A 288,358-nucleotide genomic window follows, 5' to 3' on the forward strand; every position below is an offset into this window, starting at 1 on the left:
CGTTCTGCATTGAAGTGCTTTAAGCCACAGGGACGTACCGGTGCGTCCTGGCTAAAAACTGTCACCCTGTCAAAGGACAAGGTGACAGAACTGTGCCGTCAACTGTTTATGACAGTTGATCGGCACAGTAAGACGGCAGGGGACCATTCACAGCGGTCTCCTGCCGGCGATCGCTGTGATTGTTCAGTCAAAGCAGACCGACCAATCACAGCTCTATGACGTGGGTATGTGATGACGCTGGCTCAGAAGCTGAGCCAGCGCTATCACCGCCGGGAATCAGAAGTCCGGCACCCCTCTGCAACGGCCAGGACCGGAGCTAGGCTCCGATCCGGCCGATTAACCCCTTTGATGCATCGATCAACGTGATCGATGCATCGAAGTGGCTTGTAGCCTGTCGGCAACCACGATGGTTGCCGCGGGTGTCAGCTGTTTGTCACAGCTGACATCGTGCCCTAACGGCCAGGACCGGAGCAAGGCTCCGATCCGGCCGATTAACCCCTTAGGGCATGGCCACACGTGGCGGATTTCCTCTTGAATTCCGCAGCGGACACTCCGCAGCGTTAATCCGCAGCGGAGCCGTTTCTAATTGACTTCCACTTTTATTTAGCAGTGTTCGTTTAGACGATGCGTACAATTCCGCTGCGGAGCATAGGCTGCGGTGCGGAATTTGGTGTCCGCAGCATGCTCGGGCTGTTGCGGAGTTGTGGCGGACTGGTTGCGGACTCATGGCGGAATTTCTTCATTGACTTCAATGGAGATTCGAATTTCCGCAATGAAGTCCGCAGCTGTCATGCACATGTTATGTGTGCTGCGGATGCGTCTTGCTTTTTTAACTTGACATTTCTTCATTCTGGCTGGACCTATGTATTTCTAGGTCTACAGCCAGACTGAGGAAGTCAATGGGGCTCCCGTAATGACGGGAGCGTTGCTAGGAGACGTCAGTAAATAGTCACTGTCCAGGGTGCTGAAAGAGTTAAGCGATCGGCAGTAACTGTTTCTGCACCCGGGACAGTGACTACCGATCACAATATACAGCAACCTGTAAAAAAGATAGAAGTTCATACTTACCGAGAACTCCCTGCTTCTGTCTCCAGTCCGGCCTCCCAGGATGACGTTTCAGTCTAAGTGACGGCTGCAGCCAATCACAGGCTGCAGCGGTCACATGGACTGCCGCGTCATCCAGGGAGGTCGGGCTGGATGCAGAAAGAGGGACGCGTCACCAAGACAACGGCCGGTAAGTATGAAATTCGTTTACTTTCACTAGGGAAAGTGCTGTCCCTTCTCTCTATCCTGCACTGATAGAGAGAAGGGAAGCACTTTTCCCACAGTCCGCAGCAGCTAGTCCGCATCAATTTACTGCACATTTTGGGCAGATCCGCCGCAGAATCAGCAACGCAGATTCTTTGCGGCATTGATGCGGACAGTTGCGGAGGAAATCCGCCACGTGTGGGCATGCCCTTATGATCCCTCCAGGGCTTTGCAAACACGACATGGCACTGAAAACCATTCCAGCAAAATCTGCGCTTCAAAATCCAAATAGCCCTCGTTCCCTTCTGAGCCCTGCCGTGGGTCCAAACAGCAGTTTATTACCACATATGGGGTATTGCCGTAATCGGGAGACATTGCTTTACAAATGTTGGGGTGCTTTTTCTCCTTTATTCCTTGTAAAATCTAAAACATTGTATGTTTTTCCAGAAAAAAAGTAGATTTTCATTTTCACAGACCAGTTCCAATAAATTTAGCAATAAACCTGTGGGCTAAAAATGCTAACTATACCTCTTGAAAAATTCCTTGAGGGGTGTAGTTTCCAAAATGGGGTCACTTTTGGGGAGATTCCACTGTTATGGTCCCTCCAGGGCTTTGCAAACACGACATGGCACCGAAAACCATTCCAGCAAAATCTGCGCTCCAAAATCCAAATGGCCCTCGCTCCCTTCTGAGCCCTGCCGTGGGTCCAAACAGCAGTTTATTACCACATATGGGGTATTGCCGTAATCGGGAGACATTGCTTTACAAATGTTGGGGTGCTTTTTCTCCTTTATTCCTTGTATAAATGAAAACATCGTATGTTTTTTCAGATAAAAAGTAGATTTTCATTTTCACAGACAAGTTCCAATAAATTTAGCAAAAAACCTGTGGGCTAAAAATGCTAACTATACCCCTAGAAAAATTCCTTGAGGGGTGTAGTTTCCAAGATGGGGTCACTTTTGGGGGGTTTCCACTGTTTTGGCACCACAAGACCTCTTCAAACCTGACATGGTGCCTAAAATATATTCTAATAAAATAGAGGCCCCAAAATCCACTAGGTGCTCCTTTGCTTCTGAGGCCGGTGTTTCAGACCTTTACCACACTAGGACCACATGTGGGATATTTCTAAAAATTGAAGAATCTGGGCAATAAATATTGAGTTGCATTTCTCTGGTAAAACCTTCTGTGTTACAGAAAAAACTGTATTACAAATGAATTTCGTTAAAAAAAAATGACATTTGTAAATTTCACCTCTACTTTTCTTTATTTCTTGTGAAATGCCTAAAGGGTTCAAATAATTTCTGAATGCTGTTTTGAATACTTTGAGGGGTGCAGTTTTTAAAATGGGGTGTTTTATAGGGGGTTTCTAATATATAAGGCCCTCAAAGCCACTTCAGAACTGAACTGGTCCCTGAAAAAATTGCCTTTTGAAATTTTCTTGAAAATATGAGAAATTGCTGCTAAAGTTCTAAGCCTTGTAACGTCCTAGAAAAATAAAATAATGTTCAAAAAACGATGCAAACATAAAGTAGACATATAGGAAATGTTAACTAGTAACTATTTTGTGTGGTATTACTATCTGTTTTACAAGCAGATACATTACAATTTAGAAAAATGCAGATTTTTGCAAATTTTCTCTAAATTTTGGTGTTTTTTACAAATAAATATTAAATTTAACGACAAAATTTTTTCAGTATCATAAAGTACAACATGTTACGAGAAAACAATCTCAGAATCGCTTGGATAGGCAAAAGCATTCTGGAGTTATTACCACATAAAGTAACACATATCAGATGTGCAAAAATCGGCGGTGTCCACAAGGCCAAAATAGGCTTAGACCTTAAGGGGTTAAAGCTCTTTTTATTGAAAATTCAGTAGACAATAAGGGCGGGTTCACACATGGCGGAATTTCACTTAAATTCCGCTGCGGACACTCCGCAGCGTTATTCCGCAGCGGAGCCGTTTCTCCATTGACTTTCACTTTAATTTAGCAGTGTTCGTTTACACGATGCGTACAATTCCGCTGCGGAGCAGAGGCTGCGGAGCGGAATTTGGTGTCCGCAGCATGCTCTGTCTGTTGCGGAGCAGTGGCGGACTCATGGCGGAATTTCTCCATTGACTTCAATGGAGATTCAAAGTTCCGCAATGAAGTCCGCAGCTGTCATGCACATGTCATGTGTGCTGCGGATGCGTCTTGCTTTTTTAACTTGACATTTCTTCATTCTGGCTGGACCTATGTATTTCTAGGTCTACAGCCAGACTGAGGAAGTCAATGGGGCTCCCGTAATGACGGGAGCGTTGCTAGGAGACGTCAGTAAATAGTCACTGTCCAGGGTGCTGAAAGAGTTAAGCGATCGGCAGTAACTGTTTCTGCACCCGGGACAGTGACTACCGATCCCAATATACATGTATCTGTAAAAAAAAATGAAATTCGTACTTACCGAGAACTCCCTGTTTCTGTCTCCAGTCCGGCCTCCCAGAATGACGTTTCAGTGTAAGTGACGGCTGCAGCCAATCACAGGCCAAGCACAGGCTGCAGCGGTCACATGGACTGGCGCGTCATCCAGGGAGGTCGGGCTGGATGCCGAAGGAGGGACGCGTCATAAAGACAACGGGCGGTAAGTATGAATTTCTTTTACTATCACTAGGGAAAGTGCTGTCCCTTCTCTCTATCCTGCACTGATAGGGAGAAGGGAAGCACTTTTCCCGCAGTCCGCAGCAGCTAGTCCGCATCAATTTTCTGCACATTTTGTGCAGATCCGCAGCCGTAATCCGCAACCCGGATTAGGTGCGGCATTGATGCGGACAGTTGCGGAGGAATTCCGCCATGTGTGGTCATGCCCTAAGAAAGATACATTACAGCAGAAATGTCACAACAGATTGTATGAATTACTTTTTACGTATGTACTACAATAAATTGTGTACATTAAACATTTTCTCTCCCTGTTTTTGGTACAGAAAAATGTTTCCTACAATAGTAAGACATCATGGGGGTCATAATATCAATATACAGTATATGCACATGGTACAGATTAAGGAAAAAGAAACCAAGGGAATCCGATTTCCTCATCACATTTCAGAGTTACATCGGATGGGCAGACATTGAAGCCCTAAGTCAGTTCTGAGAGTAAAGTGTGAGTGTGGATGAATAGCTTGTATCCCAAAGTATGGTAAATTTTTGGGGACACCACCTATTCTTGTATACCAAGCACTCATATGGGATTATTGTTTGAATCATATTTTTCCATTGCCTAACAGAGAGTGATCGCCTTGCCATCCACCACATAGCAATGGTTTTCCAGGCCAAGAGGAGGGCCTCCTGTGAAAGTGATTATTTGTAGTAGGACCAGGTATCAAGAAGACAAACATCTAGAGTCATAGGAACTGGCTTCTGGGAAATATCAGTCAGTAAGGATACAATTACCTAAAAGTGTGAAATATTGGGGTGTTGCCATATAAGGTGCCAAAAGTCGGCGTTGACTGCCATACATCTATGACAATTGGTAGATGGACTACAACCCCTTCTAAGCAGTGGCATTGGTGTGAGGTAGCAATAATTTCTTATTGTGAACAGCAGGAGATACTAGAAAGGGATACTCCAGTGCATCCAACCAATCCGCATCTTTTAAAGTGGTATTCTCATCTAATAAAAACTAGATGAAAAGCTTTGATATTAACCTTAAAGAGGCTCTGTCACCAGATTATAAATGCTCTATCTCCTACATAATCTGATCGGCGCTGGAATGTAGATAACAGCAGTGGTTTTTATTTTGAAAAACGATCATTTTTTAGCAAGTTATGAGCAATTTTAGATTTAGTTTCTTAATGGCCAACTGGGCGTGTTTTTACTTTTGACCAAGTGGGTGTTGTAAAGAAGTGTATGAGGCTGACCAATCAGTGACCAATCAGTGACATACACTTCTCATTGTTCCAGCCCAGCATGATCCACAGCACAGTGAGATTGTGCAGTGAAAGCAGCTGGGCTGGAACAATGAGAAGTGTATGTCACTGATTGGTCACTGATTGGTCAGCCTCATACACTTCTTTACAACACCCACTTGGTCAAAAGTAAAAACACGCCCAGTTGGCCATTAAGAAACTAAATCTAAAATTGCTCATTACTTGCTAAAAAATGATCGTTTTTCGAAATAAAAACCACTGCTGTTATCTACATTCCAGCGCCGATCAGATTATGTAGGAGATAGAGCATTTATAATCTGGAGTCGCTGAGATCCCGCTGTGCTGTCACTTACTCCCACATTAACTTTACCGGACCTACGGGACAATGACCAGACATCGCCTCCAGCCAGGAGGAGATATCTTTTCATTCTCCCGACAATCCGGTAAAGTTAATGTGGGAGTGACAGCACAGACTCGCGAGATCACGCTGTGCTGTGAGTACAGCTGAACATGAATGAAGAGAAGTGTATGACTCTTTTAAAAAAAACAAAAAACTGATGTTATCTACATTACAGCAACTATCAGATTAGATAGGAGATAGGGCACATATAAACTGGTGACAGAGTCTCTTTAAGGTTAATATCAAAGCTTTTCACCTAATTTTTTTGGAAGTGTGACCTGGGATATTTTCTTGTCAATAAGATGAGTATTTGGTGTAAAAATAAAACCAGATGATCCCTGCCTATAGAGTCAAACTACCATCACTATAGATATAAGGATTATTGTTAATACTTGGATGTAAGTCACTGGCTGTCGGAAGCCTAAACACATGGACATCACTAAATGATGAGTTTCCTTCCTTGTGATGCTTTGCCGGGCCTTTACTGCAGCTGCCCTCAGTTTGGTTTTCAAAATTGGGACAATGTGTCTATCACTGTATCGGGGGAAACTGTGCCTGACAATATATTTGGGGGACACAGTGATTAACACAATATCTGGGGGCGCTTTGACTGTTAGCATATTTTGAACACTGTGGCTGTCACTATATCTGTGGACACTGTGGCTGTCGTATTTCAAGACACTGTGCCTGTCACTGCATTTGATGACACAGTGGCTGTCATTAGATTTAGGCACACTGTGGCTGTCACTGTATTTGGGTATCTAATATAGTTTATAACCCCCGCCCCTCCCTGTTGGTATTTCTAAGAGTATATTCACACGGCCTATTTTCAGACGTAATTTGGGCATTTTACGCCTCGAATTAGGCATGAAAAGACGGCTCCAATACGTCTGCAAACATCTGCCCATTGCTTGCAATGGGTCTTACGATGTTCTGTTCAGACGAGGTGTAATTTTACGCGTCGCTGTCAAAAGACGGCACGTAAAATTACGCCCGCATCAAAGAAGTGCAGGACACTTCTTGGGACGCTTTTGGAGCCGCTTTTCATTGACTCCATGAAGAACAGCTCCAATTACGTCTGTAGAAGACGCTGCGAAAAACGCGAGTACATGCAAAAGCGTCTGAAATTCAGGAGCTGTTTTCGCCTGAAAACAGCTCCATAATTTCAGACGTATTTTACGTTTTCGTGTAAACATACCCTAACACTGAAAGAAAGGAGGGGAGTGCAGATAATGTCAGTCCCGAGGGAGCAGTGAGCTGTCAGATCTATGACAAAAGCAGCAGCACAGCCAGCTATGTATAAGAATTGCACAGACTCTAGAGCAGGGGTCAGGAACCTTTTTGGCTAAGAGAGCCGTAAACGCCACATATTTTGAAATATAATTCCGCGAGAGCCGTACAATATGTTTAAAGGGCCATTGACAGATCAATCGCTCCAATGTTCACTTAGTACAGCAAGGAATGCTCCTCCCTGCTGTATAAAGCCACAACTGGACTGAAACAATGGTAATTAGCAGTAAAAAATTAAATAAATAACTTACATTGTGAGCTTGCGATGCATGACATCAGTCCAGCAGTCTGGCTTCTTCTTTTTCCTGCGCATGACTGGAAGCTGGCATTCTTCCCACCTGATGTTGAGAGAATACCAGCTTTGAGGCATTCGCAGAAGAAAGAAGCTGGAATGTTGGACATGTCACACAACGCATTGTCAGTTATGTCAATTATCTATTTTATTATTTTACAGCGAATTATTGTTTAGTTCCAGCGGTGGCTTAGTGCAGCAGAGAGGAACACTCCTTTGTGTACTAAGTGACCGCTGGAGCAATTGTATCTGTCAGTGGCCCTTTTAAAAGTGTTGGTCTTACAGAAAATGAACAAAAAAGAGAGGCTCAGACCCATAGGGAACTAAAGCATTTACTACTTAAAGTGGTACATACAAGCAGGCACACCCAGCGTAATAAATAATTGAACTTTATTAAATAGTCTCACTGTACATAAAGTGCACACATTGACTTGTATTTAATTTTAAAGAACAACAAATCTCACACAGCAGTAAGCGCACCTATAACATGGCGGCGGCGGCAGGATGCACTGGCACAGAGCTGGTTGTGTTGGTACTTTACCGCCCTCACGGAGCAGCGGGCTCCCCCTCCACCACTGTAGCTGAAGACACAGTCAGTCCGGACACTTCCTGGATCCGTGTTACACAGAGGCTGATGGGAGGAGCTTAGTGTCAGCGCTGTGTGTAATGGCTGAGGGAGCTCTGGTCCGTCCCTCATAGAAGACATAGACTAGCGGCAGTCCTGACTGTACTGTCCTCCGCCCGAAGTCTCGCGTCGTTCGTTCCCTTTAGCTCCGCCCCCTGTCCTCTCCCCTGCCTGAGCACTCCTCCTACCACCTATCGCCGTCCTATTCAACTGCACAGTGTGCAGTGCAGCGGCTATCACCGGGCCCCCGGCCCGCCCCCCCCCCCGGATGCCTAGTGTCACGTTAGTGATGCTGCTACTAGGCATGAAGGGGCCCGTGCCTCCAGGCCTGGCACATAATGTAATGTGCCTGTCAGGGCGACACGGGCCCCCCCATGCCGCGGGCCCCGTAGCAGCTGCTACGGCTGCTACTGTGGTAGTTACGCCACTGCATCCTTCCCATAGACAGGTAGGAGCCCTGTCTGCGAGCCAGATACAGCCATCAAAAGAGCCATATCTGGCTCGTGAGCCATAGGTTCCCGACCCCTGCTCTAGAGCAACAAAATGGTAGAACATTTTTAAGAAAGACTATTTAGAAAATTGTTTAATTTTACAATTTAACTAACGCCCACCCATGAACCTTACATCCAATAAATGCATTTCTTTATTGATTAGTAAATGTCTTCTTTCCTCTAGACTTCTGCTGATGCCTCTCCTGAATGTCGATGATGAGCGGACGTCCTTCACATAGTGTCAGTAAATTCTCCAGTGCGATCAGAAGGGAGGACATTATCACAAACCCATCACACAGACCACCATATGTCGCTTTCATACAAGAAATGACTCAGACAACGTAAGGAGTGTTAAACTATGTGAATTTTATTGTTGTGTGTATGTGTGTGTGTTGTGATTGTGTGTTACCTCCCATCACTCACAAAGAGCGTAGAGCGACACTCAGGACAGGCAAAACCCCCAGTGGAGGAAACCTGCAGGGAAACCATGGCCGCTGTACTGTCCTTCCTCTGGCATACTAAGAGAGGTTAACGCTATATAATGTATGTGCGCGTGTACAGTATACATGTGTATATGTGGATTCCCCCATACAAGGAATAGAGCCAGAAAATGTAAAAAGTGACTGTGTTACTATGTGCAGTGTGTCAGTGAGTATGATTGTGTATAGTTATGTATGTGTGTGTGTGTAAGTATTAGTGTGTATGTATTTATTATGTGTTTTTGTGTGCGTGCATGCATGTGTTATACATTACCTGCTCCTCATGTTTGGTCATCCATCATGGTCTTCATCTCTCTTGTGGATCAGGCAGCAGAACCTCCTGGGTGGGAATAGAGGTACAAGAGAAAACGTTCAGCAACATGTGGATTAGAAGATCCATTACTGCATTTTACTTCGCACTTTTGTGATCATTTTTTCCTACCTACTTCTTTATAACACCAACATTTTACTTACCAGCGTTATTATTAGTCAGGGACCTCAATCGGTGTCTCCGGGTCCACAGCTGTGTCTATCCGGCTAATGATGTTTCCTTCCACTTTCCACATGCACGGATGCAAAATGATGTTTCTACAACGGGCACAGGACAGCGCGCTCTTCCATGGGCCTCGGGTGTAAAACTCCTCTTTATTTCTCCTTGATGCACGTATGGCCCAGCTGTGATGGATTTGCCTGTTTCTCATCCATGCCCAGTGGAAAGGGTCTTGTGCCATGATCTAAAATGGAATAGTAAATGAGGTAAAATTGGCTTCTCATCACAGACTCTTAATCAAAGACGGCACTTGTTCTGTTTTTTATTACTGACCAGATCACATGTGGTCCGGGCCACCCACGCTCTAAAGTCCATCCGGCGGAGCAACTGGTCGCGTTGGTGATGCAGCTCTTCTGTCTTCATTTCCCAGTCACTTCCTAAGGCCCACGCGTAGATCTCGTCTCTGAAGTCCTCGTCCTCCTCAAACTGGTTCGCTAGAAATCTTAAAAAAAGTAATAATTTATTAATGACACATGGAAGAGCAGTGCACTGTATACACCTATATCTCAATGTAAAGGAAACTTGTGTTACTATAAATGATAGCGATGGTGTCCAAGGATGTTAGAATGACCCCCAAGGTCAGAAGGCTACATAGTGTAATCTATAGGTTTGATATTTTGTCTTTTGGATATTAAAATGTTAAAATATTTTTATTTTACTGCTAAAACATGACCATAATTGTTTTGTAACCTATAAGGGATAAAGCTAATGTAAAGCACACAGGGCCGCAATCAGGAATTTCTGGGCCCCATACAGCCAAAGATATTGGGTCCCCCCTTCATTACCGTGGGTGGGCAACGGAAAGTGGGGCGCTCACGTTTGTACGTTATATGCAGTAACTGATTTTGTTCAAGTTATAGAGAACGAAACCATGAAGCAGTCAGTGACCAGTTGATACCCTGGATTTTATTGAATTCAGCCAAAACATATGGCACACAATGGGATACGTCGCCTGGGGAACGGCCCTGGGGAAACTCCTCAAGTCACTGTCCATAAATGAACAGAGACGTCAGGGTCTTTATCTGGGCCAAAGTCCACGGGCAGACTGCTTGTGATGCTCTGCCTGGGGACTCCGGCATTGGGAAGCCCCTGACATTGCAGCTTTTTCACCACAAAAATTGCAACATCTGCTATTTGTTGCGGGTTTTACCTCCCCATTAAATCCAATTGGGAAAACTCGCAACAGAAAAGCAGCGATTCCAAAGCATAAATTGACATGCTGCGGATTAAAAAAACGCACCGCAGGTCAATTTATGAACTGTTTTTCTGTATATTTTTAGTCAGCGTATGGATGAGATTTGTTCAAATCTCATCCACTCTGCTGCTGCTACTGTATTACGCTATGGATTTTCCAAAATGAAATCCATTGTGGAAAATCCGTAGTGTTTATGCTACGTGTGAATTTACCTTTACAGATTTTGCTAAAGATTCGCAGCAAATTAACCCTTTGCATTGTAAAGGGTGACATGCGTGCCAATTTTGCAACATAATAGGCATGCTCCTGATTTAACAATCAGCAGAATACCCTAAAGCCCATGCAGATTTTTTTCTGCTGCATGTGAATGCGGATTTGAAAACCCCATTCACATAAATTGTATTGTAGTTTGTAGTGGATTTTCAGTGTGCAACAGCACCAAAAATAGGAGACATAGGCATTCATATAACGCTTGTTGCCGATAATTGCCCCGTGTAAACAGGGCAGCGAACACAAGATGAACGATCATCTGCTGGTCGTATCCTTTTAAAAAAGTGAAATATTATCGTTGTCGGCAGCACATCTCCCTGTGTAAATGATAATAACGTATGGGGACGAGGGATCCAAGTAACGACCACTCGTCTCCATTCATAGCTCCGTGTGACAGGAGCAAACGGGCCTTAATTAACGATGTCTCGTTGAACAGCGCTGGCTGCACCTTCCGATTATCTGCCGGTAAAACGGCCTTTAGGGTCTATTCACACAGTGCAGTCAAATGCAATTTTTTGCAAAATCTCAGCAAAAACTTGATTTAACTGCTCTGTGAAAATATAGCCTAAAAGCACAGTTTTTTTCATGTTTTGTTCCATTATTATTTTAATGTAATTTTTGTAATTGCGGCACAAATAAGGCAGTTTTGCCGCAATTTTTAAATGTCTGGTGGGCGGCTCTCTCCACACAGAGCTGCTTTCATGCTTCTCATGCAGTAGCTTCCCCTACTGTCCTCTCGGAGTCCCAGCGTTACAGTTACTTCCAAGGAAGGAACTGAAAGGTCCGTTCCTTTCTCCAAGTAACTAACGCTGAGGCCCTGATAGAAATGTTTACAGTTACTAAGACGCGGGAAGACCCCTTTTTTTCAGCATTGTGGCCGGGCCCCTGACTGCCGTACCAGCTGTACTGCCCTGATGGTGACCCTGAAAACACATGATCCACAACTACTTGAGAGTATTCCTTCAAACATGTGATACGTGAATATACTCACAGGGATGCAAAGAAATTCTCTCTATATTCCTCGGTACGCAGTCCGGCTCTCTTGAAATACACGAGGACCATGGCCAGCAGATACTAGTGGAAGAAGACAAGAAGTTAGAATTTGGAGATAGAGAAATGGTCTCTTCTTATGTCTTATCTTTATGTGGTGATTCTATTTATATGTTTATTAATGTCAGTCCATAATCCTAACACATAAATCACAGGATTATCCTCCTTGTTCTGACTATAATATTATTATCTTACCAAGGATGTAGATGTAAAGTAGAATATCCCGTAATGCCACATAAACCCTTTTATTCAAATCTGATCTTTCTTGTCAGTCATGTCTATATCTGGCTGATTGTCTATTTGTTTTGTCATTATAAAATTACCTTGTCCGAAATCCTCAAACAGATGTCCTTGGCCAAAAACAGCTGGATGTGCTCATCATCTACCAAAAAAGTTTATTTCAAATTCTTTAAATCCAAAATAGTTTATATACAAAGAATTAAAGGTTAAGTAAATGCTTAACCCCTTAATGACCGCCGATTAGCCTTTTCACGGCGGTCATTAGTGGGCTTTATTCTGATGCAATAGCCGTTTCACGGCGCTGCATTAGGATAAATAAACAGAGCAGGGAGCCGTTAAATCTCCCTGCTCTCAGCTGCCAGATGTAGCTGAGAGCTGGGGCAACCCTGCTCGAATGTGTGAGATCAATATTAGTATCGCTCTCACCCGTTTAACCCCTCAGATGCGGCACTAAATAGCGTGCACCGCATTCGAGTGGTTTTGGTCTGAGTGGTTTTGGAGAGAGGGAGGGAGCTCCCTCTCATCCCACCGGCACCCGGCGATAAGATCGCCGAGTGTCTGTGTCTCCGATGGCAGCCGGGGGCCTAATAAAGGCCCCCAGGTCTGCCTGTAGTGAATACCTTTTAGGTCATGCCAGAGGCATGTCCTAGCAGATGCCTGTCCGTTTTAAACAGACAGGCAGTAATACACTGCAATACAAAAGTATTGCAGTGTATTATAAAAGCGATCGGATGATCGCATAGTAAAGTCCCCTAGTGGGACAAGTGAAAAACAAAAGTTGAATAAAGTTAATTAAAAAAAAATGTGAAAAAAAATAAATTAAAAACACACTTTTTCCCCTTACAAAATGCTTTACTATTAAAAAATACAAAAGGAAGCAAAAAAGTTACACATATTTAGTATCGCCACATCCGTAACGACCCCGACTATAAAGCTATTACATTGTTTAACCCGCACGGTGAACGCCGTAAAAAATAAAATCAAAAACAATGGACAAATTGCTGTTTTCTGTGAATCCTGACTTAAAAACATGATAAAAAGTGATCAAAAAGTCGCATCTACTCCAACATGGTACCACTAAAAACTACAAGTCGTCCCGCAAAAAACAAGCCCTCATACAACTGCATCGGCGGAACAATAAAAAAGTTATGGCTCTTCAAATATGGAGACACAAAAACAAATAATTTTGAAAAAAAAGCGTTTTTACTGTGTAAGTAGTAAAACATACAAAATCTATACAAATTTGGTATCGTTGCAATCGTAACAACCCGCTGAATAAAGTTATTGTGTTATTTATACCACACGGTAAACGGCGTAGATTTAGGACGCAAAAAAGATGGGCAAAATTTTAGGTTTTCTTCTACCCCCCCCCCAAAAAAAAGTTAATAAAAGTTAATCAATAAATTATATGTACCCCAAATGGTGCTATTAAAAAATACAACTTGTCCCGTAAAAAACAAGACCTTATACAGCTATGTCGACGCAAAAATAAAAAGTTTATAGTTCTTCGAATGTGACGATGGAAAAACGTAAAATATTGCTTGGTCATTAGGGCCCAAAATGCAAGCAGGGAGAAGGGATAAACAACGGCCCCTTTGTTGTTTACCCACGCATAGCACCATATATATGGTTGTGGCTATGTCTGATACTGCAGATCAGTCCCATTCACTTTATTGGGACTGAGCAGCAGTGAAATGCAGTACCAGGCACAGCCACAACTATATGTATGGCGCTGTGCTTGAGTAAACAGTAAAGGATTCATTAGGGTATGTTCACACGCTTAACAAAAAACGTATCAAAATACTGAGCTGTTTTGAAGCGAAAACAGCCCCTGATTTTCAGATGTTTTTTGAGCAACTCGCGTTTTTAGCAGCGTTTTTCGCAGCTTTTTCGCATCATTTTTTACGGCCGTCTTTGGAGCTGTTTTCATTGGAGTCTATGAGAAAACGGCTCCAATAACGTCCCAAGAAGTGTCCTGCACTTCTTTTGACGAGGCTGTGATTTTATGAGCCGTCTTTTGACAGTGACGCGTAAAATGACAGGTCGTCGGCACAGTACATCGCAAAGCCCATTGAAAATAATGGGCAGATGTTTGCCGACGTATTGGAGGCGTTTTTTCAGACATAATTCGAGGCATAAAACACCTCCATTACATCTGAAAATAGGTCGTGTGAACCCAGCCTAACACTCGCTGGAACACTGCAGCTCCTTTACTTTGCTTTGGATTTCCTCCATTACAAATTTATGCTCAAAACTTACAACTCTGCCCTTCACCGCGCCAAACAAGTCTACTTCACTTCTCTCATCTTCACACTATCTAATAATCCAAAACGCCTCTTTGATACTTTTCACTCCCTCCTTAGTCCTAAAGTGCAGACACCAATCACAGATCTCAGTGCTGAAGACCTGGCCAATTATTTTAAAGTTAAAATTGACAACATCCGGCATGATATTATCTCCCAGTCCCCTAGTAACATCGATCCCCTTCCCCCCCGCACTCCCTCTTCTTCACTCTCAGCATTTGACCCAATAACTGAAGAAGAAGTCTCGAGGCTCCTCTCTTCTCCTCGTCCTACTACCTGCCCTAGTGATCCTGTCCCCTCACACCTCCTCCAGTCCCTCTCCCCAGCTGTCACTAGTCACCTCACTAAAATATTTAACCTCTCTCTTTCCTCTGGTATCTTTCCCTCCGCTTTTAAACATGCCATTATAAACCCATTATTGAAAAAACCAACACTTGACCCATCCAGCGCTGCCAACTACCGACCAGTCTCTAATCTGCCCTTCATCTCCAAACTCCTGGAACGCTTGGTCTACTCTCGCCTTATCCGCTATCTCTCTGCTAACTCCATTCTTGACCCCTTACAATCTGGTTTCCGCACTCTACACTCCACAGAAACTGCCCTTACTAAAGTCTCAAATGATCTCTTGGCGGCTAAATCGGACGGTAAATCCTCTCTCCTGATTCTTTTGGATCTCTCTGCAGCCTTTGACACTGTAGACCACAAACTCCTACTTAACATGCTCCACTCTATTGGCCTCAAGGACGCGGCTCTCTCTTGGTTTTCCTCCTATCTCTCTGACCGCTCATTCAGTGTGTCATTTGCTGGTTCCACTTCTTCTCCTCTTCCCCTTGATATCGGGGTTCCTCAGGGATCAGTCCTAGGTCCACTCCTCTTTTCTCTCTACACAGCTCCTATTGGACAAACCATCAGCAGATTTGACTTCCAGTACCATCTCTACGCTGATGACACCCAATTATATACCTCTTCCCGTGACATCACCCCTGCTCTAATACAGAACACCAGTGATTGTCTGTCCGCTGTCTCTAACATCATGTCCTCTCTCTATCTGAAACTGAATCTTTCTAAAACTGAGCTCCTTGTGTTCCAACCATCTACTAACCTCCCTAAACCTGATGTCTCCATCTCTGTGTGTGGCACTATCATAACTCCTAAGCAGCACGCCCGCTGTCTCGGGGTTATTTTTGACTCAGATCTTTCCTTTACTCCTCACATACAATCACTTTCACGCTCCTGTCATTTTCACCTAAAAAACATCTCCAGAATCCGCTCTTTTCTTACGGAGGAAACTGCCAAAACTCTCATTGTTGCTCTGATTCACTCTCGTCTTGACTACTGTAACTCATTACTAGTCGGTCTTCCCCTCACTAAACTCTCCCCTCTCCAATCTATCCTCAATGCAGCAGCCAGGCTCATCTTTATGACCAACCGCTACACCAACACCTCTAATCTGTGCCAGTCACTGCACTGGTTGCCCATCCACTTCCGAATAAAATTCAAACTTATTACTCTCACCCACAAAGCTCTCCACAGTGCTGCACCTCCTTACATCTCCTCCCCCATCTCTGTCTACCACCCTACTCGGGCTCTACGTTCTGCCAACGACCTTAAATTAAAATCCTCCATAATCCGAACCTCCCACTACCGTCTCCAGGATTTCTCTCGTGCTGCACCCGTCCTCTGGAATGTGCTACCCCAGACAATCAGATTAATTCCCAATATCCACAGTTTTAAACGTGCCCTGAAAACACATCTATTTAGACAGGCCTATAACATTCCCTAATCTGACTCCTTTTCATGGCCCTCCATTTAGATTAGTCATCAGAATAAGATTCCCTCACACTCCTTCTCTTCATGTCCGTCATACACGGATACTGGCTGGTGACCGGCTCATGCAGCTTTATGTTACCACCGCATGTGTATAAAAATGGCCGGACCATTGTACAGAACAAACACTATTACACTTTGTGTCTCCCTTATGTCCTCATAGATTGTAAGCTCTTGTGAGCAGGGTCCTCACTCCCCAGGTTTGAATTGTAAATGAACTTTGTCACTATGTAATGTCTGATATTGTTTTCATGTTCCCTCTAAATTGTAAAGTGCTGCGTAATATGTTGGCGCTATATAAATAAAGATTATTATTATTATTATTGCTTACTATAGTGGTGCCAGGAGCCAGACCCTCACTGATAAAATATTGATGGCTTATGTTTAGAATAAGTTGTCATATGTTTGTACATGAGAATAAATGTAAATCACACTTTGTGTGATCAAATTCCCCCTCCCCTCCTATCGGACAATACATCAAAATAATAAAATAAAAATGTACTCACCTCAACGCTCCACTTCGCTTCTCCCCACTTAGGCTCTCCCTGCGGACCACAGCTCGTACAAGGCACTGGCGTAGAGCGTTGTATGTGATGCAGCACTGAGGTAGTTGAGTGCTGCATCACATATATGGCCCTGTATGTTGTATGAGCCGCAGCATGCTGAGAGGGCATAGGGAGAAGATGAGCGGTGAGCATATATATATTTATCTTATGTCCGATCCTGGGAGAAAAGGGATAGGGCTGCGGTCACGTTCGCACACCCTGTGAGTGCAATTGTTACGCCACGATTGTGGTGAATGGCCAGCTGAAAGATGCGGCAAGATTATTATGAGAAATTAGCTTCTTATTAAATGTGTGGCATCCTACTCCAGCAAACTGTTTACTAAGACCGGGGTATGAAACGTCAGTCCTAATAAATCCCCCTCTTTGTGTCTGGTCAGAATCATTGGAAGGTGCAGTGAATCTTACCGAGGAGATTGTAGAAAGCAGTCCGTTCTTCTGGCTGCAGGGTATGCTCCTTCCTCCTCTTCCGGCACTCGTCTATCATGTAGGTCAGCGAACTGTCATAGAAGAAATAGTTATTACAGTCAGCAGTCCAATGTAAAAATATAAAATCTTTATTTTCATGATCGAAAAGGTCCATTTTGTAAAACATTTGGGGTACAGAATTACATAAGAGTACAGAAAGTATAAATGCAGCGTACATATAAAGAACTGCTGTGAAAGCCAATATTCCCACGCAGGAGAGTAGTCTACATGACTCCAGGCCCCCTACGAAGAGGACGGATTCAACAGCCGCATAAGAGTACAGAGAACGAAGAGAAAGTTACAAAAAAAAAAAGAAATAGAGGAGGGTGAGGAGCAGATTAAAGTGAGTGGGGTGTCCCACCATGACATCCCGCAAAGTAAAGAACGCTACTCAGGCTGCCGCACAGTACTCAGCTCTCGTATAATGTCTTTATAGGAGTCAGAACCCTGAAAAGCAATCCAAGGAGTCCATGTTTGGCGAAGAAATAGATATTACAGTCAGCAGTCCAATGTAAAAGTATAAAATACAGACAATTATGTGTTAATAAGTTTACAATGAAATGAATAAATGACAGGGAAATCTTAGTAAAATCCATGTTTAAGAACATTTCCTCGTGGTATGTCTCTGGGGTTAGTACCTCTCAGAGCATTAGTTAAAGGGAAGGTGTCACGAAAAAATTTTTTTTATATGTTATTGCTTTTAGTATGTCATTAAAATACATTTTATTTATTTGTGTGTTTGTGTTTCTTTTTTCTTTCTTTTACTTCTCTATGGGGGCTGCCATTTTTTTTTTCATCTCTGTATGTGTCGATTAACGACACATACAGAGATGGAATACGGTACATACATCCCCATAGAGAAGGCGAACGGGAGCCGTTCCATTCACTATAGTGTACGCCGTCTGTGTGGGAACGGCGGAAGCGCCGCTCCCACACAGACCAAAAGGTAGGTCTTCGGCAGAGCGACATCCGGCGCCATTTTCATGTGGACCGGAAGCCGCGGCCGGACAGTAAGACGACTACTTCCGGTCACGGCTTCCGTTCATATGTTAAGAAGCAAGGGCAAGGGGCGGAGGCAGTGGCGGCGACAGCGACGGCGGCGTCAGGAGCAGGTAAGTTATGTTTGTGTATGTTCGTTTTATATTGTGTGATTACCACGGTATCTAATCCTCCTACATTGTGCATTCGCTCAAAAAATGGCGGCACACAGTGTAGGAGATTTGAACATTCAACCCCCTCCTTTCTCCTGGCACTAGCCAGGATAAAGAAGGGGGATTGTTTGGGGACACTAGAAAGAGTGTGTCTTCTCCAATTTTGCAGCATAAGGCAATGAGGTTGCTTTACCACATGCCAATGCTGCAATTTTGGGAATTGCTCCCTCTAGTTACCAGCACATGGAAATGTTATAAATTAGAATCTAATTTATAATATTTCCAGACTTGTGAAAAAATGAAAAAAATTAGAACAATGTGTAATCATTTATATACTAATTGTTTAACTAGAAAAAAAATAAAATTCTAGCGACACATTCCCTTTAAGCTTTGTATGACCTTGGTAGAAGGACGCGTCACCCTTATAGGGTGTTTATTCCCATGGGTGAAGAGGTTAATAAGAAGCTGATACATTAGATTTGTAATGGTTTGTAACACTAAGTATGGATTTGGTATGTAGTGACTGCAGTGATATAAAATCTTGTACTGACGTCTCCTCCACATGTAGAGTGACCATCTCTCTCTTCCTCTTCCTCGCCATCTCTTCTCCTCTTCCTGGGAAACTTAAATAGAAGAGAAAATTACCATGAATATTTGGGAATGTGACTGACTGTGCGCATACCTGTACCATGTACAGGCTAGGGTGGATTATACATAAACCATACAAGTAATTTGAACGACACACAACTAAACTTTTAAACGTGGGTTGACACGAGGGTCGGCCTCAGCTTTATTTATTTAAGTATTTTCAAAATAAACAGTTTTCTTATTATACCCGTATGCCAGCCCGATATCTACAAAGGGGGCTGTATGGCATTATCTACAGGGGGGACTCTGTATGGCGTTATCTACAGTGGGGGCTGTATGGCGTTATCTACAGGGGGATGTATGGCGTTCTCTACAGGGGGGCTGTATGGCGTTCTCTACAGGGGGCTGTATGGCGCTATCTACAGAGGGGGCTGTATGGCGCTATCTACAGAGGGGGCTGTATGGAGTTATCTACAGAGGGGGCTGTATGGCGCTATCTACAGAGGGGGCTGTATGGAGTTATATACAGAGGGGGCTGTATGGCGCTATCTACAGAGGGGGCTGTATGGTGTTATCTAAAGGGGGGCTGTAAAAAAGGCACTATCTACAAGGGGGGGGGGGGGTTGTGTGACACCCAGGGGAGGCGGATCTACAAGGGGGGGGGGGGTTGTGTGACACCCAGGGGAGGCGGGGGCCCCAGTCAAAAGTTTGCTATGGGGCCCAGTTTTTCCTAGTTACGCCCCTGGGCGGGTGCCCTCTATCCCTATAGGACCTGTGGCCCACCTAAATTGATCTTGGACAGACCCACCGCTAGCAGGATATACCCCTCCTTTAACCCCTTCCGTGCCACACAGCCATGGGCCCAATGGCTAATAAGCCTGATGGCCTCAAGTTTCCTGAAGAAGATGTTACAAAAACTTAATTAATATAAACATGTAGTGGGTGCGCTGGACTGACGTTATATAGAGGGTGCAGAGGTAGCAGTCACACCCAGGATCTACAGCCATAGGGGGCCCAAAATCCACTCTTCCATAAGAAGACACCAGTATTATAAATGACACATGGTATAGAAAGGGCCCTGTTACAGATTTTACATTAGAGACCAGGAATATATTTATATATTATAGTAAAAACACAATAAGCACCCCTCTAACATTATCCACATCCCCGGACCCAATTTACACACATTATAGATTAAAGAAAATTTTAAAACTTGGTTGAAAATAAAAAAAGAAGAATCACAGGACAGCTGCACTGCGGTATAAAATGTATATACTATGAATATTAAGGGGGTTTACTCATAATTGAGTGTTATGGCATATTGCTAGGATACGACATAACATTCTGATTAGTGGGGTCTGATCTCCGGGACCCCTGCCGATCCTGAGAATGAAGAGACAGCATTGTGTAATCAATTAAATCAGACTATGTTGTAGTTCCCTGGAAACCGGGGTGGGGGGGGGGATGCCACTGTGAAGGGCAAAACTGAAGAAATGGGGTGATGGTGCTTGCAGACTGATCAGAATATGGTGGAAAATCCTATTGATATCATTTTCTAGAATGGAAACCTCTCTAAATACAGAATAATAATAAGCATACGGTCCTACAGCTTGGGATCCATCAGCAAGATCTGAGGTAGAAGATGATACGTCGGGTTATTTTACTCTTGTCTCCTTAGTTTATCCAGATTTTGGGTATTTAGGTGAAAACCTTTGAGTTTATTAATAAAATACAATCAATTTCAGTAGTGGAAGAAGCATCTGTGTCTGTGTCTGGGATGACGTGGTCATTATGGTTAGTAAATGGCGGCACTTTACCTGTGAAGTCTTGAAGACAGTTGGTGTTGTCTCTCAGAAGACGCAGATACGCAGTAGTGTCTTCTCCTCCGATAAAACTAAACGTTTGTCAAGTCGCTTTGAAGAACAAAATGGAGCCTGTCTTATCTCTGAAAAGAGCAATCGCAGACTGGCACCAACTGATGATTTTTCTCTATCTTTAAATTCAAATCCTGCGATTCTATTGGTTGTTGTTGTTTGCGGCACTTGCCATGATGATTCATGCCTCAGCAAGTTTAAAGGGAAAGTCCACTGAAATAATGTCATGGTGCGTTTTAATATAAAATTGATATATAATGTATGTAACTTTGGTGCAGGTGCTGGAGTTAGAAGCATGTTGACTGATGTCTGACCTGGCGGAGGATGTCATCTTTACCATTTAACATCTTGCAGGCCTCTCATAAATTTGACGCATCCACAAATCCAAAAATCTGTTGGACGTGGGTAAAATGTGCAAAAACTGAGGACCAGAAGCTTTATAATGTGATCTTATCATTTCTATTCAGATTTACAAGAAATTGACTGGCATTGTTGTCATACATGTGCCCCATATGTCATACATTCATAGCCATATATATTTCTATTATATAAATTCTCTATATACTGTGTATTGTCCTGATCTCTATGTACAGTGACATAACTATTAGTATACTGGTTGCATAGGTAGAGAAATGTAGTGTTACATTGTTACATGGTGTCCATTCAGATGAAAGTCATGCATAAGATATATTGAATTTATTCACAGCCCGCCACACAGGGTCTTGATGTTAGTCACCGCCAGGATGTTGTGTGTTGCGGTACATACAAGGTCTTTGTGCTGGCTGGCATCAGGACCATGTGTGCAGCGGCGCCCAAAAAGAAGAGAAGCCAGCGAGGAACAGTAAGTAAATAGAGCGGTCTGAGTTAATTTCCTTTAGTCTAATCTGGGGTTTTATTAATTTTGGGGTCTGATTTAGGCGTCTTGTCTGGGGTCTGGAATAATTTAAGGAACTGGTCAGGGGTTTGGACTAACTTAGGGGTCTAGTTAGTGTGCCCCTGTGATGCCGATTCTTGCGAGACTCATCATTGGTTTTAATGATTGTTTTGACTGCAGCATAAAAGATGATATATTGTTTTTTAGATATAATTGTGGCTGTTTGGCACTTATTTTATGTACAGTGTAGGTCACTTTCCCTTTTTCTTTTCTTCACATAGCCAAGACCGCCAAGACGACTTCTCATAGCCATGACTTGTCTGCATTTCGACACACTGACATCTTTAGTTTTTTTCCAGAAGAACACTACAAAGTGGAAAAATTATCAACTTCGGCACAAAATGTTGGAGTATAAAAATATATAAATTTTATTACAAATAGACATGACAGAATAAAAAGATGAGTCACACAATGAGAAGGCGTCAGCCTATGCTAGACCAAAAAGTAAATGTAATGGGCATGTTTATGCATATTTGTAGCAGGATGCAGACACAAATGTATATCAAAGTCCAAGGAGGACAGCCAAGCCGCATGGGAAATGCATCAGATAGTTGATAGATGTGAGATAGTAGTCAAAATTTGCAGTGATAGACAGTACAGATATATAGCTTATAGCCACATGCTAATATTCCCTATACACATCAATAATGGGGCTAATGGTTATATGCTGCAAAATCCAAAGGACTGAATGACATCAAACTGCCAACATGAGATAACAGACGAGTGTAAGGAATGAGTACATACCAAAAGTCATGGTCTCACATAGGAAGGACGCCAACACCCAATGTGCGTTTCGGTGAATGCCTTCGTCTGGGGTTGGCATCATCCTAGCGGGATCCCCTCCTACCTGGCCCATGTGTTACAGATCAAAAATCACCGGTCACAAGCGGAAAGAGGACACCGGCGTCAGATAGGGGGTACAAAGATGGCCGCCGCCCCACTTCCGGAAGCCGCGTCATCAGGGAGGATGTGGGACAGCGATGTCTGAGTTGGATTCATTCATGACTAATTTGAATGCGAATACATTAAACCTGAAATTTACCTATAAATTCCACTGCAAACAAATAGAATTTCTAGATATTAAACTTGTCAAGGATATACATGGCTTTCTGCAAAGCGATGTGTATCGTAAGGAGACCTCTGTCAGATTATTGTTACACTCTTCTTCTTCCCATCCCCCACAGACTATTCAGGCAGTCCCCATTGGACAATTTCTGCAGATTAGGAAAATCTGTTCATCAGACAATTGTAAAATCGTTTCCTTAACCGCAGATATAGTATGAGGTCCATTAAAAAGGCATATCACAGGGCGAAACACACTACTAGAGATGACCTTCTCTTTCCAAAGAAAAAGACAGACACACAAACACAGGTAAGGTTTATAACCAGCTACCACTCAAGGTGGTTACAAATGAGGGACATTTTTAAACGATATTGGCCCATTTTATTGACAGACCCTACACTGGAGAGATTCATCACCAGATACCCAAGCATTACAGCAAGACGCTCTAAAAACCTGAGGCACCACCTGGTGAGGAGCCACTACAATCCAATCAAAAGCAAGTATCCTTTTGGGACTAGGGGCCCGAAATGGGTCTGTAATCCTTGTGGACACTGCATTGCATGTCCAAATATAGAGAAGGCATCAACATTCACGAATGCCTCAGGTACAAAAATATACTACATGACCTATTCAATAACCTGCACCACAAAAGCTGTAGTGTATTATGCGGTATGTCCCTGTCCCAAAATCTATGTTGGCCTTACATCCAGAGAATTGAAGGTCCGAGTAAGGGAACATATGTCCGACATCAAGCGAGCGACAGAAGTGGACAATTTGGAAGGTCTCAAACCAGTAGCCCGACATTTCAGGTTACATCATTCCTGTGATCCATCTCAATTAAAGGTGAGAGGGATTGACCACATCATATCGGGTATGAGGGGAGGTGCTGTTAAACAAAAGCTGGCACAATGTGAGACTCGTTGGATATGGACCCTTGGGACAATGTATCCACATGGCTTGAATGAATCTCTGAGCTTCGCTCCGTTTCTATAACCATTGACTCCTAGCTGGTCCGGGTATCACCATGTCAGGTTTGAAGGGCTCTTGCGGTGCCAAAACAGTGAAAATCCCCCAAAAGTGACCCCATTTGGGAAACTACACACCTTAAGGAAATTATCTAGGGGTATAGTGAGCATTTTGACCGCACAGGCTTTTTACAGAAATTATTAGAAGTAGGCCTGAAAATGACAATCTAAATTTTTTCAGAGAAAATGTAGGTTTAGCAAATTTTTTCTCATTTCCACAAGGACTGAAGAAGAAAAAACAATGCAAAATTTGTAAAGCAATTTCTCCCGAGTAAAACAATACCCCACATGTGGTAATAACCGGCTGTTTGGACACACGGCAGGGCTTAGAAGGGAAATAGCGCTATTTGGCTTTTGGAGGAGGCCAGGTCGCATTTGCAGAGCCCCTGAGGGGACAAAACAATGAAAACACCCACAAAGTGACTCCATTTAGGAAACTATACCTCTTGAGGAATTCATCTAGGGGTGTAGTAAGCATTTTCACACCACAGATGTTTCTTAGAATTTATTAGAATTGGGCAGTGAAAAAAACAACAATCCTTTTTCTTCAATAAGACGTGGCTTTAGCAAAATTTTTTTCATTTTCTCAAAAAATAAAGGAAAAAAAGAACCCAACATTTGTAAAGCAATTTCTCCCAAGTACGGCAATACCCCATATGTGGTCATAAACTTCTGTTTGGGCACACGGCAGGGCTCAGAAGGGAAGGAGGGCCATTTAGAGTGCAGATGTTGCTGGATTGGTCTCTGGGTGCCTGTGGGCCAAAAACAGTAGAAACCCCCCAGAAGTGACCCAATTTTGGAAACTACACCCCTCAAGGAATTTATTAAGGGGTGTAGTGAGCATTTTCACCCCACAGGTCTTTTCCATAAATGATTGCACTGCGGATGGTGCATATTAAAAATTTATATTTTTCCCTAGATATGCCATTTCAGTGGCAAATATGTCATACTCAGATTATGCCACTGGAGACACACACGCCAAAAATTGTTAAAAGGGTTCTCCCGGGTATGACGATGCCATATATGTGGAAGGAAACTGCTGTTTGGGCACACTGTAGGGTTCGGAGCGGAGGGAGCGTCATTTGCCTTTTGGAGAGCGGATTTTGCTTGGTACTATAGTTGTTTGAGTATTGCTGGTGTTTCCATTTATAATGTGGGGGTACATGTAAGCGGGTCAGAGTATATAAGGGGCATAGTCAGGTGGTATAATAATGGGGTAAAAAAAAAAAAATCAATAGATGTGTGTTACGCTGTAAAGCAATCCTTTCTGCACAGGCCAGTGTCGCACTGATAAATGGTGTCATTTCTTATCCCCCTTTTGGTCCGCACTCCGCACCTTTGTAGTTTGGGGAATTTTGCTGGGAAAGTGTTGTCCTGGTATAATACGGGCGCCCTCGATTCCAGCAGATATGTTTGGGCCCTCCCCTTCCTGGTTCCCTAATTTTAGGTCCTTGATAAATCGCCTCTTGAAACAGAAGAAATGTTCCCCTCGGGCCGGCACAACTGCATATTTTTTATTTCCTGACTTATTGGAGCCTTAATTAATTTTATTTTTTCAAAGACATAGTGGTATGAGGGCTTTTATATGCGGGACGAGCTGTAGCGATTATTGGTACCATTTTGGGGTACATGCGACTTTTTGATCACCTTTTATCCTATTTTTTGGGAAGCCAGGTAAACAAAAAATTCTGCCATAGTATTTCTTAGTTTTTTTTTATACACCATGTGTTATAAACTAGATGTTCACGTTATTCTGCGGATCAGTACGATTCCGGCGATACCTAATTTATAGAACTTTTTTATATTTTACAACTTTTTGCACAATAAAATTACTTTTGTAAAAAGAATGTATTTTTTCTGTCGCCAAGTTGTGAGAACCATAACTTTTTAATTTGTTTGTCGATGGAGCTGTATGAGGGCTTGTTTTTTGCAAGACAAGCGATAGTTTTTATAGGTACCATTTTTGGATAGGTGCGACTTTTTGATCACTTTTTATTCCAATATTTGTAGGGCAAAGTAACCAAAAAACAGAAACTCTGATATAGTTTTTTACGGGTTTTTTTTACGCTGTTCACCGCGTGAAATAAATAATATAATATTTTAAAACCTCAGGTCGTTACGGTCGCGGTGATACCAAATACGTATGGCTTATTCTTATTTTTCAATAATAAAGGACTTGATAAGTGAAAAAGGGCGATTGTGTTTTATTTTATTACTTGAAACTTTTATTGTTCTCAAACTTTTATTTTTTTCACTTTTTTTGACACTTTTTTAATACTTTTTTTTACACTTTTTTTCAAGTCCCACTAGGGGACTTGAAGTTCCAACTGTCTGATGTTTTTTTTCTAATACATTGCATTACCTACGTAGTGCAATGTATTAGATCTGTCAGTTATTCACTGACAGAAAGCCGATTAGGCTTCGCCTCCCGGTGGGGCCTAATCGGCTTTCGTAATGGTAGAGCAGGAGGCCATTGTGTCTCCTATTGCCATAGCAGCAGTCGCCAGTCCCGATTGCCTGTCAGGGCTGGCGATCTGCTAGAAACCGCTACGATGCCGCAATCGCTTTCGATTGCTGCATCGAAGGGGTTAATGTCAGGGATCGGAGCTAGCTCCGGTTCCTGCCGTTACAGGTGGATGTCAGCTGTAACATACAGCTGACTTTCACTGCTGATGATGCTGGATCAGCTCCTGAGTCGGCGCCATCTTGCCGGCGGCTACGGAAGCCGATCAGGCTCCGCCGCCGGGCAGATCTTGACGGACTTCCATGCTAGGCAGATCGGGAGGCCAGTATTAGCCCTCCGGTTGCCATTGCAGCCACCGGAACCCCGACAATTTCATTGCTGGGGTTCTGATGAGCTACATACAGCTTAAATGTAGCGATCACGTTTGAACACTGCATTGAAGGGGTTAATGGCAGGGATTGAAGCTAATTTCGGTCCCCGCAATTACAGCCGGATGTCAGTTGTCAGATACAGCTAAGATCCGGCGATGATCCGGTGCCAAACATTTGTCGTAAGTATAGAACATTTTGCGGGAAGCACTGGCTTTCCATGACGTAAACTTACGACAAATGTCGGGAAGGGGTTAAAGTCAAGTTAAAGATCACTATATCTGTACATAGAAGCTGACATATTGCAGAACAATTATATCAATAGTGTCACTTATATAAATTAATTGTGTAAAACTGTCACTTATGTATTTAAAGGGGTCGTCTCATCATAACAACTTTACCTTGAAACAACGTATTCTTTTTATTCCGGACACTACAGACACTGACCAATAGGCGACTATTTTTCTAGACTGTGCTCCATTTATAATTCAAGTGTCTTATTTTGGGGCCACTCAGGTAGCAAGGCACCAGTGAGGCTTTTACCCCTGCAACTCCTATTATTAAGCCCTTGATGATTATACAAAGTTCAGCCATAAAATTAACCCCTTAAGCCTCCATAAAATAAATGTACGTCATGGATTGCTTTACATAGGGCCAGCGTGACGTACTATTCCATCATGGTGATTGTGTGGGCACAGGAGGAGCCCGGCTGTGATTGAAACCTCTGATCTTGACCATTTAACCTCTTAGATGGTGTAGTCATTGGCCACCGCAGCATTTAAGTGGGTAGACAGTGGGAGGCGGCTCCCTCTATCACTCCATAAGCGCCCTGTGATTTGATCATGGGGCTGTCAGTACGCTGACTACAGAACACAGTGGAAGGTAAAAACAGCAAAAAAATAATCACAGAGAGGACCACCACTGAAAACTCCTGAGGGTGCCTAGAGTTAATACATTTGTGGTCAGGTCTCTACAGATACAATACACAGCTACCGATGATGTGGTATCCGGCATCTGACACACTTATTGGTTCCCTATCTGTTGACACACGTTGGCAGCTCATGTCATAAGAAGCCTCATGGACTACACTCTGGGCGTTCGATCATGGGAGACACGTGATACTCCCACCAGTGACACATGCTTGATAGACTTCTGCACCGTGCAATGGTACCGCTCATCATCACATCCGGGGCAGTACTTTATGACATCAGATGCTATTTATATTATGTGCAGGGAATACTCCTCTATCCCCTGCACCATTATGGACTGACATCGGGTGGCCAGCTAAACTATGCGGCTGACTTCTTTCTACACTGGGGACATACAAGTACTATTGCTGTGATCAGTGCAACTTTAATTTGTACTGGTCCCTCATTTTGGAATATATAACTATATAATTATTGTCATGATCAATACAACCTTCTGTACTGTGTCTTATATTTACCCAAACAACAATTATCTCACACATCTATTACTGTATACTCAGGATCTGATTGATATGGCCAATAACTATATTTGTTTCCCTTATGAACTATAACCTTCAGACATAGGGAATGGCATTGGAATTGGATGTTTTTGGTCACCATTTCTTTGGTCCCACTAATAATTATGCAGGTGGATCTAGCGTATAATAGGTACTGTAGGCTCGAGTGTTGGATTGCTTTTATCAGAGCGGCTATCCTGCAGTGGTGGGAAGGGTTTAAGTAGAGTATAACAGATTGAGTTCCCAGCATTATCATTCCCTTACCCCCCCCCCCCCCCTACAACATTACGAATTATATTCACTTGAGACTGGTGTTGTTTTGTTAAATTTCTTTTGCTTCTCTTGATTTTTCTTGCTGTTTTTGACATTCCACTATGTTCTGCATAAAGCTTAGTGTCAGCTGCGTTGTCTGTATTCTGACTTCTTTATCATAACGGAGCCATACCAGGCCCTCATACACCCTATGTGCTTCCGCAATAGAATCTATAAAACATAAAAGGGCCGAGCAGTGCTCCGGCGTCTTTTCGCAAATCACACTAGCTGGAATCGCAAATGCAAACGTTTACCATATTAACCAATTGGTAAACATTTGCGGAATCAGGAGATAACGCCTTTTCTCCTCGTCCTTCTTTTTTGCTTTAGTCCCTCTTCCCCTGATCCAGATAGAACATCTCCAAGGGGAGGAGGGAGAACCTCTCCACATACCTATCCTTCCCTATACGTTTCCTGACCTCCTGCTTAAGATGGGCCCCGATCCCTCGAAGCAGACATACACAGCCAACTGATCCCCGTTTACCTAATTAGGTGCCTCAGTCTGGACTGAGACCGCAACCGCCTCATGACTCACCAGAAGAGGGTTAACAAGGGAAAATGTGGAAAAACCGCCCTCCTACCCAGACTTTACAGGACCGCCCACGCAAAAACCTGGGATGGACCCGCACCCTTCACCAGGGAACCGCCCCACAATGTTCAGCAGGCACCCCACTGAGTCCCTCAGGCATCTACATACGACTCCGCCTGTGTTACCCCACAGCCCCTAGCGGCAGGGGGCGAACCTGACCTAAACAGTGATGGCACAAAGCACCAATAGTGATGCTTTTGAAAAGTATCAAAAAACTTTATTAAATATAGAGGACAAATGAATAAAAAGAGTCACACAATAGATATAGCAACATCTCCGGAGTGAAATACACAGGGTGAACACATGCCCATAACAATACGGATACATCTTATTTATAAAGTGCAAAGTGCTAAGCAATATATGAAATAAAGATATATACCATATATAATATAAATTGTCTTTGCAATACTGCAGGATGGATAAGGACATGGACAAGAAGCTAAATACAAGTAGTGATGGTCCTAGGATAGTTGCAACACATGTTCAAAAGAGTACAGCATATGAAATAACATGCCGCAATATATAACCATCTATATGACACAACCGGGATGGCGCCAACCACGACGCACGTTTCGGCACAGCCTTCGTCTGGGGGTGACATAATCTCCTAACAGGTATAATATAATAATATATATATTATATTATATATTATTATATTATATAATATAAATTTCGGTGTAATAATAAAAATGATACTACAGTAAACTGGAGATGATCGCCCAACACTGCGAATATAACCCCTTAATGACAATACGCCTTTTTACGGCGGTCCTTAACCCCTTAATGACCGCCGATAAGCCTTTTCACTGCGGTCATTAGTTGGCTTTATTCTACAGCACCGCCATTCCACGGCGCTGCATCAGAATAATGTAAACAGAGCAGGGAACTGTCAAATCTCTCTGCTCTCAGCTGCCAGAGGTAGCTGAGGGCTGGGGGCATCCCTGCTCGACCGGGTGAGATCGATATTAGTATCGATCTCACCCGTTTAACCCTTCAGATGCGGTGCTCAATAGCGTGGACCGCATCTGAGTGGTTTTGGAAAGAGGGAGGGAGCTCCCTCTCATCCCACCGACACCCGGCGATGGGATCGCCGAGTGTCTGTGTCTCAGATGGCAGCCGGGGTTCTAATAAAGGCCCCCAGGTCTGCCTATAGTGAATGCCTGCTAGCCTATGCCAGAGGCATGTCCTAGCAGGAGCCTGTCCATTTTAATCGGACAGACAGTAATACACTGCAATACAAAAGTATTACAAAAGTATTGCAGTGTATTATAATAGCGATTGGATGATCGCATATTAAAGTCCCCTAGTGTGGAAAAAAAAAATGAAAAACCATCTTTTTCTCCTTACAAAATGCTTTACTATTAAGAAAACACAATAAAGCAAAAAAGTTACACATATTTGGTATCGCCGCGTCCGTAAAGAACCTGACTATAAAGTTGTTAAGTTATTTAACCCGAACGGTGAACGCCGTAAAAAATAAAATAAAAAACAATGGAAAAATTGCTGTTTTCTGTTAATCATGAGTTAAAAAAATTTGATAAAAAGTGATCAAAAACTCGCATCTACTCCTAAATGGTACCAACAAAAACTACAAGTCGTCCCGCAAAAACAAGCTCTCATACAACTGCATCTGTGGAACAATAAAATAGTTATGGCTCTCCAAATATGGAGACGCAAGAACAAATAATGTTGAAAAAAAAGTGTTTTTACTGTGTAAGTAGTAAAACATACCAAATCTATACAAGTTTGGTATCTTTGCAATCTTAACAACGTGCTGAATAAAGTTATTGTGTTATTTATACCACACGGTAAACTACGTAGATTTAGGGTCCCGCAAAAAAAAGTTAATAAAAGTTAATGAATAAATTATATGTACCCCAAAATGGTGCTATTAAAAAGTACAACTTGTCCCGCAAAAAACAAGACCTTATACAGCTATGTCGACACACAAATAAAACAGTTATAGCTCTTCGAATTTGACAATGGAAAAACGTAAAAAATGGCTTGGTCATTAGGGCCCAGAATGCAAGCAGGGGGAAGGGGTTAAAGGTTATGGTCTCATGTTTACTTGATAAAGGGGTTCTGTTTCCCCTAAACCCGTTGTACCTCAAGAGACCCTCTATCTCTCTTTTATATGTGTGTTTTATTATGATCTATTGTTTTAGACAATGAATTATATATACACCACCGTTCAAAAGTTTAGGATCACTTAGAAATTTCCTTATTTTTGAAAGAAAAGCACAGTTTTTTTTCAATGAAGATAACATTAAATTAATCAGAAATACACTCTATACATTGTTAATGCGGTAAATGACTATTCTAGCTGCAAACATCTGTTTTTTAATGCAATATCTACATAGGTGTATAGAGGCCCATTTCCAGCAACCATCACTCCAGTGTTCTAATGGTACATTGTGTTTGCTAACTGTGTTAGAAGGCTAATGGATCATTAGAAAATACTTGAAAACCCTTGTGCAATTATGTTAGCACCGCTGTAAACAGTTTTGCTGTTTAGACGAGCTATAAAACTGACCTTCCTTTGAGCTAGTTGAGAATCTGGAGCATTACATTTGTGGGTTCGATTAAACTCTCAAAATGACTAGAAAAAGAGAGCTTTCATGTGAAACTCGACAGTCTATTCTTGTTCTTAGAAATGAAGGCTACTCCATGCGAGAAATTGCCAAGAAACTGAAGATTTCCTACAACAGCGTGTACTATTTCCTTCAGAGGACAGCACAAACAGGCTCTAACCAGAGTAGAAAGAGAAGTGGGAGGCCCCGCTGCACAACTGAGCAATAAGACAAGTACATTAGAGTCTCTAGTTTGAGAAATAGATGCCTCACAGGTCCTCAACTGGCAGCTTCATTAAATAGTACCCGCAAAACGCCAGTGTCAACGTCTACAGTGAAGAGGCGACTCCGGGATGCTGGCCTTCAGGGCAGAGTGGCAAAGAAAAAGCCTTATCTGAGACTGGCTAATAAAAGGAAAAGATTAATATGGGCAAAAGCACACAGACATTGGACAGAGGAAGATTGGAAAAAAGTGTTATGGACAGACGAATCGAAGTTTGAGGTGTTTGGATCACACAGAAGAACATTTGTGAGACGCAGAACAACTGAAAAGATGCTGGAAGAGTGCCTGACGCCATCTGCCAAGCATGGTGGAGGTAATGTGATGGTCTGGGGTTGCTTTGGTGCTGGTACAGTGTGAGATTTGTACAAGGTAAAGGGGATTTTGAATAAGGAAGGCTATCACTCCATTTTGCAACGCCATGCCATACCCTGTGGACAGCGCTTGATTGGAGCCAATTTCATCCTACAACAGGACAATGACCCAAAGCACACCTCCAAATTATGCAAGAACTATTTAGGGAAGAAGCAGGCAGCAGTCACCAGATTTCAAACCCATAGAGCTGTTGTGGGAGCAGCTTGACCGTATGGTACGCAAGAAGTGCCCATCAAGCCAATCCAACTTGTGGGAGGGGCTTCTGGAAGCATGGGGTGAAATTTCTCCCGATTACCTCAGCAAATTAACAGCTAGAATGCCAAAGGTCTGCAATGCTGTAATTGATGCAAATGGAGCACTCTTTGATGAAAGCAAAGTTTGAAGGAGAAAATTATTATTTGAAATAAAAATCATTATTTCTAACCTTGTCAATGTCTTGACTATATTGTCTAGTCATTTTGCAACTCATTTGATAAATATAAGTGTGAGTTTTCATGGAAAACACAAAATTGTCTGGGTGACTCCAAACTTTTGAACGGTAGTGTATATGGCATGTCAGTGTCCGATATAGTGTGCTCAGCATGTGCCACAGGAAATATACACCCCATAAGCTGTAATGTGGGTTCTCCCGGGTACGGCAATACCCAACATGTAGCTGTTATTAGCTACCTGGGCACACGACAGGGCTCAGAAGGAAAGGACAACCATTTGGCCTACTGGAGCTTTTCTGGTGCTAAGTCATGTATGCAGAAGCCCCTGAGGTACCAGTACAGTTGAAACCCCCGAGAAGTGACCCCATTTTAAAAACTACACCCCTTAAGACATTCATCTAGAGGTGTAGTGAGCATTTTGACCCCACAGGTACTGTGTAAAAGATAATGCGCAGCAGATGGTGCAGAGTGAGATTTGCAATTTTATATATATATATGGCATGTCAGTGTCCGATATGGTGTCCAGCATGTGCCACCGGAGATATACACCCCATAAGCTGTAATGTGGGTTCTCCCGGGTACGGCAATACCCTACGTGTGGCTGTTATTAGCTGCCTGGACACACGGCAGGGCTCAGAAGGGAAAGATGAGGGGGATAAGCTGTGCGGAGTGTATCCACAGGGTAAATTAAAAATTAACAGGTTCCCGACCGCTGGCCGTAAATATACGGCCAGCGGTCAGGGTCTCTAAAGTCCGGCGTATAGTATATATACGGCCGCACTTCAGAGACTGTGCACGCGCGATCGCGTGCACACAGCTCTATGCCCTGGCTGTTGCTAACAGCCATGGGCACTGGGCAGAATGTCAGGGGTCAATCTTTTGGCCCCTGAACATGTGATCGCTGTGACAACCAATCACAGCGATCACATGCATTTCTGCATAGAAAACAGTGTGCACGCGATCGCGTGCACACAGCCCTGTGCCCTCGCTGTTACCAACAGCTCTGGGCACTGGGCAGAGTATCAGGGACCAATCTGATGGTCCCTGAACATGTGGTCGCTGTGACAACCAATCACAGCGATCACATGCATTCCTGCTTATAAAACAGTGTGCACGCGATCGCGTGCACACAGCCCTGTGCCCACGCTGTTACCAACAGCTCTGGGCACTGGGCAGAGTATCAGGGACCAATCTGATGGTCCCTGATCATGTGGTCGCTGTGAAAACCTATCACAGCGACCACATTTGTTTTATTTTGACTTTTCTGGCAGTAAATCTCCTGCCTCTTTTCTTTTTCTCAAACATTGTTTCAGTTTGAGGAGAAGAAGAGACTCGGGAGAATTGCTGCCAGAAGATTACAGTGAAAAAAAATACAGTTACACTATAAAACATTCTCTGTATAGATAGATTTCTATCTATCTATACAATCTATCTATCTATCTATCTATCTATCTATCTATCTATCTATCTATCTATCTATCTATCTATCTATCTATCTATCTATCTATCTATCTATCTATCTATCTATCTATCTATCTATCTATCTATCTATCTATCCATCTATCTTTTATTCTATCTATCTATACAATCTATCTATCCATCTATCTTTTTTTCTATCTATCTAGCTTTCTTTCTTTTATTCTATTAGAATAGGCAGGTAGGGAGTATATAATTATATATATCCACATATATATAATATATATAGCAATAGCGGTTTATTTTTTTGTTAGCGGTAGTGTAGATATATATAGCAGTTAGTTTGTGTGTTTTATAAAAAAAAAAAAAAAAAAATTTGTTTAGTTAGTGTTAGTGTTAGTTACGTTATGGCGAGGAAGTTGTTTAGCGCCGAGGAGGCATACGCCATGCTGTGTTCTGAGTCGGAGACCGCATCAGAGATGGCGTCCGAGATGGAACCTGTTTTAGGTAGTGACGATGACAGCGTCACTTCAGGTTCATCTTCAGGGGACGTTGTCCCTGATGCAGTCGAAACTGCAGAACATGAAAGCGCAGGGCCAAGTAGCGCTGTAGCACGGGACAGCCTGGTCCCTCCAGTCCAGGCTCTTGTATGGGCACCTGCCCCATCTTTTGGGCCTAGAATCCACGGATTTACGGCCACTCCTGGCATAACCGTGGACAATACAAATTTTGTCCAAATGGATTACTTCCATTTATTTATAACGGACGACATCCTAAATCAGATTGTCCACGAAACAAATTTATATGCCACGCAATATATAAGGCAGAAACCTTCATCCACCCATGCCAGAGATTGGACGCCCACCAATTTGCAGGAATTAAAAATTTTTTTGGGCTCACCCTAAATATGGGTATTGTCAAAAAGCCCTCCATTAGGTCTTACTGGTCAACAAGACCCGCCCAAGCCACCCCAGTATATTCTGCAGTAATGCCCAGGTCTCGTTATGAGACAATAATGAGGTTCCTCCACTTCAATGACAACGCACAGGCCCCCCCAAGTACCGATGCAAACCGGGATCGGTTGTTCAAAATAAGACCGCTAATAAATTCCCTGAATAATTTATTTCTGCAACTCTACACCCCTGAGCAGAATGTAAGTGTGGACGAATCCCTCCTCAACTTTCATGGCAGACTTAGCTTTCGCCAATATCCACCTTCCAAAAAGGCAAGATATGGCGTTAAGCTCTACAAATTGTGTGAAAGCGGGTCAGGATATACCACCGCCTTCAGGATTTATGAAGGGCGGGACCGCACAATAAATGTTCCTGGATGCCCCCCTGATCTTTCCACCAGCAGTAAGATTGTGTGGGAGATAATGCAGCCTCTGCTTCACAAGGGGTACCACCTGTACTGTGATAATTTTTATTCGAGTGTGCCCCTGTTTAGGCATTTGCATGCTGCAAGGACTGGGGCATGTGGTACCATGCGCAAAAACCGAATTGGTTTTCCACAGCAATTAGTGGGGAAGCGCATGGTAAAGGGGGACTCCTGTGCTTATGCATCTGAAGAATTGCTGGCGGTCAAGTTCAGGGATCGCAAAGATGTGTATGTGCTAAGCACGATTCATACCGCAGGAACAGTGGCAGTGAGGGAAAGAGGGGCAACATCGGACAAGCACAAACCAGTGAGCGTGTCCGAATATAACAAGTACATGGGGGGGGTGGATTTAAGCGACCAGGTTTTACAGCCCTATTTAGTAAAACGCAAAACTAAAACCTGGTACAAAAAGGTGGCCATTTATTTGTTACAGGTGGCAATCCACAACTCATTTGTGCTCTATAAAAAAAACAGAGGCAGAGACACATACCTGGATTTCCAGGAAAAAATTATTGAAGGCCTCATTTTTGATGTTCAGGACACCCGAGAATGCCCCCAGTCTGAGGATGTCACGCGACTGACTGAAAGACACTTCATCAGTCGGATTCCCCCAACAGCAACCAGAAGCAACCCCCAGAAAAAGTGCCGCGTCTGCAGAAAAGACGGGCACCGCAAAGATTCCCGATATTTCTGTCCCTCATGTCCCTCGCAACCAGGCCTGTGCATTGAGCCATGTTTTAAAAAACACCACACTGTTCTGAATTATTAGATTTTAGTTAATTTGTTGAAAATATATTTGCCCTACATTACGTTTTTATTTTTCCCCTGATTTTACTCCAAGGGTGAGGGAGGGAATGGGTGGGGGGTGGATGTCATGTTTGATGTTTTCTAAAGTTCATCTGCTGGAGAGCTCCATTTGCATTAACCTGAAATTTCTTATTTTAGAAAACCCCAAAAAATAAATTCCCATTATACCCCTAGATGAATATTTTGGGATTTCTGCTTCAAGAGCAGATATTTTGGAAGTGTTATAGAAACTCTGTTGAGTTTTGTAAAACCAGCTTTGAAAAAAAGCGATTTGTGAAATAATCTTCTTCTATCGTCCGCCCTCCTACATCTCTATGTGATAAATAAGGCCACATATTTGGTATCCCCGTGCACGGGAGAAGTGGCAGAATGTGAACGGAGATTAATTTTGACCGTGGTCTATGCTGTGTGCGAAAAATGCTGGTATAAACTGACGCATTTGCTAAAAAATTGCTAATTTTATTTTGATCCATCTTATTCAAGAAACTTTCAGAAGAAAACTGGACTGTCTAAAAATATGATAAACCCCTTGAAGGAAACCTTGTGGGGTCTACTTGTGTGAATGAAGTCATTTATGGGGTGTTTCCAATGTTTCAGCAGCATTAGGCCCCCCAGAAAACAGTATGCGGCTCTAAAATCAATTGCAGAATTCCTGGACCGAAAAGGCCAAAAAGCCTCCTTTTATGCCAAGCCCTGGCACATGCCCGTGAATAAAGCACACATATTTGGTATCCCCATGCACGGGAGAAGTGGAAGAATGTGAAATGCGATGAATTTTGTCCGTGGTCCATTTTGTGTGTGAAAAAGCTAGCATAAACTGACGCATTTGTTAAAAAAAAAAGGTAATTTTATTTTGTTCCATCTTATTCAAGAAACTTTCAGAAGAAAACTGGACTGTCTAAAAATATGATAAACCCCTTGAAGGAAACCTTGTGGGGTCTACTTGTGTGAATGAAGTCATTTATGGGGTGATTCTAATCTTTCAGCAGCATTAGGCCCCCCAGAAAACAGTATGCGGCTCTAAAATCAAATGCAAAATTCCTGGACCGAAAAGGCCAAAAAGCCTCCTTTTATGCCAAGCCCTGGCACATGCCCGCACAGCGAATAAGGCACACATATTTGGTATCCCCATACACGGGAGAAGTGGAAGAACGTGAAAGGAGATGAATTTTGGCCGTGGTCTATACCGTGTGTGAAAAATACTAGCCTAAACTGACGAATTTGCTAAAAAAGTGCTGATTTTATTTTGTTCCATCTTATTCAAGAAACTTTCAGAAGAAAACTGGACTTGCTAAAAATATGATAAACCCCTTGAAGGAAACCTTGTGGGGTCTACTTGTGTGAATGAAGTCATTTATGGGGTGTTTCTAATGTTTCAGCAGCATTAGGCCCCACAGAAAACAGTATACGGCTATAAAATCAAATGCAAAATTCCTGGACCGAAAAGGCCAAAAAGCCTCCTTTTATGCCAAGCCCTGGCACATGCCCGCACAGTGAATAAGGCACACATATTTGGTATCCCCATGCACGGGAGAAGTGGAAGAACGTGAAAGGAGATTAATTTTGGCCGTGGTTCATACCGTGTGTGAAAAATGCTAGCATAAACCAACGCAATTGTTAAATTCTTGCATTTTTTTCCAATTTTGCCCACTTTAGAGAAAAAAAAAAAAATGATATATACTGACAAATGCCACTAAAACAAAGCCCTATCTGTCCTTTAAAAAGAGTGTAAAATTCAAAGATGAACTTTATTCACCTGCTGAGTTATAGTCATCTAAAGAAGCGCATAGCAAAATTGTGAAATTTGCTCTGGTCATTTAGCTGTAAAACAGCCTAGTCCTTAACCGGTTAAGGGATGTATGATAAATTTAAAAACAATCTTTCATACAGAGCCCTGGTTTTTCGGGACACGTGTCGCATTGGTATATTGTTTGCCTCCTTATCCCCCTCTTTAAGCAGACTCTGCACCTCTTTTGACTTTTTCCCTTCTTGCCAGTTTGGGGAACTTCTCCTGGAAAATGTTGCCCTGGTATGATGCATGTGGCCTCGCTTCCAGAAGTACTGGGTGCTCCCTCGTCTTGGTCCCTAAAGATTAGATTCTTGATAACCACCTCATGAAATTCCAGGAAAGTTCCCCTCTGGCCTGCACATCGACGTAGCACGTACGCATTGTACAATGCCATCTGTATGATGTGCACGGCCAGCTTCTTATAACACACCCTCGATTTCCGCATGGCGCTGTAGGGCTTCAGGACTTGATCTGATAAGTCAACCCCTCCCATGTACCTATTATAGTCCAGGATGCAGTCTGGTTTGGGGATCTCTGTACTGGTACCTCGTACAGGTACATGGGTACTGGTGTGGCCATGTATTGTTGTCAATACAACGACATCTCTCTTGTCCTCTCGGGGTGGGCACTGCTCATTATCCGTATAATGTAAGAAGCGAAGTATTGCCTCATAGCGCATCCTGTACATGGCGGTACGGTACATCTGGGTGTGGTATAAGATGTCCGTGCTCCAGTAGGTCCTAATGGACGGCTTTTTCAGAAGCCCCATGTTCAAGTGAAGTCTCCAGAACTTACCCAACTCTGCTGCATCTACAGGGGTCCACCTGTGGGATTGGGCATAAAATGATGTGGGGTTCTTAGTAATATACTGTTGGGCATATTAATCAGTCTGGGAGACCATAAGATCTATAAAGTCATCAGTGAAGAAGAACTTGAAAAAGTCCATTTCACTGAGCCCTGCCGTATTAAATTTTATCCCTGAGCTGCCCGTGTACTCTGGGATTTGCGGCTCATAAATGTCTGGTGTGGCGGTCCAAATGGGGTCACTTCGCTCGGGGGCTTGAACTGCAGTGGTGGTCCTGGGGCGTCTCCTAGGGGGTTACTCTTCTTCATCACTGGATGAGGAGGTGGATAAATAAAACAGAGTCTCACCATCCGACGACTCAGTGTCGGAGGCAAGAAATGAATATGCCTCTTCGGCACTAAATGTCCGTTGGAACATGTTTGATTGCTTCCCTAACTAGGAGCCATATGCTGCTACCTAAACCAGCCCAAAAAATTGGTGTTTTTAAAAAACTAATGGGCTTCCCTGAGATTAAATCTAACTAGGGCGAGGGTTCCTAACACTAAACCTAACTAGATTATATTTGAACTTCTCTGAGACTAAATCTAACTACGGCGACTATTCCCTGACACTAAACCTAACTAGATTATTCTGAGCTTCCCTAACACTAAACCTAACTACGGTGACGGGTGCCTGACACTAAAACTATCTAGATTATTCCGAGCTTCCCTGACGCTAAACCTAACTATTGTGAAGGGCCCCTAACACTAGATCTAACTACGGTGACGGATTCCTGACACTAAATTCCTTGACGCCATACCGAACTACGCTTTTTGACGGTTCCCTGACACTAACTAACCCTAATACTAAACTAACCAGTTAAATTGTCTAAATTAACAGGTTGTTTTTTTTAAAAAAAATTATATATTTTTTTATTTTATATGTTTAGAAAAAAAAGAAAAAAAGAATCCCCAGGGACCAAGAAATTGGTCCTAAAGACTAAAAAGTGGTCAGTGATAGGAAATAACTGACCAAAAACGTGGGGGGAACACAAGGAGGAAGGGTACAGGACTGGGTAGTGGATTGGGGAGGTTGGAAGCAGAAAAAAGTAGTTTTTTAACTTTTTTTTAACTTTTTTCACTCTTTTTCTTCTCTCCCTCTTCTCACAACCACTCTGAACGCCTCGCTATCTCCAACAGAGGCGTTCAGGGCAGGTGCCGCAGGATGTGATGTCAGGGAGAGGAAGTGAAGAGGCCGATCGCCACTATTGGACAGTTACTCACTGACTGACCAATAGTGGCGATCATGGAGGCGGGACCATCGCGACAGGTCCCGACGTATTGAGCTGTGATAGCCTGCTGTCTGAAACAGCAGCTGTCACAACTTGTGCACGCGTCATTGGAATATGGCGATGCATTTTCCCTGCGACGTAATATTCCGTCACTGAGCGCGAACGGGGCGGTCAGCGCGACGGAATATTACGTCGCTGAGCGCGAAGGGGTTAAATACATTGAATACACAGTGTCAAGAAACTTTAATTTAACTTTTTCAATGGTTTTCAATGACTTAAGTGATAAGCAGTGGCGGATTATCATATGGGCGGTTCGGGCGGCCGCCCGGGGCCCGAGGCTCCCAGGGGGCCCATGGCAGCCCGAACCGCACATCATCTTATAAATCTATTCAGCGCTATTTTTGAACGCTGTGTATGGGAATAGAGACAGCAGCAGCGCTGTCTCTATTCCTCCCGGTGATCATGTGACTGGTCACATGATCGCCGGGTGCCGTTAGTGGCAGACTGTTGCTGGGTCTAACTAGACCCAGCAGAGCCCTATTAGTGACAATCGTCACTATAAGGGTATGTGCACACACACTAATTACGTCCGTAATTGACGGACGTATTTCGGCCGCAAGTACCGGACCGAACACAGTGCAGGGAGCCGGGCTCCTAGCATCATACTTATGTACGATGCTAGGAGTCCCTGCCTTGCTGCAGGACAACTGTCCCGTACTGAAAACATGATTACAGTACGGGACAGTTGTCCTGCAGCGAGGCAGGGACTCCTAGCATCGTACATAAGTATGATGCTAGGAGCCCGGCTCCCTGCACTGTGTTCGGTCCACTACTTGCGGCCGAAATACGTCCGTCAATTACGGACGTAATTAGTGTGTGTGCACATACCCTGAGAGGGCTGATTTCCCCTGTAACTGGGGCTGCTGTGCAGCTCCAGTTACAGTGGAAAAACATGGTGTAAAAGAAAGAAAAAATATATATAAAGTTCCCCAAAGGTCTTTTTTGACCTTTGAGGATCAGACCATAGTAATAAAAAAATTGTAAAGTAAAGTGCAAAAAAAAATTAAATAATAAATACACATAAAATACCCACCCCAAAAAAAACGTTCCTCCCGCCAATCATTGTTGTAACGCTAGCGCTGACCCAATTACCCTAATATAGACATGTAATATATAAAAATTTACGGTAAACAATGACGATTACAAATAAAAGGTCTATTTTAGGGTAAAACTATATTACCAAAAAAAAATTGCTGAAACGTAAAAAAGCTTATTTTTTTAGTATTATTTTCAAACTTTATCAATAAAAATTCTAAAATAGCAAAAAAGGTGTGTATAAAAACAATAAAAAACGAAACCTGCCTTGTCTACGGAAAAAACATCGAAAAAATCACGTCGGTTTTATTTTTTTTTAATAAAAATGTGTGTTTGGTGCAACTTTGTAATTACGTTTTATGAAAAAATATTTTCACTTTTTGAGATACAGCTGCTTTGTATCCGGTTTCCGTCAGGTCAGCAGGACTGACGGGATCAGTGAAACGGGCCCTGCGCTAAATTATAATCTTAGATGTGATAGATTTGAGGTGGATCCTGCGTGTCACTGATCCTGTCAGATACAAAGCAGCTGTATCTCAAAAAGTAAAAATATTTTTTAATAAAATCAATCAATCACACTGATAAACACACATACTAATATATATATATATATATATATATATATATATAGTGGTTTAGGTGGCATTAGTGTCGCAGTGTGCTGTCGCCATTCTATGTCTGCTGTATATCTGCAGTCACAGGTGTTCTTGCACCTGCATACATTTTGTATCATTTAGTTGGAATGTGCTGTTCAAATTTTTGTTGTGTTTATGGGATCCATATATGTGGGGTTAGTGACTGCCTCCACTTGTTGTTCTTGCACTCCTCCCATTCTGCCCTGGGTGATTTTAATCAATTCAATGCTGGATCCTACCATCCCCAGGTATATATGTAGGCTTAGTCCCAGTTCTGGGTGTATGTGCAGCGTAGGTTCCCACCTTACAGAGGTCGCCTTGTCGTGGCAGGTGGGCTAACACTTTTTGATCAAAATGTGCACTAAGAACCTCCCTATTTGTAAGTAGATTTAGCTTTAGTGCATATTTATTTATATTTAGTGGTTTAGGTGGCATTAGTGTCGCAGTGTGCTGTCGCCATTCTATGTCTGCTATATATATATATATATATATATATATATATATAATATAAAGATTTTAAATGTGTACGTAACCTTGTGGCACTATATACAAGGGGGAGCGCTGTGTGGCACTATATACAAAGGGGGAGCGCTGTGCGGCACTATATACAATGAGGGGCTGTGTAGTGCTATCCACAGTGGTATGTGTGTGGCGCTCTTTATAGGGGGGGCTTTTTGGTGCTATTTACAAGAGGGGGAGGGCTGTGTGGCGCTCTCTACAGGGGATCTGTATGGCACTATCTATAGGGGGCTGTGTGTAACGCTCTCTACGGGGGGGTGTGTGATATATAGAGGGGGCTGTGTATGGCGATATCTATGGGGGTGTGTAATATCTACAGGGGCTATATGTGGCACTATGTACAGGGGGCTGTGTGTATGTGGTGTTTTACAGTGTGTGGTATTATTATATTCAGGCGCGCAGTGTTTGGTGCTATTATATTTAGGGGTACAGTGTGTGGCACCATGATAGCTTTATTTTCGTTTATAGGTGTGGAAATGTTGGAAAAGTGAGGAGACGTCTGAGTGGCAAATTCTGCAAAAATTAGTCATGGCCGGGAGAAGTCGTCATGAGCGCTGGACCGGATGGAGAAGAAAAGAGGAAAAAAACTACTAGAATCTGAGACGTCGTCACCTGTGAGTCACTAGATTTATAGAGAATCTGTCACCTCTCCTGACATGTTTATTATAGGAATCCTTGTATTTCACAAAAAGTCTTTCTGCAGTCCAGGACTGATAGACAATTCCCCTTGTCAGGAGGTTGTGTCCCTGCACAGTGTGATACTGTCAGTATGTAGGGACACCGCACTGCGACAAAGGAAATCGTAACACTGTTAATGCTTGCCCAAAAAGGTAGTGTTAAAAATAGTTACGGCGCGGCAGGGCGGCGGTGGTGAGGAAGGGGGGCCCAAGTTTGGGTAACAGCCCAGGGCCCATGGTCTACTTAATCCGCCACTGGTGATAAGTTATCACGCTACAGCAAGTTATCAGAGTCAGGATAAGGATTCCTACATCCAAACAAAGAAACAAGAAGTTCATCTGCTCACCAGGCCGTCCATGTGTCCAATAAACTCTCGGTGCGCGGATAATAGTCTGGTAACTTTATGGAGCATTAAAATGGAGGCGATCCAGAGCTTAGGCTACATTCACATGACAGTGAAAAAAAAATGGCCATTAAAAACTGATCACACAGCCTCCCTGTAGATGATGGCACACAGCCTCCCTGTAGATGATGGCACACAGCCCCCTGTAGATGATGGCACACAGCCCCCTGTAGATGATGGCACACAGCATCCCTGTAGATGAAGGCACACAGCCCCCTGTAGATGATGGCACACCGCCCCCTGTAGATGGCACACAGCCCCCTTGAAGATGATGGCACACAGCCCCCCTGTAGACGATGGCACACAGACCCCCTGTAGATGATGACACAGACACCTCTCCGGAGAAAGCACCACACCCCTTCCCGCCCTCCCTGTAGTAATCTTCCAGGACTCTTTCTGTAAATTCAGGACAGTCCCGAAAAATTTTCTACAGTTGACAACATTGTCCCCTGTACTAGCGCCATGATACCCTTGTAGTGGGCGCAACAATATCCAACATTTTTGGTCTGCCTGAATGCCTCACATACTCACCGATGCATGACCCATGAGACTAGAGACCACACCTGTAGAGGACGGCGCTGCATCGGTGAGTATGTGTCATTGCGCCGCCGACAGCCAGCAAGGGAGCCAATAGTTCCCTTGCCTCTAGAATCCCCATATCACAGAACCGTTTTTAACGGCTATTACATGTATTGACAGCCGTTAAAAATTGATTCATTGACTCCTATGGGGGCCGTCTGGCCGTGAAAGCGGCCAAAAATAGGACATGTCCTATTTTTTGAAGGCCAATATTCACGGGTGGTTAAAAAAAGGCTGTGTGAATACACCCATAGAACATCATTGATTTTTACTGTCGTGTGAATGTAGCCTAAAACGAAATTCAATAAAATGTATCCTTTATTAGTTCAAATGTTGCCATCTTTACCTTGACTTTTAACGCATTAAATAAACAATCCCTTACCTTGACTTTTTCAATGGCTTTTGTTGTGTGATATAACGCTGCAACAAATGATATTTTATTTCACATCTAGCGAAAAGTAGTAATCAGAAAATAGGTTTTTAATGTTTCGGTCTAAACTGCTAAGAGATCGAGCAGATTACACACTCAATCCCTCAGGTGATTGGAGACCTAGTTCCCTACCCATCTCTCACAAAAACCTCAACATGCCCGAATTTAATATTGCCCCTAAAGGGAACAATTTTATTCAGGCAGACCCCACCACTCCACGCGAGTTAACCACTACCTATGGTCGATCCTTCAGGAACAGTTCAAAAATTAGACCTACCAATCGAACCAATGGGTCAATCTCCCTAACAAAACTCTATGACATTGTGGTGAACAAAAACCACCTTCCGAATAGTATCCCTAACAAACCAGTCGATGATACCACTCCTATTCTCGCAATAAACCAACCTTGCTCTCGAGGACACTTAATTCACCAAGTACCTATCAATACTTTCAAATCCTCAGATTTGGAACTCCATCTTTCCAGACTACTCTCTACAACTGAACCAATGGAAATACCCGCCATTAACAATTCTTCCATTTTTTCCTTCAACGACTCTATAGAGCAGGGGTCAGGAACCTTTTTGGCTAAGAGAGCCGTAAACGCCACATATTTTGAAATATAATTCCGCGAGAGCCGTACAATATGTTTAAAGGGCCATTGACAGATCAATCGCTCCAATGTTCACTTAGTACAGCAAGGAATGCTCCTCCCTGCTGTATAAAGCCACAACTGGACTGAAACAATGGTAATTAGCAGTAAAAAAATTAAATAAATAACTTACATTGTGAGCTTGCGATGCATGACATCAGTCCAGCAGTCTGGCTTCTTCTTTTTCCTGCGCATGACTGGAAGCTGGCATTCTTCCCACCTGATGTTGAGAGAATGCCAGCTTTGAGGCATTCGCAGAAGAAAGAAGCTGGAATGTTGGACATGTCACACAACGCATTGTCAGTTATGTCAATTATCTATTTTATTATTTTACAGCGAATTATTGTTTAGGTCCAGCGGTGGCTTAGTGCAGCAGAGAGGAACACTCCTTTGTGTACTAAGTGACCGCTGGAGCAATTGTATCTGTCAGTGGCCCTTTTAAAAGTGTTGGTCTTACAGAAAATGAACAAAAAAGAGAGGCTCAGACCCATCTGGGAGACCTCCAGAGCTGTAATAAAGCGCTCAGAACAGATTTTTGCCCTGATAGTGGTCCTTTAAATCAGTTTCTTATGCCCACAAGAGATTAATTTAAAGCCCCCAAGAGTGTAATATGGGTGGCAGATGTTTTTTAAGGCCATATTTTTATTTTTTTTGGGGGGGGGGGCTATATTATGGATTATGTGGGATTATTTTCAGGGGTGAAGTGGGAAGGGGGGGTTGGTGGGACACACTGTATTACACAGCCCCTTTATTGATGCAGCTCACTGCTGCTGACCATGAGGCTGTGTAACAATTTCCATGTTATAATGTTCACCTTCAAAGCAGCAGCACAGCCAGGGGTTTCTGGAACGTCCAAGGGAGACACAAGGGAGGAGGCAGATGCCGCTTCACTAGGGGACGCAGGTGCGTGCTTGCAGACGGCGCGGCTATGCAGGGAGTTATGGGAAATGTAGTCCATGCTCCCTGCCGCTCACCACTGCCGCCAATGCTTATCAGGCCATCAAAGAACTACCGTATATGTCGGCGTATAAGACGACTGGGCGTATAAGACGACCCCCAACTTTTACCCTTAAAATATAGAATTTAAGATATACTCACCATTTCGTGCAGGAGCGCTTCACTATGGCCATCGGCGGCAGGACCCAGGACTCTCTGTCTCTTTGAACTCGCGCATGCGCAGATAGGCGAGGTACATGATGGGGTTAATTACTATTAATGTGAGGAACATGGAGGGTAAATTCATCGCACCTCGCGCCTCACATTAATAAGTGAATGAAAGCCGTGTTTATTTCATTTTTTTACAGCGTACACATCATAAATGATGCAAAAACATTGTTGTCCGCGCCATTACTGAATGTGTGTATTTTATGTATTGAGACTTATTTTAATGTTTATTGTAAAAAAGGTGAAGGTGTATATTTTTTTAAAAATGTAACCATACTTTGTTTTTACTTTATTTTTAAACTTTAATGTACTGACATATATCAGATATGTGCCAGTACATTAGCCTGTGGACAGATAGCACACAGGCAGTTGTTAGGACATACTTGGGTATATCCTAACAACAAGAGATATGGTCAGACAGCCCTGGGGTCCGTCAATAGACCCTGGGCTGTCTGCCCATATATGGTATGGCCCTCGATCGCGTCACAGGAATTCCCTGTGATGCGATCCAGGGGCATCCCCCCTTCTCACTTTCCCCTGAATGCTGCAGTCAGCTGTGATCGCAGCATTCACGGGAATAACGGCGGAGATGAGAGGTTCTCTGATCTCCGGCGTTATAGAGCGGGGCTGCGGCTGTGTAATACAGCCATTGCCCCGCTCCTGACAGGAAGTGCGCGCGCGGTCAGCATGAGGAGATGCGGCCGGCGCTGCACTAATGAGCGGCAGTTCAGGCACTGAAGACAACATGGGGGTGCTTTGTAGCGCGCCCGCCATGTTCTGTCTTCAATGCCGCAGATCATTAGTGCAGCGCCGGCCGCATCACATGATGCTGACCCCGCGCGCATATGTCAGGACTCAGGAGCGGGGCTGTGGCTGAATTACACAGCCGCAGCCCCGCTCTCATAGTCATGTGTACTATACTGAGCTGTGCGGCTGCAACGTGCATCCCTCCCATAGACAGGTAGGAGCCCTGTCTGCGAGCCAGATACGGCCATCAAAAGAGCCATATCTGGCTCGCGAGCCATAGGTTCCCGACCCCTGCTATAGAGGATGGTATCTCGTCCCTACTACAATTATCAATTCACAACTCTCCCCAGTCCCCCATCTCAACGTCACCCAATATTTTATTTCATGAACCACTAGAGGCTTCCAGTCTACCCCAAAAGTACACTACCATCAACTCCGACACGAACTTAGCCCTATCTGCCCTAGACTTCACTTATGCGGCAGCATCTTTTTTAGGTCTCCCCTCACAGTTAGTCAGGCCACCCTTAACCCCTACGATCATGAGTCAAGACATTTTGATTCCCTTCATTATGAGCCCCAAAGCCCAATCAATCACCAACTTTTTCCCAAAGTTACAAAAAATCTCTACGAAAAGAAAACTGGCTATAGACCTAGAGGACGGAGAGGGGGAAAAAAATGAAACAAACCAACACCCATCCCTCAGCAAAAAGAGGAACTTTGTCCCACAATAAAATTATTTAATCTATCATCTTATACATTAAACACCCACGAATGTAGTCTATTGAACAGAGGCCTTTTCTTCTGCCCAACAGCAGCAATCGACACCTTTGAACTGTTTATGGACCTGAATAGGTTTATACAAAAACTTACCCTGACAAGACATTTTGCTATTGCTAAGCACACCACCTCTCCAGTTTATAATACCGAAGAACCCCCAAATAGCGCCTCCCCACGCGCCATTCCAGTAGAGGTTCACCCCAAATCAACTTTCTACCCAACCTACCACCAGGGGACCTATGCTAGAAACCTTTTCTACCTTGGTGACCAACGAATTTAGGTCAATTGAAGCACCATCACACTACCCAGACAACCTGACCTCATATGAAAGAAGGGCTTTAAAAACCCTTCAGAACAATGCAGACATAGTTATCCGCCCGGCAGATAAGGGAGGGGGCATAGTCATCCAGGATAGAACCGAATACCTAGGCGAAACTATGAGGGTTTTGAGTGACACCTCATTCTACCATAGACTCACCACCAACCCACTTTCCTCCTATATATCTGAATACCAAAATCTCATTGAATCCGCTGCCGTTGAACGTTTAATTACTAAAAAAGAAAAACAGTTTCTGTCTGTCCCATTCCCAAATATGCCCTTCATATACCACCTACCAAAAATACACAAGTCACTCACAGACCCCCCAGGACGTCCAATTATCTCTGGGATAGGTTCACTTACCAGTAACCTGTCCCATTTTGTTGACCTTCACCTCCAACCCCTTGTATTGACCCTACCATCATATCTAAAAGATTCCACACAATTAATTAGAGACCTGAACAATCTGAATATTGACCCCTCTACACCCCAAATTTGTTTCCTTACAGCAGATGTAACCGCGCTGTACAGCAATATCCCCCATAACAAAGGCATAGAAACAGCCCAGTCTTATCTTTCATCCAATACCTTAATTCCTGAGTCACAAGTCCACTTTCTAATCAATTGCATCAAATTCATCCTTCACCATAATACATTCAGCTTTAACAACAATTTTTACAACCAGGTCAAAGGATGCGCCATGGGCACCCGGTTTGCACCATCATACGCAAACCTTTACATGGGAGCATTTGAAAACACATACATTCATGGCACACACCCATTCAAAAACAATATACTACTATACAGACGCTATATCGACGACCTATTTCTAGTTTGGAGAGGAAATATTGATGAAGCTTCCCTTTTTATTGAGACCCTAAATAATAACAATTATGGATTAACATTTACGCATACCTTCTCTCCCGTTTCCATTGAGTTCCTAGACCTCACAATTAGCCACAATAGCAATTGCAATAAATTTATCACCCAAACACATTTCAAACTGGTAGATGTTAACAGTTACATCGATTTTAAAAGCGCTCACTACCGCCCTTGGCTGAAAAATATACCATTCGGACAATTTAGGAGGATCAGAAAGAACTGCAGCACAGACATCCACTATCATAAAGAGTGCAATGTCCTTGAAAAACGTTTTAAAGACAAACACTTTCCTCTAAAACTAATAAAAGGTGCAAGACATAAGGCCACTGAACTAACGCAAAACTCCTGCCTTAACCCGCCTCCTAGAAATCCTGGACCCAGCAAGAACTTCAATACCAACTTTATCACTACTTACAATAAAGGTAGCAAGATAATCAGAGCTATCTTAGGGAAACATTGGCACATCATTAAAAACGACCCATACCTGAAAGACCTGGTCCCAATGAAACCCAGTATTACCTTCAGGCGGTCTTCAACTCTTAAAAACCTCCTAGCTCCTAGCAGAATTAAGAAGTGCCTAACACCCAGCACTAACTTCCTCTCAGATCTAAAAGGATCATACAAATGTGGTCGCCCACGTTGCCTATGCTGTAACATTATCAACCATAACAAACACACATACACATCCTCCGTTACCGATGAAACCTTCCCAATCAGAACGTTTCTCAATTGCGGCAGCTCGTATGTCGTTTACCTTATCGAATGCCCCTGTCAACTACAGTATATAGGCAGGACCACCCAATGCCTACGAACCCGGGTCAACAACCACCGCTTCAATGTTACACTGTGTTTTAAAAAACCAGTGTTATCTCGCCACTTTGCTCAAATACACAAATGTCAGTTTAATGAAATCCGAATTACTCCTATTGAACATATTCACCCAGATGTCCCAAATAGGTTTAACAAGTTGAAACAAAGGGAAAATTATTGGATATTCAAAATGAATACACTACATCCCAGAGGCCTGAACGACATCTCAGAGTCGTCTTTAGATTAGCCATATCAACATCGATTAATCCTCTTAATTAGGAGATATCATGACCCTTCTAGCCTACACACTAAGACGCACATACACACATCTACATGATTTTCCTATTAAAACCTACCAATTAAATACACAATAAACTATTGTCCTCCTTAGACATTGATACCCGGAGACTTTCTAATCAACATTCATATACAAAAATCCCCCAGTGTAAAACCATCCGAATTGCTTCAACCCAAAATTTCGTATTTATGTCCTTACACACACCAACACGTACCGTTAATTTTTTAAAACCCACAAAAAATATTTTTCTTTACATAAAAGATCTTTTTATGAGACCATAAAGAGTTCACCATATTCTCTTTAAACTAACCATTTTCCTAGCCGCTAATAAACCTTTTGAATACATACTGTTTGAATTAAATTATTTTCATACACACATTCGAATATTTCTACTTACCTCCTCAGCAGCTGTCCTTGCCCATCCCTCTCCTCAATGACGTCTCACGCGAACCCCCGGAGTTTGCGTGCCAATATGCGTGCCACCATGCGTTCCACCGCATGCTGCTCTGGCCCGCCTCGGCTTCCGTAGTCAAAACGATCACCTTGACTACAGCCCGGTTTTACCCAAACAAATCCACATTCACTGTACTAACCAATACACTGAATAAAAGAAACACAACAACGCTACATTACTACCTTTTGCCGCCCGCACTATGAGATGAACTTTCTATACTGTAAATGTTTAGTCTCTCGGATCCGCTACAACCTTTGACATGTAACATCTCGCAAACATCCCCTGTTCTGTATTTTAATATTCTAATGTTTTACCTAACTACATGTTCTTTGTCCAATCGTACAATAATCTGATTATTTCTGTTATTGTACCTGGTAATTTTGTGAACTTTGACCCGCCATGTTTTGGGGGTTTGCTTTCCACTTTTGCTCCATCTGAACTGGGCCAATCATCAGCCAGTGTTGTGTATATATATACCAGCCTGTTTTAAACAAAATTTTATGCCTGATGAAGACGCCAGTTCGGCGTCGAAACGCGTTGCAATAAAGCACCCTTTTAAATTAGAAGAGACTACTCGTTTCTCCAGAGACTACTATTTCTCCATTTGACTTGGTCCACGCAGCAGCGCCGTTATAGATCCCCTTTTTTCTACAATTATCTACTATACACCAGCGGTTACCTTTGGAAACCGGTCCGGATCTGGCAGCAGCACCCGTGGATTTATTTCGCGCATTACCTATGGCTTTCTGGTGAGCATGGTATCTTCATTCTTCCATTAGCCTACCCTACTGAACTGCACTATGTGGCGCCGTGGTCTTTTCTCTCTCTCTCGGTCTATACATTCGACCTTCTTGAGACACGGATTACGACCGTGGATACAGATATGCGGCGCTTGTGACCTCGGTCGCTATTGGGTAATGGCGCCATTATTTTTGGATTACTACTTTTCGCTATATGTGAAATAAAATATCACTTATTGCATAATACCTTGGAGTGCTGAGTTCCCATTTTTTATACATTAGCGTGGAAGCCTACTCACGCACCCTTGAAAAACGGAGTGCTGTGGGATCAAGAAAGTATCACGCTGCAACAAGATATCAGAGTCAAGTTAAAGATGGCTACATCTGTATAACAGTATAAAATCCATCTAGTAACAGATTACATGTTTCATACATTACATGTTCTTAGTCGTAGCCCCTATAATCACACATGTATCTTTCTTCCATGTTTATAAAACAGCAGCCCCATGTAACGCCTATATCCAGTGTATACACAGACAGTCTATCCAGGCAGTAGGAGATAATCGATGATGTAACTGATACTGCAGCCATTTATGATGTCACTGATGATGTCATAGACAGTACTAGTCGTTAGGTTCTATGTGCAGCTGGATTACATATTTTCTACAATTTCTGCCAATGATATCTGGACCAGGACTGTGATTGACTGTGTGATTGACAGGTAAGATGCAGCATTTTATCATTAATTCTACATGTTACTGGATACATGAAATATATACGCTCTAGAAATCTCATATAAGGCCAGATTCACACTGGACATTACTGCAGCAATTTCTAACCACACGAACACCTCATCACAACTATATGATTTTAGAAGGATTTTTTTCTGGTGATTGTCGGGAGTTGGGGTTGCTTAATGCAACTAACAACTGAACATGTGGATTTTACATTCAGATTTCAATGTTTCATATTTTCTCATTAAAGTTACAACTTAGTACAACACAGTATGTTCACACAGCCTATTTTCAGACGTTTCTCGGGCCGTAAACACCCCGAAAAATAGCTGAAAATACAGAGGCTGAACGCCTCCAAACATCTGCCCATTGATTTCAATGGAAAAAGCGGGCGGTTTGTTCCGATGGTGCATTTTACGTGGGCGTTTGATAAAGTCAATAGAAAAAAGCTGTCTGTAATGTGGAATGTGACTTCTCAAGTATTTTCTAGAACAGACATGTCCAGAGAGATGTCAGATCCTCTATAATTTTATAGTTTTTCAGTTTTCAATATGACGTCTAATTTTTCTGCTAAGTCTTTGTTTACATCTGTGTTGCAGGCTCTGTTAGTGGTTCTGCTCCTATGATAAAGGAGTACAGCGAAAATAGCAAGCACATGTGAACAGAGCCTTAGTTGGTAGAGGGAACTCATTTATATTATCTTCACTGTTTACATATTTTATTATATTGTAATTAAAATGAGATATTATTTGTATTTTCTCAGTTACAATGGAGAATTTGGGGAGAGGTGATTCTTCTGACTGTCTTCCATCTAGATAATTGTAGCTTATTAAACAAGTTTACATGTGTGTACAAAAAGCTCATCTCTAATATATAAAACTATTATTAGACTAATATATCACCTATAAAGAATATCATTTTTCCAAATAAAAAAACATATCTTTGTTAAAAGTATACAAATATAAAAGAATAATCGATGGAACAAACCGGATTCAAGTTGGCATCAGCTGATCACATAAATACACACTCATAGATGTGACTCATACAAAATCCTCTATAATAGCTACGGGAGAAAAATAGGAATATTTACCAGATGGCTGTGAATAGTCTTAAAAAGCTACCGTATATTATCCTAATAAGGCTCAGCAGTAGCCAGGGCCGGCCTTAGGGGTGTGAGATCTGTGCCATTACATAGGGCGCATCCCTCCAGCAGGTGGAATCTGGTGCTGCGCTGGCTCCCTTCCACTGCTTGTGTTTTAGAAGCGGCCAGGCAACTCAGCAGCTGCCTTTCCGCCTGGGCGCTTCTCTCACTGGCGTGGCGTCTCTAGCAGCGACAGCGGACATGAGGGTGCCCATCATGGCCGGTGTCACCGCTAGCAGCCGCTGTGGCTGCTACAGTGGTAGTGATGCCACATTTAATAGTATCTGCATCTTTAAGACGCAGATACTATTGAATACTATAGCAGAGCGGAGAGTATCTGTCACAAAGTATTGCAGTTTTTTATGCATTTTTTTAATGCATTTTTACCATACAACAATTATAGGCCATGTCCCTAACCATTCTGAAACTATCAGCACTGATTGTATAGTATCAGACCATGGCCATGGACAAAAGGAAATAGCAGCACCCGGTTGTCAATTTCTGCTTACATTTCCAGGAGTAATAAAAGAGGAACGGCACAATGAAGCGCTCTATCATGGCCTCAGGTCCAGGTGTAGGAGGGCTGCTCAAAGAATAAGGAGAGCGCCCAATTAATGCCCAGCATAGAAAGTAGGAGAGTCCAAGGTAAGTGCCGAATATTTATTGTATCTCTACACAAGTTATATCACATATTTACTGGCTGGATGCTTTTTAGTAATCATGGATATTTTCTCTGGTACCGAAATCCAAGAAGCCAATTTCAGTTTTTTCAAATTGTCCCTCAGAAAATAAGGTTGTACTTCCTAATATTCCTCACTTCAATGCTAAGGGTGGAAGAATAGAAAAAATGCCCCTTGCAAAATGTACTGAGCGCTTATTACTGACAAGCTACATACCTGTACTATATTAGGAAAAGAGACCAAGAGCCTGGAAACCCGATGTGGTCAACTATGGATCCAGACTAAGCTGCCACCTAAACTTATTTGTTGTCAGCAAACTTGGTGCATGCCCAGTATATTCATTACATGTATCCAAATTATATGTGTCCAGAGACGCCACAAAACAAAAAGAGAATCAGAAACTCCACATTTCTCCATGATTTTCCTTTAAGGTTTGGTTTATATAGAGACATAACGTTTAGCTCCTTGGCCTTGATGTCAAATCTATACCAGGTCCCGCCAATCACCATATACCATATATAATCTGGACACCACAGACACAATAGGCTGGTTTTATGGAAAATGTGGTCCTAGGCAACAAGCAAATTAGACTCGCACCCACCCCCATCCCACCACAAAATCTTTTTATACAGTTTTTTTTATTTATCTGGTGGTCTAGGGCAGTGAAAGGGTTCAGTGTAAATTCACTGGTGGTTTAAGGATGTTACGGGATTATTTTTAAATTATCTGGTCGTCTAGGGCAGTTAAGGGGGTGAAAAGTAAAATCAGGATTCCTCTAGGAGATGGGGCATTTGGGATTGGCATTTGTAAATTGCCCAGATTGTGTGTGACCCCCCTAATACCAGTCATGGACACCAGGGCCTGGGTGTGACTGCAACCTCTTCACCCCTATAGTTGTGTTCTCTGGGTTTACACTAATATTACAAAATGTGTTCAATGTCTGACTCGTCCTGTGATAGAAAATGAAAGGTGTGAAAGTAAATATATTATTATTCATTCTAGATATGGGGTTATTTTATGTTTATTCCATTATGTATTTTACAGACATTTATAACATCTGATTATGTGGCACCAGTGACAGCCGACATGCTAGGACATACACTGTATATATGTAAGTATTATAGCAAATAACAACCTATATAAATTCTATAACCTGATGTCATCCAGAATGTTCCTATAGAGATACATGACAAGACTGTGGGGACTAATTCCCCAATGTTGTTAAACCAGGGCCGGTCTTAGGGGTGTGCGACCTGTGCGGTTACACTGGGTGCATCACCTGTCTCTACTGAATGGGGGCGCCACTGGTCTTGATGTCTGGGGCACCCATTGCTTGAACTCTCAATCCCACTCTTCATGTAAAAAAAATAAAGGGCACTGCTCAGGGTGCAGATACATTCCCTTAACCCCTTAACGACCAAGGACGAAAATGAACGTCATGGTCGGCTGCTAGTTCCCGCACCATGACGTTCATTTTCGTCCGCATTTCAAACTGTCACTCTGTGTAAACACAGAGTGACAGACCTGCGCTGACAGTTGTCCCCGACAGCTGAGACATCAGTCTCGCCGGACAGCGGACCATCGCCGCTGATTTCGGCAGTTAACCCCTTAAGTGCGGCGACGGATTGCCGTCGCCGCATTTAAGTGGTTTGAAGCACATCAGCAGCCCCCACGAAGTGATCGTGGGGGCTACCGATGCTTGTCACGGCAATCGGAGGTCAGATAATGACCTCCGGGTTGCCATGCACGGAAGCCTCGGAGGAACAGCCTCCGGCCGTTCCTCCTCTGCTTCCTGTCAGTGTGACAGTCACGTCACAATGACAGTTAGAGTACATTACACTACTTGTGTAGTGTAATGTACTCTAGCAGCGATCAAAGCTGCAAGACTAAGTGTCCCCTAGTGGGACAAGTTAAAAAAGTAAAAAAAAGTAATAAAAATGTTTTCAAAAAAGTGTAAAAATAAAAGTTAGAAGTTCTATAAACACTAAATGCTTTTTTTCCTATAAGACTTTTATTATAGAAAAAAAATGAACACGTTAAAAAAGTACACATATTTGGTATCACCGCGTTCGTAACGAACCCAACTATAAAACTATAATGTTATTTTTCCCGCACGATGAACACCCCAAAAAAAATCAATAAAAAACTACGACAGAATCGCAATTTTTTGGGTCACCACCGCTCCCTAAATAAAGAATAAAAAGTGATCAAAAAGTCGCATGTACCCGAAAATAGTACCAATAAAAACTTCTATCCGTCCCGCAAAAAACAAGCCCTTACACAGCTTTTTTTACTAAAAAATTAAAAAATTATGGCTCTCAGAATATGGTGACACAGAATTTTTTTTTTTTATAAATAAGTCATTTTATTGCACAAACGCTAAAAAAAGGGACCAAACCTATATACATATGGTATCGCCGTAATCGTACCAACCCGCAGAATAAAGTAAAAATGTCATTTATAGCGTACGGTGAGCGCCGCAAAAAGAAAACCTAAAAAACGGTGTCAGAATTCCTGTTTTTTGCTCAGGATTGCAAAAAAATGGAATAAAAAGTGATCAAAAAAAATCGCATGTACCCCAAAATGGTACCAATGAAAACTACAGATTGTCCCGCAACAAATAAGCCTTCACACCACTCTATTGATGGAAAAATAAAAAAGTTATGGCTCTTGGAAAGCGGGGAGTGAAAATCTAAAATATGAAAGCAAAAAATGGATCAGTCCTGAAAGGGTTAATTCATTTCTAATGAAAAAACGTATGACAACATGTGGGGTATTTCCGTACTCGGGAGAAATTGCTTTATAAAAAAATGGTTGTTTTTTTCCTCCTTTATCCCTTGTGAAAATGAGAAAATGCAACATTTTAGTGGAAAAAATGTTGATATTAATTTTCGCGCCCTAATTCTAATAAACTCTGCAAAAGACCCGTGGGGTCTAAATGCTCACTATACCCCTAGAAAAATTCCTTGAAGGTTTTTCCAAAATGGGGTCACTTTTGGGGGGTTTCCACTGTTTTGGTCCCTCCAGTGCATTGCAAATGCGACATGGCACCGAAAACCATTCCAGCAAAATCATAAATCCAAATGGTGCTCCTTCCCTTCTGAGCCCTGCTGTGGGTCCAAACAGCAGTTTATTACCACATATGGGGTATTGTCGTAATCGGGAGACATTGCTTTACAAATGTTGGGGTGCATTTTCTTCGTTATTCCTTGTAAATAATAAAAATTTCTATGTTTCAGAAAAAAAGTACATTTTAATTCTTACAGACTAATTTCAATATATTTAGCAAAAAACCTGTGTGGTCAAAATGCTAACTATACCCCTAGATAAATACCTTAAGGGGTCTAGTTTTCGAAATGGGGTCGTTTATGGGGAGTTTCTATCATTCTGGCAGCTCAAAGCTTCTCCAAATGTACAGTGGGGCCTAAAACATTTTCAAGCAAAATATGAGTCCTGAAAGCCTCCGGGTGTTCCCTTCCTTTGGGGCCCTGCCGTGTGTCCAAACAACGCATTAGGGCCACAATGTGGGTATTTTTGAAAACAGGAGAAAGAGAGTGATAGATTTTGGGGTGTGTTTCTTCATTTTCATGGTCGCTTTACAAAGAAATCGGTCTTCAAACAAATACTTTTATGAAAAAAGTGAAATTATTATTTTTTTCACCTGATATGCATTAAATTTAGCAAAGAACTGTGGGGTCAAAATAATTACTATACCCCTAAATAAATACCGTATGGGGTCTAGTTTTCTAAATGGGGTCGTTTATGGGGAGTTTCTATCGTTCTGGCAGCTCAAAGCCTCTCCAAATGTACAGTGGGGCCTAAAACATTTTCAAGCAAAATATGAGTCCTGAAAGCCTCCGGGTGTTCCCTTCCTTTTGGGTCCTGCCGTGTGTCCAGGCAGCGCATTAGGGCCACAATGTTGGTATTTTTGAAAACAGGAGAAACAGGGTGATAGATTTTGTGGTGTGTTTCTTCATTCTCATGGTCGCTTTACAAAGAAATTGGTCTTCAAACTGATACTTTTATGAAAAAAAGTGAAATGTTTTTTTTTTTCACCTGCTATGTATTAAATTTAGCAAAAAACTGTGGGGTCAAAATACTTACTATACCCTTAGGTAAATACCTTAAGGGGTCTAGTTTTCTAAATGGGGTCATTTGTGGGGGTTTCCACCATTCTGACACCTATGAGCCTCTGAAAACCTGGCTTGGTGCAGGAAAACAAAATGTACTTCAAAATTTATAAAATTATTATTCAATTTGTAAGTCCTCTAAATTGCTGAAAATTTATTTTATTTTTTCAAAAGTGCTGCCAAAATGGAGTAAAGAGATAGAAATATATATTTAATTAAAAAAATTGTACAGTATGTGTGTACATATGTGACATATTGCAGTTAAAAATAGGGGAAAATGGTAATTTTTACAAAATTTCTTCCATTTTTCTATTTTTTAATTAATTTCCGTAAATCGTATCAGTCTACTTTTACCACTAAAATAAAGTACAACATGTGACGAAAAAACAATGTCAGAATTACTTGGATATTCAAAACTTTCACAGAGTTATTCTCTGATAAAGTCAGACATACCAGATTTGACAAATCTGGCTTGGTCATTAAGGTCCAAACATGCCCGGTCATTAAGGGGTTAATAATGGATTACATTACAGTGTGGCAGACAATATCTGTCTGGCGGTGTTATTTGGGCACTGTATGATTGCATTATTTGAGTACTATATTCTACGGCATAAAGCTGAATTCACACGCTGCAGAATTGCTGAGCGGCAAAATTCACAAGTGTTACAGGTGAATAGTTACAGTTTCAAAACCTTATCCACATGTAGCAAAAGTAAACGCTGGGAATTTTGCTGCAGCTCTATATTATTATTATTATTATAGACATGCTACATAAAGAGGATATTATGGTATTAGTAATATAAAGGGGTCTTGTTATTTATGTAATTTCCTAATACATTGTTGGAATATGGAGGCAGTACACAGCGCACACAGTGTCTACATTACCGGTACTGCAGTCTGTGCTCCACATACAGGTCCGTCCACATGAAATTGCTGTGTACATGAGCCCCAATGTATATTTCCTTCATTGTTGGGTGATCGATACTGAGCATATGTCTGTCTGGAGAAATAAAACTACACAATTATTGTTTTTTCCAGAACACCTTAATATCGGCTGCCTGCTGCCAGGGGACTCTCTGAAGCAATATTTCATCTATGCAAGGTGCGTCTATTATTAGTTACTATATGCAGTATACACCAATACCCTCCACAGTTAGAAAGACACTTTTTGTATGTGCTGGGTCAGAATGCCCCTTTTGTATGGCCCCACAGTAATGAAGCCCCCTTTTGTAAGCCCCGACTCAGTCCTTTTATTCCTCATATTAATAGTGCCCCCTTTGCGCCTATAAAATAAAAAATGCTACTCACCTAATAGACAACCAACCGGGTTAGACATTCTGCTTCCTACAAAATCAAAGGCCTGGCGCAGACGGAGTGATTCAGTGACATCATCATGCTGGGCCGCTGACATCATTAGTATACTCCGGGTGCCTAGTTGGCTATAGGTCTGAATTAGGCCATGGCCTACGAAATCATACGGCAGGGCAGGAACCCAATGGCTCCCTGCGCCGTTATTGTTTGTCCAATTTCAGGGGCGTATGGAGCCCCAGAGCTGTGGGCCACCCCAAATCCCTGGACCCCTATATACCCCTTTGGTAATCTTACACTGGTTGGGGACTGGACTCTGTTCTAGATGAAAATGTTTCCATTGATTGAGATTTGTCCTAATACATTGACTTTCTTTCTCCTAGAATTAATTCCTCATAAGAGTTAATGATAACCACACGTCCCAGGAGGCCAGATCAAAGATTAAGCAAAGCCCTCCACCTCACCTCACATAATGTTCTACATTCAGCCGGACAAATTCAGTAGGAGAGTCCGAGGTCAGTGTATTTTATTAACTGTATCTCTAAATGATCGCATAGGGCGTATTACTGGTCAATACTGAAGAGAGCACTACCACCATTGATGGCCTGGTCACCCTCAACTTACACTCCCGATCCGGCATTTAGGGCCCAAACCTATAATATAAAAAAACAGAAAGATTCAATCCCTAGTTTATTGACTGGGTGATGTTATTTGAGCACTGTATGATTAAATTATTTGGACACTACGTGGTGCATCATAAGGGGGAGGACGTCACAGATACTGCACATGTCACCAATAAACCTAAGGCCGGCCCTGGATGTGACACAATAGCTGCCACGTGACATGCCATCCACACAGACATGACCGCTGTGGCCTAGTAACTAAAGACAACAGAACCACCAGCGCAGGAGCAACAGGGAATTAAAAAAATTAGTAGGGGCTATTTGTTATTTTTAGACATATGTGGCTCATACTAAGGTTTTTGAAACTGTCAGAAAATCAATTTAATAATTATTTTGTCTGTTGAATCCAGAAACACAATTTACCATTTTCTACTCTCTCTACTCCAGTCCAAAAGACTCCACAAAAGACAAATTAGAAGTTTTCCACTAAGAATAAGATTATATAGGAGAATAACGATAAGCTCCTGGTCCCTGATACAAAATCTATACCAGGGTCCTCCAACTATCATGTGCCATTATACTGCTGGTGTTATTTGTGTGGCAGAGGGGCATTGGACTCGCCTCGCCCTGTGATAGAAAATGAAATATGTGAAAGTAAATATATTATTATTCATTACAGATATGGGGCTATTTTATGTATGTGCATTAAACCCATTATGTATTTTACAGACATTTATAACATCTGAATATGTGGCACCAGTGACAGCCGACATGCTAGAAGATCCACTGTATATATGTAAGTACTATAGCAAATAACAACCTATAGAAATTCTATAATCTGATGTCATCCAGAATGTTCCTATAGAGACACATGACAAGAATGTGGGAACAAATTCTCCAAGGTTGTCAATAGGCAGATCATATATTTGTTGATATGATGAACCATACTAAGCGCACGTCATAATATCTTTACAGTTTATACTTTTTGTTCCAGAAATACTTAAGATCGGCTGCCTGCTGCCAGGGGGACTCTCTGAAGTAATATTTCATCTATATGCGGTATGTACATCATAAGTTACTATATACAGTACCCACCAGTAGCTCTGTACATTGAAAAAGTGATGAGCGGGCAAAATGCCAAGAAAGGCATAGCAGTGGGGAACTTTGGATAGTTGGTAGGAATAGGCATAATGTAAGTTAGGGGTATCTTTGTCCAAAATGCTGGCCACATTGGGACTGAACGTAGGTGTAAGGTAATTGGATGAGGGGACTTAGGGTAGTGTAGTGGAATTTTAGACAGCTTTGGTCTGCCAAGAACATTTGCGATGTGTAAAGGCCTGGTTAAAGTATCTACAATGGCTTCAGGAAGGGAGAGTAGTAACTAGGGGGCCCATCAATGACCTCGATTTCACGGCGCCACAGGCTGGAAGTTCAGTAGGCCTAAATTAGGCCTAATATTTTGGTGTGAAACTGGAGGCGGCCGTACCACTATGATGCAATAGAAAAGGACTTAAGTGAGTTGCATTACACAGTCATGATCTGCAGGCATAGGTGATAATGGACACTGGCAGAATGTTTTTATATTTACAGCTCTCAAGCGGAAAGCAATGGAAGGTGCTGGGATATTGCCACGTATAGAGCCCCCACAAGTCATGTAGCACAAGAACCTGGACTTGGGGTATACTGGATTGTTTGGAGCCGATGGCTGGAAGTAAGAAGTATCCTGGCATCAAGGAAGCAAGGCAGGTATCCTCAATGGTATCATTGTAGCAAAAATTTGAGGGAACATGGCACAATGATGGGCCAAGTGCCAGGGTCCTTGCGCAGCGTTCCTGGGTCGGTGAGGGCAACATTATCCCAGGAGGGCCTCATAATCTCAACATGGGAGAGGGACATCTTGGGGGTTGCCAAAATGTTTATAACAGTACTGGCACAATGTTTGGAATTACAGGAGCAGCGCATCTGGATGTAAAGAGAAGCAGAAGAAGGCAACAGTAGCTGGTTGAGTCTGATTCTGATCTGTCAGATGATTATGAGTGGTCTGATGTTGGGGATAGAAGGGCTAATGGGCAAGACAAGTAAGGTGCTGAAAAAAATGTTTAAGCAGGATAAAGCAAAAAGGCAAAAGCGAGGAGGCGTGATACCGAAAGCCAATCCTTTACTGGAAAGAGGGGGTAAAATTTGGGGCCAGGAAACATGTTTGTTGATTTCTACCTAAACACACTTGTCCCAGGAAATGTTGGGAACGATAAGTGGGGAAAGGCTTGTCTAGTTTTTGAGATGTCTATGGAAGCCGTTGCAGCTTGAGTGGTTGGGTAGCTGTCAGAGGGAAAAGAGGCAGAGGAGGTTATTAGTGATTGAGTGAAGAGATTTTGTATAGTATTGCAGTGTTATGGTGGTGGACCAGGACCCCCTTATTGATCAGGTGCCAATAAAAAGGGATGGTGCCTGTAAAGAAGGCTGGTAAGTATAAAAAAAAATACATCTGTCGCATCTAAAAGAGGCATCCGTAAACGATGCAATAGACAAGGATTTGAGTGGGTTGCATCATTAAAGCAGAATCTGCAGGTACGGGTGACAATGAATACTTGCAGAATGTTTTTGTGCCTACAGGACTGAAGCGAGAAGCAGTGGAAGGGACCCGGATATCGCCACGGATAGGGCGTCCATGAGTCACGCAGCACAAGGAACTGGACTTGGGATGTAATTGACTGTTTGGAGGAGATGGCGTACATTTGCAAAGAACGTAGTTGGCTTTCGAAGCGCATAAGCGGTCTTGTATCATCAAGTCAACATGCCGTGTGGTTTATAAAATGTTTTTCTAATAAAGTCATCACATTGTCATGAGGATTGCTGGCCCGTATTTTCTTCTGTTTGCTGTAAATTTGTTGGACAGTGTGGTCACTGGGTCATGAAGATTGGTCAGGGTGATCATTGGCTACCTGGGTAGGGGGACAGTTGGGTGCAGGTGGCCACGGCTGGCCCTAGAAGCGGAATTGGATGCCTGATGGTGCAGAACAAGGATGGGTGTGAGAAGGGTGGAGAGCAGTGCGACTTGCATAGCACGCCATGGCAAATTATCCGGCTATTGATGACAAATCCTAAATACAATAGTTTAGTGTACAAATACAATATCAGATTCAAGCATAGATACGTATAGCATAGAGACAGGGCTAGAAATAAGCTCAGTTTATATATAAAGCACCAAAAAAAAGCTCAGTGTTATGGCTACGTACCGCTGCCGCTCACCCTCTGCAAATGGCCGCGACCGCCACTACCTGGCCACCTGCCGAAATTCTCCTCCCCAGAGACCACGGCTGGTGCGACCTTCCCTTCCTGGAGTGTGCGAGGAGTGCCTTAAAGTGGCAGCGCACGCACTTCCTAAAAGTTTCCTATCCTACCCCAGTGCACCCTGGATTATAAAAAGGGCTCTGCCCTCCCACTCCTTGCTTGAACGTTGTTTGTACTTTTCCCATGTTTGTATTGCAAGTGGTCCCTTAGGGTTTTCCTGCTTGCTCCCAGTGTTCCCGTTCCCTGCATCCTATCTCTTGTATCTCGTGCTGTCTCCTAACTGTGCCTGCCTTGTATCTGAGTCGTGTGGTACAGCCTGCTGTATCACCACAACTGTGTGTCATCTGCCATCCCTGGTGCCATCCGCCTCGACTGGCGCAACCTGCCACACCTAGCCCTATCTGCGCCGGAGCCTGCTATGGCAGAGCGGCCTAGTGGGTCCACATAAGGATGTAGCCATCTTTAACTTGACTCTGATAACTTGCTGCAAAATAAGGGATCTTTCCACTGTGTATTTAATGCGTTAAAAGTCAAGCTAAAGACGGCTAGATCTGTACCCTAGATCGTGACAGTACGCTCAGGCCATGGAACCCGCTGGCCAGCCTAAGACCACAGTTCAGGTCATACGGACGGATATGTGTGACCTACATGCACGCCAGGATCAACTCCTCGTGGCTGTAAATTCCATCATCACCCGACTGGATCAACTCCCTGTTCCTTCCCGAGAGACTGCTGCCGTTCCACTGCCCGTTACTCCTCATGTCTGTTCCATATCCACAGTTGCACTGTCTCTTCCTCCTTGCTATGACAGTGATCCTAGAGCCTGAGAGGGTTCATCAATCAATGTACCATGCATTTTAGACTGTGTGCTCTCCTCTTCTCCTCTGATGAGGCCAAGATAGCGTTCATTATTTCCCTCCTCGCTGGCAAGTCCCTCGCAAGGGCGATGCCCATCTTGGAACGTCAGGGGCCAGAAATTTCGGACTTATCCCTGTTCTTACAGACTTTTCGTGCGGTGTTCATGGAGCCGGGTCTAACATCCTCAGCAGCAGCCACTCTGCTAACCCTGAAGCAAGGGGCGTCCACAGTAGGAGAACATGCCATCTCCTTCCGTACCCTGGCAACAGAGTTGGCATGGAACAATGAAGCATTGGTAGTGACCTTTTTGCAGGGACTGTCCTCACACATCAAGGACGAGCTGGCAGCCCGCGACCTCCCACCTACCCTGGATGCCCTTATCCTGTTGGCTACCTGGGTCAACATGAGGATCCAGGAACGCGATCAGGAGGTTCGGGGGAGAGACATTTTCACAGATTGGCACCCTCGTTCAGGTCTGTGTTTGTATTGCGGACTTAAAGGCCGTTTCGTGCACCAATGTCCACAAAAGCTGGGAAACTCCAGCACCTAGAGAGGCAACTCTAGGTGGGATGATGCCAAACGTCAAAACCTCTTCCAAATTATCTATTCCTGTGACCATCATCTCGGGAGAGACATCATACTTCTCCTCTGCCTATCTTGACTCCAGGGCAGCTGGAAATTTCATCCAGCAGGATTTAGTGGACCGACTACATCTACCCACAGATCTTCTAGAGAGACCCCTTGCTGTTGCTTCTGTAAATGGACTACCATTGCCCGATCCTATTGTGGCTATCATAAAACCACTGACGTCACAAATTGGAGTCCTTCACTCTGAACAGATCACCTTCCTATTCCTGCCTAAAGCCATCAACCCGGTTCTACTGGGTCTGCCTTGGCTTCATCTACACGCCCAGGTCCTTGACTGGAGTCCGCCCTGTTTTGCCTCCACTGCCTCAGTCACTCTCCGATCTACCATCTCATTATGCTAGTTTTGCGGACATCTTCAGTAAGAGCAGGTAGATAAAACAGTGGGAACCATGTGGGATCCATTGTAAAAAAGAGGCAACATCCAGGCGCAATACTTCAGGGAGTCCAACACATTTTTGAGAAAAATATATATATATAATTAATTGTCTAAAACAATAGATCATAATAAAACATACATAAAAAAGAGAGATAGAGGTTCTCTTGAGGCACAATGCGTTTAGGGGAAACAGAACCCCTTTATCAAGTAAACATGAGACCAAAAAGTTTTTCCAGAGAACCCCTTTAATGACCGCCGTGAAAAGGCGTAATGTTATTAAGGGGTTATATTCGCATTGTTGGGCGGTCATCTCCAGTTTACTGTAGTATCATTATTATTATTACACCAAAATTTATATGATATTATATAATAATAAATTATATAATATATATATTATTATATTATACCTGTTAGGAGATGTTGTCACCCCCAGACGAGGGCTGTGCCGAAACGTACTTCGTAATTGGCGCCATCCCGGTTGTGTCATACAGATGGGTATATATTGCGGCATGTTATTTCATATGCTGTACTCTTTTGAACATGTGTTGCAACTATCCTAGGACCATCAATACTTGTATTTAGCTTCTTGTCCATGTCCTTATCCATCCTGCAGTATTGCAAAGACAATTTATATTATATATGGTATATATCTTTATTTCATATATTGCTTAGCACTTTGTACTTTATAAATAAAATGTATCCGTATTGCTATGGGCATGTGTTCACCCTGTGTATTTCACTTCCGGAGATGTTGCTATATCTATTGTGTGACTCTTTTTGTCATTTGTCCTCTATATTTAATAAAGCTTTTTGATACTTTTCAAAAGCATCACTATTGGTGCTCTGTGCCATTATTGTTTAGGTCAGGTTCGCCCTCTGCCGCTAGGTGCTGTGGGGTAACACAGGAGGAGGCATGTGTAGATGCCTGGGGGACTCAGTGGGGTGCCTGCTGTACATGGGGGGGCGGTTCCCTGGTGATGGGTGCGGGTCCATCCCAGGTTTTCGCGTGGGCGGTCCTGTAAAGTCTGGGTAGGAGGGAGGTTTTCCACATTTTCCCTTGTTAAGCCTCTTCTGGTGAGTCATGAGGCGGTTGCGGTCTCAGTCCAGACTGAGACACCTAATGAGGTAAACGGGGATCAGTTGGCTGTGTATGTCTGCTTCGAGGGATCCCTGGGTGCCCATCTTTAGCAGGAGGTCAGGAAACATATAGGGAAGGATGAGTATGTGGAGATCTTCCCCCTCCTCCCCTTGAAGAAGTTCTATCTGGACCAGGAGAAGAAGGACTAGAGCAAAAAAGAAGAGTAGGAGAAAAGGTGTTATCTCCTGATTCCGCAAACGTTTACCAATTGGTTGCATGCATTTGCGATTCCAGCTAGTGTGATTTGTAAAAAATGCTGGAGCACTGATCGGCCCTTTTATGTTTTATGGATTCTGTTGGGGAATCACATAGGGTGTATGAGGGCCTGGTATAGCTCCGTTATGATAAAGAAGTCAGAATACAGACAACGCAGTTAAATCTAAGCTTTATACAGAACATAGTGGAACGACAAAAACAGCAAAAAAAACGCAAAGACAACCACCACTTAAAACCTTAATTTAAAGAATCAAAAGAAATTTTATAAAACAACACCAGCCCCAAGTGAATATAATTCGTAATGTTACATAGTTACATAGTTAGTACGGTTGAAAAAAGACACATGTCCATCATGATCAACCAAGGGACGGGAAAAGGGAAGGGAACAATTTCTATACATAGGAGCTAATACTTTTTTGTTCTAGGAAATTATCTAACCCTTTTTTAAAGCCATCTACTGTCCCTGCTGTGACCAGCTCCTGCGGTAGGCTATTCCATAGATTCACAGTTCTCACAGTAAAGAAGGCCTGTCGCCTCTGCAGGTTGAACCTTTTTTTCTCCAGACGGAGGGAGTGCCCCCTTGTTTTTTGAGGGGGTTTTACATGGAACAGGATTTCACCATATTTTTTGTATGTGCCATTAATATATTTATGTAAATTAATCATGTCCCCCCTTAGTCGTCTTTTTTCAAAGCTAAATAGGTTTAATTATTTTAATCTTTCCTCATAACTTAGATTCTCCATGCCCCTTATTAGCTTCGTTGATCTTCTTTGTATTTTTTTCCAACTCCAGGGCATCCTTTCTATGAACTGGAGCTCAGAACTGAACTGCATATTCTAGATGAGGCCTCACTAATGTTGTAGGGGGTAAGGGAATGATAATGCTGGGAACTCTCTCTATTACACACCCTACTTAAACCCTGCCCACCACTGCGGGATAGCCGCTCTGATGACAGCAATACAACACTCGAGCCTACTGTACCTATTATACGCTAGATCCACCCGGATAATTATTAGTGAGACCGAAGAAATGACCAAAAAACTTCCACTTCCAGTGCCATTCCCTTTGTCCGAAGGTTGTAGTTCATAAGGGAAGCAAATATAGTTACTGGCCATACCAATCAGATCCTGAGTATACAGTAATAGACGTGTGAGATAATTGTTGTTTGGATAAATATACATTTCAAAGATAAGGAACAGCACAGAAGGTTGTATTGATCATGACAATAATTATATATTTAGATATTCCAAAAAGAAGGACCAGTACAAAATAAAGTTGCACTGATCACAGCATTAGTACTTGTATGTCCCCGCATAGTTTAGCTGGCCACCCGATGTCAGTCCATAATGGTGCAGGGGATAGAGGAGTACTCCCTGCACATAATCCAAATAGCATCTGATGTCATAAAGTACTGCCCCGGATGTGATGATGAGCGGTACCATTGCACGGTGCAGAAGTCTATCAAGCATGTGTCACTGGTGGGAGTATCACGTGTCTCCCATGACACGAATGCCCAGAGTGTAGTCCATGATGCTTCTCATGACATGAGCTGCCAACGTGTGTCAACAGATAGGCATTTTTTTTTTTTCTTATTTTTTTTCCCTTGCAGATTCGTTCCAGCTGAGCAGCTGACGAGGGGGAAGGGGTTAACTGGACACAGGTGGTATAAATTAGTCAGCAGACCTCATTTTGAGCTTGCTCTTTCTGAGCTTGGTGGTTTAAGTGGCTTGTGAACTAAGTGGAGTTCTAAAACCGGAGTTGAAAAGAGGAGTTGAAGCCCCAGTAAGTACTCTTCTTTTCTTTTTCTTTGACAATTGTTCGCTGCTTTGGTGTAACTTGGATAATGGATAGCAAGATTGGAGGTTTTCTTCAGTGCACAGTTTGTCATATGTATACACGACTGGAGCCGGAGTTCCAGGGTGAATATCTCTGTGGCAGATGTGAGCATGTTGTTCACCTTGAAGCTCGCATTAGAGATCTGGAGGAGCAAAATGCAACACTGAGGAAGATAGACAATTTTGAGCGGAGCTTGCTGCTCACAGAGCATGCAGTTAGTGGGTTAGAACTGGAGGGTGAAGACATGGGTGAGCAGGATCAGGTAAGTAGCTGGGTTAATGTAGTTAGGGGCAGTAGAAAGGGGTCAAAGACAAGGAAGGCCGATCCGGTTTCTGGCATTCCAAGCAAAATTGCCAGGTTGGGTGATGATGCGAGGGTGTCAGTCTCAGAAAAGGCAGCCCTAGTGGATACTGATCTCCCTAACAGCCGGGAGAACAGCCCAGCTAGTAGTCGGCGGGATGGTAATGCAGGTAAGCCAAGACAATTGATAGTTGTAGGGGATTCTATAATCAGGAAGACGGATAGAATAATTTGTCGCCAAGACCGCCTCAACCGAATGGTTTGCTGTCTCCCTGGTGCCAGGGTTCGGCATGTGGTGGAACGCGTGGACAAATTGCTGGGAGGGGCTGGTGATGATCCAGCTGTTGTTGTCCATGTCGGTACCAATGACAGAATAAATGGTAGGTCGAGGAGCCTTAAGAATAATTTTAAAGAACTAGGCTACAAGCTGAAGGGAAGGACCTCCAAAGTAGTATTCTCAGGAATACTGCCTGTGCCATGCGCATCACAGGAAAGACAGCGGGAGCTCAGGGAGTTAAATGCATGGCTGAAGTCTTGGTGTAGAGGAGAAGGATAGAAGGTCAAATATATAAACAGATGGAGCGGGCTGCACAGGCGGGTACTGTAGTGATAATGGGAGATTTTAATTTCCGGGATATTAATTGGTGTCATGGTTCGGCTTCAACTGCAAAGGGGAGACATTTCCTCAACCTGTTGCAGGAAAATTTTATGGGCCAGTTTGTGGAAGACCCGACTAGAGGTGAAGCTCTGTTGGATCTGGTCATTTCTAATAATGCAGAGCTTGTTGGGAATGTCAATGTTCGTGAAAACCTCGGTAGCAGTGATCATAATATAGTTATATTTTACCTATACTGTAAAAAACAAACGCAGGCTGGGAGGGCAAAAACATTTAATTTTAAGAAAGCCAATTTCCCCAGGATGAGGGCGGCAATTCAGGATATAGACTGGGAAGAACTAATGTCAAATAATGGGACAAATGATAAATGGGAGATTTTCAAATCTACCTTGGGTAATTATAGTGCAAAATGTATTCCTACAGGTAACAAGTATAAACGACTAAAATTAAACCCCACATGGCTTACACCTTCTGTGAAAGGGGCAATACATGACAAAAAAAGGGCATTTAAAAAATACAAATCTGAGGGTACATCTGCAGCCTTTGTAAAATATAAAGAGCTTAATAAAATCTGTAAAAATGTAATAAAATCAGCAAAAATACAAAATGAAAGGCAGGTGGCCAAGGATAGTAAAACAAATCCTAAAAAATTCTTCAAGCATATAAATGCAAAAAAGCCAAGGTCTGAACATGTAGGACCCCTAGATAATGGTAATGGAGAGTTGGTCACAGGGGATCAAGAGAAGGCAGAGTTACTAAATGGGTTCTTCCGCTCTGTATATACAACAGAAGAAGGAGCAGCTGATGTAGCCGGTGCCAGTGCTGTTAATATATCAGTTGATATACTGAATTGGATGAATGTAGATATGGTCCAAGCTAAATTAAATAAAATAAATGTACACAAGGCCCCGGGACCAGATGGGTTACACCCTAGAGTTCTTAAAGAGCTTAGTTCAGTTATTTCTGTCCCCCTCTTCATAATATTTAGAGAGTCTCTCATGAGTGGTATAGTGCCAAGGGACTGGCGCAGGGCAAATGTGGTGCCTATTTTCAAAAAGGGCACTAGGTCTTCGCCGGGTAATTATAGACCAGTAAGCTTAACATCAATTGTGGGGAAAATGTTTGAGGGGCTATTGAGGGACTATATACAGAATTATGTGACAATAAATAGTATTATAAGTGACAGCCAGCATGGTTTTACAAAGGACTGAAGCTGTCAAACCAACCTGATTTGTTTTTATGAAGAGGTAAGCAGAAGCCTAGACAGAGGTGCCGCTGTGGATATAGTGTTTTTGGACTTTGCAAAGGCATTTGACACTGTCCCTCATAGACATCTAATGGGTAAATTAAGGACTATAGGTTTAGAAAGTATAGTTTGTAATTGGATTGAGAATTGGCTCAAGGACCGTATCCAGAGAGTTGTGGTCAATGATTCCTTCTCTGAATGGTCACCGGTAATAAGTGGTGTACCCCAGGGTTCAGTGCTGGGACCACTATTATTCAACTTATTTATTAATGATATAGAGGATGGGATTAATAGCACTATTTCTATTTTTGCAGATGACACCAAGCTATGCAATATAGTTCAGACTATGGAAGATGTTTGTGAATTGCAGGCAGATTTAAACAAACTAAGTGTTTGGGCGTCCACTTGGCAAATGAAGTTTAATGTAGATAAATGTAAAGTTATGCATCTGGGTACGAAAAACCTGCAAGCATCATATGTCCTAGGGGGAGCTACACTGGGGGAGTCAATTGTTGAGAAGGATCTGGGTGTACTTGTAAATCATAAACTAATTTTCAGCATGCAGTGTCAATCAGCTGCTTCAAAGGCCAGCAAAATATTGTCGTGTATCAAAAGAGGCATGGACTCGCGGGACAGGGAGGTAATATTACCACTTTACAAAGCATTAGTGAGGCCTCATCTAGAATATGCAGTCCAGTTCTGGGCTCCAGTTCATAGAAAGGATGCCCTGGAGTTGGAAAAAATACAAAGAAGAGCAACGAAGCTAATAAGGGGCATGGAGAATCTAAGTTATGAGGAAAGATTAAAAGAACTAAACCTATTTAGCCTTGAGAAAAGACGACTAAGGGGGGACATGATTAACTTATATAAATATATGAATGGCGCATACAAAAAATAAGGTGAAATCCTGTTCCATGTAAAACCCCCTCAAAAACAAGGGGGCACTCCCTCCGTCTGGAGAAAAAAAGGTTCAACCTGCAGAGGCGACAAGCCTTCTTTACTGTGAGAACTGTGAATCTATGGAATAGCCTACCGCAGGAGCTGGTCGCAGCAGGGACAGTAGATGGCTTTAAAAAAGGCTTCGATAATTTCCTAGAACAAAAAAATATTAACTGCTATGTGTAGAGATTTTTTACTTCCCCTTTCCTATCCCACTTCCCCTTTCCCATCCCTTGGTTGAACTTGATGGACATGTGTCTTTTTTCAACCGTACAAACTATGTAACTATGTAACTATGTAACTATGTAACTATGTAACCAATAAGTGTGTCAGATGCCGGATACCACATCATCGGTAGCTGTGTATTATATCTGTAGAGACCTGACCACAAATGTATTAATTCTAGGCACTCTCAGGAGTTTTTAGTGGTGGTCCTCTCTGTGATTTTCTTTTGCTGTTTTTACCTTCCACTTTGTTCTGTAGTCAGCGTACTGACAGCCCCATGATAAAATCACAGCGTACTTATGGAGTGACAGAGAAAGCCGCCTCCCGCTATCTACCCACCTAAATGCTGCGGTTGCCATTGACTACACCATCTAAGAGGTTAAATTATCAAGATCAGAGGTTTCAATCACAGCCGGGCTCCTCCTGTGCCCACACAATCACCATGATGGAATAGTACGTTTCGGTGGCCCTATGTAAGGCAATCCATGACGTACATTTATTTTATGGAGGCTTAAGGGGTTAATTTTATGGCTGAACTGTGTATAATCATCAAGGGCATAATAACAGGGGTTGCAGAGGTAAAAGCCTCACAGGTGCCTTGCTACCTGAGGGGCCCCAAAAGCAGACACTTGAATTATAAATGGAGCACAGTCTAGAAAAATAGTTGCCTATTGGTCAGTGTCTGTAGTGTCCGGAATAAAAAGAATACGTTGTTTGAAGGTAAAGTTGTTATGATGAGACGACCCCTTTAACCCGTTAGTGACCGGCCCATCGTGTTTCTACGTCGGTCACTAACGGGCCTTATTCCGATGCCATAGACTTTTTACGTCGCGGCATCGGAATAAGTTTACAGAGCAGGGAGCTGTCAGATCTCCCTGCTCTCAGCTGCTAGAAGCAGCTGAGGGCTGGGAGCGTCCCTGCTCTGCCGTGTGAGATCGATATAAGTATCGATCTCACATGTTTAACCCCTCAGATGCGGTGCGCAATAGCGAGCACCGCATCTGAGTGGTTTTGGAGAGAGGGAGGGAGCTCCCTCTCTCTCCCACCGACACCCGGCGATATGATCGCCGAGTGTCAGTGTCTCCCATGGCAGCCGGGGGCCTAACAAAGGCCCCCAGGTCTGCCTGTAATGAATGCCTGCTATGGCATGCCTCTGGCATGACCTAGCAGATGCCTGTCCGTTTTAAACGGACAGGCATAATACACTGCAATACAAAAGTATTGCAGTGTATTATAATAGCGATCGCAGAATCGCATATTATAGTCCCCTAGTGGGACTAGTAAAAAAGTTAAAAAAAAAGTTTGATAAAGTTAATTAAAAAAAAATGTGAAAAAAAAATGAAAAACCCAGCTTTTCCCCTTACAAACTGCTTTACTATTAAAAAAACAAAATACAGTAAAAAAGTTACCTATATTTGGTATCGCCGCGTCCGTAACGACCCCGACTATAAATCTATAATGTTATTTAACCCGCACGGTGAACGCCGTAAAAAATTAAATAAAAAAAGATGGAAAAATTGCTGTTTTCTGTGAATCCTGACTTTAAAAAAATGTGACTAAAAAGTGATCAAAAAGTCGCATCTACTCCAAAATGGTACCGATAAAAACTACAAGTTGTCCCGCAAAAAAAAGCCCTCATACAACTGCATCGGCGAAAAAATTAAAACGTTACGGCTCTTCAAATACGGAGAAACAAAAACAAATACTTTTTAAAAAAAAGCGTTTTTACTGTGTAAAAGTAGTAAAACATACGAAAACTATACAAATTTGGTATCGTTGCAATCGTAACAACCCGCTGAATAAAGTTATTGTGTTATTTATACCACACGGTTAACTGCGTAGATTTAGGACGCAAAAAAGAGTGGCGAAATTTCAGATTTTTTTCTATTTCCCCCCCAAAAAAAGTTAATAAAAGTTAATCAATAAATAATATGTACCTCAAAATGCTGCTATTATAAAATACAACTTGTCCCGCAAAAAACAAGACCTTCTACAGCGATGTCGACGCAAAAATAAAAGAGTTATAGCTCTTGGAATGCGACGATTGAAAAACTTAAAAAATAGCTTGGTCATTAAAGAGGCTCTGTCACCAGATTTTGCAGCCCCTATCTGCTATTGCAGCAGATAGGCGCTGCAATGTAGATTACAGTAACGTTTTTATTTTTAAAAAACGAGCATTTTTGGCCAAGTTATGACCATTTTCGTATTTATGCAAATGAGGCTTGCAAAAGTACAACTGGGCGTGTTGAAAAGTAAAAGTACAAGTGGGCGTGTATTATGTGCGTACATCGGGGCGTGTTTACTACTTTTACTAGCTGGGCGCTCTGATGAGAAGTATCATCCACTTCTCTTCACAACGCCCAGCTTCTGGCAGTGCAGACACAGCCGTGTTCTCCAGAGATCACGCTGTGACGTCACTCACAGGTCCTGCATCGTGTCGGCACCAGAGGCTACAGATGATTCTGCAGCAGCATCGGCGTTTGCAGGTAAGTCGATGTAGCTACTTACCTGCAAATGCTGATGCTGCTGCAGAATCAACTGTAGCCTCTGGTGCCGACACGATGCAGGACCTGTGAGTGACGTCACAGATCTGCACTGCCAGAAGCTGGGCGTTCTGAAGAGAAGTGGATGATACTTCTCATCAGAGCGCCCAGCTAGTAAAAGTAGTAAACACGCCCCGATGTACACACATAATACACGCCCAGTTGTACTTTTACTTTTCAACACGCCCAGTTGTACTTTTGCAAGCCTCATTTGCATAAATACGAAAATGGTCATAACTTGGCCAAAAATGCTCGTTTTTTTAAAAATAAAAACGTTACTGTAATCTACATTGCAGCGCCTATCTGCTGCAATAGCAGATAGGGGTTGCAAAATCTGGTGACAGAGCCTCTTTAAGGTCCAAAATAGGCTGGTCATTAAGGGGTTAAATACAGAAGTGACAGTTTTACACATTGATTCAATTTATATAAGTGACACTATTGATATATTTGTTCCGCAATATGTCAGCTTCTATGTACAGATGTAGTGATCTTTAACTTGAATTTAACCCCTTAACCCCTTAAGGACGCAGCCTAGTTTGGGCCTTAAAGGAACAGTGTCATGGCAAATAATTTTTTTATATGTTAAAGATGTTAGTGCTGTAATAAAAACGTTTATATTCATTTGTGTGTTTGTGTTTTACTGTTTCTTATTTTTACACTTTTTCTTCCCTATGGGGGCTGCCATTTTTTGTTCCATTTCTGTGTGTGTCGATTAACGACACACACAGACATGGAGTACGGCAGCCACAGTCCCATAGGGACTGTGAACGGCTCCCGTCCCATTCACGTCCGTGTACGGCGTCTGTGTGGGAACTGCGCATGCGCCGCTCCCACACAGTCCTATTCGAAATTGGCGCCGTCCGGCGCCATTTTCCTGTGGACCGGAAGTCGCGGCCGGACTGTAATATTACTACTTCCGGTCGCGGCTTCCGGACTTGTGCACATGGAACAGCGGCAGCAAAGGGAGCGGACGGGCCGGAGGGAGCCGCGGCGGCAGGAGCAGGTAAGAGATTTCAATGTATGTTAGTGTTTGTGTGTGTTTACTACTGTATGTAAACCTACTACACTGTGGGTTACCTCAAAAAATGGCGACACACAGTGTAGGAGGTTAAACCTTTCAAACCCCTCGTTTATCCCGGCACTAGCCAGGATAAAGGAGGGGGGGATGCTGAGAGCTCACTAGAGTGAGGGCTTTTAACCCAATGTTGCAATGCTGCAATTTTGGGAACTAGCTCCATCTAGTGACCAAAAATGGGTAGTATTATAAATTAGAAAAAATTTATAATATTTCCTGACTCGCGAAAAAAATAAAAAAAATTTGTACAATGTTTAATCACCTACACACTAAATGTTTAATTTTTAAAAAAAAAACATGTTTTTAGGGCAACACCATGCCTTTAAGGCTCAGAGCCCATTTTTGAAATCTGACATATTTCACTTTATGTGGTAATAACGTCGGAATTCTTAAACCTATCTAAGCAATTCTGAGATTGTTTTCTCGTGACACATTGGGCTTCATGTGCATGGTAAAATTTGGTTGATATATTCAGTGTTTATTGGTGAAAAATTGCAAAATTTAGAGAACATTTTGAAAAAATAGCATGTTTCAGAATTTCAATGTATCTGTTTTTAAAACAGACGGTTATACCACCCAAAATAGTTACTAGTTCACAATTCCCATATGTCTACTTTAGAATTGCATTGTTTTTCGAACATTCTTTTATTTTTCTTGGACGTTACAAGGCTTAGAACATAAACAGCAATTTCTCATATTTTTAAGAAAATGTCAAAAGCCTTTTTTTAAAGGTACCTGTTCAGTTCTGAAGTGGCTTTGAGCGGCCTATGTATTAGAAACCCCCATAAAACACCCCATCTTAAAACCTAGACCCCTCAAGGTATTCAAAACAGCATTTAGAAAGTTTTTTAACACTTCAGGCATTTCACAGGAATTAAAGCAAAGTGGAGGTGAAATTTGCAAATTTCATTTTTCTTGCTGAATTTTAATTTGATGACATTTTTTTCTGTAATACAGAAAGTTTTACCAGAGAAATACTACTAAATATGTATTTTCCAGATTCTGCCGTTTTTAGAAATGTCTCACATGTGGCTCTAGTGTGCTCGTGGACTAAAACACAAGCCTCAGAAGCAAAGAAGCACCTTGTGCATTTTGAGGCCTCTTTTTTATTAGAATATATTTTAGGCAGCATGCCAGGTTTGAAGAGGTGTTGAGGTGCCAAAACAGTAGGAATCCCCCAATAGTGACCCCATTTTGGAAACTACACCCCTCAAGGAATTCATTTATGGTTCTTGTTATCATTTTGACTGCACAGTTTTTTCACAGTACCTATTTGAATTGGGCTGTGAAATTAAAAAGATGACATTTTTTCCAATAAGATATTATTTTTGATCTAAATTTCTTATTTTCACAGGGAATAAAATACCCCATTATGTTGTCCAATTTGTCCTTAGTGCGGCAGTACCCCATTTGTGGTGATAAACTGCCGTTTGGGCTATTGGGAGGGCTCAGAAGGAAAGGAGCGCTATGTGTTTGCTGGAGTCCAGATTTTGCTGGATTGGTTTTCGGGTGCCATGTCACATTTGCAGAGCCCCAGAGGTATCAAAGCAATCGAAACCCACCAGAAGTGACCCCATTTTGGAAACTACACCCCTCAAGGAATTCATTTATGGTTGTTATTATCATTTTGACCGCACAGTTTTTTCACAGTACCTATTTGAATTGGTCTGTGAATTTTAAAAAAATGTAATTTTTTCCAATAAGATGTAATTTTTGATCAAAATTTCTTATTTTCACAAGAAATAAAATACCCCATTTTGTTGCCCAATTTGTCCTTAGTGTGGCAATACCCCATTTGTGGTGATAAACTGCCATTTGGGCCCATGGCAGGGCTCAGAACGAAAGGACCACCATTTGGCCTACTGGAGCTTTTCTGGAGCTTTTCTGGTGCTAAGTCATGTATGCAGAAGCCCCTGAGGTACTAGTACAGTTGAAACCCCCGAGAAGTGACCCCATTTTAAAAACTACACTTCTTAAGACATTCATCTAGAGGTGTAGTGAGCATTTTGACCCCACAGGTAAGCAGATGGTGCAGAGTGAGATTTGCAATTTTTATATATATATATATATATATATATATATATATATATATATATATATATATATATATATATATATATATATATATGCCATGTCAGTGTCTGATATAGTGTGCCCAGCATGTGCCACCGTAGATATACACCCCATAAGCTGTAATGTGGGTTTTCCCTGGTACGGAAATACCCTGCATGTGGCTGTTATTAGCTGCCTGGGCACACGACAGGGCCCAGAAGGAAAGGACCACCATTTGACCCACTGGAGCTTTTCTGGTGCTAAGTCATGTATGCCGAAGCCCCTGAGGTACTAGTACAATTGAAACCCCCGAGAAGTGACCATAATTTAAAAACTACACCCCTTAAGACATTCATCTAAAGGTGTAGTGAGCATATTTGACCCCACAGGTACTGTGTAAAAGATAATGCGCAGCAGATGGTGCAGAGTGAGATTTGCAATTTTCTATATATATATGCCAGGTCAATGTCCGATATAGTGTGCCCAGCATGTGCCACCGGAGATATACACCCCATAAGCTGTAATGTGGGTTCTCCCGGGTACGGCAATACCCTACATGTGGCTGTTAGTAGCTGCCTGGGCACACGGCAGGGCTCAGAAGGAAAGGACCACCATTTGACCTACTGGAGCTTTTCTGGTGCTAAGTCATGTATGCAGAAGCCCCTGAGGTACCAGTACAATTGAAACCCCCGAGAAGTGACCATATTTTAAAAACTACACCCCTTAAGACATTCATCTAAAGGTGTAGTGAGCATTTTGACCCCACAGGTACTGTGTAAAAGATAATGCGCAGCAGATGGTGCAGAGTTAGATTTGCAATTTTCTATATATATATATGCCAGGTCAATGTCTGATATAGTGTGCCCAGCATGTGCCACCGGAGATATACACCCCATAAGCTGGAATGTGGGTTCTCCCGGGTACGGCAATACCCTACATTTGGTTGTTATCAGCTGCCTGGGCACACGGCAAGGCTCAGAAGGGAAAGATGAGGGGAATAAGCTGTGTGTGGAGTGCATCAGGGTAAATTAAAAATTAAGGGATGTATGATAAATTCGAAAACAATCTTTCATACTGAGCCCTGGATTTTCGGGACACGTGTCGCATTGGTATGTTGTGTCCTTCCTTATCACCCTCTTTGAGCAGACTCTGCACCTCTTTTGACTTTTTCCCTTCTTGCCAGTTTGGGGAACTTCTCCTGGAAAGTGTTGCCCTGGTACGATGCGTGTGGCCTCGCTTCCAGAAGTGCTGGGTGCCACCCCTTCTTGGTCCCTAAAGATTAGGTTCTTGATAACCACCTCTTGAAATTCCAGGAAAGTTCCCCTCTGGCCTGCACATCGACGTAGCACATACGCATTGAACGCATTGTACAATGCCATCTGTATGATGTGCACGGCCAGATTCTTAAACCACACCCTCATTTTCCGCATGGCGCTGTAGGGTTTTTAGGACTTGATCTGACAAGTCCACCCCTCCCATGTACCTATTGTAGTCCAGGATGCAGTCTGGTTTGGGGGTCTCTGTACTGGTACCTCATACAGGTACATGGGTACTGGTGTGGCCATGTACTGTTGTCAATACAAAGACATCTCTCTTGTCCTTGTACTTGACACACAATATGTTGCTGCTAGAATGTGCCCTGCTCTCACCCGTTCTGAGTGTTTGCCCAAGCAGAGTCATAGGGAGACCTCTCAGATTTTTTCTAGCAGTGCCGCATGCCACAGTACTTATGGAAGCGAGGCATTTGAAGAGCGGGACGCTGGTATAAAAATTATCCAGGTAGAGGTGGTAACCCTGATCCAGCAGTGGGTGCACCAAATCCCACACAATTTTTGCATCAATTCCCAAGTAGGGGGAGCATTATGGCGGCTGAATACTGCTGTCCTTCACTTCATATATTCTAAATTTGTAGGTATACCCTGATGCACTCTCGCACAGCTTATACATCATCACGCCATACCTTGAACTCTTACTCGGCAGGTACTGGCAGAATTGAAGCCTCCCTTTAAAATGTACCAGGGACTCATCAATAGAAATACACTTCTCGGGGGATTTGGGGCTCATAAATGTCTGGTGTGGGGGTCCAAATGGGGTCACTTCGCTCGGGGGCTTGAACTACGGAGGGGTCATCTCGCTCTGGGGCTTCAACTGAGGTGGTGGTCCTGGGGCGTCTCCTAGGGGGTTCCTCTTCTTCATCACTGGATGAGGAGGTGGATAAATAAAACAGAGTCTCACCATCCGACGACTCTTTGTCGGAGTCAAGAAATGAATATGCCTCTTCGGCACTAAATATCCGTTGGGACATTTATTACTTCCCTAACTAGGAACAATAGGCTGCTACCTAAACCAGCCAAAAAAATTGGAGTTTTTATAGAACGAGTGGGCTTCCCTGAGACTAAACCTAACTAGATTTTATTTGAACTTCCCTGAGACTAAATCTAACTACGGCGACTATTCCCTGACACTAAACCTAACTAGATTATTCCGAGCTTCCCTAACACTAAACTTAACTACGGTGACGGGTGCCTGACACTAAACCTATCTAGATTATTCAAAGCTTCCCTGACGCTAAATCTAACTACGGTGATGGACCCCTAACGCTAGATCTAACTACGGTGACGGATTCCTGACGCTAAATTCCCTGACGCTATACCTAACTACGCTTTTTGACGGTTCCCTGACACTAACTAACCCTAATACTAAACTAACCAGTTAAATTGTCTAAATTAACTTTTTTTTTTTTTAATTTTTATATATTTTTTGGTTTTATATGTTTTTTATAAAGAAAAAAAAAGAAAAAAATAATCCCCAGGGACCAAGAAATTGGTCCTGAAGACTAAGAAGTGGTCAGTGATAGGTGATCACTGACCAAAAACGTGGGGGGAACACAAGGAGGAAGGGTACAGGAATGGGTAGTGGATGGGAGAGGTGGGATGCCGAAAAAAGTTTTTTTTTAGACTTTTTTTTTAACTTTCTCTTCTCTCTCTCTTTCTCACAACCGCTCTGAACGCCTCGCTATCTCCAACAGAGGCGTTCAGGGCGGGAGCGGCAGGATGTGATGTCAGGGAGAGGAAGTGAAGAGACCGATTGCCACTATTGGACAGTTACTCACTAACTGACCAATAGTGGCGATCGTGGAAGCGGGACCATCGCGACAGGTCCCGGCGTATTGAGCTGTGATAGCTTGCTGTCGGAAACAGCAGCTGTCAGAGCTCGTGCACGCGCTGGTGAAAAATGGCGATGCATTTTCCTTGCAACGTACTATTTCGTCGCTGAGCGCGAACGTGTCGGTCAGCGCGACATAATAGTACGTCGCTGAGCGCGAAGGGGTTAAGATCAATATAGGCCTCATAAGGCAGGATATGCAGGCCATGAGGGAACGTATGTCCCATGCTGAGGAACGCATTTCGGCCTGGAAGATGGGATTTATCCTGTACCCAGGGCCTTAACAGCCTTGGAAGAAGCTGCAGAAGCGATTGGAAAATCGTCTGCGCCTAAATAACATCAGAGTTTTGGGATTGCCTGAAAAAGCGTAAGGTCAAGATTCTATTGCCTTTATGGTTGCATGGCTGCATGAGCTGTTTCCTGATGCAGTGTTCTCTACTGCTTTCGAGGTGGAGAGAGCTCATAGAGTACCGGCACGACCCTTACCACCGGGATCACCCCTAGATCTATGCTGGCACGCTTATTGAATAGCAACGACCGGGACTTGATCCTTCGTCTGGCTCGCAAAAAGCAAGATATTAGATACAATGGAGCTGCAGTGTCTATATTCCCTGACTTCAACGCGGAGTTACAGAAAAGTCGCGCTACTTTCATGTCGGTGAAAAGGAGGCTTAGGGATCTACAAATCCCATACTCCATGGCGTATCCTGCAAGGCTACGTATTGTGGATGGAGATTGGTCACTGTTCTTTGCGACCTCAAAAGATGCCGATGACTGGGTGAGTCACCCTGGACCTTTGCCGCGGAACTGAGACTCTCTGCCGCATCCTGCGTTGATGCTATGCTGACCACTTTAAAGATGGCTGCGTGATTCCATGCGTCCTGCTGTTTTTTTTCCCCCCCTACATGTATCCTTGAACTTGCAATAAGTATATATATCAGATGGACGCTACGCTGTATCTTTGACATATTGCTTCTTTCTGGCATACTCTGGATAATGAACACGGTTTTCCGTGGTTTAGATAACTGTCATACATGCCTTTTTCTTATGTCTTAATTAGATACTAGGTATTAACTCATATACTAACACATGGGTTCTTCCGTCGTATATATGAAAAGCCACTATGGCGAAGGCAATGTGTCGTCACTGTTGATGCTTAATGGCTTTACTGAATGCTATATTAATATGTTACATGGTACATATGTTCCCCTTTTGTACCAAAGACCTGAAAGGTTTCATGTTTTAAGTCTTACATACCTACAATGGATCAGTTCGCAGTATAGCTATATGTATATCAGGGACTACTTTCTTTGTATAACATGTGGAATATGTTAAATGGCTAAGATAACCGTTATGCCTTGGAATGTGAGGGGTTTGGGTACGGCTAGGAAAAGAGCAATGGTTTTTGCACAGGTCAGAAAGTATTCGCTGCATATTTTGTGCATACAAGAAACCCATTTGATCACAGATAAACTGCGTGTGTTGAAGAGACCGTGGGTTCAGTGGTCCTGCCACTCCTGTTACTCGTCCTACTCCTGTGGTGTATCCATACGTGCATAAGTCCCTTAGGTGGGAGGTGGATGCCGTACGGATTGATGATAATGGGCGTTTTGTGTTTGTGCATGCTTTCATAAATAATGTTTCCTATGTCCTCCTAGGGGTGTATATCCCTTCTCCGGCATCAGTGTCGGTACTACACCAAGCGGTTAACTTCCCAGCGGCGTATCCGGGTGCTAGACTGCTTAGCATGGGAGATTTTAACATGACCATGGATAATGCTATGGATAGGCTTAGGCATAACCAGCTGCTGGTGCCTCCACATGCTCCAGATACACATCTCCATCTACTGATGATGGAGGTGGGATGGACAGATATATATAGGTTTCTATTCCCTAGTACTAGAGTGTACTCATGTTCCTCATTAGGGCAAAGTTCACTATCACGAATAGACTACATTTTCAGTAAAGACTTGTTAATGGTAATGTCACCTCAAATTATGTACAAACCTAGAGGTGTGTCTGATCACTCCCCTGTCCTGGCTAGTTTTCAACTCCCGGATATTCCCAGGCCCAGGGGATGGAAGATTCATCCCTTCTGGCTGATGATCATAGGTACAAATGATAGGATACCTGATCAGCTGCAAGTATTTTTGTAGGCTCACTAGGATTTTGATAATGTGGGTATTCTGTGGGATACTTCTAAAGCATATCTAAGGGGATGCCTTAAATCATCTATATCATATTTAACCCCTTCCCGCAATTTCACGTACAGTTACGTGATGGGAGCTGGTGTTTTCCCGCAATTCCACGTAACTGTATGTGAAAGAGATGGAGCTGGCTCAGAAGCTGAGCCAGCGACCTCACCGCCGGGTGACAGCTGTATGTTACAGCTGGCACCCTGAGGTATCGGCCAGGACCGGAGCTAGCCGCCGATCCGACCGATTAACCCCTCACATGCTGCGTTCAATAGAGATCGCAGCATGTGAGGAGTTTATAGCCACCGTCACCCCAGCAACGTGATCGCGGGGTTTCCGGTGGCTGCAAAGGCGATCGGAGGCCTAATACTTACCTCCTGTTCTGCCAGCAACAGAATCCTCCTATGCCCCATCGTCGGCGGGGCCCAAAAGGCTTCCGGTACCATCGGCAAGATGGCGCCGGCTCAGCTTCCGGCTCAGACGCTGAGCCGGCGTCATCAGCAGTCTGGTTGTGTGTTGCCATTGTTTGACCTGCCCCGTTCCTGCCCCCTATAGCGCACTGCGCATATCCGGGATCCCTGTACGCGTTGGGGACCCGGATGTGCGCTATGGCGCTGGGGGCTGGAAGTGGGGCATGACTCACTTCCGGTTTCGGCAACGGACATGCGCCGGAATCCAAGTGCACAGAGAAAACGAGCAAGTACACCTGGGTCTGATCCTAGTTAAAGCTTGACTGCATTTAGACACTATGCACCCCTTGAGGAAGCACACCGCGAAACGCGCGTTGGGGTCCTTTGCATGGTATCCTGACTTCCATGAGCACTAATATGGGTAAGGTTTTTTGAAGGGGAGGGGGGGAATACTATCCATCTGTGACCTACTGTCTCTTTCATATAAGTGTTTGAAATTTATTTGACTACTATGTCCATAACTAATTGATATTATATGATGATTCAGTGTTCACCGATTTTCCCACCACCCATCCTCCATACTCCTTTTTAGGATATATTACATATTCCTATAAATGATACAGGGAGTCCGCCTCCCATGTTTACTAGAACACTATAGAGTCTTCTTGTCCGTTTTGTACCTTTTTTAAACGGTTTGTCCAAATTTATGTGATCAATAAAGATTGTTATTTTTTATACATATATGGCTTCTATGCTGTCTCTTTTGTTTAAATGTTTTTTAATTCACAGCCCAATTCAAATAAATTTTGTGAAAAAACTGTGGGGTCTAAATGGTCACAACACCCATAAAATAATTCCTTGAGGGGTTTAGTTTCCAAAATGGGATCACTTCTGGTGGGTTTCCATTGCTTTGATACCTCTGGGGCTCTGCAAATGCAACATGGCACCCGAAAACCGATCCAGCAAAATCTGGACTTCAAAGAACACATAGCGCTCCTTTCCTTCTGAGCCCTCCCATGGGCACAAACAGCAGTATATAGCCACCAATGTGGTATTGCCGAACTCAGGACAAATTGGGCAACAAAATTAGATAATTTATTCCTTGTGAAAAGAAGAAATTTTGAGCCAAAACGACATCTTATTGGAAAACATTTCATTTTTTTAAAAATTCCCAGCCCAATTCAAATAAATTCTGTGAAAAAACTGTGGGGTCTAAATGGTCAAAATACCCATAAATGAATTCCTTGAGGGGTATAGTTTCCAAAATTGGGTCACTTCTGATGGCTTTCCATTTCTTTGATACCTCTGGGGTTCTGCAAATGCGACATGGCACCCGAAAACCAATCCAGCAAAATCTGCACTCCAAAGAACACACAGCGCTCTTTCTCTTCTGAGGCCTACCATGGGCCCAAACGGCAGTTTATCACCACAAATGGGGTATTGCACTCAGGAGAATTTGGGCAACAAAATGGGGTATTTTGTTTCCTGTAAAAATAAGACATTTTGATGAAAAATTACATTTTATTGGAAAAAATTTCATTTTTTTAATTTCACAGCCCAAGTCAAATACGTGCTGTGTAAAAACTGTGGGGTCAAACTGGTAACATTAACTATAAATTAATTCCTTGAGGGGTGTTGTTTCCAAAATGGGGTCACTTTTGGGGGATTCCTACTGTTTTGGCACCTCAACACCTCTTCAAACCTGGCATGCTGCCTAAAATATATTCTAATAAAAAGAGGCCCAAAATGCACTAGGTGCTTCTTTGCTTCTAGGGCTTGTGTTTTAGTCCACGACCGCACTAGAGACACATGTGGGACTTTTCTAAAAACTGTGGAATCTGGACAATACATATTTAGTAGTGTTTCTCTGGTAAAGCCTTCTGTGTTACAGAAAAAAATGGAATAAAATTGAAATTCAGCAAGAAAAATGAAATGTGCAAATTTCACCTCCACCCTGCTTTAATTCCTGTGAAACGCCTGAAGGGTTAAAAAACTTTCTAAATGGTGTTTTGAATACTTTGAGGGGTCTAGTTTTTAAAATGGGGTGTTTTATAGGGGTTTCTGATACATAGGCCCCTCAAAGCCAATTGAGAACTGAACAGGAACCTTAAAAAAAAGGTTTTTGAAATTTTCTTAAAAATATGAGAAATTGCTGTTTATATTCTAAGCCTTGTAACGTCCAAGAAAAATAAAAGAATGTTCAAAAAACGATGCCAATCTAAAGTAGACATATAAGAAATGTAAACTAGTAACTATTTTGTGTGGTATAAGCATCTGTTTTACAAGCGGATGCATTTAAATTCAGAAAAATGTAATTTTTTTCTACATTTTCTCTAAATTTTGCAATTTTTCACAAATAAACACTGAATATATCGACCAAATTTTACCACTAACATAAATCCCAATGTCTCACGAGAAAACAATCTCAGAATCGCTTGGATAAGCTTAAGCATTCCAAAGTTATTACCACATAAAGTGAATTATGTCAGATTTGAGAAATGGGCTCTGAGCCATAAGGCCCAAACTAGGCTGTGTCCTTAAGGGGGTTGTCCCAAGTTGATAAATGGAGCTATAAAGCTCCCCCATGTAAAAATAAGAAGAATTCTAATTATCTGTCCGTCGTCCAGCGATGTCGTTTTCTGGATATCCTTGATTGCAGTTGCGGTCGGTCCCTCTTTGTATCCTGCTCGTTGCCTAGGTTCCCGGCCACCGCTATTTACCTTTAGCGGTGGCCGCGCATGCGTAATGACATCCTCTGCGCCCTGAGCAGAGGATGTCATTTACTCATGAACGCGCATCTCGGCGCATCTCGGCGCATGCGCAGGAGATGCAAGGAGATGAAGTGGACGGCACCCGTCGTGAGAAGTCTGCGCTCCGCTAAAGGTAAGGCCTCATGCACACGACTGTGGTGTTTTTCTGGTCCGCAAATTCCAGGACCGTGTTCCGTGGAATGTCATCCGCAGTTCATCCGTATGTAATCCGCAGTTCATCCGTATGTAATCCGCAAAAATGCGGATGAAAAAAAAAATAAATAAAAAAGTACTTTTAAACAGGATGCCAAAAGCTTGGTCAAACCCCCTTTAGAAGGTCACATGATCGCTCTGGAGCCATTTCCTGCTGCATTTTTCCTGATCTTTGCTTTGTGCGAGTTCAGTGAGATTGCGCTGCTGATATAGCTGTGGTTTTTGTCAGTTACTCACTGCGAACATGTCTTCTGATGATGTGGATGATGTACTCTTGCACTGGCTCCTCTCCAGGCGATTTGGACAGCAACCACCAATGCTGGACGAAGAACCGAGGAGGAGGAGGAGGAGATATTGGGTTCACCCCATTATCTCCCAACGGCTTAGGAAGGGGCATTTTAACATGCTGTACTCAGACCTGCGGCAGCACCCGGACAAGTTCCTCAGCTACTGCCGTATGTCCGTGCAAACTTTTGACTGTCTGCTGGCGGGCCTTCGTCCTGGACTCATCTTCCAGGACACCACCATGAGACATTGCATTTCTCCAGAGGAACGCCTGATCGTCACTCTGAGGTAAGAAAACCTAAATCCCCTTCTACGACATGTCTCTACCCTGCAAACAATATTAGTATACTTGTCCCCTGTGCATATTGCCGCCTTGCCACCGTGCTGCAGATATTTTTCCTGTATGTGCATATTTTGTTATATATGTTTTGTTTTTTTTACAGATTTCTTGCTACCGGCAACTCCTTTGCATCGCTACATTTCCAGTTTCTGCTGGGGTGCTCCACTATTTCGAAGATTGTCAAGCTTACCTGCGAAGTCATCTGGCAGCAACTTCGAGCAGCAGTTATGCCAAAGCCCAAGCCAGAGGACTGGATTCGGATTGCCGATGGCTTCTTACAATCAGCACAGTTTCCCAACTGTGTTGGTGCGCTAGATGGTAAGCACATCCGCGTAAAAAAGCCTGCTCACTCAGGGTCTCAGTATTTCAATTATAAGCAGTTTTTCTCGATGGTGCTGTTGGCCTTGGCTGACAGTGACTATCGGTTTATAATTGTCGATATTGGGGCCTATGGAAGCTCTGCGGATGCTGGCATCTTCAGGGCTTCCAGAATGGGTGAACGTCTAGCATCTAACCAGCTCGACCTTCCGGAACCTAGACAGCTTCCAGGATCTACAGGACCACCAGCACCCTTTGTCATTGTGGGTGATGAAGGTTTCGGACTGTCCCCTCACCTGATGCGTCCATTCCCTAGGCGTGGCTTAGATGAACAGAGGCGCATTTTTAACTACCGCCTTACCCGTGCAAGACGGTATGTGGAGTGTGCCTTCGGAATTCTAAGCAGCAAGTGGCGTGTGTTCCAGAGCTCCATTCAGATGAATCCTGAAAATGTGACAAAGGTTATACAAGCGTGTGTTGTCCTCCACAATTTTCTGAGGATTCATGAGTCGGCAGTGGACGCAGAGCTGAACCATTTCTCAACTAATTACATCCCTTTGGACTACACACCACATGGAAGACCTGGAGTGTCTGGACTGGCAGTCCGTAATTTGTATACAGACTATTTTGTATCACCTGAGGGAGCAGTTCCTTGGCAAAGGGATGTGCTTCGTCTGCCAAATTAAAATTTTAGAGGGACTGTTGTATTTCCTGTTTATGTTACAAATGTTAGTAGTTAAAGTTGCAGTAGTAGAGTAGGGACTCGCAAGAGAATGAGGACCCTTGACGCGGGTTGCGAGCTAATGTATTTCTGTTTTGTTTTTTTAAATTCTTTATTAATTTAAAAAAAAAAAAAATGCGATTATTTGCATTTGGCAGAAATGCAAACCAATACCTCATTATGTTTTGCAATAATAATAAAGACAAACACATAATTAACTATAAACTTATTTTATTTCTTGCATAAAATAGTGTCAACAAACATAACCAAAACTATGTTATATAACTAAATTATAAATTGTAAAAGGATTGCGAAGGTGCAGGTTCATGATGTGGTCGTGGAACTGCCTCCCCCTGCTGCATGGGCCGATACTGTTGTTGAGAAGGTCCTGGCATGCCATAAACTGAACGATCGTCACTGAATAGCGGCATTGAGTCTACATATGACGGCTGCTGGATGCCTTGCGCAGTTGCTGCAGGTGCTGGAGGGACAGAGTGGAAGGTGCTTGCATCACACCCCCGTCTATGAAACTCGATGGCCTGATGCATTGCACGTGGGTCAGGATGTGTCGCAAATATTTCCACGACTTCCATTAGTGCTGTTTGGCACCTTATCTGTCTGGAAATTGGCACTCTTTTAAGAATATTAGAGAGAGCGCGACAGAAGGTGCCCTCTTCAGTTTCAGTAGCTCTTTTCTCCAAGTGTTCTAATACACGCAAGTCGACTTCCTGCCTTGGCTCTGTACGTGTTGGACCTTTGGCAGAACGTCGACGTTTACCTCGGGGTATAATTTCTTCGTCCGCGGCACAGACTGTATTATCCACTGTTGTTGGTTCCACTGTCACAGGAGTGGAAGTGGACCTAGCAGTCCCCAAAGCTACGTCAGGCTCTTCAATTTGAGTCTCATCAGAGTCTTCTTCTTCCTCCAGATTATCCTTGGTTCTGTTTGAAAATGAAAACATAATGTTAGGGAATTTTTGTATTAATTTAACGTCATGTCTACAGCTGGGCAAATACACTATGTATGCATCACTACATGCAGAGCCCTAACTAGGAAAGACAGGGCCGCATAGCAAACTTTTGACTGGGGCCATCCCTCCACTGGGTGTCCCCCCCCTTGTAGATAGTGCCTTTTTTGCTGCCCCCCCACCCCTGTAGATAACGCCATACAGCCCCACACTGTACACTGTATGGCATTATCTACCGGGGGACTATATGGCGTTATCTATAGGGGGACTGTACGGCGTTATCTAGTGAGGGGGCTGTATGCCGCTAACGCCATACAGGCCCCCCTCCCCGCCCCCCGGACAAATGCCACCTATAGTGTGTCCTACAAATACATGCGTTATCGCTGGCAGCGATAGGGTGAAGGGGGGACTGAAAGTCCCCTTAAGTTCTGCCGTCTGCACAGCTCCAAAAAATTGAAAGGAGCGCTGGTTATGTATGCGCACAAGCACGACTTTGGCTCCATTCATTTTTACGGAGCTGGCGAAAGTACGAGGTTTGGGATGGAGAAGTTCAGGGTACTTTCTGTCCCCCGTTCTCCCTGTCAATGCCAGCGATCACACATGTATCCCCTATCCAGTGGATAGGGGATACATGTCTGTTGTTTAATGTCAGAGCGGGGAGATACCTCCCTGCTCAGCCGTAGTGTCCAGTTGCGTCCCGCTGTAGCCGTCATAGCGGCTGCTAGCGGAGCCTCCGGACATGGTGGAGTCCCCTCATGCCGCGGTCCCCGTAGCAGTCGCTACGGCTGCTACAGCGGTACTTACACAACTGCCTACATGGGCAGACTACAATGATCAAAGTATATAAGTAATACTTACGGGCCAACCTGCATTACATCCAGAAGAAACGAAAGTTGTTTGGTGTACATGTATGGCTTTTTTTTCAGACGTCCGTCTCCGCTCTTCCCCTTGTCATTCATCTCACGCTTTAATTGGTCTCGGCACGTGTTCCAGCGTGTTTTCACGTTTTCGACTATGATATAAAATAAACCAATCACAGATCAACATTTTAGAAGAGTACATTACTAGATATTAGGAAATGTTGTTTATTATATGAAAGTGATGCTGCAAATTTTTGTTGTTTACGCAACAAATCTGCACCTACATTTGCATATTTGACAGGTAATTCCGACGTTGCAGAAACTACAGCGGACTTGCCACGTTTTCCATGTGCCCACACGACAGCGTCCGTAACGGCTGAAATGACGTTGCTGTTTTCAGGAGAAAACATCACCCGTAATTTCAGCCGTAAAGGCATGTGCTGGCGCTTTAAGCCGCGTCCATTACGGACGTAATTGATTTTCATAGGAGCCCATGAATAACGGCTCCAATTACGGCACAAGAAGTGACAGGTCACTTCTTTGACGCGGGCGTCTATTGACGCGTAAATATACACGCCGTTTGAACACACAAACGTCAGCCCATTGCTTTCACTGGGCAGATGTTTGTCAACGCTATTGCGGCGTATTTAGCAGGCGTAATAGAGGTCAAACACCCCCGAATTACGTCCGTAATTAGTGTGTGGGAACATACCCTCATAGTGACATGTCACGTTTTGATCGGTGCTGTTCAGAGCCATGAGACCCCCACAATCTCACGTGCACTTCTGCAGCTTCATTTCAGCGATTGGTGGGTGTTTCAGTGATCCAACTGCCACCAATCAAAACGTCAGGCATGTCATTATGACATGACAGGAGTACTCAGAAACCGCATCAAGGTGTGAAACTTACCCATGCGCTTCTTTTGCACTTTAGTTGCCTTCTCCCACTCGGTAAGATGCACCTCACTGCAGACCTCCTGCCAGGCAAGATCTTTCAGATTCCTGTCTGCATATTCTTCCACCCGCTTATCCCACAGACAGGGCTTGTGCTGGACCAGGATGATTAGTTTCTCGACGTTTATAATTGAAGCCATGCTGCTCTCTGCTGCTCTCTGCTGCTTTCATGCACTGTCTCCAGACTTCACGACGACAGAAGTCATTCCCGGACGTCGCCTAGCAACACTTCCGCAAATCCGCAAACTGCGGATGACACACGGCGGTGTATCCGCAATTTCCACGGGCCCATTGACTTCTATTGGCATGTCCGCAGCGCATTTGCGGCCCGTAATAAGACATGTCCGGAGTTTCTGCGGCACGGATGTGCGGACATGCGGAGAGCCGTGAAAACACGGATAGTGGGTATGGCCACATAGAAATGAATGGGTCCGCAATTAACCCGTGGATTTGCGGTGGAATTGCGGACGCAAAAACACGGTCGTGTGCATGAGGCCTAAGTGTGTGTGTGTCTGTGTTTGTGTATATATGGGTGTGTTTGTGTATGTGTTTGTGTATATGTTTGTGTATATGTGTGTGTGTGTTTATGTGTGAGTGTATATATGGGTGTGTTTGTGCATATGTGTATAGGTTTGTGTGTATATGTTTGTGTGTGTTTTTGTATACGTGTGTGTTTGTGTATATGGGTGTGTTTGTGCATATGTGTATAGGTTTGTGTGTATATGTTTGTGTGTTTTTGTATACGTGTGTGGTTGTGTATGTGTGTGTGTTTGTGTATATATGTGTGTGTTTGTGTATATATGGGTGTGTTTGTGTATATATGGGTGTGTTTGTGTATATATGGGTGTGTTTGTGTATATGTTTGCGTGTTTGTGTATGTGTGTTTGTGTATATATGGGTGTGTTTGTGTATATATGTGTGTGTTTGTGTATATATGGGTGTGTTTGTGTACATGTGTTTGTGTATATGTTTGTGTGTATTTGTGTGTGTGTATATGTGTGTGTGTGTGTTTGTGTATATATGGGTGTGTTTGTGCATATGTGTATATGTTTGTGTGTATATGTTTGTGTGTTTTTGTATATGTGTGTGTATATGTGTGTTTGTGTATATATTGGTGTGTTTGTGCATATGTGTATAGGTTTGTGTGTATATGTTTGTGTGTTTTTGTATACGTGTGTGTTTGTGTATATGTGTGTGTGTTTGTGTATATATGTGTGTGTTTGTGTATATATGGGTGTGTTTGTGTATATGTTTGTGTGTATATGTTTGTGTATGTGTTTGTGTGTTTGTGTATATATGGGTGTTTGTGTACATGTGTTTGTGTATATGTTTGTGTGTATATGTGTGTGTTTGTGTGTATATGTGTGTGTTTGTTTATATGTTTGTGTGTATGTATTTGTGTGTTTATGTGTAATATATGGGTGTGTGTTTATAGGTGTTTGTGTATATGTTTGTGTGTGGTTGTTTGTGTGTGTGTAGGTGAGTATAAGTATCGGTATTGTTCACATTGATAACTTTTTTTTAATGTTGTTGCAGATTTTGATGTACCAATTGGACTACATCTTCGATTCGTTGGACTACTGCGTAGCTCTACGTTTTTTGAAAATTTTAATAAAATGGTTAACGAGGGTTTTGTTGGGGATTTCTTATTTCAATAAAAAAAAATTGTCTTTGTGTTTTTTTTTCAAACGTTATTAGTGCCTAGATAATGGCAGTTGGCTGATTGACAGCGTCCATTATTAAGGCGGTACTTAGTGTTAGCCGGTGCAGAGGCTAGCACCAACCACCCATTATTACCCCGGTACCCACCACCACCAGGGGTGCCGGAAAGAGCTTGGTACGATCCAGTACCCGACCATATGTTGTGATGGTCGGGTACTGGGGCGGCCGTAGACTGGTATTATGAGGCTGGGAAGGGCCAAAAACAGTGGACCTTCCCACTCTTGTAATGCTAGGCTGCTGCTGCTGTGTTGTATCGGGCTGGTTATAAAAATGTGGGGGACCCCCACGTCGTTTTTTTTTTAAATTTAACAATAGACGTTGGGTCCCCCACATTTTTAATAACCAGCCATATACAAGGCCGCAGCAGCCTGGCATTACACGGGTGGGAGGGGCCACTGGTTTAGTACATTCCCAGGCTAATAACACTGTGTTGTTTGTGGCTGGTTATGATAAATTGGGTGGAACCTCATGTCTTTTTAATAAAAATAATAAATAATTTTTAAAAATGACGTGGGGTCCCCCCCTATTTTTATAACCAGACAGATACAACACAGCAGCAGCAGCCTAGCATTACAAGGGTGGGAAGGTCCACTGTTTTTGGCCCTTCCCAGCCTCATAATACCAGCCTGCGGCCGCCCCAGAGCCCGACCATCACAACAGATGGTCGGGTACTGGATCGTACCCAGCTCTTCCCGGCACCCCTGGTGGTGGTGGGTATCGGGGTAATAATGGTGTTTAGTTTTAGCCTCTGTACCGGCTAACACTAAGCCTCCCCTTAGTAATGGACCTTGTCACTCAGACAGCGGCCATTACTAAAGTGATAGTAATAAAACTTGAAAAGAAAAGACAAAGATATAGATAAAATATTTTATTGAAATAAAGCACCCCCAACACAACCCTCATTAACCATTTTATTGATGAAAAAAAAGCGTCATCGAAGTAGTCCTCGAAACCGACGTAGTCCAAACACCAAACCTGTAAAAAAATAAATAAATAAATAAATGAAATAAAACATGTCGTAGGCTTAGTTTCACTTTCATGTGTGATACTGACTGTTATACCATGTATAGAAGCCTGCGGCAAAGTTGGCTTAGATACAGGGCGCCAGCAGACAGTATCATACATGGCCATACAGACATTTATACAAATAAACATACATACATACATACATGCAAACATACATGCACATATACACATACAAACATGACAACATACATACATGCAAACATACATACATACATACATACAAGCAAACATACATACATAAAAGCAAACATACATACATACAAGCAAACATACATACAAGCAAATATACATACAAGCAAGCAAACATACATACATGCAAACATACATGCACATATGCACATACAAACATGACAACATACATACAAGAAAACATACATACAAGCAAACATACATGCAAACATAAATACATGCAAACATACATACATGCAAACATACATACATACATGCAAACATACATAAATGCAAACATACATGCATACATACATGCAAACATACATACATACATACATACATGAAAACATGCATACATGCAAACATATATACATGCAAACATACATGCACATACAAACATGACAACATACATACAAGCAAACATACATACATACAAGCAAACATACATACAAACAAACATACATACAAGCAAACATACATACAAGCAAACATACATACATGCAAACATACATGCACATATACACATACATGCACATATACACATACAAACATGACAACATACATACAAGCAAACATACATACATACAAGCAAACATACATACATACATACAAGCAAACATACATACAAGCAAACATACATACATACATGCAAACATACATACATGCAAACATACATACATGCAAACATACATGCATACATACATGCAAACATACATACATACATACATACATACATGAAAACATACATACATGCAAACATACATACATGCAAACATACATGCACATATACACATACAAACATGACAACATACATACAAGCAAACATACATACATACAAGCAAACATACATACAAGCAAACATACATACATACATACAAGCAAACATACATATATACAAGCAAACATACATACATACATGCAAACATACATACATGCAAACATACATAAATGCAAACATACATGCATACATACATGCAAACATACATACATACATGAAAACATACATACATGCAAACATACATACATGCAAACATACATGCACATATACACATACATGCACATATACACATACAAACATGACAACATACATACAAGCAAACATACATACATACAAGCAAACATACATACAAGCAAACATACATACATACATACATACATGCAAACATACATACATGCAAACATACATAAATGCAAACAAACATGCATACATACATGCAAACATACATACATACATGAAAACATACATACATGCAAACATACATACATGAAAACATACATACATACATGAAAACATACATACATGCAAACATACATGCACATATACACATACAAACATGACAACATACATACATGAAAACATACATACAAGCAAACATACATACATACAAGCAAACATACATGCAAACATACATACATGCAAACATACATACATACATGCAAACATACATACATGAAAACATACATGCACATATACACATACATGCACATATACACATACAAACATGACAACATTCATACAAGAAAACATACATACATACATACATACATACATGCATACATGCAAACATACATGCACATATACACATACATGACAACATACATACAAAAATAAACTCACCTAAGACGTTCCCACGAAGAGCTGAACGGTCCCGTCATTTTTCTTCTCCCATTCACAATAACAGAGCGGTGGGCACAGATGACGTAATCACGTGGGCCTGATATTATTACGTCATCTGCGCCACAACGCATTGTTACTATGAATGCGATCGGCGCCAAGAAGAAGGAAGATGGCAAGTGACGGGACCGTTCAGAGCGCCGTTAGAACGTTTAAGGTGATTATTATTTTATTTGATATATTTTTAGTTGTTCGCCGGGTGCTGATGCAGCACCGGTGCGGCGGATACAAAAATGTAGTGACAGGGTGGGGAGGGAAAAGTGGCTTGCCGAAACGGGGTGAATGTAGTGTAGTGTAGTGTAGTGTAATGTAGTGTAGTGTAGTGTAGTGTACAGTACATTCACGGTAAGTTCGTCTCAATCGGGCTTACCATGCCCGCTTGAGACGAACATTCTCCAGATGTTGCTAGAACTACAGTATCTAGCAATGTCGGGAGCGCGCACACTGCAGAGCAGAGCGGCTTGATTGACATCGAGCCGCTCACGCCCCTTTTTAGAAAAGATAACCAGCACTTGCTGAGTTATCAAGTGTAAAAAAAAGGCACTTAGGAAATTAATTTTTACATTTTTTTAACACCAAAAGTTTTAAAATTCATTTCCTGCTTAGAATGTATAAAAAAAAAATTTTTAGTCAACTTGGGACAACCCCTTTAAGGAGTTAAACGGACATGAAAATGGTGAAGGATGTGTGCATGAGTCCTGAGGGTATATTCACACGTAGAGTCAAAAACGTCTCAAAATACGGAACTGTTTTCAAGGGAAAACAGCCCCTGATTTACAGAAGTTTTTTGAGCAACTCGCGTTTTTTGAGGCGTTTTTCGCAGCGTTATCGCTGTGTTTTCAAAGCATTTTAAGATTGTAGGCCAAAGCCCAATAACAAGGCGATTTTAGAATTGGTATAATGTTTAGTGTAGGGACCCCCTGTATGAAGTCGCCTTGTAGTGGAAGTTGGGCTCACGCAAGTGGATTATATTCAGCGCTACAAATCTCACAATTATAAGTATGGTAGATATAGCAGTAATGCAAATTAAATAAATCCATATACCATGTTTGCGTATATATTAGTTTCCGCATTATACTGCTGTAATTTTGTGTTTTTTTGCTATATTTGGGGACACTGTGGCTTTCACTGTATTTGGAAACACTAAAGTTGTGGCTAAATTTGGGGATATGGTGGCTATCACTGTATTCAAGGACGTCACACCTGCATTTGCAATTTAATTGTTCTGTCACAGGAGCTTCAGTCACCCCTAAAGCCCAGACCCAAACTCCAGTCACTTATATTACTTAGACAAGAAGCCTCAATGACACATATCTGCCATCAACTACTTTACCCACTGATTATTTACTAGGGGTTTAACAAAAATATTGCATTAACTTCTTAATGACCAGCCTATTTTAGACCTTAATGACCAAGCCATTTTTTACGTTTTTTCCATCGTCACATTGGAAGAGCTATAACTTTTTTATTTTTGCGTCGACATAGCTGTATAAGGTCTTGTTTTTTGCGGGACAAGTTGTATTTTTTAACAGCACCATTTTGGGGTACATAATATTTATTGATTAACTTTTATTAACTTTTTTTGGGGGGGGGATAGGAAAAAAACATAAATTTCACCGCTCTTTTTTGCGTCCTAAATCTACGCCTTTTACCTTTGGTATAAATAACACAATAACTTTATTCAGCGGGTTGTTACGATTGCAAAGATACCAAATATGTATAGATTTTGTATGTTTTACTACTTTTACACAGTAAAAACGCCTATTTAAAAAACAATATTTGCTTTTATGTCTCCATATTTGAAGAGCCATAATTTTTTTCTTTTTTCGCCCATGCAGTTGTATGAGGGCGTTTTTTTTTTTGAAGGACGACTTGTAGTTTTTATCGGTACCATTTTGGAATAGGTGCGACTTTTTGATTACTTTTTATCACATTTTTATTTAAGTCAGAAATTCCCAGAAAACAGCAATTTTTCCATAGTTTTTTATTTTATTTTTTTACGGCATTCACTGTGCAGCTAAAATAATGTAATAGCTTTATAGTCTGGGTCATTACAGTCGCGGCAATACCAAATATCTGTAACTTTTTTGCTCAATTTTGTTTTTTTAATAGTAAAGTAGTTTGTAAGGGGAAAAAGTGGGTTTTTACATTTTTATTTCACATTTTTTTTTATTAACTTTATTAAACTGTTTTTTGTTTTTTTTACTAGTCCCACTAGGGGGCTTTAATATGTGATCCTCCGATCGCTTTTATAATACACTGCAATACTTTTGTATTGCAGTGTATTACTGCCTGTCCGTTTAAAACGCCGGGTGCCGGTGGGATGAGAGGGAGCTCCCTCCCTCTCTCCAAAACCGCTCTGATGCGGCGCCCGCTATTAACCACCGCATCTGAAGGGTTAATCGGGTGAGATCGATACTAATATCGATCTCACCCGTACGAGCCGGGATTCCTCCAGCCCTCAGCTAACTCTGGTAGCGGAGAGCAGGGAGTTTTAACGGCTCCCTGCTCTGTTTATTTATTCTGATGCAGCGCCGTGTAATGGCGTATGCATCAGAATAAAGCCCATTAGTGGCCGCCCTGAAAAGGCGAATTGGCAGTCACTAATGGGCTAAGCTTTTTAGGAAATACAGCCATTTATTTACATCATCCCTCCATTTTTACATTTAAAAAACAAATTGGATAAATTAACAAAAGTTTTTTAACCCCTTAGCACACCAGGACGCACCGGTACGTTCTGCATTGAAGTGCTTTAAACCACAGGGACGTACCGGTGCGTCCTGGCTAAAAACTGTCACCCTGTCAAAGGACAAGGTGACAGAACTGTGCCGTCAACTGTTTATGACAGTTGATCGGCACAGTAAGACGGCAGGGGACCATTCACAGCGGTCTCCTGCCAGCGATCGCTGTGATTGGTCAGTCAAAGCAGACCGACCAATCACAGCTCTATGACAAGGGTATGTGATGACGCTGGCTCAGAAGCTGAGCCAGCGTTATCACCGCCGGGAATCAGATGTCCGGCACCCCTCTGCAACGGCCAGAACCGGAGCTAGGCTCCGATTCGGCCGATTAACCCCTTCGATGCATCGATCAACGTGATCGATGCATCGAAGTGGCTTGTAGCCTGTCGGCAACCACGATGGTTGCCACGGGAGCGGGTGTCAGCTGTTTGTCACAGCTGACATCGTGCCCTAACGGCCAGGACCGGAGCAAGGCTCCGATCCGGCCGATTAACCCCTTAGATCGTACCCTATGGTTGCTAATAAAAACCATCGGCACCCGCGAAGGTTCCGATGGTTGCTATGGCAACCATAGCCTAACAATGACTTCCTAGTACGGAAGCCTATTAGGCCCCGCCGGGAGGCGAAGCCTAATAGGCTTGCTGTCAGTGAATAGCTGACAGCTCTAATACACTGCACTATGTAGGTAGTGCAGTATATTAGAATAGCGATCAGGGCTTCATGCCTTCAAGTTCCCTAGTGGGACACAAAAAAAAAGTTAAAACAAGTTAATAAAAATGTTGTAAAAAAGTAAAAAAAAATACTTTTCATGTTAAAAAACACTATAAGGGTATGTGCACACACACTAATTACGTCCGTAATTTACGGACGTATTTCGGCCTCAAGTAGTGGACCGAACACAGTGCAGGGAGCCGGGCTCCAAGCATCATACTTATGTACGATGCTAGGAGTCCCTGCCTCTCCGTGGAACTACTGTCCCGTACTGAAAACATGATTACAGTACGGGACAGTTGTCCGGCAGCGAGGCAGGGACTCCTAGCGTCGTACATAACTATGATGCTAGGAGCCCGGCTCCCTGCACTGAGTTCGGTCCGGAACTTGCGGCCGAAATACGTCCGTAAATTACGGACGTAATTAGTGTGTGTGCACATACCCTAACAGCCTTTTTTCCTATAATAAGTCATTTATTATAGGAAAAAAATAAAAACATAAAAAAGTACACATATGTGGTATCCCCGCGTCCGTAACGACCCAAACTATAAAAATATCACGCTATTTTACCCGTACGGTGAACACCGTAAAAAAAAAAAAAAAAAAACTATTCCGGAATCGCTGTTTGTTAGTCACTACCCCTTGCAAAACAGAATAAAAAAAGGGATCTAAAAGTTGCATGTACCCCAAAATTATACCATTAAAAAACGCAGCCCGTCCCGCAAAAAACAAGCCCTCCCGCAGCTTTTTTGACAAAAAAAAAAAGTTATGGCTCTCAGAATATGGTGACACCAAAAATAAATTATTTGAAACAAAAGTGATTTTATCGTGCAGACGCTGCAAAACATAAGAAAAACTATATATCGCCGTAATCGTACCGACCCGCAGAATAACGTAAAATTGTCATTCATAGCGCATGGCGAACGCCGTAAAAAAATTAATAATAAAAAACATCAGAATTGCTTGTTTTTGGTCACCTCGCTTGCCAAAAAAATGAAATACAAAGAGGTCAAAAAATCACATGTACCCCAAACTGGTACCAATGAAATCTACAGATTGTCCCGCAACATATAAGCCCTCACACGGTTCCGAGGGAGAAAAAATAAAGACGTTTTGGCTCTCAGAATATGGCGATGCAAAATGTGCAGAGTGTCCAAAAGCGGATAAGATCGGGCGCCATTTATCAGTGTGACACCGGCCACATATCTGCGGATTATTATTTATTTACACCATTATTATACCCTCTTATTATACCCCTGATGTTCTCCGCACAGATTACATATTCCCCCACATCATAAACTGAAATACCAGCAATACCCCAAACAGAACAACTAGCGAGCAAAATCCACACTCCAAAAGCCAAATGGCGCTCCCTCCCTTCTGAGCCCTGCAGCGTGCTCAAGCAGAAGTGTACGTCCACATATATAGCATCGCCATACCCGGGAGAACCCGCTTAACAGTTTGAGGTATTTGTCTTCAGTGGCACGAACTGGGCACAAAATATTGTGCACTAAAATGGCACATAGCTGTGGAAATTTGCAATTTGCACTTTGCACCATCCACTGAGCATTCATTTCTAATAGAAAAAAACAAACCTGTGTGGTCAAAATGCTCACTTTACCCGTTAATAAAATGCCTTCAGGGGTGCAGTTTCCAAAATGGGGATCACTACTTGGGGGTTTGTTTTACTATTTGACCCCAGAGCCCTGCCGTTGTGGGCAAATGCTGCGAAAATCACCAAAATAGGTCTCACATGCGCCTTTCACTCCTAAGCCCTGTCATATATCCAGGCAAATGATAAATGCCTTGAGGGGTGTAGTTTACAAAATGGGGTCACTTCTCAGGGTTTTCCACTCTACTCTGGTACCTAAGGGAGCTCTGCAAATGCGACATGGCACCCCTACACCAGTCCAGCAAAATCTGTGCTCTAAAATGCACATGGCACTCCATCCATTTTGAGCTATGAAATGTGCCCAAATAGCAGTTTAGGGCCACACATTGGGTATTGCCGTACTCGGGAGAAATTGGGTAACAAATTATGTGTTGTTTTTTCTCCTATTACCCCTTGTGGGGAAAATAATTGGGTGCAAAACTACATATCTTTGGGAAAAAAATTATTATTTTCCCTGCCTGATTCTAATACAATCTATGAAACACCTGTGGGATCAAAATGCTCAGTACACCCCTAGATGATTACCCTGAAGGGTAAAGTTTCCAAAATGGATTCACTTCTCAGGGGTTTCTACTGTACGGGTACCTCAGGGGCTCTGCAAATGCGACATGGCGCCCAAAAAACAATCAACCAAAATCTACATGCCAAGTAGCACTCCTGCCATTCTGAGCCCTGCGGTGTATCCAAGCAGCAGTTTATAACCACATATAGGGTATTGCCGTACTTGGGAGAAATAGCTTTACAATTATCGGGGCACTTTTTCTCCTTTATTCCTTGTGAAAATGAAAACAATTCAACATTTTAGTGGAAAGAATGTAGATTTTCATTTTCACTGCATAATCCCAATAATTCAGCAAAAAAACTGTGGGGTCAAAATGCTCACTATACCGCTAGATAAATTCCACGAGGGGTATAGTTTCCCAAATGGGGTCACTTTTGCCGGGTTTGCACTATTTTGGCCCCTCAGTGGCTTTGCAAATGTGACATGGGGCCGCAAACCATTCCAGCAAAACTTGAGCTCCAAAAGTCAAATGGCGCTCCGTCCTTTCTAACTTCCGCCATGTGTCCAAACAGCAGTTTATTACCACATATGGGGTATTGCTGTGCTCAGAAGAGTTTGTTTTACAAATATTGGGGTGTTTTTTCTCCTTTATCTGTTGTAAAAATGAAAAAATCTGAGGTAAAACTACATTTTATTAGAAAAAAGTTTGATTTTCAATTTCACGACATAATTCCCATAGATTCAGCAAAAACCGTGTAGGGTCAAAATGCTAACTATACCCCTAGAAAAATTCCTTGAGGGGTGTAGTTAACAAAATGGGGTCACTTTTGGGGAGTTTCCACTGTTAGGGCAAAGCCACACGTGGCGGAATTGCTCTTGAATTCCGCTGCGGACACTCCGCAGCGTTAATCCGCAGCGGAGCCGTTTCTCCATTGACTTCCTCTTCTATTTAGTAGGGTTTGTTTAGACGAGGCTGAAAATTCCGCTGCGAAGCATAGGCTGCAGTGCGGAATTTGGTGTCCGCAGCATGCAATGGATGTTGCGGAGTTGTGGCGGACTGGTTGCGGACACATTGCGGAATTTCTTCATTGACTTCAATGGAGATTCTAATTTCCGCAATGAAGTCTGCAGCTGTCATGCACATGTTATGTGTGCTGCGGATGCGTCTTGCTTTTTTTACATGACATTTCTTCATTCTGGCTGGACCTATGTATTTCTAGGTCTACAGCTAGACTGAGGAAGTCAATGGGGCTCCCGTAATTACGGGAGCGTTGCTAGGAGACGTCAGTAAATAGTTCACTGTCCAGGGTGCTGAAAGAGTTAAGCGATCGGCAGTAACTGTTTCTGCACCCTGGACAGTGACTACCGATCACAATATACAGCAACCTGTCAAAAAAATAGAAGTTCATACTTACCGAGAACTCCCTGCTTCTGTCTCCAGTCCGGCTTCCCAGGATGACGTTTCAGTCTAAGTGACGGCTGCAGCCAATCACAGGCTGCAGCGGTCACATGGACTGCCGCGTCATCCAGGGAGGTCGGGCTGGATGCCGAAAGAGGGACGAGTCACCAAGATAACGGCCGGTAAGTCTGAAATTCGTTTACTTTCACTAGGGAAAGTGCTGGCCCTTCTCTCTATCCTGCACTGATAGAGAGAAGGGAAGCACTTTTACCGCAGTCCGCAGCAGCTAGTCCGCATCAATTTACTGCACATTTTGGGCAGATCCGCCGCAGATTCTGTGCGGCATTGATGCGGACAGTTGCGGAGGAAATCCGCCACGTGTGGGCATGCCCTTATGATCCCTCCAGGGCTTTGCAAACACGACATGGCACTGAAAACCATTCCAGCAAAATCTGCGCTTCAAAATCCAAATAGCCCTCGTTCCCTTCTGAGCCCTGCCGTGGGTCCAAACAGCAGTTTATTACCACATATGGGGTATTGCCGTAATCGGGAGACATTGCTTTACAAATGTTGGGGTGCTTTTTCTCCTTTATTCCTTGTAAAATCTAAAACATTGTATGTTTTTCCAGAAAAAAAGTAGATTTTCATTTTCACAGACCAGTTCCAATAAATTTAGCAAAAAACCTGTGGACTAAAAATGCTAACTATACCTCTTGAAAAATTCCTTGAGGGGTGTAGTTTCCAAAATGGGGTCACTTTTGGGGAGTTTCCACTGTTATGGTCCCTCCAGGGCTTTGCAAACACGACATGGCACCGAAAACCATTCCAGCAAAATCTGCGCTCCAAAATCCAAATGGCCCTCGTTCCCTTCTGAGCCCTGCCGTGGGTCCAAACAGCAGTTTATTACCACATATGGGGTATTGCCGTAATCGGGAGACATTGCTTTACAAATGTTGGGGTGCTTTTTCTCCTTTATTCCTTGTAGAAACGAAAACATCGTATGTTTTTTCAGAAAAAAAGAAGATTTTCATTTTCACAGACAAGTTCCAATAAATTTAGCAAAAAACCTGTGGGCTAAAAATGCTAACTATACCCCTAGAAAAATTCCTTGAGGGGTGTAGTTTCCAAGATGGGGTAACTTTTGGGGGGTTTCCACTGTTTTGGCCCCACAAGACCTCTTCAAACCTGACATGGTGCCTAAAATATATTCTAATAAAATAGAGGCCCCAACATCCACTAGGTGGTCCTTTGCTTCTGAGGCCGGTGTTTTGGTCCTTTACCACACTAGGACCACATGTGGGATATTTCTAAAAATTGCAGAATCTGGGCAATAAATATTGAGTTGCATTTCTCTGGTAAAACCTTCTGTGTTACAGAAAAAACTGTATTACAAATGAATTTCGTAAAAAAAAAATGAAATTTGTAAATTTCACCTCTACTTTGCTTTATTTCTTGTGAAATGACTAAAGGGTTCAAATAATTTCTCAATGCCGTTTTGAATACTTTGAGGGGTGCAGTTTTTAAAATGGGGTGTTTTATAGGGGGTTTCTAATATATAAGGCCCTCAAAGCCACTTCAGAACTGAACTGGTCCCTGAAAAAATAGCCTTTTGAAATTTTCTTGAAAATATGAGAAATTGCTGCTAAAGTTCTAAGCCTTGTAACGTCCTAGAAAAATAAAAGCACGTTCAAAAAACGATGCAAACATAAAGTAGACATATAGGAAATGTTAACTAGTAACTATTTTGTGTGGTATTACTACCTGTTTTACAAGCAGATACATTACAATTTAGAAAAATGCAGATTTTTGCACATTTTCTCTAAATTTTGGTGTTTTTTACAAATAAATATTGAATTTAACGACAAAATTTTTTCAGTATCATAAAGTACACCATGTTACGAGAAAACAATCTCAGAATCGCTTGGATAGGCAAAAGCATTCTGGAGTTATTACCACATAAAGTAACACATATCAGATGTGCAAAAATCGGCTGTGTCCACAAGGCCAAAATAGGCTTAGACCTTAAGGGGTTAAAGCTCTTTTTATTGAAAATTCAGTAGACAATAAGAAAGATACATTACAGCAGAAATGTCACAACAGATTGTATGAATTAATTTTTACGTATGTACTACAATAAATTGTGTACATTAAACATTTTCTCTCCCTGTTTTTGGTACAGAAAAATGTTTCCTACAATAGTAAGACATCATGTGGGTCATAATATCAATATACAGTATATGCACATGGTACAGATTAAGGAAAAAGAAACCAAGGGAATCCGATTTCCTCATCACATTTCAGAGTTACATCGGATGGGCAGACATTGAAGTCCTAAGTCAGTTCTCAGAGTAAAGTGTGAGTGTGGATGAAAAGCTTGTATCCCAGAGTATGGTAAATTTTTGGGGACACCACCTATTCTTGTATACCAAGCGCTCATATGGGATTATTGTATGAATCATATTTTGCCACTGCCTAACAGAGAGTGATTGCCTTGCCATCAACCACATAGCAATGGTTTTCCAGGCCAAGAGGAGGGCCTCCTGTGAAAGTGATTATTTGTAGTAGGACCAGGCTTCAAGAAGACAAACATCAGGAGTCATAGGAACTGGCTTCTGGGAAATATCAGTCAGTAAGGATACAATTACCTGCCAAAAGTGTGAAATATTGGGGCGTTGCCATATAAGGTGCCAAAAGTCGGCGTTGACTGCCATACATCTATGACAATTGGTAGATGGACTACAACCCCTTCTAAGCAGTGGCATTGGTGTGAGGTAGCAATAATTTCTTATTGTGAACAGCAGGAGATACTAGAAAGGGATACTCCAGTGCATCCAACCAATCCGCATCTTTTAAAGTGGTATTCTCATCTAATAAAAACTAGATGAAAAGCTTTGATATTAACCTTAACCCCTTCCCTCTTTAGCCACTTTTGACCTTCCTGACAGAGCCTAATTTTTCAAATCTGACATGTCTCACTTTATGTGGTAATAACTCCGGAATGCTTTCACCTATCCAAGCGATTCTGAGATTGTTTTCTCGTGACACATTGGACTTTATGTTACTGGCAAAATTTGCTCGATATGTTCAGTATTTAATTGTGAAAAACACCAAAAATTTGCGAAAAATTGCAAAAATTAGCATTTTTCTCAATTTAAATGTATCTGCTTGTAAGACAGGCAGTTATACCACACAAAATTGTTGCTAATTAACATCCCCCATATGTCTACTTTAGATTGGCATCGTTTTTTGAACATCCTTTTATTTTTCTATGACCTCATAAGGCTTAGAACTTTAGCAGCAATTTCTCACATTTTCAAGAAAATTTCAAAAGGCTATTTTTACAGGGGCCAGTTCAGTTGTGAAGTGGTTTTGAGGGCCTTATATATTAGAAACCCCAAAAAAGTCACCCCATTTTAAAAACTTCACCCCTCAAAGTATTCAAAACAGCATTTAGAAAATTTCTTAACCCTTTACACATGTCACAGGAATTAAAGCAAAGTAGAGGTGAAATTTACAAATTTCATATTTTTCTGCAGAAATACATTTTTAATACAATTTTTTTTATAACACAGAAGGTTTTACCAGAGAAATGCAACTCAATATTTGTTGCCCAGTTTCTGCAGTTTTAGGAAATATCCCACATGTGGCCGTAGCGTGCTACTGGACTGAAGCACCGGCCTCAGAAGCAAAGGAGCACCTAGTGGATTTTGGGGCCTTATTTTTGTTAGAATATATTTTAGGCACCATGTCAGGTTTGAAGGGCTCTTGCGGTGCCAAAACAGTCAAAATCCCCCAAAAGTGACCCCATCTGGGAAACTAGACACCTCAAGGAAATTATCTAGGGGTGTAGTGAGCATTTTGACCGCACAGGTTTTTTACAGAAATTATTGGAAGTAGGCCGTGAAAATTAAAATCAACATTTCTTCAAAGAAAATGTAGGTTTAGCGATTTTTTTTCTCATTTCCACAAGGACTAAAGGAGAAAAAGCACCTCAAAATTTGTAAAGCAATTTCTCCCGAGTAAAACAGTGCCCCACATGTGGTAATAAACGGTTGTTTGGAGACACGGCGTGGCTGAGAAGGGAAAGAGCGCTATTTGGCTTTTGGAGTTCACATTTAGCAGGAATGGTTTGCGGAGGCCAGGTCACATTTACAAAGCCCCTGAGGTGACAAAACAGTGGAAACCCCAAACAAGTGACCCCATTTTGGAAACTATATCCCTTGAGGAAATTATCTAGGGGTATAGTGAGCATTTTGACCCCACAGGTTTTTTGCAGAAATTTTTGCAAGTAGGCTGTGAAAATGAAAATCTACATTTTTTCAAATAAAATGTAGGTTTAGCTAATTTTTTTTCATTTCCACAAGAACTAAAGGAGAAAAATCACCATAAAATTTGTAAAGAAATTTCTCCCGAGTAAAACAATACCCCACATGTGGTAATAAACGGCTGTTTGGACACACGGCGAGGCTGAGAAGGGAAAGAGCGCCATTTGGCTTTTGGAACTCAAATTTAGCAGGATTGGTTTGCGGAGGCCATGTCACATTTACAAAGCCCCTGAGGGGATAAAACAGTGGAAACCCCCCACAAGTGACCCCATTTTGGAAACAACACCCATTGAGGAAATTATCTAGGGGTATAGTGAGCGATTTGACACCACAGTTTTTTTGCAGAAATTATTGGAAGTAGGCCCTGAAAATAATAATCTAAATTTTTTCAAAGAAAATGTAGGTTTAGCTAATTTTTTCTCATTTCCAGAAGGACTAAAGGAGAAAAAGCACCACAAAATTTGTAAAGCAATTTCTCCCGAGTAAAACAATACCCCACATGTGGTAATAAACGGCTGTTTGGAGACACGGCGGGGCTTAGAAGGGAAAGAGCACTATTTGGCTTTTGGAGATCACATTTAGCAGGAATGGTTTGCGGAGGCCAGGTCACATTTGCAAAGCCCCTGAGGGGACAAAACAATGAAAACGCCCAAAAAGGGACTCCATTTAGGAAACTACACCTCTTGAGGAATGCATCTAGGGGTGTAGTGAGCATTTTGACCCCACAGATGTTTCATAGAATTTATTAGAATTAGGCAGTGAAAATAAAAACAGTCCTTTTTCTTCAATAAGACGTAGCTTTAGCGCAAATTTTTTCATTTTCTCAACAAATAAAGGAAAAAAAGAACCCAACATTTGTAAAGCTATTTCTCCCGAGTACGGCAATACCCCATATGTGGTCATAAACTGCTGTTTGGGCAAACGGCAGGGCTCAGAAGGGAAGGACCGCCATTTGGAGTGCAGATGTTGCTGGATTGGTTTCTGGGCACCTGTGGGCCCAAAACAGTGGAGACCCCACAGAAGTGACCCCATTTTGGAAACTACACCCCTCAATGCATTTACCAAGGGGTGTAGTAAGCATTTTAACCCTGCAGGTGTTTTGTAGAAATTAGTGTGCGCTCAATGTTGCAGAGTGAAAATGGGATTTTTTTCCATAGATATGCCAATATGTGGTGCCCGGCTTGTGCCACCATAACAAGACAGCTCTCTAATTATTATGTGGTGTTTCCCGGTTTTAGAAACACCCTACATGTGGCCCTAATCTTTTGTCTGGACATATGACAGGGCTCAGAAGTGAAGAGTACCATGCGGAGTGGAGGCCTAATTTGGCGATTTACAAAGTATTGGTTCACAACTGCAGAGGCTCAGATGTGAAATAATAAAAAGAAACCCCTGATAAGTGACCCCCACTATGGAACTGCACCCCTCAAGGCATTAATTAAGGGGTGTAGTGAGCATTTTCACCCCACAGGTCTTTTCCATAAATGAATGCGCTGCGGATGGTGCAAATTAAAAATTTATATTTTTCCCTAGATATGCCATTCAGTGGCAAATATGTCGTGCCCAGCTTATGACGCTGGAGACACACACCCCAAAAATTGTTAAAAGGGTTCTCCCGGGTATGACGATGCCATATATGTTGAAGGAAACTGCTGTTTGGGCACGCTGTAGGGTTCTGGGCCGAGGGAGCACCATTTGGCTTTTGGAGAGCGGATTTTGCTTGGTACTATATTTGTTTGAGTATTGCTGGTGTTTTATAATGTGGGGGTACATGTAAGCGGGGCGGAGTATATAAGGGGCATAGTCAGGTGGTATAAAAAAATAAAAATAATCCATAGATGTGTGTTACGCTGTGAAGCAATCCTTTCTGCACAGGCCGGTGTCGCACTGATAAATGGTGTCATTTCTTATCCCCCTTTTGGTCCACACTCCGCGCCTTTGTAGTTTGGGGAATTTTGCTGGGAAGTGTTGTCCTGGTATAATACGGGCACCCTCGCTTCCAGCAGATATGTTTGGCTCCTCCCCTTCCTGGTATAACACCGGCACCGTCGCTTCCAGCGGATATGTTTGGGCCCTCCCCTTCCTGGTTCCCTAATTTTAGGTCCTTGATAAATCGCCTCTTGAAACTGAAGAAATGTTCCCCTCGGGCACAACTGCATATTTTTTTATTTCCTGACTTATTGGAGCCATAACTAATTTTATTTTTCATAGACGTATCGATATGAAGGCTGGTTTGTTGCGGGACGAGCTGTAGTTATTATTGGTACCATTTTGGGGTACATGTGACTTTTTGATCACCTTTTATTCTACTTTTTGGGATGCCAGGTACACAAAAAAACGCAATTCTGGCACAGCTTTTTTCGTTTTTTTTTATACAGCGTTCACCATGCGTTATAAACTACATGTTAACTTTATTCTGCGGGTCAGTACGATTCCGGCGATACCTCATTTATAGAACTTTTTTATGTTTTACAACTTTTTGCACAATAAAATTACTTTTGTAAAAAGAATGTATTTTTTCTGTCGCCAAGTTGTGAGAACCATAACGTTTTAATTTTTTTGTCGACGGAGCTGTATGAGGGCTTGTTTTTTGCGGGACGAGCTATAGTTTTTATAGGAACCATTTTTGGATACGTGCGACTTTTTGATCACTTTTTATTCTAATATTTGTAGGGCAAAGTGACCAAAAAACAGAAACTCTGGTAAAGTTTTTTACGGGTTTTTTTTACGCTGTTCATCGCGTGCAATAAATAATATAATATTTTGATACCTCCGGTCGTTACGGTCGTGGCGATACCAAATACATATGGTTTATTATTATTTTTCAATAATAAAGGACTTGATAAGAGTAAAACGGGGATTGTGTGTTATTTGATTACTTGAAACTTTTATTGTTTTCAAACTTTTATTTTTTGCACTTTTTTTTACACTTTTTTATACTTTTTTTACACTTTTTCTCAAGTCCCACTAGGGCACTTGAAGGTCCAACGGTCAGATTTTTTTTTCTCTAATACATTGCACTACCTATGTAGTGCAATGTATTAGATCTGTCAGTCATTCACTGACAGCAAGCCGTTTAGGCTTCGCCTCCCGGCGGGGCCTAAATCGGCTTCCGTAATGGCAGAGCAGGAGACCATTGTGTCTCCTGTTGCCATAACAGCAGTCGCCAGTCCCGATTGCCTGTCAGGGCTGGCGATCTGCTTGTAACCGCTACGATGCAGCAATCGCTTTCGATTGCTGCATCGAAGGGGTTACAGGTGGATGTCAGCTGTACAGTACAGCTGACCTCCACCGCTGATGACGCCGGATCAGCTCCTGACCCGGCGCCATCTTGCCGGCAGCTACGGAAGCCGATCAGGCTCCGCCGCCGGGCGGATCTTGACCGGCTTCGGTGCTAGGCAGACCGGGAGGCCAGTATTAGGCCTCCGGTTGCCATTGCAGCCACCAGAACCCCGGCAATTTCATTGCTGGGGCTCCGATGAGCTGCAAACACCTTAAGTGCAGCGATCGCGTTTGAGCTCTGCTCTTAAGGGGTTAATGGCGGGGATCGAAGCTAATTTCGGTCCCCGCCGTTACAGTCGGATGTCAGCTGTAAGATACAGCTGAGATCCGACGATGATGGCACCGACTCAGCTTCTGAGCCGGTGCCAAACGTTTGACGTACATGTACGGCATTTTGCGGGAAGTCAATGCTTTCCATGACGTACATGTACGTCAATTGTCGGGAAGGGGTTAAAGAGGCTCTGTCACCAGATTATAAATGCTCTATCTCCTACATAATCTGATCGGCGCTGGAATGATCCACAGCACAGTGAGATTGTGCAGTGAAAGCAGCTGGGCTGGAACAATGAGAAGTGTATGTCACTGATTGGTCACTGATTGGTCAGCCTCATACACTTCTTTACAACACCCACTTGGTTAAAAGTAAAAACACACCCAGTTGGCCATTAAGAAACTAAATCTAAAATTGCTCATAACTTGCTCAAAATAAAAACTACTGCTGTTATCTACATTACAGCGCCGATCAGATTATGTAGAAGATAGAGCAATTATAATCTGGTGACAGCCTCTTTAAGGTTAATATCAAAGCTTTTCACCTAATTTTTTTGGAAGTGTGACTTGGGATATTTTCTTGTCAATAAGATGAGTATTTGGTCTAAAAATAAAACCAGATGATCCCTGCCTATAGAGTCAAACTACCATCACTATAGATATAAGGATTATTGTTAATACTTGGCTGTAAGTCACTGACTGTCAGAAGTCTAAACACATGGACATCACTAAATGATGAGTTTCCTTCCTTGTGATGCTTTGCCGGGCCTTTACTGCAGCCGCCCTCAGTTTGGTTTTCAAAATTGGGACAATGTGTCTATCACTGTATCGGGGGAAACTGTGCCTGACAATATATTTGGGGGACACAGTGATTAACACAATATCTGGGGGCGCTTTGACTGTTAGTATATTTTGAACACTGTGGCTGTCACTATATCTGTGGACACTGTGGCTGTCGTATTTCAAGACACTGTGCCTGTCACTGCATTTGATGACACAGTGGCTGTCATTAGATTTAGGCACACTGTGGCTGTCACTGTATTTGGGTATCTAATATAGTTTATAACCCCCGCCCCTCTCTGTTGGTATCTCTAACACTGAAAGAAAGGAGGGGAGAGCAGATAATGTCAGTCCCGAGCGAGCAGTGAGCTGTCAGATCTATGACAAAAGCAGCAGCACAGCCAGCTATGTATAGGAATTGCACAGACTCTAGAGCAACAAAATGGTAGAACATTTTTAATAAAGACTATTTAGAAAGTTGTTTCATTTTACAATTTTACAATTTAACTAACGCCCACCCATGAACCTTACATCCAATAAATGCATTTCTTTATTGATTAGTAAATGTCTTCTTTCCTGTAGACTTCTGCTGATGCCTCTCCTGAATGTCGATGATGAGCGGACGTCCTTCACATAGTGTCAGTAAATTCTCCAGTGCGATCAGAAGGGAGGACATTATCACAAACCCATCACACAGACCACCATATGTCACTTTCATACAAGAAATTACTCAGACAACGTAAGGAGTGTTAAACTATGTGAATTTTATTGTTGTGTGCATGTGTATGTTGTGATTGTGTGTTACCTCCCATCACTCACAAAGAGCGTAGAGCGACACTCAGGACAGGCAAAACCCCCAGTGGAGGAAACCTGCAGGGAAACCATGGCCGCTGTACTGTCCTTCCTCTGGCATACTAAGAGAGGTTAACGCTATATAACGTATGTGCGCGTGTACAGTATACATGTGTATATGTGGATTCCCCCATACAAGGAATAGAGCCAGAAAATGTAAAAAGTGACTGTGTTACTATGTGCAGTGTGTCAGTGAGTATGATTGTGTATAGTTATGTATGTGTGTGTGTAAGTATTAGTGTGTATGTATTTATTATGTGTTTTTTGTGTGTGTGCATGCATGTGTTATACATTACCTGCTCCTCATGTTTGGTCATCCATCATGGTCTTCATCTCTCTTGTGGATCAGGCAGCAGAACCTCCTGGGTGGGAATAGAGGTACAAGAGAAATTGTTCATCAACATGTGGATTAGCAGATCCATTACTGAATTTTACTTCGCACTTTTGTGATAATTTTTTCCTACCTACTTCTTTATAACACCAACATTTTACTTACCAGCGTTATTATTAGTCAGGGACCTCAATCGGTGTCTCCGGGTCCACTGCTGTGTCTATCCGGCTAATGATGTTTCCTTCCACTTTCCACATGCACGGATGCAAAATGATGTTTCTACAACGGGCACAGGACAGCGCGCTCTTCCATGGGCCTCGGGTGTAAAACTCCTCTTTATTTCTCCTTGACGCACGTATGGCCCAGCTGTGATGGATATGCCTGTTTCTCATCCATGCCCAGTGGAAAGGGTCTTGTGCCATGATCTAAAATGGAATAGTAAATGAGGTAAAATTGGCTTCTCATCACAGACTCTTAATCAAAGACGGCACTTGTTCTGTTTTTTATTACTGACCAGATCACATGTGGTCCGGGCCACCCACGCTCTAAAGTCCATCCGGCGGAGCAACTGGTCGCGTTGGTGATGCAGCTCTTCTGTCTTCATTTCCCAGTCACTTCCTAAGGCCCACGCGTAGATCTCGTCTCTGAAGTCCTCGTCCTCCTCAAACTGGTTCGCTAGAAATCTTAAAAAAAGTAATAATTTATTAATGACACATGGAAGAGCAGTGCACTGTATACATCTATATCTCAATGTAAAGGAAACTTGTGTTACTATAAATGATAGCGATGGGGTCCAAGGATGTTAGAATGACCCCTCCCCCCAAAGTCAGAAGGCTACATAGTGTAATCTATAGGTTTGATATTTTGTCTTTTGGATATTAAAATGTTAAAATATTTTTATTTTACTGCTAAAACATGACCATAATTGTTTTGTAACCTATAAGGGATAAAGCTAATGTAAAGCGAACAGGGCCGCAATCAGGAATTTCTGGGCCCCATACAGCCAAAGATATGGGGTCCCCCCTTCATTACCGTGGGTGGGCAACGGAAAGTGGGGCGCTCACGTTTGTACGTTATATGCAGTAACTGATTTTGTTCAAGTTATAGAGAACGAAACCATGAAGCAGTCAGTGACCAGTTGATACCCTGGATTTTATTGAATTCAGCCAAAACATATGGCACACAATGGGATACGTCGCCTGGGGAACGGCCCTGGGGAAACTCCTCAAGTCACTGTCCATAAATGAACAGAGACGTCAGGGTCTTTATCTGGGCCAAAGTCCACGGGCAGACTGCTTGTGATGCTCTGCCTGGGGACTCCGGCATTGGGAAGCCCCTGACATTGCAGCTTTTTCACCACAAAAATTGCAACATCTGCTATTTGTTGCGGGTTTTACCTCCCCATTAAATCCAATTGGGAAAACTCGCAACAGAAAAGCAGCGATTCCAAAGCATAAATTGACATGCTGCGGATTAAAAAAACGCACCGCAGGTCAATTTATGAACTGTTTTTCTGTATATTTAGTCAGCGTATGGATGAGATTTGTTCAAATCTCATCCACTCTGCTGCTGCTACTGTATTACACTACGGATTTTCCAAAATGAAATCCATTGTGGAAAATCCGTAGTGTTTATGCTACGTGTGAATTTACCTTTACAGATTTTGCTAAGGATTCGCAGCAAATTAACCCTTTGCATTGAAATGCGTGCCAATTTTGCAACATAGTAGGCATGCTGCTGATTTAACAATCAGCAGAATGCCCTAAAGCCCATGCAGATTTTTTTCTGCTGCATGTGAATGCGGATTTGAAAACCTAATTCACATAAATTGTATTGTAGTTTGTAGTGGATTTTACAGCACCAAAAATAGGAGACATAGGCATTCATATAACGCTTGTTGCCGATAATTGCCCCGTGTAAACAGGGCAGCGAACACAAGATGAACAATCATCTGCTGGTTGTATCGTTTTAAAAAAGTGAAATATTATCGTTGTCGGCAGCACATCTCCCTGTGTAAATGATAATAACGTATGGGGACGAGGGATCCAAGTAACGACCACTCGTCTCCATCCATAGCTCCGTGTGACAGGAGCAAACGGGCCTTAATTAACGATGTCTCCTTCCGATTATCTGCCGGTAAAACGGCCTTTAGGGTCTATTCACACAGTGTAGTCAAATTCAATTTTTTGCAAAATCTCTGCAAAAACTTGATTTAACTGCACTGTGAAAATATAGCCTAAAAGCAAAGTTTTTATCATGTTTTGTTCCATTATTTTTTTAATCTATTTTTTGTAATTGCGGCACAAATAAGGCAGTTTTGCCGCAATTTTTAAATGTCTGGTGGGCGGCTCTCTCCACACGGAGCTGCTTTCATGCTTCTCAGCAGCTTCCCCTACTGTCCTCTCGGAGTCCCAGCGTTACAGTTACTTCCAAGGAAGGAACTGAAGGGTCCGTTCCTTTCTCCAAGTAACTAACGCTGGGGCCCTGATAGAAATGTTTACAGTTACTAAGAAGCGGACAGACCCCTTTTTTTCAGCATTGTGGCCGGGCCCCTGACTGCCGTACCAGCTGTACTGCCCTGATGGTGACCCTGGAAGCACATGATCCACAACTACTTGAGAGTATTCCTTCAAACATGTGATACGTGAATATACTCACAGGGATGCAAAGAAATTCTCTCTATATTCCTCGGTACGCAGTCCGGCTCTCTTGAAATACACGAGGACCATGGCCAGGAGATACTAGTGGAAGAAGACAAGAAGTTAGAATTTGGAGATAGAGAAATGGTCTCTTCTTATGTCTTATCTTTATGTGGTGATTCTATTTATATGTTTATTAATGTCAGTCCATAATCCTAACACATAAATCACAGGATTATCCTCATTGTTCTGAATCTAATATTATTATCTTACCAAGGATGTAGATGTAAAGTAGAATATCCCGTAATGCCACATAAACCCTTTTATTCAAATCTGATCTTTCTTGTCAGTCATGTCTATATCTGGCTGATTGTCTATTTGTTTTGTCATTATAAAATTACCTTGTCCGAAATCCTCAAACAGATGTCCTTGGCCAAAAACAGCTGGATGTGCTCATCATCTACGAAAAAAGTTTATTTCAAATTCTTTAAATCCAAAATAGTTTATATACAAAGAATTAAAAGTTAAGTAAATGCTTAACCCCTTAATGACCGCCGATTAGCCTTTTCACGGCGGTCATTAGTGGGCTTTATTCTGATGCAATAGCCGTTTCACGGCGCTGCATTAGGATAAATAAACAGAGCAGGGAGCTGTTAAATCTCCCTGCTCTCAGCTGCCAGATGTAGCTGAGAGCTGGGGCAACCCTGCTCGAATGTGTGAGATCTATATTAGTATCGATCTCACCCGTTTAACCCCTCAGATGCGGCGCTAAATAGCGTGCACCGCATTCGAGTGGTTTTGGTCTGAGTGGTTTTGGAGAGAGGGAGCTCCCTCTCATCCCACCGGCACCCAGCGATAAGATCGCCGAGTGTCTGTGTCTCCGATGGCAGCCGGGGGCCTAATAAAGGCCCCCAGGTCTGCCTGTAGTGAATACCTTTTAGGTCATGCCAGAGGCATGTCCTAGCAGATGCCTGTCCGTTTTAAACAGACAGGCAGTAATACACTGCAATACAAAAGTATTGCAGTGTATTATAAAAGCGATCGGATGATCGCATAGTAAAGTCCCCTAGTGGGACAAGTGAAAAACAAAAGTTGAATAAAGTTAATTTAAAAAAAATGTGAAAAAAAATAAATTCAAAACACACTTTTTCCCCTTACAAAATGCTTTACTATAAAAAAATACAAAAGGAAGCAAAAAAGTTACACATATTTAGTATCGCCACATCCGTAACGACCCCGACTATAAAGCTATTACATTGTTTAACCCGCACGGTGAACGCCGTAAAAAATAAAATCAAAAACAATGGACAAATTGCTGTTTTCTGTGAATCCTGACTTAAAAACATGATAAAAAGTGATCAAAAAGTCGCATCTACTCCAACATGGTACCAATAAAAACTACAAGTCGTCCCGCAAAAAACAAGCCCTCATACAACTGCATCGGCGGAACAATAAAAAAAGTTATGGCTCTTCAAATATGGAGACACAAAAACAAATAATTTTGAAAAAAAAGTGTTTTTACTGTGTAAAAGTAGTAAAACATAAAAAATCTATACAAATTTGGTATCGTTGCAATCGTAACAACGTGCTGAATAAAGATATTGTGTTATTTATACCACACGGTAAACGGCGTAGATTTAGGATGCAAAAAAGATCGGCAAAATTTTAGGTTTTCTTCTACCCCCCCCCCCCCCCCAAAAAAGTTAATAAAAGTTAATCAATAAATTATATGTACCCCAAATGGTGCTATTAAAAAATACAACTTGTCCCGTAAAAAACAAGACCTTATACAGCTATGTCGACGCAAAAATAAAAAGGTTATAGTTCTTCGAATGTGACGATGGAAAACGTAAAATATTGCTTGGTCATTAGGGCCCAAAATGCAAGCAGGGGGAAGGGATAAACAACGGCCCCTTTGTTGTTTACCCACGCATAGCACCATATATATGGTTGTGGCTATGTCTGATACTGCAGATCAGTCCCATTCACTTTATTGGGACTGAGCAGCAGTGAAATGCAGTACCAGGCACAGCCACAACTATATGTATGGCGCTGTGCTTGAGTAAACAGTAAAGGATTCATTAGAGTATGTTCACACGCTTAACAAAAAACGTATCAAAATACGGAGCTGTTTTGAAGCGAAAACAGCCCCTGATTTTCAGATGTTTTTTGAGCAACTCGCGTTTTTAGCAGCGTTTTTCGCAGCTTTTTCGCAGCATTTTTTACGGCCGTCTTTGGAGCTGTTTTCATTGGAGTCTATGAGAAAACGGCTCCAATAACGTCCCAAGAAGTGTCCTGCACTTCTTTTGACGAGGCTGTGATTTTATGAGCCGTCTTTTGACAGTGACGCGTAAAATGACAGGTCGTCGGCACAGTACATCGCAAAGCCCATTGAAAGTAATGGGCAGATGTTTGCCGACGTATTGGAGGCGTTTTTTCAGACATAATTCGAGGCGTAAAACACCTCCATTACATCTGAAAATAGGTCGTGTGAACCCAGCCTAACACTCGCTGGAACACTGCAGCTCCTTTACTTTGCTTACTATAGTGGTGCCAGGAGCCAGACCCTCACTGATAAAATATTGATGGCTTATGTTTAGAATAAGTTGTCATATGTTTGTACATGAGAATAAATGTAAATCACACTTTGTGTGATCAAATTCCCCCTCCCCTCCTATCGGACAATACATCAAAATAATAAAATAAAAATGTACTCACCTCAACGCTCCACTTCGCTTCTCCCCACTTAGGCTCTCCCTGCGGACCACAGCTCATACAAGGCACTGGCGTAGAGCGTTGTATGTGATGCAGCACTGAGGTAGTTGAGTGCTGCATCACATATATGGCCCTGTATGTTGTATGAGCCGCAGCATGCTGAGAGGGCATAGGGAGAAGATGAGCGGTGAGCATATATATATTTATCTTATGTCCGATCCTGGGAGAAAAGGGATAGGGCTGCGGTCACGTTCCCACACCCTGTGAGTGCAATTGTTACGCCACGATTGTGGTGAATGGCCAGCTGAAAGATGCGGCAAGATTATTATGAGAAATTAGCTTCTTATTAAATGTGTGGCATCCTACTCCAGCGAACTGTTTACTAAGACCGGGGTATGAAACGTCAGTCTTAATAAATCCCCCTCTTTGTGTCTGGTCAGAATCATTGGAAGGTGCAGTGAATCTTACCGAGGAGATTGTAGAAAGCAGTCCGTTCTTCTGGCTGCAGGGTATGCTCCTTCCTCCTCTTCCGGCACTCGTCTATCATGTAGGTCAGCGAACTGTCATAGAAGAAATAGTTATTACAGTCAGCAGTCCAATGTAAAAATATAAAATCGTTATTTTCATGATCGAAAAGGTCCATTTTGTAAAACATTTGGGGTACAGAATTACATAAGAGTACAGAAAGTATAAATGCAGCGTACATATAAAGAACTGCTGTGAAAGCCAATATTCCCACGCAGGAGAGTAGTCTACATGACTCCAGGCCCCCTACAAAGAGGACGGATTCAACAGCCGCATAAGAGTACAGAGAACGAAGAGAAAGTTACAAAAAAAAAAAGAAATAGAGGAGGGTGAGGAGCAGATTAAAGTGAGTGGGGTGTCCCACCATGACATCCCGCAAAGTAAAGAACGCTACTCAGGCTGCCGCGCAGTACTCAGCTCTCGTATAATGTCTTTATAGGAGTCAGAACCCTGAAAAGCAATCCAAGGAGTCCATGTTTGGCGAAGAAATAGATATTACAATCAGCAGTCCAATGTAAAAATATAAAATACAGACAATTATGTGTTAATAAGTTTACAATGAAATGAATAAATGACAGGGAAATCTTAGTAAAATCCATGTTTAAGAACATTTCCTCGTGGTATGTCTCTGGGGTTAGTACCTCTCAGAGCATTAGTTAAAGGGAAGGTGTCACGAAATTTTTTTTTTTATATTTTATTGCTTTTAGTATGTCATTAAAATACATTTTATGTATTTGTGTGTTTGTGTTTCTTTTTTCTTTCTTTTACTTCTCTATGGGGCTGCCATTTTTTTTTTCATCTCTGTATGTGTCGATTAACGACACATACAGAGATGGAATACGGCACATACATCCCCATAGAGAAGGCGAACGGGAGCCGTTCCATTCACTATAGTGTACGCCGTCTGTGTGGGAACGGCGGAAGCGCCGCTCCCACACAGACCAAAAGGTAGGTCTTCGGCAGAGCGACATCCGACGCCATTTTCATGTGGACCGGAAGCCGCGGCCGGACAGTAAGACGACTACTTCCGGTCACGGCTTCCGTTCATATGTTAAGAAGCAAGGGCAAGGGGCGGAGGCAGTGGCGGCGACAGCGACGGCGGCGTCAGGAGCAGGTAAGTTATGTTTGTGTATGTTCGTTTTATATTGTGTGATTACCACGGTATCTAATCCTCCTACATTGTGCATTCGCTCAAAAAATGGCGGCACACAGTGTAGGAGATTTGAACATTCAACCCCCTCCTTTCTCCTGGCACTAGCCAGGATAAAGAAGGGGGATTGTTTGGGGACACTAGAAAGAGTGTGTCTTCTCCAATTTTGCAGCATAAGGCAATGAGGTTGCTTTACCACATGCCAATGCTGCAATTTTGGGAATTGCTCCCTCTAGTTACCAGCACATGGAAATGTTATAAATTAGAATCTAATTTATAATATTTCCAGACTTGTGAAAAAATTAAAAAAATTAGAACAATGTGTAATCATGTATATACTAACTGTTTAACTAAAAAAAAAAAAAATTCTAGCGACACATTCCCTTTAAGCTTTGTATGACCTTGGTAGAAGGACGTGTCACCCTTATAGGGTGTTTATTTCCATGGGTGAAGAGGTTAATAAGAAGCTGATACATTAGATTTGTAATGGTTTGTAACACTAAGTATGGATTTGGTATGTAGTGACTGCAGTGATATAAAATCTTGTACTGACGTCTCCTCCACATGTAGAGTGACCATCTCTCTCTTCCTCTTCCTCGCCATCTCTTCTCCTCTTCCTGGGAAACTTAAATAGAAGAGAAAATTACCATGAATATTTGGGAATGTGACTGACTGTGCGCATACCTGTACCATGTACAGGCTAGGGTGGATTATACATAAACCATACAAGTAATTTGAACGACACACAACTAAACTTTTAAACGTGGGTTGACACGAGGGTCGGCCACAGCTTTATTTATTTAAGTATTTTCAAAATAATGTTTTCTTATTATACCCGTATGCCAGCCCGATATCTACAAAGGGGGCTGTATGGCATTATCTACAGGGGGGACTCTGTATGGCGTTATCTACAGTGGGGGCTGTATGGCGTTATCTACAGGGGGATGTATGGCGTTCTCTACAGGGGGGCTGTATGGCATTCTCTACAGGGGGCTGTATGGCGCTATCTACATAGGGGGCTGTATGGCGCTATCTACAGAGGGGGCTGTATGGAGTTATCTACAGAGGGGGCTGTATGGCGCTATCTACAGAGGGGGCTGTATGGAGTTATATACAGAGGGGGCTGTATGGCGCTATCTACAGAGGGGGCTGTATGGAGTTATATACAGAGGGGGCTGTATGGCGTTCTCTACAGGGGGGCTGTATGGCGTTCTCTACGGGGGCTGTATGGCGCTATCTACAGAGGGGGCTGTATGGCGCTATCTACAGAGGGGGCTGTATGGCGCTATCTACAGGGGGCTGTATGGCGCTATCTACAGAGGGGGCTGTATGGCGCTATCTACAGAGGGGGCTGTATGGAGTTATCTACAGAGGGGGCTGTATGGCGCTATCTACAGAGGGGGCTGTATGGAGTTATATACAGAGGGGGCTGTATGGCGCTATCTAAAGAGGGGGCTGTATGGCGTTATCTAAAGGGGGGCTGTAAAAAAGGCACTATCTACAAGGGGGGGTTGTGTGACACCCAGGGGAGGCGGGGGCCCCAGTCAAAAGTTTGCTATGGGGCCCAGTCTTTCCTAGTTACGCCCCTGGGCGGGTGCCCTCTATCCCTATAGGTCCTGTGGCCCACCTAAATTGATCTTGGACAGACCCACCGCTAGCAGGATATATCCCTCCTTTAACCCCTTCCGTGCCACACAGTCATGGGCCCAATGGCTAATAAGCCTGATGGCCTCAAGTTTCCTGAAGAAGATGTTACAAAAACTTATATTAATATAAACATGTAGTGTGTGCGCTGGACTGACATTATAACTGGGGCGTAGCTATAGAGGGTGCAGAGGTAGCAGTCACACCCAGGATCTTCCATAAGAAGACACCAGTATTATAAATGACACATGGTATAGAAAGGGCCCTGTTACAGATTTTACATTAGAGACCAGGAATATATTTATATATTATAGTAAAAACACAATAAGCACCCCTCTAACATTATCCACATCCCCGGACCCAATTTACACACATTATAGATTAAAGTAAATTTTAAAACTTGGTTGAAAATAAAAAAAGAAGAATCACAGGACAGCTGCACTGAGGTATAAAATGTATATACTATGAATATTAAGGGGGTTTACTCATAATTGAGTGTTATGGCATATTGCTAGGATACGACATAACATTCTGATTAGTGGGGTCTGATCTCCGGGACCCCTGCCGATCCTGAGAATGAAGAGACAGCATTGTGTAATCAATTAAATCAGACTATGTTGTAGTTCCCTGGAAACCGGGGTGGGGGGGGGATGCCACTATGAAGGGTAAAACTGAAGAAATGGGGTGATGGTGCTGGCAGACTGATCAGAATATGGTGGAAGATCCTATTGATATCATTTTCTAGAATGGAAACCTCTCTAAATACAGAATAATAATAAGCATACGGTCCTACAGCTTGGGATCCATCAGCAAGATCTGAGGTAGAAGATGATACGTCGGGTTATTTTACTCTTGTCTCCTTAGTTTATCCAGATTTTGGGTATTTAGGTGAAAACCTTTGAGTTTATTAATAAAATACAATCAATTTCAGTAGTGGAAGAAGCATCTGTGTCTGTGTCTGGGATGACGTGGTCATTATGGTTAGTAAATGGCGGCACTTTACCTGTGAAGTCTTGAAGACAGTTGGTGTTGTCTCTCAGAAGACGCAGATACGCAGTAGTGTCTTCTCCTCCGATAAAACTAAACGTTTGTCAAATCGCTTTGAAGAACAAAATGGAGCCTGTCTTATCTCTGAAAAGAGCAATCGCAGACTGGCACCAACTGATGATTTTTCTCTATCTTTAAATTCAAATCCTGCGATTCTATTGGTTGTTGTTGTTTGCGGCACTTGCCATGATGATTCATGCCTCAGCAAGTTTAAAGGGAAAGTACACTGAAATAATGTCATGGTGCGTTTTAATATAAAATTGATATATAATGTATGTATCTTTGGTGCAGGTGCTGGAGTTAGAAGCATGTTGACTGATGTCTGACCTGGCGGAGGATGTCATCTTTACCATTTAACATCTTGCAGGCCTCTCATAAATTTGACGCATCCACAAATCCAAAAATCTGTTGGACGTGGGTAAAATGTGCAAAAACTGAGGACCAGAAGCTTTATAATGTGATCTTATAATTTCTATTCAGATTTACAAGAAATTGACTGGCATTGTTGTCATACATGTGCCCCCATATGTCATACATTCATAGCCATATATATTTCTATTATATAAATTCTCTATATACTATGTATTGTCCTGATCTCTATGTACAGTGACATAACTATTAGTATACTGGTTGCATAGGTAGAGAAATGTAGTGTTACATTGTTACATGGTGTCCATTCAGATGAAAGTCATGCATAAGATATATTGAATTTATTCACAGCCCGCCACACAGGGTCTTGATGTTAGTCACCGCCAGGATGTTGTGTGTTGCGGTACATACAAGGTCTTTGTGCTGGCTGGCATCAGGACCATGTGTGCAGCGGCGCCCAAAAAGAAGAGAAGCCAGCGAGGAACAGTAAGTAAATAGAGCGGTCTGAGTTAATTTCCTTTACTCTAATCTGGGGTTTTATTAATTTTGGGGTCTGATTTAGGGGTCTTGTCTGGGGTCTGGAATAATTTAAGGAACTGGTCAGGGGTTTGGACTAACTTAGGGGTCTAGTTAGTGTGCCCCTGTGATGCCGATTCTTGCGAGACTCATCATTGGTTTTAATGATTGTTTTGACTGCAGCATAAAAGATGATATATTTTTTTTTAGATATAATTGTGGCTGTTTGGCACTTATTTTATGTACAGTGTAGGTCACTTTCCCTTTTTCTTTTCTTCACATAGCCAAGACCGCCAAGACGACTTCTCATAGCCATGACTTGTCTGCATTTCGACACACTGACATCTTTAGTTTTTTTCCAGAAGAACACTACAAAGTGGAAAAATTATCAACTTCGGCACAAAATGTTGTAGTATAAAAATATATAAATTTTATTACAAATAGACATGACAGAATAAAAAGATGAGTCACACAATGAGAAGGCGTCAGCCTATGCTAGACCAAAAAGTAAATGTAATGGGCATGTTTATGCATATTTGTAGCAGGATGCAGACACAAATGTATATCAAAGTCCAAGGAGGACAGCCAAGCCGCATGGGAAATGCATCAGATAGTTGATAGATGTGAGATAGTAGTCAAAATTTGCAGTGATAGACAGTACAGATATATAGCTTATAGCCACATGCTAATATTCCCTATACACATCAATAATGGGGCTAATGGTTATATGATGGAAAATCCAAAGGACTGAATGACATCAAACTGCCAACATGAGATAACAGACGAGTGTAAGGAATAAGTACATACCAAAAGTCATGGTCTCACATAGGAAGGACGCCAACACCCAACGTGCGTTTCGGTGAATGCCTTCGTCTGGGGTTGGCATCATCCTAGCGGGATCCCCTCCTACCTGGCCCATGTGTTACAGATCAAAAATCACCGGTCACAAGCGGAAAGAGGACACCGGCGTCAGATAGGGGGTACAAAGATGGCCACCGCCCCACTTCCGGAAGCCGCGTCATCAGGGAGGATGTGGGACAGCGATGTCTGAGTTGGATTCATTCATGACTAATCTGAATGCGAATACATTAAACCTGAAATTTACCTATAAATTCCACTGCAAACAAATAGAATTTCTAGATATTAAACTTGTCAAGGATATACATGGCTTTCTGCAAAGCGATCTGTATCGTAAGGAGACCTCTGTCAGATTATTGTTACACTCTTCTTCTTCCCATCCCCCACAGACTATTCAGGCAGTCCCCATTGGACAATTTCTGCAGATTAGGAAAATCTGTTCATCAGACAATTGTAAAATCGTTTCCTTAACCGCAGATATAGTATGAGGTCCATTGAAAAGGCATATCACAGGGCGAAACACACTTCTAGAGATGACCTTCTCTTTCCAAAGAAAAAGACAAACACACAAACACAGGTAAGGTTTATAACCAGCTACCACTCAAGGTGGTTACAAATGAGGGACATTTTTAAACGATATTGGCCCATTTTATTGACAGACCCTACACTGGAGAGATTCATCACCAGATACCCAAGCATTACAGCAAGACGCTCTAAAAACCTGAGGCACCACCTGGTGAGGAGCCACTACAATCCAATCAAAAGCAAGTATCCTTTTGGGACTAGGGGCCCGAAATGGGTCTGTAATCCTTGTGGACACTGCATTGCATGTCCAAATATAGAGAAGGCATCAACATTCACGAATGCCTCAGGTACAAAAATATACTACATGACCTATTCAATAACCTGCACCACAAAAGCTGTAGTGTATTATGCGGTATGTCCCTGTCCCAAAATCTATGTTGGCCTTACATCCAGAGAATTGAAGGTCCGAGTAAGGGAACATATGTCCGACATCAAGCGAGCGACAGAAGTGGACAATTTGGAAGGTCTCAAACCAGTAGCCCGACATTTCAGGTTACATCATTCCTGTGATCCATCTCAATTAAAGGTGAGAGGGATTGACCACATCATATCGGGTATGAGGGGAGGTGCTGTTAAACAAAAGCTGGCACAATGTGAGATTCGTTGGATATGGACCCTTGGGACAATGTATCCACCTGGCTTGAATGAATCTCTGAGCTTCGCTCCGTTTCTATAACCATTGACTCCTAGCGGGTCCGGGTATCACCATGTCAGGTTTGAAGGGCTCTTGCGGTGCCAAAACAGTGAAAATCCCCCAAAAGTGACCCCATTTTGGAAACTACAGACCTTAAGGAAATTATCTAGGGGTATAGTGAGCATTTTGACCGCACAGGCTTTTTACAGAAATTATTAGAAGTAGGCCTGAAAATGACAATCTAAATTTTTTCTGAGAAAATGTAGGTTTAGCAAATTTTTTCTCATTTCCACAAGGGCTGAAGGAGAAAAAACACTGCAAAATTTGTAAAGCAATTTCTCCCGAGTAAAACAATACCCCACATGTGGTAATAACCGGCTGTTTGGACACACGGCAGGGCTTAGAAGGGAAATAGCGCTATTTGGCTTTTGGAGGAGGCCAGGTCGCATTTGCAGAGCCCCTGAGGGGACAAAACAATGAAAACACCCAAAAAGTGACTCCATTTAGGAAACTATACCTCTTGAGGAATTCATCTAGGGGTGTAGTAAGCATTTTCACACCACAGATGTTTCTTAGAATTTATTAGAATTGGGCAGTGAAAAAAACAACAATCCTTTTTCTTCAATAAGACGTGGCTTTAGCAAAAAAATTTTCATTTTCTCAACAAATAAAGGAAAAAAAGAATCCAACATTTGTAAAGCAATTTCTCCCAAGTACGGCAATACCCCATATGTGGTCATAAACTTCTGTTTGGGCACACGGCAGGGCTCAGAAGGGAAGGAGGGCCATTTAGAGTGCAGATGTTGCTGGATTGGTCTCTGGGTGCCTGTGGGCCAAAAACAGTAGAAACCCCCCAGAAGTGACCCAATTTTGGAAACTACCCCTCAATGCATTTACCTAGGGGTGTAGTAAGCATTTTAACCCTGCCGATGTTTTGTAGAAATTAGTGTGCACTCGATGTTGCAGAGTGAAAATGGGATTTTTTCCATAGATATGCCAATATGTGGTGCCCAGCTTGTGCCACCATAACAAGACATGCTCTCTAATTATTATGCTGTGTTTCTCGGTTTTAGAAACACCCTACATGGATAGGGCACTAATCTTTTGCCTGGACATTCGACCAGGCTTAGGAGTGAAGGCGTACCATGTAAAATTGAGGCCTAATTTGGCCATTTACAAAGTATTGGTTGACAATTGCAGAGGCTCAGATGTGAAATAATAAAAAGAAACCCCTGAGAAGTGACCCCATTTGGAAACAACACCCCTCAAGGAATTTATTAAGGGGTGTAGTGAGCATTTTCACCCCACAGGTCTTTTCCATAAATGATTGCACTGCGGATGGTGCATATTAAAAATGTATATTTTTCCCTAGATATGCCATTTCAGTGGCAAATATGTCATACTCAGATTATGCCACTGGAGACACACACGCCAAAAATTGTTAAAAGGGTTCTCCCGGGTATGACGATGCCATATATGTGGAAGGAAACTGCTGTTTGGACACACTGTAGGGTTCGGAGCGGAGGGAGCGTCATTTGCCTTTTGGAGAGCGGATTTTGCTTGGTACTATAGTTGTTTGAGTATTGCTGGTGTTTCCATTTATAATGTGGGGGTACATGTAAGCGGGTCGGAGTATATAAGGGGCATAGTCAGGTGGTATAATAATGGGGTAAAAAAAAAAAAATCAATAGATGTGTGTTACGCTGTAAAGCAATCCTTTCTGCACAGGCCAGTGTCGCACTGATAAATGGTGTCATTTCTTATCCCCCTTTTGGTCCGCACTCTGCACCTTTGTAGTTTGGGGAATTTTGCTGGGAAAGTGTTGTCCTGGTATAATACGGGCGCCCTCGATTCCAGCAGATATGTTTGGGCCCTCCCCTTCCTGGTTCCCTAATTTTAGGTCCTTGATAAATCGCCTCTTGAAACAGAAGAAATGTTCCCCTCGGCACAACTGCATATTTTTTATTTCCTGACTTATTGGAGCCTTAATTAATTTTATTTTTTCAAAGACATAGCGGTATGAGGGCTTTTATATGCGGGACGAGCTGTAGCGATTATTGGTACCATTTTGGGGTAAATGCGACTTTTTGATCACCTTTTATCCTATTTTTTGGGAAGCCAGGTAAACAAAAAATTCTGCCATAGTTTTTCTTAGTTTTTTTTTATACACCATGTGTTATAAACTAGATGTTCACGTTATTCTGCGGATCAGTACGATTCCGGCGATACCTAATTTTTAGAACTTTTTTATATTTTACAACTTTTTGCACAATAAAATTACTTTTGTAAAAAGAATGTATTTTTTCTGTCGCCAAGTTGTGAGAACCATAACTTTTTAATTTGTTTGTCGATGGAGCTGTATGAGGGCTTGTTTTTTGCAAGACAAGCGATAGTTTTTATAGGTACCATTTTTGGATAGGTGCGACTTTTTGATCACTTTTTATTCCAATATTTGTAGGGCAAAGTAACCAAAAAACAGAAACTCTGATATAGTTTTTTACGGTTTTTTTTTACGCTGTTCACCGCGTGCAATAAATAATATAATATTTTAAAACCTCAGGTCGTTACGGTCGCGGTGATACCAAATACGTATGGCTTATTATTATTTTTCAATAATAAAGGACTTGATAAGTGAAAAAGGGCGATTGTGTTTTATTTTATTACTTGAAACTTTTATTGTTCTCAAACTTTTATTTTTTTCACTTTTTTTGACACTTTTTTAATACTTTTTTTTGACACTTTTTTTCAAGTCCCACTAGGGGACTTGAAGTTCCAACTGTCTGATGTTTTTTTTCTAATACATTGCATTACCTACGTAGTGCAATGTATTAGATCTGTCAGTTATTCACTGACAGAAAGCCGATTAGGCTTCGCCTCCCGGTGGGGCCTAATCGGCTTTCGTAATGGTAGAGCAGGATGCCATTGTGTCTCCTATTGCCATAGCAGCAGTCGCCAGTCCCGATTGCCTGTCAGGGCTGGCGATCTGCTAGTAACCGCTACGATGCCGCAATCGCTTTTGATTGCTGCATCGAAGGGGTTAATGTCAGGGATCGGAGCTAGCTCCGGTTCCTGCCGTTACAGGTGGATGTCAGCTGTAACATACAGCTGACTTTCACTGCTGATGATGCTGGATCAGCTCCTGAGTCGGCGCCATCTTGCCGGCGGCTACGGAAGCCGATCAGGCTCCGCCGCCGGGCAGATCTTGACGGGCTTCCATGCTAGGCAGATCGGGAGGCCAGTATTAGCCCTCCGGTTGCCATTGCAGCCACCGGAACCCCGACAATTTCATTGCTGGGGTTCTGATGAGCTACAAACAGCTTAAATGTAGCGATCACGTTTGAACACTGCATTGAAGGGGTTAATGGCAGGGATCGAAGCTAATTTCGGTCCCCGCAATTACAGCCGGATGTCAGTTGTCAGATACAGCTAAGATCCGGCGATGATCCGGTGCCAAACATTTGTCGTAAGTATACAACATTTTGCGGGAAGCACTGGCTTTCCATGACGTAAACTTACGACAAATGTCGGGAAGGGGTTAAAGTCAAGTTAAAGATCACTATATCTGTACATAGAAGCTGACATATTGCAGAACAATTATATCAATAGTGTCACTTATATAAATTAATTGTGTAAAACTGTCACTTATGTATTTAAAGGGGTCGTCTCATCATAACAACTTTACCTTGAAACAACGTATTCTTTTTATTCCGGACACTACAGGCACTGACCAATAGGCGACTATTTTTCTAGACTGTGCTCCATTTATAATTCAAGTGTCTTATTTTGGGGCCACTCAGGTAGCAAGGCACCAGTGAGGCTTTTACCCCTGCAACTCCTATTATTAAGCCCTTGATGATTATACAAAGTTCAGCCATAAAATTAACCCCTTAAGCCTCCATAAAATAAATGTACGTCATGGATTGCTTTACATAGGGCCACCGTGACGTACTATTCCATCATGGTGATTGTGTGGGCACAGGAGGAGCCCGGCTGTGATTGAAACCTCTGATCTTGACCATTTAACCTCTTAGATGGTGTAGTCATTGGCCACCGCAGCATTTAAGTGGGTAGACAGTGGGAGGCGGCTCCCTCTATCACTCCATAAGCGCCCTGTGATTTGATCATGGGGCTGTCAGTACGCTGACTACAGAACACAGTGGAAGGTAAAAACAGCAAAAAAATAATCACAGAGAGGACCACCACTGAAAACTCCTCAGGGTGCCTAGAGTTAATACATTTGTGGTCAGGTCTCTACAGATACAATACACAGCTACCGATGATGTGGTATCCGGCATCTGACACACTTATTGGTTCCCTATCTGTTGACACACGTTGGCAGCTCATGTCATGAGAAGCATCATGGACTACACTCTGGGCATTCGTGTCATGGGAGACACGTGATACTCCCACCAGTGACACATGCTTAATAGACTTCTGCACCGTGCAATGGTACCGCTCATCATCACATCCGGGGCAGTACTTTATGACATCAGATGCTATTTATATTATGTGCAGGGAATACTCCTCTATCCCCTGCACCATTATGGACTGACATCGGGTGGCCAGCTAAACTATGCGGCTGACTTCTTTCTACACTGGGGACATACAAGTACTATTGCTGTGATCAGTGCAACTTTAATTTGTACTGGTCCCTCATTTTGGAATATATAACTATATAATTATTGTCATGATCAATACAACCTTCTGTACTGTGTCTTATATTTACCCAAACAACAATTATCTCACACATCTATTACTGTATACTCAGGATCTGATTGATATGGCCAATAACTATATTTGTTTCCCTTATGAACTATAACCTTCAGACATAGGGAATGGCATTGGAATTGGATGTTTTTTGTCACCATTTCTTTGGTCCCACTAATAATTATGCAGGTGGATCTAGCGTATAATAGGTACTGTAGGCTCGAGTGTTGGATTGCTTTTATCAGAGCGGCTATCCTGCAGTGGTGGGAAGGGTTTAAGTAGAGTATAACAGATTGAGTTCCCAGCATTATCATTCCCTTACCCCCCTCCCCCTACAACATTACGAATTATATTCACTTGAGACTGGTGTTGTTTTGTTAAATTTATTTTGCTTCTCTTGATTTTTCTTGCTGTTTTTGACATTCCACTATGTTCTGCATAAAGCTTAGTGTCAGCTGCGTTGTCTGTATTCTGACTTCTTTATCATAACGGAGCCATACCAGGCCCTCATACACCCTATGTGCTTCCGCAATAGAATCTATAAAACATAAAAGGGCCGAGCAGTGCTCCGGCGTCTTTTCGCAAATCACACTAGCTGGAATCGCAAATGCAAACGTTTACCATATTAACCAATTGGTAAACATTTGCGGAATCAGGAGATAACGCCTTTTCTCCTCGTCCTTCTTTTTTGCTTTAGTCCCTCTTCCCCTGATCCAGATAGAACATCTCCAAGGGGAGGAGGGAGAACCTCTCCACATACCTATCCTTCCCTATACGTTTCCTGACCTCCTGCTTAAGATGGGCCCCGATCCCTCGAAGCAGACATACACAGCCAACTGATCCCCGTTTACCTAATTAGGTGCCTCAGTCTGGACTGAGACCGCAACCGCCTCATGACTCACCAGAAGAGGGTTAACAAGGAAAAATGTGGAAAACCGCCCTCCTACCCAGACTTTACAGGACCGCCCACGCAAAAACCTGGGATGGACCCGCACCCTTCACCAGGGAACCGCCCCACCATGTTCAGCAGGCACCCCACTGAGTCCCTCAGGCATCTACATACGACTCCGCCTGTGTTACCCCACAGCACCTAGCGGCAGGGGGCGAACCTGAACTAAACAGTGATGGCACAAAGCACCAATAGTGATGCTTTTGAAAAGTATCAAAAAACTTTATTAAATATAGAGGACAAATGAATAAAAAGAGCCACACAATAGATATAGCAACATCTCCGGAGTGAAATACACAGGGTGAACACATGCCCATAACAATACGGATACATCTTATTTATAAAGTGCAAAGTGCTAAGCAATATATGAAATAAAGATATATACCATATATAATATAAATTGTCTTTGCAATACTGCAGGATGGATAAGGACATGGACAAGAAGCTAAATACAAGTAGTGATGGTCCTAGGATAGTTGCAACACATGTTCAAAAGAGTACAGCATATGAAATAACATGCCGCAATATATAACCATCTGTATGACATAACCGGGATGGCGCCAACCACGACGCACGTTTCGGCACAGCCTTCGTCTGGGGGTGACATAATCTCCTAACAGGTATAATATAATAATATATATATTATATTATATATTATTATATTATATAATATAAATTTCGGTGTAATAATAAAAATGATACTACAGTAAACTGGAGATGATCGCCCAACACTGCGAATATAACCCCTTAATGACAATACGCCTTTTTACGGCGGTCCTTAACCCCTTAATGACCGCCGATAAGCCTTTTCACTGCGGTCATTAGTTGGCTTTATTCTACAGCACCGCCATTCCACGGCGCTGCATCAGAATAATGTAAACAGAGCAGGGAACTGTCAAATCTCTCTGCTCTCAGCTGCCAGAGGTAGCTGAGGGCTGGGGGCATCCCTGCTCGACCGGGTGAGATCGATATTAGTATCGATCTCACCCGTTTAACCCTTCAGATGCGGTGCTCAATAGCGTGGACCGCATCTGAGTGGTTTTGGAAAGAGGGAGGGAGCTCCCTCTCATCCCACCGACACCCGGCGATGGGATCGCCGAGTGTCTGTGTCTCAGATGGCAGCCGGGGTTCTAATAAAGGCCCCCAGGTCTGCCTATAGTGAATGCCTGCTAGCCTATGCCAGAGGCATGTCCTAGCAGGAGCCTGTCCATTTTAATCGGACAGACAGTAATACACTGCAATACAAAAGTATTACAAAAGTATTGCAGTGTATTATAATAGCGATTGGATGATCGCATATTAAAGTCCCCTAGTGTGGAAAAAAAAAATGAAAAACCATCTTTTTCTCCTTACAAAATGCTTTACTATTAAGAAAACACAATAAAGCAAAAAAGTTACACATATTTGGTATCGCCGCGTCCGTAAAGAACCCGACTATAAAGTTGTTAAGTTATTTAACCCGAACGGTGAACGCCGTAAAAAATAAAATAAAAAACAATGGAAAAATTGCTGTTTTCTGTTAATCATGACTTAAAAAAATTTGATAAAAAGTGATCAAAAACTCGCATCTACTCCTAAATGGTACCAACAAAAACTACAAGTCGTCCCGCAAAAACAAGCTCTCATACAACTGCATCTGTGGAACAATAAAATAGTTATGGCTCTCCAAATATGGAGACGCAAGAACAAATAATTTTGAAAAAAATGTGTTTTTACTGTGTAAGTAGTAAAACATACCAAATCTATACAAGTTTGGTATCTTTGCAATCGTAACAACGTGCTGAATAAAGTTATTGTGTTATTTATACCACACGGTAAACTACGTAGATTTAGGGTCCCGCAAAAAAAAGTTAATAAAAGTTAATGAATAAATTATATGTACCCCAAAATGGTGCTATTAAAAAGTACAACTTGTCCCGCAAAAAACAAGACCTTATACAGCTATGTCGACACACAAATAAAACAGTTATAGCTCTTCGAATTTGACAATGGAAAAACGTAAAAAAATGGCTTGGTCATTAGGGCCCAGAATGCAAGCAGGGGGAAGGGGTTAAAGGTTATGGTCTCATGTTTACTTGATAAAGGGGTTCTGTTTCCCCTAAACCCGTTGTACCTCAAGAGACCCTCTATCTCTCTTTTATATGTGTGTTTTATTATGATCTATTGTTTTAGACAATGAATTATATATACACCACCGTTCAAAAGTTTAGGGTCACTTAGAAATTTCCTTATTTTTGAAAGAAAAGCACAGTTTTTTTTCAATGAAGATAACATTAAATTAATCAGAAATACACTATATACATTGTTAATGCGGTAAATGACTATTCTAGCTGCAAACATCTGTTTTTTAATGCAATATCTACATAGGTGTATAGAGGCCCATTTCCAGCAACCATCACTCCAGTGTTCTAATGGTACATTGTGTTTGCTAACTGTGTTAGAAGGCTAATGGATCATTAGAAAATACTTGAAAACCCTTGTGCAATTATGTTAGCACCGCTGTAAACAGTTTTGCTGTTTAGAGGAGATATAAAACTGACCTTCCTTTGAGCTAGTTGAGAATCTGGAGCATTACATTTGTGGGTTCGATTAAACTCTCAAAATGGCTAGAAAAAGAGAGCTTTCATGTGAAACTCGACAGTCTATTCTTGTTCTTAGAAATGAAGGCTACTCCATGCGAGAAATTGCCAAGAAACTGAAGATTTCCTACAACAGCGTGTACTATTTCCTTCAGAGGACAGCACAAACAGGCTCTAACCAGAGTAGAAAGAGAAATGGGAGGCCCCGCTGCACAACTGAGCAATAAGACAAGTACATTAGAGTCTCTAGTTTGAGAAATAGACACCTCACAGGTCCTCAACTGGCAGCTTCATTAAATAGTACCCGCAAAACGCCAGTGTCAACGTCTACAGTGAAGAGGCGACTCCGGGATGCTGGCACTCAGGGCAGAGTGGCAAAGAAAAAGCCATATCTGAGACTGGCTAATAAAAGGAAAAGATTAATATGGGCAAAAGCACACAGACATTGGACAGAGGAAGATTGGAAAAAAGTGTTATGGACAGACGAATCGAAGTTTGAGGTGTTTGGATCACACAGAAGAACATTTGTGAGACGTAGAACAACTGAAAAGATGCTGGAAGAGTGCCTGACGCCATCTGCCAAGCATGGTGGAGGTAATGTGATGGTCTGGGGTTGCTTTGGTGCTGGTACAGTGTGAGATTTGTACAAGGTAAAAGGGATTTTGAATAAGGAAGGCTATCACTCCATTTTGCAACGCCATGCCATACCCTGTGGACAGCGCTTGATTGGAGCCAATTTCATCCTACAACAGGACAATGACCCAAAGCACACCTCCAAATTATGCAAGAACTATTTAGGGAAGAAGCAGGCAGCAGTCACCAGATTTCAAACCCATAGAGCTGTTGTGGGAGCAGCTTGACCGTATGGTACGCAAGAAGTGCCCATCAAGCCAATCCAACTTGTGGGAGGGGCTTCTGGAAGCATGGGGTGAAATTTCTCCCTATTACCTCAGCAAATTAACAGCTAGAATGCCAAAGGTCTGCAATGCTGTAATTGATGCAAATGGAGCACTCTTTGATGAAAGCAAAGTTTGAAGGAGAAAATTATTATTTGAAATAAAAATCATTATTTCTAACCTTGTCAATGTCTTGACTATATTGTCTAGTCATTTTGCAACTCATTTGATAAATATAAGTGTGAGTTTTCATGGAAAACACAAAATTGTCTGGGTGACTCCAAACTTTTGAACGGTAGTGTATATGGCATGTCAGTGTCCGATATAGTGTGCTCAGCATGTGCCACAGGAAATATACACCCCATAAGCTGTAATGTGGGTTCTCCCGGGTACGGCAATACCCAACATGTAGCTGTTATTAGCTACCTGGGCACACGACAGGGCTCAGAAGGAAAGGACAACCATTTGGCCTACTGGAGCTTTTCTGGTGCTAAGTCATGTATGCAGAAGCCCCTGAGGTACCAGTACAGTTGAAACCCCCGAGAAGTGACCCCATTTTAAAAACTACACCCCTTAAGACATTCATCTAGAGGTGTAGTGAGCATTTTGACCCCACAGGTACTGTGTAAAAGATAATGCGCAGCAGATGGTGCAGAGTGAGATTTGCAATTTTATATATATATATATGGCATGTCAGTGTCCGATATGGTGTCCAGCATGTGCCACCGGAGATATACACCCCATAAGCTGTAATGTGGGTTCTCCCGGGTACGGCAATACCCTACGTGTGGCTGTTATTAGCTGCCTGGACACACGGCAGGGCTCAGAAGGGAAAGATGAGGGGGATAAGCTGTGCGGAGTGTATCCACAGGGTAAATTAAAAATTAACATGTTCCCGACCGCTGGCCGTAAATATACGGCCAGCGGTCAGGGTCTCTAAAGTCCGGCGTATAGTATATATACGGCCGCACTTCAGAGACTGTGCATGCGCGATCGCGTGCACACAGCTCTATGCCCTGGCTGTTGCTAACAGCCATGGGCACTGGGCAGAATGTCAGGGGTCAATCTTTTGGCCCCTGAACATGTGATCGCTGTGACAACCAATCACAGCGATCACATGCATTTCTGCATAGAAAACAGTGTGCACGCGATCGCGTGCACACAGCCCTGTGCCCTCGCTGTTACCAACAGCTCTGGGCACTGGGCAGAGTATCAGGGACCAATCTGATGGTCCCTGATCATGTGGTCGCTGTGACAACCAATCACAGCGATCACATGCATTCCTGCTTATAAAACAGTGTGCACGCGATCGCGTGCACACAGCCCTGTGCCCACGCTGTTACCAACAGCTCTGGGTACTGGGCAGAGTATCAGGGACCAATCTGATGGTCCCTGATCATGTGGTCGCTGTGAAAACCTATCACAGCGACCACATTTGTTTTATTTTGACTTTTCTGGCAGTAAATCTCCTGCCTCTTTTCTTCTCCTCAAACATTGTTTCAGTTTGAGGAGAAGAAGAGACTCGGGAGAATTGCTGCCAGAAGAATACAGTGAAAAAAAATACAGTTACACTAAAACATTCTCTGTATAGATAGATTTCTATCTATCTATACAATCTATCTATCTATCTATCTATCTATCTATCTATCTATCTATCTATCTATCTATCTATCTATCTATCTATCTATCTATCTATCTATCTATCTATCTATCTATCTATCTATCTATCTATCTATCTATCTATCTATCTATCTATCTATCTATCCATCTATCTTTTATTCTATCTATCTATACAATCTATCTATCCATCTATCTTTTTTTCTATCTATCTACCTTTCTTTCTTTTATTCTATTAGAATAGGCAGGTAGGGAGTATATAATTATATATATATCCACATATATATAATATATATAGCAATAGCGGTTTATTTTTTTGTTAGCGGTAGTGTAGATATATATAGCAGTTAGTTTGTGTGTTTTATAAAAAAAAAAAAAAAAAATTTGTTTAGTTAGTGTTAGTGTTAGTTACGTTATGGCGAGGAAGTTGTTTAGCGCCGAGGAGGCATACGCCATGCTGTGTTCTGAGTCGGAGACCGCATCAGAGATGGCGTCCGAGATGGAACCTGTTTTAGGTAGTGACGATGACAGCGTCACTTCAGGTTCATCTTCAGGGGACGTTGTCCCTGATGCAGTCGAAACTGCAGAACATGAAAGCGCAGGGCCAAGTAGCGCTGTAGCACGGGACAGCCTGGTCCCTCCAGTCCAGGCTCTTGTATGGGCACCTGCCCCATCTTTTGGGCCTAGAATCCACGGATTTACGGCCACTCCTGGCATAACCGTGGACAATACAAATTTTGTCCAAATGGATTACTTCCATTTATTTATAACGGACGACATCCTAAATCAGATTGTCCACGAAACAAATTTAAATGCCACGCAATATATAAGGCAGAAACCTTCATCCACCCATGCCAGAGATTGGACGCCCACCAATTTGCAGGAATTAAAAATTTTTTTGGGGCTCACCCTAAATATGGGTATTGTCAAAAAGCCCTCCATTAGGTCTTACTGGTCAACAAGACCCGCCCAAGCCACCCCAGTATATTCTGCAGTAATGCCCAGGTCTCGTTATGAGACAATAATGAGGTTCCTCCACTTCAATGACAACGCACAGGCCCCCCCAAGTACCGATGCAAACCGGGATCGGTTGTTCAAAATAAGACCGCTAATAAATTCCCTGAATAATTTATTTCTGCAACTCTACACCCCTGAGCAGAATGTAAGTGTGGACGAATCCCTCCTCAACTTTCATGGCAGACTTAGCTTTCGCCAATATCTACCTTCAAAAAGGGCAAGATATGGCGTTAAGCTCTACAAATTGTGTGAAAGCGGGTCAGGATATACCACCGCCTTCAGGATTTATGAAGGGCGGGACCGCACAATAAATGTTCCTGGATGCCCCCCTGATCTTTCCACCAGCAGTAAGATCGTGTGGGAGATAATGCAGCCTCTGCTTCACAAGGGGTACCACCTGTACTGTGATAATTTTTATTCGAGTGTGCCCCTGTTTAGGCATTTGCATGCTGCAAGGACTGGGGCATGTGGTACCATGCGCAAAAACCGAATTGGTTTTCCACAGCAATTAGTGGGGAAGCGCATGGTAAAGGGGGACTCCTGTGCTTATGCATCTGAAGAATTGCTGGCGGTCAAGTTCAGGGATCGCAAAGATGTGTATGTGCTAAGCACGATTCATACCGCAGGAAGAGTGGCAGTGAGGGAAAGAGGGGCAACATCGGACAAGCACAAACCAGTGAGCGTGTCCGAATATAACAAGTACATGGGGGGGGTGGATTTAAGCGACCAGGTTTTACAGCCCTATTTAGTAAAACGCAAAACTAAAACCTGGTACAAAAAGGTGGCCATTTATTTGTTACAGGTGGCCATCCACAACTCATTTGTGCTCTACAAAAAAAACAGAGGCAGAGACACATACCTGGATTTCCAGGAAAAAATTATTGAAGGCCTCATTTTTGATGTTCAGGACACCCGAGAATGCCCCCAGTCTGAGGATGTCACGCGACTGACTGAAAGACACTTCATCAGTCGGATTCCCCCAACAGCAACCAGAAGCAAACCCCAGAAAAAGTGCCGCGTCTGCAGAAAAGACGGGCACCGCAAAGATTCCCGATATTTCTGTCCCTCATGTCCCTCGCAACCAGGCCTGTGCATTGAGCCATGTTTTAAAAAATACCACACTGTTCTGAATTATTAGATTTTAGTTAATTTGTTGAAAATATATTTGCCCTACATTACGTTTTTATTTTTCCCCTGATTTTACTCCAAGGGTGAGGGAGGGAATGGGTGGGGGTTGGATGTCATGTTTGATGTTTTCTAAAGTTCATCTGCTGGAGAGCTCCATTTGCATTAACCTGAAATTTCTTATTTTAGAAAACCCCAAAAAATTAATTCCCATTATACCCCTAGATGAATATTTTGGGATTTCTGCTTCAAGAGCAGATATTTTGGACGTGTTATAGAAACTCTGTTGAGTTTTGTAAAACCAGCTTTGAAAAAAAGCGATATGTGAAATAAGCTTCTTCTATCCTCCGCCCTCCTACATCTCTATGTGATAAATAAGGCCACATATTTGGTATCCCCGTGCACGGGAGAAGTGGCAGAATGTGAACGGAGATTAATTTTGACCGTGGTCTATGCTGTGTGTGAAAAATGCTGGTATAAACTGACGCATTTGCTAAAAAATTGCTAATTTTATTTTGATCCATCTTATTCAAGAAACTTTCAGAAGAAAACTGGACTGTCTAAAAATATGATAAACCCCTTGAAGGAAACCTTGTGGGGTCTACTTGTGTGAATGAAGTCATTTATGGGGTGTTTCTAATGTTTCAGCAGCATTAGGCCCCCCAGAAAACAGTATGCGGCTCTAAAATCAATTGCAGAATTCCTGGACCGAAAAGGCCAAAAAGCCTCCTTTTATGCCAAGCCCTGGCACATGCCCGTGAATAAAGCACACATATTTGGTATCCCCATGCACGGGAGAAGTGGAAGAATGTGAAATGCGATGAATTTTGTCCGTGGTCCATTTTGTGTGTGAAAAAGCTAGCATAAACTGACGCATTTGTTAAAAAAAAAAGGTAATTTTATTTTGTTCCATCTTATTCAAGAAACTTTCAGAAGAAAACTGGACTGTCTAAAAATATGATAAACCCCTTGAAGGAAACCTTGTGGGGTCTACTTGTGTGAATGAAGTCATTTATGGGGTGATTCTAATCTTTCAGCAGCATTAGGCCCCCCAGAAAACAGTATGCGGCTCTAAAATCAAATGCAAAATTCCTGGACCGAAAAGGCCAAAAAGCCTCCTTTTATGCCAAGCCCTGGCACATGCCCGCACAGCGAATAAGGCACACATATTTGGTATCCCCATGCACGGGAGAAGTGGAAGAACGTGAAAGGAGATGAATTTTGGCCGTGGTCTATACCGTGTGTGAAAAATACTAGCCTAAACTGACGCATTTGCTAAAAAAGTGCTGATTTTATTTTGTTCCATCTTATTCAAGAAACTTTCAGAAGAAAACTGGACTTGCTAAAAATATGATAAACCCCTTGAAGGAAACCTTGTGGGGTCTACTTGTGTGAATGAAGTCATTTATGGGGTGTTTCTAATGTTTCAGCAGCATTAGGCCCCCCAGAAAACAGTATGCGGCTCTAAAATCAAATGCAAAATTCCTGGACCGAAAAGGCCAAAAAGCCTCCTTTTATGCCAAGCCCTGGCACATGCCCGCACAGTGAATAAGGCACACATATTTGGTATCCCCATGCACGGGAGAAGTGGAAGAACGTGAAAGGAGATGAATTTTGGCCGTGGTCTATACCGTGTGTGAAAAATACTAGCCTAAACTGACGCATTTGCTAAAAAAGTGCTGATTTTATTTTGTTCCATCTTATTCAAGAAACTTTCAGAAGAAAACTGGACTTGCTAAAAATATGTTAAACCCCTTGAAGGAAACCTTGTGGGGTCTACTTGTGTGAATGAAGTCATTTATGGGGTGTTTATAAAGTTTCAGCAGCATTAGGCCCCCCAGAAAACAGTATGCGGCTCTAAAATCAAATGCAAAATTCCTGGACCGAAAAGGCCAAAAAGCCTCCTTTTATGCCAAGCCCTGGCACATGCCCGCACAGCGAATAAGGCACACATATTTGGTATTCCCATGCACGGGAGAAGTGGAAGAACGTGAAAGGAGATGAATTTTGGCCGTGGTCTATACCGTGTGTGAAAAATACTAGCCTAAACTGACGCATTTGCTAAAAAAGTGCTGATTTTATTTTGTTCCATCTTATTCAAGAAACTTTCAGAAGAAAACTGGACTTGCTAAAAATATGATAAACCCCTTGAAGGAAACCTTGTGGGGTCTACTTGTGTGAATGAAGTCATTTATGGGGTGTTTCTAATGTTTCAGCAGCATTAGGCCCCCCAGAAAACAGTATGCGGCTCTAAAATCAAATGCAAAATTCCTGGACCGAAAAGGCCAAAAAGCCTCCTTTTATGCCAAGCCCTGGCACATGCCCGCACAGTGAATAAGGCACACATATTTGGTATCCCCATGCACGGGAGAAGTGGAAGAACGTGAAAGGAGATGAATTTTGTCCGTGGTCTATACCGTGTGTGAAAAATACTAGCCTAAACTGACGCATTTGCTAAAAAAGTGCTGATTTTATTTTGTTCCATCTTATTCAAGAAACTTTCAGAAGAAAACTGGACTTGCTAAAAATATGATAAACCCCTTGAAGGAAACCTTGTGGGGTCTACTTGTGTGAATGAAGTCATTTATGGGGTGTTTCTAATGTTTCAGCAGCATTAGGCCCCCCAGAAAACAGTATACGGCTATAAAATCAAATGCAAAATTCCTGGACCGAAAAGGCCAAAAAGCCTCCTTTTATGCCAAGCCCTGGCACATGCCCGCACAGTGAATAAGGCACACATATTTGGTATCCCCATGCACGGGAGAAGTGGAAGAATGTGAAAGGAGATTAATTTTGGCCGTGGTTCATACCGTGTGTGAAAAATGCTAGCATAAACCGACGCAATTGTTAAATTCTTGCATTTTTTTTCCAATTTTGCCCACTTTAGAGAAAAAAAAAAAAATGATATATACTGACAAATGCCACTAAAACAAAGCCCTATCTGTCCTTTAAAAAGAGTGTAAAATTCAAAGATGAACTTTATTCACCTGCTGAGTTATAGTCATCTAAAGAAGCGCATAGCAAAATTGTGAAATTTGCTCTGGTCATTTAGCTGTAAAACAGCCTAGTCCTTAACCGGTTAAGGGATGTATGATAAATTTAAAAACAATCTTTCATACAGAGCCCTGGTTTTTCGGGACACGTGTCGCATTGGTATATTGTTTGCCTCCTTATCCCCCTCTTTAAGCAGACTCTGCACCTCTTTTGACTTTTTCCCTTCTTGCCAGTTTGGGGAACTTCTCCTGGAAAATGTTGCCCTGGTATGATGCATGTGGCCTCGCTTCCAGAAGTACTGGGTGCTCCCTCGTCTTGGTCCCTAAAGATTAGATTCTTGATAACCACCTCATGAAATTCAAGGAAAGTTCCCCTCTGGCCTGCACATCGACGTAGCACGTACGCATTGTACAATGCAATCTGTATGATGTGCACGGCCAGCTTCTTATAACACACCCTCGATTTCCGCATGGCGCTGTAGGGCTTCAGGACTTGATCTGATAAGTCAACCCCTCCCATGTACCTATTATAGTCCAGGATGCAGTCTGGTTTGGGGATCTCTGTACTGGTACCTCGTACAGGTACATGGGTACTGGTGTGGCCATGTATTGTTGTCAATACAACGACATCTCTCTTGTCCTCTCGGGGTGGGCACTGCTCATTATCCGTATAATGTAAGAAGCGAAGTATTGCCTCATAGCGCATCCTGTACATGGCGGTACGGTACATCTGGGTGTGGTATAAGATGTCCGTGCTCCAGTAGGTCCTAATGGACGGCTTTTTCAGAAGCCCCATGTTCAAGTGAAGTCTCCAGAACTTACCCAAATCTGCTGCATCTACAGGGGTCCACCTGTGGGATTGGGCATAAAATGATGTGGGGTTCTTAGTAATATACTGTTGGGCATATTAATCAGTCTGGGAGACCATAAGATCTATAAAGTCATCAGTGAAGAAGAACTTGAAAAAGTCCATTTCACTGAGCCCTGCCGTATTAAATTTTATCCCTGAGCTGCCCGTGTACTCTGGGATTTGCGGCTCATAAATGTCTGGTGTGGCGGTCCAAATGGGGTCACTTCGCTCGGGGGCTTGAACTGCAGTGGTGGTCCTGGGGCGTCTCCTAGGGGGTTACTCTTCTTCATCACTGGATGAGGAGGTGGATAAATAAAACAGAGTCTCACCATCCGACGACTCAGTGTCGGAGGCAAGAAATGAATATGCCTCTTCGGCACTAAATGTCCGTTGGAACATGTTTGATTGCTTCCCTAACTAGGAGCCATATGCTGCTACCTAAACCAGCCCAAAAAATTGGTGTTTTTAAAAAACGAGTGGGCTTCCCTGAGACTAAATCTAACTAGGGCGAGGGTTCCTAACACTAAACCTAACTAGATTATATTTGAACTTCTCTGAGACTAAATCTAACTACGGCGACTATTCCCTGACACTAAACCTAACTAGATTATTCTGAGCTTCCCTAACACTAAACCTAACTACGGTGACGGGTGCCTGACACTAAAACTATCTAGATTATTCCGAGCTTCCCTGACGCTAAACCTAACTATTGTGAAGGGCCCCTAACACTAGATCTAACTACGGTGACGGATTCCTGACACTAAATTCCTTGACGCCATACCGAACTACGCTTTTTGACGGTTCCCTGACACTAACTAACCCTAATACTAAACTAACCAGTTAAATTGTCTAAATTAACAGGTTGTTTTTTTTAAAAAAAATTATATATTTTTTTATTTTATATGTTTAGAAAAAAAAGAAAAAAATAATCCCCAGGGACCAAGAAATTGGTCCTAAAGACTAAAAAGTGGTCAGTGATAGGAAATAACTGACCAAAAACGTGGGGGGAACACAAGGAGGAAGGGTACAGGACTGGGTAGTGGATTGGGGAGGTTGGAAGCAGAAAAAAGTAGTTTTTTCACTTTTTTTTCACTTTTTTCACTCTTTTTCTTCTCTCCCTCTTCTCACAACCACTCTGAACGCCTCGCTATCTCCAACAGAGGCGTTCAGGGCAGGTGCCGCAGGATGTGATGTCAGGGAGAGGAAGTGAAGAGGCCGATCGCCACTATTGGACAGTTACTCACTGACTGACCAATAGTGGCGATCATGGAGGCGGGACCATCACGACAGGTCCCGACGTATTGAGCTGTGATAGCCTGCTGTCTGAAACAGCAGCTGTCACAACTTGTGCACGCGTCATTGGAATATGGCGATGCATTTTCCCTGCGACGTAATATTCCGTCACTGAGCGCGAACGGGGCGGTCAGCGCGACGGAATATTACGTCGCTGAGCGCGAAGGGGTTAAATACATTGAATACACAGTGTCAAGAAACTTTAATTTAACTTTTTCAATGGTTTTCAATGACTTAAGTGATAAGCAGTGGCGGATTATCATATGGGCGGTTCGGGCGGCCGCCCGGGGCCCGAGGCTCCCAGGGGGCCCATGGCAGCCCGAACCGCACATCATCTTATAAATCTATTCAGCGCGCTAGCGCTGCTAACTGCCGAGGAGCAGGGAATTGGCCGGGAAAGGGGTAGGACACGCCTCCCTGACAAGTGCGGGCCGCCGCCATTGAGTAACAGAACAGCGACGGACGGCTGTTCTGTTACTCCAAAGCAGCAAGAGAAGAGCCGGGCGGGTGGTCACCGGCGCTGAGGTTAGTTGGCTTATCCTCCTGCCCAACTGGTTCCCGACCGCTGGCTGTATTTTTAGGGCCAGCGGTCAGGGACGGGTCCTTAAAACCAGAGTCATAGACTTTCTACGGCTCGGGCTTTAACTTGCTGCCCGCGCGATCGGGCAGCTGAATGTCGGGTCTCCGGCTGTCAGTGACTGCCGGGGACCCTGAGGAGAAGACAGAAGCTTTCGCTGCTTCTGTCTGCTTTGATCTCTTTTATACAGCGTTCAATGAACGCTGTGTATGGGAATAGAGACAGCAGCAGCAGCGCTGTCTCTATTCCTCCCGGTGATCATGTGACTGGTCACATGATCGCCGGGTGCCGTTAGTGGCAGACTGTTGCTGGGTCTAACTAGACCCAGCAGAGCCCTATTAGTGACAATCGTCACTATAAGGGTATGTGCACACACACTAATTACGTCCGTAATTGACGGACGTATTTCGGCCGCAAGTACCGGACCGAACACAGTGCAGGGAGCCGGGCTCCTAGCATCATACTTATGTACGATGCTAGGAGTCCCTGCCTTGCTGCAGGACAACTGTCCCGTACTGAAAACATGATTACAGTACGGGACAGTTGTCCTGCAGCGAGGCAGGGACTCCTAGCATCGTACATAAGTATGATGCTAGGAGCCCGGCTCCCTGCACTGTGTTCGGTCCACTACTTGCGGCCGAAATACGTCCGTCAATTACGGACGTAATTAGTGTGTGTGCACATACCCTGAGAGGGCTGATTTCCCCTGTAACTGGGGCTGCTGTGCAGCTCCAGTTACAGTGGAAAAACATGGTGTAAAAGAAAGAAAAAATATATATAAAGTTCCCCAAAGGTCTTTTTTGACCTTTGAGGATCAGACCATAGTAATAAAAAAATTGTAAAGTAAAGTGCAAAAAAAAATTAAATAATAAATACACATAAAATACCCACCCCAAAAAAAACGTTCCTCCCGCCAATCATTGTTGTAACGCTAGCGCTGACCCAATTACCCTAATATAGACATGTAATATATAAAAATTTACGGTAAACAATGACGATTACAAATAAAAGGTCTATTTTAGGGTAAAACTATATTACCAAAAAAAAATTGCTGAAACGTAAAAAAGCTTATTTTTTTAGTATTATTTTCAAACTTTATCAATAAAAATTCTAAAATAGCAAAAAAGGTGTGTATAAAAACAATAAAAAACGAAACCTGCCTTGTCTACGGAAAAAACATCGAAAAAATCACGTCGGTTTTATTTTTTTTTAATAAAAATGTGTGTTTGGTGCAACTTTGTAATTACGTTTTATGAAAAAATATTTTCACTTTTTGAGATACAGCTGCTTTGTATCCGGTTTCCGTCAGGTCAGCAGGACTGACGGGATCAGTGAAACGGGCCCTGCGCTAAATTATAATCGTAGATGTGATAGATTTGAGGTGGATCCTGCGTGTCACTGATCCTGTCAGATACAAAGCAGCTGTATCTCAAAAAGTTAAAATATTTTTTAATAAAATCAATCAATCACACTGATAAACACACATACTAATATATATATATATATATATATATATATATATATATATAGTGGTTTAGGTGGCATTAGTGTCGCAGTGTGCTGTCGCCATTCTATGTCTGCTGTATATCTGCAGTCACAGGTGTTCTTGCACCTGCATACATTTTGTATCATTTAGTTGGAATGTGCTGTACAAATTTTTGTTGTGTTTATGGGATCCATATATGTGGGGTTAGTGACTGCCTCCACTTGTTGTTCTTGCACTCCTCCCATTCTGCCCTGGGTGATTTTAATCAATTCAATGCTGGATCCTACCATCCCCAGGTATATATGTAGGCTTAGTCCCAGTTCTGGGTGTATGTGCAGCGTAGGTTCCCACCTTACAGAGGTCGCCTTGTCGTGGCAGGTGGGCTAACACTTTTTGATCAAAATGTGCACTAAGAACCTCCCTATTTGTAAGTAGATTTAGCTTTAGTGCATATTTATTTATATTTAGTGGTTTAGGTGGCATTAGTGTCGCAGTGTGCTGTCGCCATTCTATGTCTGCTATATATATATATATATATATATATATATAATATAAAGATTTTAAATGTGTACGTAACCTTGTGGCACTATATACAAGGGGGAGCGCTGTGTGGCACTATATACAAAGGGGGAGCGCTGTGCGGCACTATATACAATGAGGGGCTGTGTAGTGCTATCCACAGTGGTATGTGTGTGGCGCTCTTTATAGGGGGGGCTTTTTGGTGCTATTTACAAGAGGGGGAGGGCTGTGTGGCGCTCTCTACAGGGGGTCTGTATGGCACTATCTATAGGGGGCTGTGTGTAACGCTCTCTACGGGGGGGTGTGTGATATATAGAGGGGGCTGTGTATGGCGATATCTATGGGGGTGTGTAATATCTACAGGGGCTATATGTGGCACTATGTACAGGGGGCTGTGTGTATGTGGTGTTTTACAGTGTGTGGTATTATTATATTCAGGCGCGCAGTGTTTGGTGCTATTATATTTAGGGGTACAGTGTGTGGCACCATGATAGCTTTATTTTCGTTTATAGGTGTGGAAATGTTGGAAAAGTGAGGAGACGTCTGAGTGGCAAATTCTGCAAAAATTAGTCATGGCCGGGAGAAGTCGTCATGAGCGCTGGACCGGATGGAGAAGAAAAGAGGAAAAAAACTACTAGAATCTGAGACGTCGTCACCTGTGAGTCACTAGATTTATAGAGAATCTGTCACCTCTCCTGACATGTTTATTATAGGAATCCTTGTATTTCACAAAAAGTCTTTCTGCAGTCCAGGACTGATAGACAATTCCCCTTGTCAGGAGGTTGTGTCCCTGCACAGTGTGATACTGTCAGTATGTAGGGACACCGCACTGCGACAAAGGAAATCGTAACACTGTTAATGCTTGCCCAAAAAGGTAGTGTTAAAAATAGTTACGGCGCGGCAGGGCGGCGGTGGTGAGGAAGGGGGGCCCAAGTTTGGGTAACAGCCCAGGGCCCATGGTCTACTTAATCCGCCACTGGTGATAAGTTATCACGCTACAGCAAGTTATCAGAGTCAGGATAAGGATTCCTACATCCAAACAAAGAAACAAGAAGTTCATCTGCTCACCAGGCCGTCCATGTGTCCAATAAACTCTCGGTGCGCGGATAATAGTCTGGTAACTTTATGGAGCATTAAAATGGAGGCGATCCAGAGCTTAGGCTACATTCACATGACAGTGAAAAAAAAATGGCCATTAAAAACTGATCACACAGCCTCCCTGTAGATGATGGCACACAGCCTCCCTGTAGATGATGGCACACAGCCCCCTGTAGATGATGGCACACAGCCCCCTGTAGATGATGGCACACAGCATCCCTGTAGATGAAGGCACACAGCCCCCTGTAGATGATGGCACACCGCCCCCTGTAGATGGCACACAGCCCCCTTGAAGATGATGGCACACAGCCCCCCTGTAGACGATGGCACACAGCCCCCCTGTAGATGATGACACAGACACCTCTCCGGAGAAAGCACCACACCCCTTCCCGCCCTCCCTGTAGTAATCTTCCAGGACTCTTTCTGTAAATTCAGGACAGTCCCGAAAAATTTTCTACAGTTGACAACATTGTCCCCTGTACTAGCGCCATCATACCCTTGTAGTGGGCGCAACAATATCCAACATTTTTGGTCTGCCTGAATGCCTCACATACTCACCGATGCATGACCCATGAGACTAGAGACCACACCTGTAGAGGACGGCGCTGCATCGGTGAGTATGTGTCATTGCGCCGCCGACAGCCAGCAAGGGAGCCAATAGTTCCCTTGCCTCTAGAATCCCCATATCACAGAACCGTTTTTAACGGCTATTACATGTATTGACAGCCGTTAAAAATTGATTCATTGACTCCTATGGGGGCCGTCTGGCCGTGAAAGCGGCCAAAAATAGGACATGTCCTATTTTTTGAAGGCCAATATTCACGGGTGGTTAAAAAAAGGCTGTGTGAATACACCCATAGAACATCATTGATTTTTACTGTCGTGTGAATGTAGCCTAAAACGAAATTCAATAAAATGTATCCTTTATTAGTTCAAATGTTGCCATCTTTACCTTGACTTTTAACGCATTAAATAAACAATCCCTTACCTTGACTTTTTCAATGGCTTTTGTTGTGTGATATAACGCTGCAACAAATGATATTTTATTTCACATCTAGCGAAAAGTAGTAATCAGAAAATAGGTTTTTAATGTTTCGGTCTAAACTGCTAAGAGATCGAGCAGATTACACACTCAATCCCTCAGGTGATTGGAGACCTAGTTCCCTACCCATCTCTCACAAAAACCTCAACATGCCCGAATTTAATATTGCCCCTAAAGGGAACAATTTTATTCAGGCAGACCCCACCACTCCACGCGAGTTAACCACTACCTATGGTCGATCCTTCAGGAACAGTTCAAAAATTAGACCTACCAATCGAACCAATGGGTCAATCTCCCTAACAAATCTCTATGACATTGTGGTGAACAAAAACCACCTTCCGAATAGTATCCCTAACAAACCAGTCGATGATACCACTCCTATTCTCGCAATAAACCAACCTTGCTCTCGAGGACACTTAATTCACCAAGTACCTATCAATACTTTCAAATCCTCAGATTTGGAACTCCATCTTTCCAGACTACTCTCTACAACTGAACCAATGGAAATACCCGCCATTAACAATTCTTCCATTTTTTCCTTCAACGACTCTATAGAGGATGGTATCTCGTCCCTACTACAATTATCAATTCACAACTCTCCCCAGTCCCCCATCTCAACGTCACCCAATATTTTATTTCATGAACCACTAGAGGCTTCCAGTCTACCCCAAAAGTACACTACCATCAACTCCGACACGAACTTAGCCCTATCTGCCCTAGACTTCACTTATGCGGCAGCATCTTTTTTAGGTCTCCCCTCACAGTTAGTCAGGCCACCCTTAACCCCTACGATCATGAGTCAAGACATTTTGATCCCCTTCATTATGAGCCCCAAAGCCCAATCAATCACCAACTTTTTCCCAAAGTTACAAAAAATCTCTACGAAAAGAAAACTGGCTATAGACCTAGAGGACGGAGAGGGGGAAAAAAATGAAACAAACCAACACCCATCCCTCAGCAAAAAGAGAAACTTTGTCCCACAATAAAATTATTTAATCTATCATCTTATACATTAAACACCCACGAATGTAGTCTATTGAACAGAGGCCTTTCCTTCTGCCCAACAGCAGCAATCGACACCTTTGAACTGTTTATGGACCTGAATAGGTTTATACAAAAACTTACCCTGACAAGACATTTTGCTATTGCTAAGCACACCACCTCTCCAGTTTATAATACCGAAGAACCCCCAAATAGCGCCTCCCCACGCGCCATTCCAGTAGAGGTTCACCCCAAATCAACTTTCTACCCAACCTACCACCAGGGGACCTATGCTAGAAACCTTTTCTACCTTGGTGACCAACGAATTTAGGTCAATTGAAGCACCATCACACTACCCAGACAACCTGACCTCATATGAAAGAAGGGCTTTAAAAACCCTTCAGAACAATGCAGACATAGTTATCCGCCCGGCAGATAAGGGAGGGGGCATAGTCATCCAGGATAGAACCGAATACCTAGGCGAAACTATGAGGGTTTTGAGTGACACCTCATTCTACCATAGACTCACCACCAACCCACTTTCCTCCTATATATCTGAATACCAAAATCTCATTGAATCCGCTGCCGTTGAACGTTTAATTACTAAAAAAGAAAAACTGTTTCTGTCTGTCCCATTCCCAAATATGCCCTTCATATACCACCTACCAAAAATACACAAGTCACTCACAGACCCCTCAGGACGTCCAATTATCTCTGGGATAGGTTCACTTACCAGTAACCTGTCCCATTTTGTTGACCTTCACCTCCAACCCCTTGTATTGACCCTACCATCATATCTAAAAGATTCCACACAATTAATTAGAGACCTGAACAATCTGAATATTGACCCCTCTACACCCCAAATTTGTTTCCTTACAGCAGATGTAACCGCGCTGTACAGCAATATCCCCCATAACAAAGGCATAGAAACAGCCCATTCTTATCTTTCATCCAATACCTTAATTCCTGAGTCACAAGTCCACTTTCTAATCAATTGCATCAAATTCATCCTTCACCATAATACATTCAGCTTTAACAACAATTTTTACAACCAGGTCAAAGGATGCGCCATGGGCACCCGGTTTGCACCATCATACGCAAACCTTTACATGGGAGCATTTGAAAACACATACATTCATGGCACACACCCATTCAAAAACAATATACTACTATACAGACGCTATATCGACGACCTATTTCTAGTTTGGAGAGGAAATATTGATGAAGCTTCCCTTTTTATTGAGACCCTAAATAATAACAATTATGGATTTACATTTACGCATACCTTCTCTCCCGTTTCCATTGAGTTCCTAGACCTCACAATTAGCCACAATAGCAATTGCAATAAATTTATCACCCAAACACATTTCAAACTGGTAGATGTTAACAGTTACATCGATTTTAAAAGCGCTCACTACCGCCCTTGGCTGAAAAATATACCATTCGGACAATTTAGGAGGATCAGAAAGAACTGCAGCACAGACATCCACTATCATAAAGAGTGCAATGTCCTTGAAAAACGTTTTAAAGACAAACACTTTCCTCTAAAACTAATAAAAGGTGCAAGACATAAGGCCACTGAACTAACGCAAAACTCCTGCCTTAACCCGCCTCCTAGAAATCCTGGACCCAGCAAGAACTTCAATACCAACTTTATCACTACTTACAATAAAGGTAGCAAGATAATCAGAGCTATCTTAGGGAAACATTGGCACATCATTAAAAACGACCCATACCTGAAAGACCTGGTCCCAATGAAACCCAGTATTACCTTCAGGCGGTCTTCAACTCTTAAAAACCTCCTAGCTCCTAGCAGAATTAAGAAGTGCCTAACACCCAGCACTAACTTCCTCTCAGATCTAAAAGGATCATACAAATGTGGTCGCCCACGTTGCCTATGCTGTAACATTATCAACCATAACAAACACACATACACATCCTCCGTTACCGATGAAACCTTCCCAATCAGAACGTTTCTCAATTGCGGCAGCTCGTATGTCGTTTACCTTATCGAATGCCCCATGTCAACTACAGTATATAGGCAGGACCACCCAATGCCTACGAACCCGGGTCAACAACCACCGCTTCAATGTTACACTGTGTTTTAAAAAACCAGTGTTATCTCGCCACTTTGCTCAAATACACAAATGTCAGTTTAATGAAATCCGAATTACTCCTATTGAACATATTCACCCAGATGTCCCAAATAGGTTTAACAAGTTGAAACAAAGGGAAAATTATTGGATATTCAAAATGAATACACTACATCCCAGAGGCCTGAACGACATCTCAGAGTCGTCTTTAGATTAGCCATATCAACATCGATTAATCCTCTTAATTAGGAGATATCATGACCCTTCTAGCCTACACACTAAGACGCACATAGACACATCTACATGATTTTCCTATTAAAACCTACCAATTAAATACACAATAAACTATTGTCCTCCTTAGACATTGATACCCGGAGACTTTCTAATCAACATTCATATACAAAAATCCCCCAGTGTAAAACCATCCGAATTGCTTCAACCCAAAATTTCGTATTTATGTCCTTACACACACCAACACGTACCGTTAATTTTTAAAACCCCCAAAAAATATTTTTCTTTACATAAAAGATCTTTTTATGAGACCATAAAGAGTTCACCATATTCTCTTTAAACTAACCATTTTCCTAGCCGCTAATAAACCTTTTGAATACATACTGTTTGAATTAAATTCTTTTCATACACACATTCGAATATTTCTACTTACCTCCTCAGCAGCTGTCCTTGCCCATCCCTCTCCTTAATGACGTCTCACGCGAACCCCCGGAGTTTGCGTGCCAATATGCGTGCCACCATGCGTTCCACCGCATGCTGCTCTGGCCCGCCTCGGCTTCCGTAGTCAAAACGATCACCTTGACTACAGCCCGGTTTTACCCAAACAAATCCACATTCACTGTACTAACCAATACACTGAATAAAAGAAACACAACAACGCTACATTACTACCTTTTGCCGCCCGCACTATGAGATGAACTTTCTATACTGTAAATGTTTAGTCTCTCGGATCCGCTACAACCTTTGACATGTAACATCTCGCAAACATCCCCTGTTCTGTATTTTATTATTCTAATGTTTTACCTAACTACATGTTCTTTGTCCAATCGTACAATAATCTGATTATTTCTGTTATTGTACCTGGTAATTTTGTGAACTTTGACCCGCCATGTTTTGGGGGTTTGCTTTCCACTTTTGCTCCATCTGAACTGGGCCAATCATCAGCCAGTGTTGTGTATATATATACCAGCCTGTTTTAAACAAAATTTTATGCCTGATGAAGACGCCAGTTCGGCGTCGAAACGCGTTGCAATAAAGCACCCTTTTAAATTAGAAGAGACTACTCGTTTCTCCAGAGACTACTATTTCTCCATTTGACTTGGTCCACGCAGCAGCGCCGTTATAGATCCCCTTTTTTCTACAATTATCTACTATACACCAGCGGTTACCTTTGGAAACCGGTCCGGATCTGGCAGCAGCACCCGTGGATTTATTTCGCGCATTACCTATGGCTTTCTGGTGAGCATGGTATCTTCATTCTTCCATTAGCCTACCCTACTGAACTGCACTATGTGGCGCCGTGGTCTTTTCTCTCTCTCTCGGTCTATACATTCGACCTTCTTGAGACACGGATTACGACCGTGGATACAGATATGCGGCGCTTGTGACCTCGGTCGCTATTGGGTAATGGCGCCATTATTTTTGGATTACTACTTTTCGCTATATGTGAAATAAAATATCACTTATTGCATAATACCTTGGAGTGCTGAGTTCCCATTTTTTATACATTAGCGTGGAAGCCTACTCACGCACCCTTGAAAAACGGAGTGCTGTGGGATCAAGAAAGTATCACGCTGCAACAAGATATCAGAGTCAAGTTAAAGATGGCTACATCTGTATAACAGTATAAAATCCATCTAGTAACAGATTACATGTTTCATACATTACATGTTCTTAGTCGTAGCCCCTATAATAACACATGTATCTTTCTTCCATGTTTATAAAACAGCAGCCCCATGTAACGCCTATATCCAGTGTATACACAGACAGTCTATCCAGGCAGTAGGAGATAATCGATGATGTAACTGATACTGCAGCCATTTATGATGTCACTGATGATGTCATAGACAGTACTAGTCGTTAGGTTCTATGTGCAGCTGGATTACATATTTTCTACAATTTCTGCCAATGATATCTGGACCAGGACTGTGATTGACTGTGTGATTGACAGGTAAGATGCAGCATTTTATCATTAATTCTACATGTTACTGGATACATGAAATATATACGCTCTAGAAATCTCATATAAGGCCAGATTCACACTGGACATTACTGCAGCAATTTCTAACCACACGAACACCTCATCACAACTATATGATTTTAGAAGGATTTTTTTCTGGTGATTGTCGGGAGTTGGGGTTGCTTAATGCAACTAACAACTGAACATGTGGATTTTACATTCAGATTTCAATGTTTCATATTTTCTCATTAAAGTTACAACTTAGTACAACACAGTATGTTCACACAGCCTATTTTCAGACGTTTCTCGGGCCGTAAACACCCCGAAAAATAGCTGAAAATACAGAGGCTGAACGCCTCCAAACATCTGCCCATTGATTTCAATGGAAAAAGCGGGCGGTTTGTTCCGATGGTGCATTTTACGTGGGCGTTTGATAAAGTCAATAGAAAAAAGCTGTCTGTAATGTGGAATGTGACTTCTCAAGTATTTTCTAGAACAGACATGTCCAGAGAGATGTCAGATCCTCTATAATTTTATAGTTTTTCAGTTTTCAATATGACGTCTAATTTTTCTGCTAAGTCTTTGTTTACATCTGTGTTGCAGGCTCTGTTAGTGGTTCTGCTCCTATGATAAAGGAGTACAGCGAAAATAGCAAGCACATGTGAACAGAGCCTTAGTTGGTAGAGGGAACTCATTTATATTATCTTCACTGTTTACATATTTTATTATATTGTAATTAAAATGAGATATTATTTGTATTTTCTCAGTTACAATGGAGAATTTGGGGAGAGGTGATTCTTCTGACTGTCTTCCATCTAGATAATTGTAGCTTATTAAACAAGTTTACATGTGTGTACAAAAAGCTCATCTCTAATATATAAAACTATTATTAGACTAATATATCACCTATAAAGAATAACATTTTTCCAAATAAAAAAACATATCTTTGTTAAAAGTATACAAATATAAAAGAATAATCGATGGAACAAACCGGATTCAAGTTGGCATCAGCTGATCACATAAATACACACTCATAGATGTGACTCATACAAAATCCTCTATAATAGCTACGGGAGAAAAATAGGAATATTTACCAGATGGCTGTGAATAGTCTTAAAAAGCTACCGTATATTATCCTAATAAGGCTCAGCAGTAGCCAGGGCCGGCCTTAGGGGTGTGAGACCTGTGCCATTACATAGGGCGCATCCCTCGAGCAGGTGGAATCTGGCGCTGCGCTGGCTCCCTTCCACTGCTTGTGTTTTAGAAGCGGCCAGGCAACTCAGCAGCTGCCTTTCCGCCTGGGCGCTTCTCTCACTGGCGTGGCGTCTCTAGCAGCGACAGCGGACATGAGGGTGCCCATCATGGCCGGTGTCGCCGCTAGCAGCCGCTGTGGCTGCTACAGGGGTAGTGATGCCACATTTAATAGTATCTGCATCTTTAAGACGCAGATACTATTGAATACTATAGCAGAGCGGAGAGTATCTGTCACAAAGTATTGCAGTTTTTTATGCATTTTTTTAATGCATTTTTACCATACAACAATTATAGGCCATGTCCCTAACCATTCTGAAACTATCAGCACTGATTGTATAGTATCAGACCATGGCCATGGACAAAAGGAAATAGCAGCACCCGGTTGTCAATTTCTGCTTACATTTCCAGGAGTAATAAAAGAGGAACGGCACAATGAAGCGCTCTATCATGGCCTCAGGTCCAGGTGTAGGAGGGCTGCTCAAAGAATAAGGAGAGCGCCCAATTAATGCCCAGCATATAAAGTAGGAGAGTCCAAGGTAAGTGCCGAATATTTATTGTATCTCTACACAAGTTATATCACATATTTACTGGCTGGATGCTTTTTAGTAATCATGGATATTTTCTCTGGTACCGAAATCCAAGAAACCAATTTCAGTTTTTTCAAATTGTCCCTCAGAAAATAAGGTTGTACTTCCTAATATTCCTCGCTTCAATGCTAAGGGTGGAAGAATAGAAAAAATGCCCCTTGCAAAATGTACTGAGCGCTTATTACTGACAAGCTACAAACCTGTAATATATTAGGAAAAGAGACCAAGAGCCTGGAAACCCGATGTGGTCAACTATGGATCCAGACTAAGCTGCCACCTAAACTTATTTGTTGTCAGCAAACTTGGTGCATGCCCAGTATATTCATTACATGTATCCAAATTATGGCTATGTTCACACGGGGTCTTTTGCCGAGTTTTTTGACGCGGAGACCGCGTCGCAAAACTCGGCAGAAACGGCCCGAGAACTCCTCCCATTGATTTCAATGGGAGGCGTCGGCGTCTTTTTCCCGCGAGCAGTAAAACTGCCTCGCGGGAAAAAGAAGCGACATGCCCTATCTTCGGGCGCTTCCGCCTCCGACCTCCCATTGACTTCAATGGGAGGCAGGAGAAAGCGTGTTTTATGCCCGCGGCGCTCAATGGCCGCGGGCGAAAAACGGCGCGATAATTGCTATTCACACGGAGTATTTTGGGGGAGGAATATCTGCCTCAAAATTCCGTTTGGAGCTTTGAGGCAGATATTCCTCCCCCAAAATACTCCGTGTGAACATAGCCTATATGTGTCCAGAGACGCCACAAAACAAAAAGAGAATCAGAAACTCCACATTTCTACATGGTTTTCCTTTTAAGGTTTGGTTTATATAGAGTCATAACGTTTAGCTCCTTGGCCTTGATGTCAAATCTATACCAGGTCCCGCCAATCACCATATACCATATATAATCTGGACACCACAGACACAATAGGCTGGTTTTATGGAAAATGTGGTCCTAGGCAACAAGCAAATTAGACTCGCACCCACCCCCATCCCACCACAAAATCTTTTTATACAGTTTTTTTTTATTTATCTGGTGGTCTAGGGCAGTGAAAGGGTTCAGTGTAAATTCACTGGTGGTTTAACCCCTTCCCGCACCTTGGTGTAACTGTACGTCCAGATAAGCAGTAACTTCGCGCACCTGGGCGTACAGTTACGTCCGCGCTTTAAAAGTTAACCGCCGCGCGGCGCTACACCGCAGCGGCGGCTAACTGTGCAGGGTGTCAGCCCTGCTTTCCCCGTTGCCGATCAGCGGCCTGTCGCCGCTGAAATCGGCAATTAACCCCTTCGATGCGGTGGTCGATTGCGATCACCACATCGAAGAGGTTTACAGCGGATCGGCAGCCCCCCACATGTATTTGCGGGGGCTGGCGATCCTTATCATGGCAACCAGAGGCCAGACAATGACCTCCGGGTTGCCATGTACGGAAGCCTCGGAGGATCAGCCTCCGGCCGTTCCTCCTCTGCTTCCTGTCAGTGTGACAGTTACGTCACAATGACAGTTAGAACACATTACACTACGTGTGTAGTGTAATGTGTTCCAGCAGCGATCAGAGCTGCCAGTCTAAGTGTCCCCTAGTGGGACAAGTAAAAAAAGTTAAAAAAAGATAATAAAAATGTTTTGAAAAAGTGTAAAAATCAAAGTTAGAAGTGACATAAACAAAGAATGCTTTTTTTCCTATAATAAGACTTTTATTATAGGAAAAAAATTAACACGTTAAAAAAAGTACACATATTTGGTATTGCCGCGTTCGTAACGACCCCAACTATAAAACTGTAATATTAGTTTTCCCGCACGGTGAACACCGCGAAAAAAATAAACGAAAAACAGTGCCCGAATCACAATTTTTTTGGTTACCAACCCTCCCAAAATATACAATAAAAAGTGATCAAAAAGTCGCATGTACGCCAAAATGGTACCAATACAAACTACATCCCGTCCCGCAAAAAACAAGCCCTTACACCGCTTTTTTGACTGAAAAATAAAAACGTTACGGCTCTAAGAATATGGTGACACAGAAAATAATTTATTTTATAAATAAGTGATTTTATTGCACAAACGCTGCAAAACATAAAAAAATTATATACATCTGGTATCGCCGTAATCGTATCGACCCGCAGAATAAAGTAAAATGGTCATTTATAGCCCAGGGTGAAGGCCATAAAAAAACCAAATAAAAAACATTGTCAGAATTGATGGTTTTTGGTCACCTTGCTTGCCAAAAAATGGAATAAAACGTGATCAAAAAAATTTCTGGTACCCCAAAATGGTACCAATGAAAACCTACAGATTGTCCCGCAAAGAATAAAGCCTCACACGGCTCCGGTGGAGAAAAAATAAAACAGTTCTGGCTCTCAGAATATGGCGATGCAAAATGTGCAGCGTGTCCAAAAGCGGATAAGATCGGGCACCATTTATAAGTGCGACACCGGCCACATATCTGCGAATTATTATTTATTTACTGCATTATTATACCCTCTTATTATACCCTGATGTACCCCGCACAGATAACATGTACCCTGATGTACGTCGCACAGATTACATATGCCCCCACATTATAAACTGAAACACCAGTAAAACCCCAAACAGAACAACTACCAAGCAAACTCTGTGCCCCAAAAGCCAAATGGCGCTCCCTCCCTTCTGAGCCCTGCAGCATGCCTAAACACCAATTTACGTCCACAGATATGGCATCGCCATACCCGGGAGAACCCGGTTATTATTTTGAGTTATTTGTCTTCAGTGGCACAAACTGGGCATAACATATAGTGCACTAAAATGGCATATGAGTGGAAAATTGTAATTTTCACTCCGCACCATGCGCTGCGCATTAACCCCTGCGCGCACCATGACATAGCATGTCGTAGTGTGGGGGGTGATGTATGGAGCGTCTCACGTAAAAAATAAAGAATTTAGAACGGCAAAATCGCTGTTTTTTTGGTCACCTTGGCTCTACCTAAAAATGTAATAAAAAGTGCTCAAAAAGTTGTATGTACCAAAAAGTTGCACCAATAAAAACGACCGCTCGTCCCTCAATAAATAAGCCCTCATACCGCTCTATTGACTGAAAAATAAAAAAGTTGTGGCTCTTGGAACGCGGGGAGGAAAAAACTAAGAAGGAAAAGAAAAAAATGGATCACTCCAGAAAGGGTTAATTACTTTCTAATGAAAAACCATTTATGACCACACGTGGGGTATTGCCGTACTCGGGAGAAATTGCTTTACAAATGTTGGGGTGCTTTTACCCCCTTTATCCTTTGTGAAATTGAAAAAAATGCAACATTTTAGTGGAAGAAATGTCGATATTCATTTTCACGGCCTAATTCTAATAAATCCTGCAAAAGACTTGTGGGGTCTAAATGCCCACTATATCCCTAGATAGATTCTTTAAGTGGTGTAATTTCCACTTTTGGGGGGTTTCCCCTGTTTTGGCCTCTCAGGGGCTTTGCAAATGCGACATGGCACCCAAAAACCATTTCAGCTAAATTTGAGCTCCAAAAGCCAAATAGCGCTCCTTCCCTTCTAAGCCTTGCTGTGGGTCCAAACAGCAGTTTATTACTACATATGGCATATTTCCGTAATCGGGAGAAATTGTTTTACAAATGTTGGGGTGCTTTTTCTCCTTTATTCCTTGTAAAAATTAAAAATGGCTACCTTTTTTCAGAAAAAAAGTCGATTTTTACCTTTACAGAATAATTCCAATGAATTCAGCAAAACAACCGTGGGGTCAAAATGCTAACTTTACCCCTAGAAAAATTCCTTGAGGGGTGTAGTTTCCAAAATGGGGTCACTTTCTGGCGGTTTCCACTATTTTGTTCCCTCCAGTACATTTCAAACGTGACACGGCACTGAAAACCATTCCAGCAAAATCAGAATTTCAAAATCCAAATGGTGCTCCTTTCCTTCTGAGCCCTGCCGTGGGTCCAAACAGCAGTTTATTACCACATATGGGGTATTGCTATAATCAGAAGAAATTGCTTTACATATGTTGGGGTGTTTTTTCTCTTTTATACCTTGAAAAAATTAAAAATTTCTACGTTTTTTCAGAAAAAAGTAGATTTTCATCTTCACAAACTAATTCAAATAAATTTAGCAAAAAAACTGTGGGTTCAAAATGCTAACTATACCCCTAGATAAATTCCCTGAGGGGTGTAGTTTCCAAAATGAGGTCACTTTTGGGGGTCTTTATTGTTTTGGCCCCACAAGACCTCTTCAAACCTGACATGGTACCTAAAATATATGCTAAAAAAAGAAGGCCCCAAAATCCACTAGGTGCTCCTTTGCTTCTGAGGCCTGTGTTTCAGTCCATGACCGAACTAGGGCCACATGTGGGGTATTTCTAAAAACTGCAGAATCTGGGCAATAAATAATAAGTTACATTTTTTGGGAAAAACCTTCTGTGGTATAGAATTTTTTTTATTACAAATGAATTTTGTATAAAAAAAATGAAATTTGTAACTTTCATCCCTACTTTGCTTTAATTCCTGTGAAACGCCTAAAGGGTTAATACACTTTCTGAATGCTGTTTTGAATACTTTGAGGGGTGCAGTTTTCAAAATGGGGTGATTTATGGGGACTTTCTAATATATAAGACTCTCAAAGCCACTTCAGAACTGAACTTGTCCTTGTAAAAATCGCCTTTTGAAATTTTCTTGAAAATGTGAGAAATCGCTGCTAAAGTTCTAAGCCTTGTAACGTCCTAGAAAAATAAAATAATGTTCAAAAAACGATGCCAAACTAAAGTAGACATGTGGGGGATGGTAACTAGTAACTATTTTGTGTGGTATTACTATCGGTTTTACAAGCAGATACATTTAAATTTAGAAAAATGCTAATTTTTGCAATTTTTCGCTAAATTTTGGTGTTTTTCACAATTAAATACTGAATCTATCGGGCAAATTTTGCCAGTAACATAAAGTCCAATGTGTCACGAGAAAACAATCTCAGAATCGCTTGGATAGGTAAAAGCATTCCGGAGTTATTACCACATAAAGTGACACATGTCAGATTTTAAAAATCGGCTTCGTCCTGAAGGCCAAAACAGGCTCAGTCCTGAAGGGGTTAAGGATGTTACGGGATTATTTTTAAATTATCTGGTCGTCTAGGGCAGTTAAGGGGGTGAAAAGTAAAATCAGGATTCCTCTAGGAGATGGGGCATTTGGGATTGGCATTTGTAAATTGCCCAGATTGTGTGTGACCCCCCTAATACCAGTCATGGACACCAGGGCCTGGGTGTGACTGCAACCTCTTCACCCCTATAGTTGTGTTCTCTGGGTTTACACTAACATTACAAAATGTTTTCAATGTCTGACTCGTCCTGTGATAGAAAATGAAATGTGTGAAAGTAAATATATTATTATTCATTCTAGATATGGGGTTATTTTATGTTTATTCCATTATGTATTTTACAGACATTTATAACATCTGATTATGTGGCACCAGTGACAGCCGACATGCTAGGATATATACTGTATATATGTAAGTATTATAGCAAATAACAACCTATATAAATTCTATAACCTGATGTCATCCAGAATGTTCCTATAGAGACACATGACAAGACTGTGGGAACTAATTCCCCAATGTTGTTAAACCAGGGCCGGTCTTAGGGGTGTGCGACCTGTGCGGTTACACTGGGTGCATCACCTGTCACTACTGAATGGGGCGCCACTGGTCTTGATCTCTGGGGCACCCATTGCTTGAACTCTCAATCCCACTCTTCATGTTAAAAAAATAAAGGGCACTGCTCAGGGTGCAGATACATTCCCTTAATAATGGATTACATTACAGTGTGGCAGACAATATCTGTCTGGTGGTGTTATTTGGGCACTGTATGATTGCATTATTTGAGTACTATATTCTACGGCATAAAGCTGAATTCACACGCTGCAGATTTGCTGCGCAGCAAAATTCAAAGGTGTTACAGGTGAATAGTTACAGTTTCAAAAACTCATCCACATGTAGCAAAAGTAAACGCTGGGAATTTTGCTGCAGCTCTATATTATTATTATTATTATTATTATTATTATTATAGACATGCTACATAAAGAGGATATTATGGTATTAGTAATATAAAGGGGACTTGTTATTTATGTAATTTCCTAATACATTGTTGGAATATGGAGGCAGTACAGAGCGCACACAGTGTCTACATTACCAGTACTGCAGTCTGTGCGCCACATACAGGTCCGTTCACATGAAATTGCTGTGTACATGAGCCCCAGTGTATATTTCCTTCATTGTTGGGTTGTCTATACTGAGCATACATCTGTCTGGAGAAATAAAACGACACAATTATTGATTTTTCCAGAACACCTTAAGATCGGCTGCCTGCTGCCAGGGGGACTCTCTGAAGCAATATTTCATCTATGCAAGGTGCGTCTATTATTAGTTACTATATGCAGTATACACCAATACACTCCACAGTTAGAATGACACTTTTTGTATGTGCTGGGTCAGAATGCCCCTTTTGTATGGCCCCACAGTAATGAAGCCCCCTTTTGTAAGCCCCGACTCAGTCCTTTTATTCCTCATATTAATAGTGCCCCCTTTGCGCCTATAAAATAAAAAATGCTACTCACCTAATAGACAACCAACCGGGTTAGACATTCTGCTTCCTACAAAATCAAAGGCCTGGTGCAGACGGAGTGATTCAGTGACATCATCATGCTGGGCCTCTGATATCATTAGTATACTCCGGGTGCCTAGTTGGCTATAGTTCTGAATTAGGCCATGGCCTACGAAATCATACGGCAGGGCAGGAACCCAATGGCTCCCTGCGCCGTTATTGTTTGTCCAATTTCAGGGGCGTATGGAGCCCCAGAGCTGTGGGCCACCCCAAATCCCTGGACCCCTATATACCCCTTTGGTAATCTTACACTGGTTGGGGACTGGACTCTGTTCTAGATGAAAATGTTGCCATTGATTGAGATTTGTCCTAATACATTGACTTTCTTTCTCCTAGAATTAATTCCTCATAAGAGTTAATGATAACCACACGTCCCAGGAGGCCAGATCAAAGATTAAGCAAAGCCCTCCTCCTCACCTCACATAATGTTCTACATTCAGCCGGACAAATTCAGTAGGAGAGTCCGAGGTCAGTGTATTTTATTATCTGTATCTCTAAATGATCGCATAGGGCGTATTACTGGTCAATACTGAAGAGAGCACTACCACCATTGATGGCCTGGTCACCCTCAACTTACACTCCCGATCCGGCATTTAGGGCCCAAACCTATAATATAAAAAAACAGAAAGATTCAATCCCTAGTTTATTGACTGGGTGATGTTATTTGAGCACTGTATGATTAAATTATTTTGACACTACGTGGTGCATCATAAGGGGGAGGACGTCACAGATACTGCACATGTCACCAATAAACCTAAGGCCGGCCCTGGATGTGACACAATAGCTGCCACGTGACATGCCATCCACACAGACATGACCGCTGTGGCCTAGTAACTAAAGACAACAGAACCACCAGCGCAGGAGCAACAGGGAATTAAAAAAATTAGTAAGGGCTATTTGTTATTTTTAGACATATGTGGCTCATACTAAGGTTTTTGAAACTGTCAGAAAATCAATTTAATAATTATTTTGTCTGTTGAATCCAGAAACACAATTTACCATTTTCTACTATCTCTACTACAGTCCAAAAGACTCCACAAAAGACAAATTAGAAGTTTTCCACTAAGGATAAGATTATATAGAAGAATAACGATAAGCTCCTGGTCCCTGATACAAAATCTATACCAGGGTCCTCCAACTATTATGTGCCATTATACTGCTGGTGTTATTTGTGTGGCAGGGGGGCATTGGACTCGCCCTGTGATAGAAAATGAAATATGTGAAAGTAAATATATTATTATTCATTATAGATATGGGGTTATTTTATGTATGTGCATTAAACCCATTATGTATTTTACAGATATTTATAACATCTGAATATGTGGCACCAGTGACAGCCGACATGCTAGAAGATCCACTGTATATATGTAAGTACTATAGCAAATAACAACCTATAGAAATTCTATAATCTGATGTCACCCAGAATGTTCCTATAGAGACACATGACAAGAATGTGGGAACAAATTCTCCAAGGTTGTCAATAGGCAGATCATATATTTGTTGATATGATGAACCATACTAAGCGCACGTCATAATATCTTTACAGTTTATACTTTTTGTTCCAGAAATACTTATGATCGGCTGCCTGCTGCCAGGGGGACTCTCTGAAGTAATATTTCATCTATATGCGGTATGTCCATCATTAGTTACTATATACAGTACCCACCAGTAGCTCTGTACATTGAAAAAGTGATGAGCGGGCAAAATGCCAAGAAAGGCATAGCAGTGGGGAACTTTGGATAGTTGGTAGGAATAGGCATAATGTAAGTTAGGGGTATCTTTGTCCAAAATGCTGGCCACATTGGGACTGAACGTAGGTGTAAGGTAATTGGATGAGGGGACTTAGGGTAGTGTAGTGGAATTTTAGACAGCTTTGGTCTGCCAAGAACATTTGCGATGTGTGAAGGCCTGGTTAAAGTATCTGCAATGGCTTCAGTAAGGGAGAGTAGTAACTAGGGGGCCCGTCAATGACCTCGATTTCACGGCGCCACAGGCTGGAAGTTCAGTAGGCCTAAATTAGGCCTAATATTTTGGTGTGAAACTGGAGGCGGCCGTACCACTTTGATGCAATAGAAAAGGACTTAAGTGAGTTGCATTACACAGTCATGATCTGCAGGCATAGGTGATAATGGACACTGGCAGAATGTTTTTATATTTACAGCTCTCAAGCGGAAAGCAATGGAAGGTGCTGGGATATTGCCACGTATAGAGCCCCCACAAGTCATGTAGCACAAGAACCTGGACTTGGGGTATACTGGATTGTTTGGAGCCGATGGCTGGAAGTAAGAAGTATCCTGGCATCAAGGAAGCAAGGCAGGTATCCTCAATGGTATCATTGTAGCAAAAATTTGAGGGAACATGGCACAATGATGGGCCAAGTGCCAGGGTCCTTGCGCAGGGTTCCTGGGTCGGTGAGGGCAACATTATCCCAGGAGGGCCTCATAATCTCAACATGGGAGAGGGACATCTTGGGGGTTGCCAAAATGTTTATAACATGGAGTACTGGCACAATGTTTGGAATTACAGGAGCAGCGCATCTGGATGTAAAGAGAAGCAGAAGAAGGCAACAGTAAAAGGAAGAGGAAACAGTAAGAGGAAAAAGAAGCAGAGCAGGTTATTAGGAATTGGATGAAGAGATTTTGTTTAGTATTGCAGCGTTATGGTGGTGAAGCAGGACCCCCTTATTGATCAGGTGACAATAAAAAGGGATGGTGCCTGTGAAGCAGGCTGGTAGGAAAATAAAAATACATCTGTCGCATCTAAAAGAGGCATCAGTAAACGATGCAATAGACAAGGAATTGAGTGAGTTGCGTCATTAAAGCAGAATCTGCAGGTACGGGTGACAATGGATACTTGCAGAATGTTTTTGTGCCTACAGGACTGAAGCGAGAAGCAGTGAAAGGGACCCGGATATCGCCATGGATAGGGCATCCATGAGTCATGCAGCACAAGGAACTGGAGTTGGGATGTAATTGACTGTTTGGAGGAGATGGCGTACATTTGCAAAGAACGTAGTTGGCTTTCGAAGCGCGTAAGCGGTCTTGTATCATCGATTCAACATGCCGTGTGGTTTATAAAATGTTTTTCGAATAAAGTCATCACATTGTCATGAGGATTGTTGGCCCGTATTTTCTTCTGTTTGCTGTAAATTTGTTGGACAGTGTGGTTAGGGGGTCATGAAGATTGGTCAGGGTGATCATTGGCTACCTGTGTAGGGGGACAGTTGGGTGCAGGTAGCCACGGCTGGCCCTAGAAGTGGGATTGGATGCCTGATGGTGCAGAACAAGGATGGGTGTGGGAAGGGTGGAGAGCAGTGCGACTTGCATAGCACGCCATGGCAAATTATCCGGCTATTGAAGACAAATCCTAAATACAATAGTTTAGTGTACAAATACAAAATCAGATTCAAGCATAGATACGTATAGCATAGAGCAGGGGCGTAGCTAGGGGGGGGGGCAGGCGGGGCATTTGCCCCGGGCGCAACCCGGAGGATAGGGAAGGGGGGCGCCGAAGAGCAGCTGATCGCTGCTGACAGGCGCCCCGTATGTGGGACACCTGCAGCAGCTTAGGGAAAGCCAGGACATTACGGTGTTCTGACTGGGGTCTGTGACGGCCAGGGAGTGGACCAGTCCAGTCACCTGACCTCACGTCAGTGACATGAGGTCAGATGACTCAGGTCAGGGGACAGGTCCACTCCCGTGCTGCAGCCTCCCTGCATCTGCCTGTGCTCTGTGCTCTGCCGAGAAGCAGAGAGGAAGCTCCGCCCACACACAGCCCGTCCTGACCTGTCAGCAAGAAGACATGGTGAGTGTCTCTCTGCGTGTGTGTGTGTGTGTGTGTGTGTGTGCGCGCGCGTGTGTGTCTGTGTGTCTATGTGTCTCTGCGTGTGTGTGTCTCTGCGTGTGTGTGTCTCTGCGTGTGTGTGTCTCTGCGTGTGTTTGTCTCTGCATGTGTTTGTCTCTGCATGTGTTTGTCTCTGCCATCTACTGCATTATCTGTACTCAGAGAGTTATCACTGTGTTATCTGTGGTGTTACATAGGACTGCAGGTAACATCTACTACATTATCTGTGTTGTGTACATATGTGCCTGTGTGCGTATATATGGGTCTGTTTGTGAATGTGTCTTTGTGCTTGTATATTTGTGCCTTTTATGTATTTGTAAATGATCCTGTCTGTGTATTTATCTGTGTGTGTGTGTGTGTGTGTGTGTTTGTATATATGTGTTTGTACGTCTATATATTTACCTGTTTGTATATATTCCTGATGTGTGTATGTATATTTGCCTGTATGTCTAAATATCTGTGTCTTTATGTATGTACAGTATATATGTTCCAGCGTGTCCATATATGTGGTTAATTTTTGGTTTGTGTAGGGGGCGGCAATAGAGAGACCCGCACAGGGTGCCATCCAACCTAAGGCCGGCCCTGGCTGTCACCAACCCTAGTCAGAAGGAACTCCGCCGCTGCCTGCACTGCATGACCTCCTCGGCTTCTCCGGTAAGTCACACCAGGCAGAGCGGAGAGTGGTAGCGGTAGGCTACCGCTCACCGCTCTGTTCACAGTGTGGCGCTAAGTACAAGGGGGGAGGAGTGTGGCGCTAAGTACAAGGGGGGAGGAGTGTGGCGCTAAGTACAAGGGGGGCTGTGTGGCGCTATTTACAAGGAGGGCTGTGTGTGGCCTCTTAATTTATTTTCTTTTAATTTATTTTTATGTTAATTACATTATAGAACTATATCGCTTGTAAAATGTAGAAATGCTTTTATACTCGAGTTACATTAAAAAAATTGTGAACAAAAAATTACATCTCATTGATTGGTAGGGAAAGAAAACATGGCGAGGGGGAAGGAGATGTCGGGAAATAAGTTGGGGGGGGGGGGGGGCGCCAATCTGAATCTTTGCCCCGGGTGCAGAAGGACCTAGCTACGCCTCTGGCATAGAGACGGGGCTAGAAATAAGCTCAGTTTATATATAAAGCACCAAAAAAAAGCTCAGTGTTATGGCTACGGACTGCTGCCGCTCACCCTCTGCAAATGGCCGCGACCGCAACTTCCTGGCCGCCTACCGAAGTCCTCCTACCCAGAGACCACGGCTGGCGCGACCTTCGCTTCCTGGAGTGTGCGAGGAGTGCATTAAAGGGTCAGCACGCGCACTTCCTAAAAGTTTCCTATCCTAGCCCAGTGCACCCTGGATTATAAAAAGGGCTCTGCCCTCCGACTCCTTGCTTGAACGTTGTTTGTACTTTTCCCATGTTTGTATTACAAGTGGTCCCTTAGGGTATTCCTGCTTGCTCCCAGTGTTCCCGTTCCCTGCATCCTATCTCTTGTATCTTGTGCTGTTTCCTAACTGTGCCTGCCTTGTATCGGAGTCGTGTGGTACGGCCTGCTGTATAACCACAACTGTGTGTCATCTGCCATCCCTGCTGCCATCCGCCTCGACTGGCGCAACCTGCCACATCTAGCCCTATCTGTGCCGGAGCCTGCTACGGCGGAGCGGCCTAGTGAGTCCACATAGGGATGTAGCCATCTTTAACTTGACTCTGATAACTTGCTGCAGTGTGATTTCACACAACAATAACCATTGAAAAGTCATTGAAAAAGTCAAGATAAGGGATCGTTCCACTGTGTATTTAATGCGTTAAAAGTCAAGCTAAAGACGGATACATCTGTACCCTAGATCGTGACAGTACGCTCAGGCCATGGAACCTGCTGGCCAGCCTAAGACCACAGTTCAGGTCATACGGACGGATATGCGTGACCTACATGCACGCCAGGATCAACTCCTCGTGGCTGTAAACTCTATCATCACCCGACTGGATCAACTCCCTGTTCCTTCCCAAGAGACTGCTGCCGTTCCACTGCCCGTTACTCCTCATGTCTGTTCCATATCCACAGTTGCACTGCCTCTTCCTTCTCGCCATGACAGTGATCCTAGAGCCTGAGAGGGTTCATCAATCAATGTACCATGCATTTTAGACTGTGTGCTCGCACCTCTTGTCCTCTGATGAGGCCAAGATAGCGTTCAATATTTCCCTCCTCGCTGGCAAGTCCCTCGCATGGGCGAACCCCATCTTGGAACGTCAGGGGCCAGAAATTTCGGACTTATCCCTGTTCCTACAGACTTTTTGTGCGGTGTTCAAGGAGCCGGATCTAACATCCTCAGCAGCATCCACTCTGCTAACCCTCAAGCAAGGGGGGTCCACAGTAGGAGAGTATGCCATCTCCTTCCGTACCCTGGCAGCAGAGTTGGCATGGAGCAATGAAGCATTGGTAGTGACCTTTTTGCAGGGACTGTCCTCACACATCAAGGACGAGCTGGCAGCCCACGACCTCCCACCTACCCTTTATCCTGTTGGCTACCTGGATCAACATGAGGATCCAGGAACGTGATCGGGAGGTTTGGGGGAGAAACATTTTCACAGATTGGCACCCTCATTCAAGAGACCACTACTGCCCCCTCCTATTGCTCTACCTGAGGAACCAATGCAGGTAGACAGAGTCAAGTTGTCCGAGCAGGAGAAACAGAGCCAATGCTATTCAGGTCTGTGTTTGTATTGCGGACTTAAAGGCCGTTTCGTGCACCAATGTCCACAAAAGCTGGGAAACTCCAGCACCTAGAGAGGCAACTCTAGGTGGGATTCAGTGCTGCTGTGAACTCTGCTCTTACCATTACATAGCTCTCAGTCTGTTACCTCTCCTCCACTCCTGTCCTCAATAACACCTTCACATGTTTGGCAAGTCACCACGTAATGGTAAGAGTAGAGTTCACAGCAGCACAGAGTATTTCAAGAGATGAGCGTGCGGATCTTGTGCGGGGTGGTGACTTGCCAATCATGTGAAGGTGTTATTGAGGACAGGAGTGGAGGAGAGGTAACAGACTGAGCTACGTAATTTTAAGAGCAGAGTTCACAGCAGCACAGAGTATTTCAGGAGAGGACCGTGCAGATTCCTACAGACTTCTCGTGCGGTGTTCAAGGAGCCGGATCTAACATCCTCAGCAGCAGCCACTCTGCTAACCCTCAAGCAAGGGGGGTCCACAGTAAGAGAACATGCCATCTCCTTCCATACCCTGGCAGCAGAGTTGGCATGGAACAATGAAGCATTGGTGGTGACCTTTTTGCAGGGACTGTCCTCACACATCAAGGACGAGCTGGCAGCCCGCGACCTCCCACCTACCCTGGATGCCCTTATCCTCTTGGCTACCTGGGTCAACATGAGGATCCAGGAACGCGATCAGGAGGTTCGGGGGAGAGACATTTTCACAGATTGGCACCCTCGTTCAGGTCTGTGTTTGTATTGCGGTCGTAAAGGAAGTTTCGTGCACCAATGTCCACAAAAGCTGGGAAACTCCAACACCTAGAGAGGCAACTCTAGGTGGGATGATGCCAAACGTCAAAACCTCTTCCAAATTATCTATTCCTGTGACCATCATCTCGGGAGAGACATCACACTTCTCATCTGCCTATCTTGACTCCAGGGCAGCTGGAAATTTCATCCAGCAGGATTTAGTGGACCGACTACATCTACCCACAGATCTTCTAGAGAGACCCCTTGCTGTTGCTTCTGTAAATGGACTACCATTGCCCGATCCTATTGTGGCTATCATAAAACCACTGACGTCACAAATTGGAGTCCTTCACTCTGAACAGATCACCTTCCTATTCCTGCCTAAAGCCATCAATCCGGTTCTGCTGGGTCTGCCTTGGCTTCGTCTACACGCCCAGGTCCTTGACTGGAGTTCTGGAGATGTCCCCCAATGAGTGCACAGATGAATTAGCCGCTGCCTGCAACAGGTCCACCCTGTTTTGCCTCCACTGCCTCAGTCACTCTCCGATCTACCATCCCATTATGCTAGTTTTGCGGATGTCTTCAGTAAGAGCAGGTAGATAAAAACAGTGGGAACCATGTGGGATCCATTGTAAAAAAGAGACACCATACAGGCGCAATACTTCAGGGAGTCCAAACATTTTTGAGAAAAAAATATATATAATTCATTCTCTAAACCAATAGATCATAATAAAACATACATAAAAAAGAGAGATAGAGGGTCTCTTGAGGTACAACGCGTTTAAGGGAAACAGAACCCCTTTATCAAGTAAACATGAGACCATAACGTTTTTTCCAGAGAACCCCTTTAATGACCGCCGTGAAAAGGCGTAATATCATTAAGGGGTTTTATTCGCAGTGTTTGGCGGTCATCTCCAGTTTACTGTAGTATCATTATTATTATTACACCGAAATTTATATTATATTATATTATATGATAATAAATTATATAATATATATATTATTATATTATACCTGTTAGGAGATGTTACAAATCCTAAAGATTGGAGTCTGACACACCAAAAATGAATTAAAGTGATATAAATTTATTAGATCAATTAAAATTAACAAAACACATTAAAAACAAAGAGATGATTGCCACAGTGCGGATAGACAACCAGATGATACAGTACAGAAAATGGTGCTGTATAAACCAGAAAGGACAAGACTATAGCACATTACACCTAAGTATATATATTTATCACAACGTAAAGGAGTAAGCAAACGTACTCAGCATTTTGTATATGGACTATATTTGAAAGGTAATTCCAGCAGCCAAATGTATATAAACATATGGTGGTTCGATGATGGATGCAACAATGATATATTCACCATGTGTGGCCTCTACATGATGCATATGAGAACTTGCCCATAAGGCTGGGTTCACACGACCTATTTTCAGACGTAAACGAGGCGTATTATGCCTCGTTTTTCGTCTGAAAATAGGGCTACAATACGCCGGCAAACATCTGCCCATTCATTTGAATGGGTTTGCCGACGTATTGTGCAAACGACCTGTAATTTACGTGTCGTCGTTTGACAGCTGTCAAACGACGACGCGTAAATGGACTGCCTCGGCAAAGAAGTGCAGGACACTTCTTTGCCACGTAATTTGAGCTGTTCTTCATTGAACTCAATGAAGCACAGCTCAAGATTTACGAGCGTCTCAGACGCCTCGCAAAATTCGAGGAGGAGCATTTACGTGTGAAACAAGGCAGCTGTTTTCTCTTGAACAGTCTGTCTTTTCACACGTAAATGACAGCTAGCGTGTGCACATACCCTAACAGTAATAAATGAATTTAGGAGAGGTGTATACACACCATATATAAAGGTCTGTTATAATGCACAAGAGGATCTCTTACCCATCTCAAATGTCACCGTATCTGGCGTCAACCACGACGCGCGTTTGGCCCGGAAGCCTTCGTCTGGGTGTGGTGTCAAGAAGAAAACCCAAGCCCTTTAAATACCCATCAACCAATCACAGGTAAGGAGTTTTGAAAGGTATAATAAAATATCATATCATCCACGGCGTCACAGTCCGATGCATCAACATCCGGGGCACGGCCCCGGAAGCAGAAGACATCAGAAACACGTGTACCGCAATCTGGTCCGGCCTGGGAGGTGGAGACACGGACAGCGAGACCGCACATGCGCATAAGGTAGGAAGCAGGGGATCGTTCGTGATACAGAAAACATTTGATGGATACATACATAAGAAAAGAGGGAATGCAAGAAGGTGGGAAAAAGGGACTTGTTATTGTATATTTATGGATCTATAATCTATCCCTAACCTATCCCTATGCTCATTATAAAAGGGGAAAGAAGGAAAAGTATATAGATTAAACAAACCCACAATAAAAATTGGTGTTGCATATCATTATTGCATAAAGCATCTATACATATTCAATAAAGAGTAACATAGTCAATTGAATCAACTGAACATCCAAATCAATACGTTGTTGCCAAAAAATATATATTTACACATCTATAACACATACATAATGTGACAGTACATAGAATTAAGGAAAAATAACATTGTTATAAGTGCACATGAAAGTGCACATACATTTTTTTTAATTTAAGATAATTAAAGTAATAGAGAATATAAAAAGTTACACTTAAAAACAATATATGTAAAATATATATGCATTCTCATACTTGTGCGCTGCATATCTGAGCATATCAGACTATGAAAGTGAATGAATAAATATAATGAGGTGACAAACTGAAAAACATCAATAAGGAAAAATAATTCAATGTAGTGACAATCCGCTGCCGGAGGAAAGGAATTTATTATTAATGCAAAAAGTGAGATAACCAAAGATAAAGATAAAATATGAGTAAAGAAGACCACAAAAAACATCGCAAAACTGTGTAAGACGACGAAAAGATAGTCGCTAAAAGTGGAATAATGTGATATATGATTATGTACATCAGAGGATATATATATATATATATATATATATATATATATATATATATATATATATATATATATATATATATATATGCATGTATACCTGTGTGTAAATAATTAATTAGTTGTGTCAGGTATGTGACTAAGACTGTGAAAAATTATAAAACACGTAAGAATATAGATAATAAAATCATAAAATAATAAACTCATACATATTATTGAAAAAAGAGTGAATGTCGTGCAAGAACTACTAATAATGTAGCTAAAGTGATGATTATCAAAAAACCATGTTAAAGAAGCATTTACAAAAAATATAATAGATTCAAAAAAATAGATATCTATCCAGTACATACTAGGAGATTGTGTAAATGCACAAGCAATGATAAAATACACACATTTACGCACAAATACACATACATACATACATACATACATATACATACATACATACATACATACATAAATACATACATACATACATGCATACATACATACATACATACATACACACATACATACATGCATACATACATACATACATACATACATACATACATACATACATCCACTGAAAATTAAATACAAAATTGACATAAAGTGCAAAATAGCAATTACAAAATTCATGATGTAGTGAAAAACATATATATACATATATAATATAATAATGTTAAAAAGTGAAAGATGATGCTAGATAAAGAAAGAAAATGAAGAAGCAACACCAAATGGATGAATCCATCTATATGCTGTATCTGGATCCAGATAACCACTGTCGAGGTAGGTAACATGGAGTGCATCCCCTAATAAGCTATTCGTTAATTCGATGAGGAGGATGAAGAATTATTACAGGCTCAGGAGGACATCAGAGTATTAGGTCACAGCAAATTCACAAATAAATTGGATGACAATCTGCAGGAACTAAAAACAGATAAACATTAAAAAACGGCCTTTGCTAGACACATAAACAAACATCTTAAAAACAACACCATGAAAAATCCTAACACCCTCACAGGAAAGCTGCAAAACCAAGGTTTTCATTCAAACCCTTGGGTTGTACTGTCTTCAGTTTCCAGATCCATTTGGATTCTACTCTCAACAGTTTTTTCATTAAAGACCCCCCTCTCAGGTCAAGTTCCACATGATCAGTGCCTTTCATTTTAAGGTCTTTAGATGCGCAATTATGATGCAGGAGAAAATGTCGTGGCAGAGTTTTCAAAAGATCTATATTATCAGGAGCCGTTCCCCTAGCTGCCTCAATACTATTTACATGTTCCCTCGTCCTTGAGTTCTCTTGTAGTGAGACCAATATAGATTTTTGGGCATGGGCAACATGCATAATAGATTACTCCCTTAGTGTTGCAGTTAATATGCCAGGTAATCTTGTATGTTACCTGGCCAGATGAGTCCACATAGTCATCACTGCTAACAATGTTTGGGCAGGCTATACATCGGCCACATTGGCGACAACCCCATTTCGGTTTAGATGCTCCAAAGATAGGTTTAATCGCTTGGGGTTGGTGGTAGCTGTGAACTAATGTATCGCGAAGATTCCTTGCCCTCCTTTACGGTACTGCAGGTTTAGTAGGTAAAATTTCAGATAGAATACCATCAGTTTGTAAGATGGGCCAGTGTTTAGACAGACATTTCCGCATTTCCCCCCATCTGTCGGGATAGGTGGTGACATACCTTATTTTAATGTCGCCACTTTTCTTGATGGCAGGGTGGAGTAGTTGGGCCCGTGTGGACCTGCATGCCCTCTCATATGCTTTGTTGACACATCTTCTTGTGTAGCCCCTATCAGAGAAACGTTGTTTAAGATTTATTGCCTGTTTCTCAAAATCCTCTTCGGATGAACACAATCACTTTATCCTTAAAAACTGTCCAACTGGGATGGAACGGATCATATGTCTAGGGTGCGAGGATGAGGCATGTAAATATGAGTTGACTGACGTGTCTTTCCTATGTACATATGTCTGGACAAAGCCAATGTTGTCACGCTTAATTAGTACATCCAGAAAGTCAATGGACATTTCATTTGTTTTCCAGGTCAGTCGGATGTTGAGATCATTGACATTCAATTCACCCATAAAAGAAGTGAATTCCTCTTGAGTGCCCTGCCAGATTATAAAGATATCATCAATGAATCTGGTCCAAAGGACCACCTTATTCATTGACATTATCCGGTCGGACAAGAAAAGATCCCTCTCCCACAACCCCAGGAATAGGTTGGCATATGAGGGTGTGCAAGCTGCCCCCCATCGCCATTCCCTGGAGCTGTAGATAGAAGGATCCATTAAATGTAAAAAAATTGTGTGTGAGCACAAATTCCATACGGATGAGAATGAACTGAGACATGGATGGGTCAATGTCAGTCATCCTCAAGAAATATGCCACTGCCTGGAGACCATCTTGGTGTCTGATGTTCGTATACAATGATTGAACATCACAAGTGGCCAACAGCATGTCGGGTTCAAGCTGAACCCCCTTCAATTTTTTAAGGAGGTCCGCCGAATCTCTGAGGTATGATGGCAATGTCTCTACTAGTGGTTTTAGGGTTGCGTCAATATACTTACTTATGTTGTCACAAATATTCCCTCTCCCGGAGATGATGGGGCGTCCTGGTGGTAGTTTGGAATTCTTGTGGACCTTTGGCAGCAGATACAGACTCACTACCATAGAGTCCTGTACCATAAGACATTCTGATAGAGCAGTAGAAATGGTGCCCACATTCCAGGCCTCTCTTAGTATGTTAAGAAGCGAGGTACTAAAAGAAGAGAGGGGATTAAAAGTCAACTTCTTATAACAAGTGGGATTCCTTAGTTGGCGATACACCTCCCTTTCATACATGTCTCTTGGCCAGACCACTATATTACCACCCTTGTCAGCTGGTTTGTATACAGTGTCTTTGAGAGATTTTATTCTTTTCAAACTGCTCCGTTCAGCCACAGTCAGATTGTCATGTCTAATACCCGTAGATATCTTTTACAGATCTTGGGAGACCAATTTGACAAATAGATCAACCGCCGGACATATAGCGAATGGAGGAAATCTTGTTGATCGTTTCCTTATTGTTTGCGAAATCATACCTGTATCAGGGTTCTTTTGTTCATTAAGTAGTTGTACCCGTTAGTGACCGCCAATACGCCTTTTCACGGCGGCCACTACCGGGCTTTACTCTGAAGCATACGCCTTTTCACGGCGCTGCATCAGAATAAAATTGCGGCGCCGTGAAAAGAGATAGCTCCCTGCTCTCAGCTACCGGAGGTAGCTGAGGGCTTGGAGCACAGTCTTGGGACTGTTGTTTGAGGTTTCAACGAATACCGGCGACCGCCGTTACAATGTATGCAGCTGTGGAAAAGTAACATTTTTATCTCCTCTCACCATGAATGTTTGGTGAGAGGAGATAAAAAACTAACCTGAAGGGCCTCCGATGCCCGCGATCGTGCCCCCCCTCTCTTCTCCCCCCGCAGCTGCCGGGAAGAGAAAAAAAATGGCGCCCGCGCATGCGCACACAATCTAATTAAGATTGCGGCGCCGTGCAGAGGGATAGCTCCCTGCCCTCAGCTACCAGAGGTAGCTGAGGGCTTGGAGCACAGTCTGGGGACCGTTGTTTGCGGTCCCCAAACCGGCGATCGCCGGTATTCAACGAATACCGGCGATCGCCGTTACAATTAGTGCAGCAGTGTAAATCTAACTTTTTATCTCCTCTCACCATGAATGTTTGGTGAGAGGAGATAAAAAACTACTTGTTAGGCCCCCGATCATGCCCCCCCCTTCACCCCCCCCACCCCCCAAACGCCGGGAAAATGTAAAAAAAAAAATGGCACACGCATGCGCTGTCAGTGAAAGGCAGCTATTCTGCCTGTAAATAGAAACTGATCAGGGACCGTTATAATTGGTCCCTGATCAGATGGTCACTGTGATATACCTATCACAGTGACCATAGTCTCATATTTACACAATACAGCACAGGATTTGTGCTCTTTCCCTCCCTCCTCTCACTGTAGTTGATCTGTGAGAGGAGAGAGAGAAATACTATACAAATCTTGTGCTGTATTATACTGTAAAATACACCACATACTCGCCAGTGTTCCGATATTATCCGAAAATTGTCCGTAATTACCCCAGATTACCCGTAATCACCCCAGATTACCGTAATCACCCCAGATTACCCGTAATTACCCCAGATTACCCGTAATTAACCCAGATTACCTGTAATTACCCCAGATTACCAGTAATTACCCCAGATTACACGTAATCATCCCCGTTTTTTTGTTTGTCTTCTAAAAAACAAACAAAAAACAATTATTAGTGTAGTGAACATGAACCGCAGAAGCCGCAGAATGTTCTCTGCAGAGCAGGCATACGCCATGCTGTGCTCTAGCGGTTCCAGCAGTGATACGGATACTACGTCAGAAGCAGAACTTGGCTCAGAAAGCGACACAAGTTCTGCTTCTGCCACTGGACCCCCCAGCCCTATGGTGGTGGACACAGCGGTCAGCGGTGAAGCGTCAGGAGACGGGCCTAGTACTGAAGTCCCTTCCGCAATTTGGGATCCTGCAATTGCTTTCTCCCCCCAAGTTTTGCCATTTACAGCGACTCCAGGCATCAACGCAGATGTCTCAAATTTTAGTCCCTATAATTTTTTTCATTTGTTTATAAGCGATCAGGTCCTGGAACTAATCGTCCAGCAGACGAATTTATACGCCAGGCAATTTGGCACCCAAAATCCCAGGTCTTGCTATGCCAGAGGATGGATCCCCACAACTGTTTCTGAAATAAAAATTTTTGGGGGAATTACCCTAAACATGGGCATAGCAAAAAAAAACCTCTATCCGCTCCTTTTGGGCTACCAGCGCTATCCATAGCATGCCTGTATTTGCAGCCGTTATGGCCCGAACGCGCTATGAGACTCTAATGCGTTTCATGCATTTTTCTGACAATACACAAATCCCCCCAAGAAGTGACCCAGCCTATGATCGCCTCACCAAACTGAGACCCCTAATCTCCCTCCTAAGTGACTCATTTTTCAATTTATACACCCCAGGCCAAAAACTAGCGGTAGATGAGTCCCTTATGTCCTTCAAGGGCCGTCTATCGTTTCGCCAATACATCCCCTCCAAAAGAGCCCGATACGGAGTGAAACTCTATAAGGTGTGCGAGAGCACAACGGGCTACACCTGTGGCTTTTTCATTTATGAGGGCAGGGACCGCCACCTTAATCCCCCAGGATGCCCAGAGGATATTGGCATTAGTGGGAAAATTGTCTGGGAACTCATGGTGCCATTCCTACAAAAAGGGTACCATGTGTACACCGACAATTACTACACCAGTGTCCCCCTGTATAAGTCCCTCCATGCTGCGAATACAGGGGCCTGTGGGACGGTACGAAAAAATAGAGTCGGCTTCCCTCAACGACTGGTGTCCAGGCGACTAGTAAGGGGTGCGTCACTCTCATTTGCAAGTGACCAGTTGCTCGCTGTCAAATGGAGTGACAAAAAGGACGTGTACATGCTCTCCACCGTGCACGAGGACACCACAGTGGCAGTATGAGAGAGGGGCGCTACACCTCTGATAAGAGGAAACCGGTCTGCGTGGTGGACTATAACAAGTTCATGGGGGGAGTCGATCTATCTGACCAGGTCCTACAACCGTACCAGGTCAAGCGCAAAACTAGGGCCTGGTATAAAAAGGTAGTGATCTACCTTATCCAAATGGCCACTTACAACAGCTATGTGCTCTACAAGACCCAGGGAACGCTCAGTTTCCTCCAGTATCAGGAGAAAATTATAGAGCACCTCCTGTTTGACTCCCCCACACCTACAGACTCCTTCGAGTCAGAGGATGTCAAAAGGCTCACTGAGCGCCACTTCCTTCACCCCGTCCCTGCCTCTGTGAACCAAAGATACCCCCAAAAGAGATGCCGGGTGTGCAGTAAACACGGAAGGAGGAGCGATTCCCGGTTTTACTGCCCCATGTGCCCTTCAAATCCAGGCCTGTGCAACTACCCCTGTTTTGAGACCTACCACACCGTTTCTAATTATTAATTTTATCTATAATTTAGGGAAAACCAAAAAGGGTGGGGTGGGGGGGATTCTTTTTAGGGAGTCAATTTCATTTATGCATATTTTTTTGTTTAGTTTCTGGGCTTTCCAAGGGAGGGAGGGATTCTCATGGGGAGGTTTATTTATTTCAGACTGTAAAACTAAATTTCCCCTTTATGATTTTTTTTATACAATTCTTGGACAATTAAATCCTGGACTTGATCACTCACAAATGAATACTGTTTATTGTGCAGGAGCCCACATCTGTCTATTCAGAACATGGACCCCACAAGTGTTCTTGAAATAAAAAATAAATGTGGGCATTGCATTTATTAGTAGATAAATCCAACACCTGCGGCCCGTGCCGCCCCTGAATTAGTGGAAGTCGTGCATTTTAGAAATGGTTACAAGAATAAATTGGGGATGTATTTCCTTTTTCTTATGACTATGTCCTGCCACATACGGCTGTTACATTCCTAATTCTGTACCGTGATACGGGCATGATATTTTTTTTTTGGAGGATCTCTAATAATCGAGCTGTTCCTTATCAATACACCATGGGCTTTGTTACGATTCTTATGGAAATACTGACATCATTTTGGGGATTAGTGATCCTTTACTGTTCCTATAGATGGTTTTGGACATTGCCCCTCTATATATTCTGTAGGTGATTGGTTGTTTTGTGCACATAGCGGTTCCTACCTTGCCGGGCAGGGGTATGTTATGGTGTACCGCGTCACTTGGCACGTTCGTCCCTCATATAAGGATTGATGGAGCTAAAGAGACGTTGTACAACCAGTCACTGAAAAAAAAAACCTTGTCATGACAGCCCTGCAGGTGTTCTTCTATCTAGTGAACAGACTCGAGTTTGCAACATAGTTGGATACATTTTCCTCCATTTGTTTGAAGATATTGCCCATCACTCCAGTACAGTTTCTTTTTTCCTCTCTGACTGATTTTATATTAGGACAGAATTCTGTCCACAATGACATCATAATGGCACCAACTGCTTCTTCAGCAAGACATAGTCATAAGTACAGGCAAATACGTCTATAGCGACATGTATCCGTTATGAATACACGGCTTCACTTCTATTCTGTATGCCGCACAAATTTATTAATGTGGCATATTTCTAACAAAATAACCTTCTACCACGTCTCCTCTATTTTATCTGGAAACGTAATAAGAATTTGAAGAAAACATTATATACCCATAGTGTCTGAAATAATACCCATTATTTCCTCCTTTAAAAAATTTTTGGTCCACATGCCCACTACACCACTAGATGAATACCTTTAGGGGTTTAGTTTTTAAAATGGGGTAATTTCTTTGTGGTTTTTTTTTTTTTTGTTCAGGCTGCTCAATGCCTCAAAATACATGATATGGGGCCGAGAATTTATTCAATTGTGCCCTGAAAGCCAAAGGGTGCTCCCTCTCTTTTTGGCCCAGCCACACGTCTAATAAGCAAATTGGGGCAACAATGAGAGTATTTTTGAAAACAGGAGAAACCGGGTGATAGATTTTGGGGTGTGTTTCTTCATTTTCATGTTCCGCTTTACACAGAAATCGGTCTTCAAAGTGATACTTTTATGAAAAAAGTGAAGTTTAATTTTTTTTCACCTGCTATGTATTAAATTTAGCAAAAAACTGTGAGGTCAAAATACTTACTATACCCCTAGATAAATACCTTAAGGAGTCTAGTTTTCTAAATGGGGTCATTTATGGGGAGTTTCTATCGTTCTGGCAGCTCAAAACCTCTCCAAATGTACATTGGGGCCTAAAACATTTTCAAGCAAAATGTGAGTCCTGAAAGCCTCCGGGTGCTCCCTTCCTTTCGGGCCCTGCTGTGTGTCCAGGCAATGCATTAGGGTCACAATAGGGGCATTTTCGAAAACCGGAGAAACAGGGTCATAGATTTTGGGGTGTGTTTCTTCATTCTTATGGTCGCTTTACACAGAAATCTGTCTTCAAAGTGATACTTTTATGAAAAAAGTGATTTTTTATTTTTTGTCAGCTGCTATGCATTAGATTTAGCAAAAAACTGTGGGGTCAAAATACTCACTACACCCCTAGATAAATACCTTAAGGGGTCTAGTTTTCTAAATGGGGTCGTTTATGGGGAGTTTCTATCGTTCTGGTAGTTCAAAACCTCTCCAAATATACAGTGGGGCCTAAAACATTTTCAAGCAAAATATGAGACCTGAAAGTTTCCGGGTGTTCCATTCTTTTCGGGCCCTGCCGTGTGTCCAGGCAATGCATTAGGGTCACAATGGGGGCATTTTGAAAACAGGAGAAACAGGGTGATATATTTTGGGGTGTGTTTCTTCATTTTCATGGTCGCTTTACAAAGAAATCGGTCTTCAAAGTGATACTTTTATGAAAAAAGTGAGATTATATTTTTTTACGCCTGCTTTGCATGAATTCTTACAAAAAAACTGTGGGGTCAAAATACTTACAACACCCCTTAAAAAAATACCTTAAGGGGTGTAGTTTGCAAAATGGGGTCACTTGTGGGGGTTTCCACCATTCTGACACCTATGAGCCTCTGAAAACCTGGCTTGGTGCAGGAAAACCAAATGTACTTCAAAATGTCTAAAATTATTACTAAACTTGTAAGTCTTCTAAATAGCTAAAAAAAATAAAAAAAATTTCAAAAGTGCTGCCAAAATAGAGTAAAGAGATGGAAATATTTATTTAATAAAAAAAATTGTAAAGTATGTATGTACATATGTGACATATTGCCGTTAAAAATAGGGAAAAATTATAATTTTTACAAAATGTCTTCATTTTTTCTATTTTTTTATTAATTTCCGCAAATCGTATCAGTCTACTTTTACCACTAAAATAAAGTACAACATGTGACGAAAAAACAATGTCAGAATTACTTGGATATTCAAAACTTTCGCAGAGTTATTCTCTGATAAAGTCACACATACCAGATTTAACAAATCTGGCTTGGTCATTAAGGCCCAAACAGGCCCGGTCATTAAGGGGTTAAACTATTTTTAGTAGCAGCTAAATTTCCACGGGTGTCAGGATCTCCCACAAGATACTGCACATGTCACCATTAAACCTAAGGCCGGCCCTGGATGTGACACAATAGCTGCCACGTGACATGCCATCCACACTGACATGACCGCTGTGGCCTAGTAACTAAAGACAACAGAACCACCAGCGCAGGAGCCACAGGGAATTTTAAAAATTAGTAGGGACTATTTGTTATTTTTAGCCATATGCCTCATGCACACATCCTTCACCATTTTCATGTCCGTTTAAAACGGATCCGTGTGCCGTTGTGACATCCGTGTGGTTTTCGTTGTCACTCCGCATCTGTTCCGTTGTTCTATTTTAAGTGGATGCTGTGCTTCAGTTTATCTTTCGTTTTAAACGGTCTGTTAAAATCCATCTTGTGTGTTGAATGCAGGGAACTTTGGCATGTACTACCGTTGCCTAGCAACGGATCCGTGAAAAACGGGCGGCACACGGATGCCGTCCGTGTGCCGTCCGGTTTTTTGGACGGACCCATAAACTTCAATGGGCCCCACGGTCACTGAACGATGGACAAAAGTAGGACATGCACTTATTTTGACGGAATGGACGAACAGAACCGTCAAAACAACTGAACTGTGCCTGGCCCCATAGAAATGAATGTGTCAGGGTGTTATCAGTTAAAAAAACATATAGCACCCTGAATAAATTACTGAAGTGGGCATAAGGGCTTTTAACTGAAGTGGGCATGAGGCCTAAGGCCTCATGCCCACTTCAGTTATTTTCTTCAGGGTCCTATCCGTTTTTTTAACTGATAGCACCCTGACACATTAATTTCTATGGGGCCATGCACACTTCAGTTGTTTTGACAGTTTCGTTCGTCCGTTCCGACAAAAGTAGTGGCATGTCCTACTTTTGTCCGTCGTTCAGTGACTGTCGGGCCCATTGAAATCTATGGGCCCGTCAAAAAAACGGACGGCACACGGACTCTCTATTCTCTACTCCAGTCCAAAAGACTCCACAAAAGACAAATTAGAAGTTTTCCATTAAGGATAAGATTATATAGAAGAATAACGATAAGCTCCTGGTCCCTGATACAAAATCTATACCAGTGTCCTCCAACTATTATGTGCAATTATACTGCTGGTGTTATTTGTGTGGCAGAGGGGCATTGGACTCGCCCAGTGATAGAAAATGAAATATGTGAAAGTAAATATATTATTATTCATTATAGATATGGGGTTATTTTATGTATGTGCATTAAACCCATTATGTATTTTACAGACATTTATAACATCTGAATATGTGGCACCAGTGACAGCCGACATGCTAGAAGATCCACTGTATATATGTAAGTACTATAGCAAATAACAACCTATAGAAATTCTATAATCTGATGTCATCCAGAATGTTCCTATAAAGACACATGACAAGACTGTGGGAACAAATTCTCCAAGGTTGTTAATAGGCAGATCATAAATTTGTTGATATGATGAACCATACTAAGCGCACGTCATAATATCTTCACAGTTTATACTTTTTGTTCCAGAAATACTTATGATCGGCTGCCTGCTGCCAGGGGGACTCTCTGAAGTAATATTTCATCTATATGCGGTATGTACATCATTAGTTACTATATACTGTACCCACGAATATGCTCTCTACACTGAATAAGTGATGAGCGGGCAAAATGCCAAGAAAGGCGTAGCAGTGGGAAACCTTGGATAGTTGTTAGGAATAGGCATAATGTAACTTAGGGGTATCTTTGTCCAAAATGCTGGCCACATTGGGACTGAACGTAGGTGTAAGGTAATTGGATGAGGGGACTTAGGGTAGTGTAGTGGGATTTTAGACAGCTTTGGTCTGCCAAGAACATTTGCAATGTGTCAAGGCCTGGTTAAAGTATCTACAATGGCTTCAAGAAGGGAGAGTAGTAACTAGGGGGCCCGTCAATGACCTCGATTTCACGGCGCCATAGGCTGGAATTTCAATAGGCCTAAATTATGCCTAATAGTTTGGTGTGAAACTGGAGGCGGCCGTACCACTACGATGCAATAGAAAAGGACTTAAGTGAGTTGCATTACACAGTCATGATCTGCAGGCATAGGTGATAATGGACACTGGCAGAATGTTTTTATATTTACAGCACTCAAGCGGAAAGCAATGGAAGGTGCCGGGATATTGCCACGTATAGAGCCCCCACAAGTCATGCAGCACAAGAACCTGGACTTGGGGTATACTGGATTGTTTGGAGCCGATGGCTGGAAGTAAGAAGTGTCCTGGCATCAAGGAAGCAAGGCAGGTATCCTCAATGGTATCATTCTAGCAAGAATTTGAGGGAACATGGCACAATGATGGGCCAAGTGCCAGGGTCCTTGCGCAGGGTTCCTGGGTCGGTGAGGGCAACACTATCCCAGGAGGGCCTCATAATCTCAACATTGGAGAGGGACACCTTGGGGGTTGCCAAAATGTTTATAACATGGGGTACTGGCACAATGTTTGGAATTACAGGAGCAGCGCATCTGGATGTAAAGAGAAGCAGAAGAAGGCAACAGTAGCTGGTTGAGTCTGATTCTGATCTGTCAGATGATTATGAGTGGTCTGATGTTGGGGAAAGAAGGGCTGATGGGCAAGACGTTTAAGGTGCTGAAAAAAAATGTTTAAGCAGGATAAAGTAAAAAGGTAAAAGCGAGGAGGCGTGATACCGAAAGCCAATCCTTTACTGGAAAGAGGGGGTAAAATTTGGGGCCAGGAAACATGTTTGTTGATTTCTACCTACACATACTTGTCCCAGTAAATGTTGGGAACGATAAGGGGGAAAGGCTTGTCTAGTTTTTGAGATGTCTATGGAAGCCGTTGCAGCTTAAAGAGGCTCTGTCACCACATTATAAGTGCCCTATTTCCTACATAAGGAGATGGGCGCTATAATGTAGGTGACTGCAGTGCTTTTTATTTAAATAAACAATCTATTTTTACCACTTTATTAGCGTTTATAGATTTATGCTAATCAGTTGCTTAATGCCCAACTGGGCGTATTTTTACTTTAGACCAAGTGGGCGTTGTACAGGGGAGTGTATGACGCTAACCAATCAGCATCATGCACTCCTCTCCATTCATTTACACAGCGCATAGGGATCCTGTTAGAACCTTATGTGCTGTCTTATACTAACACATTAACAATACTGAAGTGTTTAGACAGTGAATAGACATTCCACGGGATGTCTATTCACAATCTCTGCACTTCGTTACTGTTTCTATGGTAGTTATAGCAGAGAAAGCGTGATCTCGTTGTAACCTGTCATTTACCGCGTAATCTTGCGATCTCTGCATGATACTGATTGGTCAGCGTCATACATTCCCCTGTGCAACGCCCACTTGGTCTAAAGTAAAAATCCGAACATGATAAATTCGAAAACAATCTTTCATACAGAGCCCTGGTTTTTCGGGACACGTGTCGAATTGGTATGTTGTGTCCTTCCTTATCCCTCTCTTATAGTAGACTCTGCACCTCTTTTGACTTTTTCCCTTCTTGCCAGGTGGGGAACTTCTCCTGGAAGGTGTTGCCCTGGTACGATGCGTGTGGCCCCGCTTCCAGAAGTACTGGGTGCCCCCCCTTCTTGGTCCCTGAAGATTAGGTTCTTGATAACCACCTCTTGAAATTCCAGGAAAGTTCTCCTCTGGCCTGCACATCGACGTGGCACGTACGCATTGTACAATGTCATCTGTATGATGTGCACGGCCAGCTTCTTATACCACACCCTCGTTTTCCGCATGGCGCTGTAGGGTTTCAGGACTTGATCTAACAAGTCCACCCCTCCCATGCACCTATTGTAGTCCAGGATGCAGTCTGGTTTGGGCGTCTCTGTACTGGTACCACGTACAGATACTTGGGTACTGGTGTGGCCATGTATTGTTGTCAATACAAGGACAGCTCTCTTGTCCTTGTACTTGACACACAATATGTTGCTGCTAGATTGTGCCCTGCTCTCACCCCTTCTGAGTGTTTGCCCAAGCAGAGTCTTAGGGATGCCTCTCAGATTTTTTTCTAGCAGTGCCGCATGCCGCAGGACTTCTGGAAGCGAGGCACTTGAAGAGTGGGACACTGGTATAAAAATTATCCAGGTAGAGGTGGTAACCCTGGTCCAGCATTGGGTGCACCAAATCCCACACAATTAATGCATTAATTCTCAGTAAGGGGGGGCATTCTGGTGGCTGAATACTGTCCTTCCCTTCATATATCCTAAATTTGAAGGTTATCCGTATAATGTAGGAAGCAAAGTATTGCCTCATAACGCATCCTGGACCTGGCCATACTGTACATCGGGGTGTGGTATAAGATGTCCGTGCTCCAGTAGGTCCTAATGGACAGCTTTTTCAGAAGCCCCATGTTCAAGTGAAGTCCCCAGAACTTGCCCAACTCTGCTGCATATACAGGGGTCCACCTGTGGGATTGGGCATAAAATTATGTGGGGTTCTTAGTAATATACTGTTGGGCATATAAATTCGTCTGGGTGACCATAAGATCTATAAAGTCATCAGTGAAGAACTTGAAAAAGTCAATTTCACTGAGCCCTGCCATATTACATTTTATCCCTGAGCTGCCTGTGTACTCTGGGATTTGGGGCTCATAAATGTCTGGTGTGGGGGTCCAAATGGGGTCACTTCGCTCGGGGGCTTGAACTGCGGCGGGGTCATCTCACTCGGGGGCTTCAACTGTGGTGGTGGTCCTGGGGCGTCTCCTAGCGGGTTCCTCTTCTTCATCACTGGATGAGGAGGTGGATAAATAAAACAGAGTCTCACCATCCGACGACTCTGTGTCGGAGGCAAGAAATTAATATGCCTCTTCGGCACTAAATGTCCGTTGGGACATGTTTGATTGCTTCCCTAACTAGGAACAATAGGCTGCTACCTAAACCAGCCCAAAAATGTTTTTGTTTTTATAGAACGAGTGGGCTTCCCTGAGACTAAACCTAACTAGGGCGAGGGTTCCTAACACTAAACCTAACTAGATTTTATTTGAACTTCCCTGAGACTAAATCTAACTACGGCGACTATTCCCTGACACTAAACCTAACTAGATTATTCCGAGCTTGCCTAACACTAAACCTAACTACGGTGACGGGTGCCTGACACTAAACCTATCTAGATTATTCCGAGCTTCCTTGACGCTAAACCTAACTACGGTGATGGACCCCTAACGCTAGATCTAACTACGGTGACGGATTCCTGACGCTAAATTCCCTGACGCTATACCGAACTACGCTTTTTGACGGTTCCCTGACACTAACTAACCCTAATACTAAACTAACCAGTTAAATTGTCTAAATTAACTGTACTTTTAATTTTTTTATTTTTATATTTTTGTTTGTTTTATATGTTTTTTATAAAGAAAAAAAAGAAAAAAAGAATCCCCAGGGACCAAGAAATTGGTCCTGAAGACTAAGAAGTGGTCAGTGATAGGTGATCACTGACCAAAAACGTGGGCGGAACCCAAGGAGGAAGCGTACAGGAATGGGTAGTGGATGGGAGAGGTGGCATGCCGAAAAAAATAGTTTTTTAGACTTTTTTTAACCTTTTTTTTACTTTCTCTTCTCTCTCTCTTTCTCACAACCGCTCTGAACGCCTCACTATCTCCAACAGAGGTGTTCAGGGTGGGAGCGGCAGGATGTTATGTCAGGGAGAGGAAGTGAAGAGACCGATCACCCCTATTGGACAGTTACTCACTAACTGACCAATAGTGGCGATCGTGGAGGTGGGACCATCACAACAAGTCCCGGCGTATTGAGCTGTGATAGCCTGCTGTCGGAAACAGCAGCTGTCACAGCTCGGGCACGCGCCGGTGGAAAATGGCGATGCATTTTCCCTGCAACATACTATTCCGTCGCTGAGCCCGAACGTGCTGGTCAGCGCGACGGAATAGTACATCGCTATAGGCCTCATAAGGCAGGATATGCAGGCCATGAGGGAACGTATGTCCCATGCTAAGGAACGCATTTCCGACCTGGGTACCCAGGGTCTTAACAGCATTGGAAGAAGCTGCAGAATTATGGAAGCAGAAATCTGACGACTTGGAAAATCGTCTGCGCCGAAATAACATCAGAGTTTTGGGATTGCCTGAAAAAGCGTAAGGTCAAGATTCTATTGCCTTTATAGTTGCATGGCTGCATGAGCTGTTTCCTGATGCAGTGTTCTCTACTGCTTTCGAGGTGGAGAGAGCTCATAGAGTACCGGCACGACCCTTACGACCGGGATCACCCCCTACATCTATGCTGGCACGCTTATTGAATAGCAACGACCGGGACTTGATCCTTCGTCTGGCTCGCAAAAAGCAAGATATTAGATACAATGGAGCTGCAGTGTCTATATTCCCTGACTTCAGTGCGGAGTTACAGAAAAGTTGTGCTACTTTTATGTCGGTGAAAAGGAGGCTTAGCGATCTACAAATCCCATACTCCATGGCGTATCCTGCAAGGCTACGTATTGTGGATGGAGATTGGTCACTGTTCTTTGCGACCCCAAAAGATGCCGATGACTGGGTGAGTCACCAGAGCGGAACTGAGACTCTCTGCCGCATCCTGCGTTGATGCTATGCTGACCACTTTAAAGATGGCTGCGTGATTCCATGCGTCCTGCTGTTTTTTTTTCCCCTCTACATGTATCCTTGAACTTGCAATATGTATATATATCAGATGGACGCTACGCTGTATCTTTGACATATTGCTTCTTTCTGGCAAACTCTGGATAATGAACACGGCTTTCCGTGGTTCAGATAACAGTCATACATGCCTTTTTCTTATGTCTTGATTAGATAGATACTAGGTATTAACTCATATACTAACACATGGGTTCTTGCCTCGTATATATGAAAAGCCACTATGGCGAAGGCAATGTGTCGTCACTGTTGATGCTTAATGGCTTTACTGAATGCTATATTAATATGTTACATGGTACATATGTTCCCCTTTTGTACCAAAGACCTGAAAGGTTTCATGTTTTAAGTCTTACATACCTACAATGGATCAGCTTGCAGTATAGCTATACGTATATCAGGGACTATAAGAAAGGGAGTAATCCTCCAGCTCACCTGGTTGTAGACGTCACACTGTCTTTAGTGCCCGGGTCCTCGTGTCGGCACACGTAATGGATATAGCAATGAGAAGAAAGGAAGGATCCAGCGTTGAGACCAGGTGATCTGTTAAATTTGGAAACTTCTTCCAAGTTTTATTGACGACAAAGGGTGATTAAAATAGACATTCTGTGATAGTTCAAAGTCCAAACGGCTAGTTTGAAGGGGAGAGGCGGGTGCCTACGCGTTTCAGACGTGGTCTGCGTCCTTAGTCATGGCTTTCTGTCCAACTCTGACTGGTGCAGGTAGATTTTGTATCCGGTCAGCCATGTGGAATTGATTGCGGTCCAAAGTAATTGTTCTGATGGAACGCTTCCCCATTTTGCATCCGGGAAGCTAATTGGATGAATCTGAGGGCAATAGCCGGACATCGCTGATCAGGTAAGATACATATTTTTTATAAATATAACTTATATTGTGACATTCTTATGATTGTAACATGGATCTTGCTATTTTGTTAGGCAGATGAGAGGACCAGTTGACAGAGTTTGTCTGATTGTGAACACGGTGTGTTAAAATGTATACATGTGAGAGGAAAGTGTGTGGTATAAAATAATTTAGTCATGTTTATACTGGAGATGGATAAGAATATTGATACAATGTATATGTATTATTGTACTTCTTTAGTTTAATTAATTAATTTATTTATTTGTTCCTTAGTATGTAGCAAGTGTTGAATTGAGTACAAATGGTACGTCCTTGGGTTCATTTCAGATTTGTATCGAGGGGTTCATGTCATATTATATGCTTTCATTATTCCTTAGAAATAGAGAATAATATTTATTATTTAATCCTGTAGTACTATTTGGAGAATTAAAATTGGACATGTTAATTTTGAGTGTAAATCAGAGCGTGTAAAAGATATATTGGATATATTGGATAGAATGGTCTTGTGCTGCACTTTTGCCCAGGGCAAATGGATTAAATAATAAATATTATTCTCTATTTCTAAGGAAATTAACCCAAGGACGTACCATTTGTACTCAATTCAACACTTGCTACATACTAAGGAACAAATAAATAAATTAATTAATTAATTAATTAAACTAAAGAAGTACAATAATACATATACATTGTATCAATATTCTTATCCATCTCCAGTATAAACATGACTAAATTATTTTATACCACACACTTTCCTCTCACATGTATACATTTTAACACACCGTGTTCACAATCAGACAAACTCTGTCAACTGGTCCTCTAAATGCCTAACAAAATAGCAAGATCCATAATACAATCATAAGAATGTCACAATTAGAGATGAGCGAACTTTTCAAAAGTTCGGTTCGGCTAGTTCGCCGAATTTCACAAACAAGTTCGATTCGGACCGAACTGGTTCGGACTGAACCTGTCACTTCCGTGCGCCGAGCATGCTACTGTCCAGGGTGCTGATAGAGTTAATGGGCTGCACTAACTCTTTCAGCAACCTTGACAGTACATGCTCGGCGCGCGGAAAATAAAATTTTAATGTAATAAAAAAATTAAAATAATACGTTCGTACTTACTTTCCTCCTGTCCGGCCTCCAGCGATGACGTTTCATCCCTTTCGCCGCTGCAGCCAATCACAGGCTGCAGCGGCGACATGGATGAAACGTCATCGCTGGAGGCTGGACAGGAGGAAAGTAAGTATGAACGTATTACTATTTTTTTTTGGCATGTGTGTATGTTGGCATGTATGTATGTATGTATGTATGTATGTTGCCATGTATGTATGTTGTCATGTATGTATGTATGTATGTATATATGTGCATGTATGTTTGCATGTATGTTGGCATGTATGTATATATGTGCATGTTTGTATGTATATTTTCATGTATATATTTACATGTATGTTTGCATGTGTGTATGTTTGCATGTATGTATGTTGTCATGTATGTATGTATGTATATATGTGCATGTATGTTTGCATGTATGTTGGCATGTATGTATATATGTGCATGTTTGTATGTATATTTGCATGTATATATTTGCATGTATGTTTGCATGTATGTATGTTTGCATGTATGTATGTTGTCATGTATGTATGTATATATGTGCATCTATGTTTGCATGTATGTTGGCATGTATGTATATATGTTCATGTTTGTATGTATATTTGCATGTATATATTTGCATGTATGTTTGCATGTGTGTATGTTTGCATGTATGTATGTTTGCATGTATGTATGTTGTCATGTATGTGTATATTTGCATGTATATATTTGTATGTATGTATGTATGTATGTATGTATGTTTGCATGTATGTATGTTTGTTTGCATGAATGTATGTTTGCATGTATGTATGTATGTATGTATGTAGTCATGTATGTATGTTGTCATGTATGTATGTATATATGTGCATGCATGTATGTTTGCATGTATGTTGGCATGTATGTATACATGTGTATGTATATTTGCATGTATATATTTGCATGTATGTATGTTTGCATGAATGTATGTTTGTATGTATGTTTGCATGTATGTATGTTTGCATGTATGTATGTATGTATGTATGTTGTCATGTATGTATGTATGTATGTATGTATGTATGTATGTATGTATGTTGTCATGTATGTATGTATATATGTGCATGTATGTTGGCATGTATGTATATATGTGCATGTTTGTATGTATAATTGCATGTATGTGTGTATGTTTGCATGTATGTATGTTTGCATGTATGTTTGTATGTATGTTTGCATGTATGTATGTTATCATGTATGTATGTATATATGTGCATGTATGTTTGTTTGCATGTTTTTATTTTTGCATGTATGTTTGCATGTATGTTTATATATATGTGCATGTATGTAATTATGTTTGCATGTATATTTGTGCATGCTTGTATGTATGTATCTTTGCATGTTTGTTTGTATGTATGTTTTCATGTGTGTGTGTATGCATGTATGTATGATAGTTTGCATGTATGTATGTATATATGTGTGTATGTTTGCATGTATATATGTGCATGCTTGTTTGTATATATGTGTGTTTGCATGTATGTTTGTTTGTATATATGTCTGTATGGCCATGTATGATACTGTCTGCTGGCACCCTGTATCTAAGTCAACTTCACGGCAGGCTTCTATACATGGTATAACAGTCAGTATCACACATTAAACTGAATCTAAGCCTACGACATGTTTTATTTCATTTTTTTTTTTTTACAGGTTTGGTGTTTGGACTACGTCGGTTACGAGGACTACTTCGATGACTGGTTTTTTTTCTACAATAAAATGGTTAATGAGGGTTGTGTTGGGGGTGCTTTATTTCAATAAAATATTTTATCTATATCTTTGTCTTTTCAAATTTTATTACTACCACTTTAGTAATGGCCGCTGTCAACATCCATTACTAAGGCGAGGCTTAGTGTTAGCCGGTGCAGAGGCTAACACTAACCACCATTATTACCCCGGTACCCACCACCACCAGGGGTGCCGGGAAGAGCCAGGTACGATCCAGTACCCGACCATCTGTTGCGATGGTCGGGCTCTGGGGCGGCCGCAGGCTGGTATTATGAGGCTGGGAAGGGCCAAAAACAGTGGACCTTCCCACCCTTGTAATGCTAGGCTGCTGCTGCTGTGTTGTATCTGGTTATAAAAGTGGGGGGGACCCCACGTAATTTTTTTAAATAATTATTATTTTTTTTTTTTTTAAAAAGACATGGTGTTCCACCCAATTTATCATAACCAGCCACAAACAACACAGTGTTATTAGCCTGGGAATGCCAGACTGCTGCGGCCTTGTTTATGGCTGATTATTAAAAATGTGGGGGACCCGTCTATTGTTAAACTTAAACGACGTGGTGTCCCCCCCATTTTTATAACCAGCCCGATACAACACAGCAGCAGCAGCCTAGCATTACAAGGGTGGGAAGGTCCACTGTTTTTGGCCCTTCCCAGCCTCATAATACCAGCCTACGGCCGCCCCAGTACCCGACCATCACAACAGATGGTCGGGTACTGGATCGTACCAAGCTCTTCCCGGCACCCCTGGTGGTGGTGGGTACCGGGGTAATAATGGGTTGTTAGTGCTAGCCTCTGCACCGGCTAACACTAAGTACCGCCTTAATAATGGACGCTGTCAATCAGCCAACTGCCATTATCTAGGCACTAATAACGTTTAAAAAAAAACACAAAGACAATTCTTTTTTATTGAAATAAGAAATCCCCAACAAAACCCTCGTTAACCATTTTATTAAAATTTGAAAAAACGTAGATCTACGCAGTAGTCCAACGAATCGAAGATGTAGTCCAATCGGTACATCAAAATCTGCAACAACATAAAAAAACAGTTATCAATGTGAACAATAACAATACTTCTACTCACCTACACACATATATACACGCACACACAAACAAACAACCATACACAAACACACACATATACACAAACACACACATATACACAAATACACACATATATACACACACACATAAACACACACCCATATACACACATATACACAAACACACACATATACAAAAACACACACACACAAACATCTACACACAAACATATACACAAATACACCCATATATACACCCACATATACACAAACACACCCATATATATACAAACACACATAAACACACATATACACAAACACACATATAAAAACAAAAACAGACAAAGACACATACCCAAACACACACACTCTTTCTTTTAAATGCTGCTGGGGAACCCGCTCGATCCACTATATAAGGCTGCGCTATAGTGCAGCATTTAAAAGAAACAGGATCCTGACCTGTCCATAGAGTTTAAGGCAGCACAGAGTATTTCAGGAGATGAGCGTGCAGATTCAGTGCTGCTGTGAACTCTGCTCTTACCATTACGTAGCTCTCAGTCTGTTACCTCTCCTCCACTCCTGTCCTCAAGAACACCTTCACATGATTGGCAAGTCACCACGTAATGGTAAGAGCAGATTTCACAGGTGCACAGAGTATTTCAGGAGATGAGCGTGCGGATCTTGTGCGGGGTGGTGACTTGCCAATCATGTGAAGGTGTTATTGAGGACAGGAGTGGAGGAGAGGTAACAGACTGAGCTACGTAATGGTAAGAGCAGAGTTCACAGCAGCACAGAATCTGCACGCTCCTCTCCTGAAATATTCTGTGCTGCTGTGAACTCTGCTCTTACCATTACGTAGCTCTCAGTCTGTTACCTCTCCTCCACTCCTGTCCTCAAGAACACCTTCACATGATTGGCAAGTCACCACCGCGCACAAGATCCGCACGCTCATCTCCTGAAATACTCTGTGCTGCTGTGAACTCTGCTCTTACCGTTACGTGGTGACTTGCCAATCATGAAGGTGTTATTGAGTACAGTAGTGGAGGAGAGGTAACAGACTGAGAGCTACGTAATGGTAAGAGCAGAGTTCACAGCAGCACTGAATCTGCACGCTCATCTCCTGAAATACTCTGTGCTGCCTTAAACTCTGTGGACAGGTCAGGATCCTGTTTCTTTTAAATGCTGCACTGTAGCGCAGCCTTATATAGTGGATCGAGCGGGTTCCCCAGCAGCATTTAAAAGAAACAGGATCCTGACCTGTCCACAGAGTTTAAGGCAGCACAGAGTATTTCAGGAGATGAGCATGGCCGGCCACAGGCAGCCGGTCGTTTTTCCGAGCCGTGCTCCCATTATGCACACGACCGTAAAAACACCCGTTATTGCGGGTCGTAATTACGACCCGCAATAACGGGCTCATAGACTTCTGTTACCCACGGGTACCTTCCCGTTTTCTCACGGGAAGGTGCCCGTGCCGTTAAAAAAATAGAACATGTTCTATTTTTCTATTTTACGGGCTGTGCTGCTATAATTAGGGTATGTTCACACGACAGCGTCCGTAACGGCTGAAATTACGGGGATGTTTCCGCCTGAAAACATCCCCGTAATTTCAGCTGTAACGGCATGTGTAGGCGCTTGAACGCCGCGTCCATTACGGACGTAATTGGCGCTGCTATTCATTGGAGTAAATGAATAACGGCTCCAATTACGGCCAAAGAAGTGACCGGTCACTTCTTTGACGCGGGCGTCTATTTACGCGCCGTCATTTGACAGCGGTGCGTAAATATACGCCTCGTGTGAACAGACAAACGTCTACCCATTGCTTTCAATGGGCAGATGTTTGTCAACGCTATTGAGGTGCTATTTTCGGGCGTAATTCGGGGCAAAAACGCCCGAATTACGTCCGTAATTAGTGCGTGTGAACACACCCTTATAATGACAGCACGGCTCGCAAAAGCGGCCGGCTGCCCGTGGCCGGCCGTGCTCGTAATTACGAGTCGTAATTACGAGCACGGCCCTTAAAATAAAAAAATAGAAAATGTTCTATCTTTTTAACGGCACGGTTACCTTCCCGTGAGAAAACGGGAAGGTACCCGTGGCTAACAGAAGTCTATGGGCCCGCTATTTCGGGTCGTAATTACGACCCGTAATAACGGGTGTTTTTACGGTCGTGTGCATGAGGCCCCGTAATGACGGGTGGCTACATGTGTGCACCCGTCATTACGGCAGCGTTGCTAGGCGACGTTAGTAAATAGTCACTCTCCAGGGTGCTGAAAGAGTTAACTGATCGGCAGTAACTGTTTCAGCACCCTGGACAGTGACTACCGATCACAATATAGTGTACCTGTAAAAAAAAAAAAAGACGTTCATACTTACCGGGAACTCCCTGCTTCCTCCAGTCCGGTCTCCTGGCCGTTGCCTTGGTGACGCGTCCCTCGCGACATCCGGCCCGACATTCCTTGATGACGATGCAGCCCATGTGAGCGCTGCAGCCAATCACGGGCTGCCGCGTCAGAAAAGAAGGTTGGACTGGAGGAAGAAGAGGGACTCGTCACCAAGACAACGACCGGGTACGTATGAAATGCTTTTTATTTTATTTTTAATCAGCAGCCTCTTTTCTCTATCAGTGATTGATAGAGATAAGTGGCTGCCGATTTGTATAATATTTTTGACCGGGTTCGGTCAAAACGGGTTCGGCCGAACCCGGTGAAGTTCGGATTCGCTGCGAACCGAACTTTTCCGGAAGTTCGGACCGAAACCGGGTTCGGTTGTCCCGGTTCGCTCATCTCTAGTCACAATATAAGTTATATTTAGAAATAACCGGAAAGAGGAAGCAGAGCCAGAAGCAAGTAAGGAAGGCCAGCAGGAAGGTTAACAATAATTTTGCAGTTTTTAATTTGTTTGTTTTTTTGTACTGAATGGTTGCTTTTTAACCAGTAAGCAGCAGCTCCAATGTGCGTCTAGCTGTGGTGTATTTACGTTGCTCAGGGGTCTCATGCTGCAATCTAGCACATCTTGATGTCACGCTCACAACGTCATAAGCGTTAACTCTAAAGTTTAAAACTCTATAGAACTAATGACGAAGCTATTTATAATGTTTATATATATTTATTTTTTCTTTTACTTAATAATTTTTATTATTGCTGAATGTCCAAAGCGCTGAAGAGCGATCCCAGTGACACCAACTGCTGTGTCTGGATAGGGCAGAGGGAGCGGCTCAGCTTCAGTGTGTGGTAAGCACTTGTGAGCTTGATGCCCCCCTGCTGTAGAGAAGACTGCAAAGGTAAGCGTAAAATGAATAAATGGGTTACATATAGAACTAGAATAATATTTACACACAGGGGTGTAACTACATTGTGCTGGGCCCCATGCCACACTTTTGAATAGCCTCATCCACCTTAAGCATGGACCCCAGAACAGACATAAAAATGTAAACTGATGTACTCCCCACTACTCGCTCCTCTTGCCTTCATGGCCTGGTACACAAGGCCCACTGCCACATCCGGCCGGGCAGCATTAGTAAATTATATAAGACGCAGCATACACCATCCTAACGCTTCGTTAAATACGTTGATCCAATTTGAAGTGGGGCTCGCCCATTCCAGGTCGACCCACCCCGCCCCCCGGTGACCACAATTGTTATGCCACTGTTTTAACAACCTTTTTCTCCTTTGCTCTTATGCATCTATTTTTGATCATAGATGGGGTTTTAAGATTGTACCAAAACAAATCCTGTATCTTCTATTTTGTTTAAGTGAACCTGTTGGCCTGTTAATGTTGCCCTAGCTGCGGGCAGTATGATATAGTGACAGGTGATTAAACTAAACTATGTGTTACTCTAAAGTGCTGTGACATTTTAGAGAAATCATAGCTTTAGCACTGGCATGTGTCCATTGTTAGGGCAGCATGAGTGTGCTAAAAGGTTCCTTTTAAAGGGGTTTCCAGTCCTTAAAAATTGATGGCCTATTTGGACCCCGACCCATCAGCTATTGATGGTCTATCCTTCCGGTACCATCGGCAAGATGGCGCCGGCTCAGCTTCCGGCTCAGACGCTGAGCCGGCGTCATCAGCAGTTTGGTTGTGTGTTGCCGTTGTTTGACCTGCCCGGTCCCGCCCCCTATAGCGCACTGCGCATGTCCGGGATCCCTGTACGCGTCGGGGACCCGGATGTGCGCTACAGCGCTGGGGGCTGGAAGTGGGGCATGCCTCACTTCCGGTTTCGGCAACAGACATGCGCCGGATTCTCAGTGCACAGAGAAAACGAGCAAGTACACCTGGGTCTGATCCTAGTTAAAGCTTGACTGCATTTAGACACTATGCACTCCTTGAGGAAGCACACCGCGAAATGCGCGTTGGGGTCCTTTGCATGGTATCCTGACTTCCATGAGCACTAATATGGGTAAGGTTTATTGAAGGGGAGGGGGGGATACTATTCATCTGTGACCTACTGTCTCTTTCATATAAGTGTTTGAAATTTATTTGACTACTATATTCCATAACTAATTGATATTATATGATGATTCAGTGTTCACCAATTTTCCCACCACCCATCCTCCATACTCCTTTTTAGGATATATTACATATTCCCATAAATGATACAGGGAGTCCGCCTCCCATGTTTACTGGAACACTATAGAGTCTTTTTGTACCTTTTTTAAACGGTTTATCCAAATTTATGTGATCAATAAAGATTGTTATTTTTTATACATATATGGCTTCTATGCTCCGTCCTGTCTCTTTTGTTTAAATGTTTTTTAATTCACAGCCCAATTCAAATAAATTTTGTGAAAAAACTGTGGGGTCTAAATGGTCACAACACCCATAAAATAATTCCTTGAGGGGTTTAGTTTCCAAAATGGGATCACTTCTGGTGGGTTTCCATTGCTTTGATACCTCTGGGGCTCTGCAAATGCAACATGGCACCCGAAAACCGATCCAGCAAAATCTGGACTTCAAAGAACACATAGCGCTCCTTTCCTTTTGAGCCCTCCCATGGGCACAAACAGCAGTTTATAGCCACCAATGTGGTATTGCCGAATTCAGGACAAATTGGGCAACAAAATGAGATAATTTATTCCTTGTGAAAACAAGAAATTTTGAGCCAAAACGACATCTTATTGGAAAACATTTCATTTTTAAAAAAATTCCCAGCCCAATTTAAATAAATTCTGTGAAAAAACTGTGGGGTCTAAATGGTCACAACACCCATAAATGAATTCCTTGAGGGGTCTAGTTTTCAAAATTGGGTCACTTCTGGTGGCTTTCCATTGCTTTGATACCTCTGGGGTTCTGCAAATGCGACATGGCACCCGAAAACCAATGCAGCAAAATCTGCACTCCAAAGACAACACAGCGCTCTTTCTCTTCTGAGGCAAGAAATTAATATGCCTCTTCGGCACTAAATGTCCGTTGGGACATGTTTGATTGCTTCCCTAACTAGGAACAATAGGCTGCTACCTAAACCAGCCCAAAAATGACGCTATACCGAACTACGCTTTTTGACGGTTCCCTGACACTAACTAACCCTAATACTAAACTAACCAGTTAAATTGTCTAAATTAACTGTACTTTTAATTTTTTTATTTTTATATTTTTGTTTGTTTTATATGTTTTTTATAAAGAAAAAAAAGAAAAAAAGAATCCCCAGGGACCAAGAAATTGGTCCTGAAGACTAAGAAGTGGTCAGTGATAGGTGATCACTGACCAAAAACGTGGGCGGAACCCAAGGAGGAAGCGTACAGGAATGGGTAGTGGATGGGAGAGGTGGCATGCCGAAAAAAATAGTTTTTTAGACTTTTTTTAACCTTTTTTTTACTTTCTCTTCTCTCTCTCTTTCTCACAACCGCTCTGAACGCCTCACTATCTCCAACAGAGGTGTTCAGGGTGGGAGCGGCAGGATGTTATGTCAGGGAGAGGAAGTGAAGAGACCGATCACCCCTATTGGACAGTTACTCACTAACTGACCAATAGTGGCGATCGTGGAGGTGGGACCATCACAACAAGTCCCGGCGTATTGAGCTGTGATAGCCTGCTGTCGGAAACAGCAGCTGTCACAGCTCGGGCACGCGCCGGTGGAAAATGGCGATGCATTTTCCCTGCAACATACTATTCCGTCGCTGAGCCCGAACGTGCTGGTCAGCGCGACGGAATAGTACATCGCTATAGGCCTCATAAGGCAGGATATGCAGGCCATGAGGGAACGTATGTCCCATGCTAAGGAACGCATTTCCGACCTGGGTACCCAGGGTCTTAACAGCATTGGAAGAAGCTGCAGAATTATGGAAGCAGAAATCTGACGACTTGGAAAATCGTCTGCGCCGAAATAACATCAGAGTTTTGGGATTGCCTGAAAAAGCGTAAGGTCAAGATTCTATTGCCTTTATAGTTGCATGGCTGCATGAGCTGTTTCCTGATGCAGTGTTCTCTACTGCTTTCGAGGTGGAGAGAGCTCATAGAGTACCGGCACGACCCTTACGACCGGGATCACCCCCTACATCTATGCTGGCACGCTTATTGAATAGCAACGACCGGGACTTGATCCTTCGTCTGGCTCGCAAAAAGCAAGATATTAGATACAATGGAGCTGCAGTGTCTATATTCCCTGACTTCAGTGCGGAGTTACAGAAAAGTTGTGCTACTTTTATGTCGGTGAAAAGGAGGCTTAGCGATCTACAAATCCCATACTCCATGGCGTATCCCGCAAGGCTACGTATTGTGGATGGAGATTGGTCACTGTTCTTTGCGACCCCAAAAGATGCCGATGACTGGGTGAGTCACCAGAGCGGAACTGAGACTCTCTGCCGCATCCTGCGTTGATGCTATGCTGACCACTTTAAAGATGGCTGCGTGATTCCATGCGTCCTGCTGTTTTTTTTTCCCCTCTACATGTATCCTTGAACTTGCAATATGTATATATATCAGATGGACGCTACGCTGTATCTTTGACATATTGCTTCTTTCTGGCAAACTCTGGATAATGAACACGGCTTTCCGTGGTTCAGATAACAGTCATACATGCCTTTTTCTTATGTCTTGATTAGATAGATACTAGGTATTAACTCATATACTAACACATGGGTTCTTGCCTCGTATATATGAAAAGCCACTATGGCGAAGGCAATGTGTCGTCACTGTTGATGCTTAATGGCTTTACTGAATGCTATATTAATATGTTACATGGTACATATGTTCCCCTTTTGTACCAAAGACCTGAAAGGTTTCATGTTTTAAGTCTTACATACCTACAATGGATCAGTTTGCAGTATAGCTATACGTATATCAGGGACTATAAGAAAGGGAGTAATCCTCCAGCTCACCTGGTTGTAGACGTCACACTGTCTTTAGTGCCCGGGTCCTCGTGTCGGCACACGTAATGGATATAGCAATGAGAAGAAAGGAAGGATCCAGCGTTGAGACCAGGTGATCTGTTAAATTTGGAAACTTCTTCCAAGTTTTATTGACGACAAAGGGTGATTAAAATAGACATTCTGTGATAGTTCAAAGTCCAAACGGCTAGTTTGAAGGGGAGAGGCGGGTGCCTACGCGTTTCAGACGTGGTCTGCGTCCTTAGTCATGGCTTTCTGTCCAACTCTGACTGGTGCAGGTAGATTTTGTATCCGGTCAGCCATGTGGAATTGATTGCGGTCCAAAGTAATTGTTCTGATGGAACGCTTCCCCATTTTGCATCCGGGAAGCTAATTGGATGAATCTGAGGGCAATAGCCGGACATCGCTGATCAGGTAAGATACATATTTTTTATAAATATAACTTATATTGTGACATTCTTATGATTGTAACATGGATCTTGCTATTTTGTTAGGCAGATGAGAGGACCAGTTGACAGAGTTTGTCTGATTGTGAACACGGTGTGTTAAAATGTATACATGTGAGAGGAAAGTGTGTGGTATAAAATAATTTAGTCATGTTTATACTGGAGATGGATAAGAATATTGATACAATGTATATGTATTATTGTACTTCTTTAGTTTAATTAATTAATTTATTTATTTGTTCCTTAGTATGTAGCAAGTGTTGAATTGAGTACAAATGGTACGTCCTTGGGTTCATTTCAGATTTGTATCGAGGGGTTCATGTCATATTATATGCTTTCATTATTCCTTAGAAATAGAGAATAATATTTATTATTTAATCCTGTAGTACTATTTGGAGAATTAAAATTGGACATGTTAATTTTGAGTGTAAATCAGAGCGTGTAAAAGATATATTGGATATATTGGATAGAATGGTCTTGTGCTGCACTTTTGCCCAGGGCAAATGGATTAAATAATAAATATTATTCTCTATTTCTAAGGAAATTAACCCAAGGACGTACCATTTGTACTCAATTCAACACTTGCTACATACTAAGGAACAAATAAATAAATTAATTAATTAATTAATTAAACTAAAGAAGTACAATAATACATATACATTGTATCAATATTCTTATCCATCTCCAGTATAAACATGACTAAATTATTTTATACCACACACTTTCCTCTCACATGTATACATTTTAACACACCGTGTTCACAATCAGACAAACTCTGTCAACTGGTCCTCTAAATGCCTAACAAAATAGCAAGATCCATAATACAATCATAAGAATGTCACAATTAGAGATGAGCGAACTTTTCAAAAGTTCGGTTCGGCTAGTTCGCCGAATTTCACAAACAAGTTCGATTCGGACCGAACTGGTTCGGACTGAACCTGTCACTTCCGTGCGCCGAGCATGCTACTGTCCAGGGTGCTGATAGAGTTAATGGGCTGCACTAACTCTTTCAGCAACCTTGACAGTACATGCTCGGCGCGCGGAAAATAAAATTTTAATGTAATAAAAAAATTAAAATAATACGTTCGTACTTACTTTCCTCCTGTCCGGCCTCCAGCGATGACGTTTCATCCCTTTCGCCGCTGCAGCCAATCACAGGATGCAGCGGCGACATGGATGAAACGTCATCGCTGGAGGCTGGACAGGAGGAAAGTAAGTATGAACATATTACTATTTTTTTTTGGCATGTGTGTATGTTGGCATGTATGTATGTATGTATGTATGTATGTTGCCATGTATGTATGTTGTCATGTATGTATGTATGTATGTATATATGTGCATGTATGTTTGCATGTATGTTGGCATGTATGTATATATGTGCATGTTTGTATGTATATTTTCATGTATATATTTACATGTATGTTTGCATGTGTGTATGTTTGCATGTATGTATGTTGTCATGTATGTATGTATGTATATATGTGCATGTATGTTTGCATGTATGTTGGCATGTATGTATATATGTGCATGTTTGTATGTATATTTGCATGTATATATTTGCATGTATGTTTGCATGTATGTATGTTTGCATGTATGTATGTTGTCATGTATGTATGTATATATGTGCATCTATGTTTGCATGTATGTTGGCATGTATGTATATATGTTCATGTTTGTATGTATATTTGCATGTATATATTTGCATGTATGTTTGCATGTGTGTATGTTTGCATGTATGTATGTTTGCATGTATGTATGTTGTCATGTATGTGTATATTTGCATGTATATATTTGTATGTATGTATGTATGTATGTATGTTTGCATGTATGTATGTTTGTTTGCATGAATGTATGTTTGCATGTATGTATGTATGTATGTATGTAGTCATGTATGTATGTTGTCATGTATGTATGTATATATGTGCATGCATGTATGTTTGCATGTATGTTGGCATGTATGTATACATGTGTATGTATATTTGCATGTATATATTTGCATGTATGTATGTTTGCATGAATGTATGTTTGTATGTATGTTTGCATGTATGTATGTTTGCATGTATGTATGTATGTATGTATGTATGTATGTTGTCATGTATGTATGTATGTATGTATGTATGTATGTTGTCATGTATGTATGTATATATGTGCATGTATGTTGGCATGTATGTATATATGTGCATGTTTGTATGTATAATTGCATGTATGTGTGTATGTTTGCATGTATGTATGTTTGCATGTATGTTTGTATGTATGTTTGCATGTATGTATGTTATCATGTATGTATGTATATATGTGCATGTATGTTTGTTTGCATGTTTTTATTTTTGCATGTATGTTTGCATGTATGTTTATATATATGTGCATGTATGTAATTATGTTTGCATGTATATTTGTGCATGCTTGTATGTATGTATCTTTGCATGTTTGTTTGTATGTATGTTTTCATGTGTGTGTGTATGCATGTATGTATGATAGTTTGCATGTATGTATGTATATATGTGTGTATGTTTGCATGTATATATGTGCATGCTTGTTTGTATATATGTGTGTTTGCATGTATGTTTGTTTGTATATATGTCTGTATGGCCATGTATGATACTGTCTGCTGGCACCCTGTATCTAAGTCAACTTCACGGCAGGCTTCTATACATGGTATAACAGTCAGTATCACACATTAAACTGAATCTAAGCCTACGACATGTTTTATTTCATTTTTTTTTTTTTACAGGTTTGGTGTTTGGACTACGTCGGTTACGAGGACTACTTCGATGACTGGTTTTTTTTCTACAATAAAATGGTTAATGAGGGTTGTGTTGGGGGTGCTTTATTTCAATAAAATATTTTATCTATATCTTTGTCTTTTCAAATTTTATTACTACCACTTTAGTAATGGCCGCTGTCAACATCCATTACTAAGGCGAGGCTTAGTGTTAGCCGGTGCAGAGGCTAACACTAACCACCATTATTACCCCGGTACCCACCACCACCAGGGGTGCCGGGAAGAGCCAGGTACGATCCAGTACCCGACCATCTGTTGTGATGGTCGGGCTCTGGGGCGGCCGCAGGCTGGTATTATGAGGCTGGGAAGGGCCAAAAACAGTGGACCTTCCCACCCTTGTAATGCTAGGCTGCTGCTGCTGTGTTGTATCTGGTTATAAAAGTGGGGGGGACCCCACGTAATTTTTTTAAATAATTATTATTTTTTTTTTTTTTAAAAAGACATGGTGTTCCACCCAATTTATCATAACCAGCCACAAACAACACAGTGTTATTAGCCTGGGAATGCCAGACTGCTGCGGCCTTGTTTATGGCTGATTATTAAAAATGTGGGGGACCCGTCTATTGTTAAACTTAAACGACGTGGTGTCCCCCCCATTTTTATAACCAGCCCGATACAACACAGCAGCAGCAGCCTAGCATTACAAGGGTGGGAAGGTCCACTGTTTTTGGCCCTTCCTAGCCTCATAATACCAGCCTACGGCCGCCCCAGTACCCGACCATCACAACAGATGGTCGGGTACTGGATCGTACCAAGCTCTTCCCGGCACCCCTGGTGGTGGTGGGTACCGGGGTAATAATGGGTTGTTAGTGCTAGCCTCTGCACCGGCTAACACTAAGTACCGCCTTAATAATGGACGCTGTCAATCAGCCAACTGCCATTATCTAGGCACTAATAAAGTTTAAAAAAAAACACAAAGACAATTCTTTTTTATTGAAATAAGAAATCCCCAACAAAACCCTCGTTAACCATTTTATTAAAATTTGAAAAAACGTAGATCTACGCAGTAGTCCAACGAATCGAAGATGTAGTCCAATCGGTACATCAAAATCTGCAACAACATAAAAAAACAGTTATCAATGTGAACAATAACAATACTTCTACTCACCTACACACATATATACACGCACACACAAACAAACAACCATACACAAACACACACATATACACAAACACACACATATACACAAATACACACATATATACACACACACATAAACACACACCCATATACACACATATACACAAACACACACATATACAAAAACACACACACACAAACATCTACACACAAACATATATACAAATACACCCAAATATACACCCACATATACACAAACACACCCATATATATACAAACACACATAAACACACATATACACAAACACACATATAAAAACAAAAACAGACAAAGACACATACCCAAACACACACACTCTTTCTTTTAAATGCTGCTGGGGAACCCGCTCGATCCACTATATAAGGCTGCGCTATAGTGCAGCATTTAAAAGAAACAGGATCCTGACCTGTCCATAGAGTTTAAGGCAGCACAGAGTATTTCAGGAGATGAGCGTGCAGATTCAGTGCTGCTGTGAACTCTGCTCTTACCATTACGTAGCTCTCAGTCTGTTACCTCTCCTCCACTCCTGTCCTCAAGAACACCTTCACATGATTGGCAAGTCACCACGTAATGGTAAGAGCAGATTTCACAGGTGCACAGAGTATTTCAGGAGATGAGCGTGCGGATCTTGTGCGGGGTGGTGACTTGCCAATCATGTGAAGGTGTTATTGAGGACAGGAGTGGAGGAGAGGTAACAGACTGAGCTACGTAATGGTAAGAGCAGAGTTCACAGCAGCACAGAATCTGCACGCTCCTCTCCTGAAATATTCTGTGCTGCTGTGAACTCTGCTCTTACCATTACGTAGCTCTCAGTCTGTTACCTCTCCTCCACTCCTGTCCTCAAGAACACCTTCACATGATTGGCAAGTCACCACCGCGCACAAGATCCGCACGCTCATCTCCTGAAATACTCTGTGCTGCTGTGAACTCTGCTCTTACCGTTACGTGGTGACTTGCCAATCATGAAGGTGTTATTGAGTACAGTAGTGGAGGAGAGGTAACAGACTGAGAGCTACGTAATGGTAAGAGCAGAGTTCACAGCAGCACTGAATCTGCACGCTCATCTCCTGAAATACTCTGTGCTGCCTTAAACTCTGTGGACAGGTCAGGATCCTGTTTCTTTTAAATGCTGCACTGTAGCGCAGCCTTATATAGTGGATCGAGCGGGTTCCCCAGCAGCATTTAAAAGAAACAGGATCCTGACCTGTCCACAGAGTTTAAGGCAGCACAGAGTATTTCAGGAGATGAGCATGGCCGGCCACAGGCAGCCGGTCGTTTTTCCGAGCCGTGCTCCCATTATGCACACGACCGTAAAAACACCCGTTATTGCGGGTCGTAATTACGACCCGCAATAACGGGCTCATAGACTTCTGTTACCCACGGGTACCTTCCCGTTTTCTCACGGGAAGGTGCCCGTGCCGTTAAAAAAATAGAACATGTTCTATTTTTCTATTTTACGGGCTGTGCTGCTATAATTAGGGTATGTTCACACGACAGCGTCCGTAACGGCTGAAATTACGGGGATGTTTCCGCCTGAAAACATCCCCGTAATTTCAGCTGTAACGGCATGTGTAGGCGCTTGAACGCCGCGTCCATTACGGACGTAATTGGCGCTGCTATTCATTGGAGTAAATGAATAACGGCTCCAATTACGGCCAAAGAAGTGACCGGTCACTTCTTTGACGCGGGCGTCTATTTACGCGCCGTCATTTGACAGCGGTGCGTAAATATACGCCTCGTGTGAACAGACAAACGTCTACCCATTGCTTTCAATGGGCAGATGTTTGTCAACGCTATTGAGGTGCTATTTTCGGGCGTAATTCGGGGCAAAAACGCCCGAATTACGTCCGTAATTAGTGCGTGTGAACACACCCTTATAATGACAGCACGGCTCGCAAAAGCGGCCGGCTGCCCGTGGCCGGCCGTGCTCGTAATTACGAGTCGTAATTACGAGCACGGCCCTTAAAATAAAAAAATAGAAAATGTTCTATCTTTTTAACGGCACGGTTACCTTCCCGTGAGAAAACGGGAAGGTACCCGTGGCTAACAGAAGTCTATGGGCCCGCTATTTCGGGTCGTAATTACGACCCGTAATAACGGGTGTTTTTACGGTCGTGTGCATGAGGCCCCGTAATGACGGGTGGCTACATGTGTGCACCCGTCATTACGGCAGCGTTGCTAGGCGACGTTAGTAAATAGTCACTCTCCAGGGTGCTGAAAGAGTTAACTGATCGGCAGTAACTGTTTCAGCACCCTGGACAGTGACTACCGATCACAATATAGTGTACCTGTAAAAAAAAAAAAAGACGTTCATACTTACCGGGAACTCCCTGCTTCCTCCAGTCCGGTCTCCTGGCCGTTGCCTTGGTGACGCGTCCCTCGCGACATCCGGCCCGACATTCCTTGATGACGATGCAGCCCATGTGAGCGCTGCAGCCAATCACGGGCTGCCGCGTCAGAAAAGAAGGTTGGACTGGAGGAAGAAGAGGGACTCGTCACCAAGACAACGACCGGGTACGTATGAAATGCTTTTTATTTTATTTTTAATCAGCAGCCTCTTTTCTCTATCAGTGATTGATAGAGATAAGTGGCTGCCGATTTGTATAATATTTTTGACCGGGTTCGGTCAAAACGGGTTCGGCCGAACCCGGTGAAGTTCGGATTCGCTGCGAACCGAACTTTTCCGGAAGTTCGGACCGAAACCGGGTTCGGTTGTCCCGGTTCGCTCATCTCTAGTCACAATATAAGTTATATTTAGAAATAACCGGAAAGAGGAAGCAGAGCCAGAAGCAAGTAAGGAAGGCCAGCAGGAAGGTTAACAATAATTTTGCAGTTTTTAATTTGTTTGTTTTTTTGTACTGAATGGTTGCTTTTTAACCAGTAAGCAGCAGCTCCAATGTGCGTCTAGCTGTGGTGTATTTACGTTGCTCAGGGGTCTCATGCTGCAATCTAGCACATCTTGATGTCACGCTCACAACGTCATAAGCGTTAACTCTAAAGTTTAAAACTCTATAGAACTAATGACGAAGCTATTTATAATGTTTATATATATTTATTTTTTCTTTTACTTAATAATTTTTATTATTGCTGAATGTCCAAAGCGCTGAAGAGCGATCCCAGTGACACCAACTGCTGTGTCTGGATAGGGCAGAGGGAGCGGCTCAGCTTCAGTGTGTGGTAAGCACTTGTGAGCTTGATGCCCCCCTGCTGTAGAGAAGACTGCAAAGGTAAGCGTAAAATGAATAAATGGGTTACATATAGAACTAGAATAATATTTACACACAGGGGTGTAACTACATTGTGCTGGGCCCCATGCCACACTTTTGAATAGCCTCATCCACCTTAAGCATGGACCCCAGAACAGACATAAAAATGTAAACTGATGTACTCCCCACTACTCGCTCCTCTTGCCTTCATGGCCTGGTACACAAGGCCCACTGCCACATCCGGCCGGGCAGCATTAGTAAATTATATAAGACGCAGCATACACCATCCTAACGCTTTGTTAAATACGTTGATCCAATTTGAAGTGGGGCTCGCCCATTCCAGGTCGACCCACCCCGCCCCCCGGTGACCACAATTGTTATGCCACTGTTTTAACAACCTTTTTCTCCTTTGCTCTTATGCATCTATTTTTGATCATAGATGGGGTTTTAAGATTGTACCAAAACAAATCCTGTATCTTCTATTTTGTTTAAGTGAACCTGTTGGCCTGTTAATGTTGCCCTAGCTGCGGGCAGTATGATATAGTGACAGGTGATTAAACTAAACTATGTGTTACTCTAAAGTGCTGTGACATTTTAGAGAAATCATAGCTTTAGCACTGGCATGTGTCCATTGTTAGGGCAGCATGAGTGTGCTAAAAGGTTCCTTTTAAAGGGGTTTCCAGTCCTTAAAAATTGATGGCCTATTTGGACCCCGACCCATCAGCTATTGATGGTCTATCCTTCCGGTACCATCGGCAAGATGGCGCCGGCTCAGCTTCCGGCTCAGACGCTGAGCCGGCGTCATCAGCAGTTTGGTTGTGTGTTGCCGTTGTTTGACCTGCCCGGTCCCGCCCCCTATAGCGCACTGCGCATGTCCGGGATCCCTGTACGCGTCGGGGACCCGGATGTGCGCTACAGCGCTGGGGGCTGGAAGTGGGGCATGCCTCACTTCCGGTTTCGGCAACAGACATGCGCCGGATTCTCAGTGCACAGAGAAAACGAGCAAGTACACCTGGGTCTGATCCTAGTTAAAGCTTGACTGCATTTAGACACTATGCACTCCTTGAGGAAGCACACCGCGAAATGCGCGTTGGGGTCCTTTGCATGGTATCCTGACTTCCATGAGCACTAATATGGGTAAGGTTTATTGAAGGGGAGGGGGGGATACTATTCATCTGTGACCTACTGTCTCTTTCATATAAGTGTTTGAAATTTATTTGACTACTATATTCCATAACTAATTGATATTATATGATGATTCAGTGTTCACCAATTTTCCCACCACCCATCCTCCATACTCCTTTTTAGGATATATTACATATTCCCATAAATGATACAGGGAGTCCGCCTCCCATGTTTACTGGAACACTATAGAGTCTTTTTGTACCTTTTTTAAACGGTTTATCCAAATTTATGTGATCAATAAAGATTGTTATTTTTTATACATATATGGCTTCTATGCTCCGTCCTGTCTCTTTTGTTTAAATGTTTTTTAATTCACAGCCCAATTCAAATAAATTTTGTGAAAAAACTGTGGGGTCTAAATGGTCACAACACCCATAAAATAATTCCTTGAGGGGTTTAGTTTCCAAAATGGGATCACTTCTGGTGGGTTTCCATTGCTTTGATACCTCTGGGGCTCTGCAAATGCAACATGGCACCCGAAAACCGATCCAGCAAAATCTGGACTTCAAAGAACACATAGCGCTCCTTTCCTTTTGAGCCCTCCCATGGGCACAAACAGCAGTTTATAGCCACCAATGTGGTATTGCCGAATTCAGGACAAATTGGGCAACAAAATGAGATAATTTATTCCTTGTGAAAACAAGAAATTTTGAGCCAAAACGACATCTTATTGGAAAACATTTCATTTTTAAAAAAATTCCCAGCCCAATTTAAATAAATTCTGTGAAAAAACTGTGGGGTCTAAATGGTCACAACACCCATAAATGAATTCCTTGAGGGGTCTAGTTTTCAAAATTGGGTCACTTCTGGTGGCTTTCCATTGCTTTGATACCTCTGGGGTTCTGCAAATGCGACATGGCACCCGAAAACCAATGCAGCAAAATCTGCACTCCAAAGACAACACAGCGCTCTTTCTCTTCTGAGGCCTACCATGGGCCCAAATGGCAGTTTATCACCACAAATGGGGTATTGCACTCAGGAGAAATTGGGCAACAAAATGGGGTATTGTAATGTCGGGGTAGGGAGACAGAAAGGTGAGCCCTAATCTACCCGCCACTCAGTCCCCGCCTACTTGCAACGACCCACCGTAGGTGACGGGGTACAACTGGGCGACGGTCCCTACACTCAATAGGTGCATGACAGACAAACAGACAAGGGTGCAAAGAAGCCGGGGATTATACCTGGAGGCAAAACACAAGCAGGATCTTCCTCCGAAGGAGGGCTGGCCATGAAGCTACGCGGCAGTGCATCAGCCTTAATATTTTTAGACCGAGCCCTATAGGTGACCAAAAAGTTGAAAAATAACGCCCATCGAGCTTGTCTCGGGTTTAGCCTCCGGGCAGATTGTAGGAAAACCAGATTCTTGTGGTCGGTAAGGACCGTTACCTGGTGCCTAGCCCCCTCCAGGTAGTGGCGCCACTCTTCAAATGCCAATTTAATGGCTAAGAGTTTGTGGTTGCCAACATCATAGTTACTCTCAGTGGGCGAAAACTTCCTGGAGAAGTAGGCACAGGGACGGAGATGGGTGAGGGACCTGGTACCCTGGGACAAGAAAGCCCCCACTCCCACCTCGGACGCGTCAACCTTCATGATAAATGGCTCCATTTGGTTGGGCTGAACCAGCACAGGGGCCGAGATAAAGCACTTCTTAAGGACCTCAAAAGCCTGGACAGCCTCAGGAGGCCAGTGGAGGAGATCAGGACCTTTGCGAGTGAGATCCGTAAGAGGCTTAGCGATGACTGAGAAGTTAGCAATAAATTTCCTGTAATAATTAGCGAACCCCAGGAAGCACTGTAACGCCTTCAGGGAGGCAGGTTGGACCCATTCCGCCACAGCCTGAACCTTGGCGGGGTCCATGCGGAATTCATGAGTGAGGATTTGACCCAAAAATGGTATCTCCTGTACCCCAAACACACATTTTTCGGTCTTAGCAAACAGTTTGCTTTCCCGACGGGCCTGGAGCACCTTCCTGACATGCTCAATGTGGGAGGACCAGTCCTTGGAAAACACAAATATGTCATCAAGGTACACTACAAGAAATACCCCCAGGTAGTCTCTTAAAATCTAATTTATGAAATTCTGGAAGATCGCGGGAGCATTACACAACCCAAAGGGCATGACGAGGTATTCGAAATGACCTTCGGGCGTGTTAAACGCAGTCTTCCACTCATCCCCCTCTTTGTTGCGGATAAGGTTATAAGCCCCCCGTAGATCAAACTTAGAGAACCATTGGGTCCTCTGAACCTGATTGAAGAGATCAGGAATCAAAGGAAGGGGATACTGGTTCCTTACAGTGACCTTATTCAAGTTTCGGTAGTCAATGCATGGCCTAAGACCACCATCCTTCTTCCCTACGAAGAAGAAGCCAGCACCTACCGGAGAAGTAGAGGGGCGAATGTAACCCTTGGCCAGGTATTCCTGGATATACTCTCTCATGGCTTCACGTTCGGGACAAGAGAGATTAAATATCCTACCCTTAGGGAGCTTAGCTCCTGGTACCAAATCAATTGCGCAATCGTATTCTCTATGAGGAGAATGGGTAGTTGCCCATGGGAACACCGTGAGCAACAAGCGAGGTGAACGAGCCAAGTCAAACCAGGAGATGAGCGAGGTACAAAAACGCAGAGCAGAAGAGTGGTCAGTAAAGCCAAGGTTAATAACAAGCAGAGGGTCAGTAGTTCAAAAAGCTGCAGCAGGGCCAGGAAACCAACAGAGAAGAATCACAAGCAAAGGAAAGGCAGGTATAAATAGACAGAGGGCGGGAGCTAGCTCCGTCTGGCCAGGTTGTGATAGGCTCTCCCACTCCTAAGTCTGCCATCCTGAGTGGTGGAAGATGGAGTCAGTCTCACAGACATAGAAGCAGGTGCAGACTGATTACCTATGGGCGTTGACATAGAAGCTGTGTCTGGCAGATCCTTTACAGGTATTTTGTTTCCTGTAAAAATAAGAAATTTTGATGAAAAATTAAATTTTATTGAAAAAAATTTCATTTTTTTTATTTCACAGCCCAAGTCAAATACGTGCTGTGTAAAAACTGTGGGGTCAAAATGGTAACATTAACTATAAATGAATTCCTTGAGGGGTGTAGTTTCCAAAATGGGCTCACTTTTGGGTGATTCCTACTGTTTTGGCACCTCAACACCTCTTCAAACCTGCCATGCTGCCTAAAATATATTCTAATAAAAAGAGACCCCAAAATGCACTAGGTGCTTTTTTGCTCCTGGGGCTTGTGTTTTAGTCCAAGAGCGCACTAGAGACACATGTGGGACATTTCTAAAAACTGTGGAATCTGGACAATACATATTTAGTAGTGTTTCTCTGGTAAAACCTTCTGTGTTACAGAAAAAAAATGGAATAAAATTGAAATTCAGCAAGAAAAATGAAATGTGCAAATTTCACCTCCACCCTGCTTTAATTCCTGGGTTAAAAAAACTTTCTAAATGCTGTTTTGAATACTTTGAGGGGTCTAGTTTTTAAAATGGCATGTTTTATAGGGGTTTCTGATACATAGGCCCCTCAAAGCCACTTCAGAACTGAACAGGAACCTTAAAAAAAAGGTTTTTGAAATTTTCTTCAAAATATGAGAAATTGCTGTTTATGTTCTAAGCCTTGTAACGTCCAAGAAAAATAAAAGATTGTTAAAAAAACGAAGCCAATCTAAAGTAGACATATGGGAAATGTGAACTAGCAACTATTTTGGGTGGTATAACCAACTGTTTTACAAGCGGATGCATTTAAATTCAGAAAAATATAATTTTTTTCTACATTTTCTCAAAATTTTGCAATTTTTCACAAATAAACACTGAATATATTGACCAAATTTTACCACTAACATAAAGCCCAATGTCTCACGAGAAAACAATCTCAGAATCGCTTGGATAGGTTTAGGCATTCCAAAGTTATTACCACATAAAGTGAATTATGTCAGATTTGAGAAATGGGCTCTGAGCCATAAGACACAAACTAGGCTCTGTCCTTAAGAGGTTAAACGGACATGAAAATGGTGAAGGATGTGTGCATGAGGCCTGAGGGTATCTTCACACGTAGAGTCAAAAACGTCTCAAAATACAAAGCTGTTTTCAAGGGAAAACAGCCCCTGATTTACAGAAGTTTTTTGAGCAACTCGCTTTTTTTGCAGCGTTTTTCGCGGCGTTTTCGCTGTGTTTTCGCAGCCTTTTTTACGGCTGTTTTTGGACCTGTTTTCATTGGAATCTATGAGAAAACGGCTCCAAAAAGTCCCAAGATGTGTCCTGCACTTCTTTTGACGAGGCTGTAATTTTACGAGCCGTCTTTTGACAGCGACGCGTAAAATGACAGGTCGTCGGCACAGTACATCGTAAAGACCATTGAAAGTAATGGGCAGATGTTGGAGCCGTTTTTTCAGACGTAATTCGAGGTGTAAAACGCCTCCATTACATCTGAAAATAGGTCGTGTGAACCCAGCCTAACAATGTGGTATCACTATACCTGGAGACACTGTAGCTGTCGCTGTATTTGTGGACTTTGTGGCTGTCGCTATTTTTGCTTTCCTACCTGCCCCGAATGAAGTTTGTAGGCCAAAGCCAAATAACAAGGCGATTTTATAATTGTACAGGTATAATGTTTAGTGTAGGGACCCCCTGAATGAAGTGACCTTGTAGTGGAAGTTGGGCTCACGCAAGTGGATTATATTCAGCGCTACAAATCTCACAATTATAAGTATGGTAGATATAGCAGTAATGCAAATTAAATAAATCCATATACCATGTTTGCGTATATATTAGTTTCCGCATTATACTGCTGTAATTTTGTGTTTTTTTGCTATATTTGGGGACACTGTGGCTTTCACTGTATTTGGAAACACTAAAGTTGTGGCTAAATTTGGGGATATGGTGGCTATCACTGTATTCAAGGACGTCACACCTGCATTTGCAATTTAATTGTTCTGTCACAGGAGCTTCAGTCACCCCTAAAGCCCAGACCCAAACTCCAGTCACTTATATTACTTAGACAAGAAGCCTCAATGACACATATCTGCCATCAACTACTTTACCCACTGATTATTTACTAGGGGTTTAACAAAAATATTGCATTAACTTCTTAATGACCAGCCTATTTTAGACCTTAATGACCAAGCCATTTTTTACGTTTTTTCCATCGTCACATTGGAAGAGCTATAACTTTTTTATTTTTGCGTCGACATAGCTGTATAAGGTCTTGTTTTTTGCGGGACAAGTTGTATTTTTTAACAGCACCATTTTGGGGTACATAATATTTATTGATTAACTTTTATTAACTTTTTTTGGGGGGGGAATAGGAAAAAAACATAAATTTCACCGCTCTTTTTTGCGTCCTAAATCTACGCCTTTTACCTTTGGTATAAATAACACAATAACTTTATTCAGCGGGTTGTTACGATTGCAAAGATACCAAATATGTATAGATTTTGTATGTTTTAGTACTTTTACACAGTAAAAACGCCTATTTAAAAAACAATATTTGCTTTTGTGTCTCCATATTTGAAGAGCCATAATTTTTTTCTTTTTTCGCCCATGCAGTTGTATGATGGCATTTTTTTTGTGGGACGACTTGTCGTTTTTATTGGTACCATTTTGGAATAGGTGCGAATTTTTGATTACTTTTTATCACATTTTTATTTAAGTCAGAAATTCCCAGAAAACAGCAATTTTTCCATTGTTTTTTATTTTATTTTTTACGGCATTCACTGTGCAGCTAAAATAATGTAATAGCTTTATAGTCTGGGTCATTACAGTCGCGGCAATACCAAATATCTGTAACTTTTTTGCTCAATTTTGTTTTTTTAATAGTAAAGCAGTTTGTAAGGGGAAAAAGTGGGTTTTTCAATTTTTATTTCACATTTTTTTTTATTAACTTTATTAAACTTTTTATTTTTATTTTTACTTGTCCCACTGGGGGACTTTAATATGTGATCCTCCGATCGCTTTTATAATACACTGCAATACTTTTGTATTGCAGTGTATTACTGCCTGTCCGTTTAAAACGCCGGGTGCCGGTGGGATGAGAGGGAGCTCCCTCCCTCTCTCCAAAACCGCTCTGATGTGGCGCCCACTATTGAGCACCTCATCTGAAGGGTTAAACGGGTGAGATCGATACTAATATCGATCTCACCCGTTCGAGCCGGGATTCCTCCAGCCCTCAGCTACCTCTGGTAGCGGAGAGCAGGGAGATTTAACGGCTCCCTGCTCTATTTATTCTGATGCAGCGCCGTGAAAAGGCGTATGCATCAGAATAAAGCCCATTAGTGGCCGCCCTGAAAAGGCGAATTGGCAGTCACTAATGGGTTAAGCTTTTAGGAAATACAGCCATTTATTTACATCATCCCTCCATTTTTACATTTAAAAAACAAATTGGATAAATTAACAAAAGATTTTTGAAGCTCTTTTTATTGAAAATTCAGTAGACAATAAGAAAGATACATTACAGCAGAAATGTCACAACAGATTGTATGAATTACTTTTTACGTATGTACTACAATAAATTGTGTACATTAAACATTTTCTCTCCCTGTTTTTGGTACAGAAAAATGTTTCCTACAATAGTAAGACATCATGGGGGTCATAATAGCAATATACAGTATATGCACATGGTACAGATTAAGGAAAAAGAAACCAAGGGAATCCGATTTCCTCATCACATTTCAGAGTTACATCGGATGGGCAGACATTGAAGTCCTAAGTCAGTTCTCAGAGTAAAGTGTGAGTGTGGATGAATAGCTTGTATCCCAGAGTATGGTAAATTTTTGGGGACACCACCTATTCTTGTATACCAAGCACTCATATGGGATTATTGTATGAATCATATTTTTCCACTGCCTAACAGAGAGTGATCGCCTTGCCATCCACCACATAGCAATGGTTTTCCAGACCAAGAGGAGGGCCTCCTGTGAAAGTGATTATTTGTAGTAGGACCAGGCTTCAAGAAGACAAACATCAGGAGTCATAGGAACTGGCTTCTGGGAAATATCAGTCAGTAAGGATACAATTACCTGCCAAAAGTGTGAAATATTGGGGCGTTGCCATATAAGGTGCCAAAAGTCGGCGTTGACTGCCATACATCTATGACAATTGGTAGATGGACTACAACCCCTTCTAAGCAGTGGCATTGGTGTGAGGTAGCAATAATTTCTTATTGTGAACAGCAGGAGATACTAGTAAGGGATACTCCAGTGCATCCAACCAATCCGCATCTTTTAAAGTGGTATTCTCATCTAATAAAAACGAGGTGAAAAGCTTTGATATTAACCTTAAAGAGGATCTGTCACCAGTTTAGAAGTGCCCTATCTCCTATCTAATCTGATAGTCGCTGAGATCCCGCTGTGCTGTCACTTACTCCCACATTAACTTTACCGGACCTACGGGACAATGACCAGACATCGCCTCCAGCCAGGAGGAGATGTCTTTTCATTCTCCCGACAATCCGGTAAAGTTATTGTGGGAGTGACAGCGAGATCACGCTGTGCTGTGAGTACAGCTGAACATGAATGAAGAGAAGTGTATGACTCTTTTAAAAAAAATTAAAAAATAAAACTGATGTTACCTACAATACAGCAACTATCAGATTAGGTAGGAGATAGGGCACATATAAACTGGTGACAGAGTCTCTTTAAGGTTAATATCAAAGCTTTTCACCTAATTTTTTTGGAAGTGTGACTTGGGATATTTTCTTGTCAATAAGATGAGTATTTGGTCTAAAAATAAAACCAGATGATCCCTGCCTATAGAGTCAAACTACCATCACTATAGATATAAGGATTATTGTTAATACTTGGATGTAAGTCACTGGCTGTCGGAAGCCTAAACACATGGACATCACTAAATGATGAGTTTCCTTCCTTGTGATGCTTTGCTGCAGCTGCCCTCAGTTTGGTTTTCAAAATTGGGACAATGTGTCTATCACTGTATCGGGGGAAACTGTGCCTGTCAATATATTTGGGGGACACAGTGATTAACACAATATCTGGGGGCGCTTTGACTGTTAGTATATTTTGAACAATGTGGCTGTCGCTATATCTGTGGACACTGTGGCTGTCATTGTATTTTAAGACACTGTGCCTGTCACTGCATTTGATGACACATTGGCTGTCATTATATTTAGGCACACTGTGGCTGTCACTGTATTTGGGTATCTAATATAGTTTATAACCCCCGCCCCTCCCTGTTGGTATCTCTAACACTGAAAGAAAGGAGGGGAGAGCAGATAATGTCAGTCCCGAGGCAGCAGTGAGCTGTCAGATCTATGACAAAAGCAGTAGCACAGCCAGCTATGTATAGGAATTGCACAGACTCTAGAGCAACAAAATGGTAGAACATTTTTAATAAAGACTATTTAGAAAGTTGTTTCATTTTACAATTTTACAATTTAACTAACGCCCACCCATGAACCTTACATCCAATAAATGCATTTCTTCATTGATTTGTAAATGTCTTCTTTCCTGTAGACTTCTGCTGATGCCTCTCCTGAATGTCGATGATGAGCGGACGTCCCTCATGTAGTGTCAGTAAATTCTCCAGTGCGATCAGAAGGGAGGACATTATCACAAACCCATCACACAGACCACCATATGTCACTTTCATACAAGAAATGACTCAGACAACGTAAGGAGTGTTAAACTATGTGAATTTTATTGTTGTGTGTATGTGTGTGTGTTGTGATTGTGTGTTACCTCCCATCACTCACAAAGAGCGTAGAGCGACACTCAGGACAGGCAAAACCCCCAGTGGAGGAAACCTGCAGGGAAACCATGGCCGCTGTACTGTCCTTCCTCTGGCATACTAAGAGAGGTTAACGCTATATAACGTATGTGCGCGTGTACAGTATACATGTGTATATGTGGATTCCCCCATACAAGGAATAGAGCCAGAAAATGTAAAAAGTGACTGTGTTACTATGTGCAGTGTGTCAGTGAGTATGATTGTGTATAGTTCTGTATGTGTGTGTGTAAGTATTAGTGTGTATGTATTTATTATGTGTTTTTTGTGTGTGTGCATGCATGTGTTATACATTACCTGCTCCTCATGTTTGGTCATCCATCATGGTCTTCATCTCTCTTGTGGATCAGGCAGCAGAACCTCCTGGGTGGGAATAGAGGTACAAGAGAAATTGTTCATCAACATGTGGATTAGAAGATCCATTACTGAATTTTACTTCGCACTTTTGTGATAATTTTTTCCTACCTACTTCTTTATAACACCAACATTTTACTTACCAGCGTTATTATTAGTCAGGGACCACAATCGGTGTCTCCGGGTCCACTGCTGTGTCTATCCGGCTAATGATGTTTCCTTCCACTTTCCACATGCACGGATGCAAAATGATGTTTCTACAACGGGCACAGGACAGCGCGCTCTTCCATGGGCCTCGGGTGTAAAACTCCTCTTTATTTCTCCTTGACGCTCGTATGGCCCAGCTGTGATGGATTTGCCTGTTTCTCATCCATGCCCAGTGGAAAGGGTCTTGTGCCATGATCTAAAATGGAATAGTAAATGAGGTAAAATTGGCTTCTCATCACAGACTCTTAATCAAAGACGGCACTTGTTCTGTTTTTTATTACTGACCAGATCACATGTGGTCCGGGCCACCCACGCTCTAAAGTCCATCCGGCGGAGCAACTGGTCGCGTTGGTGATGCAGCTCTTCTGTCTTCATTTCCCAGTCACTTCCTAAGGCCCACGCGTAGGTCTCGTCTCTGAAGTCCTCGTCCTCCTCAAACTGGTTCGCTAGAAATCTTAAAAAAAGTAATAATTTATTATTGACACATGGAAGAGCAGTGCACTGTATACATCTATATCTCAATGTAAAGGAAACTTGTGTTACTATAAATGATAGCGATGGGGTCCAAGGATGTTAGAATGACCCCTCCCCCCAAAGTCAGAAGGCTACATAGTGTAATCTATAGGTTTGATATTTTGTCTTTTGGATATTAAAATGTTAAAATATTTTTATTTTACTGCTAAAACATGACCATAATTGTTTTGTAACCTATAAGGGATAAAGCTAATGTAAAGCGAATAGGGCCACAATCAGGAATTTCTGGGCCCCATACAGCCAAAGATATTGGGTCCCCCCTTCATTACCGTGGGTGGGCAACGGAAAATGGGGCGCTCACGTTTGTACGTTATATGCAGTTACTGATTTTGTTCAAGTTATAGGGAACGAAACCATGAAGCAGTCAGTGACCAGTTGATACCCTGGATTTTATTGAATTCAGCCAAAACATATGGCACACAATGGGATACGTCGCCTGGGGAACGGCCCTGGGGAAACTCCTGAAGTCACTGTCCATAAATGAACAGAGACGTCAGGGTCTTTATCTGGGCCAAAGTCCACGGGCAGAATGCTTGTGATCCTCTGCCTGGGGACTCCGGCATTGGGAAGCCCCTGACATTGCAGCTTTTTCACCACAAAAATTGCAACATCTGCTATTTGTTGCGGTTTTTACCTCCCCATTAAATCCAATTGAGAAAACTCGCAACAGAAAAGCAGTGATTCCAAAGCATAAATTGACATGCTGCGGATTAAAAAAACGCACCGCAGGTCAATTTATGAACTGTTTTTCTGTATATTTTTAGTCAGCGTATGGATGAGATTTGTTCAAATCTCATCCACTCTGCTGCTGCTACTGTATTACACTACGGATTTTCCAAAATGAAATCCATTGTGGAAAATCCGTAGTGTTTATGCTACGTGTGAATTTACCTTTACAGATTTTGCTAAGGATTCGCAGCAAATTAACCCTTTGCATTGTAAAGGGTGAAATGCGTGCCAATTTTGCAACATAATAGGCATGCTGCTGATTTAACAATCAGCAGATTGCCCTAAAGCCCATGCAGATTTTTTTCTGCTGCATGTGAATGCAGATTTGAAAACCTAATTTACATAAATTGTATTGTAGTTTGTAGTGGATTTTCAGTGTGCAACAGCACCAAAAATAGGAGACATAGGCATTCATATAACGCTCGTTGCCGATAATTGCCCCGTGTAAAGAGGGCAGCGAACACAAGATGAACGATCATCTGCTGGTTGTATCGTTTTAAAAAAGTGAAATATTATCGTTGTCGGCAGCACATCTCCCTGTGTAAATGATAATAACGTATGGGGACGAGGGATCCAAGTAACGACCACTCGTCTCCATCCATAGCTCCGTGTGACAGGAGCAAACGGGCCTTAATTAACGATGTCTCCTTCCGATTATCTGCCGGTAAAACGGCCTTTAGGGTCTATTCACACAGTGCAGTCAAATTCAATTTTTTGCAAAATCTCTGCAAAAACTTGATTTAACTGCACTGTGAAAATATAGCCTAAAAGCACAGTTTTTTTCATGTTTTGTTCCATTATTTTTTTAATCTAATTTTTGTAATTGCGGCACAAATAAGGCAGTTTTGCCGCAATTTTTAAATGTCTGGTGGGCGGCTCTCTCCACACGGAGCTGCTTTCATGCTTCTCAGCAGCTTCCCCTACTGTCCTCTCGGAGTCCCAGCGTTACAGTTACTTCCAAGGAAGGAACTGAAGGGTCCGTTCCTTTCTCCAAGTAACTAACGCTGGGGCCCTGATAGAAATGTTTACAGTTACTAAGACGCGGGCAGACCCCTTTTTTTCAGCATTGTGGCCGGGCCCCTGACTGCCGTACCAGCTGTACTGCCCTGATGGTGACCCTGGAAGCACATGATCCACAACTACTTGAGAGTATTCCTTCAAACATGTGATACGTGAATATACTCACAGGGATGCAAAGAAATTCTCTCTATATTCCTCGGTACGCAGTCCGGCTCTCTTGAAATACACGAGGACCATGGCCAGCAGATACTAGTGGAAGAAGACAAGAAGTTAGAATTTGGAGATAGAGAAATGGTCTCTTCTTATGTCTTATCTTTATGTGGTGATTCTATTTATATGTTTATTAATGTCGGTCCATAATCCTAACACATAAATCACAGGATTATCCTCCTTGTTCTGACTGTAATATTATTATCTTACCAAGGATGTAGATGTAAAGTAGAATATCTCTTAATGCCACATAAACCCTTTTATTCAAATCTGATCTTTCTTGTCAGTCATGTCTATATCTGGCTGATTGTCTATTTGTTTTGTCATTATAAAATTACCTTGTCCGAAATCCTCAAACAGATGTCCTTGGCCAAAAACAGCTGGATGTGCTCATCATCTACGAAAAAAGTTTATTTCAAATTCTTTAAATCCAAAATAGTTTATATACAAAGAATTAAAGGTTAAGTAAATGCTTAACCCCTTAATGACCGCCGATTAGCCTTTTCACGGCGGTCATTAGTGGGCTTTATTCTGATGCAATAGCCGTTTCACGGCGCTGCATTAGGATAAATAAACAGAGCAGGGAGCCGTTAAATCTCCCTGCTCTCAGCTGCCAGATGTAGCTGAGAGCTGGGGCAACCCTGCTCGAATGTGTGAGATCTATATTAGTATCGATCTCACCCGTTTAACCCCTCAGATGCGGCACTAAATAGCGTGCACCGCATTCGAGTGGTTTTGGTCTGAGTGGTTTTGGAGAGAGGGAGGGAGCTCCCTCTCATCCCACCGGCACCCGGCGATAAGATCGCCGAGTGTCTGTGTCTCCGATGGCAGCCGGGGGCCTAATAAAGGCCCCCAGGTCTGCCTATAGTGAATACCTTTTAGGTCATGCCAGAGGCATGTCCTAGCAGATGCCTGTCCGTTTTAAACAGACAGGCAGTAATACACTGCAATACAAAAGTATTGCAGTGTATTATAAAAGCGATCGGATGATCGCATAGTAAAGTCCCCTAGTGGGACAAGTGAAAAACAAAAGTTTAATAAAGTTAATTAAAAAAAAATGTGAAAAAAAAAAAAATTAAAAACACACTTTTTCCCCTTACAAAATGCTTTACTATTAAAAAATACAAAAGGAAGCAAAAAAGTTACACATATTTAGTATCGCCACATCCGTAACGACCCCGACTATAAAGCTATTACATTGTTTAACCCGCACGGTGAACGCCGTAAAAAATAAAATCAAAAACAATGGACAAATTGCTGTTTTCTGTGAATCCTGACTTAAAAACATGATAAAAAGTAATCAAAAAGTCGCATCTACTCCAACATGGTACCAATAAAAACTACAAGTCGTCCCGCAAAAAACAAGCCCTCATACAACTGCATCGGCGGAACAATAAAAAAGTTATGGCTCTTCAAATATGTAAAACATACAAAATCTATACAAATTTGGTATCGTTGCAATCGTAACAACCCGCTGAATAAAGTTATTGTGTTATTTATACCACACGGTAAACGGCGTAGATTTAGGACGCAAAAAAGATGGGCAAAATTTTAGGTTTTCTTCTACCCCCCCCCCCCCAAAAAAAGTTAATAAAAGTTAATCAATAAATTATATGTACCCCAAATGGTGCTATTAAAAAATACAACTTGTCCCGTAAAAAACAAGACCTTATACAGCTATGTCGACGCAAAAATAAAAAGGTTATAGTTCTTCGAATGTGACGATGGAAAACGTAAAATATTGCTTGGTCATTAGGGCCCAAAATGCAAGCAGGGAGAAGGGATAAACAACGGCCCCTTTGTTGTTTACCCACGCATAGCACCATATATATGGTTGTGGCTATGTCTGATACTGCAGATCAGTCCCATTCACTTTATTGGGACTGAGCAGCAGTGAAATGCAGTACCAGGCACAGCCACAACTATATGTATGGCGCTGTGCTTGAGTAAACAGTAAAGGATTCATTAGGGTATGTTCACACGCTTAACAAAAAACGTATCAAAATACGGAGCTGTTTTGAAGAGAAAACAGCCCCTGATTTTCAGATGTTTTTTGAGCAACTCGCGTTTTTAGCAGCGTTTTTCGCAGCTTTTTTTACGGCCGTCTTTGGAGCTGTTTTCATTGGAGTCTATGAGAAAACGGCTCCAATAACGTCCCAAGAAGTGTCCTGCAATTCTTTTGACGAGGCTGTCATTTTATGAGCCGTCTTTTGACAGTGACGCGTAAAATGACAGGTCGTCGGCACAGTACATAGCAAAGCCCATTGAAAGTAATGGGCAGATGTTTGCCGACGTATTGGAGGCGTTTTTTCAGACATAATTCGAGGCGTAAAACACCTCCATTACATCTGAAAATAGGTCGTGTGAACCCAGCCTAACACTCGCTGGAACACTGCAGCTCCTTTACTTTGCTTACTATAGTGGTGCCAGGAGCCAGACCCTCACTGATAAAATATTGATGGCTTATGTTTAGAATAAGTTGTCATATGTTTGTACATGAGAATAAATGTAAATCACACTTTGTGTGATCAAATTCCCCCTCCCCTCCTATCGGACAATAAATCAAAATAATAAAATAAAAATGTATTCACCTCAACGCTCCACTTCGCTTCTCCCCACTTAGGCTCTCCCTGCGGATCACAGCTCGTACAAGGCACTGGCGCAGAGCGTTGTATGTGATGCAGCACTGAGGTAGTTGAGTGCTGCATCACATATATGGCCCTGTATGTTGTATGAGCCGCAGCATGCTGAGAGGGCATAGGGAGAAGATGAGCGGTGAGCATATATATATTTATCTAATGTCCGATCCTGGGAGAAAAGGGATAGGGCTGCGGTCACGTTCCCACACCCTGTGAGTGCAATTGTTACGCCACGATTGTGGTGAATGGCCAGCTGAAAGATGAGGCAAAATTATTATGAGAAATTAGCTTCTTATTAAATGTGTCGCATCCTACTCCAGCGAACTGTTTACTAAGACCGGGGTATGAAACGTCAGTCCTAATAAATCCCCCTCTTTGTGTCTGGTCAGAATCATTGGAAGGTGCAGTGAATCTTACCGAGGAGATTGTAGAAAGCAGTCCGTTCTTCTGGCTGCAGGGTATGCTCCTTCCTCCTCTTCCGGCACTCGTCTATCATGTAGGTCAGCGAACTGTCATAGAAGAAATAGTTATTACAGTCAGCAGTCCAATGTAAAAATATAAAATCTTTATTTTCATGATCGAAAAGGTCCATTTTGTAAAACATTTGGGGTACAGAATTACATAAGAGTACAGAAAGTATAAATGCAGCGTACATATAAAGAACTGCTGTGAAAGCCAATATTCCCACGCAGGAGAGAAGTCTACATGACTCAGGCCCCCTACGAAGAGGACGGATTCAACAGCCGCATAAGAGTACAGAGAACGAAGAGAAAGTTACAAAAAAAAAAGAAATAGAGGAGGGTGAGGAGCAGATTAAAGTGAGTGGGGTGTCCCACCATGACATCCCGCAAAGTAAAGAGCGCTACTCAGGCTGCCGCGCAGTACTCAGCACTCGTATAATGTCTTTATAGGAGTCAGAACCCTGAAAAGCAATCCAAGGAGTCCATGTTTGGCGAAGAAATAGATATTACAATCAGCAGTCCAATGTAAAAATATAAAATACAGACAATTATGTGCTAATAAGTTTACAATGAAATGAATAAATGACAGGGAAATCTTAGTAAAATCCATGTTTAAGAACATTTCCTCGTGGTATGTCTCTGGGGTTAGTACCTCTCAAAGCATTAGTTAAAGGGAAGGTGTCACGAAAAAATTTTTTTTATATGTTATTGCTTTTAGTATGTCATTAAAATCCATTTTATTTATTTGTGTGTTTGTGTTTCTTTTTTCTTTCTTTTACTTCTCTATGGGGGCTGCCATTTTTTTTTTCATCTCTGTATGTGACGATTAACGACACATACAGAGATGGAATACGGCACATACATCCCCATAGAGAAGGCGAACGGGAGCCGTTCCATTCACTATAGTGTACGCCGTCTGTGTGGGAACGGCGGAAGCGCCGCTCCCACACAGACCAAAAGGTAGGTCTTCGGCAGAGCGACATCCGGCGCCATTTTCATGTGGACCGGAAGCCGCGGCCGGACAGTATGACGACTACTTCCGGTCACGGCTTCCGTTCATATGTTAAGAAGCAAGGGCAAGGGGCGGAGGCAGTGGCGGCGACAGCGACGGTGGCGTCAGGAGCAGGTAAGTTATGTTTGTGTATGTTCGTTTTATATTGTGTGATTACCACGGTATCTAATCCTCCTACATTGTGCATTCGCTCAAAAAATGGCGGCACACAGTGTAGGAGATTTGAACATTCAACCCCCTCCTTTCTCCTGGCACTAGCCAGGATAAAGAAGGGGGATTGTTTGGGGACACTAGAAAGAGTGTGTCTTCTCCAATTTTGCAGCATAAGGCAATGAGGTTGCTTTACCACATGCCAATGCTGCAATTTTGGGAATTGCTCCCTCTAGTTACCAGCACATGGAAATGTTATAAATTAGAATCTAATTTATAATATTTCCAGACTTGTGAAAAAATTAAAAAAATTAGAACAATGTGTAATCATTTATATACTAATTGTTTAACTAGAAAAAAATTTTTTTTCTAGCGACACATTCCCTTTAAGCTTTGTATGACCTTGGTAGAAGGACGCGTCACCCTTATAGGGTGTTTATTCCCATGGGTGAAGAGGTTAATAAGAAGCTGATACATTAGATTTGTAATGGTTTGTAACACTAAGTATGGATTTGGTATGTAGTGACTGCAGTGAAATAAAATCTTGTACTGACGTCTCCTCCACATGTAGAGTGACCATCTCTCTCTTCCTCTTCCTCGCCATCTCTTCTCCTCTTCCTGGGAAACTTAAATAGAAGAGAAAATTACCATGAATATTTGGGAATGTGACTGACTGTGCGCATACCTGTACCATGTACAGGCTAGGGTGGATTATACATAAACCATACAAGTAATTTGAACGACACACAACTAAACTTTTAAACGTGGGTTGACACGAGGGTCGGCCACAGCTTTATTTATTTAAGTATTTTCAAAATAATGTTTTCTTATTATACCCGTATGCCAGCCCGATATCTACAAAGGGGGCTGTATGGCATTATCTACAGGGGGGACTCTGTATGGCGTTATCTACAGTGGGGGCTGTATGGCGTTATCTACAGGGGGATGTATGGCGTTCTCTACAGGGGGGCTGTATGGCGTTCTCTACAGGGGGCTGTATGGCGCTATCTACAGAGGGGGCTGTATGGCGCTATCTACAGAGGGGGCTGTATGGAGTTATCTACAGAGGGGGCTGTATGGCGCTATCTACAGAGGGGGCTGTATGGCGTTATATACAGAGGGGGCTGTATGGCGCTATCTAAAGAGGGGCTGTATGGCGTTATCTAAAGGGGGGCTGTAAAAAAGGCACTATCTACAAGGGGGGGGTGGTTGTGTGACACCCAGGGGAGGCGGGGGCCCCAGTCAAAAGTTTGCTATGGGGCCCAGTCTTTCCTAGTTACGCCCCTGGGCGGGTGCCCTCTATCCCTATAGGTCCTGTGGCCCACCTAAATTGATCTTGGACAGACCCACCGCTAGCAGGATATATCCCTCCTTTAACCCCTTCCGTGCCACACAGTCATGGGCCCAATGGCTAATAAGCCTGATGGCCTCAAGTTTCCTGAAGAAGATGTTACAAAAACTTAATTAATATAAACATGTAGTGGGTGTGCTGGACTGACGTTATATAGAGGGTGCAGAGGTAGCAGCCACACCCAGGATCTACTGCCATAGGGGGCCCAAAATCCACTCTTCCATAAGAAGACACCAGTATTATAAATGACACATGGTATAGAAAGGGCCCTGCTACAGATTTTACATTAGAGACCAGGAATATATTTATATATTATAGTAAAAACACAATAAGCACCCCTCTAACATTATCCACATCCCCGGACCCAATTTACACACATTATAGATTAAAGAAAATTTTAAAACTTGGTTGAAAATAAAAAAAGAAGAATCACAGGACAGCTGCACTGCGGTATAAAATGTATACACTATGAATATTAAGGGGGTTTACTCATAATTGAGTGTTATGGCATATTGCTAGGATACGACATAACATTCTGATTAGTGGGGTCTGATCTCCGGGACCCCTGCCGATCCTGAGAATGAAGAGACAGCATTGTGTAATCAATTAAATCAGACTATGTTGTAGTTCCCTGGAAACCGGGGTGGGGGGGGGGATGCCACTGTGAAGGGCAAAACTGAAGAAATGGGGTGATGGTCCTGGCAGACTGATCAGAATATGGTGGCAGATCCTATTGATATCATTTTCTAGAATGGAAACCTCTCTAAATACAGAATAATAATAAGCATACGGTCCTACAGCTTGGGATCCATCAGCAAGATCTGAGGTAGAAGATGATACGTCGGGTTATTTTACTCTTGTCTCCTTAGTTTATCCAGATTTTGGGTATTTAGGTGAAAACCTTTGAGTTTATTAATAAAATACAATCAATTCCAGTAGTGGAAGAAGCATCTGTGTCTGTGTCTGGGATGACGTGGTCATTATGGTTAGTAAATGGCGGCACTTTACCTGTGAAGTCTTGAAGACAGTTGGTGTTGTCTCTCAGAAGACGCAGATACGCAGTAGTGTCTTCTCCTCCGATAAAAGTAAACGTTTGTCAAATCGCTTTAAAGAACAAAATGGAGCCTGTCTTATCTCTGAAAAGAGCAATCACAGACTGGCACCAACTGATGATTTTTCTCTATCTTTAAATTCAAATCCTGCGATTCTATTGGTTGTTGTTGTTTGCGGCACTTGCCATGATGATTCATGCCTCAGCAAGTTTAAAGGGAAAGTACACTGAAATAATGTCATGGTGCGTTTTAATATAAAATTGATATATAATGTATGTAACTTTGGTGCAGGTGCTGGAGTTAGAAGCATGTTGACTGATGTCTGACCTGGCGGAGGATGTCATCTTTACCATTTAACATCTTGCAGGCCTCTCATAAATTTGACGCATCCACAAATCCAAAAATCTGTTGGACGTGGGTAAAATGTGCAAAAACTGAGGACCAGAAGCTTTATAATGTGATCTTATAATTTCTATTCAGATTTACAAGAAATTGACTGGCATTGTTGTCATACATGTGCCCCATATGTCATACATTCATAGCCATATATATTTCTATTATATAAATTCTCTATATACTGTGTATTGTCCTGATCTCTATGTACAGTGACATAACTATTAGTATACTGGTTGCATAGCTAGAGAAATGTAGTGTTACATTGTTACATGGTGTCCATTCAGATGAAAGTCATGCATAAGATATATTGAATTTATTCACAGCCCGCCACACAGGGTCTTGATGTTAGTCACCGCCAGGATGTTGTGTGTTGCGGTACATACAAGGTCTTTGTGCTGGCTGGCATCAGGACCATGTGTGCAGCGGCGCCCAAAAAGAAGAGAAGCCAGCGAGGAACAGTAAGTAAATAGAGCGGTCTGAGTTAATTTCCTTTAGTCTAATCTTGGGTTTTATTAATTTTGGGGTCTGATTTAGGGGTCTTGTCTGGGGTCTGGAATAATTTAAGGAACTGGTCAGGGGTTTGGACTAACTTAGGGGTCTAGTTAGTGTGCCCCTGTGATGCCGATTCTTGCGAGACTCATCATTGGTTTTAATGATTGTTTTGACTGCAGCATAAAAGATGATATATTTTTTTTTAGATATAATTGTGGCTGTTTGGCACTTATTTTATGTACAGTGTAGGTCACTTTCCCTTTTTCTTTTCTTCACATAGCCAAGACCGCCAAGACGACTTCTCATAGCCATGACTTGTCTGCATTTCGACACACTGACATCTTTAGTTTTTTTCCAGAAGAACACTACAAAGTGGAAAAATTATCAACTTCGGCACAAAATGTTGGAGTTTAAAAATATATAAATTTTATTACAAATAGACATGACAGAATAAAAAGATGAGTCACACAATGAGAAGGTGTCAGCCTATGCTAGACCAAAAAGTAAATGTAATGGGCATGTTTATGCATATTTGTAGCAGGATGCAGACACAAATGTATATCAAAGTCCAAGGAGGACAGCCAAGCCGCATGGGAAATGAATCAGATAGTTGATAGATGTGAGATAGTAGTCAAAATTTGCAGTGATAGACAGTACAGATATATAGCTTATAGCCACATGCTAATATTCCCTATACACATCAATAATGGGGCTAATGGTTATATGATGGAAAATCCAAAGGACTGAATGACATCAAACTGCCAACATGAGATAACAGACGAGTGTAAGGAATAAGTACATACCAAAAGTCATGGTCTCACATAGGAAGGACGCCAACACCCAACGTGCGTTTCGGTGAATGCCTTCGTCTGGGGTTGGCATCATCCTAGCGGGATCCCCTCCTACCTGGCCCATGTGTTACAGATCAAAAATCACCGGTCACAAGCGGAAAGAGGACACCGCCGTCAGATAGGGGGTACAAAGATGGCCGCCGCCCCACTTCCGGAAGCCGCGTCATCAGGGAGGATGTGGGACAGCGATGTCTGAGTTGGATTCATTCATGACTAATCTGAATGAGAATACATTAAACCTGAAATTTACCTATAAATTCCACTGCAAACAAATAGAATTTCTAGATATTAAACTTGTCAAGGATATACATGGCTTTCTGCAAAGCGATCTGTATCGTAAGGAGACCTCTGTCAGATTATTGTTACACTCTTCTTCTTCCCATCCCCCACAGACTATTCAGGCAGTCCCCATTGGACAATTTCTGCAGATTAGGAAAATCTGTTCATCAGACAAATTGTAAAATCGTTTCCTTAACCGCAGATATAGTATGAGGTCCATTGAAAAGGCATATCACAGGGCGAAACACACTTCTAGAGATGACCTTCTCTTTCCAAAGAAAAAGACAAACACACAAACACAGGTAAGGTTTATAACCAGCTACCACTCAAGGTGGTTACAAATGAGGGACATTTTTAAACGGTATTGGCCCATTTTATTGACAGACCCTACACTGGAGAGATTCATCACCAGATACCCAAGCATTACAGCAAGACGCTCTAAAAACCTGAGGCACCACCTGGTGAGGAGCCACTACAATCCAATCAAAAGCAAGTATCCTTTTGGGACTAGGGGCCCGAAATGGGTCTGTAATCCTTGTGGACAATGCATTGCATGTCCAAATATAGAGAAGGCATCAACATTCACGAATGCCTCAGGTACAAAAATATACTACATGACCTATTCAATAACCTGCACCACAAAAGCTGTAGTGTATTATGCGGTATGTCCCTGTCCCAAAATCTATGTTGGCCTTACATCCAGAGAATTGAAGGTCCGAGTAAGGGAACATATGTCCGACATCAAGCGAGCGACAGAAGTGGACAATTTGGAAGGTCTCAAACCAGTAGCCCGACATTTCAGGTTACATCATTCCTGTGATCCATCTCAATTAAAGGTGAGAGGGATTGACCACATCATATCGGGTATGAGGGGAGGTGCTGTTAAACAAAAGCTGGCACAATGTGAGATTCGTTGGATATGGACCCTTGGGACAATGTATCCACATGGCTTGAATGAATCTCTGAGCTTCGCTCCGTTTCTATAACCATTGACTCCTAGCGGGTCCGGGTATCACCATGTCAGGTTTGAAGGGCTCTTGCGGTGCCAAAACAGTGAAAATCCCCCAAAAGTGACCCCATTTGGGAAACTACACACCTTAAGGAAATTATCTAGGGGTATAGTGAGCATTTTGACCGCACAGGCTTTTTACAGAAATTATTAGAAGTAGGCCTGAAAATGACAATCTAAATTTTTTCAGAGAAAATGTAGGTTTAGCAAACTTTTTCTCATTTCCACAAGGGCTGAAGGAGAAAAAACACTGCAAAATTTGTAAAGCAATTTCTCCCGAGTAAAACAATACCCCACATGTGGTAATAACCGGCTGTTTGGACACACGGCAGGGCTTAGAAGGGAAATAGCGCTATTTGGCTTTTGGAGGAGGCCAGGTCGCATTTGCAGAGCCCCTGAGGGGACAAAACAATGAAAACACCCAAAAAGTGACTCCATTTAGGAAACTATACCTCTTGAGGAATTCATCTAGGGGTGTAGTAAGCATTTTCACACCACAGATGTTTCTTAGAATTTATTAGAATTGGGCAGTGAAAAAAACAACAATCCTTTTTCTTCAATAAGACGTGGCTTTAGCAAAAATTTTTTCATTTTCTCAACAAATAAAGGAAAAAAAGAACCCAACATTTGTAAAGCAATTTCTCCCAAGTACGGCAATACCCCATATGTGGTCATAAACTTCTGTTTGGGCACACGGCAGGGCTCAGAAGGGAAGGAGGGCCATTTAGAGTGCAGATGTTGCTGGATTGGTCTCTGGGTGCCTGTGGGCCAAAAACAGTAGAAACCCCCCAGAAGTGACCCAATTTTGGAAACTACCCCTCAATGCATTTACCTAGGGGTGTAGTAAGCATTTTAACCCTGCCGATGTTTTGTAGAAATTAGTGTGCACTCGATGTTGCAGAGTGAAAATGGGATTTTTTCCATAGATATGCCAATATGTGGTGCCCAGCTTGTGCCACCATAACAAGACATGCTCTCTAATTATTATGCTGTGTTTCTCGGTTTTAGAAACACCCTACATGGATGGGGCACTAATCTTTTGCCTGGACATTCGACCAGGCTTAGGAGTGAAGGCGTACCATGTAAAATTGAGGCCTAATTTGGCCATTTACAAAGTATTGGTTGACAATTGCAGAGGCTCAGATGTGAAATAATAAAAAGAAACCCCTGAGAAGTGACCCCATTTGGAAACTACACCCCTCAAGGAATTTATTAAGGGGTGTAGTGAGCATTTTCGCCCCACAGGTCTTTTCCATAAATGATTGCACTGCGGATGGTGCATATTAAAAATTTATATTTTTCCCTAGATATGCCATTTCAGTGGCAAATATGTCATACTCAGATTATGCCACTGGAGACACACACGCCAAAAATTGTTAAAAGGGTTCTCCCGGGTATGACGATGCCATATATGTGGAAGGAAACTGCTGTTTGGGCACACTCTAGGGTTCGGAGCGGAGGGAGAGTAATTTGCCTTTTGGAGAGCGGATTTTGCTTGGTACTATAGTTGTTTGAGTATTGCTGGTGTTTCCATTTATAATGTGGGGGTACATGTAAGCGGGTCGGAGTATATAAGGGGCATAGTCAGGTGGTATAATAATGGGGTAAAAAAAAAAAAATCAATAGATGTGTGTTACGCTGTAAAGCAATCCTTTCTGCACAGGCCAGTGTCGCACTGATAAATGGTGTCATTTCTTATCCCCCTTTTGGTCCGCACTCCGCACCTTTGTAGTTTGGGGAATTTTGCTGGGAAAGTGTTGTCCTGGTATAATACGGGCGCCCTCGATTCCAGCAGATATGTTTGGGCCCTCCCCTTCCTGGTTCCCTAATTTTAGGTCCTTGATAAATCGCCTCTTGAAACAGAAGAAATGTTCCCCTCGGGCCGGCACAACTGCATATTTTTTATTTCCTGACTTATTGGAGCCTTAATTAATTTTATTTTTTCAAAGACATGGTGGTATGAGGGCTTTTATATGCGGGACGAGCTGTAGCGATTATTAGTACCATTTTGGGGTAAATGCGACTTTTTGATCACCTTTTATCCTATTTTTTGGGAAGCCAGGTAAACAAAAAATTCTGCCATAGTTTTTCTTAGTTTTTTTTTATACACCATGTGTTATAAACTAGATGTTCACGTTATTCTGCGGATCAGTACGATTCCGGCGATACCTAATTTATAGAACTTTTTTATATTTTACAACTTTTTGCACAATAAAATTACTTTTGTAAAAAGAATGTATTTTTTCTGTCGCCAAGTTGTGAGAACCATAACTTTTTAATTTGTTTGTCGATGGAGCTGTATGAGGGCTTGTTTTTTGCAAGACAAGCGATAGTTTTTATAGGTACCATTTTTGGATAGGTGCGACTTTTTGATCACTTTTTATTCCAAAATTTGTAGGGCAAAGTAACCAAAAAACAGAAACTCTGATATAGTTTTTTACGGGTTTTTTTTACGCTGTTCACCGCGTGCAATAAATAATATAATATTTTAAAACCTCAGGTCGTTACGGTCGCGGTGATACCAAATACGTACGGCTTATTATTATTTTTCAATAATAAAGGACTTGATAAGTGAAAAAGGGCGATTGTGTTTTATTTTATTACTTGAAACCTTTATTGTTCTCAAACTTTTATTTTTTTCACTTTTTTTGACACTTTTTTAATACTTTTTTTTTACACTTTTTTTCAAGTCCCACTAGGGGACTTGAAGTTCCAACTGTCTGATGTTTTTTTTCTAATACATTGCATTACCTACGTAGTGCAATGTATTAGATCTGTCAGTTATTCACTGACAGAAAGCCGATTAGGCTTCGCCTCCCGGTGGGGCCTAATCGGCTTTCGTAATGGTAGAGCAGGATGCCATTGTGTCTCCTATTGCCATAGCAGCAGTCGCCAGTCCCGATTGCCTGTCAGGGCTGGCGATCTGCTAGTAACCGCTACGATGCCGCAATCGCTTTCGATTGCTGCATCGAAGGGGTTAATGTCAGGGATCGGAGCTAGCTCCGGTTCCTGCCGTTACAGGTGGATGTCAGCTGTAACATGACTTTCACTGCTGATGATGCTGGATCAGCTCCTGAGTCGGCGCCATCTTGCCGGCGGCTACGGAAGCCGATCAGGCTCCGCCGCCGGGCAGATCTTGACGGGCTTCCATGCTAGGCAGATCGGGAGGCCAGTATTAGCCCTCCGGTTGCCATTGCAGCCACCGGAACCCCGACAATTTCATTGCTGGGGTTCTGATGAGCTACAAACAGCTTAAATGTAGCGATCACGTTTGAACACTGCATTGAAGGGGTTAATGGCAGGGATCGAAGCTAATTTCGGTCCCCGCAATTACAGCCGGATGTCAGTTGTCAGATACAGCTAAGATCCGGCGATGATCCGGTGCCAAACATTTGTCGTAAGTATAGAACATTTTGCGGGAAGCACTGGCTTTCCATGACGTAAACTTACGACAAATGTCGGGAAGGGGTTAAAGTCAAGTTAAAGATCACTATATCTGTACATAGAAGCTGACATATTGCAGAACAATTATATCAATAGTGTCACTTATATAAATTAATTGTGTAAAACTGTCACTTATGTATTTAAAGGGGTCGTCTCATCATAACAACTTTACCTTGAAACAACGTATTCTTTTTATTCCGGACACTACAGACACTGACCAATAGGCGACTATTTTTCTAGACTGTGCTCCATTTATAATTCAAGTGTCTTCTTTTGGGGCCCCTCAGGTAGCAAGGCACCAGTGAGGCTTTTACCCCTGCAACTCCTATTATTAAGCCCTTGATGATTATACAAAGTTCAGCCATAAAATTAACCCCTTAAGCCTCCATAAAATAAATGTACGTCATGGATTGCTTTACATAGGGCCACCGTGACGTACTATTCCATCATGGTGATTGTGTGGGCACAGGAGGAGCCCGGCTGTGATTGAAACCTCTGATCTTGACCATTTAACCTCTTAGATGGTGTAGTCATTGGCCACCGCAGCATTTAAGTGGGTAGACAGTGGGAGGCGGCTCCCTCTATCACTCCATAAGCGCCCTGTGATTTGATCATGGGGCTGTCAGTACGCTGACTACAGAACACAGTGGAAGGTAAAAACAGCAAAAAAATAATCACAGAGAGGACCACCACTGAAAACTCCTGAGGGTGCCTAGAGTTAATACATTTGTGGTCAGGTCTCTACAGATACAATACACAGCTACCGATGATGTGGTATCCGGCATCTGACACACTTATTGGTTCCCTATCTGTTGACACACGTTGGCAGCTCATGTCATGAGAAGCCTCATGGACTACACTCTGGGCGTTCGATCATGGGAGACACGTGATACTCCCACCAGTGACACATGCTTGATAGACTTCTGCACCGTGCAATGGTACCGCTCATCATCACATCCGGGGCAGTACTTTATGACATCAGATGCTATTTATATTATGTGCAGGGAATACTCCTCTACAGGGCCGCCATCAGGGGGGTATTAGGGGTAGTGGTGTGAGGGGCCCGGCCAAAACTAATTGAAAGGGGGGCCCGGCAACTGCCTCGACATTCTTTTGGTAGGAAAAAACGGGCCCCTGCAATGGGGCCCGTTTTTTTCACCATAAGAATGTCGTGAGCTGCTGCTGCTGCTGCTGCTGCGGGCCCCCTCCCCTCGTCATGGGGGGCCGTCAAACCGTCCGCCCGCGCGCGCACCCGATCGCGCGCACAATGAAACTGCCGCGCGTGCGCACTCGCGAGCGCATCCACGAACGCCCGCACTGGAGACCGCCCGCGCGCGCACCCGCGATCGACCGCGCGCGCACCCGCAAACGAAGCGCGCGCACCCGCGACCGGCCGCGCGCGCACCCGCGAACGAAGCGCGCGCAGCCGCGGACACACATGGACAAAACTTACCTGGAGCCTGGCTGGAGGTGAAGGACTGGACGTCTGGACCGAAGACCTCCCCTGGAAGACATCGCCGGAAGAGGACTGGAGTGGGAGCAGCTCTTCTGACAGTGAGTAAATTATCTCAAAGTGCTGATCATGTATGGCCCTGTTCACACAGTATTTTGCAGGCAAAAAAAAATCTGCCTCAAAATTCCTTAAAGAATTTTGAGGCAGATTTTGCCCTGCCCACACTATCTTGCTGCGTTTTTTTGCTGCGTTTTTTGCTCGCGGCGATTGAGGACAGCAGACAAAAAACGCAGCGAAAAATGCATTTTCTGCCTCCCATTGATTTCGATGGGAGGTCAGAGGCAGAACCGCGGCAAGAAAGGACGTGCTGCTTTTTCTTTTTTCCGCGACTGGCTCCCATTGATTTCAGATTAAATCAATGGGAGGCGGTTTTGGAAGTTGTTTGGTGCTGATTCTGACGCAGTGTCCGAGTCAATATCAAGGCCCAAATACTCTGTGAACTGGGTCTTATTGTTAGGGCTTATTCAGACGAACGTGTAATACATCCGTGCAACGTGCGTGATTTTCACGCGCCTCGCACGGATCTATGTTACTCTATGGTGCCGTGCGGACTGTCAGTGATTTTCACGCAGCGCGAGTCCGTGTGTCCGCTGCGTAAAACTCACGACATGTCCTATATTGGTGCATTGTTCGCGCATCACGCACCCATTGAAGTCAATGGGTGTGTGAAAATCACGCCCAGCACTTCCGCAGCCGTATAAACTATGAATGAAAACAGAAAAGCACCGCGTGCTACAAACATACAAACAGAGTGTCATAATGATGGCGGCTGCGCGAAAATCACGCAGCCGCGCATCATACGCTGCTGACACACGGAGCTGTTATGGACCTTTTGCATGCGCAAAACGCCACGTTTTTTGCGCGTGCAAAAAGCACACGCTTGTGTAAATCCAGCCTTAGGGTAGGAACACACTAGGCATGAACGCTGCGGATTTTATGCAACACATTTTATTGTGGAAAATCCGCAGCGTATCACAGTCGCAGCCGAGTGGATGAGATTAGAACAAATCTCATCCACACGCTGCAAAAATAATGGACCTGCCGTGTGGCTTTGGCTTTTTAAGTCGCATGTCAATGTATTCTGTGGAATCGCCGCTCCTCTGTTGCGGAAATGCTGCGGTTCTGCCGCAAAAATCACACAAGAGAAGAAAAAAAAGGTACTTTTTTAAATTGATAAAGTTTAGACTTGCCCCGGCCGTAGTCCTGGTGACGCGATCCTCTATTCTTAGCGCAGCCCGGCCTCCTGTCATGACGTTTCATCCCATGTGACTGCTGCAGCGGTCACATGGTCTACAGCGTCATCCCAGGAGGCGGGGCTACGTTCAGAAGAGAGAGATGCGTCACCAGGACTATGGCCCTGGCAAGTCTAAACTTTTTTTTCCCTGCAGGATTCCCGCAGCGGACATGCCTCACGAAACTTGCGCCGCTATTTGGTGCGGTTTTGCTGGCAGAATTCCCTGCGGCTCCCGGGATAAGCTGTGTAGTTTTACTCAGCATATCCGCCTAGTGTGTCCCTTATGATGTCGCTCCTGGAGCTGCTGCCGCTCTCTAAATAGGCAGTTGGTCCAGTAGAATTTGGAATTATTTTTTTTTGTGAACCAGCTTAAAAAAATACAAAACTTTTGTGTTAGGGCCTGTTCACATCACTGTTCGCTTCCGCTCCGGGGTTCCGTCTGAGGTTTCTGTCGGGTGAACCCCGCAACGGAAAGTGAAAGTGATAGCACAGCTTCCGTTTCCATCACCATTAGCGCAGTCGACTGCGCTATTAATTCCGTCCAAAAACCAGCCGGAATGGTGACGAACCACCGCTCCGGGGTTCCGTCTGAGGTTTCTGTCGGGTGAACCCCGCAACGGAAAGTGAAAGTGACAGCACAGCTTCCGTTTCAGTCACCATTGATCTCAATGGTGACGGAAACATCGCTAATGGTTTCCGTTCGTCACCATTCCGGCTGGTTTTCGGACGGAATTAATAGCGCAGTCGACTGCGCTAATGGTGATGGAAACGGAAGCTGTGCTGTCACTTTCACTTTCCGTTGCGGGGTTCACCCGACAGAAACCTCAGAAGGAACCCCGGAGCGGAAGCGAACAGTGATGTGAACAGGCCCTAACACAAAAGTTTTGTATTTTTTTAAGCTGGTTCACAAAAAAAAATAATTCCAAATTCTACTGGACCAACTGCCTATTTAGAGAGCGGCAGCAGCTCCAGGAGCGACATCATAAGGGACACACTAGGCGGATATGCTGAGTAAAACTACACAGCTTATCCCGGGAGCCGCAGGGAATTCCGCCAGAAAAACCGCACCAAATAGTGGCGCAGGTTTCGTGAGGCGTGTCCGCTGCGGGAATCCTGCAGGGAAAAAAAAGTTTAGACTTACCCCGGCCGTAGTTTAGGTGACGCATCTCTCTCTTCTGAACGTAGCCCCGCCTCCTGGGATGACGCTGTAGACCATGTGACCGCTGCAGCAGTCACATGGGATGAAACGTCATGACAGGAGGCGGGGCTACGCTAAGAATAGAGGATCGCGTCACCAGGACTACGGCCGGGGCAAGTCTAAACTTTTTTATAAATTTAAAAAAGTGGCTTTTTTTTTTTTTCTCATTTGTGATTTTTGCGGCAGAACCGCAGCATTTCTGCAACAGAGGAGCGGCGATTCCACAGAATACATTGACACGCTGCGGCTTAAAAAGCCAAAAGCCACACGGCAGGTCCATTTTTTTTGCAGCGTGTGGATGACATTTGTTCAAACCTCATCCACTCTGCTGCGACTGTAATACGCTGCGGATTATCCACAATAAAATGTGTTGCATAAAATCCGCAGCGTTCATGCCTAGTGTGTTCCTACCCTAAGGCCGGATTCACACAAGCGTGTGCTTTTTGCGCGCGCAAAAACGTGGCGTTTTGCGCTTGCAAAAGGTCCATAACAGCTCCGTGTGTCAGCAGCGTATGATGCGCGGCTGCGTGATTTTCCCGCAGCCGCGATCATTATGACACTCTGTTTGTATGTTTGTAGCACGTGGTGCTTTTCTGTTTTCATTCATAGTTTATACGGCTGCGGAAGTGCTGGGCGTGATTTTCACCCACCCATTGACTTCAATGGGTGCGTGATGCGCGAACAATGCACAAATATCGGACATGTCGTGAGTTTTACGCAGCAGACACACGGACACACGCTGCATGAAAATCACTGACAGTCTGCACGGCCCCATAGAGTAACATAAGACCGTGCGAGGCGCGTGAAAATCACACACGTTTCACGGACGTATTACACGTTCGTCTGAATAAGCCCTAACAATAAGGCCCAGTTCAACGTTTTTGGGCCTTGATATTGACTCGGACACTGCGTCAGAATCAGCACCAAAAAACTTCCAAAACCGCCTCCCATTGATTTAATCTGAAATCAATGGGAGCCAGTCGCGGAAAAAAGAAAAAGCAGCACGTCCTTTCTTGTCGCGGTTCCGCCTCTGACCTCCCATCTAAATCAATGGGAGGCAGAAAATGCATTTTTCGCTGCGTTTTCTGTCTGCTGTCCTCAATCGCCGCAGGCAAAAAACGCGGCAAGATAGTGTGGGCAGGTCAAAATCTGCCTCAAAATTCGGTGCGCGCTTCCAGGCGGTCGCCGGTGCGCATGCGCGGGAGTTTGCGGGTGCGCGTGATCGGTCGCACGGGCGGCGGTGTTTGACGGCCCCCATGCTACCCAGGGCCGCCATCAGGGGGGGTATTAGGGGTACTGATGTGAGAAGCCCGGCCAAACCTAATTGAAAGGGGGGCCCGCAGCTCATGACATTCTTTTGGTGAAAAAAACGGGCCCCATTGCAGGGGCCTGTTTTTTTTCTACCAAAGGCAAGTCGCGGCAGTTTGCCGGGCCCCCCTTTCAATTAGGTTTGGCCGGGCCTCTCACATCAGTACCCCTAATACCCCCCCTGATGGCGGCCCTGGGTACCATGATATAGTACTGGACGGAGTACCGTTAACAGGCGGTGCCACGGTAGGGGGGCCCAGAAAATGTAGCTGTAGGGGGCCCTGAAATTCCTGATGGCGGCCCTGCTCCTCTATCCCCTGCACCATTATGGACTGACATCGGGTGGCCAGCTAAACTATGCGGCTGACATCTTTCTACACTGGGGACATACAAGTACTATTGCTGTGATCAGTGCAACTTTAATTTGTACTGGTCCCTCATTTTGGAATATATAACTATATAATTATTGTCATGATCAATACAACCTTCTGTACTGTGTCTTATATTTACCCAAACAACAATTATCTCACACATCTATTACTGTATACTCAGGATCTGATTGATATGGCCAATAACTATATTTGTTTCCCTTATGAACTATAACCTTCAGACATAGGGAATGGCATTGGAATTGGATGTTTTTGGTCACCATTTCTTTGGTCCCACTAATAATTATGCAGGTGGATCTAGCGTATAATAGGTACTGTAGGCTCGAGTGTTGGATTGCTTTTATCAGAGCGGCTATCCTGCAGTGGTGGGAAGGGTTTAAGTAGAGTATAACAGATTGAGTTCCCAGCATTATCATTCCCTTACCCCCCCCCCCTACAACATTACGAATTATATTCACTTGAGACTGGTGTTGTTTTATTAAATTTCTTTTGATTCTCTTGATTTTTTTTGCTGTTTTTGACATTCCACTATGTTCTGCATAAAGCTTAGTGTCAGCTGAGTTGTCTGTACTGTGACTTCTTTATCATAACAGAGCCATACCAGGCCCTCATACACCCTATGTGCTTCCGCAATAGAATCTATAAAACATAAAAGGGCCGAGCAGTGCTCCGGCGTCTTTTCGCAAATCACACTAGCTGGAATCGCAAATGCAAATGTTTACCATATTAACCAATTGGTAAACATTTGCGGAATCAGGAGATAACGCCTTTTCTCCTCGTCCTTCTTTTTTGCTTTAGTCCCTCTTCCCCTGATCCAGATAGAACATCTCCAAGGCGCTGCATCAGAATAATGTAAACAGAGCAGGGAACTGTCAAATCTCTCTGCTCTCAGCTGCCAGAGGTAGCTGAGGGCTGGGGGCATCCCTGCTCGACCGGGTGAGATCGATATTAGTATCAATCTCACCCGTTTAACCCTTCAGATGCGGTGCTCAATAGCGTGGACCGCATCTGAGTGGTTTTGGAAAGAGGGAGGGAGCTCCCTCTCATCCCACCGACACCCGGCGATGGGATCGCCGAGTGTCTGTGTCTCAGATGGCAGCCGGGGTTCTAATAAAGGCCCCCAGGTCTGCCTATAGTGAATGCCTGCTAGCCTATGCCAGAGGCATGTCCTAGCAGGAGCCTGTCCATTTTAATCGGACAGACAGTAATACACTGCAATACAAAAGTATTACAAAAGTATTGCAGTGTATTATAATAGCGATTGGATGATCGCATATTAAAGTCCCCTAGTGTGGAAAAAAAAAATGAAAAACCATCTTTTTCTCCTTACAAAATGCTTTACTATTAAAAAAACACAATAAAGCAAAAAAGTTACACATATTTGGTATCGCCGCGTCCGTAAAGAACCCGACTATAAAGTTGTTAAGTTATTTAACCCGAACGGTGAACGCCGTAAAAAATAAAATAAAAAACAATGGAAAAATTGCTGTTTTCTGTTAATCATGACTTAAAAAAATTTGATAAAAAGTGATCAAAAACTCGCATCTACTCTTAAATGGTACCAACAAAAACTACAAGTCGTCCCGCAAAAACAAGCTCTCATACAACTGCATCTGTGGAACAATAAAATAGTTATGGCTCTCCAAATATGGAGACGCAAGAACAAATAATTTTGAAAAAAAAGTGTTTTTACTGTGTAAGTAGTAAAACATACCAAATCTATACAAGTTTGGTATCTTTGCAATCGTAACAACCCGCTGAATATAGTTATTGTGTTATTTATACCACACGGTAAACTACGTAGATTTAGGGTCCCGCAAAAAAAAGTTAATAAAAGTTAATGAATAAATTATATGTACCCCAAAATGGTGCTATTAAAAAGTACAACTTGTCCCGCAAAAAACAAGACCTTATACAGCTATGTCGACACACAAATAAAACAGTTATAGCTCTTCGAATTTGACAATGGAAAAACGTAAAAAATGGCTTGGTCATTAGGGCCCAGAATGCAAGCAGGGGGAAGGGGTTAAAGGTTATGGTCTCATGTTTACTTGATAAAGGGGTTCTGTTTCCCCTAAACCCGTTGTACCTCAAGAGACCCTCTATCTCTCTTTTATATGTGTGTTTTATTATGATCTATTGTTTTAGACAATGAATTATATATACACCACCGTTCAAAAGTTTAGGGTCACTTAGAAATTTCCTTATTTTTGAAAGAAAAGCACCGTTTTTTTTCAATGAAGATAACATTAAATTAATCAGAAATACACTATATACATTGTTAATGCGGTAAATCACTATTCTAGCTGCAAACATCTGTTTTTTAATGCAATATCTACATAGGTGTATAGAGGCCCATTTCCAGCAACCATCACTCCAGTGTTCTAATGGTACATTGTGTTTGCTAACTGTGTTAGAAGGCTAATGGATCATTAGAAAATACTTGAAAACCCTTGTGCAATTATGTTAGCACCGCTGTAAACAGTTTTGCTGTTTAGACGAGCTATAAAACTGACCTTCCTTTGAGCTAGTTGAGAATCTGGAGCATTACATTTGTGGGTTCGATTAAACTCTCAAAATGGCTAGAAAAAGAGAGCTTTCATGTGAAACTCGACAGTCTATTCTTGTTCTTAGAAATGAAGGCTACTCCATGCGAGAAATTGCCAAGAAACTGAAGATTTCCTACAACAGCGTGTACTATTTCCTTCAGAGGACAGCACAAACAGGCTCTAACCAGAGTAGAAAGAGAAGTGGGAGGCCCCGCTGCACAACTGAGCAATAAGACAAGTACATTAGAGTCTCTAGTTTGAGAAATAGATGCCTCACAGGTCCTCAACTGGCAGCTTCATTAAATAGTACCCGCAAAACGCCAGTGTCAACGTCTACAGTGAAGAGGCGACTCCGGGATGCTGGCCCTCAGGGCAGAGTGGCAAAGAAAAAGCCATATCTGAGACTGGCTAATAAAAGGAAAAGATTAATATGGGCAAAAGCACACAGACATTGGACAGAGGAAGATTGGAAAAAAGTGTTATGGACAGACGAATCGAAGTTTGAGGTGTTTGGATCACACAGAAGAACATTTGTGAGACGCAGAACAACTGAAGAGATGCTGGAAGAGTGCCTGACGCCATCTGCCAAGCATGGTGGAGGTAATGTGATGGTCTGGGGTTGCTTTGGTGCTGGTACAGTGTGAGATTTGTACAAGGTAAAGGGGATTTTGAATAAGGAAGGCTATCACTCCATTTTGCAACGCCATGTCATACCATGTGGACAGCGCTTGATTGGAGCCAATTTCATCCTACAACAGGACAATGACCCAAAGCACACCTCCAAATTATGCAAGAACTATTTAGGGAAGAAGCAGGCAGCAGTCACCAGATTTCAAACCCATAGAGCTGTTGTGGGAGCAGCTTGACCGTATGGTACGCAAGAAGTGCCCATCAAGCCAATCCAACTTGTGGGAGGGGCTTCTGGAAGCATGGGGTGAAATTTCTCCCGATTACCTCAGCAAATTAACAGCTAGAATGCCAAAGGTCTGCAATGCTGTAATTGATGCAAATGGAGCACTCTTTGATGAAAGCAAAGTTTGAAGGAGAAAATTATTATTTGAAATAAAAATCATTATTTCTAACCTTGTCAATGTCTTGACTATATTGTCTAGTCATTTTGCAACTCATTTGATAAATATAAGTGTGAGTTTTCATGGAAAACACAAAATTGTCTGGGTGACTCCAAACTTTTGAACGGTAGTGTATATGGCATGTCAGTGTCCGATATAGTGTGCTCAGCATGTGCCACCGGAAATATACACCCCATAAGCTGTAATGTGGGTTCTCCCGGGTACGGCAATACCCAACATGTAGCTGTTATTAGCTACCTGGGCACACGACAGGGCTCAGAAGGAAAGGACAACCATTTGGCCTACTGGAGCTTTTCTGGTGCTAAGTCATGTATGCAGAAGCCCCTGAGGTACCAGTACAGTTGAAACCCCCGAGAAGTGACCCCATTTTAAAAACTACACCCCTTAAGACATTCATCTAGAGGTGTAGTGAGCATTTTGACCCCACAGGTACTGTGTAAAAGATAATGCGCAGCAGATGGTGCAGAGTGAGATTTGCAATTTTATATATATGGCATGTCAGTGTCCGATATGGTGTCCAGCATGTGCCACCGGAGATATACACCCCATAAGCTGTAATGTGGGTTCTCCCGGGTACGGCAATACCCTACGTGTGGCTGTTATTAGCTGCCTGGACACACGGCAGGGCTCAGAAGGGAAAGATGAGGGGGATAAGCTGTGCGGAGTGTATCCACAGGGTAAATTAAAAATTAAGGGATGTATGATAAATTTGAAAACAATCTTTCATACAGAGCCCTGGTTTTTCGGGACACGTGTCGCATTGGTATATTGTTTGCCTCCTTATCCCCCTCTTTAAGCAGACTCTGCACCTCTTTTGACTTTTTCCCTTCTTGCCAGTTTGGGGAACTTCTCCTGGAAAATGTTGCCCTGGTATGATGCGTGTGGCCTCGCTTCCAGAAGTACTGGGTGCTCCCTCGTCTTGGTCCCTAAAGATTAGATTCTTGATAACCACCTCATGAAATTCCAGGAAAGTTCCCCTCTGGCCTGCACATCGACGTAGCACGTACACATTGTACAATGCAATCTGTATGATGTGCACGGCCAGCTTCTTATAACACACCCTCGATTTCCGCATGGCGCTGTAGGGCTTCAGGACTTGATCTGATAAGTCAACCCCTCCCATGTACCTATTATAGTCCAGGATGCAGTCTGGTTTGGGGATCTCTGTACTGGTACCTCGTACAGGTACATGGGTACTGGTGTGGCCATGTATTGTTGTCAATACAACGACATCTCTCTTGTCCTCTCGGGGTGGGCACTGCTCATTATCCGTATAATGTAAGAAGCGAAGTATTGCCTCATAGCGCATCCTGTACATGGCGGTACGGTACATCTGGGTGTGGTATAAGATGTCCGTGCTCCAGTAGGTCCTAATGGACGGCTTTTTCAGAAGCCCCATGTTCAAGTGAAGTCTCCAGAACTTACCCAAATCTGCTGCATCTACAGGGGTCCACCTGTGGGATTGGGCATAAAATGATGTGGGGTTCTTAGTAATATACTGTTGGGCATATTAATCAGTCTGGGAGACCATAAGATCTATAAAGTCATCAGTGAAGAAGAACTTGAAAAAGTCCATTTCACTGAGCCCTGCCGTATTAAATTTTATCCCTGAGCTGCCCGTGTACTCTGGGATTTGCGGCTCATAAATGTCTGGTGTGGCGGTCCAAATGGGGTCACTTCGCTCGGGGGCTTGAACTGCAGTGGTGGTCCTGGGGCGTCTCCTAGGGGGTTACTCTTCTTCATCACTGGATGAGGAGGTGGATAAATAAAACAGAGCCTCACCATCCGACGACTCAGTGTCGGAGGCAAGAAATGAATATGCCTCTTCGGCACTAAATGTCCGTTGGAACATGTTTGATTGCTTCCCTAACTAGGAGCCATATGCTGCTACCTAAACCAGCCCAAAAAATTGGTGTTTTTAAAAAACGAGTGGGCTTCCCTGAGATTAAATCTAACTAGGGCGAGGGTTCCTAACACTAAACCTAACTAGATTATATTTGAACTTCTCTGAGACTAAATCTAACTACGGCGACTATTCCCTGACACTAAACCTAACTAGATTATTCTGAGCTTCCCTAACACTAAACCTAACTACGGTGACGGGTGCCTGACACTAAAACTATCTAGATTATTCCGAGCTTCCCTGACGCTAAACCTAACTATTGTGAAGGGCCCCTAACACTAGATCTAACTACGGTGACGGATTCCTGACACTAAATTCCTTGACGCCATACCGAACTACGCTTTTTGACGGTTCCCTGACACTAACTAACCCTAATACTAAACTAACCAGTTAAATTGTCTAAATTAACAGGTTGTTTTTTTAAAAAAAATTATATATTTTTTTATTTTATATGTTTAGAAAAAAAAGAAAAAAATAATTCCCTGGGACCAAGAAATTGGTCCTAAAGACTAAAAAGTGGTCAGTGATAGGAAATAACTGACCAAAAACATGGGGGGAACACAAGGAGGAAGGGTACAGGACTGGGTAGTGGATTGGGGAGGTTGGAAGCAGAAAAAAGTAGTTTTTTAACTTTTTTTTAACTTTTTTCACTCTTTTTCTTCTCTCCCTCTTCTCACAACCACTCTGAACGCCTCGCTATCTCCAACAGAGGCGTTCAGGGCAGGTGCCGCAGGATGTGATGTCAGGGAGAGGAAGTGAAGAGGCCGATCGCCACTATTGGACAGTTACTCACTGACTGACCAATAGTGGCGATCATGGAGGCGGGACCATCGCGACAGGTCCCGACGTATTGAGCTGTGATAGCCTGCTGTCTGAAACAGCAGCTGTCACAACTTGTGCACGCGACATTGGAATATGGCGATGCATTTTCCCTGCGACGTAATATTCCGTCACTGAGCGCGAACGGAGCGGTGAGCGCGACGGAATATTACGTCGCTGAGCGCGAAGGGGTTAAATACATTGAATACACAGTGTCAAGAAACTTTAATTTAACTTTTTCAATGGTTTTCAATGACTTAAGTGATAAGCAGTGGCGGATTATCATATGGGCGGTTCGGGCGGCCGCCCGGGGCCCGAGGCTCCCAGGGGGCCCATGGCAGCCCGAACCGCACATCATCTTATAAATCTATTCAGCGCGCTAGCGCTGCTAACTGCCGAGGAGCAGGGAATTGGCCGGGAAAGGGGTAGGACACGCCTCCCTGACAAGTGCGGGCCGCCGCCATTGAGTAACAGAACAGCGACGGACGGCTGTTCTGTTACTCCAAAGCAGCAAGAGAAGAGCCGGGCGGGTGGTCACCGGCGCTGAGGTTAGTTGGCTTATCCTCCTGCCCAACTGGTTCCCGACCGCTGGCTGTATTTTTAGGGCCAGCGGTCAGGGACAGGTCCTTAAAACCAGAGCCATAGACTTTCTACGGCTCGGGCTTTAACTTGCTGCCCGCGCGATCGGGCAGCTGAATGTCGGGTCTCCGGCTGTCAGTGACTGCCGGGGACCCTGAGGAGAAGACAGAAGCAGCTTTCGCTGCTTCTGTCTGCTCTGATCTCTTTTATACAGCGTTCAATGAACGCTGTGTATGGGAATAGAGACAGCAGCAGCAGCGCTGTCTCTATTCCTCCCGGTGATCATGTGACTGGTCACATGATCGCCGGGTGCCGTTAGTGGCAGACTGTTGCTGGGTCTAACTAGACCCAGCAGAGCCCTATTAGTGACAATCGTCACTATAAGGGTATGTGCACACACACTAATTACGTCCGTAATTGACGGACGTATTTCGGCCGCAAGTACCGGACCGAACACAGTGCAGGGAGCCGGGCTCCTAGCATCATACTTATGTACGATGCTAGGAGTCCCTGCCTTGCTGCAGGACAACTGTCCCGTACTGAAAACATGATTACAGTACGGGACAGTTGTCCTGCAGCGAGGCAGGGACTCCTAGCATCGTACATAAGTATGATGCTAGGAGCCCGGCTCCCTGCACTGTGTTCGGTCCACTACTTGCGGCCGAAATACGTCCGTCAATTACGGACGTAATTAGTGTGTGTGCACATACCCTGAGAGGGCTGATTTCCCCTGTAACTGGGGCTGCTGTGCAGCTCCAGTTACAGTGGAAAAACATGGTGTAAAAGAAAGAAAAAATATATATAAAGTTCCCCAAAGGTCTTTTTTGACCTTTGAGGATCAGACCATAGTAATAAAAAAATTGTAAAGTAAAGTGCAAAAAAAAATTAAATAATAAATACACATAAAATACCCACCCCAAAAAAAACGTTCCTCCCGCCAATCATTGTTGTAACGCTAGCGCTGACCCAATTACCCTAATATAGACATGTAATATATAAAAATTTACGGTAAACAATGACGATTACAAATAAAAGGTCTATTTTAGGGTAAAACTATATTACCAAAAAAAAATTGCTGAAACTTAAAAAAGCTTATTTTTTTAGTATTATTTTCAAACTTTATCAATAAAAATTCTAAAATAGCAAAAAAGGTGTGTATAAAAACAATAAAAAACGAAACCTGCCTTGTCTACGGAAAAAACATCGAAAAAATCACGTCGGTTTTATTTTTTTTTAATAAAAATGTGTGTTTGGTGCAACTTTGTAATTACGTTTTATGAAAAAATATTTTCACTTTTTGAGATACAGCTGCTTTGTATCCGGTTTCCGTCAGGTCAGCAGGACTGACGGGATCAGTGAAACGGGCCCTGCGCTAAATTATAATCTTAGATGTGATAGATTTGAGGTGGATCCTGCGTGTCACTGATCCTGTCAGATACAAAGCAGCTGTATCTCAAAAAGTAAAAATATTTTTTAATAAAATCAATCAATCACACTGATAAACACACATACTAATATATATATATATATATAGTGGTTTAGGTGGCATTAGTGTCGCAGTGTGCTGTCGCCATTCTATGTCTGCTGTATATCTGCAGTCACAGGTGTTCTTGCACCTGCATACATTTTGTATCATTTAGTTGGAATGTGCTGTTCACATTTTTGTTGTGTTTATGGGATCCATATATGTGGGGTTAGTGACTGCCTCCACTTGTTGTTCTTGCACTCCTCCCATTCTGCCCTGGGTGATTTTAATCAATTCAATGCTGGATCCTACCATCCCCAGGTATATATGTAGGCTTAGTCCCAGTTCTGGGTGTATGTGCAGCGTAGGTTCCCACCTTACAGAGGTCGCCTTGTCGTGGCAGGTGGGCTAACACTTTTTGATCAAAATGTGCACTAAGAACCTCCCTATTTGTAAGTAGATTTAGCTTTAGTGCATATTTATTTATATTTAGTGGTTTAGGTGGCATTAGTGTCGCAGTGTGCTGTCGCCATTCTATGTCTGCTATATATATATATATATATATATATATATATATATATATATAATATAAAGATTTTAAATGTGTACGTAACCTTGTGGCACTATACACAAGGGGGAGCACTGTGTGGCACTATATACAAAGGGGGAGCGCAGTGCGGCACTATATACAATGAGGGGCTGTGTAGTGCTATCCACAGTGGTATGTGTGTGGCGCTCTTTATAGGGGGGGCTTTTTGGTGCTATTTACAAGAGGAGGAGGGCTGTGTGGCGCTCTCTACAGGGGGTCTGTATGGCACTATCTATAGGGGGCTGTGTGTAACGCTCTCTACGGGGGGGTGTGTGATATATAGAGGGGGCTGTGTATGGCGATATCTATGGGGGTGTGTAATATCTACAGGGGCTATATGTGGCACTATGTACAGGGGGCTGTGTGTATGTGGTGTTTTACAGTGTGTGGTATTATTATATTCAGGCGCGCAGTGTTTGGTGCTATTATATTTAGGGGTACAGTGTGTGGCACCATGATAGCTTTATTTTCGTTTATAGGTGTGGAAATGTTGGAAAAGTGAGGAGACGTCTGAGTGGCAAATTCTGCAAAAATTAGTCATGGCCGGGAGAAGTCGTCATGAGCGCTGGACCGGATGGAGAAGAAAAGAGGAAAAAAACTACTAGAATCTGAGACGTCGTCACCTGTGAGTCACTAGATTTATAGAGAATCTGTCACCTCTCCTGACATGTTTATTATAGGAATCCTTGTATTTCACAAAAAGTCTTTCTGCAGTCCAGGACTGATAGACAATTCAGCTTGTCAGGAGGTTGTGTCCCTGCACAGTGTGATACTGTCAGTATGTAGGGACACCGCACTGCGACAAAGGAAATCGTAACACTGTTAATGCTTGCCCAAAAAGGTAGTGTTAAAAATAGTTACGGCGCGGCAGGGCGGCGGTGGTGAGGAAGGGGGGCCCAAGTTTGGGTAACAGCCCAGGGCCCATGGTCTACTTAATCCGCCACTGGTGATAAGTTATCACGCTACAGCAAGTTATCAGAGTCAGGATAAGGATTCCTACATCCAAACAAAGAAACAAGAAGTTCATCTGCTCACCAGGCCGTCCATGTGTCCAATAAACTCTCGGTGCGCGGATAATAGTCTGGTAACTTTATGGAGCATTAAAATGGAGGCGATCCAGAGCTTAGGCTACATTCACATGACAGTGAAAAAAAAATGGCCATTAAAAACTGATCACACAGCCTCCCTGTAGATGATGGCACACAGCCTCCCTGTAGATGATGGCACACAGCCCCCTGTAGATGATGGCACACAGCCCCCTGTAGATGATGGCACACAGCATCCCTGTAGATGAAGGCACACAGCCCCCTGTAGATGATGGCACACCGCCCCCTGTAGATGGCACACAGCCCCCTTGAAGATGATGGCACACAGCCCCCCTGTAGACGATGGCACACAGCCCCCCTGTAGATGATGACACAGACACCTCTCCGGAGAAAGCACCACACCCCTTCCCGCCCTCCCTGTAGTAATCTTCCAGGACTCTTTCTGTAAATTCAGGACAGTCCCGAAAAATTTTCTACAGTTGACAACATTGTCCCCTTTACTAGCGCCATGATACCCTTGTAGTGGGCGCAACAATATCCAACATTTTTGGTCTGCCTGAATGCCTCACATACTCACCGATGCATGACCCATGAGACTAGAGACCACACCTGTAGAGGACGGCGCTGCATCGGTGAGTATGTGTCATTGCGCCGCCGACAGCCAGCAAGGGAGCCAATAGTTCCCTTGCCTCTTGAATCCCCATATCACAGAACCGTTTTTAACGGCTATTACATGTATTGAAAGCCGTTCAAAATTGATTCATTGACACCTATGGGGGCCGTCTGGCCGTGAAAGCGGCCAAAAATAGGACATGTCCTATTTTTTGAAGGCCAATATTCACGGGTGGTTAAAAAAAGGCTGTGTGAATACACCCATAGAACATCATTGATTTTTACTGTCGTGTGAATGTAGCCTAAAACGAAATTCAATAAAATGTATCCTTTATTAGTTCAAATGTTGCCATCTTTACCTTGACTTTTAACGCATTAAATAAACAATCCCTTACCTTGACTTTTTCAATGGCTTTTGTTGTGTGATATAACGCTGCAACAAATGATATTTTATTTCACATCTAGCGAAAAGTAGTAATCAGAAAATAGGTTTTTAATGTTTCGGTCTAAACTGCTAAGAGATCGAGCAGATTACACACTCAATCCCTCAGGTGATTGGAGACCTAGTTCCCTACCCATCTCTCACAAAAACCTCAACATGCCCGAATTTAATATTGCCCCTAAAGGGAACAATTTTATTCAGGCAGACCCCACCACTCCACGCGAGTTAACCACTACCTATGGTCGATCCTTCAGGAACAGTTCAAAAATTAGACCTACCAATCGAACCAATGGGTCAATCTCCCTAACAAAACTCTATGACATTGTGGTGAACAAAAACCACCTTCCGAATAGTATCCCTAACAAACCAGTCGATGATACCACTCCTATTCTCGCAATAAACCAACCTTGCTCTCGAGGACACTTAATTCACCAAGTACCTATCAATACTTTCAAATCCTCAGATTTGGAACTCCATCTTTCCAGACTACTCTCTACAACTGAACCAATGGAAATACCCGCCATTAACAATTCTCCCATTTTTTCCTTCAACGACTCTATAGAGGATGGTATCTCGTCCCTACTACAATTATCAATTCACAACTCTCCCCAGTCCCCCATCTCAACGTCACCCAATATTTTATTTCATGAACCACTAGAGGCTTCCAGTCTACCCCAAAAGTACACTACCATCAACTCCGACACGAACTTAGCCCTATCTGCCCTAGACTTCACTTATGCGGCAGCATCTTTTTTAGGTCTCCCCTCACAGTTAGTCAGGCCACCCTTAACCCCTACGATCATGAGTCAAGACATTTTGATCCCCTTCATTATGAGCCCCAAAGCCCAATCAATCACCAACTTTTTCCCAAAGTTACAAAAAATCTCTACGAAAAGAAAACTGGCTATAGACCTAGAGGACGGAGAGGGGGAAAAAAATGAAACAAACCAACACCCATCCCTCAGCAAAAAGAGGAACTTTGTCCCACAATAAAATTATTTAATCTATCATCTTATACATTAAACACCCACGAATGTAGTCTATTGAACAGAGGCCTTTCCTTCTGCCCAACAGCAGCAATCGACACCTTTGAACTGTTTATGGACCTGAATAGGTTTATACGAAAACTTACCCTGACAAGACATTTTGCTATTGCTAAGCACACCACCTCTCCAGTTTATAATACCGAAGAACCCCCAAATAGCGCCTCCCCACGCGCCATTCCAGTAGAGGTTCACCCCAAATCAACTTTCTACCCAACCTACCACCAGGGGACCTATGCTAGAAACCTTTTCTACCTTGGTGACCAACGAATTTAGGTCAATTGAAGCACCATCACACTACCCAGACAACCTGACCTCATATGAAAGAAGGGCTTTAAAAACCCTTCAGAACAATGCAGACATAGTTATCCGCCCGGCAGATAAGGGAGGGGGCATAGTCATCCAGGATAGAACCGAATACCTAGGCGAAACTATGAGGATTTTGAGTGACACCTCATTCTACCATAGACTCACCACCAACCCACTTTCCTCCTATATATCTGAATACCAAAATCTCATTGAATCCGCTGCCGTTGAACGTTTAATTACTAAAAAAGAAAAACAGTTTCTGTCTGTCCCATTCCCAAATATGCCCTTCATATACCACCTACCAAAAATACACAAGTCACTCACAGACCCCCCAGGATGTCCAATTATCTCTGGGATAGGTTCACTTACCAGTAACCTGTCCCATTTTGTTGACCTTCACCTCCAACCCCTTGTATTGACCCTACCATCATATCTAAAAGATTCCACACAATTAATTAGAGACCTGAACAATCTGAATATTGACCCCTCTACACCCCAAATTTGTTTCCTTACAGCAGATGTAACCGCGCTGTACAGCAATATCCCCCATAACAAAGGCATAGAAACAGCCCATTCTTATCTTTCATCCAATACCTTAATTCCTGAGTCACAAGTCCACTTTCTAATCAATTGCATCAAATTCATCCTTCACCATAATACATTCAGCTTCAACAACAATTTTTACAACCAGGTCAAAGGATGCGCCATGGGCACCCGGTTTGCACCATCATACGCAAACCTTTACATGGGAGCATTTGAAAACACATACATTCATGGCACACACCCATTCAAAAACAATATACTACTATACAGACGCTATATCGACGACCTATTTCTAGTTTGGAGAGGAAATATTGATGAAGCTTCCCTTTTTATTGAGACCCTAAATAATAACAATTATGGATTTACGTTTACGCATACCTTCTCTCCCGTTTCCATTGAGTTCCTAGACCTCACAATTAGCCACAATAGCAATTGCAATAAATTTATCACCCAAACACATTTCAAACTGGTAGATGTTAACAGTTACATCGATTTTAAAAGCGCTCACTACCGCCCTTGGCTGAAAAATATACAATTCGGACAATTTAGGAGGATCAGAAAGAACTGCAGCACAGACATCCACTATCATAAAGAGTGCAATGTCCTTGAAAAACGTTTTAAAGACAAACACTTTCCTCTAAAACTAATAAAAGGTGCAAGACATAAGGCCACTGAACTAACGCAAAACTCCTGCCTTAACCCGCCTCCTAGAAATCCTGGACCCAGCAAGAACTTCAATACCAACTTTATCACTACTTACAATAAAGGTAGCAAGATAATCAGAGCTATCTTAGGGAAACATTGGCACATCATTAAAAACGACCCATACCTGAAAGACCTGGTCCCAATGAAACCCAGTATTACCTTCAGGCGGTCTTCAACTCTTAAAAACCTCCTAGTTCCTAGCAGAATTAAGAAGTGCCTAACACCCAGCACTAACTTCCTCTCAGATGTAAAAGGATCATACAAATGTGGTCGCCCACGTTGCCTATGCTGTAACATTATCAACCATAACAAACACACATACACATCCTCCGTTACCGATGAAACCTTCCCAATCAGAACGTTTCTCAATTGCGGCAGCTCGTATGTCGTTTACCTTATCGAATGCCCCTGTCAACTACAGTATATAGGCAGGACCACCCAATGCCTACGAACCCGGGTCAACAACCACTGCTTCAATGTTACACTGTGTTTTAAAAAACCAGTGTTATCTCGCCACTTTGCTCAAATACACAAATGTCAGTTTAATGAAATCCGAATTACTCCTATTGAACATATTCACCCAGATGTCCCAAATAGGTTTAACAAGTTGAAACAAAAGGGAAAATTATTGGATATTCAAAATGAATACACTACATCCCAGAGGCCTGAACGACATCTCAGAGTCGTCTTTAGATTAGCCATATCAACATCGATTAATCCTCTTAATTAGGAGATATCATGACCCTTCTAGCCTACACACTAAGACGCACATACACACATCTACATGATTTTCCTATTAAAACCTACCAATTAAATACACAATAAACTATTGTCCTCCTTAGACATTGATACCCGGAGACTTTCTAGTCAACATTCATATACAAAAATCCCCCAGTGTAAAACCATCCGAATTGCTTCAACCCAAAATTTCGTATTTATGTCCTTACACACACCAACACGTACCGTTAATTTTTTAAAACCCCCAAAAAATATTTTTCTTTACATAAAAGATCTTTTTATGAGACCATAAAGAGTTCACCATATTCTCTTTAAACTAACCATTTTCCTAGCCGCTAATAAACCTTTTGAATACATACTGTTTGAATTAAATTCTTTTCATACACACATTCGAATATTTCTACTTACCTCCTCAGCAGCTGTCCTTGCCCATCCCTCTCCTCAATGACGTCTCACGCGAACCCCCGGAGTTTGCGTGCCAATATGCGTGCCACCATGCGTTCCACCGCATGCTGCTCTGGCCCGCCTCGGCTTCCGTAGTCAAAACGATCACCTTGACTACAGCCCGGTTTTACCCAAACAAATCCACATTCACTGTACTAACCAATACACTGAATAAAAGAAACACAACAACGCTACATTACTACCTTTTGCCGCCCGCACTATGAGATGAACTTTCTATACTGTAAATGTTTAGTCTCTCGGATCCGCTACAACCTTTGACATGTAACATCTCGCAAACATCCCCTGTTCTGTATTTTAATATTCTAATGTTTTACCTAACTACATGTTCTTTGTCCAATCGTACAATAATCTGATTATTTCTGTTATTGTACCTGGTAATTTTGTGAACTTTGACCCGCCATGTTTTGGGGGTTTGCTTTCCACTTTTGCTCCATCTGAACTGGGCCAATCATCAGCCAGTGTTGTGTATATATATACCAGCCTGTTTTAAACAAAATTTTATGCCTGATGAAGACGCCAGTTCGGCGTCGAAACGCGTTGCAATAAAGCACCCTTTTAAATTAGAAGAGACTACTCGTTTCTCCAGAGACTACTATTTCTCCATTTGACTTGGTCCACGCAGCAGCGCCGTTATAGATCCCCTTTTTTCTACAATTATCTACTATACACCAGCGGTTACCTTTGGAAACCGGTCCGGATCTGGCAGCAGCACCCGTGGATTTATTTCGCGCATTACCTATGGCTTTCTGGTGAGCATGGTATCTTCATTCTTCCATTAGCCTACCCTACTGAACTGCACTATGTGGCGCCGTGGTCTTTTCTCTCTCTCTCGGTCTATACATTCGACCTTCTTTAGACACGGATTACGACCGTGGATACAGATATGCGGCGCTTGTGACCTCGGTCGCTATTGGGTAATGGCGCCATTATTTTTGGATTACTACTTTTCGCTATATGTGAAATAAAATATCACTTATTGCATAATACCTTGGAGTGCTGAGTTCCCATGTTTTATACATTGGCGTGGAAGCCTACTCACGCACCCTTGAAAAACGGAGTGCTGTGGGATCAAGAAAGTATCACGCTGCAACAAGATATCAGAGTCAAGTTAAAGATGGCTACATCTGTATAACAGTATAAAATCCATCTAGTAACAGATTACATGTTTCATACATTACATGTTCTTAGTCGTAGCCCCTATAATAACACATGTATCTTTCTTCCATGTTTATAAAACAGCAGCCCCATGTAACGCCTATATCCAGTGTATACACAGACAGTCTATCCAGGCAGTAGGAGATAATCGATGATGTAACTGATACTGCAGCCATTTATGATGTCACTGATGATGTCATAGACAGTACTAGTCGTTAGGTTCTATGTGCAGCTGGATTACATATTTTCTACTATTTCTGCCAATGATATCTGGACCAGGACTGTGATTGACTGTGTGATTGACAGGTAAGATGCAGCATTTTATCATTAATTCTACATGTTACTGGATACATGAAATATATACGCTCTAGAAATCTCATATAAGGCCAGATTCACACTGGACATTACTGCAGCAATTTCTAACCACACGAACACCTCATCACAACTATATGATTTTAGAAGGATTTTTTTCTGGTGATTGTCGGGAGTTGGGGTTGCTTAATGCAACTAACAACTGAACATGTGGATTTTACATTCAGATTTCAATGTTTCATATTTTCTCATTAAAGTTACAACTTAGTACAACACAGTATGTTCACACAGCCTATTTTCAGACGTTTCTCGGGCCGTAAACACCCCGAAAAATAGCTGAAAATACAGAGGCTGAACGCCTCCAAACATCTGCCCATTGATTTCAAAGGAAAAAGCGGGCGGTTTGTTCCGATGGTGCATTTTACGTGGGCGTTTGATAAAGTCAATAGAAAAAAGCTGTCTGTAATGTGGAATGTGACTTCTCAAGTATTTTCTAGAACAGACATGTCCAGAGAGATGTCAGATCCTCTATAATTTTATAGTTTTTCAGTTTTCAATATGACGTCTAATTTTTCTGCTAAGTCTTTGTTTACATCTGTGTTGCAGGCTCTGTTAGTGGTTCTGCTCCTATGATAAAGGAGTACAGCGAAAATAGCAAGCACATGTGAACAGAGCCTTAGTTGGTAGAGGGAACTCATTTATATTATCTTCACTGTTTACATATTTTATTATATTGTAATTAAAATGAGATATTATTTGTATTTTCTCAGTTACAATGGAGAATTTGGGGAGAGGTGATTCTTCTGACTGTCTTCCATCTAGATAATTGTAGCTTATTAAACAAGTTTACATGTGTGTACAAAAAGCTCATCTCTAATATATAAAACTATTATTAGACTAATATATCACCTATAAAGAATATCATTTTTCCAAATAAAAAAACATATCTTTGTTAAAAGTATACAAATATAAAAAAATAATCGATGGAACAAACCGGATTCAAGCCGGCATCAGCTGATCACATAAATACACACTCATAGATGTGACTAATACAAAATCCTCTATAATAGCTACGGGAGAAAAATAGGAATATTTACCAGATGGCTGTGAATAGTCTTAAAAAGCTACCGTATATTATCCTAATAAGGCTCAGCAGTAGCCAGGGCCGGCCTTAGGGGTGTGAGACCTGTGCCATTACATAGGGCGCATCCCTCGAGCAGGTGGAATCTGGTGCTGCGCTGGCTCCCTTCCACTGCTTGTGTTTTAGAAGCGGCCGGGCAACTCAGCAGCTGCCTTTCCGCCTGGGCGCTTCTCTCACTGGCGTAGCGTCTCTAGCAGCGACAGCGGACATGAGGGTGCCCATCATGGCCGGTGTCGCCGCTAGCAGCCGCTGTGGCTGCTACAGTGGTAGTGATGCCACATTTAATAGTATCTGCATCTTTAAGACGCAGATACTATTGAATACTATAGCAGAGCGGAGAGTATCTGTCACAAAGTATTGCAGTTTTTTATGCATTTTTTTAATGCATTTTTACCATACAACAATTATAGGCCATGTCCCTAAACATTCTGAAACTATCAGCACTGATTGTATAGTATCAGACCATGGCTATGGACAAAAGGAAATAGCAGCACCCGGTTGTCAATTTCTGCTTACATTTCCAGGAGTAATAAAAGAGGAACGGCACAATGAAGCGCTCTATCATGGTCTCAGGTCCAGGTGTAAGAGGGCTGCTCAAAGTATAAGGAGAGCGCCCAATTAATGCCCAGCATAGAAAGTAGGAGAGTCCAAGGTAAGTGCCGAATATTTATTGTATCTCTACACAAGTTATATCACATATTTACTGGCTGGATGCTTTTTAGTAATCATGGATATTTTCTCTGGTACCGAAATCCAAGAAGCCAATTTCAGTTTTTTAAAATTGTCCCTCAGAAAATAAGGTTGTACTTCCTAATATTCCTCACTTCAATGCTAAGGGTGGAAGAATAGAAAAAATGCCCCTTGCAAAATGTACTGAGCGCTTATTACTGACAAGCTACAAACCTGTACTATATTAGGAAAAGAGACCAAGAGCCTGGAAACCCGATGTGGTCAACTATGGATCCAGACTAAGCTGCCACCTAAACTTATTTGTTGTCAGCAAACTTGGTGCATGCCCAGTATATTCATTACATGTATCCAAATTATATGTGTCCAGAGACACCACAAAACAAAAAGAGAAAATCAGAAACTCCACATTTCTCCATGGTTTCCCTTTAAGGTTTGGTTTATATAGAGACATAACGTTTAGCTCCTTGGCCTTGATGTCAAATCTATACCAGGTCCCGCCAATCACCATATACCATATATAATCTGGACACCACAGACACAATAGGCTGGTTTTATGGAAAATGTGGTCCTAGGCAACAAGCAAATTAGACTCGCACCCACCCCATCCCACCACAAAATCTTTTTATACAGTTTTTTTTTCAGTGTAAATTCACTGGTGGTTTAAGGATGTTAAGGGATTATTTTTAAATTATCTGGTCATCTAGGGCAGTTAAGGGGGTGAAAAGTAAAATCAGGATTCCTCTAGGAGATGGGGCATTTGGGATTGGCATTTGTAAATTGCCCAGATTGTGAACCCCTAATGCCAGTCATGGACACCAGGGCCTGGGTGTGACTGCAACCTCTTCACCCCTATAGTTGTGTTCTCTGGGTTTACACTAATATTACAAAATGTTTTCAATGTCTGACTCGTCCTGTGATAGAAAATGAAATGTGTGAATGTAAATATATTATTATTCATTCTAGATATGGGGTTATTTTATGTTTATTCCATTATGTATTTTACAGACATTTATAACATCTGATTATGTGGCACCAGTGACAGCCGACATGCTAGGATATATACTGTATATATGTAAGTATTATAGCAAATAACAACCTATATAAATTCTATAATCTAATGTCATCCAGAATGTTCCTATCGAGACACATGACAAGATTGTGGGAACTAATTCCCCAATGTTGTTAAACCAGGGCCGGTCTTAGGGGTGTGCGAGCTGTGCGGTTACACTGGGTGCATCACCTGTCACTACTGAATGGGGCGCCACTGGTCTTGATGTCTGGGGCACCCATTGCTTGAACTCTCAATCCCACTCTTCATGTAAAAAAAATAAAGGGCACTGCTCAGGGTGCAGATACATTCCCTTAATAATGGATTACATTACAGTGTGGCGGACAATATCTGTCTGGTGGTGTTATTTGGGCACTGTATGATTGCATTATTTCAGCACTATATTCTACGGCATAAAGCTGAATTCACACGCTGCAGAATTGCTGCGCGGCAAAATTCACAAGTGTTACAGGTGAATAGTTACAGTTTCAAAACCTTATCCACATGTAGCAAAAGTTAACGCTGGGAATTTTGCTGCAGCTCTATATTATTATTATTATTATTATTATTATTATAGACATGCTACATAAAGAGGTTATTATGATATTAGTAATATAAAAGGGTCTTGTTATTTATGTAACTTCCTAATACATTGTTGGAATATGGAGGCAGTACACAGCGCACACAGTGTCTACATTACCGGTACTGCAGTCTGTGCGCCACATACAGGTCCGTCCACATGAAATTGCTGTGTACATGAGCCCCAGTGTATATTTCCTTCATTGTTGGGTGATCGATACTGAGCATACGTCTGTCTGGAGAAATAATACTACACAATTATTGATTTTTCCAGAACACCTTAAGATCGGCTGCCTGCTGCCAGGGGGACTCTCTGAAGCAATATTTCCTCTATGCAAGGTGCGTCTATTATTAGTTACTATATGCAGTGTCCACCTATACCCTCCACAGTTAGAATGACACTTTTTGTATGTGCTGGGTCAGAATGCCCCTTTTGTATGGCCCCACAGTAATGAAGCCCCCTTTTGTAAGCCCCGACTCAGTCCTTTTATACCTCATATTAATAGTGCCCCCTTTGCGCCTATAATATAAAAAATGATACTCACCTAATAGACAACCAACCGGGTTAGACATTCTGCTTCCTACAAAATCAGTGGCCTGGCGCAGACGGAGTGATTCAGTGACATCATCATGCTGGGCCTCTGATATCATTAGTATACTCCGGGTGCCTTGTTGGCTACAGTTCTGAATTAGGCCATGGCCTACGAAATCATACGGCAGGGCAGGAACCCAATGGCTCCCTGCGCTGTTATTGTTTGTCCAATTTCAGGGGCGTATGGAGCCCCAGAGCTGTGGGCCACCCCAAATCCCTGGACCCCTATATACCCCTTTGGTAATCTTACACTGGTTGGGGACTGGACTCTGTTCTAGATGAAAATGTTGCCATTGATTGAGATTTGTCCTAATACATTGACTTTCTTTCTCCTAGAATTAATTCCTCATAAGAGTTAATGATAACCACACGTCCCAGGAGGCCAGATCAAAGATTAAGCAAAGCCCTCCTCCTCACCTCACATAATGTTCTACATTCAGCCGGACAAATTCAGTAGGAGAGTCCGAGGTCAGTGTATTTTATTAACTGTATCTCTAAATGATCGCATAGGGCATATTACTGGTCAATACTGAAGAGGGCATTACCACCATTGATGGCCTGGTCACCCTCAACTTACACTCCCGATCCGGCATTTAGGGCCCAAACCTATAATATAAAAAAACAGAAATATTCAATCCCTAGTTTATTGACTGGGTGATGTTATTTGAGCACTGTATGATTAAATTATTTTGACACTACATGGTGCATCATAAGGGGGAGGGCGTCACAGATACTGCACATGTCACTAATAAACCTAAGGCCGGCCCTGGATGTGACACAATAGCTGCCACGTGACATGCCATCCACACAGACATGACCGCTGTGGCCTAGTAACTAAAGACAACAGAACCACCAGCGCAGGAGCAACAGGGAATTAAAAAAATTAGTAGGGGCTATTTGTTATTTTTAGACATATGTGGTTCATACTAAGGTTTTTGAAACTGTCAGAAAATCAATTTAATAATTATTTTGTCTGTTGAATCCAGAAATACAATTTACCATTTTCTACTCTCTCTACTCCAGTCCAAAAGACTCCACAAAAGACAAATTAGAAGTTTTCCACTAAGAATAAGATTATATAGGAGAATAACGATAAGCTCCTGGTCCTTGATACAAAATCTATACCAGGGTCCTCCAACTATCATGTGCCATTATACTGCTGGTGTTATTTATGTGGCAGGGGGGCATTGGACTCGCCCTGTGATAGAAAATGAAATATGTGAAAGTAAATATATTATTATTCATTACAGATATGGGGTTATTTTATGTATGTGCATTAAATCCATTATGTATTTTACAGACATTTATAACATCTGAATATGTGGTACCAGTGACAGCCGACATGCTAGAAGATCCACTGTATATATGTAAGTACTATAGCAAATAACAACCTATAGAAATTCTATAATCTGATGTCATCCAGAATGTTCCTATAAAGACTAATGACAAGACTGTGGGAACAAATTCTCCAAGGTTGTCAATAGGCAGATCATATATTTGTTGATATGATGAACCATACTAAGCGAACGTCATAATATCTTCACAGTTTATACTTTTTGTTCCAGAAATACTTATGATCGGCTGCCTGCTGCCAGGGGGACTCTCTGAAGTAATATTTCATCTATATGCGGTATGTACATCATAAGTTACTATATACTGTACCCACCAGTAGCTCTGTACATTGAAAAAGTGATGAGCGGGCAAAATGCCAAGAAAGGCATAGCAGTGGGGAACTTTGGATAGTTGGTAGGAATAGGCATAATGTAAGTTAGGGGTATCTTTGTCCAAAATGCTGGCCACATTGGGACTGAACGTAGGTGTAAGGTAATTGGATGAGGGGACTTAGGGTAGTGTAGTGGGATTTTAGACAGCTTTGGTCTGCCAAGAACATTTGCGATGTGTCAAGGCCTGGTTAAAGTATCTACAATGGCTTCAGGAAGGGAGAGTAGTAAATAGGGGGCCCCATCAATGACCTCGATTTCACGGCGCCACTGGCTGGAAGTTCAGTAGGCCTAAATTAGGCCTAATATTTTGGTGTGAAACTGGAGGCGGCCGTACCACTACGATGCAATAGAAAAGGACTTAAGTGAGTTGCATTACACAGTCATGATCTGCAGGCATAGGTGATAATGGACACTGGCAGAATGTTTTTATATTTACAGCTCTCAAGCGGAAAGCAATGGAAGGTGCTAGGATATTGCCACGTATAGAGCCCCCACAAGTCATGTAGCACAAGAACCTGGACTTGGGGTATACTGGATTGTTTGGAGCCGATGGCTGGAAGTAAGAAGTATCCTGGCATCAAGGAAGCAAGGCAGGTATCCTCAATGGTATCATTCTAGCAAGAATTTGAGGGAACATGGCACAATGATGGGCCAAGTGCCAGGGTCCTTGCGCAGGGTTCCAGGGTCGGTGAGGGCAACATTATCCCAGGAGGGCCTCATAATCTCAACATGGGAGAGGGACATCTTGGGGGTTGCCAAAATGTTTATAACATGGAGTACTGGCATAATGTTTGGAATTACAGGAGCAGCGCATCTGGATGTAAAGAGAAGCAGAAGAAGGCAACAGTAGCTGGTTGAGTCTGATTCTGATCTGTCAGATGATTATGAGTGGTCTGATGTTGGGGATAGAAGGGCTAATGGGCAAGACAAGTAAGGTGCTGAAAAAAATGTTTAAGCAGGATAAAGCAAAAAGGCAAAAGCGAGGAGGCGTGATACCGAAAGCCAATCCTTTACTGGAAAGAGGGGGTAAAATTTGGGGCCAGGAAACATGTTTGTTGATTTCTACCTAAACACACTTGTCCCAGGAAATGTTGGGAACGATAAGTGGGGAAAGGCTTGTCTAGTTTTTGAGATGTCTATGGAAGCCGTTGCAGCTTGAGTGGTTGGGTAGCTGTCAGAGGGAAAAGAGGCAGAGGAGGTTATTAGTGATTGAGTGAAGAGATTTTGTATAGTATTGCAGTGTTATGGTGGTGGACCAGGACCCCCTTATTGATCAGGTGCCAATAAAAAGGGATGGTGCCTGTAAAGAAGGCTGGTAAGTATAAAAAAAAATACATCTGTCGCATCTAAAAGAGGCATCCGTAAATGATGCAATAGACAAGGAGTTGAGTGGGTTGCATCATTAAAGCAGAATCTGCAGGTACGGATGACAATGGATACTTGCAGAATGTTTTTGTGCCTACAGGACTGAAGCGAGAAGCAGTGGAAGGGACCCGGATATCGCCACGGATAGCGGCGTCCATGAGTCATGCAGCACAAGGAACTGGACTTGGGATGTAATTGACTGTTTGGAGGAGATGGCGTACATTTGCAAAGAACGTAGTTGGCTTTCGAAGCACGTAAGCGGTCTTGTATCATCAAGTCAACATGCCGTGTGGTTTATAAAATGTTTTTCTAATAAAGTCATCACATTGTCATGAGGATTGCTGGCCCGTATTTTCTTCTGTTTGCTGTAAATTTGTTGGACAGTGTGGTCAGGGGGTCATGAAGATTGGTCAGGGTGATCATTGGCTACATGGGTAGGGAGACAGTAGGGTGCAGGTGGCCACGGCTGGCCCTAGAAGCGGAATTGGATGCCTGATGGTGCAGAACAAGGATGGGTGTGAGAAGGGTGGAGAGCAGTGCGACTTGCATAGCACGCTATGGCAAATTATCCGGCTATTGAAGACAAATCCTAAATACAATAGTTTAGTGTACAAATACAATATCAGATTCAAGCATAGATACGTATAGCATAGAGACAGGGCTAGAAATAAGCTCAGTTTATATATAAAGCACCAAAAAAAAGCTCAGTGTTATGGCTACGGACCGCTGCCGCTCACCCTCTGCAAATGGCCGCGACCGCCACTACCTGCACACCTGCCGAAATTCTCCTCCCCAGAGACCACGGCTGGTGCGACCTTCCCTTCCTGGAGTGTGCGAGGAGTGCCTTAAAGGGGCAGCGCACGCACTTCCTAAAAGTTTCCTATCCTACCCCAGTGCACCCTGGATTATAAAAAGGGCTCTGCCCTCCCACTCCTTGCTTGAACGTTGTTTGTACTTTTCCCATGTTTGTATTGCAAGTGGTCCCTTAGGGTTTTCCTGCTTGCTCCCAGTGTTCCCGTTCCCTGCATCCTATCTCTTGTATCTCGTGATGTTTCCTAACTGTGCCTGCCTTGTATTTGAGTCGTGTGGTACAGCCTGCTGTATCACCACAACTGTGTGTCATCTGCCATCCCTGTTGCCATCCGCCTCGACTGGCGCAACCTGCCACACCTAGCCCTATCTGCGCCGGAGCCTGCTATGGCAGAGCGGCCTAGTGGGTCCACATAAGGATGTAGCCATCTTTATCTTGACTCTGATAACTTGCTGCAAAATAAGGGATCTTTCCACTGTGTATTTAATGCGTTAAAAGTCAAGCTAAAGACGGCTAGATCTGTACCCTAGATCGTGACAGTACGCTCAGGCCATGGAACCCGCTGGCCAGCCTAAGACCACAGTTCAGGTCATACGGACGGATATGTGTGACCTACATGCACGCCAGGATCAACTCCTCGTGGCTGTAAATTCCATCATCACCCGGATCAACTCCCTGTTCCTTCCCGAGAGACTGCTGCCATTCCACTGCCCGTTACTTCTCCTGTCTGTTCCGGATCCACAGTTGCACTGTCTCTTCCTCCTCGCTATGACAGTGATCCTAGAGCCTGAGAGGGTTCATCAATCAATGTACCATGCATTTTAGACTGTGTGCTATCCTCTTCTCCTCTGATGAGGCCAAGATAGCGTTCATTATTTCCCTCCTCGCTGGCAAGTCCCTCGCATGGGCGATGCCCATCTTGGAACATCAGGGGCCAGAAATTTTGGACTTATCCCTGTTCTTACAGACTTTTCGTGCGGTGTTCAAGGAGCCGGGTCTAACATCCTCAGCAGCAGCCACTCTGCTAACCCTGAAGCAAGGGGCGTCCACAGTAGGAGAACATGCCATCTCCTTCCGTACCCTGGCAACAGAGTTGGCATGGAACAATGAAGCATTGGTAGTGACCTTTTTGCAGGGACTGTCCTCACACATCAAGGACGAGCTGGCAGCCCGCGACCTCCCACCTACCCTGGATGCCCTTATCCTGTTGGCTACCTGGGTCAACATGAGGATCCAGGAACGCGATCAGGAGGTTCGGGGGAGAGACATTTTCACAGATTGGCACCCTCGTTCAGGTCTGTGTTTGTATTGCGGACTTAAAGGCCGTTTCGTGCACCAATGTCCACAAAAGCTGGGAAACTCCAGCACCTAGAGAGGCAACTCTAGGTGGGATGATGCCAAACGTCAAAACCTCTTCCAAATTATCTATTCCTGTGACCATCATCTCGGGAGAGACATCACACTTCTCCTCTGCCTATCTTGACTCCAGGGCAGCTGGAAATTTCATCCAGCAGGATTCAGTGGACCGACTACATCTACCCACAGATCTTCTAGAGAGACCCTTTGCTGTTGCTTCTGTAAATGGACTACCATTGCCCGATCCTATTGTGGCTATCATAAAACCACTGACGTCACAAATTGGAGTCCTTCACTCTGAACAGATCACCTTCCTATTCCTGCCTAAAGCCATCAACCCGGTTCTACTGGGTCTGCCTTGGCTTCATCTACACGCCCAGGTCCTTGACTGGAGTCCGCCCTGTTTTGCCTCCACTGCCTCAGTCACTCTCCGATCTACCATCTCATTATGCTAGTTTTGCGGTTGTCTTCAGTAAGAGCAGGTAGATAAAAACAGTGGGAACCATGTGGGATCCATTGTAAAAAAGAGACAACATCCAGGCGCAATACTTCAGGGAGTCCAACACATTTTTGAGAAAAATATATATATAATTCATTGTCTAAAACAATAGATCATAATAAAACATACATAAAAAAGAGAGATAGAGGTTCTCTTGAGGCACAATGCGTTTAGGGGAAACAGAACCCCTTTATCAAGTAAACATGAGACCAAAAAGTTTTTCCAGAGAACCCCTTTAATGTACAGTTTACTGTAGTATCATTATTATTATTACACCAAAATTTATATGATATTATATAATAATAAATTATATAATATATATATTATTATATTATACCTGTTAGGAGATTATGTCACCCCCAGACGAGGGCTGTGCCGAAACGTACTTCGTAATTGGCGCCATCCCGGTTATGTCATACAGATGGGTATATATTGCGGCATGTTATTTCATATGCTGTACTCTTTTGAACATGTGTTGCAACTATCCTAGGACCATCAATACTTGTATTTAGCTTCTTGTCCATGTCCTTATCCATCCTGCAGTATTGCAAAGACAATTTATATTATATATGGTATATATCTTTATTTCATATATTGCTTAGCACTTTGTACTTTATAAATAAAATGTATCCGTATTGTTATGGGCATGTGTTCACCCTGTGTATTTCACTTCCGGAGATGTTGGTATATCTATTGTGTGACTCTTTTTGTCATTTGTCCTCTATATTTAATAAAGCTTTTTGATACTTTTCAAAAGCATCACTATTGGTGCTCTGTGCCATTATTGTTTAGGTCAGGTTCGCCCTCTGCCGCTAGGTGCTGTGGGGTAACACAGGAGGAGGCATGTGTAGATGCCTGGGGGACTCAGTCTGGTGCCTGATGAACATGGTGGGGCGGTTCCCTGGTGAAGGGTGCGGGTCCATCCCAGGTTTTCGCGTGGGCGGTCCTGTAAAGTCTGGGTAGGAGGGAGGTTTTCCACATTTTCCCTTGTTAAGCCTCTTCTGGTGAGTCATGAGGCGGTTGCGGTCTCAGTCCAGACTGAGACACCTAATGAGGTAAACGGGGATCAGTTGGCTGTGTATGTCTGCTTCGAGAGATCCCTGGGTGCCCATCTTTAGCAGGAGGTCAGGAAACATATAGGGAAGGAAGAGTATGTGGAGATCTTCCCCCTCCTCCCCTTGAAGAAGTTCTATCTGGACCAGGAGAAGAAGGACTAGAGCAAAAAAGAAGAGGAGGAGAAAAGGTGTTATCTCCTGATTCCGCAAACGTTTACCAATTGGTTGCATGCATTTGCGATTCTAGCTAGTGTGATTTGCAAAAAATGCTGGAGCACTGATCGGCCCTTTTATGTTTTATGGATTCTGTTGGGGAATCACATAGGGTGTATGAGGGCCTGGTATAGTTCCGTTATGATAAAGAAGTCAGAATACAGACAACGCAGTTAAATCTAAGCTTTATACAGAACATAGTGGAACGACAAAAACAGCAAAAAAATCGCAAAGACAACCACCACTTAAAACCTTAATTTAAAGAATCAAAATAAATTTTATAAAACAACACCAGCCCCAAGTGAATATAATTCGTAATGTTACATAGTTACATAGTTAGTACGGCTGAAAAAAGACACATGTCCATCAAGATCAACCAAGGGACGGGAAAAGGGAAGGGAACAATTTCTACACATAGGAGCTAATACTTTTTTGTTCTAGGAAATAATCTAACCCTTTTTTAAAGCCATCTACTGTCCCTGCTGTGACAGCTCCTGCGGTAGGCTATTCCATAGATTCACAGTTCTCACGGTAAAGAAGGCTTGTCGCCTCTGCAGGTTGAACCTTTTTTTCTCCAGACGGAGGGAGTGCCCCCTTGTTTTTTGAGGGGGTTTTACATGGAACAGGATTTCACCATATTTTTTGTATGTGCCATTAATATATTTATGTAAATTAATCATGTCCCCCCTTAGTCGTCTTTTTTCAAAGCTAAATAGGTTTAATTATTTTAATCTTTCCTCATAACTTAGATTCTCCATGCCCCTTATTAGCTTCGTTGCTCTTCTTTGTATTTTTTTCCAACTCCAGGGCATCCTTTCTATGAACTGGAGCTCAGAACTGAACTGCATATTCTAGATGAGGCCTCACTAATGTTGTAGGGGGTAAGGGAATGATAATGCTGGGAACTCTCTCTATTACACACCCTACTTAAACCCTGCCCACCACTGTGGGATAGCCGCTCTGATGACAGCAATACAACACTCGAGCCTACTGTACCTATTATACGCTAGATCCACCCGGATAATTATTAGTGAGACCGAAGAAATGACCAAAAAACGTCCACTTCCAGTGCCATTCCCTTTGTCCGAAGGTTGTAGTTCATAAGGGAAGCAAATATAGTTACTGGCCATACCAATCAGATCCTGAGTATACAGTAATAGATGTGTGAGATAATTGTTGTTTGGGTAAATATAAGACACAGTACAGAAGGTTGTATTGATCATGACAATAATTATATATTTAGATATTCCAAAAAGAAGGACCAGTACAAAATAAAGTTGCACTGATCACAGCATTAGTACTTGTATGTCCCCGATGTAGAAAAAGTCAGCCGCATAGTTTAGCTGGCCACCCGATGTCAGTCCATAATGGTGCAGGGGATAGAGGAGTACTCCCTGCACATAATCCAAATAGCATCTGATGTCATAAAGTACTGCCCCGGATGTGATGATGAGCGGTACCATTGCACGGTGCAGAAGTCTATCAATCATGTGTCACTGGTGTGAGTATCACGTGTCTCCCATGACACAAATGCCCAGAGTGTAGTCCATGATGCTTCTCATGACATGAGCTGCCAACGTGTGTCAACAGATAGGGAACCAATAAGTGTGTCAGATGCCGGATACCACATCATCGGTAGCTGTGTATTATATCTGTAGAGACCTGGCCACAAATGTATTAACTCTAGGCACTCTCAGGAGTTTTCAGTGGTGGTCCTCTCTGTGATTTTCTTTTGCTGTTTTTACCTTCCACTTTGTTCTGTAGTCAGCGTACTGACAGCCCCATGATAAAATCACAGCGTACTTATGGAGTGACAGAGGGAGCCGCCTCCCGCTATCTACCCACCTAAATGCTGCGGTTGCCATTGACTACACCATCTAAGAGGTTAAATTGTCAAGATCAGAGGTTTCAATCACAGCCGGGCTCCTCCTGTGCCACACAATCACCATGATGGAATAGTACGTTACGGTGGCCCTATGTAAGGCAATCCATGACGTACATTTATTTTATGGAGGCTTAAGGGGTTAATTTTATGGCTGAACGGTGTATAATCATCAAGGGCATAATAATAGGGGTTGCAGAGGTAAAAGCCTCACTGGTGCCTTGCTACCTGAGGGGCCCCAAAAGAAGACACTTGAATTATAAATGGAGCACAGTCTAGAAAAATAGTTGCCTATTGGTCAGTGTCTGTAGTGTCCGAAATAAAAAGAATACGTTGTTTGAAGGTAAAGTTGTTATGATGAGACGACCCCTTTAACCCGTTTGTGACCGGCCCATCGTGTTTCTACGTCGGTCACTAACGGGCCTTATTCCGATGCCATAGACTTTTTACGTCGCGGCATCGGAATAAGTTTACAGAGCAGGGAGCTGTAAGATCTCCCTGCTCTCAGCTGCTAGAAGCAGCTGAGGGCTGGGAGCGTCCCTGCTCTGCCGTGTGAGATCGATATAAGTATCGATCTCACATGTTTAACCCCTCAGATGCGGTGCGCAATAGCGAGCACCGCAGCTGAGTGGTTTTGGAGAGAGGGAGGTAGCTCCCTCTCTCTCCCACCGACACCCGGCGATACAATCGCCGAGTGTCAGTGTCTCCCATGGCAGCCGGGGGCCTAACAAAGGCCCCCAGGTCTGCCTGTAATGAATGCCTGCTAGGGCATGCCTCTGGCATGACCTAGCAGATGCCTGTCCGTTTTAAACGGACAGGCATAATACACTGCAATACAAAGTATTGCAGTGTATTATAATAGCGATCGCAGAATCGCATATTATAGTCCCCTAGTGGGACTAGTAAAAAAGTAAAAAAAAAAGTTTGATAAAGTTAATAAAAAAAAAATTGAAAAAAAAATGAAAAACCCAGCTTTTCCCATTACAAACTGCTTTAGTATTAAAAAAACAAAATACAGTAAAAAAGTTACCTATATTTGGTATCGACGCGTCCGTAACGACCCCGACTATAAATCTATAATGTTATTTAACCCGCACGGTGAACGCCGTAAAAAATTAAATAAAAAAATATGGAAAAATTTCTGTTTTCTGTGAATCCTGACTTTAAAAAAATGTGACTAAAAAGTTATCAAAGAGTCGCATCTACTCCAAAATGGTACCGATAAAAACTACAAGTCTTCCCGCAAAAAAAAAGCCCTCATACAGCTGCATCGGCGAAAAAATAAAATTGTTACGGCTCTTCAAATACGGAGACACAAAAACAAATACTTTAAAAAAAAAAGCGTTTTTACTGTGTAAAAGTAGTAAAACATACGAAAACTATACAAATTTGGTATCGTTGCAATCGTAACAACCCGCTGAATAAAGGTATTGTGTTATTTATACCACACGGTAAACTGCGTAGATTTAGGACGCAAAAAAGAGTGGCGAAATTTCAGATTTTTTTCTATTTCCCCCCCAAAAAAAGTTAATAAAAGTTAATCAATAAATAATATGTACCTCAAAATGCTGCTATTATAAAATACAACTTGTCCCGCAAAAAACAAGACCTTCTACAGCGATGTCGACGCAAAAATAAAAGAGTTATAGCTCTTGGAATGCGACGATTGAAAAACTTAAAAAATAGCTTGGTCATTAAGGTCCAAAATAGGCTGGTCATTAAGGGGTTAAATACAGAAGTGACAGTTTTACACAATGATTCAATTTATATAAGTGACACTATTGATATATTTGTTCCGCAATATGTCAGCTTCTATGTACAGATGTAGTGATCTTTAACTTGAATTTAACCCCTTAAGGACGCAGCCTAGTTTGGGCCTTAAGGCTCAGAGCCCATTTTTGAAATCTGACATATTTCACTTTATGTGGTAATAACGTCGGAATTCTTAAACCTATGTAAGCGATTCTGAGATTGTTTTCTCGTGACACATTGGGCTTCATGTTCGTGGTAAAATTTGGTTGATATATTCAGTGTTTATTGGTGAAAAATTGCAAAATTTAGAGAACATTTTGAAAAAATAGCATGTTTCAGAATTTCAATGGATCTGTTTTTAAAACAGACGGTTATACCACCCAAAATAGTTACTAGTTCACAATTCCCATATGTCTACTTTAGATTGGCATCGTTTTTTGAACATTCTTTTATTTTTCTTGGACGTTACAAGGCTTAGAACATAAACAGCAATTTCTCATATTTTTAAGAAAATTTCAAAAGCCTTTTTTTAAAGGTACCTCTTCAGTTCTGAAGTGGCTTTGAGCGGCCTATGTATTAGAAACCCCCATAAAACACCCCATCTTAAAACCTAGACCCCTCAAGGTATTCAAAACAGCATTTAGAAAGTTTTTTAACACTTCAGGCATTTCACAGGAATTAAAGCAAAGTGGAGGTGAAATTTGCAAATTTCATTTTTCTTGCTGAATTTTAGTTTGATGAAATTTTTTTCTGAAATACAGAAAGTTTTACCAGAGAAATACTACTAAATATGTCTTTTCCAGATTCTGCCGTTTTTAGAAATGTCTCACATGTGGCTCTAGTGTTCTCGTGGACTAAAACACAAGCCTCAGAAGCAAAGAAGCACCTTGTGCATTTTGAGGCCTCTTTTTTATTAGAATATATTTTAGGCAGCATGCCAGGTTTGAAGAGGTGTTGAGGTGCCAAAACAGTAGGAATCCCCCAATAGTGACCCTATTTTGGAAACTACACCCCTCAAGGAATTCATTTATGGTTTTTGTTATCATTTTGACTGCACAGTTTTTTCACAGTACCTATTTGAATTGGGCTGTGAAATTAAAAAGATGACATTTTTTCCAATAAGATATTATTTTTGATCTAAATTTCTTATTTTCACAGGGAATAAAATACCCCATTATGTTGCCCAATTTGTCCTTAGTGCGGCAGTACCCAATTTGTGGTGATAAACTGCCGTTTGGGCCCTTGGGAGGGCTCAGAAGGAAAGGAGCGCTATGTGTTTGTTGGAGTCCAGATTTTGCTGGATTGGTTTTCGGGTGCCATGTCACATTTGCAGAGCCCCAGAGGTATCAAAGCAATGGAAACCCACCAGAAATGACCCCATTTTGGAAACTACACCCCTCAAGGAATTCATTTATGGTTGTTGTTATCATTTTGACAGCACAGTTTTTTCACAGTACCTATTTGAATTGGTCTGTGACATTTTAAAAAAATGTAATTTTTTCCAATAAGATGTAATTTTTGATCAAAATTTCTTATTTTCACAGGAAATAAAATACCCCATTTTGTTGCCCAATTTGTCCTTAGTGTGGCAATACCCCATTTGTGGTGATAAACTGCCATTTGGGCCCATGGCAGGGCTCAGAACGAAAGGACCACCATTTGGCCTACTGGAGCTTTTCTGGTGCTAAGTCATGTATGCAGAAGCCCCTGAGGTACTAGTACAGTTGAAACCCCCGAGAAGTGACCCCATTTTAAAAACTACACCCGTTAAGACATTCATCTAGTGGTGTAGTGAGCATTTTGACCCCACAGGTAAGCAGATGGTGCAGAGTGAGATTTGCAATTTTCTATATATATATATATGCCATGTCAGTGTCTGATATAGTGTGCCCAGCATGTGCCACCGGAGATATACACCCCATAAGCTGTAATGTGGGTTTTCCCGGGTACGGAAATACCCTACATGTGGCTGTTATTAGCTGCCTGGGCACACGGCAGGGCCCAGAAGGAAAGGACCACCATTTGACCTACTGGAGCTTTTCTGGTGCTAAGTCATGTATGCAGAAGCCCCTGAGGTACCAGTACAATTGAAACCCCCGAGAAGTGACCCTATTTTAAAAACTACACCCCTTAAGACATTCATCTAAAGGTGTAGTGAGCATTTTGACCCCACAGGTACTGTGTAAAAGATAATGCGCAGCAGATGGTGCAGAGTGAGATTTGCAATTTTCTATATATATATATGCCAGGTCAATGTCCGATATAGTGTGCCCAGCATGTGCCACCGGAGATATACACCCCATAAGCTGGAATGTGGGTTCTCCCGGGTACGGCAATACCCTACATTTGGTTGTTATTAGCTGCCTGGGCACACGGCAGGGCTCAGAAGGGAAAGATGAGGGGAATAAGCTGTGTGTGGAGTGCATCAGGTTAAATTAAAAATTAAGGGATGTATGATAAATTCTAAAACAATCTTTCATACAGAGCCCTGGTTTTTCGGGACACATGTCGCATTGGTATGTTGTGTCCTTCCTTATCACCCTCTTTGAGCAGACTCTGCACCTCTTTTGACTTTTTCCCTTCTTACCAGTTTGGGGAACTTCTCCTGGAAAGTGTTGCCCTGGTACGATGCGTGTGGCCTCGCTTCCAGAAGTGCTGGGTGCCAACCCTTCTTGGTCCCTAAAGATTAGGTTCTTGGTAACCACCTCTTGAAATTCCAGGAAAGTTCCCCTCTGGCCTGCACATCGACGTAGCACATACGCATTGAACGCATTGTACAATGCCATCTGTATGATGTGCACGGCCAGATTATTAAACCACACCCTCATTTTCCGCATGGCGCTGTAGGGTTTTTAGGACTTGATCTGACAAGTCCACCCCTCCCATGTACCTATTGTAGTCCAGGATGCAGTCTGGTTTGGGGGTCTCTGTACTGGTACCTCATACAGGTACATGGGTACTGGTGTGGCCATATATTGTTGTCAATACAAGGACATCTCTCTTGTCCTTGTACTTGACACACAATATGTTGCTGCTAGAATGTGCCCTGCTCTCACCCCTTCTGAGTGTTTGCCCAAGCAGAGTCATAGGGAGACCTCTCAGATTTTTTCTAGCAGTGCCGCATGCCACAGTACTTATGGAAGCAAGGCATTTGAAGAGCGGGACGCTGGTATAAAAATTATCCAGGTAGAGGTGGTAACCCTGATCCAGCAGTGGGTGCACCAAATCCCACACAATTTTTGCATTAATTCCCAAGTAGGGGGGGCATTCTGGGGGCTGAATACTGCTGTCCTTCCCTTCATATATTCTAAATTTGTAGGTATACCCTGATGCACTCTCGCACAGCTTATACATCTTCACGCCATACCTTGCCCTCTTACTCGGCAGGTACTGGCAGAATTGAAGCCACCCTTTAAAATGTACCAGGGACTCATCAATAGAAATACACTTCTCGGGGGATTTGGGGCTCATAAATGTCTGGTGTCGGGGTCCAAATGGGGTAATTTCGCTCGGGGGCTTGAACTGAGGTGGTGGTCCTGGGGCGTCTCCTAGGGGGTTCCTCTTCTTCATCACTGGATGAGGAGGTGGATAAATAAAACAGGGTCTCACCATCCGACGACTCTTTGTCGGAGTCAAGAAATGAATATGCCTCTTCGGCACTAAATATCCGTTGGGACATTCATTACTTCCCTAACTAGGAACAATAGGCTGCTACCTAAACCAGCCAAAAAAATTGGAGTTTTTATAGAACGAGTGGGCTTCCCTGAGACTCAACCTAACTAGATTTTATTTGAACTTCCCTGAGACTAAATCTAACTACGGCGACTATTCCCTGACACTAAACCTAACTAGATTATTCCGAGCTTCCCTAACACTAAACCTAACTACGGTGACGGGTGCCTGACACTAAACCTATCTAGATTATTCCGAGCTTCCCTGATGCTAAACCTAACTACCTTGATGGACCCCTAACGCTAGATCTAACTACGGTGACGGATTCCTGACAATAAATTCCCTGACGCTATACCTAACTACGCTTTTTGACGGTTCCCTGACACTAACTAACCCTATTACTAAACTAACCAGTTAAATTGTCTAAATTAACAATTTTTTTTTTTTTTTAATTTTTATATATTTTTTGGTTTTATATGTTTTTTATAAAGAAAAAAAAAATAAAAAAATAATCCCCAGGGACCAAGAAATTGGTCCTGAAGACGAAGAAGTGGTCAGTGATAGGTGATCAGTGACCAAAAACGTGGGGGGAACACAAGGAGGAAGGGTACAGGAATGGGTAGTGGATGGGAGAGGTGGGATGCCGAAAAAAGTTTTTTTTTAGACTTTTTTTTTAACTTTCTCTTCTCTCTCTCTTTCTCACAACCGCTCTGAACGCCTCGCTATCTCCAACAGAGGCGTTCAGGGCGGGAGCGGCAGGATGTGATGTCAGGGAGAGGAAGTGAAGAGACCGATTGCCACTATTGGACAGTTACTCACTAACTGACCAATAGTGGCGATCGTGGAAGCGGGACCATCGCGACAGGTCCCGGCGTATTGAGCTGTGATAGCTTGCTGTCGGAAACAGCAGCTGTCAGAGCTCGTGCACGCGCTGTTGGAAAATGGCGATGCATTTTCCTTGCGACGTACTATTCCGTCGCTGAGCGCGAACGTGTCGGTCAGCGCGACGGAATAGTACGTCGCTGAGCGCGAAGGGGTTAAGATCGATATAGGCCTCATAAGGCAGGATATGCAGGCCATGAGGGAACGTATGTCCCATGCTGAGGAACGCATTTCGGCCTGGAAGATGGGATTTATCCTGTACCCAGGGCCTTAACAGCCTTGGAAGAAGCTGCAGAAGCGATTGGAAAATCGTCTGCGCCGAAATAACATCAGAGTTTTGGGATTGCCTGAAAAAGCGTAAGGTCAAGATTAGAGATGAGCGAACTTTTCAAAAGTTCGGTTCGGCTAGTTCGCCGAATTTCACAAAAAAGTTCGATTCGGACCGAACTAGTTCTGACCGAACCTGTAATTTCCGTGCGCCGAGCATTTTACTGTCCAAGGTGCTGATAGAGTTAATGGGCTGCACTAACTCTTTCAGCAACCTTGACAGTACATGCTCGGCGCGCGGAAAATACAATTTAAATGTAATAAAAAAATAAAAATTATACGTTCGTACTTACTTTCCTCCTGTCCGGCCTCCAGCGATGACGTTTCATCCCTTTCGCCGCTGCAGCCAATCACAGGCTGTAGTGGCGGTCACGCACGTCAGGATGACGCTTCATCCCACGTGACCGCCTCTGCAGCCAATCACAGGCTGCAGCGGCGACATGGATGAAACGTCATCGCTGGAGGCCGGACAGGAGGAAAGTAAGTATGAACGTATTATTATTTTGTTTGGCATGTATGTATGTTTGCATGTATGTATGTATGTATGTTTGCATGTATGTATGTATGTTGTCATGTATGTATGTATATATGTGCATGTATGTTTGCATGTATGTTGGCATGTATGTATATATGTGCATGTGTGTATGTATATTTGCGTGTATATATTTGCATGTATGTATGTATGTTTGCATGTATGTATGTTTGCATGTATGTATGTTTGCATGTATGTATGTTTGCATGAATGTTTGTTTGTATGTATGTATGCATGTATGTTTGCATGAATGTATGTTTGCATGTATGTATGTTTGCATGAATGTATGTTTGCATGTATGTATGTTGTCATGTATGTATGTTGTCATGTATGTATGTATGTTGTCATGTATGTATGTATATATGTGCATGTATGTTTGTATGTATATTTGCATGTATGTATGTTTGCATGTGTGTATGTTTGCATGTATGTATGTATGTTGGCATGTATGTATATATGTGCATGTATATTTGCATGTATATATTTGCATGCATGTATGTATGTTTGCATGAATGTATGTATGTTTGCATTTTATGTATGTTTGCATGTATGTATGTATGTATGTTTGCATGTATGTATGTATGTATGTCGTCATGTATGTATGTCGTCATGTATGTATGTTGTCATGTATGTATATATGTGCATGTTTGTATGTATATTTGCATGTATATATTTGCATGTATGTATGTATGTATGTTTGCATTTATGTATGTTTGCATGAATGTATATTTGCATGTATGTATGTTGTCATGTATGTATGTTGTCATGTATGTTGGCATGTATGTATACATGTTTGTATGTATATTTGCATGTATATATTTGTATGTATGTATGTATGTATGTATGTTTGCATGTATGTAAGTATGTTGTCATGTATGTTTGCATGTTTTTATTTTTGCATGTATGTTTGCATGTATGTTTATATATATGTGCATGTATGTAATTATGTTTGCATGTATTTATGTATGCATGTATATTTGTGCATGCTTGTATATATGTATGTATGTATCTTTGCATGTTTGTATGTATGGTTTCATGTGTGTGTGTATGTATGATAGTTTGCATGTATGTATGTGTGTATGTTTGTATATATGTATGTATGTATGTATGTATGTTTGCATGTATGTTTGTTTGTATATATGTCTTTATGGCCATGTATGATACTGTCTGCTGGCGCCCTGTATCTAAGTCAACTTCGCGGCAGGCTTCTATACATGGTATAACAGTCAGTATCACACATTAAACTGAATCTAAGCCTACGACATGTTTTATTTCATTTTTTTTTTTTTTTTACAGGTTTGGTGTTTGGACTACGTCGGTTTCGAGGACTACTTCGATGACGTTTTTTTTTTCTACAATAAAATGGTTAATGAGGGTTGTGTTTGGGGTGCTTTATTTCAATAAAATATTTTATCTATATCTTTGTCTTTTTCTTTTCAAATTTTATTACTACCACTTTAGTAATGGCTGCTGTCTGAGTGACAACATCCATTACTAAGGCGAGGCTTAGTGTTAGCCGGTGCAGAGGCTAACACTAACCACCATTATTACCCCGGTACCCACCACCACCAGGGGTGCCGGGAAGAGCCAGGTACGATCCAGTACCCGACCATCTGTTGTGATGGTCGGGCTCTGGGGCGGCCGCAGGCTGGTATTATGAGGCTGGGAAGGGCCAAAAACAGTGGATCTTCCCACCCTTGTAATGCTAGGCTGCTGCTGCTGTGTTGTATCTGGCTGGTTATAAAAGTGGGGGGGACCCCACGTCGTCAATCAGCCAACTGCCATTATCTAGGCACTAATAAAGTTTAAAAAAAACCACAAAGACAATTCTTTTTTATTGAAATAAGAAATCCCCAACAAAACCCTCGTTAACCATTTTATTAAGATTAGAAAAAACGTAGATCTACGTAGTAGTCCAACGAATCGAAAATGTAGTCCAATCGGTACATCAAAATCTGCAACAACATAAAAAAACAGTTATCAATGTGAACAATAACAATACTTCTACTCACCTACACACTTATATACATGCACACACACAAACAACCATACACAAACACACACATATACACAAACACACATATACACACATATAAACAAACACACCCATATATAAACAAACACACACACATAAACACACACCCATATACACAAACACACACATATACAAAAACACACACACACACACACACAAACATCTACACACAAACATATATACAAATACACCCATATATATACACAAACACACCCATATATACACAAACACACACATAAACACACACCCATATACACACATATACACAAACACACACACATATACAAAAACACACACACACACACAAACATCTACACACAAACATATATACAAATACACCCATATATATACACAAACATACCCATATATACGCAAACACACACATATACAAAAACACACACACACAAACATCTACACACAAACATATACACATACACCCATATATACACACACATATATACACAAACACATATACACAAACACACCCATATATACATAAACACACATATACACAAACACACATATAAAAACAGACAAAGACACATACCCAAACACACACACTGTTTCTTTTAAATGCTGCTGGGGAACCCGCTCGATCCACTATATAAGGCTGCGCTATAGTGCAGCATTTAAAAGAAACAGGATCCTGACCTGTCCATAGAGTTTAAGGCAGCACAGAGTATTTCAGGAGATGAGCGTGCAGATTCAGTGCTGCAGTGAACTCTGCTCTTACCATTACGTAGCTCTCAGTCTGTTACCTCTCCTCCACTCCTGTCCTCAAGAACACCTTCACATGATTGGCAATTCACCACGTAATGGTAAGAGCAGAAAACCAATCCAGCAAAATATGCACTCCAAAGAACACACAGCGCTCTTTCTCTTCTGAGGCCTACCATGGGCCCAAACGGCAGTTTATCACCACAAATGGGGTATTGCACTCAGGAGAAATTGGGCAACAAAATGGGGTATTTTGTTTTCTGTAAAAATAAGAAATTTTGATGAAAAATTACATTTTATTGGAAAAAATTTCATTTTTTTAATTTCACAGCCCAAGTCAAATACGTGCTGTGTAAAAACTGTGGGGTCAAACTGGTAACATTAACTATAAATTAATTCCTTGAGGGGTGTTGTTTCCAAAATGGGGTCACTTTTGGGGGATTCCCACTGTTTTGGCACCTCAACACCTCTTCAAACCTGGCATGCTGCCTAAAATATATTCTAATAAAAAGAGGCCCAAAATGCACTAGGTGCTTCTTTGCTTCTAGGGCTTGTGTTTTAGTCCACGAGCGCACTAGAGACACATGTGGGACTTTTCTAAAAACTGTGGAATCTGGACAATACATATTTAGTAGTATTTCTCTGGTAAAACCTTCTGTGTTACAGAAAATAATGGAATAAAATTGAAATTCAGCAAGAAAAATGAAATGTGCAAATTTCACCTCCACCATGTTTTAATTCCTGTGAAACGCCTGAAGGGTTAAAAAACCTTCTAAATGCTGTTTTGAATACTTTGAGGGGTCTAGTTTTTAAAATGGGGTGTTTTATAGGGGTTTCTGATACATAGGCCCCTCAAAGCCAATTCAGAACTGAACAGGAACCTTAAAAAAAAGTTTTTTGAAATTTTCTTAAAAATATGAGAAATTGCTGTTTATGTTCTAAGCCTTGTAACGTCCAAGAAAAATAAAATAATGTTCAAAAAACGATGCCAATCTAAAGTAGACATATAAGAAATGTGAACTAGTAACTATTTTGTGTGGTATAACCATCTGTTTTACAAGCGGATGCATTTAAATTCAGAAAAATGTAATTTTTTTCTACATTTTCTCTAAATTTTGCAATTTTTCACAAATAAACACTGAATATATCGACCAAATTTTACCACTAACATAAATCCCAATGTCTCACGAGAAAACATTCTCAGAATCGCTTGGATAAGCTTAAGCATTACAAAGTTATTACCACATAAAGTGAATTATGTCAGATTTGAGAAATGGGCTCTGAGCCATAAAGCCCAAACTAGGCTGTGTCCTTAGAGGGGTTGTCCCAAGTTGATAAATGGAGCTATAAAGCTCCCCCATGTAAAAATAAGAAGAATTCTAATTATCTGTCCGTCGTCCAGCGATGTCGTTTTCTGGATATCCTTGATTGCAGTTGCGGTCGGTCCCTCTTTGTATCCTGCTCGTTGCCTAGGTTCCCGGCCACCGCTATTTACCTTTAGCGGTGGCCGCGCATCTGAGCAGAGGATGTCATTTACTCATGAACGCGCATCTCGGCGCATCTCGGCACATGCGCAGGAGATGCAAGGAGATGAAGTGGACGGCACCCGTCGTGAGAAGTCTGCGCTCCGCTAAAGGTAAGTGTGTCTGTGTTTGTGTATATATGGGTGTATTTGTGTTTGTGTATATGTTTGTGTATATGTGTGTGTGTTTATGTGTGAGTGTATATATGGGTGTATTTGTGTGTATATGTTTGTGTATATTTTTGTGTTATGTGTATATGTGTTTGTGTTTGTGTGTTTATGTGTGTGTGTGTGTGTGTGTGTGTGTGTGTGTATATATATGGGTGTGTTTGTGTATATGTTTGTGTGTATATATTTGTGTGTGTGTGTGTGTGTTTTTGTATATGTGTGGGTTTGTGTATGTGTTTGTGTATATATGGGTGTGTTTGTGTACATATGTTTGTGTGTATATGTGTATATGTTTGTGTGTATATGTGTGTGTTTTTTTGGTGTGTTTATGTGTGTGTGTTTGTGTATATATGGGTGTGTTTGTTTATATGTGTGTGTGTTTGTGTATATATGGGTGTGTTTGTGTATATGTTTGTGTGTGTGTGTTTGTATATGTGTATGTTTGTGTATATATGGGTTTGTTTGTGTACATGTGTTTGTGTATATGTTTGTGTGTATATGTGTGTTTGTGTATATGTTTGTGTGTGTGTGTATATGTGGGTCTGTTTGTGCATATGTTTGTGTGTATATGTTTGTGTGTTTTTGTATATGTATATGTGTGTGGGTATATATGTGTGTGTTTGTGTATATATGGGTGTGTTTGTGCATATTTGTATAGGTTTGTGTGTATATGTTTGTGTGTGTTTTTGTATACGTGTGTGTTTGTGTATATGGGTGTGTTTGTGCATATGTGTATAGGTTTGTGTGTATATGTTTGTGTGTTTTTGTATACGTGTGTGTTTGTGTATATGTGTGTGTGTTTGTGTTTATATGTGTGTGTTTGTGTATATATGGGTGTGTTTGTGTATATATGGGTGTGTTTGTGTATATATGGGTGTGTTTGCGTATATGTTTGCGTGTTTGTGTATGTGTGTTTGTGTATATATGGGTGTGTTTGTGTATATATGTGTGTGTTTGTGTATATATGGGTGTGTTTGTGTACATGTGTTTGTGTATATGTTTGTGTGTATATGTGTGTGTGTGTATATGTGTGTGTGTGTGTGTTTGTGTATATATGGGTGTGTTTGTGCATATGTGTATATGTTTGTGTGTATATGTTTGTGTGTTTTTGTATATGTGTGTGTGTATATGTTTGTGTTTGTGTATATATTGGTGTGTTTGTGCATATGTGTATAGGTTTGTGTGTATATGTTTGTGTGTTTTTGTATACGTGTGTGTTTGTGTATATGTGTGTGTGTTTGTGTATATATGTGTGTGTTTGTGTATATATGGGTGTGTTTGTGTATATATGGGTGTGTTTGTGCATATTTGTATAGGTTTGTGTGTATATGTTTGTGTGTGTTTTTGTATACGTGTGTGTTTGTGTATATGGGTGTGTTTGTGCATATGTGTATAGGTTTGTGTGTATATGTTTGTGTGTTTTTGTATACGTGTGTGTTTGTGTATATGTGTGTGTGTTTGTGTATATATGTGTGTGTTTGTGTATATATGGGTGTGTTTGTGTATATATGGGTGTGTTTGTGTATATATGGGTGTGTTTGTGTATATGTTTGCGTGTTTGTGTATGTGTGTTTGTGTATATATGGGTGTGTTTGTGTATATATGTGTGTGTTTGTGTATATATGGGTGTGTTTGTGTACATGTGTTTGTGTATATGTTTGTGTGTATATGTGTGTGTGTGTGTATATGTGTGTGTGTGTGTGTGTGTGTGTGTGTGTTTGTGTATATATGGGTGTGTTTGTGCATATGTGTATATGTTTGTGTGTATATGTTTGTGTGTTTTTGTATATGTGTGTGTGTGTGTATATGTTTGTGTTTGTGTATATATTGGTGTGTTTGTGCATATGTGTATAGGTTTGTGTGTATATGTTTGTGTGTGTTTTTGTATACGTGTGTGTTTGTGTATATGTGTGTGTGTTTGTGTATATATCTGTTTGTTTGTGTATATATGGGTGTGTTTGTGTATATGTTTGTGTGTATATGTTTGTGTATGTGTTTGTGTGTTTGTGTATATATGGGTGTTTGTGTACATGTGTTTGTGTATATGTTTGTGTGTATATGTGTGTGTTTGTGTGTATATGTGTGTGTTTGTTTATATGTTTGTGTGTATGTATTTGTGTGTTTATGTGTGTGTTTGTGTAATATATGGGTGTGTGTTTATAGGTGTTTGTGTATATGTTTGTGTGTGGTTGTTTGTGTGTGTGTAGGTGAGTATAAGTATCGGTATTGTTCACATTGATAACTTTTTTTTAATGTTGTTGCAGATTTTGATGTACCAATTGGACGGCATCTTCGATTCGTTGGACTACTGCGTAGCTCTACGTTTTTTGAAAATTTTAATAAAATGGTTAACGAGGGTTTTGTTGGGGATTTCTTATTTCAATAAAAAAAAATTGTCTTTGTGTTTTTTTTTCAAACTTTATTAGTGCCTAGATAATGGCAGTTGGCTGATTGACAACGTCCATTATTAAGGCGGGTACTTAGTGTTAGCCGGTGCAGAGGCTAGCACTAACCACCCATTATTACCCCGGTACCCACCACCACCAGGGGTGCCGGGAAGAGCTTGGTACGATCCAGTACCCGACCATATGTTGTGATGGTCGGGTACTGGGGCGGCCGTAGGCTGGTATCATGAGGCTGGGAAGGGCCAAAAACAGTGGACCTTCCCACCCTTGTAATGCTAGGCTGCTGCTGCTGTGTTGTATCGGGCTGGTTATAAAAATGTGGGGGACCCCCACGTCGTTTTTAAAAAAAAATGTAACAATAGACGTTGGGTCCCCCACATTTTTAATAACCAGCCATATACAAGGCCGCAGCAGCCTGGCATTACACGGGTGGGAGGGGCCACTGGTTTAGTACATTCCCAGGCTAATAACACTGTGTTGTTTGTGGCTGGTTATGATAAATTGGGTGGAACCTCATGTACTGGATCGTACCCAGCTCTTCCCGGCACCCCTGGTGGTGGTGGGTATTGGGGTAATAATGGTGTTTAGTGTTAGCCTCTGTACCGGCTAACACTAAGCCTCCCCTTAGTAATGGACCTTGTCACTCAGACAGCGGCCATTACTAAAGTGATAGTAATAAAACTTGAAAAGAAAAGACAAAGATATAGATAAAATATTTAATTGAAATAAAGCACCCCCAACACAAACCTCATTAACCATTTTATTGATGAAAAAAAGCGTCATCTAAGTAGTCCTCAAAACCGACGTAGTCCAAACACCAAACCTGTAAAAAAAAATAAAAAAAAATGAAATTAAACATGTCGTAGGCTTAGTTTCACTTTCATGTGTGATACTGACTGTTATACCATGTATAGAAGCCTGCGGCAAAGTTGGCTTAGATACAGGGCGCCAGCAGACAGTATCATACATGGCCATACAGACATTTATACAAATAAACCTACATACATACATGCAAACATACATGCACATATACACATACAAACATGACAACATACATACAAGCAAACATACATACATACAAGCAAACATACATACATAAAAGCAAACATACATACATACAAGCAAACATACATACAAGCAAACATGCATACATGCAAACATACATGCACATATGCACATACAAACATGACAACATACATACAAGAAAACATACATACAAGCAAACATACATGCAAATATACATACATGCAAACATACATACATGCAAACATACATACATGCAAACATACATAAATGCAAACATACATGCATACATACATGCAAACATACATACATACATACATACATACATACATGCAAACATACATACATGCAAACATACATGCACATACAAACATGGCAACATACATACAAGCAAACATACATGCAAACATACATACATACAAGCAAACATACATACAAGCAAAGATACATACAAGCAAACAACATACATACAAGCAAACATACATGCATGCAAACATACATACATTCAAACATACATGTACATATACACATACATGCACATATACACATACAAACATGACAACATACATACAAGCAAACATACATACATACAAGCAAACATACATACATACATACACGCAAACATACATACAAGCAAACATACATACATGTAAACATACATACATGCAAACATACATACATGCAAACATACATGCAAACATACATACATACATACATGAAAACATACATACATGCAAACATACATACATGCAAACATACATGCTCATATACACATACATGCACATATACACATACAAACATGACAACTTACATACAAGCAAACATACATACATACAAGCAAACATACATACAAGCAAACATACATACATACAAGCAAACATACATACATACAAGCAAACATACATACATACATGCAAACATACATACATGCAAACATACATACATGCAAACATACATGCATACATACATGCAAACATACATACATACATACATACATACATGAAAACATACATACATGCAAACATACATACATGCAAACATACATGCACATATACACATACATGCACATATACACATACAAACATGACAACATACATACAAGCAAACATACATACATACAAGCAAACATGCATACAAGCAAACATACATACAAGCAAACATACATACATGTAAACATACATACATGCAAACATACATACATGCAAGCATACATACATACATACATGAAAACATACATACATAAAAGCAAACATACATACAAGCAAACATACATACAAGCAAAAATACATACATGCAAACATACATGCACATATGCACATACAAACATGACAACATACATACAAGAAAACATACATACAAGCAAACATACATGCAAACATACATACATGCAAACATACATACATGCAAACATACATACATGCAAACATACATAAATGCAAACATACATGCATACATAGATGCAAACATACATACATACATACATACATACATGAAAACATGCATACATGCAAACATACATACATGCAAACATACATGCACATACAAACATGACAACATACATACAAGCAAACATACATGCAAACATACATACATACAAGCAAACATACATACAAGCAAAGATACATACAAGCAAACAACATACATACAAGCAAACATACATACATGCAAACATACATACATGCAAACATACATGCACATATACACATACATGCACATATACACATACAAACATGACAACGTACATACAAGCAAACATACATGCAAACATACATACATACATACATACATACAAGCAAACATACATACAAGCAAAGATACATACAAGCAAACAACATACATACAAGCAAACATACATACATGCAAACATACATACATGCAAACATACATGCACATATACACATACATGCACATATACACATACAAACATGACAACATACATACAAGCAAACATACATAGAAGCAAACATACATACATACAAGCAAACATACATACAAGCAAACATACATACAAGCAAACATACATACAAGCAAACATACATACATGCAAACATACATACATGCAAACATACATACATGCAAACATACATGCATACATACATGAAAACATACATACATGCAAACATACATATATGCTTACATATATGCTCATATACACATACATGCACATATACACATACAAACATGACAACATACAAGCAAACATACATACATACAAGCAAACATACATACATACATAGATACATACATGCAAACATACATACATGCAAACATACATACATGCAAACATACATATATGCAAACATACATGCATACATACATGCAAACATACATACATACATACATGAAAACATACATACATGCAAACATACATACATGCAAACATACATAAATGCAAACATACATGCATACATACATGCAAACATACATACATACATACATACATACATGAAAACATACATACATGCAAACATACATACATGCAAACTTACATGCACATACAAACATGACAACATACATACAAGCAAACATACATGCAAACATACATACATACAAGCAAACATACATACAAGCAAAGATACATACAAGCAAACAACATACATACAAGCAAACATACATACATGCAAACATACATACATGCAAACATACATGCACATATACACATACATGCACATATACACATACAAACATGACAACATACATACAAGCAAACATACATGCAAACATACATACATACATACAAGCAAACATACATACAAGCAAAGATACATACAAGCAAACAACATACATACAAGCAAACATACATACATGCAAACATACATACATGCAAACATACATGCACATATACACATACATGCACATATACACATACAAACATGACAACATACATACAAGCAAACATACATACATACAAGCAAACATACATACATACAAGCAAACATACATACAAGCAAACATACATACAAGCAAACATACATACATGCAAACATACATACATGCAAACATACATACATGCAAACATACATACATACATACATACATACATGAAAACATACATGCATGCAAACATACATGCTCATATACACATACATGCACATATACACATACAAACATGACAACATACATACAAGCAAACATACATACATACAAGCAAACATACATACATACAAGCAAACATACATACATACAAGCAAACATACATACATACATACATACATGCAAACATACATACATGCAAACATACATACATGCAAACATACATAAATGCAAACATACATGCATACATACATACATGCAAACATACATACATACATACATACATACATACATACATGCAAACATACATACATGCAAACATACATGCACATATACACATACATGCACATATACACATACAAACATGACAACATACATACAAGCAAACATACATACATACATACAAGCAAACATACATATAAGCAAACATACATACAAGCAAACATACATACATACATACATACATGTAAACATACATACATGCAAACATACATAAATGCAAACATACATAAATGCAAACAAACATGCATACATACATGCAAACATACATACATACATACATACATACATGAAAACATACATACATGCAAACATACATACATGAAAACATACATACATGAAAACATACATACATGCAAACATACATGCACATATACACATACAAACATGACAACATACATACATGAAAACATACATACAAGCAAACATACATACATGCAAACATACATACATGCAAACATACATACATACAAGCAAACATACATACATACAAGCAAACATACATACATACATACATACATGCAAACATACATACATGAAACATACATACATGCAAACATACATGCATACATACATGCAAACATACATACATACATACATGAATACATACATACATGCGAACATACATACATGCAAACATACATGCACATATACACATACAAACATGACAACATACATACATACATGAAAACATACATACAAGCAAACATACATACATGCAAACATACATACATGCAAACATACATACATACAAGCAAACATACATACATACAAGCAAACATACATACATACATACATACATGCAAACATACATACATGAAACATACATACATGCAAACATACATGCATACATACATGCAAACATACATACATACATACATACATGAATACATACATACATGCGAACATACATACATGCAAACATACATGCACATATACACATACATGCACATATACACATACAAACATGACAACATACATACAAGAAAACATACATACATACATACATGCATACATGCAAACATACATGCACATATACACATACATGACAACATACATACAAAAATAAACTCACCTAAGACGTTCCCACGAAGAGCTGAACGGTCCCGTCACTTTTCTTCTTCCATTCACAATAACAGAGCGGTGGGCGCAGATGACGTAATCACGTGGGCCTGATATTATTACGTCATCTGCGCCACAACGCATTGTTACTATGAATGCGAGCGGCGCCAAGAAGAAGGAAGATGGCAAGTGACGGGACCGTTCAGAGCGCCGTTAGAACGTCTTAGGTGATTATTATTTTATTTTATATATTTTTAGTTGTTCGCCGGGTGCTGATGCAGCACCGGTGCGGCGGATCCAAAAATGTAGTGACAGGGTGGGGGAGGGAAAAGTGGCTTGCCGAAACGGGGTGAATGTAGTGTAGTGTAGTGTAGTGTAATGTAGTGTAGTGTAGTGTAGTGTACAGTACATTCACGGTAAGTTCGTCTCAATCGGGCTTAGGGCATGACCACACGTGGCGGATTTCCTCCGCAACTGTCCGCATCAATGCCGCACAGAATCCGCATTGCGGATTACGCTGCGGATTTTGGCAAAGTGCTGCGGATTGCCTTGCGGATTTAGTTGCGGATTTAGTTGCGGATTTCAAAGGCAAGTCTTCCAAAAAGGGAACTGACATCATTTGTGAGTTCAGTTCCTATGACGACGTGCTGGACACACCCATGGCATGTATAAGTGTGGCCAGAAAGAGAAGTGAATCTGGCAGGAGAAGTATACTAGTCCGAAGTGTTGGATAATGCCTGACATCCAGGAGCGACCACTTCAATTACGCCGACAATATTTGATTCTGCTGCTGCGCACCATAGTCAGCATTGTCCGTCGTCTGCAAAGGCAACGTGTAAGTAATATTTAGTCACCTACACACGTCCTATGCAAAAGTATATGTTTCTGTCTGCTAATGATATAGTAACAGGTTTCTTGGATTTCACAATCATTATTTGCACACAGGCTGAAGAACGAGGCCGTGTCCGACTGTGGGTTCACCCTTTGGTTGCTGAAAGATCAACCAAAGGTCATTTTGCACTTCTTTACTGCGATCTAAGAAGGTATATATTTGGGATACAATCTTTCATTGTCACTGCCCCTGTTGTTCTGTTGGGTAACTTAACAGAACATGCTTCATATGTTTTGTAATGAGTCTCTGCTCACCTCTACTCACCTGGCTGCTATATGTGAGAGTAGGGTGTAGAGTAAAGTGTTGGCCCGGCTTGCAAACGCGCTGTTCTGTGCAGTGGATAG

General features: G+C 42.3%; 2 long non-coding RNA genes across 2 annotated transcripts; both read left to right on the forward strand.

Annotated features, from left to right (window-relative positions):
- The first annotated feature begins 54,943 nt into the window (after positions 1–54,943).
- LOC142760731 (uncharacterized) lies at positions 54,944–161,569 on the forward strand. Its single transcript, XR_012883380.1, has 3 exons — positions 54,944–55,007; positions 160,790–160,854; positions 161,444–161,569. It is a non-coding gene; the product is annotated as an uncharacterized LOC142760731 (long non-coding RNA).
- Positions 161,570–259,148: 97,579 nt separating this feature from the next.
- On the forward strand, positions 259,149–260,432 carry LOC142760732 (uncharacterized). The gene is made up of 3 exons (XR_012883381.1): positions 259,149–259,276; positions 260,109–260,175; positions 260,374–260,432. It is a non-coding gene; the product is annotated as an uncharacterized LOC142760732 (long non-coding RNA).
- The last annotated feature ends 27,926 nt before the right edge of the window (positions 260,433–288,358 follow it).

This window comes from Rhinoderma darwinii, chromosome 4 (assembly GCF_050947455.1).
Source record: "Rhinoderma darwinii isolate aRhiDar2 chromosome 4, aRhiDar2.hap1, whole genome shotgun sequence".
Classification (NCBI taxonomy): domain Eukaryota; kingdom Metazoa; phylum Chordata; class Amphibia; order Anura; family Rhinodermatidae; genus Rhinoderma; species Rhinoderma darwinii.